This window comes from Bufo gargarizans, chromosome 2 (assembly GCF_014858855.1).
Source record: "Bufo gargarizans isolate SCDJY-AF-19 chromosome 2, ASM1485885v1, whole genome shotgun sequence".
NCBI lineage: Eukaryota > Metazoa > Chordata > Amphibia > Anura > Bufonidae > Bufo > Bufo gargarizans.
The window spans coordinates 204406434-204694791 of record NC_058081.1 but is presented as its reverse complement, the minus strand read 5'-3'; the positions used below and the strand labels follow the sequence as shown (position 1 = coordinate 204694791).

Genomic DNA, 288358 nt, shown 5'->3' with positions numbered 1-288358 from the left:
CAGCCACGGGCCCATCCATCTGGCCCATCAAGACTCACTCTCATTTCATCTGTCCATAAAACCTTAGAAAAATCAGTCTTGAGATATTTCTTGGCCCAGTCTTGACGTTTCAGCTTGTGTGTCTTGTTCAGTGGTGGTCGTCTTTCAGCCTTTCTTACCTTGGCCATGTCTCTGAGTATTGCACACCTTGTGCTTTTGGGCACTCCAGTGATGTTGCAGCTCTGAAATATGGCCAAACTGGTGGCAAGTGGCATCTTGGCAGCTGCACGCTTGACTTTTCTCAGTTCATGGGCAGTTATTTTGCGCCTTGGTTTTTCCACACGCTTCTTGCGACCCTGGTGACTATTTTGAATGAAACGCTTGATTGTTCGATGATCACGCTTCAGAAGCTTTGCAATTTTAAGAGTGCTGCATCCCTCTGCAAGATATCTCACTATTTTTGACTTTTCTGAGCCTGTCAAGTCCTTCTTTTGACCCATTTTGCCAAAGGAAAGGAAGTTGCCTAATAATTATGCACACCTGATATAGGGTGTTGATGTCATTAGACCACACCCCTTCTCATTACAGAGATGCACATCACCTAATATGCTTAATTGGTAGTAGGCTTTTGAGCCTATACAGCTTGGAGTAAGACAACATGCATAAAGAGGATGATGTGGTCAAAATACTCATTTGCCTAATAATTCTGCACTCCCTGTATGTATCTGCACATTAAATATTGAGAACCTACGTATATTGGATCTTCTGGTTGGTGTTTGCACCGAGGGATGTTCTTTTGTCTTGGCAATTTCCAAATCTTCTTGGGGAATCAGGGAATCCAATAAGAAGAATTACATCCGTGGCTGCAGACCAACTGATCCTGGGATCTATATTAGATCCGATTAGCTTTTTCTAGAGTTGTGCCTAGGGTTAGCACAATTCCTAAAGGTGAGTCTTCCATTTGGAGCAAAATATATATCCCATCTATACGATACTACCCTATGGTGCGCCTTTCTTCTACCAGCAGACATTGCCTGTATTACTGATACTACGTCTAAAATTGTGGGCGGGGAAGGGGACTGGCTGGTGGGGCCGTCTCCTTCACCATTTTCTGCACCTGTTTTAGGCATAGAAAAAGGTCTAAATGTAAGATAGCTCATAAGCTGTCTTACACTTAGAACTGGCGGAGGATCCGCCGAAGTTATGAAGAGGGCTTTATTAAAACGCCAGTCTTAATAAATGTGCCCCATAAGATCATGAAAATGATCTAAAACTGGGAAAGGAGGATCTCTGCTTCTTCCCCCTGTATACCAGGCTGGCTGAAATCATAGCCGACTAAACGGGGGGCTTACTTCATCTTGCTCTGTCCATGTATAGCAAGCTAAGCTTTAAAATATAACCTGCATCTAGCTGCAATACAGCCAAAGATAGAGCCTTTAGAAGCCAGGTGGGGAATGCCAACCTGGTTTCTAAAGGCTCTATATGTAGATTGTTTTATCCTCCCCATCTTCCAAGATCTGTAAAAAATAAAATCTTTAATTCACTTAGCCATATGAGTTGTTTTTTTTTTGTTGCAGAACAAGCTGTATTTTTTATGGCACCATTTAATAACTTTTATTGGAAAACTTCCTTCTTCCTGTCGGCAGCCAGAAAACTCGCACAGGCGCAGTACCGCCTGCAGCCTGCGCGATCATCAACCTCCTGAGGGCAACAGCCCTAAAAAAAAAAATCACTGGGCATGCGCCGAGCCCAGTGATGTAACCTGAGCGCTGTTGCCCTGAGGAGGTTGATGATCGCGCAGGCGCAGGCTGCAGGCGGTACTGCGCCTGCGCAAGTTTTCTGGCTGCCGTCAGGAAGAAGGACGGGGCATTTCTAGAAGGTAGACTATGACGTGGGGAGGGGGCAGAACCGTTTGCCGGGCTGTGGGAAGTTATTTGAGGATCAGGAGGCATTCTTGGGCACTGCAGGGGGGCGTCACTGGGCACCGGAGAGTGAAAAAAAACACCCCTCTGGGCACCTTGGAGCCTCATTAGCATATCATATATCAAAAGGACAAAACGAAATAAAGTAAAAAGACGACTGCTGGAAATAAGGTACATTAGTGAACATAGCTATGGTGACAGCTTAAAATGGTAAAAGCAGGTGACAGATTCCCTATAATGCTTGTATTGTTAGCTTTAATACAAGACATGACTTAGAGCTCAACCTGCTAGATGTAGCAGGGCTGAAGTTATCATTTAAAGGTAATCTCTGCTTTGGACAACCTCTAGTTGTCAGGAAGTTCCCTTCAGCGTTACATTTCTCTGCAGATACACCACAGGGGGAATTAAGCGTACCACCCATTCAAATCTGGCAGGCTGTTACAGCAGCTGTAGAGAGAAATATAAAAATGTTATTGGCATTAGAATATGGCAATACAAAGGTTTTTAATTTTTTAAAAGTGGTAAAAATAATAAAAAACTATAAAAATTTGGTATTACCGTAATCATACTAACCCGAAAAATAGGGTTGTCACTTCTACTGCACAATTGATTGTAATTTTTTCCCCAATTTCATCACACAAAAAACAAGCCCACGTACGGCTGTAAACAGAAAGTGAAAAAAATTGTGTCTCTAGGAAGGCGGGCAAGGGGAAACGAAAATGAAAAATTACAAATAGGCCCTGTCCTGAACAGATTAAAGGGGTTGTGTCATCTCAGACAATGGGGACATATCTATGGCTCAGCTATTTTTGGTGGGCCACTAGGAAGGCTTGGTGATGGGCAGATCTGGCACCTCCAGCCACCACTTTGTCAGCCTCATGTTAGGCTTTGTTTTAGAGACAGGTGCAGGTCCCAGAGGTGGGCAATGGGGGCATATCCTAGAGACGGGAATATCCCTTTAAGAAACAGGTAAATAAGGCGCTGCGGCATGTAGTTGTTTACATGAAGACCTCCCAACTGTCAGACATTCTATCTCTATGGCAACTGACTCGTCCACCAGTAAACGATATATTACATAGTAACAGCAAAACTGCGTCAGTTTATATTCACAAATCTGTGAAGAGAGGAGGACCTAAGAGCCGCCAGTATGACCGAAAGAAGATCATCCAGAACAAATAAAGGGAACCGATACCAGGAATTTGTTTCCAACGGATTATTAAACTTTCTATGGGAAAAAGAGAAAACACGTAAGTATAAAATAAAGATATGGTACAAACATACAGAAAACTTCCTTTAGGGCACGGCCACACGGTCAGGTTTCCTGATGCAGGTTTGGAAGCCAAAATCAGGAGGGGTCATAAAAGGAGAGAAAGACAGATACAACTTCAATGGGTCTGTTTTTTTTGCGGACCCATTGAAGTGAATGGTTCGCATACGGTCTGCCAAAAATAAACGGACACAGAAAGAAAATACGTTCATGTGCATGAGCCCTTAGTAGATATTCTGTATAACCAGTAAGATAGAGCTTCCTTATAAGAGTAGGGGACCAAGTGGAAGAATGTCCAAGGCAAATGTTAACCCAAAATTCTGCTCCTATCACTTTCTAAACAGATGAGTCTCTTAATATTGTACATTTTCTCCACTTTTAGCTGTCCGTCCAGTTGCACGAATACCCAAAAAAAGAAGAACCCTAAAATATTATCTTGAAAGGGCAGCAAAAATACCCGAGCTTGGAGAACCTGGACTGGAACTAGAGATGGCAGTTTACACTAAGTAAGTGACTATAAAATACCTGCCGCTTCATGTGCGAATTCTCATATCTCTCATCTTAATGCTCCTCACCATTCATTGTGTCATCTAAACAGGTTGGAATTTGCCGCCATTCTCGGCCTGGTACCTACAAAAAAGATTGTAGAGGAGAAGCCAGGAGCACCCGACCGGTGAGTTATCCTGAATGATGGCACCAACTTCATTCTTTTAGACTTGTTCAGCCGGGAACAGCCTGCCAAATCCATCACTGCCGGGGGCAACTGTGCGCTGCACTATTGACTATAATGGTGACTGGCGGAGATCCGGCCGAGAAAATATGCGGATTATACAACTGGACAAAGATCGCTGCATATTTGCCAGGTTGAGGCTAAGTCCCCAACAGTCTCCATTACAATGGATGGGGCCGGATGGAATTCTGGCAGCGCACGGTTGCGCCCGGCAGTGACGGATCCGTCAGGCTGTTTCCAGCCAGAACAGCCTGTGAGATCTGCTTAAAATGCAGATGTGAAACAGGCCTTACAGAGCATAATCCTGAAATCCTAGTTCGTGTCCCTTATTCCTATAGAACTATATAATTCCTATATTCTTTTTCAGTCTGGAAGATCAGAAAGTGGAAGAAAGCGACACAGAGGGAGCCGCATGTATCATCTGTGAGCCTCCCCCTGTGAAAAGACCCAGACTGGACTAATAGGGATGAGGTGAGACAGAGCACCAATGATGTCTTGTGGGGGATGGAAGATGAGGACCCCACTGTACTAGTCCTCTTGGACTGTTACTTGGGGGGATATAGTCATATTACAACACAGAACACAAACTCCTCATGTGAACATTAATATGAGGGGATGGCTCCTCTTTAATCACAAGTCACGTCTGATTGGAATCATATAAGACCATAACATCTAATGTTACAGAGTGTGACAATGACTGACACATCAGAGGGGTCGGGAATGTTATAAAGAATTATAAATATATGTATATATATATATATATATATATATATATATCTGCTGTGAATCAAAGGGGTTGTTTGACTTCAGCAAATGGAATTTATCATGTAGAGAAAGTTACCACAAGACACTTACTAATGTATTGTCCATATTGCCTCCTTTGCTGGCTTGATTCATTTTTTCATCATAATATACACTGCTTGTTTCCAGGTTATGACCGATCTGCAATCCATCAGCTGTGGCCGTGCTTGTAAACTATAGCACAAGACGCCGACGTCTCTGGTTGCTGGGACCATGGGAATGTGCATAGGCTGGAGCTGTTTCCTATAGTGTGCAAGCATGACCACCGCTGCTGTATTGCAGGGTGGTCATAACCCCTGGATATGGGCAGTGTATAATGTGATGGAGAAATGAATCAAGCCGGCAAATGAGGCAATATGAACAATCACAATAGGTTAATATGTGCCATGTATTAACTTTGCATAATAAATTTGCTGAAGTGAGACAACCACTAAGTTTTTACTAAGTTGTCTTTAAAATGTTTTCTTGTTCCAGGTGGTGACATCCCCCAAAACACCAGGGGAAGATCACTAGTCACTACCAGTACATCCACAACCAACTACACCTGACCAGTCTTTACTGACTTGTCACCAGAACTGCCATTATTTTACAACATCTGCCACCAGTTTCAACCATTAGTTTGCGTCAGTCACTGCCAAGTACCTGTCATGAGAAGCTACCACCAAATAAGCCCAGCTGCCACTACAACCATCCCCCACCATCGACTATAAGAAATCACCAGATTCTGCCAGCCACCCCTGAATACCACAGCCACCATCAGTTTCCTTGAGTCACTGCCAAGTACCACCTACCATGAGAAGCTACCAGCAAGTATGACCACCTACCACTACCACCGTCTCCAACCATCAACTTTAAGAAGCCGCCACGACCTGTCACAACATTCTGCCAGCTGCCACCACCACCAGCCATCCAAAATACCAAAGCCACCATCAGTTTCCTTCAGTCACCGCCAACTACAACCTGTCATGAGAAGCTACCACCAAATACAACCAACTGCACTACCACCGTGGTTCAGTGGGTCACTACCAGTACATCCACAACCAACTACACCTAACCAGTCTTTACCTGACTTGTCACCAGAACTGCCATTATTTTACATCTGCCACCAGTTTCAACCATTAGTTTGCTTCAGTCACTGCCAAGTACCACCTGTCATGAGAAGCTACCACCAAATAAGCCCAGCTGCCACTACTACCATCTCCCACCATCGACTATAAGAAACCACCAGATTCTGCCAGCCACCACCAGCCACCCCTGAATACCACAGCCACCATCAGTTTCCTTCAGTCACTGCCAAGTACCACCTACCATGAGAAGCTACCAGCAAGTATGACCACCTACCACTACCACCGTCTCCAACCATCAACTTTAAGAAGCCTCCACGACCTGTCACAACATTCTGCCAGCCGCCACCACCACCAGCCACCCAAAATACCAAAGCCACCATCAGTTTCCTTCAGTCACAGCCAACTACAACCTGCCATGAGAAGCTACCACCAAATACAACCAACTGCACTACCACCGTCTATACTATCAACTATAAGAAGCCACCACGACCTGTCAACATATTCTGCCAGCCGCCACCAGCCAACCCGGAATGCCACAGCCACATCAGTTGATATTACCACTATGCAAAACCTCTCGCCTGCCACCTTTTATTTTATATTTGTTTGTAGTTAGTATTTGTTTTATTGTGTCTTATAATTAGTATTTTTTTATATTTGCATTTATATTTTGTATATAGTGTAAATAAGATATCTATATATATATTTATTTTTATATTTAGTATATACTGTAAATAATGTAAATAAGATATCTATTTTCATATATTTATTTTTTATATATTTTTATATTGTATATACTGTAAATATTGTAAATAAGATAAATCTATTTTTATACCAAAGCAAAGGAGTGAGTTGTATTCTTATTACTTTGTAAAGGTTATCTGCCCAGGCCTAAGTCGAATCAAGATTTCCCTAGTGTAGTAAAGTAGGGAAGGGGTTAATCCCACTAATCCCAATGGTTGTGACTCTTTCCCTTGTGGTCTATGGTAGAAGACTAAGCTAAGGTTTCATTAGGGGTGATTAGAGATGAGCGAATCGATCGTAAATGATCCAAATTCATCTAAAATCTTGAAAAAATTCGGATTCCAGACTGATTCAATTTCTTAGATTCTATTCTGATGAATCAAGTCAGAAGACAGGGAAGACGGGAACTGCCCTTCAAAAAGGGCCGACCCAGCGATTAGCTGTTTTTGGAACTCCCATAGCGGGGAATGGAGGGACGCCACACTTGCACTTTGGAGACAGGAGTGGACACTACATCATCTTCACACAGGATAGACAACATAGGGTCCATTATTATCGATTGAAGTGAATGGTTCTGCATACGGAACGGACTAAAATAGTTGCGTATCTGTTAGTAAATAAGCCCCACTGACTGTGTGAATAAGGGCTCATGCACAAAGCCATAGTTTCCATCCACATCTGATACAAGTTTTTTGCGGATCATATGTGGACCCATTCATCTCAAGGGGGCTGCAAAAGATGCGGACAGCACACCCATGTGCTGTCCGCATCTGCACATCAATTCCTCGGCCCCCATTTTGCGGACAAGGGTAGGACATTTTTACAGAAGTACAAAAAAAAAAACATGGTGCCTTGCAATCAGCCAGGATATACGGTATGTTGAAACACATTTAACCCCTTCGGTAATCGCTCTACTCAAAGCTTTATCACAATTTAAGTCATTTTAAGTATGGTTTCTGCTCGTGGGCACCATAGCCATCGGGTCTCTGGTGTTTAAAACAACAGAGGCCCAGGGCGAATGCCGATCGCAGACATTTAACCCTTTAAATGCCATGGTCATATGTGGCCACAGCATCCAAATGATGAAAACTCGGCAGCACGTGTTTCCAAGCCAGGAACGGCTCACCCATGTGCAGTGGCCAGGGCCGTCTTTAATATCGATTGGACCCTGGGGAAAAATGTACTTGGGCCCCCTGGATCCCTCCTTCCCACACCGTAGCATGCAATCATGCCCTCCACCACAACACACACACAAAAAAAATCCACACACCTCGTAGAGTAGTAAACTTAATAATGATGAGTGGTCACTACAGGTGTTCCTTGGCAGTAATGTAAATACTGCCTTTCTTTCTGAAAAGGCAGTGTTTACATTAAAAAGCTCGCACGGACATGCTATAGACACCAGAACTACTACGTTCAGCTGTTGTGGTTCTGGTGACTATAGTGTCCCTTAATATTGAGAGAAAAAAAAGAATCGGCACAAAAGTATCTAATAAAATGGCTGTATAATCATTCTAAAAATGAAAAAAATAAAAATTACACAAATATATAGTATTTTGCAGATTACTTTTATTTATTTTTACAATGTGCAGATAGTACTGTACTACTGACCCCTCCATCCACCCCTACATACAGGGTAATACAGCGACACATACCTCTTACATCCAGTGACGTCTCCTTTGATGTAGATGTTCTCTTTCCTCATCTTCTCTTTTCAGACCAGACCACAATTTTTTTGCGATTTCTCGTCTCTGCAGTTTGGCAAACAAAATCTTAGCTTACTACTTTTCCATCATCCTCCTATCTTCTGCACAAATCATCCTACCACCCCCAATACTGTGCCGCTGTGCTCCCCATTATTATACTGCAGAAACAGATAAACCCCCTGATAATACTAGTACCACACAGATAATGCCTCCTTCAATAATTATTGGCACACAGTGGCCCATAGTGCCCCCATAATGTGCCAGTATAAAATACCCCTATATAGTGCCCCCAGTAAATGCCCCATAGTGCTCCCCTCCCCCTTCTTCCTAGTGCTCCCCATAATGTACCAGTATAAAATGCCCCATATATAGTCCCACAGTAGATGCCCTCAGTGTCCCCCATAATTTGCAAGTATAAAATACCCCTTCTTAGTGCCCCCCATAGATGAGCCCATAGTACTCCTCTCTCCCCTTCCCCATAGTACCCACCATAATGTGCCCCAGTATAAAATACCCCTATACAGAGCCCCCATATAAAATACCCCTTCTTTGTAGCCTCAGTTGAAGTCCACATAGTGTTCCTTTCCCCCCTCCCCCATATAAAATACTCCTTCTTTGTGGCCTCAGTAGATGCCCCCATAGTGCCCCCAATAATGTACCAGTAAGAAGTGCCCCCATAGTGCCACCCAATAATGTGCCAGTAAATAGTGCCTCCATAGATGCCCCCACAGTTCCCCCCAATAATGTGCCAGTAAGATGTGCCCCCATAGATGCCCCCGAATCATGTGCCAGTAGCAAGTACCCCATAGATTCCCCCCCAATCATGTGCCAATAACAAGTGCCCCTATAGATGCCCCTCAATCATGTGCCAGTAACAAGTGCCCCATAGATGACCCCCTATCATGTGCCAGTAGTAGTACCATATAAAAAAAATAAACACTTATGCTTACCTCCATCAGGCTGGCAGCAATGCGATGCAGGCCTCTTCCAGCCTGTGTCCCACACTGTATGGCTCAGGTAGCGCGATGACGTCATTGTGCCGCCTGCATCGGCCTATGATAGGCTGCAGGCACTAGGTGCCTGTAGCCTATCAGAGGAACGGGGGAGTGAGATTGCCTCTCACTCCCCTGCCCCGCCGCAGCACTTCCATTTGTATTGCTGTCCTGAGGACGGCGATACAGATGACTATGGAGATGATCACTTCCACAATGGAAGCGCTCATCTCCCTGTGCCCTGCCGCCGCCCCCCACGTCACCAGTGGCCAGCGGAGCTCAAGAAGCAGCTGCCTTAGGCCCCCATTAGCAACTGGGCCTTGGGCAGCTGCCCCTTGTGCCCCGCGTTAAAGGGAGTCTGTCACCACATTTTAGCATGTTAGACCGTTAAAATAGGGTTATGTGATCCACCCAGAACATAAAAACGGTACCTTTGTGGTAGAAAACAGACTTTTCTTTTTGCCGAAAATGAACTTATAAGATTATGTTCTGAGCCCTCTCAAGTGCCCAGGGCGGTCTCTCAATCCTCGGAGCCCCAGGCAGCACCTCCTAAACGGCTCATAACCCCGCCCGTTTACTCCCCTCCCCTGTCCTTTTCCACTGTGGCTGTGCGGTCCAAATCAGTAGCGGGCGCATGCGCAGTAGGTATTGCGATGCCCTGCCAGGAGCGGGCATCGCATTGCGCATGCGCCCGCTACGATTTAGACCGCACAGCCACAGTGGAAAAGGACAGGGGAGGGGAGTAAACGGGCGGGCAGAGGCGCACGGAGGGCGGGGTTATGAGCCGTTTAGGAGGTGCTGCCTGGGGCTCCGAGGATTGAGAGACCGCCCTGGGCACTTGAGAGGGCTCAGAACATAATCTTATAAGTTCATTTTCGGCAAAAAGAAAAGTCCGTTTTCTACAACAAAGGTACCGTTTTTATGTTCTGGGTGGATCATATAACCCTATTTTAGGGTCTAACATGCTAAAATGTGGTGACAGACTCCCTTTAAAGACGGCCCTGAACACAGCTCTGTACATAATGCACCATACAAACACACTCGCCTCTCAGAAACAACCCAACAGACACATGCTTCTACAATAAGCATTTGTATACGCACTATACCTCACCGCACGATCACACTGAAACACTACAACAACCCTGCCAGCTCTGCTGCATGCACTCCCTTTCTAGCGTGTACAGCTGACTGCAGACAGTAACTACATAACACGGCTTCTGCACAGTACACAACTACTCCAAGGACAGGGTCACGTGACTGGGTTACGTTCAGCATCACAACTCCTCCCACACATATGATTGATCACATGATCATGACATCATCTAAGGTCCTTCAGAAGCGTCGGAAGTAAGGTATGAAGCGTGGTTGTCAGAGCTATATTGACGTGTGGTCATGTGACATTGAAAGCCTCAATTCCAAAGTGACCATGCGCCTTACGCTTACCTCCACCATTAGGGTTTGTTATTATTATTTTTTACTATGAGCGTTACTTATTGTTATGAGGCAGTGTGTGCATTCACTTACTACAACGGTTATGTGATTACATGGTATACCCGGTGGAGCGGGGGCCTCCTGTATTGCTATGTATACCTGGGGAGCAGGGGCATCCTGTATTACTATGTATAACTGGGGAGCGGGGGCTTCCTCTATTACTATGTATACCTGGGGAGCGGGGGCATCCTGTATTACTATGTATACCTGGGGAGCGGGGGCATCCTGTATTACTATGTATACCTGGGGAGCGGGGGCATCCTGTATTACTATGTATACCTGGGGAGCGGGGGCATCCTGTATTACTATGTATAACTGGGGAGCGGGGGCTTCCTCTATTACTATGTATACCCGGGGGAGCAGGGGCCTCCTGTATTACTATGTATACCCGGGGGAGCAGGGGCCTCCTGTATTACTATGTATACCTGGGGAGCAGGGGCCTCCTGTATTACTATGTATACCTGGGGAGCGGGGGCCTCCTCTAGTACTATGTATACCTGGGGAGCGGGGGCCTCCTCTATTACTATGTATACCCGGGGGAGCAGGGGCCTCCTGTATTACTATGTATACCTGGAGAGCGGGGGCCTCCTGTATTACTCTGTATACCTGGGGACCGGGGGCCTCCTCTATTACTCTGTATACCTGGGGGGCCTCCTGTATTACTCTGTATACCTGGGGAGCGGGGGGCCTCCTGTATTACTATGTATACCTGGGGAGCAGGGGCCTCCTCTATTACTATGTATACCCGGGGGAGCAGGGGCCTCCTGTATTACTATGTATACCTGGGGAGCGGGGGCCTCCTTTAGTACTATGTATACCTGGAGAGCGGGGGCCTCCTGTATTACTCTGTATACCTGGGGACCGGGGGCCTCCTCTATTACTCTGTATACCTGGGGACCGGGGGCCTCCTCTATTACTCTGTATACCTGGGGACGGGAGCAGGGGCCTCCTCTATTACTCTGTATACCTGGGGACGGGAGCAGGGGCCTCCTCTATTACTCTGTATACCTGGGGACGGGAGCAGGGGCCTCCTCTATTACTCTGTATACCTGGGGACGGGAGCAGGGGCCTCCTCTATTACTCTGTATACCTGGGGACGGGAGCAGGGGCCTCCTCTATTACTCTGTATACCTGGGGACGGGAGCAGGGGCCTCCTCTATTACTCTGTATACCTGGGGACGGGAGCAGGGGCCTCCTCTATTACTCTGTATACCTGGGGACGGGAGCAGGGGCCTCCTCTATTACTCTGTATACCTGGGGACGGGAGCAGGGGACTCCTCTATTACTCTGTATACCTGGGGACGGGAGCAGGGGACTCCTCTATTACTCTGTATACCTGGGGACGGGAGCAGGGGCCTCCTCTATTACTCTGTATACCTGGGGACGGGAGCAGGGGCCTCCTCTATTACTCTGTATACCTGGGGACGGGAGCAGGGGCCTCCTCTATTACTCTGTATACCTGGGGACGGGAGCAGGGGCCTCCTCTATTACTCTGTATGCCTGGGGATTAGGGGCTTCTCCATTACTATGTATGGCATGGTCGCCCAGGCCATCAGCCAAGCAGGCATATTCGCACAGGCCATTTGAGACAATTAAGACATGATCAAATGCTTTATATGGACCCCGTGGATATCCAGCATCGTCCCAGGATTTTTCTGCACAAATATGTGGCATTAGATTTTTTCCCCGGTGGTATGATGGAAAAACTTGTATCTATGTATCCTCCAAAGCCATCTTGGTATTTCGCCCTATTGTGGCGGGGATTGGCTCTGTGACTGAACCATTATCTAAGTATGTGGATTGGCTACTGAGACCACTATTGAGTAGTGCTCCTGCCTATTTACGTGACACAAATGACTTCCTCTTGGCTCTGTGCCGGGAGGGTTGTAGTCTTGTGTCTTTGGATGTTGAGAGTCTGTATACCCAGATACCAAATGGTGCAGGTATAACAGCTGTTATGGAGGTCCTAGGCAAAACAAGCAAGATTGGCCTTTTTTGCGAATTGATTAGAGAAGCTTTGGATTTCGTTTTTGACCAACAATGTGTTCAGGTTTGGGGATCAATGGTATAGACAGAGACATGGTACTGCCATGGGGACCCCTGTATCTTGTATGTTTGCTAACATCTACTTGTCCGGGTTTGAAGAAAGATACAGATTTTCCACTAGTTATCCCTATTTACGCTACAGTCAGTTGTTTCTAAGATATGTGGATGACATCTTCATAGTGTGGTCAGGTACCAAAACTTGGAGTTTGTAACATATCTTAATGATATCAATGATATTAACATGAGGTTCACTTTGAGTTATGGGTGTACCACTCTAGAATTTTTGGATGTAGCTGTTGTGGTTAGTAGCAACGACTTGGTGACGAGGGGATATCGTAAGCCCACGGCGACCAACTCTTTGCTGCACTACAACAGCTTTCAACCTCAGAGTGTAAAAATATCGGTCCCTTATGAACAGTTTATCAGACTTAAGGGTCCATTCACACGTCCGTAGATTGGGTCCGCATCTGTTCCACAATTCTGCAAAATGGGTTCGGACCCATTCATTCTCAATGGGGACGGAAAGGATGCGGACAGCATCCGCATTTCTGGTCCGCGGCTCCTGAAAAAAATAGAACATGTCCTATTCTTGTCTGTAATAGCGGACAAGAATAGGCATTTCTAGAAGGGTGCCGGCCCGGTGTTTTGCGGATCTGCAATACACTACGGACATGTAAATGGACCCTAAGGAGGATCAATAGTACTGAGGAAGGATATAAGATACAGGCCCTGGAATTAAAAGAGCGTCTCCTTGATAGGGGTTACCCTGAAAAGGTTCTTGAAGCAGCTATGAAAAAAGCGGGAGACTTCTCCCAACGTGAACTGCTAGGGGGTAGAAAGAATATAAACAAAAAGGTATGATAATCAAAATAGATTTACATTACAACGCATTGCACCCGCGCGGAAAAAACTGAACGAAATCGCAGACAAAACTGACGGAACTTGCTTGCAAAATAGTGCGAGTTTCACTGAACGCATCCGGACCGAATCCGCTCGTGTGAAAGGGGCCTAAGAATTGGTTGCAGGATAGGAACCCTAAGGGGAACTTTAGGTTTGGGAATTGTTCTTTCTGTAGGTACAACTCTCAAAGCAAAGCCCTCAGTTTTGGAGGGATTCATCATAGGGTGACCATGTAGGAGTACATTTGTGGAATACATGGTGACATGTCAGTGTGGGCGATATTATATTGGAAAAACATTAAGATGCATGTACGAGTGGTTCAGGGAACATGTGAACTCAGTTAAGTCAGGGAAAGGATGTCCCAGATTGATAGAGCATATAAGAGATGAACATGGTACAAGTTTTGCAGGTATTAAAGGGAACCTGTCACCCAAAAATCGCCTATTAAGCTGTTTACAGTACCTTATAGTGCTGTATAGTCGTTTCCTGATGCACTTTTTGTTAGTTTTGCAGCATGTATGCTCAGTCAGAAATCGATGTTATATTCAGCTGCTGCCCCGTGCTTCAAGTCAGGCTTGAAGTCACGGGGGCAGCGGCCTCGGCGTCTTACATGGCCCTCTCCCCGCCCCCTGCCTCTGTGACTGACAGCCGAAATCCGATTCCGGGACCGCGCTCAACGGCCGCATGCGCAGTAAAGGGCGGCAGGAGCGCGGTCCCGGCTGCCGCGCGTACTACGCGCCGTCTTACTTTCGCCGCACTGCGCATGCGCCCGACATCCTGTATCAAACGCGCCGTCTTACTTTCGCCGCACTGCGCATGCGCCCGACATCCTGTATCAAACGCGCCCGCGCCCGGCATCTGGGCGCGGGCGCGTTTGATACAGGATGTCGGGCGCATGCGCAGTGCGGCGAAAGTAAGACGGCGCGTAGTACGCGCGGCAGCCGGGACCGCGCTCCTGCCGCCCTTTACTGCGCAGGCGGCCGTTGAGCGCGGTCCCGGAATCGGATTTCGGCTGTCAGTCACAGAGGCAGGGGGCGGGGAGAGGGCCATGTAAGACGCCGAGGCCGCTGCCCCCGTGACTTCAAGCCTGACTTGAAGCACGGGGCAGCAGCTGAATATAACATCGATTTCTGACTGAGCATACATGCTGCAAAGCTAACAAAAAGTGCATCAGGAAACGACTATACAGCACTATAAGGTACTGTAAACAGCTTAATAGGCGATTTTTGGGTGACAGGTTCCCTTTAAGGTAGTTCTAAACCCACCACAAGGGGGCGATAGACATCGCCTCTTGCTACAAAGAGAAGCTAAATGGATTATGCACTCCAGAGCTATGGGCCCTTTAGGGTTAAATGACAAAAATGATTTAAGTGTGTTTTTGTAATGTGCAGTTGCCATCAGTTCACGTATGTGGTTACTTGTTATTGTTGTTTTTAAAGTTTCGGGGCAGCGCTTGAGATCTCTATGGCGACTCCGTGTTGGTGATGAATAAATGAGGCGCACATGTGCGTAATGATGGCAGTGGCCTGAGGAAGCGCGAAACGACAGTCGCTACTTTCATGTGTGTGTAAGCTGTCTGCCCCAGCCTTATGGTTTTGATTTCTTTGGAGGAATAAAGGACTTCAATCAGTTAGAGTGGTGAGTGCCGCCTGCTTTACTTCCTTACGTACATATGTAAGGGTTGAGACTCCATGTTGTGCTTTGTACAGCTATTTTATGTTATAAGCCCTAAATCTTTGTGTAAGATTACTGTGACTTCAAGGTCGCTCCTAGCCGCTCCAACTTTGTCCCTTTGAGGAATTTGTACAATTATTAGCAGGATGAGTCCGTGATGAACACCCACATTTAAGATTAAGGAGACTCTTCAGGTGTATAGCCAAGAAATTCTTATTTCAGATTGTGATTTAATGAGTTATGATGTAAATGCTTAATTATGTATATAATCTCTGCTTACTTTCAGTACTCATAACTTCTAATTTGGAGTCCACTGCCCATCCGGTATTGGTTTTTTTGCCCCAACACATATGAATTATTAATGTTATTTTGGAGGCTAGAGCACCGCAACACTGTACTGTACGGTAATGTCAGGATCCGGTTATTTATTCGGGATATAAGCTGTGCCACCCAGCTTTCGTCTTGTTTCTACATATAATCCTGTATTGTTATGTATACCTGGGGAGCAGGGGCATCCTGTATTGCTATGTATACCTGGGGAGCGGGGGCCTCCTCTATTACTATGTATACCCGGGGGAGCGGGGGCCTCCTCTATTACTATGTATACCCGGGGGAGCGGGGGCCTCCTCTATTACTATGTATACCCGGGGGAGCGGGGGCCTCCTCTATTACTATGTATACCCGGGGGAGCGGGGGCCTCCTCTATTAGGCCCCTTTCACACAAGCAAGTAACATCTATGATAGCTTGGGTGATAGAAGATGTAATGTGTATGCTGCGTTCAAGAATGGGCACAGATCCCAGTACTATTGAATAGATAATGACAAATAAATATTTCCCTTCTCCTTTGTAGTAAGATCTGTTCTATTTCTTATAAGAAACCCAATAGGAGAGCAGAGTTCTGGAGTAGTCTCATTACTTTGACCAATTCACTTTTATTCATCTCGGCATCAGAACGTACACAGCTGCTGCCACCTTGTGGTGTGAGCCTTCAACTGCAAGTCTTACATCACCGGTCCAGTCTGATATGGCTTCCAACACCATTCCTGCGTCTTATCAGCACAACACCAGCACGGGCAGTGAGTGCTTGCCTGATGATAATGAAGAGGAAGAAGAGGTAAGAGATAATAAACCAAAAAAGGCGTTCTGTTTTTTGTCCTTGTTCTTTGCATGCTTAGAGCATGGAGGATGGAGGATGAAGGAATTGGCAGATGATCCCCTATCAGCACTGACTCCAGCTCTTGGAGAGGTTATCCCAGGGCAGCCATCTCCAGTTCTCACGATGCTCATCATTGGTCTATGACCGATTTGCAGCACGTGTAACACTACATGGAGTTACAGATATAAATGCATTAGAAGACTGAGTGCCATATTGTCCTCTTGTTTGAATTCATTTTTGGTTTAGTTACCCATGTGTGTACTGTGCATGTATAGCACTGCACGTCCTATGTAGAAGCCACACACTGGAGATACTGCTGATTGACTTGATTTAGAATGTTTCAAGTCTTAAAGTGTAACTGGCATTCTTGTTTTTATTTGTGTAATGTGTAGGGGCAGTGATACTGACCATTTTTGTAATATACTTTAATGGGGTTGTCCTATCTCAGACAATGGGGGCATATCGCTAGCATATGGCCCCATTATCTGATAGGTGCGGTTCCCACCGCTGGGCCCCGCACCTACAATGAGAACGTAGCGGGGAAATGAACGGAGGGCACACTGTGCATGCACAGCCGCCCTCCATTGATTTCTATGGGGCTGCCGAATTTAGCTGAGCGCTGGCTCTGCTATTTCCGGCTGCCCCATAGAAATGAATGGGAGCGTGTGCGCAATGCGCTCCCATTCACTTCTATGGGAGCAGTGCTTGGTGGTGGATGGACCATGGGAAATCCTGGATCCTCCAGCGACAGCTCTCCCACCTCCGTTCTTGTTGTAGGTGTGGGACCCACACCTATCAGACAATGGGGGCATATCCTAGCGATATGCCCCCATTGTCTGAGATGGGACAACCCCTTTTATTACTGAAATCGTACATTTCTATTAGAAAAATAGTTGTAAAGTCTTCTGTTTACATAACACGGTCAGTGTTCAGGAAGTCTCCAGAAGACAGAGGGGCGTTGCTAAGGCTGGAAATGGGCCACTTTACAGCAATTTTTCTAATAGAAATGTACAATTTCAGTAATTAAAGTTTATGACAAGAATGGTCAGTATTACTGCCCCCATACATTAGAAAAATAAAAAAAAGAATTACAGTTGTAAAGCGTTGGATATGCTTCCCTTGTCATCTGTGTCTGGTGTCCATCTGTAGATCCACAGCCTTCTGTTCCCCGACTATAAGTGCAGTGGGTATTTAAGGGCTAGTGAACACAAAATCAAAGACCTTGTCAAAAAATATACAGTAGTTTCACAAAGCATGTATGTGCATAATTTAAAGGGGTTAGCAGCTTTATTTCAAGTTACTTTGTGACTCCTAATGTGCATTGTATGGCACTTAAAAATGTGTCCTTACACAATTTCATTTTTGGGACCGTTTTGTAGATTATTATGGATAGGAGTGCCGCCCGAAAGAGACATTAAGCTTGTTTGGGCAGGATGGGGTGACACGGCTCCGAAGATGAGATAAAGATGTGCACATTGCCATTCATATGTCAGCACTTGAAGCCTGCATTAGGCTTTGCTCATACCGGTGTGTTTTCCTTTCCACTCGGGATTCAGGCAGTTTTGAGAATAAGAATAGTACAGTGTGCAAGTCTTTTCTTGCCCTCAAAATTGCTGTCTGTTCATCTGTCAGGATACATTAGTATCTATTCTATAACAGGCCTGTCATGGCTGTATTATGAATGGAAGCCATGACACTAACAGTATCAGTATTGCTAAAAAGGATAAATGCACATATCCCCTACTCACCGGACAGAGGATAAGCATCTGCTCTGTAGGGGTCCGACAGATGGGACCCCCACCGATGATGAAAATGGAGGTCCTCCTGACGTCCCCAAATAAATGGAGTGGCAATGGTGGATGTGCGCTGCCACTCTATTCATTTTCTGTGGGACTTCCAGAAATAGCCAAGCGCAGTGTTCAGTTATTTTGAGGGCACACCACATTTACACTGTAATACAAGCCGTACACTGACTACTGTACGATGTATCAAAGTGTTGTCCCATGAAAAGATATAGTAAAATACTTACATAAATGTGAGGGGTGTAATCACTTTTGTCAGATACTGTACATATTGGATTTATATGATATTCAATGTCGAGTGTATGTGGCCTAAGAGAGAAAACAGTGGTACTCAGTGACACACTGCAGAGCTGTATCCATTATACACTTATTATAAATCTGTATTTTCTCCATTCCAAAGCAATCAATTCATTTACACAGGAGCTGTTCTCAGAGGGTGATATGAAAATGGACAAACCCTTTAAAGGGATTTTTTGTTTCTTTGTATGCTTTGAAATTCTCAAAATCCTTTAGCTGCTTGGTTTTACTGGAGATATTGATTTCTTGCCTTTCAGGAACAGCTTGTCTTGGTGGAGTTAACAGGAATCATTGACTCGGACATATTGGAAAAATGCGACAACAAGTGCAAAATACTGGTAAAGTGCAACTGTGATATTATGATGTTGTAGTCACCATTGAAAGAGTCACGTATTTGTCTAAAATCTGAGCTACTTGAATTTCGTGCCTCGGCACCTAGATAATCCCCAGAGTGGTATCACTTAATGATAAAGACCTTTTGTGCTGTGCACTATTCATGAGCCAGAATTTTGGGCATATTGGTGTTGCACCACATTTATTAACACTTTTAGGGCTCATGCACACGGCCTTTGCCCAGCCGAGGCCGTATTGCAGCCCGCATACAGAGGGTCCGCAATACACGGGCACCAGCCATGTGCACCCCGCATTATGGTTGCGGACCCATTCAATTAAATGGGTTCGCAATCCAGGAGATGCGTTGCGTAATGGAGGCACGGATCAGAAGTCCACAGAAGCACTACGGAGTGCTTCTGTGGGTTTTCTGTCCGTGCCTCCGCACCGCTAAAAAAGTTGTACATGCACTACTCTTTTTGCAGTGCGGACTGTCTGATGCGGATTACAGACCCCATTCAAGCGAATTGGTCCGCGATCTGCATGCAGCTGCCCCACAGTCGGTGCCCGTGCATTGCGGACTGCAATTTGTGGTCCGCAGCACGGGCCCGGCCAGCACACGGTCGTGTACACAAGCCCTTATACACCTTTTTGTGATTTAATTGGTTGTCATGGCATGGATGTACCGTAATAGGATGCCGATAAAATTCCCATACACTGAAATACAGAAGTATTGCAATGTATAGTATACAAAAATTATTTTAAAAAAAGTTGAAAATGGTTTAATAAACTTGAAAATATAAAATAAATAAAAGATTGAGAATTAAAGGGATTTTCCGGAAGTTTTATACTATGACCAATTACCTGGATAGGTCATCGGTATCTGATTGGTGGGGACCCTACATCCAGGACCCCCTCTGATCAGCTGTTTGAGAAGGAAATGGTGCTCACAGTAATGCCACGCCTTCTCTCAGCTTACCAAGCACAGCGCTGTACATTGTATAATGGCTGTGCTTGGTATTGCAGCTCAGTCTACTCACTTCTATGGGGCTGAGTTGCACCTAGGCCATGTGACTGATGAACGTGACGTTATTCGTCCTAGGGGAAGTTGTGAGAAGGCTGCAGCGCAACTGTGAGTTTCATTGCCTTTTCAAACAGCTGATTAGGGGGTTCCGGGTTGTCGGACCCCCACCGATCAGATACCGATGACCTGCCCAAAGGATGTGAACAATTTATATGGGCTAAATATCGCTGCTTCCCTGAGCATGGCATTGGTTATTGTATCTGCATGCACCCCACTCCCTCCAGGGAGGTAGCAACCACTTTGCTTCTCTGAAAGGGAAACATAACAGTACCTTTCTTGTGAAAACCTGGACCCCCTGAGAAATTCTTCTTTTATTTTTTGTGCAAATAAGTTTTTTCCCTTCAGCCATGACAGCACCTCAGGGCCCCGTTCACTGACTGCCTCTTGGCTGCAGGGCCCCGTTCACTGACTGCCTCTTGGCTGCAGGGCCCCGTTCACTGACTGCCTCTTGGCTGCAGGGCCCCGTTCACTGACTGCCTCTTGGCTGCAGGGCCCCTGCCTGCTTGGCGTAACGCCTGGGCGCCTTTGAGTCCATGCCTGCCTGGCTGGCTGACTGCGTTTGAGTCTGTCTGTCTGGTTGATTAGCTGCTTTTGAATCTGTGCCTTGCTGGGGATTTATGGGATTTATTTTCTGAGATTATGACTTTAAAGTTTAAAGTCTAATGTATCAGGCAGCCAGCAGCATGTCACCCCGCAAAGACATTTCTCTCATTCTCCCAGGGGGTCTCTGGCCCTCCGGCGGGACATCCCTCACCCCTCGCTGGCCACAAGGGGTGGGGTGTCGCCTCCTAGAGGGCGAAGCTAGTATAGGTTCGTGCTTTATGCGCGCACCTCACTCTGTGAGATCTATCTTGGTGCTGCTGGGAAACGGGACGCCGCCATTCCCAGCGCTGATGCTGGTCAGGGGTCCCGGGACGCCAGAGCCCCTAGTGTCGGCTGTTGCCAGGGAACCTCTGGTTTCATGTCTCCTGACTTAAGCCTCATTCACACATCAGTGTTTGGTCAGTGATTTCCATCAATGATTTTCAGCCAAAACCAGATGCGGCTCTAAACACAGAACAGGAGCAGATCTTTCCCTTATACCTTATGTCAGTGGAGGCTCCAGTCCTGCTTTTGGCTCACAATCACTGACCAAAACACTGATGCGTGAATGAGGCATTAGACATGTGGTGGGAGGTTCCGTCCTCTGCACACTCTCAGCCCTCGCCTGTGCTTCCCTGGTCTGAGGGTGGAGATTGGGTGTGACCTCAGCAATGTCAGGTGATCTGTGGAGGGATATTTTACCCTTCTCTTTTCCCCCACTCACTGCTGATTTGTTCAGTTGCTTCCCTGGTTCCGGATCTGAAGCTATCTGGTGAGTGGGTTCTCTGGTTATTGACTTTGGCTTTGGTTGTCTTCTGGTTCTTGTGCCCTGGCTTACATTTTTGACCATTCTCGTGTTTTCCTATTCACCAGTGCATAGTGTCACGGTACAGTGGTCCCTCAAGTTACAATATTAATTGGTTCCAGGACGAGCATGGTATGTTGAAACCATTGTAAGTTGGTTAATCGGTTCCAAGGCCCCAAAATATCATCCAAGATAAATGATAATGAAGATTTAAGACAAATAAGCAGATAACTAAGACAGATAAAACTAGTCCTTACATATAACAGTCAGGAATAGCTGCTAACTAGCAACTAATCCAGCTATTTTATCGGAGAAGTGGCCTTGATTGGTTGGGTCTGGGTCTGAGGCAGTGTATTTTGAGTCTGGTTTCAACTTACGATGGGTCAGAAAAGACCATTGTATGTTGAAAATATTGTATCTTGAGGGATCACTGTATTTACTTAGGGGTTTTTGCCCAACTGCAGCCGGTGTGCCAGCCACCAGTCACCCTGCTATTTGACACCTGGGAAGGGCTCTGCCAAAGTCCATATAATATGAAGCACTTCAGTCACCTCTAGCAATTACAAGTTCACACCAGGAGCTCTGCTTAACCCAGAACTAACAGTCTTTCAAACTTGCAGACTTGTATGTTCATTTTACCTAATTGTGCCAATATTGTATGTGAGTGACCAATAGAAGTCATACTCACAAGTCGCTGGTACATAACCTTTTTGTTTCTTTTATTTATTTACTTCTAGTATAAAATGGTATATCATGAGGGACGCTGATACAGACATAGTTCACACCTCCTCCCCTCCACGCGATGTTTTGGGAGAACACGTCCCCTTACTCACGCATGAGTAAGGGGGCGTGATCTCCTAAAACGCTGTGTGGAGGTGTGAACCATGTCTGTCTCAGCATCCTTCACGTTGTACCATTTTATATTGGAATGAAGTAAAGAAATAAAAGGTTTTGTACCAGCAACTTGTGAGTATGACTTCTATTGCTCACTCACATTTAATATTGGCACAAATGGTAAAGTGAACATGCAAGTTTAAAAAAACTCGTAGGTTTTTAAATGTTTCTTGATCCAACTTTTTTTAGTTCGGAGTTTGGACCTCTTGTTAGCCTTCAGTTCCCTCTACTTACTTTGGGGTCTTCTTAGCATATCATACTTTTAAAGCGCTGTCCCTCCTGAGGGGTGTTTTTATTCCTCTGCTTTCAGTCTCTCCATGGTGCTGTCATGGATATAGGCAAAAATGATAATTACACTCACCAGTAATTTGATTTTACAGAACCCATGACTGCACCCCTCTAATTTTCTCCCCGGCGCTTGTGATTGATGACAGTTGTTTCTGTCTTTAAAAATAACAAGGAATGGAAAAGAGAAGAATTTTTAAGAATTGCATTTGTACGGCTCCTACTGATCTACTCTGAAAACAACACTGAAGGAGGAAGTGGGTGTTCTCTTTTTAATTGCTCTGAGGCTTCCTGTCCAACTGTGAGGGCATATCCATCTCTCTCTATGGTGCTGTCATGGGTTCTGGAAAATCAAATTACCAGTGAGTGTAATTATCATTTTATTTGTGCACTGTGGGCGGGGCTGCTGTATTTAGTGCACCTGAATCCCACTTGTCATCTCGGCCGGCTCTGAAATCTCAAGGACTGTCAAACAAGAGGCCCACAGTGCACCGAGAACCTTATTGGCATAGATATAAAAAGTATTTCTTATGAATTTCACAAGAACTGGATTTTCACAAGAAAAGCACAGTTATGTTTCGTTGCTTACTTTGAAACCGATTTTGGAGGTGACAGAGTCCCTTTAATTATTCTGTATAGTGTATGGGTAAATAAATGATCTAAATATATACAGAATATTAGCAATACTTTTTCATTTCCTTTTCTGCACAGGGGATAAACACAGAAAAGCCAATTTTGCAAGTTGACAAATACGTGTTTGCAGGGCAGTATGAAGGTAAGGGACTGGCAAGTTCCAGTAGACTTGTGAAGACTACATACTGTAATGTAGATTGTTTAGCAGCAATGGACATAATCTGTTCCCCATCATCCTCTATATTGTCACATGCTAAGGTTTGCTGATGTCACTCAGTGGACAGAACTGATGTAGCTCTCAGTATTCCTAGTATACTTTTCAACCCATCCTTTACAAGATAAACTATTCACTAGGCTCCTTCTTTCCGGGTCACTCATCACAATTCCCCATCCCAGTTCTGGTTTCGTGTATGCCTGTTCAAAATCACAACTCCCAACAAAGCCAAAAGGAAAAAGCATCTATTATCGGCGGTAAGAAGTAGATGTTCCTTTAAGTCTGTCTGAGCCATCACCAACGACGCCTCGTGCTCACGTGAGGGGTGTTCAACAAATCTCTTTTCTGATTCCATGACTAGGTCCTGGAGCCGTTTTTAAGTTTCCCTGAACCTTGCTTTATAGTCCACGGATAAATGCCTTGCAGGCATCCCACACTACTCCCATAGGTGCCATCCCTTTATTATTAGTAAGGAATTCCCAGATCTCCTCAGTGATGCCTTCCCCCACATCCACAAGCTGCAGCCAGAAAGGGTTAAGCCTCTAACTGCCAACTCCAAAAGGTCTCCTTACACCCAACTGGAGCACTACATATATAGGGGAATGATCGGATAAGCTTCTCGCAGGTAGGCAACATCCACCACCAAAGACAATATATCCGGGATCCTATAGCCAGGTCAATCCTAGAGAGGGAATGGTGAGAGCTGAAAAAAATATATATATCCAGATTCCTCACTCGCCAGATATTATGTACATCCAGCTGTCGTGTCTTCTACCTCCTTAATCCTCTGATTCACCTGTCTGAGGTCTTGTCTGATGAGGGAGACATTTTCCTGTTATCTGCCCATATTGGTACTAAGAATATGTAGTGAGCTGCTGCAATGCTTCACAGCATTAAAGATATCCTTGATAGTGGGCTTATCTCCAGGTGCAGCAAATTTCTCCAGCTCCATTTGTGTAGCTAGTGTCACAGATGGTGGGACATCTGCCTGCATATCTTGCTCCCCTGTTACTTGCGGCGCCACCATTTTGGAGGCCATGTTGGCCTGTACAGCACTTCCAGTAGGGCCTGTTATGGGCTCCCCTAAGGTCCCTTTCACACGGGCGTCATGTTTTTGGCCCAGATAAGATGCGGGTGCAGTGCGGGAAAATGCGTGATTTTTCCGCGGGTGAGAAAAATCTGCATGTTTGGTACCCGAACCTGGATTTCTTCACAGAAGTTCAGGTTTGGGTTAGGTGTTGTGTATATTTTATTATTTTCCCTTATAACATGGCTATAAGGGAAAATAATAGCATTCTTAATACAGAATGCATAGTACAATAGGGCTGGAGGGGTTAAAAAAAATTAATAAAATTATTTAACTCACTTAATCCACTTGTTCGCGCAGCCCGGCTTCTCTTCTGTCTTCTTCTTTGAGGAATAGGACCTTTTGATGACGTCACTGCGCTCATCACATGGTCCATCACATGATCTTTTACCATCACCATGATGGATCATGTGACGGACCATATGATGACATCGCCACAGGTCCGTAGTGACGTCGCCACAGGTCCTTTTCCTGTGCACAGCAAAGATGAAGACAGAAGAAAAGCCGGGCTGCGCGAACAAGTGGATTAAGGTGAGTTAAATAATTTTTACTTTTTTTTTTTTTTTTTTTTTAACCCCTCCAGCCCTATTGTACTAAGCATTCTGTATTAAGAATGCTATTATTTTCCTTTAGAACCATGTTATAAGGGAAAATAATAATGATCAGGTCTCCATCCCGATAGTCTCCTAGCAACCGTGTGTGAAAATCGCACCGCTTCCGCACTTGTTTGCGGATGCTTGCGATTTTGACGCAGCCCCATTCACTTCTATGGGGCCTGTGGTGCGTGGAAAACAAGTGATGCGTGAAAATCACCGCTCGTGTGCACAGCCCCATAGAAATTAATGGGTCCGGATTCAGTGCGGGTGCAATGCGTTCACCTCACGCATTGCACCCGTGTGGAAATCTTGCCCGTGTGAAAGGGGCCTAAGGGGTGTAAAGAATTGGGGACCGGTGGGCTCGGAGGGGGCACAGATGAAGAACATGCATATCTACCCAGGCCTCGGTGTTGCTGGAGGCTCGACATCTCTTTGCTCCTTCTCCTTCTTGCCTGTACGTGTCATTTCTGCATTGAAGGGAGCCGTACAGTGTAGGTAAGCCACCTGGAGTCCGTACAGAGGAATGGTAGTGCTGCAGACTGAGGATGTTGTAGGATAGTATGGAAGCAGGACGGGAGCCTCTCAGCACCGTGTCCGCTCACATGCCCGACCAGGCCATGCCCCACTTTTCAACCCTTTATGTGCATCTTTAAGGCTACTTTCACACTAGTGTTGGTATTTTCCGGTATTGAGATCCATCATAGGGTCTCAAAACCGGGAAAAAATGTTTCCATTTTGTCCCGATTCATTGTCAATGGGGACCAAACGTAACTGAACAGAACAGAGTGCTCCAAAATGCATTCCGTTCCGTTTGGTTGCGTTCTCATACCTGAGAGCAAACTGCAGCATGCTTCGGTTATCTTTACGTCCTGGGATGCAGAGCAAGACTGATCTGTCATGACCCAGAATTCAAGTCAATGGGGACGAATCCGTTTAACTCTGACACAATAGAAAATGGATCCGTCCCCATTGACTTTCAATGGAGTTCATGACTGATCCATCTTGGGTATGTTAAAGATAATACAACCGGATCCGTTCATAACGGATGCAGATGGTTGTAATATCAGTAGCGGAAGCGTTTTTGCTAAACCCTGCCGGATCCAGCAAAAATGCTAGTGTGAAAGTAGCCTAAGTATTGTATTGAAAATAAAGGGGAACACAGTTCAGAGGGCTGCCTTAACTTTTTATTACACAGGCCTGCCTGTCTGCTTACTAGATAACCTTCAAGCTTTCCAGGTACTCTATAAGCTACCTTCCAGAACGTCAGATGCTTTATATGCAAGCTATATGGTTATACTTTTTTATTATTATTTTAGATGCCCTGGGCACATGCGTGATCTTTGAAGAGTCACCAGATCAAGGTAAAGTTTTGGACCGAGAAATTTAGTAAAATGCGGCACATTGATAATATTGTACCTATTGCAAGATGGATCATTTCAAAGTTTATTTTTTCATTTGTCATCAGATGGGAAGGTTGGTGACACGATATGCCCAAAAATTAAAGCAAATGTCTAGCTGTGGTCACATAGGACACTACCTATGGGTTAATAGCCTGACCAGTTAGGGCATACTTATGATCAAAGATGTAAACTTAACAGCTTTTCCTAATGGGAATATGAAGTACTCATGTGTGAGGGTGCTCTATCCTCTTTGCTTTACACTGCAGTGCTTAAAGGGGTTCTCCGGAACCTTTTCTAGAATGTGAGCAGGACTGGTTGGCTTCACTTGCAGCGCTGCCTAGGGGGAAGGGAGGGGGCATGGCCTCACTACACGCCGGCACTTGCATATACCTCACATTGGTGAGCGTTTGTCAGGCTGCTTAGCCAAGATGACATAACATATGCAGGATCCCATCATTACCATCTATTGTAGAGCAGTGTAGTGAGCCCCCTCGCCCCCTTTTCCCTAGGCAGCTCTACAGGGGGAGACAACCACTCCAACTCACAGTCTAGGAAGAGTTACTGGCATCAATTTTATATTCTTCCCAGAGAACTCCTTTAAGCACAAAGTTGTCTCCAAGTTTGTGCAAGGAGCGCTGCATCGAGCAAAGATTGATTATAAATTTAGAGCAACTGAACCAGTGTAACAAGTAAGATTGTCATGTAGATGCCACACCTACACTCAGGAAAATGTTTCACTCCAGCTCAGTTGCATGCACTCATTTATTATGAGCAGATCAGCTGTGTTATGTAGTCCCTAGTCTGACTACCAGTCCCAAACTTGTCCAGCGTAGAAAGATCAGTCTCTCTCTCCTGTTTACAAGAAGTCTGCAAACTACTTGATTACCTAATCACTCTTCGCAGCTCTCAGAGCCCTTCTCTTCCCAACAAGCTCCACGGTCATATCTCTGCATACCCCTCTGCATGCATAGTGCTACTGAAGATGTTTCAACCCTCTTGTAATGACCAGAAGTGCAGTGATGTAGAGTGAAGTCACTACAGTGATAAGTTGCCGAATTATAAAATTACTATGACTAACAATGTAATATTCGTAAGTGCTGTGTGCAGAAATTTCATGATATTCCTATGACATGCAGCATCACACTGCTCCTCTTACTCAATCACAAGCAGGAAGCAGGGGAGACGGGCTGAAGCTACGTCACATCAGAATTCACTGAGACTCTGCAGTGTGAGTTAGGGAATAAGTCCAATGTCGCTGATCTATCACTGGCTCCCTAATCTATCCAGGGGTGGATTAAGGGTACCATGGGCCCTGTGCTTTATGGGAGGTGTGGGTCACACTCCAGTTCAGAACACCCACCACAAATATGGACACTCCCGCATAGGGGTGAGCGATATAGGTGATATGCGATATAAATTTGTGCCACGATATGGATTTTGTGCATATCACCGGACCGCTATATGACCACGGAGCGGTAGTGAATGATTGCACTCTCGGCGCGCACCATGTTCTCCTGAGCCGGCACAGTGGAGAAGGAGGGAGTCCCTCCCTCCCCACTGTGCGCGGCTGCCGCTGGCCACCAATAAGAACAGAGCAGAGTAGGAGGAGGAGGGGAGGGACTGTGGCCACTGCGCCACCAATGAATGCCTGAATACCAATGTAGCGTTCATGTGCCGGCCATATCCCGGCCCCTATGACTGCACGTGGTGGGACCAGCTGCAATTAACCCCTCAGTTTAGGAGTTAATCACGCAGATCACAGCGTCCTGTCGGAGGTCGGGTGCCGGGAATGTTCTTCAGTCTCTGCATTGGTGGCAGTGGGCAGTTCCGATCGGTTACCATGGCAGCCAGGACGCTACTGAAGTCCTGGCTGCCATGGTATGTTAGTGAGCAGCATTATACTCCCGTGCGCCGTGGCCGCCGGGCGCTCCTTCTGTCTGTGCGGCGCATTGCTAATGCTTATAGCATTAGCAATGCACCGCACAGACCTATGAGAAGGAGGAGCGCCCAGCAGCCACGGCGCACGTGAGTGTAATGATGCTCACTAACATACCATGGCAGCCAGGACTTCAGTAGCGCCCTGGCTGCCATGGTAACCGATCGGAACTGCCCACTGCCACCAATGATGGGGGGGAGGAGGGGGACCCTGTGGCCACTGCCACCAATGATTAATATTGGGGAGGGAGGGGGGGGGGGTTAGATACCAGAGGGGGCTGATGAGAAGGAGAGGCTGGGGGGCACATGAGAGGCTGGCTGCCATGGTCGGCTCCCTGCTGTTGTGTGCACAAAGCACAGGGCAGCAGGGAGAGTGTAAAGTCCTATTCACCCTAATAGATTTCTATTAGGGTGAATGTGACAAGGGCTCTAGCCCTTAAGGATGCTAATAGTTATTAAATAAAAAGTAAAAAAAAAAAGTTTAAACACCCCCCCAATATAGAAAACAATATATTGCGATATATATCTCATATCGCACATGCTTAAAATGATATTGCAATATAGATTTTAGGCCATATCGCCCACCCCTACTTCCGCACTCACGTTTACATGTAACACCACAGTGATAAATCTCTGAGTACAGAGAATGTAGTAGATATGCTACCTTCAGTCCTATGTAACACCACAGATAATACAGGGATAACTATGAGTAAGGGCTCATGCGCACAAACGTATGTATTTTATGGTCTGCAAAACATGGAACCGCAAAAAATACAGAGGACGTCCATGTGCATTCCGTACTTTGCAGAACGGAACAGCTGGCCCCCAATAGAACAGTACTATCCTTATCCGTAATGTGAACAATAATAGGACATGTTCTATTTATTTTATTTTTTTGTCGAACAGACATACGGAAATGGAATGCCCACGGAGTAACTACAGTTTGTTTTTTGTTTTTGTTTTTTTGTGTGGACCCATTGAAATGAATAGTTCCGCATATGGTCCGTAAAAAAAACAACAACAATGTAATGGACACAGAAAGAAAATATGTTTGTGTGCATGAGCCATAAAGATCATATAGTAGATGTTACCTGCAGTCCTATGTAACACCACAGATAACACACAGTGTTAACTCTCTATGTGCAGATAGCTTAGTAGTTAACACCATCAGAGATGGATTGTGTTAAATTACAGGCACTGGCTAAAATGGTGGCTTCTGTCTCTCCTGCACACTGTACAGCTGCTGCCCGGACCAGAAGTTCTGTTAGGAGAGAGGCGAGCAGCTTTAAGAAGTTACGTCAGACTCTGGCACCTCTGCTACTTGATTGGAGGAAGCCCGTAGGGATTGAGTTATGTAACATCTCTCTTATTCCATCCAATCCCCCCTTCCCCACTGGTGTTAGCGCAACGTGTTCGCTTAATGATTGAATTCCCTGATGCTGTACCTCGTGTAAAATATCGGGCCCCAGGCAACTGCCCAAAACACCAATCTTATAGTCCTCCATTGGATTTGTCACTTGCTGCTCTAAGGTAGAACTCCGAGCAGAGCAAGTGCAGTGTGATACTCTTCCCCTCTGTAAAACCAAAAGCATGGTGTTCAAAAAAGAAGTTTGATTATATACGCTAATGAGTTTGCAAGTGCCCAAAGGCATTTCCCATTGCTCCTAATGCACATGCCCTCTGGAGACTGTCATTTATAGTTCGCCCCATGTCTTTACATCACTGTCTCTGCTCCCTCAGATCCCGCGCCAGCTTCACTATGAAGTCCAGGCATGAGTGGTACACTGCCCACTCTCAGCAGCTGCATCAATGAGCTGACTGGGCATGCCTGGGCCTAGCAGTGAAGTGAACAGCAGGATTCGAGGGAACCTGTCAGATGCTTTGTGCCCCTCAAGCCAACACCAGTATCTGACCATTTTGCTCCAGTAGTTTCTAAAAGTGTCCATAGTTGTACTCAGAGTCCCCCCATTATGATGAAAACTAACTTTATAGCCTGCGCGCCAGTAAAAATGCTGCCAAGAGAAGTCATGATGTCCATACCCTAATGCCACCCAGTCAGGCTTTGATATCCCTGAGGACAAGGAACATCATTACAAGCCCTGCGAAATCTCGCTATACGCATTTGTGGTCTACTTTCGCCGCATTCCCAGTAAAGCAGGGTGTACTCGTTCAGTCTTTAACGACGCACTGCACATGCACCAGAAGTAGACCACAATGACGCACTTGCAAGACTTCATCCAGGCGTGTGATGGCATGCCCTGTGCTCAGGGACGTCAGTCAAGCCTGTCTTCATGGAGTTAGGATGCAGACATCTTGACTTCTCTTAGCAGCGTCTTCACCTTCTTGACTTTAAACGGCACAAAGGTGGTGGTTTGGGGGTCAGAAACATTGTCACAGGTTCCTTTCAATCATGGTATTCAACAATGAGAAGTTTTACAACTTTCTAATATACAAGGGTGGATTTATCATTCGCTTTACGCCTTTTTTGGGGATAGAAAAGTTGCACCTACGCCTGATCATAAATGACCTGGCTCCTCCAACAGCACAGGATTCTATGAGGGCCAGCATAGCACACGCCGGCCTTGATAAATCAGGACTTTTGTGTTTTAAAGGGGTTGTCTGGGTTAAGAGCTGAATCCGGACATATCCCCATTGTCACCCAGGCAGCCCCTCTGACTTGAGCATTGGAGCACTTCATGCTCCGATGCTCTCCTTTGCCCTGCACTGAATCGCGCAGGGCAAAGGCATTTTCAGTGACGTCACCGGCACTGATGGGCGGCATTAGCGCTGTCCTAGCCTGTAAAAAAGCTAGGGCAGCGCTAAAGCCAGCCCAACAGAGCCGGTGATGTCACTGAATACACTGCTCGGCGGTAGCCTCCGCCCGCCTGTGTGTTATTGTAAATAATAAAAAAAGCCCTTGCCCTGCGCGATCCAGCGCAGGGCAAGGGAGCCCCCATCAGAGTATGACATGCTGCTATACTAACATCCGGGGGGGTGCCTGGGTGAAATTATGGGTATGTCCGGGTTCAGCTCTGAACCAGGACAACCCCTTTAACTTAATTTTCCAGATATTCTTTGTTGTCAGTGAATAAGACCGCTTTTTTGTCTTTACATTCAGAGGCCGAACTGTAGAGACCTCATGCTTTTTACAGTTGTATGCATGCTAGGTAGGCCTGGAATACAGACTGACACACTGTTGCAAACTATCAGAAAGATCTGTTCTGCTGCTGGTATTTTAAATTATAGAAGGTTGCAGAGACAGGCTACAATTGCAGTACTTGTGAATGTAAAAAGAGCAGTATTTATATGGGGCTAAAGCTCTTATTTTTCCCTTTTAATGCTCAGGAGATGGAGAAAGTACAAAACCCAAACTGAAGTATAAGTGTCATACAGTAAAGAAACTGAATATGACCAGAACGTTTCTGACAGAAAAGAAAGAAGGTGAAGAAGGAGGTGAGTGTGCGGACTAATATTATATACCGTATACATTCTAGATGCACGTCAAGCCATATTATACTTGTAATTTCTATGCTTATATTATTTCTGTAATTTATGGGAAAAGGACGCCTGATTATGAGAGAGTCTGGATAGAAAATGTATGCAATAAAGAGCTCTGAGGGAAATCGCGTTAAGCCTATTATTTGTTCCCTGTCCAGTCACTCATGGGTGTAAGGATGTATGGTGGTCTACCCCAGTGTTTCCTAACCAGTGTGCCTCCAGCTGTTGCAAAACTATACTTCCCAACATGCCCGCACATCCAAAGGCTGTCCAGGCATGCTGGGAGTTGTGGTTTTGCAACAGCTTGATGCACGCTGGTTGGGAAACACTGGTCTACCCCTTGGCTCTTCAAAACCAAGTTGGCTTCTTCAATGTGCTCTGTCCATTCTTCTTTTTATTGTGAAGAGGAAGCTTATCCTATGGTGTAAAGTAGAACTGGCTTAGTTGCACATAGCAACCAATCAGATTACATCTTTCATTTTTCACAGCGTCTTTGGAAAATGAAAGATGGAATCTGATTGGTTGCTATGAGCAACTAAGCCAGTTCTCCTTTTACACCAATTTTGATAAATCTCCCCTTATGTGTTTTAACTAGTTTCTAGATGATCTGTTTGACCATAACAATGATGAATGTATTTGCAGGGGGTAAGATTGAATGGTTCCAGATTAAAGACGATAGTTCTGCTGGCTGGCCACAGATGATATGCAGCTTTGCCCAGGAAAATGAGGACGCGGGCGAGTCACAAAGTGAAGAAGATGACAATGGACAACTGGATGTATCTAATGAGGAGACTGGACAGGCAGACCAGAGCTTTTATTCAGATGGAAAGCAACACTCTTCTGATTTAGAGAAAGGACCTTCTGAGGGGAGAATGCATTTGGACCCTGAGGAAGTAGAAAGTAACATAAATAGGCTGATACCTGCAGCAGAGCAAGAAGCCCGTTCAGCAGAGGATGCTGGCTCTCCACGGGAGGATGAGACAATCCACCATGATCAGAAGTCCTAAGCAGCAGTCAGATGATGAAGAACGAACATTTTCTAATTATTTCCTGAACCTTAGAGATTATGGTCTAAGTTTTGTACTAGCATAGTATAAAGTTTTGCAAGCATAATAGTTGGATCTAATAATGGAAAGTCTGGAGTGACCCATGGAAAATGTTCATTGAAAATGTAGGAACCTACATATGAATAGAATAAGTTTGTACAAGTATTGTATTTCTTATTTTGTACTGATCCAGAGCTGCATTCACAATTCTGCTGGTTGTTTATTGGAAACGGTCAATAAGCTTGTTAGCATACACATCTCTAAATGCTTAGCTGAATTTCATTAACGGAACAGGTTACTGTACATTTCACATTGTAAAGATGACCGTTCTCCTAAGGTCAACCCTCCTGGAATCCAGCAGAACAATGAATACCACTGGAGAAGACAACAGGCTGTAACTCGGGATCAGTGCCAGAAAAGTCTGGCAGTTTGTTTCAGATTCATTCTAGTGTCCTAAAGCTGCGTTCACATCTCTGTTGGAGATGATCCGGCATATTTGTCGGCTGTCAAGCAGAGAAAAATAGATGCATGGAGCTGTACTTATCCGGCCTAAACCCGGTATTTGTGCCGGCTAGATCTCCACTGGGTCCCATTATACTCAACAGCAAAAAAAAAAAAGTCAGAAAGGGAGAGATGGGAGAGAGGTACAGAACTATTGCCCTGATGAAGGGGGCAGTCCGCCCCAGAAACGCGTAGACTTATACCAATAAAGAACCCACTTTAATTTACCAACCTGAGTCCTGTCTTCTGCAGCAGCTCCGCTTTACATAAGGTTCAATTTTATACCTCCATCCACCAGAAAGGGAGAGAAGGCGCTCATAGGGTGAGTATGTCAGTTAGGCCTCTTTCACACTTGCGTTGTTAGGATCCACTTCCATTGCCGGAAGTGCCTGCCGGATCCGTAACACCGCAAGTGAACTGAAAGCATTTGAAGACTGATCAGTCTTCAAAATGCGTTCAGTGTTACTATGGCAGCCAGGACGCTATTAAAGTCCTGGTTGGTTGCCATAGTAGTAGTGGGGAGCGGGGGAGCAGTATACTTACCGTCCGTGCGGCTCCCGGGGCGCTCCAGAATGACATCAGAGCGCCCCATGCGCATGGATGACGTGATCCATGCGATCACGTCATCCATGCGCGTGGGGCGCCCTGACGTCCCTCTGAAGCGCCCCGGGAGCCGCACGGACGGTAAGTATACTGCTCCCCACTACACTTTACCATGGCAAACAGGACTTTAGCGTCCTGGCAGCCATGGTAACCATTCAGAAAAGGCTAAACTTTGGATCCGGTAATGCGCCGAAACGACGTTTAGCTTAAGGCCGGATCCGGATTGCCTTTCAATGGGCATTAATTCCGGATCCGGCCTTGTGGCAAGTTTTCAGGATTTTTGGCCGGAGCAAAAAGCGCAGCATGCTGCGGTATTTTCTCCGGCCAAAAAACGTTCCCGTCCTGAACTGAAGACATCCTGATGCATCCTGAACGGATTTCTCTCCATTCAAAATGCATTGAGATAATCCTGATCAGGATTTTTCCGGCATAGAGCCCCAAAGACGGAACTCTATGCTGGAAGAAAAGAAAGCAAGTGTCAAAGAACCCTAATATTGGTAATCGATCTTCCTGTAATCTTTCCACCCCCCCACACACAACTTTTATGAGACAGAGAGGGACACCTGCAAACACTATTTTATAATACCAGCACTGCTACATATACTCTTCTGCTACAAATACCACCCCCCATTTACTACACATGCACATCTCCTGATACAGTATTTACTCCCCAATATCACCACACTACCTCATACATCCATGTAGATGCGTTTTATCAATGTATTTTTTTTATCTATTTAACTATTTATGTTCTATGTATTCTGTGTATATGTATTAGCATTTCCATTTTTCTCCCCTGCTTATTTATTCAGTCACTTATCCCATTAGGAGTGGATTATGCTCCATTTGTGCCCACATACACGTACAAGTGTATATTATGCCTATTTCCTTCCCCTTTTTATACTTCTTTAGACTTGAGAAAGGGGTCATGCACCCCGAAATGCGTCATCTATAAATTAAAACCAGATCAATATCGCGCTTGGTCGTGACTCTGCATCCTTTGACGCCCACAAGCATGCTGGACCTTCTTGGTCTAGCTTATATTCTACACATTATACTCAACAGGGATCAGACAGTGATCTTTTGAATCCGGCAATGCTGTATCCGGTGAACGACGGCTGGATGTTTTCTGCCGGAACAGCACACTGGAAACGTTCTTTGGAGATGTGAACGTATCCCAAGTAAATTACATGTAAGGGATTTTTCCCTGAACAACACGTCTCTTTATTAATGGGATAAGCAGGGGTCCAACTTCTCTGACCCTAATGGATCACAAGAAGGGGGTCTGCCATTCCTCCATTAGAATGCAACGGTGGTCACACATGTCCACTGCCACTCCATTTCATTCAGTGGGACTTCCATAGATAGCTCAGTCATGTACTTGGCTGTCTCCAAGCACACTTATAGAGTTGAATGGATCAGGATCAGCAGTGAATATACGTAACTGCTCCTCTTTTCAGATGGGGGAAAACAGGAACCCATTATTATGATCAGTGGGGGACTCCTACCAATCAGAATCTTATCCCCTATCTTGTGGAAAAACTTTTTAAGTCCTATTGCAGAAATCAAAAGAATTACAAACAGAGTTGGAGGAAATCTCAGACTGAAGATTTACCTAAATGTGCATTATAATGTCTCCTTCACATAGCTTTTGTGTGTTCTGTTATTTTTTTTATTTTATTTTTTATGATTTATTGTTGGCTCGGTTTTTCTATGAGAATTGTATCGGATTCCAGACAAGGGTGTAGACTGTTTCTTGTGTAAAGGTCTTCCTTCTAGTGTTTAACCAAATAAATACCATACATAGCGTGCATAGGGTTTGTCTCTGTACTCGTGAATTCAGCATGGTACATTTTGACTTGGCAAGATTTACCCACTCTTCTATGCAAAAACACTCCAAATCTGTCAGATTGCATCTCCTATACACAGCCCTATTCAGATTACCGCACAGATTTTCAATCGGATTCAGGTCTGGGCTCTGGCTGGGCCATTCCAAAACCTTAATCTTCTTCTGGTGAAGCCAATCCTTTGTTGATTTGGATGTATGCTTTGGGTCGTTGTCATGCTGAAAGATGAAGTTCCTCTTCATGTTCAGATTTCTAGCAGAAGCCTGAAGGTTCTGTGCCAATATTGACTGGTATTTGGAACTGTTCATAATTCCCTCTAGCTTAACTCAGGCCCCAGCTCCAGGTGAAGAAAAACAGCCCCAAAGCATGATGCTGCCACCATCATGCTTCACTGTGGGTATGGTGTTCTTTTGGTGATGTGCAGTGTTGTTTTTGGGCCAAACATATCTTTTGGAATTATGGCCAAAAAGTTTAACTTTGGTTTCATCAGACTATAACGCCTTTTCCCACATGCCTTTGGGAGACTTCAAATGTTTTTGCAAAATGTAACCTGGCTTGGATGTTTTTCTTCGTAAGAAAAGGCTTTTGTCTTGCCACTCTACCCCATAGCCCAGACATATGAAGAATACGGGAGATTGTTGTCACATGTACCACACAGCCAGTATATGCCAGATATTCCTGCAGCTTCTTTAATGTTGCTTCAGGCCTCTTGGTAGCCTCCCAGACCAGTTTTCTTCTCGTCTTTTCATCAATTTTGGAGGGATGTCCAGTTCTTGGTAATATCACTGTTATGCCATATTATCTCCACTTGATGATGACTGTCTTCACTGTGTTCCATGGTATATCTAAAGCCTTGGAAATTCTTTTGTACCCTTTTCCTGACTGATACCTTTTAACAATGAGATCCCTCTGATGCTTTGGAAGCTCTCTGTGGACCATGGCTTTTGCTGTGAGATGCGACTAAGAAAATTTCAGGAAAGACCAACTAGAGCAGCTGAACTGTATGCGGACTCCTATTTTAACACGATTTTGAATGTGATTGCTTAATTCTGCACACTTATGCAACCACATTATTTAGTGTTTTTTTTTTTGTTGTTGTTTTCTTCCCTCCACTTAAAATATTTCAGTTTGTTTTTCAATTGAGTTGTACAGTCTATAGGTCACAATAAAAGTGGAAAAAGTTCTGAAATGATTTATCTTTGTCTCATTTTTTTACATCACAGAAACCTGACATTTTAACGGGTGTGTAGACTTTTTATATCCACAGTATATATAAACCCAGATGTTAATAAGAGTGTATATGAGAGATTCTGATCTTTTGTGAAGCTTAACTATTTTGTATATTATAGTAATAAATCATTGCAATCTACGTTGAGCCTTTGTTTTTTGCCAAGTACACGTTTACAAAGATTTTCTATATTTTTAGCATATTCTTTGATATTCTCTTGCCATTCTCCTGTCTCTTTCAGGTTTATTCAGGTGATCTGGCAGCTTGCATGGCCAGGTAACTAAGCCTTAGAGATGCCATTTTCACTTTGCTCTAACAGTCAATGCTGGCAGAGTTTAATCCACAACAAGCATAGTTGTTTGCTCAGAGGGATGGAGACTCTGGCTCATGGTTTGCATTGATTGTCATGGCACTGGAAAGCGGTGATGTTTACCATTGCAGCACATTGAAACTGGATTCTCCAGGGTGTAAGTAAAGTACAGAAAGAACATCCTCTGGGCATCAGGGCTTTAGAGTTGTGAGAGTTATTGCAGGATGTAATAATGTGTGTGTAGCTTCATTTTCAACAAGATGTGGAGTATAGCCATCAGCAGATTGTCTATGTCAACCAGGGACAATTAGGGTTAAAAGGAATGTGTTATCAGAGGTGGACCTATTTAAATCACGTTTTTACATAAAAAAGTTTAAACTTTTGGTTATTTTTTTTTCCTTTTCCATGGCTCTATATTTAAAGAAAAAATACCTAAAACTGGGCAGTTTTCGCACTGGCTGCCAGGCCTAATTATATGTTGAGGCTTACTGTTCTGTTTAGGTAACTTTTCAGTTGCCATCTCATCATCATCACAAGCAGAATTACAATGACAGATATCACCGGATTCACAATAGGTGTTATAACAGGTTATCTACTCTCTCCTGACCTCTGACAGGTCACCGAGCATGCCTAGAAAACTCTCCAATAGAAATGAATAGGGTCCGCTCCCGTCTATTGTTGTGTATGGCTGCTCTAAAAAAAACAGTAAGTCTTGACATATCTTAGGCCCAGTGGCCTGTGTGAAAACTGCATGATTTTTAAGCAAAGATGGGGACATTAAAAAAATCGCCAATTCTACAAAAATAGGTTTAAAGGGAACCTGTCACCTCCAACAAACATCCCAAGCCGGCAGCACAGCGAAGGGGCAGGGAAGGGGGCGTGGTTACCGTGACTTGAAGCAAGGAGGCCGCTGCCTCCGTGACTTCAAGGCTGACTAGAAAAGCGCGGCGGCAGGGAATTAAAGAACGTTTTTACAGCTTTTGCTTCATCTGCCTGCAGGAAGAAAATTATTGTTACAAACGCACTGCTGGCTACTCTCAGGTACTGCTGCCAGCTTGGGATGTTTGTTGGAGGTGACAGGTTGCCTTTAACATAAAAAAGTTATTTAAACAATAGGTCATTTTCTGAAGACAAATATCTGATCGGTAGGGGTCCAACTCCCAGCAACCCCACTGATCAGCTGTTTGAAGAGACTGAGAGATGAGAAATATCGCAGCCGGCACTGCCACACGTGTCTGTATGATCACATAAATCGCGTCATCGCACTGACTCAAATAGCTTCACGGTGGTGCTCTGCTGGTAACATAGTCCATATTATAGTATGCAAAAATAGAAAAAAGTACCGCGGCACTCACCATCAATCTTGAATTGCAGTTTATTTCATAGTTATAAAAAGGTAGTGGACGTGGAGCAGTACACAGGTGTACAAATCGGCAACTGCTGTTTCGTGCTAATTCGGGCTTTGTCTAGAGAAAGTCCAGACCCCAGCAAGGGAAGGGGGGGGGGGGGGGGGGATAAAGCGCATCCTTCTCCAGCGAGAATCCGCATGGATAATTAGAACACAAGCCATGGGAGCTTTAGGGCTAAATGACAAAAATGATTTGGCTGTCTTCATTTGAATGGTTTTAAAGTTTATATGTTTTTGTATATTTGTGCATGTATATCGGTGACGTACATGGGAGGGAGGTATTTATATCCCCCTCCCCTCCATGTCACTGGAGGCTTGACAAAGCGAGAGTTAGCGCAAAACAGCTGTTGCCGATTTGTACACCTGTGTACTGCTCCATGTCCACTACCTTTTTATAACTATGAAATAAACTACAATTCAAGATTGATGCTGAGTGCCGCGGTACTTTTTTCTATTTTTGCATGTTTGAAGAGACTGTAGCGCATTGGAGTGCCGAAGCCTCTTCAAACAGCAGGGGTGCTGGGAGTCGGACCCCCCACCAATCACATACTGAGGATAGGCCACCAGTATTAAACACTTGGACAGCCCCTTTTTGAGTTCTCAAATAAAAGATTTAGACCAGCACATCCAAACAATGCAAACTGCATTCAGAGAAAACCTCCATTGCAAGTCATTGGATTTCTTTTGTTGTGTTGTAACTGTGCATATCATTATTAAAGTCTTCTGTATGTTCTACAGCAGGGATGCTCAACCTGTGGCCCTCCAGCAGTTTCAAAACTACTGTAAAAAAAAAAAAAAACACTTCCCGAACTCCGGTTCGGTTCCAAGTGGTAGCTTGGAACCGAACCAGAGTTCGAAAATGTGTTTTTTTTTTTACAGTAGAAATCAATTTTTTTAGTTATTACCCGAATTGCTCGCTCCGTACAGTATTGAAACTAAGTTTTATGCAAATCGACCGGATGTTTCATCCAAAGTCGATTCGCTCATCCTTAATAGTAACCTAGTTTATAAGGCTGAAAAAGACATTTGTCCATACAGTTCAGCCTGTTATCCTGCAAGTTCATCCAGAGGAAGGCAAAAACAAATTCCTTCCCGACTCCAGTTACATAAAGTCTGAATATCATAGCCAATAGCCTACTCTGTCCTCAGATCAATAATGGCAGGCATAGTGACCACTGTGGCTTTATGATTTTCCGAATGTAGATTACTGTATACTTTTACAAACACACCATGTAAGGACTAATATGAAATACATAGATTGAATATGAATACCGTAGATGGCTAATACAAAAAAAAAAACTTGTTACTTTAGCAATAACTGTTAATACCTCTACATGAAGATGGAAGGGTTCAATGAGAATACAGTATGTTTAGAAGAGAGATTTAATGGTTGGTGACTCCGACTGCTTATAGTATTTATATTGTAGATATTAGTCTTCCTGGAAGCAAATTTTCTTATTCATAACTAGTCCTTTCAATCGAAAATTGTATGTTCTTCATTTGGCGATTTGTGCTTCTCTGCACTTTCCTGGCCTCATCTAATGAATAGCCCTGCAGCGTGTTTCCAGCTGCTGCACAATCCTCAGGAGAAACTACTTAGCAACCTCACATGGAGAGTTTATATCTCTCCGGGGAATGGACAGAACAAACCGAAGTGTGTTTGTATGACAACGGGACAGACTTGATATCGCACCCAAGTATATGTCCCTATATTATACATTATTTCTGCTGTACACATAAGGGATGACATTCAGAAAGCCAGTATTTGTTACATCTCTAACATAACCATAAATAGTTATTCTAGCAGGAGACATTATAGATTGTATGGGAATGCTATTGAACTGTATGGTGTCTACTCTCAGTGTATGGTAGTGCTGTAAGTACAACCAGGCTTATTGCTGATTAAAACGATAGCTTTTTTTTCCTTTTAAGCTTGTACTGCTGCTGAGATATATGGACTTTTATATCTGCAAAAAAGGCAGTTGAAGCACCAAGGGACCAGCATAGGTCGTGGAGCACCACTACTGCTACGCCCCTCGTTGCTCAGTACACTCTCCCATTTCATTGACAGGGCTAATAATGGTGCTGTGGCTAATCATCATTGGTGGTCCAGATTTATTTATGGTGTAGAAACAGGCATTCGTAGGAGCATAATCATACATTCCCCTATTAATTCATTATTTTGGTAATGTGCTGTGGCCTATATGCAGGGATTCATTCAAAATAAGGTCTAATATGTAGGCATTCATTGGTGGCAGCGGAGCTTCTGCAGAAGGGAGCGAGCTCTCTGCCGGGAGGAGAGAATACTTGGTGAACTTTCCATCCTCCTTGCTGCTCCGCTCCTCTGCTGTCTGTGAAGCTGCCGGCATCTCCCCTTCCAGGTGGACTGTAGTCGCTGGCTTCCATGTGAGGTTGCTAAGTAGTTTCTCCTGAGGATTGTGCAGCAGCTGGAAACACGCTGCAGGGCAATATGCTTGGTTTAATAGATCATGTTGATGGAGGCTCTTAAAACTCTAGTTACGGTCCGTGGGTCTGTGTTTTTAGCACGGATGCATGCTCTATTTTTTCCGTGTTCATGGATCCTTCACGCACATTATAGTCTATGGGTCCTTGAAAAGCACGGATGCAATATGGATGCCATCCGTGTTTCACAGATTGTTAGGAAGAGAGGCTTTAAAACATATTTTTTAGCTGTGCATGGTCAGTAAAACACGAATGACACAAGGACCATACATGGATCTTTCACTGACCACCTTTTCATGGATTTAAGCATGGACATCGAAGTGTGAATGTTTTTTTTTTTTTTCCATCTCCGACAATGGAGGCATACCTCTGGGACCTGCACCTAAAGTGAGAACGAAGCCATGAAAGTTATGGACGGCGCACTGCACATGAGCAGCCACCCTCCATTCATTTCTATGGGGCCGCCAAAAATAGCTGAGCGCTGGCTTGACTTTTCCATCTGACCCATAGAAATAAATGGTGATCTCTATCATGGGGGCACCCATTTGCTTGGTTTTCCTTCCCTGGAGGGATATCAGGCTTTCACTATGTTGAAGACCCATAACTGGGGCTCCACGGTTATTTTGCATATCTAAAAGCATAGTGCAGGTATTAATAAGCAGCAACAACTTTTTTTTACTGGGCAAAAATAACACAACAACACAATTCACATAAACAGATTATTGGTATAAAACTGTTACAACGCCAACAATACTTAGGGAGTTTCCTCCACACCTTACAAGTCTCTTGAAAACATACCAATCGGATTTCTGTAAAAAGACCACCATGCAGGGTCAGGTTCACATTGCTGAATCTTCTTAAGTTCTGAGCCTTTCCAGTTCCTTATTCACGCCTTTTAACTCAGAACTAGTGTTGAGCGAACTTGTGTTTTAAGTTCAGCGTCTAAAGTTCAGGTTATGGAAGTATCCCGTTATGGATTCCTCTACCACGGACCATAACGGAATTTAGAATCCATAATGAGATTCTTCGATAACCCGAACTTTAGACGCCGAACTTAAAACACAAGTTCGCTCAATGCTACACAGAACATTTTGTTCTATTTATCATGGAAGTGACTGAAAAACAGGGAGACATTTGACAAGTGAAGTCTGCACGTTTGAGGACATTTTAGTACTCCATCACATAGTAAAACATTTAGGTCATCATTGCAAGCTGTGAACGCCACCCATCATTTTATCTCACAATTAAAAATAGCTACGTCATTTTTTTACAGATCAATGGAGAAACCAGAGTGGACAGTTCTATATCAGCATTCGTTCATTTAACAAATGCTTGCATTTGATTAAGAGATAAACATAGAACTCAGCAACCACCGTTATCTTAGTACGACCTCGTCTTAACCTTGGACAAGCCCATCTTTTTTTTCTTAAAAAAGTGCGTCGTGAGCAGTTTCATATTTAGTGGAATGACTTCAGAAAATAAAAATGTAAAGTAACAGAATTGTATCATATGAGAGACATGCTACCTATTGACATGAGATATAAATGATGTGTCAGAGATTACTGCTGGTTACTCTGCATTTCACCTGAGCTGAGGTTATGATACTGGATGTGATCCTTGTTTGAGGACATGTCCTCATTTTGAGTTATTCATTCAAAATCACGGATGACCACAAGGATGAGGTTAACATAGTCAGACACATTGCAGTGCTCTCCAATATTTAAGCTCTTATTCTCCTTACTATACTCCTCTAGCAGGGACTGTCCTCCACTGTAACATAGGATTTGGTATGTTTTTTTATCCTTCTTCTTTTCCTGCCATCTGCCTTAGTGATCACACAAAGTGCTCCTGAATTGCTCTGCCCTCCACCAGGAATCTTGAATTTAACTATTTGACTGCCGTCGACCAGGAATTTTTACATTTACACATTTCCCTGTTCTAGACTTCCAAAATTATTGTAATTAACCACTTAACTAATCCAGACACAAGGTATGCTGACATTAAACACTTCACTGCCCTAGATCACCAGAGATTCTTACCTTAACCCTTCACTGCCCTAGACATCAGAATTCTGTAACTAACCTTCCCACTGCCATAGACTACCTGGCATATACAGTCAAGTCCATAAATATTGGGACATTGACACACTTGTAACATTTTTGGCTCTATACACCACTACAATGGATTTGAAATGAAATGAACGGTGTGCTTTAACTGCAGACTGCCAGCTTTAATTTGAGGGTATTTACATCCAAATCAGGTGAACAGTGTAGGAATTACAACAGTTTCTATATGTGCCTCCCACTTGTTAAGTATTTACAAATGCCTATGCAGGCAATAGAAACCTATCTTGGCCCGGGTTAATTTAAAGGGAGTCTTTCACCTAATCTGAGCGTTTTAGACCGCTCAGATCAGGTTATAGACTCTTTAACCCTCATTACGATCATACCTTTCTCTTATGTGTCCCTCGCCCAGATAATGAAAATAACACTTTTTAAGCTTATGCAAATTACCTTCTGAAGGTGCCCAGGGGCGGCGTTACTGGGCGATGTGCCCAGAAAAACACACCTCCAACCGGCGGACGTCACGAACGGCACCAGAGGACGGCGGGCTGGGAACTGGCCCGCACCTGCGCACTGCTCTGCCCATTATGGGCAGAGGAACATCCTTTCATATTGTGCATGCGCCGGCCGGCTGTCTTTAGTTGGCCGGCGCATGCGCAATATGAACAGCTGTTCATCTGCCCATAATGGGCAGAGCAGTGCGCAGGTGCGGGCCAGTTCCCAGCCCGCCGTCCTCTGGTGCCGCTCGTGACGTCCGCCGGCTGGAGGTGTGTTTTTCTGGGCACATCGCCCAGTAAGGCCGCCCCAGTTATTTTGTGTTTTGTCTGTGTCTCTTCAAATGTGAATCACAATGAACAGTGACACTTTTTAACGATGTGTTTAATAAAAGTGAAGTATTAAATTAACCCGGGCCAAGATAGGTTTCTATTGCCTGCATAGGCATTTGTAAATACGTGTTTAATTAACCTTGCCCTGGTTGGTCCTGAATTTATGGATCCCACTTGTTAAGGAAACAAAAGTAATGGGACAATTGGCTTTTCAGCTGTTCCATGGCCAGGTGTGTTTTTACCTCATTATCCCAATTACAATGAGCAGATAAAAGGTTCAGAGTTCATTTTAAGTGTGTAATTTGCATTTGGAATCTGTTGCTGTCAACTCTCAAGATGAGATCCAAAGAGCTATCACTATCAGTGAAGCAAGCCATCATTAGGCTGAAAAAACAAAACAAACCCATCAGAGAGATAGCAAAAACATTAGGTGTGGCTAAAACAACTGTTTGGAACATTCTTAAAAAGAAGGAAAGCATCGGTGAGCTCAGCAACACCAAAAGACCCGGAAGACCACGGAAAACAACTGTGGTGGATGACCGAAGAATTCTTTCCCTGGTGAAGAAAACACCCTTCACAACCGTTGGCCAGATCAAGAACACTCTCCAGGAGATAGGTGTATGTGTGTCAAAGTCAACAATAAAGAGAAGACTTCACCAGAGTGAATATAGAGGGTTCACCTCAAGATGTAAACCATTGGTGAGCCTCAAAAACAGGAAAGCCAGATTAGAGTTTGCCAAACAACATCTAAAAAAGCCTTCACAGTTCTGGAACAACATCCTATGGACAGATGAGACCAAGATCAACTTGTACCAGAGTGATAGGAAGAGAAGAGTATGGAGAAGGAAAGGAACTGCTCATGATCCTAAGCATACCACCTCATCAGTGAAGCATGGTGGTGGTAGTGTCATGGCGTGGTCATGAATGGCTGCCAATGGAACTGGTTCTCTTGTTTTTTTTGACGATGTGACTGCTGACAAAAGCAGCAGGATGAATTCTGAAGTGTTTCGGGCAATATTATCTGCTCATATTCAGCCAAATGCTTCAGAACTCATTAGACGGCTCTTCACAGTCCAGATGGACAATGACCCAAAGCATACTGCAAAAGCAACCAAAGAGTTTTTTAAGGGAAAGAAGTGGGATGTTATGCAATGGCCAAGTTAATCACCTGACCTGAATCCGATTGAGCATGCATTTCACTTGCTGAAGACAAAACTGAAGGGAAAATGCCCCAAGAACAAGCAGGAACTGAAGACAGTTGCAGTAGAGGCCTGGCAAAGCATCACCAGGGATTAAACCCAGCATGTGGTGATGTCTATGCGCGCCAGACTTCAGGCTCTAATTGACTGCAAAGGATTTGCAACCAAGTATTAAAAAGTAAAAGTTGGATTTATGATTATTATTCTGTTCCATTACTTTTGGTTCCTTAACAAGTGGTAGTGTATAGAGCCAAAAATGTTAGAATTGTGTCGATGTCCCAATATTTATGGACCTGACAGTAGATAGCAACCAATTCACTGCTAAAGACAAGATACTGAAAGTAACCCCCAGACTGTTTGAGACCACCAAATATGGTGATACTAACTCTAATACCCTAGCCCACTTGAGATACTGATATGAACTGCTTCACTGCCGAACTTGAAACACAAAGTTCGCTCATCCCTACCAATGATCCTTAAAAGAAGCCTATGGTGAAACCATATTAAATTTCACCTTGCCCCAATTCAAGGATGTTAAACTGTAGTACTCTTTTAACATGGAGTGCTTTATTTTCATTGTTGTGGACTCAGTGGGATCCCCACAAAACTACTGTATTTTCTGCTTTAGAAGACGCACTTTTTCCCCCCCAAATGTGGAGGGGAAATAGCAGTGCATCTTATAAAGCGAATAGTGCAATCTTGCATGGCTGACACATGCATAATCACATGCATAAGTCATAGTAGCTTGTGATGTACCAGTTACAGTTAAGCTCTATCACGTGGGGTGGGAGGAGGGTCTGGAGGCCAGCATCTGCTGTTGCACTCGCGGCGGGGCCTGGTGCATTCACTGTACTCCATTACACCGGGCCCTGCTCATAGCAGTCTTCACATGTAAATTCTATATGGAAAAAAATAGAATATGTTAAAAACTAATAAAAGCAGCCAAATTAGAGACCGAGAGATAAATTGCCAAAGAGAGCAAAATTAACCCTAAAATGTTCTTTAATTATATAAATGGTAAAAAGTATAAATCTGAAGGTGTCGGGCCTCTACAGAGTAATAAGGGGGAAGTTGCAGAGAGCGACGAGGAGAAAGCAAAGCTGTTAAATATTTTTCTCTCCACAGTATTCACTGAGGAAAACAGATGACATGCAGAATGTAAAAGTAAATTCTCCATTTAACCACTTCAACTCCCCTAGCTGAAACACCCTTAATGACCAGGCCACTTTTTACACTTCTGCACTACACTACTTTCACCGTTTATTGCTCGGTCATGCAACTTACCACCCAAATGAATTTTACCTCCTTTTCTTCTCACTAATAGAGCTTTCATTTGGTGGTATTTCATTGCTGCTGACATTTTTACTTTTTTTGTTATTAATCGAAATTTAACAATTTTTTTGCAAAAAAATGACATTTTTCACTTTCAGTTGTAAAATTTTGAAAAAAAACCAACATCCATATATAAATTTTTCGCTAAATTTATTGTTCTACATGTCTTTGATAAAAAAAAATGTTTGGGTAAAAAAAAATGGTTTGGGTAAAAGTTATAGCGTTTACAAACTATGGTACAAAAATGTGAATTTCCGCTTTTTGAAGCAGCTCGGACTTTCTGAGCACCTGTCATGTTTCCTGAGGTTCTACAATGCCCAGACAGTAGAAAACCCCCACAAATGACCCAATTTCGGAAAGAAGACACCCTAAGGTATTCACTGATGGGCATAGTGAGTTCATATAACTTTTTATTTTTTGTCACAAGTTAGCAGAAAATGATGATTTCTTTTTTTCTTTTTTTTTTTCTTACAAAGTCTCATATTCCACTAACTTGTGACAAAAAATAAAAACTTCCATGAACTCACTATGCCCATCACAAAATACCTTGGGGTGTCTTCTTTCCAAAATGGGGTCACTTGTGGGGTAGTTATACTGCCCTGGCATTTTAGGGGCCCAGATGCGTGAGAAGTAGTTTGAAATCAAAATCTGTAAAAAATGACCGGTGAAATCCGAAAGGTGCTCTTTGGAATGTGTGCCCCTTTGCCCACCTAGGCGGCACAAAAGTGTCACACATGTGGTATCGCCGTACTCAGGAGAAGTTGGGGAATGTGTTTTGGGGTGTCATTTTACATATACCCATGCTGGGTGAGAGAAATGTCTTGTCAAAAGACAACTTTTCCCATTTTTTTATACAAAGTTGGCATTTGACCAAGATATTTTTTCTCACCCAGCATGGGTATATGTAAAATGACACCCCAAAACACATTCCCCAACTTCTCCTGAGTACGGCGATACCACATGTGTGACACCTTTTTGCAGCCTAGATGCGCAAAGCGGCCCAAATTCCTTTTAGGAGGGCATTTTTAGACATTTGGATCCCAGACTTCTTCTCACGCTTTCGGGCCCCTAAAATGCCAGGGCAGTATAAATACCCCACATGTGACCCCATTTTGGAAAGAAGACACCCCAAGGTATTCAATGAGGGGCATGGCGAGTTCATAGAATTTTTTTTTTTTTTTGCACAAGTTAGCGGAAATTTTTATTTTTTTTGTATTTTCTCACAAAGTCTCCCTTTCCGCTAACTTGGGACAAAAATTTCAATCTTTCATGGACTCAATATGCCCCTCACAGAATACCTTGGGGTGTCTTCTTTCCGAAATGGGGTCACATGTGGGGTATTTAAACTGCCCTGGCATTTTAGGGGCCCTAAAGCGTCTGGAATATAAATGTCTAAAAAAATTTACGCATTTGGATTCCGTGAGGGGTATGGTGAGTTCATGTGAGATTTTATTTTTTGACACAAGTTAGTGGAATATGAGACTTTGTAAGAAAAAAACAAAAAAACAAAAAACAATTTCTGCTAACTTGGGCAAAAAAATGTCTGAATGGAGCCTTACAGGGGGGTGATCAATGACAGGGGGGTGATCACCCATATAGACTTCCTGATCACCCCCCTGTCATTGATCACCCCCCTGTAAGGCTCCATTCAGACGTCCGTATGTGTTTTGCGGATCCGATCTATGTATCCGTGGATCCGTAAAAATCATACGGACGTCTGAATGGAGCCTTACAGGGGGGTTGATCAATGACAGGGGGGTGATTAATGACAGGGGGGTGATCAGGGAGTCTATATGGGTGATCACCCCCTTGTCATTGATCACCCCCCTGTAAGGCTCCATTCAGACGTCCGTATGATTTTTATGGATACATGGATCGGATCCGCAAAACGCATACGGACGTCTGAATGGAGCCTTACAGGGGGGTGATCAATGACAGGGGGGTGATCAGGGAGTGTATATGAGGTGATCACCCCCCTGTCATTGATCACCCCCCTGTAGGGCTCCATTCAGATGTCCGTATGTGTTTTACGGATCCGATCCATGTATCCGTGGATCCGTAAAAATCATACGGACATCTAAATGGAGCCTTACAGGGGGGTGATCAATGACAGGGGGGTGATCAGGGAGTGTATATGAGGTGATCACCCCCCTGTAGGGCTCCATTCAGATGTCCGTATTTGTTTTACGGATCCGATCCATGTATCCGTGGATCCGTAAAAATCATACGGACATCTGAATGGAGCCTTACAGGGGGGTGATCAATGACAGGGGGGTGATCAATGACAGGGGGTAATCAGGGAATCTATATGGGTGATCACCTCCCTGTCATTGATCATCCCCCTGTAAGGCTCCGTTCAGACGTCCGTATGTGTTTTGCGGATCCGATCCATGTATCCGTGGATCCGTAAAAATCATACACGGACGTCTGAATGGAGCCTTACAGGGGGGTGATCAATGACAGGGGGGTGATCAGGGAATCTATATGGGTGATCACCTCCCTGTCATTGATCATCCCCCTGTAAGGCTCCGGTCAGACGTCCGTACGTGTTTTGCGGATCCGATCCATGTATCCGTGGATCCGTAAAAATCATACGGACGTCTGAATGGAGCCTTACAGGGGGGTGATCAATGACAGGGGGTGATCAGGGAATCTATATGGGTGATCACCTCCCTGTCATTGATCACCCCCCTGTAAGGCTCCATTCAGACGTCCGTACGTGTTTTGCGGATCCGATCCATGTACCCGTGGATCCGTAAAAATCATACTGACGTCTGAATGGAGCCTTACAGGGGGGGTGATCAATGACAGGGGGGTGATCAATGACAGGGGGTGATCAGGGATTCTATATGGGTGATCACCTCCCTGTCATTGATCACCCCCCTGTAAGGCTCCATTCAGACGTCCGTACGTGTTTTGCAGATCCGATCCATGTATCCGTGGATCCGTAAAAATCATACGGACATCTGAATGGAGCCTTACAGGGGGGTGATCAATGACAGGGGGGTTATCAATGACAGGGGGGTGATCAGGGAGTCTATATGGGGTGATCATGGGTGATCAGGGGTTCATAAGGTGTTAATAAGTGACAGGGGGGGGGGTGTAGTGTAGTGTAGTGGTGTTTTGTGGTACTTTACTGAGCTACCTGTGTCCTCTGGTGGTCGATCCAAGCAAAAGGGACCACCAGAGTACCAGGTAGCAGGTATATTAGACGCTGTTATCAAAACAGCGTCTAATATACCTGTTAGGGGTTAAAAAAATCGCATCTCCAGCCTGCCAGCGAACGATCGCCGCTGGCAGGCTGGAGATCCTGTCTCTTACCTTCCGATCCTGTGAACGCGCGCGCCTGTGTGCGCGCGTTCACAGGAAATCACGGCTCTCGCGAAATGAGGCGTATATGCGTCACTCTGCGCAGAGCTGCCGCCTCCGGACCGCAGATCTGCGTTAGGCGGTCCGGAGGCGGTTAAAGTGTCCTGTCTGACCCAGGAAGAAGTACAGGGGAGTCATAGCCAGACCCTTATTTCTGATATTTGCAGATTCTATACTGACGGAGTGTTCCACAGGATTAGCGCATCGCAAATATGGTGCCAATATTCAAAAAGGGTCTAAAAACAGAGAAACAGAGCCCGGAAACTATAGGCCGGTAAGTTTAACATCTGTCGTGGGTAAACTGTTTGAAGGTTTTCTAAGAGATGCTATCTTGGAGTACCTCAATGAAAATAAGCAAATAACACCATACTAGCATGGCTTCATGAGAGATCGGTCATGTCAACTAATGTAATCAGTTTCTATGAGGAGGTAAGTTCTAGACTTGACAGCGGTGAATCAATGGGTGTCGTATATCTGGACTTCTCCAAAGCATTTGACACTGTACCACATAAAAGGTTAGTATATAAAATGAGAATGCTCGGACTGGGAGAAAACGTCTGTAAGTGGGTAAGTAACTGGCTCAATGATAGAAAACAGAGGGTGGTTATCAATGGTAAATACTCAGATTGGGTCACTGTCACTAGTGGAGTACCTCAGGGGTCAGTATTGGGCCCTATTCTCTTCAATATATTTATTAATGATCTTGTAGAAGGCTTGCATAGTAAAATATCAATTTTTGCAGATGACACTAAACTGTGTAAAGTCATTAAGGCTACTTTCACACTAGCATTCCGTTCCGTTTAGTTGCGTTCCCATACCGGAGAGCAAACCGCAACATGCTGTAGTTTGCTTTCCGTCCTTGGATGAGGAGCAAGACGGATCCAGATTCCGGCATGACCCCCAATGCAAGTCAATGGGTCAGATCCATTTTCTCTGCCACAATAGAAAACGGATCCATCCTCCATTGACTTTCAGTGGAGTTCATTACGGATGCGTCTTGGCAATGTTAAAGGTAATACAACCGGATCCGTTCATAACGGATGCAGATGGTTGTATTATCAGTAACGGAAGCGTTTTTGCTAAACCCTGCTGATACAGTAAAAACGCTAGTGTGAAAGTAGCCTTACATGGAAAAGGACAGTATACTGCTACAAAGGGATCTGGATAGATTGGAGGCTTGGGCAGAGAAGTGGCAGATGAGGTTTAACACTGACAAATGTAAGGTCATGCACATGAGAAGGAATAATGCAAGTCACCCGTACATACTAAATGGTAAAACACTAGGTAACACTGACATGGAAAAGGACCTAGGAATTTTAGTGAACAGCAAACTACGCTGTAGAAACCAGTGTGAGGCAGCTGCTGCCCCAATAAGATAATGGGTTGTATCAAAAGGGGCATAGATGCCAGTGATGAGAACATAGTCCTACCACTTTACAAATCACTAGTCAGACCACACATGGAGTACTGTGTACAGTTCTGGGCTCCTGTGAACAAAACAGACCTAGCAGAGCTGGAGAGGGTTCAGAGGAGGGCAACTAATCTCTTCCTGGGCTGGTGGGAGGACAACATTGTCTTCCCCGGCCACTCTATCTGGTGGCAGGATAAAATCACCTTCTGGACAAGATACATCAGTGATGTGTTTGTGTTGTGGAATGGAACAAGAGATGAGTTTTTGAGATTTGTGGATGCCCTTAACATTAACGAGATAGGCCTGAGATTTACTTTTGAGATCCAGACTGAATGCATCAGCTTCTTGGATGTAAAAGTCTACAAGCAGGGGGAAAGGCTAACAAGCAATTTCTTCAGGAAATCTCCAGCAACCAATTCCATCTTGAGATGGGAGAGCCACCACCCACCCCCACTAAAAAGGGGAATCCCGAGGGGACAGTACCTGCGCTTGCGCAGGAACTGTTCGTCTTTGGAGGATTTCCATCTAGAATCCAAGAAACTATACTACCGATTAAGGGAGAGGGGTTACCCCAACGCAACATTGAGGAAGGCTTTTTAGCATGCTTTAGGCACAAATAAAGAGGCCTTGCTTACCCCTAAAAAACAAGATAAAAATGAAAAAGCACAACCAGACTTATTTCCATCTATGATACTGCAAATAAAGAGGTAAAAGAAATATTAGAAAAATACTGGCCAATCCTTAAAATGGATCCAGAAGTGAGCAAGAACATCATGTCCTATCCAAGTATTACATAACGTAAAGGCAGAAGCCTGAGAGACAGGCTGGTGCGTAGTCACTATGTACCAGTGGCACCGTCAGGAACTTGGCTGGACCGTAGACCTACGGGCATGTTTAGATGTGGAGCATGCAAGGCGTGCGCCTCGATTTGCACTTGTAAGACAGTTACGTGCTCGGCGACTGGCAGAGTTTTCACTATAAGGCCCCTTTCACACGGGCGTTGCGGAAAAATGTGCATATGTGTTACGGGAGCACCCGCGATTTTTCTGCGCGAGTGCAAAAAAATTGTAATGCGTTTTGCACTCGCGTGAGAAAAATTGCGCATGTTTGGTACCAAACCCGAACTTCTTCAAAGAAGTTCGGCCTTGGGATCGGTGTTCTGTAGATTGTATTATTTTCCCTTATAACATGGTTGTAAGGGAAAATAATAGCATTCTGAATACAGAATGCATAGTCAAATAGCGCTTGAGGGGTTAAAAAAGTGGACAAGTGGACCTAAGGTGAGTTAAATATTTTTTATTTTTTTTTTAACCCCTCCAGCGCTATTTAACTATGCATTCTGTATTCAGAATGCTATTATTTTCCCTTATAACCATGTTATAAGAGAAAATAATAATGATCAGGTCTCCATCCCGATCGTCTCCTAGCAACCGTGCGTGAAAATTGCACCACATCCGCACTTGCTTGTGGATGCTTAGGATTTTCACGCAACCCCATTCATTTCTATGGGGCCTGCGTTAGGTGAAAAACGCAGAATATAGAGCATGCTGCGATTTTCACGCAACGCACAAGTGATGCGTGAAAATCACCGCTCGTGTGAACAGCCCCATAGAAATGAATGGGTCGGTATTCAGTGCGGGTGCAATGCGTTCAACTCACGCATCGCATCCGCGCGGAATACTCGCCCGTGTAAAAGGGGCCTAAGAGATTTCATCAATTGTAGGACCAAAGGGGTGATTTATATCTGCCAATGCCCATGCCTGAAAGAATATATAGGGAAGACTTATAGGGAACTCAGGAAAAGAATCTGTGAACACCTAAATGATGTAGTGAAGAAGAATGTAACGCCAGTCGCCGACCATGTAAATGAATCCCATGGAGGAAGTGCTAAGGCTCTAAAATTTTCTGTGCGTACCCATGTCCCCTAGAAAGGGAGACTGGAATAAAAAAATCCACAAAGAGAAGCGGATTGGATCTTTAGATGTAAGGCTAGGTCTACACGACGACATTTGTCGCGCGACATTTTGTTGCACCAATGTCGCGCGACAATTTTTATAATGGCAGTCTATGGTGTCGCACTGCAACATGCGACATGCTGCGACTGCGACGCGACAGTCGCAGAAAATCCATTCAAGATGGATTTTTCTGCGACTGTCGCGTCGCAGTCGCAACATGTCGCATGTTGCAGTGCGACACCATAGACTGCCATTATAAAAATTGTCGCGCGACATTAGTGCAACAAAATGTCGCGCGACAACTGTTGCGCCCTATCTGTCGCGCGACTTTTTGTCGCGCGACAAATGTCGTCGTGTAGACCTAGCCTAAGTCTCAAGCACCCCTAGGCCTAAACGAGCGATTATCTTTTACTTGCTTTATTGAATAGTATAGGTCTCGTCTATATATATTATATATATTATATATATATATATATATATATATATATATATAAATAATTCTATAGATAAAAAGAGAAATTAGTTTGGACCAGATTCTAGATGGACGGTTTGAAATTAGTTATTTATAACAATATACATTTAAAAATATACATAAAAAATTGGGAAAAATTCCTTAACTAAAAGATCACCCTGAAAAGAGGATTTAGCGCCCTAAATCTTCTGTTTAAAGTATCACTGATAGTTCAAAAATTGGTCATGAGTGCGGGAAGTACTCAAAATAAATACAGGATGACGTCACCAGAGTCATGATTGTGATCTGTCATGAATCAGGATTTGCATCCAAGGATCCGAGATTCCCCTATGTCCTAAATCATTGGACGAATAATTATAACATCATAAGCCACTGGGGGACTGCTCCCCCCATGTAGGAGGCGTATCAAGGGTTAAACTGTTCACTGCCTGGCCTGAAAGGAGTGCCACTGTGTCTTCCTACCTCTAATAATCATTGGAGGCGGGTGTTCAGGTGAAGTAAGTTTGCGTTCCACCAGACCGGAAGTAAGGCTGCGGCGTGCGTTCCACGGGCTGGAAGTGCCTGAGGAGAGCTGATTTTAAAAGAACAGAATTCCCCATGTATGCCACTGCCATATCGACCCTGGGAGGAGGCAGTCATGTCAGGAGCTGGGAGCTAAACTGTAAGTGAACTTGAATGTCTCTGGATGTTTGAAGGAGTAAGATCTTGACTAAGGGTCTCTCTATATACATCCTCATTTGCATTTATTACTTGTTCCTTACTATATATGTTGGATTACAGGTAGCAGCACCTATCATCAAAATAGGAGCTAGCGCGATACCCGGCCCACATCTGATAAGGTCTGCTATACCATTTATTGCTTATGACGTCTGCAATACCTATTTGAGACGACGAATGGGGTAATACATATATGATGATTGAACCATCTATTTAGACACTGCAAAAAGTGTTGTTGTATATATCTTGGGATAAACACTTTAATAGGTGTCACTATACTCTGTGTATCATTGGAACTGAGACCGCCTGAGGAGCCCTTGAATGGGTGAAACGCGTTGGAGCATTGCTTAGTACAACAATCATGTTGTGGCAGCATCTTTTATCTCCCATAACAGTGTGTCCTCCACAGATCCCCATAAGGCCTCTTTCACACGAACATGTGCCCCCCGTGGCCAGGCTGCGAACCGCAAATTGCGGTCCACAATGCACGGGCACCGACCGTGGGCCAGCCGCATGCATATCGCGACCCCATTCGCGTGAATGGGTTCCGCGATCCCTCCATTCCGCAAAAAGATAGAACAATTTCTATCTTTTTGCAGAACGGAACCACACAGAAGCACTCCGTAGTGCTTTCTTTCTGTGGTTCCGTTCCGCACCGCATCTCCGGTTTTGCGGACGCATTCAAGTGAATGGGTCCGCATCCGTGATGCGAAATGCACACAGCCAATGCCCCATGTAATGCGGACCTGCCGTATGCAAGCCACAATACGGCCACGGGGGACACACGTTCGTGTGAAAGAGGCCTAACAGTGTGTCATTCACAGATTCCCCATAACAGTGCGTCATCCACAGATCCCCCATAACAGTGTGTCATCCACAGATCTCCCATAAGTGTGTCACCCACAGATCCCCCATAAGTGTATAATCCACAGATCCCCCATACCAATGTGTCATCCACAGATCCCCCATAAAAGTGTGTCATCCACAGATCCCCCATAACAGTGCGTCACCCACAAAACCCCATAACAGTGCGTCATCCACAGATCCCCATAACAGTGTGTCGTCCACAGATCCCCCAAAACAGTCAGTCATCCACAGATCCCCATAACAGTGTGTCATCCACAGATCCCCCATAACAGTGTCATCCACAGATCCCCCATAACAGTGGCATCCACAGATCCCCCATAACAGTGGCATCCACAGATCCCCCATAACAGTGGCATCCACAGACCACCATTAGTTCAAAACCCACCTTTTGGTGCATCTTACCATCAGGTGTGTCTTATAAAGCAAATGCGGTAAATGTTCTTATACAACTAGAGGATTAATGGAGATGTATTAGATTTGGGACTGAGCACTGAATGAAAGAGTAGCAGTGATTTTATTTAACCCCTTCACACCCGATGATGTACATGTACGTCATCGGGCGTGTGTTTAAAGATGGCGCCCGCTGCGGGCGCCATAGCCGCGGGTGGCTGACTGCTTCTGTGGCTGACTGCAGTAATGCCGATCGCGGACATTTAACCCCTTAGATGTCGTGGTCAATACTGACAACGGCATCTGAGCAGGCTGAAAACTGAAAGCTTTCGGTTGTGCTCCGGCTCCCTGTGTGGCGATCGGAGGAGCTGGAGCGTGTATGCAGCAGCCCCTGTCTTTATGAATGACAGGAGGGTGCTGCATAGTATTTTCTATGGAGCCCTTGCCTGTAATAGGGCTCTATAGGAAACCAGTAAAATGATCATAGATTCCAATGCAAGTGCATTGGAGTCCATGATAATAGCAATCTAATGATTACATGTTATAGTTCCCTATGGAAACTAGAAAAAAGTGTAAAAAATATAATAATAAATAAAAAAAATATAAAAATTCAAATCACCCCCCTTTTCCCAAAATAAAAATAAAAGAACTAAAAAAAAAAAATACACATCAAGGGTGTTGCAATGTGCAAAAACGCCCATAGTATAAAAATATATTCCCCATACGGCAAACAGCAAAATGGAAAAAAGCATCCAAATGGCCGATTCGCCGTGATCAAAAAGTTATACACACCCCAGAATGGTTCAGATTGCCCTGCAAAAAATGAGCCCCCACACATCTCCATACACATAATATGGCGACCAAAAAATAAAACTGATTTTTTTTTACCCACTTTTAAATGTTTTTTCAAAAGGCAAGAAAAACTATACATATAAGGTATCGCCAGATTCGTACTGACCTTTAGAATAAAAGTAACTGGTCAGTTTTATCATACATTGAACGTCGTAAATAAAAAACCCGTAAAACTGTGGTGGAATTGCTTTTTTTTTTTGCAATTTGACCCCATTTGAAAAAAAAAATCCCGCTTCACACTACTTCATATGCAATATTAATGGTGGCGTTGTACAACTTGTCCCGCAAAAAACAAGCCTTCATATGGCTATGTGAACAGACAAATAAAAAAGTTATGGCACTGGTAAGGCAGGGAGCGCAAAACGAAAACGCAAAAAAAAAACCTCCGGACCTGAAAGGGTTAAGCACCTTTTATACACAGTACTCATTATTATGGAAAACCCTTTATTAAAAGCTTTGTGTTAAATTTTCTGATAGTCCCCATGTCAACCATGTTAAAATAGGTACATGACGTATTTATCTTAGACATTAGCCTTACATAACCTTTGAGTGCCTGACACTCCCTGTGTGCTTTTTTTTTTTAGAACTGTGAAATATGAAGAATTTCAAGGTTTCAAATAACTAAAACATTGCCCTATTTAATGCTCCTGTCAGAAATTCAGATATCATTATCGACCATAAACAAGCCGATTTGCAGACTAGACTTGATTTGCCTATACATGATGATGATTTTATCTATACATCCTGCCAAATTTGGAAGTATCAATGTATAAACAGTAGCAGCGATATCAGGATACAATCAAGGCGCAAAAACACCGGCCAAGGACACTCGCATATGAATAAGAATCTTCTCCTTTATTGAGTTTTTTCTTTTTTATGTCAAATAAAACAAAACAACGTGTTTCGGGGGTACTCAAGCCTCCTTCATCAGGTTCAAAAAGACTTAATGCTTGAAGTGGCACTGATTACAAATATTTATAGTCAGAACACAGATTAGCATCATGGGACTGCCCAGGGGGAGGAGTGTTTCCACCTGTGCTCCCAAGATTTGCATAAATCTTATTTTAATATCAAAATGGTGAAAAAGCCACAGTTCCTAGTTAGGATTCTTGAGGAGATGCTTCTTTTTTCTATGAAAGTTAAAAACGAGCATTAACAATGCCCCTTATCTTGTTATATTCCATCCTCACTGTAAACAGAACTAGTCATGTGACTGCTGGGTTGCGGTCCACAGAACACAAAATACAACTATTATCCCAAATATAGACCCAATCAATCTACACGTAATCAATGCCAGAAACACAGACAGGATCGGTCTATACACACCACTGAGACACCAACATCTGGTCCCAGGGTTGTGGCTCTAAAACTCACACATGCACCCCTATGTGCTGTAGACAAAACTATAGATTTATCCAATCATGAATTCCATACCCCACTCTATTCTCCTGAAAGGAGTAGGAATACACCAAGGGAAATTAGTACATCAAACATTTCAAATAAGTGCCACTCTGCTTTGTTCAGTGAAGACATCATGGCTAGAGTTGAGCGAACCCAAACTGTAAAGTTCGGGTTCGTACCGAACTTTAGGGTTTTCAGCACCCGAATCCGAACATTTACGTAAAAGTTCGGGTTCGGAGTTCGGCGATTTTTGTGGCAAGTACAGGCGCTAGTCAATTGGGTGGCCGACAGTGGATCCAGCACGTTCACATTATCTCCCACCCAGTCTTCTGCAGAAAGCGCACAGGTGGTGCCTGAAACCCATGCCCATCAGTCTGTCACATCAGCCCCGTGAATATCGGGGAACCAGTCTCTTATGCTGTTTGAAGACTGTGCTGGCAGGGTTTCCCAAGGGCATCCACCTAGCCCTTCCCCAGGGGTGGAAGACATAGAATGCACTGACGCACAACCACTTATGTTTCCTGATGAGGACATGGGAATACCATCTCAGCACGTCTCTGATGATGACGAAACACAGGTGCCAACTGCTGTGTCTTTCTGCAGTGTGCAGACCGAAAAGGAGGTCAGGGAGGAAGTCTGGGTGGAAGACGATGCAGGGGACGATGAGGTCCTAGACCCCACATGGAATGAAGGTCGTGCCACTGACAGAGTTCGGAGGAAGAGGCAGTGGTGAGACCGAGCCAACAGCGTAGCAAAAGTGGGAGCAGGGTGCAAAAGCAGAGCAGTCGTCGCCAAAACTGTTTGCCTGCTACTGGCCACCGTCACCAGGGACCGAGCACACCAAAGCCAGCTTTAAGGAGTTCCCTGGCATGGCACTTCTTCACACAATGTGCTGACGACATGACCTGAGTGGTTTTCACGCTGTGCCATCAGAGCCTGAAGCAAGGCATTAACATTCTGAACCTTAGCACAACCTGCATGACCAGGCATCTACATGCGAGACACGGTCTGCAGTGGAGTAAGCATCTTCAAAACCAAGAAATGGATCAGTCCCCTCCTGCTCCCTCTTCTGCTGCTGCCTCGGCCTCTTCCTCTGCCTCTGAAGGAACGTTGGCACCTGCCGCCCAGCAAACAGAGGATGTGCCACCAACAACACCACCTCCGTCACCAAGCATCTCCACCATGTCACACGGAAGCGTTCAGCTCTCCATCTCACAAACCTTTGAGAGAAAGCGTAAATTCCCACCTAGCCACCCTCGATCCCTGGCCCTGAATGCCAGCATTTCTAAACTGCTGGCCTTTGAAATGCTGTCATTCAGGCTGGTGAGACGGACAGCTTCAAACAGCTCATGTCGCTTGCTGTCCCACAGTACGTCGTTCCCAGCCGCCACTACTTCTCCAAGAGAGCCGTGCCCTCCCTGCACAACCAAGTATTGGATAAAATCAAGTGTGTATTGCGCAACGCCATCTGTGGCAAGGTCCACCTAACCACAGATACGTGGACCAGTAAGCACGGCCAGGGACGCTATATCTCCCTAACTGCACACTGGGTAAATGTAGTGGCGGCTGGGCCCCAGGCGGAGAGCTGTTTGGTGCACGTCCTTCCGCCGCCAAGGATCGCAGGGCATCATTCTTTGCCTCCTGTTGCCTCCTCTTCCTACTCGGCTTCCTCCTCCTCTTCTACCACCTCCTCATTTGGTCAGCGACAGACTTTCACCACCAACTTCAGCACAGGCAGGGGTAAACGTCAGCAGGATGTTCTGAAACTAATGTGTTTGGGGGACAGGCCCCACACCACGCAGGAGTTGTGGCAGGGTATAGAACAACAGACCGACGAGTGGTTTCGGCCAGTGAGCCTCAAGCCCGGCCTGGTGGTGTGCGATAATGGGCGAAATCTCGTTGCAGCTCTGGGACTAGCCGGTTTGACGCACATCCCTTGCCTGGAGCATGTGCTGAATTTGGTGGTGCAGAAATTCATTCACAACTACCCCGACATGTCTGAGCTGCTGCATAAAGTGCGGGCCGTCTGTGCCCGCTTCCGGCGTTCACATCCTGCCGCTGCTCGGCTGTCTGCTCTACAGCGTAACTTCGGCCTTCCTGCTCACCGCCTCATATGCGACGTGCCCACCAGGTGGAACTCCACCTTTCACATGCTGGAGAGACCGTGCGAGCAGGAGCAGGCCATAGTGGAGTTTCAGCTGCAGCACGCACGGGTGAGTCGCACTGCGGAACAGCACCACTTCACCACCAATGACTGGGCCTCCATGCGAGACCTGTGTGCCCTGTTGCGCTGTTTCGAGTACTCCTCCAACATGGCCAGTGGCGATGACGCCGTTATCAGCGTTACAATACCACTTCTATGTCTCCTTGAGAAAACACTTAGGGTGATGATGGAAGAGGATGTGGCCCAGGACGAGGAGGAGAAAGAGGGGTCATCTCTAACACTTTCAGGCCAGACTTTTAGAAGTGGCTCAGAAAGAGGATTTTTGCAACAGCAGAGGCCAGGTACAAATTTGGCCAGCCAGAGCCCACTACTGGAGGAGGAGGAGGATGGGGATGAAGCATGTTCACAGCAGGGTGGCATCCAACGCAGCTCGGTCCATCACTGGTGCGTGGCTGGGGGGATACGGAGGACGCAGACGATACGCCTCCCACAGAGGACAGCTTGGTCTTACCTCTGGGCAGCCTGGCACACATGAGCGACTACATGCTGCAGTGCCTGCGCAACGACTGCAGAGTTGCCCACATTTTAACGTGTGCTGACTACTGGGTGGCCACCCTGCTGGATCCCCGTTACAAAGACAATGTGCCGTCCTTAATTCCCTCACTGGAGCGTGATCGGAAGATGCGCGGCACACGCTGGTAGACGCGCTCCTGAGAGCATTCCCGACTGATGCCGGGGGACAAGTGGAAGCACAAGGCGAAGGCAGGGGAGGAGGAAGAGTGGGTGACAGGGGCCTAAATCTCTCAAAATCCTTTGTTGTATATTTGGGTGACATGAACCCCCTTTTGCTGTGAATGAACCCCTGCTGTGCCTGGGTGACAGGGGCCTAAATCTCTCAAAATCCTCTGTTGTGATGCTGGGTGTAACGGATCACCTGGCACCCTGACTGAGTACCTCCGTTGCTGGATGCTCCTAGCGTTTCCTGAGGTCTCCAAGCACTCTGGCAGACACCACCATCACCGAACCGAAGAAACAGATAAATCCTCTCCAAACATATGAATGCTGTAGACAGTGGAATAGGAAACCATACGAATAGGTTTACGCTCCTAGCAGTCAAACTGGAACAGCATACCATAACTCCTCCCCCCAAGAATGAGACGACACTTCACTTTGAGGGTTAAAACAGGAACTGACTGTACTTCAAGTACAGCCTCTTTTATTCACAAAAAACAAACACAGTACTGCCCACAGGGTTTTGAAATCCAACCAATCAATATCTTACAACACACACAATGCAAGTACAGCAACCAATCGTTCACGCCCCTAGGAGACCAGAAGGGAGACTGCGACACAGAACAGATACAACACATCCCCACAATGCATCATGGTTTCCTCCTCTCTGCCCTAGAGACAACCAAGGAGTAATCCAATTATCTCTCAGGACCAAGGGAAATCGCCAATACACATGTGGAGACAACAGGACAGACATCACCATTTAAACACACAATGGGACAATGGCACAATGGGACAATGGAACACACCCAGCATTTTCCTCCCCTCTGTCTATCCACCCAACTGTCTCCCAAGCTGACAAGTTACACAAACATATATACCAGGCATGTCCAAACTGCCGCCCGCTAGCTGTTGCAAAACTACAACTCCCAGCATGCCCTGATAGCTGTAAGCTATCCAGGCATGCTGGGAGTTGTAGTTTTGCAACAGCTGGAGGGCCGCAGTTTGGACATGCCTGATATATACGCTTGGTTCTTTAAAGTGGTATAACCATATGCCCTAACATCATACGTACAGGAATTACCGTATAGTGGCTGGGTTTGCCACAGGGCCATAATCCCGAGGCAAGAGGCTTTTAAACAGGCCTCTCCAAAACCCAGTGGCGAGGTTGGTTTTGCCACACTGGGTGACAAGAATTTACTTTTGCTGTGAATGAACCCCTGCTGTGCCTGGGTGACAGGGGCCTAAATCTCTCAAAATCCTCTGTTCTATTGCTGGGTGACATGAACCCCCTTTTGCCGTGAATGAACCCCTGCTCTGCATTGCTGACAGGGAACTAAATTTAGTGAAAACATCTGTTACTGATCGGAAGATGCGCGACTACAAGCGCACGCTGATTATAGCATTCCCACCTGACAGCGGGGGCACAGTGGAAGCACAAGGCGAAGGCAGAGGAGGAGGAAGAGGTCGCCAACGCAGCTGGGGCACCACCAGCACCTGAGAAGGCAGGGTTAGCATGGCCAAAATGTGGAAAAGCTTTGTCAGCCTTGGAGGTGCTGACCTGCCCTGCAGCCAGTGTATAGTGTGAATGTGTGTTTAGCACGGCAGAGAGCATTATCACAGGCCGCAGCCAATGTGGACAAGCTTACGCTTATTAAAATGAACCAGGCATGGATCCCACAGGACTTGTCCGTACCTTGTGCAGAATAGACATTTTTTCCAGCCTCAACCATCCATTCTTGTACTCAAGTGCACTTATTCTTTGTTTTATTTTGTTATATGGCCTAATATTTGGGGGGATACCCCAATTTAAAAATAAAAAAATAACACAAACCAGTGTTGGCTACCTATTCCTCCTTCACTGCCGCTTCCACCTACACCGCCACATCCACCCATCCACCGCCTCCTCAACCTCCTACTCCTAGATCCAGATTGTTATTTTTAATTTTTCTGTATTTTATGTTATTTTAAGTCATTTCCCTATCCACATTTGTTTGCAGAACAGTTGTCATGCTCTTAAGCACATTTTGATGCCTTTTGCAGCCCTCTTGCCCTTTCCAGGACTATTTTAGAGCGGGTGCCCATTGACTTCAATAGGGTTCGGGGTCAAGTTCGGGTCCCGAACCCGACCTTTTTTTTCAAGTTCAGCTGAACATGCCGAGCCCGAACATCCAGGTGTCCGCTCAACTCTAATCATGGCCAATTGCGCCCCCCCTTAATTTACCAGCCACACAATTTTCAATACATTCAACATCACCCACAGAATCTACAATAACCTCCCCGGTTCCATCCGAAACATCTATACTGGAAGCAGATTCACTCATTGCTACACACAATTCGCCGATCCACAATCAAGGCCCCCGAGATAAAGATGACCAGCTCCAACGGATCTTCTATAACATACAGGGACAAAAAGAGTACCTGAATATGGAGGATACGAATATGGCCATGAACAACACGGAACACTATCCTATCGTAGGTGCATCAACTTCTATTTCTTTTTTTAACCCTTCCTCCACTGATACACCCCACTGCAATATATCCAATCATGAACGGTCCAAGTACCAGAACCATCACAAACTACTTCCATCCATTAGGACGAAAACCGGCTGTAGAGACGGTCGAAACCAAATCAAAAACACAAAGAAAACAATAAAGACAAATGGGATGGACCTCAATAAAGCTTGCAGTTCAGGCATTTATAATCTGTCTTCTCATCAACTCACCAAGAATGAAATTTCTGTTCTTAAAAAAAGCTTTTCATTTTGTCCCACAGTAAAAATCAGCGAGTTCGATCTTTTCTTGGATTTGAACAAATTTATCAAAAAACTGACAATAAAGAGACATTTTAAGATCCTAGAACAATCAGAGAAAGATATACAAAAAATGCAAATGGTGGATAAGGACCAACATCCAGAAACGAGCCTCCATCAAACCACCCTCTAACTTTTACCCTATACATCACAAAGGGAATTTTATAGATACATTTTATGCCATTGTAGCTGATGAATTCCATAAAATAAACACAGAGCCGACTAAAAAACATAATGTAAAATTTTATGAAAAGTCAGCTCTAAAAAATCTCCAAGAGAATAAAGACATAGTCATCCGTAGTGCAGATAAGGGAGGTGTTATAGTTATACAAAACAAAGAAGACTATATTAGAGAGGCTTTGAGAATTTTATCGGATACAGACTACTACATTCCTCTTATAGACGATCCCTCAAAACAAGATCTTGAGGAGTTCCAGCTATTAATGAAATCAGCAGAATCTCTTTTAGATAAAAAAAAAGAAATGGAATATATAAAGGTCGTAGTATCCACTTTGGCCACTTTTTACCATCTCCCGAAGCTACATAAGGATCTGGAGAACCCGCCGGGAAGACCTATTATATCAGGAGTATGCTCTCTGACCAGCAACTTATCACACTACATAGATTTATTTCTACAGAAACATGTAGTGAATTTGAAATCATACATCAAGGATTCTACATCCCTGATAAAAGAATTAAAAGATATAGAGTGGGACGATTCGCATAATTGACGTATCATCTCTTTAATATTTCACACAAATTGGGAGTAAAATGTGTAACAGATTATTTGGACCAAGATCAGTCTATGCTCACACAACAAAAACTGTTTATCATTGAAGGCATTAATTTTATTTTGACACATAATGCCTTCTTCTTCCAAGATCGGGTATACAAACAGATATGGGGTACCGCGATGGGTACGCACTTTGCGCCGAGTTTTGCTAACCTGTTTTTGGGGAGGAGACCCAGATCTACCAAAGTGACTATTGGTCTGATAACATCATTTTTTTCAAACGATATATAGATGACCTTATTTTCATCTGGAAAGGGGAAATTACCAGTATGGAACAATTTATAGTACACCTGGACAATAACTAATGGGGAATGTCTTTCACATGGAACCATCATAGCACTAGAACCGAATACTTAGATCTGGAGATTTTTGTACAAAACAAGGAAATAATGACTCTGACTTTCTTTAAGAAAGTCGATAGCAATAGCTATCTGAACTTCAGAAGTACCCATTATAAGAAATGGAAGAGCAATATTCCATTTAACCAATTTCAAAGAATCAGACGGAACTGTACCCTAGAAAAGGATTTTGAATACCAGAGTGAAATCCTTTCAGAAAGATTCAAGGAAAAGGGATATCCCAATCAGATTGTGACCAAGGCAAAGCAACGAGCATCAGAACTGACACAAGCAGACTGCTTATTGCCTAAGCCAGAGGAAGTAAATACTACCTATCATATGAATTTTATTACTAATTACAATCAAGATCACAATTGAATAAAATCTATCCTAAACAAAAATTGGCATCTTCTGAAGAAAGACCCAGTTTTGAACCAGATTATTCCAAGCGCTTCTCGTCTGACATACAGACGTCAGAGGTTTTTAGCCATCAATCATGATAGGGAGTCATGGGTGATAATGGTAGTCTATGCATCAATTTAAGAATTCACCACCCTTTACACCACTTGATGAATCCCATTATAGTGAATGGGAACTTTACAGGCTCTGGAAATGTCCAACTATGTCAAATCTGGTAATTTTGGTAGTCTGCTCCTCTGCCGGAAAAGAACAACGGTATACAAGAATGCAGATAAGGACATACCCTTAAAGTTATATAATCGATTTAAAGAGGACCTGTCACCACTCCTGACATGCCTATTTTAATAGTTACATGCAGTAAAGGGTACAGAGGGGTGGTAACCAGTCGGGGTGTGTACCTGCAAGACTCATTCTATCCAATCAGTGCTGCCATTTTCAGACTGTGCAGGGACACACTTCCAACAGGTTACCACCCCTCTGTACCCTTACTGCCGACTGCTAACAATTCATTCATAACTTCTAGTAGAAATATGAAAAGGAATGGAACATAGAGCCATAAGAATAGATGTTACATCGGGTATGCATGAAGCTAATAAAACAGGCATGTCAGGAGAGGAGACAGGTCCCCTTTAAGAAGTGAAGATTTAATTTTAAGGTCCATTAAGGCAAAGTTAGACATTTATATAATGCATTTGGAAAGTCTTCAGACCCTATAACTTTTTTAACATTTTGTTATGTTGTGACCTTTTGCCAAAGTAAAAAAAATTAAGCTTTCCCCCATACCCCATAATAAAGAGGAAAAAAACAAACAAACAGAATTTTAGAAATGTTAGCAAATTTATTAAAAATTGAAAAACTAAAATTTCACATGGCTATGTGTAAGTATTTGCTATGACATTTGACATTTAGCTCTGGGGGCCTTCCATTTCTCTTGATAATCTTTGAGATGTTTCTACACCTTGTGGAGTCAACCTGTGGTCAATTTATTTGATTTGGACATGATTTATAAAGACACACCCCTGTCTTTATAAGGTCTTACAGTTGACATTGCATATCAGAGTGAAAACCAAGCCATAAGGAGGAAATAACTGCCTATAGAGCTTAGAGTCAGGATTGTGTAAATGCACAGATCTGTAGAAAGTAAAAAAAAAAAAAAATATGCTGCAATGAAAGTTGCCAAGAGCACAGTCGCCTCCATAATTCTTAAATGGAACAAATTTGTAACAACCAGGACTCTTTCTAGAGCTGGCCACCCCACCAAACTAAGTAATGGGAAGGGCCTTGGTAAGAGAGGTCACCAGTAAGCCTAAACGATCTTGTGTGTAGGTGGGAGAAACTTATAAAAGGTCTGGCCTCAATTCCAAGCGTCATGTTTGGAGGAAACCAGGCACTGCCCAATAACATCCCTACAATGTAGGATGGTGTTGGCACCATCATGCTGTGGCGGTGTTTTTCAACGGCTGGGGCAGGGAGACTGGTCAGAATTGAGGGACAGCTGAATGGAACAAAGTACAGAGATATTCTTAATGAAAACCTGATCCAGTGTACTCTGGACCTCAGACAGAGCCAAAAGTTTACCTTCCAACAAGTGCAGTGAGGTTTGCTGTGTGAAGCTACAGTACAGTAAAGTCCAGGAGACAGATAAGTGCATAATTTAGAAAATTCTGTGATAATTGTGTTATTGTCTGTTTGTTTGTCAGGGGTGTGATTAAAGTTTTTTGCAAAGGGTGCAACAAAAGTACCTGGTGTCAGGGGCGTACATAAAAATCATTGGGCCCCATAGTAAGAAACTGAATTGGGCCCCCCTAACTCCACCCACTACCCACCCCTGGACCATTCCACATCTAAACTCCTTGCTGCTGATGCTTAGGGCTAATTCACACGACCACATGAATGGGTCCATAACCACATGCGGAGTCGGACCCATTTACTTCAATGGGGCCGCAAAAGATGGGGCCATGTGCTGTTCGCATCTATTGTTTCTGTTCTACAGCCCTGCAAAAAAGATAGAACATGTCCTATTCTTGTCCGCAATTGTGGACAAGAATAGGCATTTTCTATATAGTGCCGGCCCTGTGCATTCCACAAAATGCAGTACGCACATGGCCTGTATCTGTGTTCTGCGGATCCGCAATTTGAGGACTGTAAAACAAGGCATGGTCATGTGAATACACCCTTAGTGTGCACCAGCCCCCCCCCCCCCTTCATGGTGCCTGAGTTGGGATGGGCACACTCTATATGACCAATTCAACAGCAAGTAGAGTTCATGGGGGGGGGGGGGCTGGAGCACACTGTCCTGAGTCCTCTATATAGTAATGACCCTACAGAACAGTGTCCTCCCAACCCCACAGGAACTCTGCTTGCTGCTGCTCTCTGTCTTCCCCGCATTACCTTTTTTTAAACAGAGTTACTGGCACTCACTGCTGTGCTGACTGTGGTCATTGGCACACCACAGGGGCAAGTGTTCCTGCCTACTGAGCCAGCGGCAGTGATGCTGGGGCAGGGCTGTTGGAGTCCATTCTCTTCTCCAGTCCGGTGGTTGCAGGGGAGCACCCAGGAATTTTGTCTAGGGGGGGTCCGAAAGGCAAAAAAATGTGGCATGTGTAGTGTGCTGCGCTAATTCAATTTTTCAAAGCCCCCTTTATATTTAAAACTGCAGGGACGGGGGGTGTAGCGTGTTGCGCTGATTCTTTTACTTGGCGATTCTAAAAGCTCTGCAGGAAAAGAACAATGCGGCGCCGCCCATTATTAAAAGCCCCTCCTACATATAATAGGCCACTCCCAACAAACACTGTACAGCTGACATTCTATAGTTGCGGCCTGTCTCTACACATCATACGGAGAGAGGGGGAGGCCTGTCCTGGCTGCACTGCCTGCTTCACATTATATAATAAACAGCAGGCTACAGCCAGGAAGCTCCTCCGCTCTCCTTCCTCCCCAGATCCTGCTCAAGGCCTGTGGTTCCCCCCACCATCTGCCACCCGCCCGTAGTCTGCTGCCCCCCTTTTATCGTCCTCACCCAGCTATGAATCCTCCTTCTGCAGATGGCAGGGGGAGGAGCCGGAGCATCTCCTCTCCTACATAGCACCTCATACCTCTTACATCCAGTGATGTCACCTTTGTTGTAGACGTTCTCTTTCTTTATCTTCTCCATTCAGACCAGACCGCCATGATGATTTTTCTGCCATCTCCCATCTCTGCAGAGATTGACAAACAGACATTAGTTTCCCACATTTCCATCATCTTCACATCTTCTGAACACCCTTTCCTGCCACCCCCAATACTATACTGCAGAAACAGTCCCCCTGGAAATACTACTACCACACAGATAGTGCCCCAATACTGTGCCCGCTGTGCCCCCAATACTATACTGCAGAAACAGTCCCCCTGGAAATACTGCTACCACACAGATAGTGCCCCCTTCAACAATTATTGGCACACAGTGCTCTAAAAAAATAACTGCGCCCAGACACTAATAGTATAAAGATAATGTCCCCCAAAAATGATTGTACCCCCGCTTAGTACCCGCTGTTGAGCTAATGTCCCCATAATGTATGCCAGTATAAAATACCCCTATATAGTGCCCCAGTAAATGCCCTCATAGTGCTCCTCTCCCCCTCCCCATAGTGTCGCCCATAATATGCCAGTAAAAAATGCCCCTTCTAAGTGCCATCATATGCCCCAATAGTGCTCCTTTCCCCATAGTGCCTACCATAATGTGCCAGTAAAAAAATGCCCCCTTAGTGCCACCAGATGCAATAATGCCCCCATAATGTGCCAAAAAGAATAAAGGACCCTTTAGAGCCCCCACTTCCCCTTAGTGCCCCCAAATAATGCCCCTAAAGTGCCACCAGATGCCCCATAGTGCCATTCTCCCCTATAGTGCTCCCCATAATGTGTAAAAAAAAAGCCCCTTTAGAGCCCCCATAGTGCTCCTCTCCCCCATGGTGCCCCCCAAATAATGCCCCCATAGTGCCGTTCTCCCCTTTAGTGCCCCCATAGTGCCGTTCTCCCCTTTACTGCCCCCCATAGTGCCGTTCTCCCCTTTACTGCCCCCCATAGTGCCGTTCTCCCCTTTACTGCCCCCCTAGTGCCGTTCTCCCCTTTACTGCCCCCCATAGTGCCGTTCTCCTCTTTACTGCCCCCCATAGTGCCGTTGTCCCCTTTAGTGCCCCCCATAGTGCCGTTCTCCCCTTTAGTGCCCCCATAGTGCTGTTCTCCCCTTTACTGCCCCCCATAGTGCCGTTCTCCCCTTTACTGCCCCCCATAGTGCCGTTCTCCCCTTTAGTGCCCCCATAGTGCAGGTCTCCCCTTTAGTGCCCCCATAGTGCAGTTCTCCCCTTTAGTGCCCCCATAGTGCAGTTCTCCCCTTTTTTTGTGCCCCCATAGTGCAGTTCTCCCCTTTTTTTGTGCCCCCATAGTGCAGTTCTCCCCTTTTTTGTGCCCCCATAGTGCAGTTCTCCCCTTTTTTTGTGCCCCCATAGTGCAGTTCTCCCCTTTTTTTGTGCCCCCATAGTGCAGTTCTCCCCTTTTTTTGTGCCCCCATAATGCAGTTCTCCCCTTTTTTGTGCCCCCATAATGCAGTTCTCCCCTTTTTTGTGCCCCCATAGTGCAGTTCTCCCCTTTTTTGTGCCCCCATAGTGCAGTTCTCCCCTTTTTTGTGCCCCCATAGTGCAGTTCTCCCCTTTTTTTGTGCCCCCATAGTGCAGTTCTCCCCTTTTTTTGTGCCCCCATAGTGCAGTTCTCCTCTTTTTTTGTGCCCCCATAGTGCCAGCTCCCCCCCTTAAAAAAATAAATAATAATACACCGATACTTACCAGCAGCGATGCGGTGCAGCCTCTTCCGGCCCGTGTCCCTGCTGTGTGCTGCCCGGCTCAGGCGGCGCGATGATGACATCATCGCGCCGCCAGAGCCGGCCTCTGATAGGCTGCAGGCATTAGTGCCTGCGGCCTATCAGAAGAACAGGGGAGGGACACACCTCTCCCTCCCCTGCTGCAGCACAGATATGGAGATGAGCGCTTCCGCAGCTGCAATTACATCCAGGGCCGCGCCGCCTGTGGTGATCGGCGGTGCGGCCCTGAAGGATTAAAAAAATATATATTTGCCTGGTTGTTCTAGGGGGAATCCAGACCCGCTGGACCCCCCCTGTAGGTGCGCCACTGGGTGGTTGGCTGACTGAGGAAGGAAGAGCGCGGTATACAACTGCCGCCCGCGGACACCATTGTTTGCTTGATTCTAGCAAGTCCCCCAATTACAATGGTAAGGGGTTTAAATTTAGATTCATATTTATTCTGTGCTTCATGGACAATGCTACTAAGTAAGTGCCCTTTTTAATGTATGTGTGATTTGAACAGCCGTTAGAAGGTGAATACATTTGCACTTAGTGCAACCATGTTGCATAGTTAAAGGACCAGATTTTGGATCTAAATGTGTAGCTTGCGACACGCAGAACACCTGAAAACCTGGAGCAAAGTTTAGACCTCACCGCATATCCTGGGGCCAATAAAATGAAGGTGGGTGGAGAAGGGCAAAATCAAGACTCTGAGGTCAGCAGCTGTGAAACTGTGAAGGGGTAGGGGGAAAAGTGCCAGGGAGGCTGGTTCTGAGCTGGCACATCCTAGTGAATATGCCTGTTTGGCTGATATTAGGGATGCAAGCCTAGGGCTAGCAACACTGCAGCAGGAAATTGTTCCTACCAACCAGAAGGGTGACTTCTGTAGGAAGGATGGGAAGAGGAGTGGTGGTAGAGGACAGGGTCATCTTTCGCCAAAACTGTGAATGACAAACAGTTTGTTGTCTTTTGGGTGCTTGGGTTTGGCATATTGCGCATCAAATTGCTGGGTGGGAATGACCTAGTGGTCATAGTACACATTTGTACCAATGACAAAGTCAGGGGGAGATGGAAGGTGTTTACAATTTTTTTTAGGGAACTAGGAGAGAAGATCAAGTCCAGGACCTCCAAGGTAGTGTTCTCAGAAATACTACCAGTGCCACAAGCATCACTAGAGAGACAGCAAGAGCTTAGAAAGTTAAAGGGGTTCTGCAGTTTGTTTAAAATGATGATCTATCCTCTGAATAGATCATCAGCATCTGACCAGCAGGGGTCCGATGCTGGCCTTAGCCACACCCAGGCCAGTTGATACTAGTCGTGATGTTACTGGGCCAGTGGTAAACAGTGAGAAGGCTCCTGGAGCGCCGCTGCCTTCTCAAACAGTCAGATGCTGATGATCTATCCAGAGGATAGATCATCAGTTTAAACAAACTGCAGAAGCCCTTTAAATAAGTTACCAGGGGAGGACTGGGAACTTAAAGTGGCCCTGTAAAAAAATTAAAAGTGTCTCCCATGTTGTAGGTGGGTTCAAAATGACAGAATGTGGGGCAACACTTGTAGGCAGGGCCAACACATATAGACAGGGACAAAAGAAGTAGGTTGGGCCAGCAATACTGTAGTGCAGAATAAAATACCACCCAACAGAACCAAATACCACGGTACAGGACAAAATACTGCCTCAGTAGCACCAAATACCACAGTGCAGCACAAAATACTCAGGATGGCAATACAGTTGAATTCCGGAGGGCACCTGTGGCCACTGACCGAGTGCATAACTGCCTAATGCTCCTACATTAATTAATGCTGAGAGCATCAGATCTTTATGTACTTATCTGGCAGCCATGAGGAAACCTTGAGTGGCTGCCTGGCCCACTGGGAAATTTCACACTGGGTCTATGGTTAGTCCGCCCCTTACACCTTACAGTGTCTCAGAAGATGGTGCAGGAAGAACGGGGTTTGGGTTCATGGAGAACTGAGCTGACCTCTCTGTTTGCTACAGGCTGAAGAGACGGGCTGCACCTTAATGGAAAGGGTGCAGCAGTACTGGGGGAAAGAATGTTGGCTGGAGGAGCGTTTAAACTAGGGGAGGGAGGGTGGTCATACCAATATTGGAGTAGAAATAGAGTGGGATATAGGAGGGAACAGTGACGATTTAGTGGGGGCTGGGGTAAGTGAAGAAAGTAGGGAGATGAGTAGGAATACTATGTTCAATTATTTATTTAAAAAATACAATAGTTCTTCTAGTGTTCTTAGTATGCTGGTTTGCAAATTTTTTTGCATGTGATATGGTGCTTTTGGCCTTTAGAGCAATTCCACCTGAAAAGGAAAATGATACTGCCTATTGTCACGTGTGCTCAGAACAGTTGTCCTCTCTGTATCACAACATAAGGTAGAGAATGTACACAACACACAAGAAAACTGCAATAAAGCTGCACATCCAAAATTACAAGTATTAGGTTTATTAGAGAAAAACATAGACACAAAAATTGTATACAATGAACTCAGTGCAGGAAAAAATATAACCAAGCACTGACTAACAACTCACTAAGGCTACTTTCACACTAGCGGCAAGGAACTCCGGCAGGCTGTTCCGGCGGGTGATGTGACATCAATAACTATATCGTTATACCTACAAATTGAAGAGTTGAAAAATAGTCCCAGGCTATAAAGTGAACATTGGCAAGAACTCCCCACGCGTATAGCCAGGAATACCCAGCTTCCCCAGGCTAACACATAAGGTAGAGGACATGTGCAGGCAAGGAGAACTTCCCTATATCCTTCAGTTCTTCAGGTGTCTCTAGACTTGGAGTGCAAAACTTCCTCTAGGATAACTAGCATTTGGTGATGGTGAAACCCGCAATTAAGCATTGTTGCATTTTCACAATTTTTATGGTTCAATCTCTTTTATTTTATTTTATCATTTCAATAGTATAGTATTACAATCACTTGTGTATCATGAAATGACATAATACAATATACTTCCAGGACAGGATATGTATATGCAAAGACACATTCTGGGTAGTCGGAACAAAGTAAGGTATAACATATTGCATATATATGTAAGAGAAATACTTCTATTAATCAGATATAACTATCTCTAAGCACTTTGTAAGATCCCGAGGCAATCACAACCGAGTAGGTAGAAGACACCCGTTAGGTATAACGCGTAAATCCAATCACAGTCGAGCTTTAGCAAGTACCAGAGCAAATGATAATAGAGGACTAGGAACTTGGATAAATTCCAGAACTGTGAGTGACAATAAGTATCACTACTAAAAGAGACAAAAAAACACAAACAGAAGAATCGGGAGGGGGGAGACAACACACAGGGGGTAGGCAGGGAGGGGTGAGATGGGGGGGGAATCCGTAGGTCAGGATGTAATCAAACAGCTCTAGCTGTGTCTGAGGGTAAAGTACCCGCAGCTACCCAAACCGAGAACGCCGTCGAAGAGCGAAATTGCTTCCAAGGATCCCAGACCTTGAAAAAGGACTGAGAAGCGTTGCGATCCACAGCGCATTTTCACAATTTTTAGACAGTTTTAAAAGTTCAAGTATTGTCTAAGCCTTTATCCTGGAACAATTATCTCATCATTTATGGATTAAAGTTTAAAGTTAATAGCAATAATGGCCACTTATTGACTACATAAGATTCAATAATAGTGTGTTATCAGGCTGTATGCACACCTAGATCCTCCCATCTTCCTTCACTTGACTTGGTCAGTTATGTAAGCAAGACTTACGCATAAACACCACAGTACCTCAAAGGTGGAATTTCTAGTGAGGTCTTGCCAAAAAAGCAGAAGACAAACAATTAAAGGGAGCCTGTCACCAAAATATGACGTTATACACCACTTACATGGCTCTCTAGCACACCTATCCACGATTCAAATAGTGCCTTTGTAATTTACTTCTGACTTTCACCAGCAGGAAAAACTATGTTTAATCCATATGTAAGTGAGGACTTGCAAGTGCCCAGGGGCGGCGTTCAGTGTGTAGGAGCACAGGCTGCTCTGCCTTCTTTTTACATTACTCCCCCCCAGCCTCTTCCTTGGCCAGCCCTGCAAGTCCATTGCATCATCCACAGGACTGGCCGATATCCTGCGCATGCGTACCAGTTACTAGGGGGCGGACCAGAAGCAAACAGGAGCACTGATGGCCGGCGGTGCACTGCACATGTGTGGGATATCGGCCGGTCCTGTTAATGACGCAAAGGACTTGCAGGGCGGGCCAAGGAAGAGGCTGGGGAGTGGTGTATAGTGGTGTATAACGCCATATTTTGGTGACATACTCCCTTTAATTCTCACAGAATATGGAGCTGCCCATAATCTATTATTCAGTAAGTAAATTAATTCAGACCAAGTATACTTTTAGTGATTTTTCAAAGGAACAAGGTAAAACCCTGAAAGCAGAAACACAGAACTAGAAGAACTCAAGAGCTATCCTCTAAAAGAAGGATACTGGAGGGGAAAGAATTCTATGGAGAAGAAAGAGAAGAAGAAGAACAGAAAGGGAAGGAAGGTATAAAAGGCAGAAGCTCACTTGCTTATGTAACTTATGGTAGGCCACTGTGCAGGAAAGGATGGGTGTAGGGCAGGCTCTCCAAGGACCATAGGTTTTCGAGAGCTTTGAGCATGTATTACTCAGGAAACTAGTGTGTTTCCGTATAACTAGGAAGCCACCTGGGCAGACCTTGGCGTCTAAAATACGACACAGGGTTCTTTAAAATAAATGGATAAATGGCGGCAAAGGAGACAAAAGTCTGGTGGTAGAACTAGGGGGATTCTAAATTGTCATTGGAGGAGGGCTATTGAAGTAATGAAGTAAAAGGTGAACTGGAAGGTAAATGTAAAGAAATAAATCTTAAGGTATCCAGGAAGGTCTTAAAGGCATTTTCCAGAGGAAAGGCCCACATAGCCCATCAGTGGCCTTAGTGGTGACCCGCCTGAGCCAGTGATTGGTTGGGTGGGCCTTCCCTACTGTTTCTGGCCTAATGAGCAAGGGCAGGAAGCGCAGAGCAACATAGACTGAAGCAGTGGTGGAGAGTGTCATTGGTCTGTATGAGCTCTCTTACTATGTGACATTCTGCCTTAGTTTTATGCTGTTTATGCTTTCTCATTGGACTGATATGTAACAGCACAAGTTAAGCTGTATTACTACCTCTGTGTTGTCCTATTGGAATAATTGTGATTACTACCTTTAGCCCTCTGTGTGGGATGCTTGCTGTCATAATCTTATATCTTTTATTTGATATGTTGTGCCAATAAACTTTTACATATTTCCTGCATTGTTTGAGGCACTGGGGTTATATTAATAACATAGCAACAAATGAAAACATACAAACCGGATTCCAAAAAAGTTGGGACACTATACAAATTGTGAATAAAAACTGAATGCAATGATGTGGAGATGGCAAATGTCAATATTTTATTTGTAATAGAACATAGATGACAGATGAAACGTTTAATCCGAGTGAATGTATCATTTTAAAGGAACAATACGTTGATTCAAATTTTCACGGAGTCAACAAATCCCCAAAAAGTTGGGACAAGTAGCAATAAGAGGCTGGAAAAAGTAAATTTGAGCATAACGAAGAGCTGGAAGACCAATTAACACTAATTAGGTCAATTGCCAACATGATTGGGTATAAAAAGAGCTTCTCAGAGTGGCAGTGTCTCTCAATATCAGAAAGGTGTTACCCAGCGAAAAATTGCAAAGACTTTGCATCTATCATCATCAACTGTGCATAACATCATCCGAAGATTCAGAGAATCTGGAACAATCTCTGCGCGTAAGGGTCAAGGCCGTAAAACCATACTGGATGCCCGTGATCTCCGGGCCCTTAAACGACACTGCACCACAAACAGGAATGCTACTGTAAAGGAAATCACAGAATGGGCTCAGGAATACTTCCAGAAACCATTGTCAGTGAACACAATCCACCATGCCATCCGCCGTTGCCAGCTGAAACTACAGTGCAAAGAAGAAGCCATTTCTAAAGAAGATCCACAAGCTCAGGCGTTTTCACTGGGCCAGGGATCATTTAAAATGGAGTGTGGCAAAATGGAAGACTGTTCTGTGGTCAGACGAGTCACGATTCGAAGTTCTTTTTGGAAATCTGGGACGCCATGTCATCCGGACCAAAGAGGACAAGGACAACCCAAGTTGTTATCAACGCTCAGTTCAGAAGCCTGCATCTCTGATGGTATGGGGTTGCATGAGTGCGTGTGGCATGGGCAGCTTGCATGTCTGGAATGGCACCATCAATGCAGAAAAATATATTCAGGTTCTAGAACAACATATGCTCCCATCCAGACGTCATCTCTTTCAGGGAAGACCCTGCATTTTTCAACAAGATAATGCCAGACCACATTCTGCATCAATCACAACATCATGGCTGCGTAGGAGAAGGATGCGGGTACTGAAATGGCCAGTCTGCAGTCCAGATCTTTCACCTATAGAGAACATTTGGCGCATCATAAAGAGGAAGGTGCAACAAAGAAGGCCGAAGACGATTGAACAGTTAGAGGCCTGTATTAGACAAGAATGGGAGAGCATTCCTATTTCTAAACTTGAGAAACTGGTCTCCTCGGTCCCCAGACGTCTGTTGAGTGTTGTAAGAAGAAGGGGAGATGCCACACAGTGGTGAAAATGGCCTTGTCCCAACTTTTGGGGGATTTGTTGACACCATGAAATTCTGATTCAACATATTTTTCCCTTAAAATGGTACATTTTCTCAGTTTAAACTTTTGTTCCGTGATTTATGTTCTATTCTGAATAGAATATTAGAAGTTGGCACCTCCACATCATTGCATTCAGTTTTTATTCACGATTTGTATAGTGTCCCAACTTTTTGGGAATCCGGTTTGTATATTTAGTACTAGGTGTGCTTTTACACTGAAATTTTCAGGGTCCTTTGGAAGTATGTATAGCAAGGATTTACTGATCTATACCTTTGACAGATGACTCTGTATAGGTATACTGTCAGAAACCATTCTAATACTCACCTCTCCCTAATAGAAGGATGCTGTGTGATATAGAACATTGAAAAAGGAGTAATCAGCTCATCACTCCCAGTCATTAAACGTCAATCTTATGACACAATGTCAGAAAGACGCTGAACCAGAAAGCCTAGTTCATAAAAGTCCATCGATCAGTACTGGTAAAACTCTGGCATCCACATCAAAGAAGTGAAATAAAACCAGTCCTTAATTGAAAAAACAAACAAAACACATGATCTTTAAAAACAGCATGCAAACTGCTAACGTGTTTCTGGCCTAAGAGTATACCTTACTCATAGCCGAGCTATATTTCCAGGGCCACACTGAGGCCAGAAACACGTAAGTGGTTTGCATGCTGTTTTTTAAGATGTATATATCTTGGTTTTAACATTTTTTTTTTCAATAAAAGATGCTGATGGCCTGTTCCTGATTAATTCTGTGTGGTTCTCTCTCGATTCCTCAGCCTCATCCAGCTGTAACAGCAAAGAAATGGTTAACTCTCCCTGGTTCTAATCTCTTTTCTAATGTTATACAAGAACTGCTATATCTACCCAGAGAGTGCCCTCGTACAGTTGCTTGAGGCTCAGCATACAGCTCACAGTGTGTCCCTGAATGGGTCTGTTCAGCCTCCTGATTATATGGACCCTGCCTTAAGAGCCCTTGTTCCAAGTTTTTTCCTAATTTGTTCCGTAGTCAAGTCTGTTACTAATCTAGTTCTTCTTGGTATTTGTAGTACTACCTGACTACTGCTTATTCCTGAATACGTTCCTGTCTTGATCCCAGGTTACTACTTTTGGTTGCTGAGCTGCCCTCTATGTTCTATGTCTCTATTTTTTCACTTGTATTCCTGTACCGTGATCAATTTCCTGTGCTCTGACCACATACCTATTCCTGGATGCTGCTTCTAGCATATCCTGGTCCCAAGGCTGGTCTGTATCTGGTCACTCTTGGGGCTGTCTGAGGCCTCCTGGTTTGTTCCTGTACCTGTGCTCCTGGTTTGAGCTCCAGGTCCCTTCCTGGTGTCCATGCTTGTTGTTTCAGCTCCTGGTCATGTTTGTGCTCCTGGTCTATTCCTGGTGTCCATGCTCGTTGTTTCAGCTCCTGGTCTATTCCTGGTGTCCAAGTTCTTGATTATGTGTAACATCTGGTCTTATGCTTGTACTGTCCTCACTGCTGTGTCCAGCTGCTGATCAGGAACTATTCTGGGCTCACCAACATGGGAACCCACCTGCAGTTTAGTCCACATTTCCATAAGGAGGTTAAATACACCCCAGTCTAGTCACAGTCAAAATGGTATAAGGATTCATGCTTACATCTTGCAATGTTACTTTATGTTGAAAACCTTTCTGTTGAACACCCCAACTATTGGTCTGATCGGACAGAAATTGGTCAGATAATCTGTTGGTGTAAATGCACCCTAAATGATCATTTGTGGGCAGTAGACTGTGCTGTCTAAACAACGATCTGCTGCACAGAAACAATAAATCTGTATGGGGACGAGTGCTCTAGCAGTCACTTCTCCTCGTAGAGAGGAGATGATTGCTGCCTGCAATGAAGCTTTCAACTCCTGTAATCTGCAGGCAATAATTATCAGGAACAGACAGTTCATTCTCGATAATCGCCTGCTGTGGGTCCATAAGGCGTTAAGAGATATAGCTGTGTCTACTATATTGCATATAAAGACACAGACACATCTGCTTATCTCCTCACAAAAAGACAGGAGTGCACTCTAGAAAGGAACTGTAAGGAAAGACAGACGGGATCTAATCTACGACTGTACCACGGACAGTGAGAAGAGTGGACTGTGAAGAAAGATCCCCATGTAAGTAAAACTTGGACTGTATTCATGTGTGTCTATGGACGTGTCCAATGGTTATAGGAAGAGAACAATAGGGAAATGTTTACCAGGAAATTTGTGTAATATACTTTAGAAAAATGGTGCACATGACTTTCACCCTGTTTATGAGAGGCTTACAGCATTGTTAACCTTGTTCTGTGGTATATACAGTATATTGGAAGGATTTATCATTGTATGTATGACAGGAGTAAGGTGTGGCATGCATTATGTAGTATGCACCATTTGGTTTCCCATTACTGTCATTCTTATGATGGCATTGATATGTATCAGTGTAGGTTTCCATTGAACTAAAACACAGAATGGAGACAATGTGTCCATAAGTAAATTGATGAATTTGTTATTTATAACTATATTAAATTAATTTACTTAAACTTTGAGAACCCCTTTATCTTGGTTTCAATAGGCTACTTTCACACTAGTGTTTTTGCTGGATCCGGCAGGGTTCAGTAAAAACGCTTCCATTACTGGTAATACAACCGTCTGCATCCGTTATGAACGGATCCGGATGTATTATCTTTAACATACCCAAGACAGATCCGTCATGAACTCCATTGAAAGTCAATGGAGGATAGATCCGTTTTCTATTGTGGCAGATTGTGGCAGAGAAAACTGATCTGTCCCCATTGACTTGCATTGTGGGTCATGACGGACCCGTTTTTCTCTGCATCCCAGGATGGAAAGCAAACGACAGCATTCTGCGGTTTGCTCTCCGGTATGGGAACGCAACTAAACGGAACGAAATGCATTTTGGAGCATTCCGTTCTGTTCGGTTTTGTCCCCATTGACAATGAATGGGGACAAAACTGAAGCGTTTTTTTCCGGTACTCAGATCCTATGATGGAACTCAATACCGGAAAAGTAAAACGCTAGTGTGAAAGTAGCCTTAATGAGTGTGGCTATGGACGTTTCCAATGGTTACAGGAAGAGAACAATAGGGAAATGTTTACCAGGAAATTTGTGTAATATACTTTAGAAAAATGGTGCACATGACTTTCACCCTGTTTATGAGAGGCTTGCAGCATTGTTAACCTTGTTCTGTGGTGTATACAGTATATTTAAAGGATTTATCATTGTATGTATGACAGGAGTAAGGTGCGGCATGCATTATGTAGTAATGCACCATTTGGTTTCCCATTACTGTCATTCTTATGATGGCATTGATATGTATCAGTGTAGGTTTACATTGAACTAGAACACAGAATGGAGACAAAGTATCCATAAGTAAATTGATGAATTTGTTATTTTTAACTATGTTAAATTAATTTACTTAAACTTTCAGAACCCCTTTATCTTGGTTTCCATAGGTGTTATGCTACCAAGCATTATACTTGCCTAAGGGCTCATGCACGCGGCTGTGTTTTGCGGTCTGCATATCGCAGATTCGTAAAACATGGATTCGAGTGCATGCCATCATATTTTTTTTTACTCCTGCAGAAATGACCTATCTTTGGCCACAAAACAGACAAGAATATGACATGTTATATTTTTTGGCGGAGCCACGGAATGGACATACAGATGTGGTCTTTTGCGGTTGAGATGAATGGGTCTAAAACATGATCAGATGCGGACCAAAACTACAGTCATGTGCATAAGTCCTAAAACTCATTCAAAGGTGCAGCTAATTTTGTGATTTATTCATTTTTATTTTCCTTATCATTCCAAAGCTCATGTGTTTTAGTCTGTATAGTTTTATGGTACTTTGCTGTTGGTTTTTATTATTTTGCTGGGAAGAGCTCTATGGTATGCATACATTTATTTACTATTTGCATTACACAGGAAGAAAGCTATTCAAGCTGTTATTGTTTCTATAGTCAAATACAGTATAGTCAGAGACCACCTATTTGTTTATTTAAAGGGGTTTTCCAGGACTTCCTGAGGATAGGACATCACTATTTATTAGTAGGGTGGTGACAGCAGCCTTTGCCTCGTCCTGTGACATCACATCCATCGGTCACATGGCTTCTGTGCAGTTCAGTCTCATTCAAGTAAACAGGGTTGATCTGCTATACTAGGCACAGCTGCTATACAATATTTGTCGCTGTGCTTGCTATAGTATACAGAGGCCAGAGTGCTTGTGTGAGGAATACCACATCTCGTGCACGCTTGACGTCACCTACGTCGAGCTCACGAGATGCAGTATGGTCACTTGTTACCAAAGCGTGACGTTACGCCTTCCAGAAGAGCAGGTAAGGTCAGCGTGGTACAGTTTACACAGACATCTCCTGTCCACGCGGGCACAGAGAGACAACAAGCTGAGAGAGACTTTTCACTGCCACAGTGAAAACAGCGCTGTCTCAGCCCGGGTATCTGCCACCAGCTTCTCGTTTGATATAAGCCCGGTCCGCTAACGGGATTATATAGGGTGAGAAACCAACTCACGGTAGCTTATAACAAGACCAAAACACGGAAGTGGGGATTCGTGATCGAGATACAAGACAGCACAAGATTAAAATATATATTTAATCGCCTTAAGGGCACACTAGATGAGACAATATACACAGAGAATATACAGTGGTCTGAGGTTACAGATACAGGTGATATAGGTAGAACAGGGTTAAGCAGAACAATAAGTCAGTTTACCAAATATATGAGTCCTTTGGGTAGTAATGAGTTCTTAGCTATATTCACGTCGGAAGCAGTGATGTCAGCCGGTTGCAGGTCCCTCCAAACACATTGCACGATGTGACCCCCTTTCAGAGAAAGCTGCTGCCCGCTGGCTTGCATGGGCTTATGACCTGTAGCCGGCCGCTACCCTCCCCGCCTATGGGTAGGGTCCACCCCTCCTTCTCTGGTGCTGGGAGCAAATGACCCATAAAACCCCTTAGGGCTCATAGCCTCAGACCAAAATGTCGCAGGAAGATGGTTCCGGGCCCAATTAATCCTCCTGGGTTCCGGCTACAACTAAAGTCCAAACATGGTACAGTTAGTTGGTATCAGTGGGGAGATATGGATATCTCCCTTCCGTGGCATCCCATCCTCAAACAAAAACCATGGGCACGTTCATCGTGGCTACCAGTACACAAATATGTATCCGGTATGCGCCTGCGATGGCCGGGCGATTCATAATTCCTTATGAACTGTAGGTGCCAACATGTCTGGGAGGTATCATTGATCCTGGCAAGGGCTGATACCTCCTGCTGGGGGATTTCCTGCAGGATCTGTGCTGTCTGACTGGAGGTGTGAAATGTAACCAAATGTGGCCTGCTAGGAGTTTCCTGCTATCTGGCTGCGGCTTTGAAGCAGGGCCCCCCTGTGGACCATGATTTCCTCTGCCATCTTTCAGCAAATGGTGGGTGTGAGTACATGGCTGACAGTAAATATTAATCCATATTCCTCACACTAAGTGATGTGGCCCATTTTTATGCAGAGGCCAGAGCACTTGTCTGAGTGACGTGGCCCCTTCAATTAGCTGATTGGCATGGGCTGAGTGCCCCCCCCCCCCCCCCATTCACAGACACAAGATATTTATGACCTATCCTGATCTATAATTCTCTGAAAATCACCTTTAATTCTAATAGTCAAAGTGGTTGGTAAATGGTTCTTCCCACCTTAGAAAGTGATCACATATCACTAGGATATCGAAGAAAAAAACACAATGTAACAGCACAAATAACGTACAATAATGCCATAGTCATAGAAAATATTCTGGTGCTAATGCTACGCTTATTTTGTAAATTTGAGATTCTTGGCAAATACATTTTGTACAAAATTATTTGGGCCTGTCTGCCGGCGTCAAGGCAATCTCTATAAGACGGGAACCTAACACTAAATACTACCTTTTATGTGCCATACTGGACACCATAAAATTCAGGGAGTGCAGGTGCCACATGCATGCTCGGTCCACTCTGCCTTTGACCATTTTTGGTGCCATAATTGCCTCCATTAAATCCAGGGAATGCAGGTACCAACATTCATGCCAAGCCTACTCTATACCTCTCCTGGTGCCAGATGGCTTTCAATGAATGCAGGGAGAGCAGGCTACTTACACTAATTAAAATCACCCTGTGGGGCAGACAGGCTGGTCGGGGGTGCAAGACTAATGGTACTTTCACACTAGCATTTTTCTTTTCCGGTATTGCGTTCCATTACAGGGTCTCAATACCGGAAAAAAATGATCAGTTTTATCCTAATGCAGTCTGAATGGAGAGCAATCCGTTCAGTATGCATCAGGATGCATCAGTTCAGTCCCTCTTACGTTTTTTGGCCAGAGAAAATACCGCAGCATGCTGCAGTTTTCTCTCCGGCCAAAAATCCTGAACACTTGCCGGAATGCTGGATCCGGCATTAATTTCCATTGAAATAATGCCGGAACCGGTACTAAGTGTTCTGGAAAACTGAATCCCGTTTCCCGATCTGCGCATGCGCAGACCTTTAAAAACTGAGAAAAAAATAAATACTGGATCCGTTTTTACGGATGACAACCGGAAAGACGGATCCGGTATTGCAATGCATTTGTCAGACGGATCCGCATCCAGATCCGTCTCACAAATGCATCCGTTTACGTCCGGATTGCCGTACGGCGACGGAACTGCCTGTTGAAATCCTCTGCCGCAAGTGTGAAAGTACCCTAACAGGAGTCAACCACACCTCCAGCCTAGTACAACTGCAGCAAAAAAAAAGGGGGGTCAGTCAGCACATCCCAATGTGCAGGTACACGCCACCATGGCTAGAAACACAAAGACAAAAACACAATGCAACAGCACTCTGCAAACCAAACGCCACCATTATAGAAAATATTCTGGCGCTAGGATATGTTATCCCTTTCTGATCAGTGAATGTCTGACTACTGGGATCCCCAGCTCTTCAGATCTATGTCCATTCAAAGTTTCCCCTGCACAGTAACACCCATGACCTCCAGATGTGCAGTCACCTGCAGGACATTCAATCACTTTCTGATCAGTGGTGGTACGACTGATGGGACCCCTGAGATTCCGGGATTGTAGAGGTCACAGTGCGGTTTTAGCTTTATGTCCCCTTCAAACTTTTTGCTGCCCATTGATGCTCCCGGCCACTCGCTGCACATAGAACTGCAGCACAAATCCAAGCAAGTATAGCAGCATCAGGTTGTGTTCACGGAGTGCAGCTTCTCATGCATTCGTCTTTAGCCAAAAGCAATAATAGGAGTTGTTTCATTTCTGTCTTCATGCAGTTCCTCTCTCTAGTTTCCACACCTAGCTTTCCAACATGGCATATTAATTTCTGTTATAATAGAAACATCTGTCGTCACTTCAATAAAGATCACTATGATTTCACACAGCGGTAAGGCAGTTGGAATAAACCACTGTGTAACCCCACCCTTTATCAGATCCTTAGTTTACACATCCAAAGATATTTGAGCCCAATATTGACACGCCCCAGTGATACACTGTATCATACTATCAGGATTCATAAGATATACTGTATATGAATTGACTTCTTTTAATATTAGTGCTACCAGAAGTCGCAAGAAGGCTTGTACTAGTGCCATAGACGACTGTGCAGGCAATTTTACGCTTTACAAAAAGTTTCATACGTATTTCTCTTTCTTTGTTCCGGGGCACTGTATCAGCACAGCCTGCAAATTCTGTTCAGTTCCTTCTGCTGGCACCATTAATCCTAGAGCGGACGGCAGGAACCGACCAGGCTTCACGGACTGCGCCGATGCAACACTTCAGATCACAGGAGCCTGGCACTGACCAATGTGCCGAAGACATGCTTTTATTATTACTAAAGTAGAAAAAACTAAATAAGAGTTACATGCTAGTTATGCCACATAATGAACTTAACTCCTTCTACCCCAAGCCAGTTTTCACCTTCCTGCCTAGGAAAATCTAAGCCATTCTAAGATAGTTTTCTCGTGACACATTGTACTTCCAAATTTCTATTTCTCTGCTTTTAAAACAGAAAGTGATACCTCATAAAATAATTATTACTTAACATTCCCCATATGTCTAATTTATGTTTGCATCATTTTGTAAATTTATTTTATTTTTTAGGGGCGTTAGAAGGCTTCAAATTTTAGAAGCAATTCTAAAAAAAATTAAGAAAATTTCCAAAACCCACTTTTTAAGGACCAGTTCAGGTCTGAAGTCACTTTGTGGGGCCTACATAATAGAAACCCTCCATAAATGACCCCATTGTAGAAACTACACCCCTCAAGTTACTCAAAACAGATTTTACTAACTTTGTTAACCCTTTAGGTGTTCCACAATAATTAAAGGAAAATGGAGATGAAATTTCTAAATTTCACTTTTTGGGCAGATTTTCCAATTTAATCCATTTTTTTCTTTAACACAGCCAAACAAAACTCAACATTTATTACCCTGATTCTGAGGTTTACAGAAACACCCCACATGTGGTCGTAAACTGAAGTAAGGGCGCACGGCAGGGCGCAGAAGGAAAGGACTGCCGCATGGTTTTTGGAAGGCAGATTTTGCTGAACTGGTTTTTAGATGCCATGTCTCATTTGAAGCCTCCCTGATGCACCCCTACAGTAGAAACTCCCAAAAGTGACCCCATTTTGAAAACTAGGGGATAAGGTGCCAGTTTTATTGGTACTATTTTGGGGTACATATGATTTTTAATCTCTCTATATTATGTTTTTTGTGAGGTAAGGTAGCCAAAAAAAGGCTGTTTTGGCACTGATTTTATTTTTTATAACGTTCATCTGACAGGTTACATCATGCGCTATTTTTATAGAGCAGGTTGTTATGGACGCGGTGATATCAAATATGTCTACTTTCTTTGTTTTTTGTTTCAGTTTTACATAATAAAGCATTTTTGAAAAAAAAATAATTTTTTGTGTCTCCATTTTCTGAACGCCATATATTTTTTTTCTTCTGCCAATTGTTTTGTGCTCATTTTTTGCAGGAAGAGTTGACGTTTTTATTGGTACTTATTTTGGGTACATATGATTTTTTGATCATTCATTATTACACTTTATGAGGCAAGGTGACCCAAAAAATTGGTTGTTTTGGCACAGTTTCTATTTATTTACTTTTACAGCATTCACCTGAGGGGTTAGGTCATGTAACATTTTTATAGAGCAGGTTTTACCATACGTGGCAATACCTAATATGTATACTTTTTCTTATTTATTTAAGTTTTACACAATAATAGCATTTTTTAAACAAAAAAAATTATGTTTTAGTGTCTCCATAGTTTTTCTTTTTTTTTTACCGATTGTCTTAGGAAGATGCCAATTTTTTGCGGGATGAGATGTCAGTTTGATTGGTTGCACTTTAAATGATGTTTGGGGGCAAAAAATTGCTTTTTTGGCACTGTTTTTACTTAATTTTTTTACGGTGTTCACCTGAGTTAGGTTAGGCTACTTTCACACTTGCGCTTGATCGGATCCGTTCTGAACGGATCCGATCATATTAATGCAGACGGAGGCTCCGTTCAGTACGGATCCGTCTGCATTAATAACTTAGAAAAATTTCTAAGTGCGAAAGTAGCCTGAGCGGATCCGTTCAGACTTTCAATGTAAAGTCAATGGGGGACGGATCCGCTTGAAGATTGAGCCATATGGTGTCATCTTCAAGCGGATCCGTTCCCATTGACTTACATTGTAAGTCTGGACGGATCCGTACGCCTCCGCACGGCCAGGCGGACAGCTGAACGCTTCAAGCAGCGTTCAGCTGTCCGCCTGGCCGTGCGGAGGCAAGCGGAGCGGAGGCTGAACGCTGCCAGACTGATGCAGTCTGAGCGGATCCGCATCCATTCAGACTGCATAAGGGCTGGACGGAAGCGTTCTGCTCCGCTCGTGAGCTCCTTCAAACGGAGCTCACGAGCGGACAGCAGAACGCTAGTGTGAAAGTAGCCTTATGTGATATTTTTATAGAGCAGGTTGTTACGGACACGGCAATATCTAACATATCTAAAAAAAATATATTTCACTTATTTTCACTTTTTTTTTTAAAGGTTTTTATCATACGGGGTGGATCATGTGATATATGTGTGTTTTCTTTTTTTTAGATAAAATCAGGGGTAAAGGGGCATTTTTTTCTTTTTTTAATTGAAACGTTATTTTTTTTTATTAAAAGCTCTTTTTTTCACTTTTTTTTTCAACTTTATTTCTGTCCCACTCTGGGACTTTACTTTTGGGGGTCTGATCCCCTCTGCAATACATTACAATACATCTGTTTTGTAATGCATTGCCTGTTAGTGTATGACACAGAGTAATACACTAACAGGTTGCCTAGGAGACCCAGCCTGAGGCTGGATCTCCTGGGCTCCCGTAGAAGGCAGGTCCCGAAGCCGTGCAAGGCTTTGGGCAGCCTCTGCACGGCATCGGGCTGCCTTCTCACCCGCCGCAAATCCCTTCTATGTCGCGGTCAGCGCTGATCGCGGCATAGAAGGGGCTAATCCGCGGGCATCCGATGCCGGCGGATACAGCAGGGGCCCGGCTACCAGGGACTGCCGGGCCCCTGCAGTGATCAGGCGTGCACCACTCCGGTGCCCGCCCAATCACCATGACGTAATAGTACGTCAAAATGCGGGAACGCACCTGTCACCATGACGTACTATTACGTCATATGTCAATGAGGGTTAAAGTGCAAACAAACAATAGCTGGACAACTTTTCTTCCATTACCACCCCAAAATGTGCCACTAAGGCTACTTTCACACCTGCGTTAGGTGCGGATCTGTCTGGTATCTGCACAGACGGATCCGTATCTATAATGCAAACGCTTGTATCCGTTCAGAACGGATCCATTTGCATTACCATGAACAAAAAAAATTAAAGACAAATATTTGTATTTTTTTTTTTGTTCATGACAATGCAATAATGCACTGAAAGTCAATGGGAGGTGGATCCGTTTTCAATTGCACCATATTGTGTCACTGAAAACGGATCCGTCCCCATTGACTTACATTGTAAGTCAGGACGGATCCGTTTGGCTCAGTTTTGTCAGACGGACATCAAAATGCTGCAAGCAGCTTTATGGTGTCCGCCTCCAGAGCGGAATGGAGACTGATCAGCAGGGCCGCCATCAGGGGGGTACAGCCAATACCCCAGTAAGGGGCCCAGACCCTGGGGGGGCCCAGCCAGTTCAAAAAAAAATAAAAAAATCGCTAGAGGGGGGCAATTGATTATTCCTTGCTAGTGATGTCCGGTTCATGAACGAATCATTCATTTGAATCGATTCAGTTTACTGAACCGGAGGAGTCGATTCACCTGACTGAGCCGAGTGAAACAGCTCAGTCTGACCTAGTACACAATAGCAGAGCCGCTGGCAGCAGGGAGGGGAGGGGCTGGGGAGGAGTGTAATCTGATCCTAGAGTGGAAGCTGCTTCTGCCAGCCCCTCCCCTCCCCGCCCACCAACCAATCAGAGCTGAGGAAAGGTAAGCACTAGCAGCTCTGAGTCTGAGTCACTGACACAAGTACAGGGAGTCTGAGAATCAAATGAGTCACAGGTTAAAATATTTTGAAGATCCGACTGTGAGCAGCGTTTTGGTGTCCGCCTCCAGAGCGGAATGGAGGCGGAACGGAGCCAAACGGATGCATTCTGAACGGATCCTTATCCATTCTGAATGCATTGGGGCAAAACTGATCTGTTTGGGGCCGCTTGTGAGATCCCTGAAACAGATCTCACAGGCGGACCCAGAAACGGCAGTGTGAAAGTAGCCTATGCCGCATACTGAGCTAAGCTATTTCAAAGGCTCCAAATTATTTATTTTCATATTGATCCTTATGTTGTCTACTTGGCTCGGCAGCTCTATGTTGTGTGGTCTTTCCTCGGGGGTAAAATGCAAAGCTGTTTTCTGGATTATCCCAGAGGGCCAGGATCTTCCATCACTTATTGTTATTAACCCCTCCCTTGCCAGCCCACCCAGCTCTATTTAGCTTTGTGTTCTGCTTTGAAAAAAAATGTTTAGGCCATGAAGGGGTTAATTAAGTGTTGGAGGGGGTGGGGTGTGTTATTGTGCATATTGTGTTTGGGATCCATTTAACAAGTTTGACCAGTTGGGTTTGAGAGTGGTTGAGTGTCATCCACAGATCCCCCATAAAAGTGTCATCCACAGATCCCCCATAACAGTGTGTCATCCACAGATCCCCCATAACAGTGTGTCATCCACAGATCCCCCATAACAGTGTGTCATCCACAGATCCCCCATAACAGTGTCATCCACAGATCCCCATAACAGTGTTCGTCATCCACAGATTCCTTATAACAGTGTGTCATCCACAGATCCCCATAACAGTGTTCGTTATCCACAGATTCCCCCCATAACAGTGTGTCATCCACAGATTCCTCATAACAGTGTGTCATCCACAGATCCCCATAACAGTGTTCGTTATCCACAGATTCCCCCCATAACAGTGTGTCATCCACAGATCCCTCATAACAGTGTCATCCACAGATTCCCCCATAACAGTGTGTCATCCACAGATTTCCCACATAACAGTGTGTCATCCACAGATTCCCCCCATAACAGTGTGTCATCCACAGATTCCCCCATAACAGTACGTCATACACAGATTCCCCCCATAACAGTAAGTCCTCCACAGATTCCTCCCATAACAGTAAGCCATCCACAGATTCCCCCATAACAGTAAGTCCTCCACAGATTCCTCCCATAACAGTAAGTCATCCACAGATTCCCCCCATAAAAGTAAGTCATCCACAGATTCCTCCCATAACAGTACGTCATCCACAGATTCCCCCCATAACAGTGTGCCATGCACAGATTCCCCCCATAACAGTAGGTTATCCACAGATTCCCCCCATAACATTAAGTCATCCACAGATTCCCCCCATAACAGTAGGTCATCCACCGATCCCCCCATAACACTGTAACAGTAAACCTTGTGCTTTTAAGGTGTTTTTTCTTAAATGTGCCAGGGGAAGATTGCTAGGGAGATTAGAGCAGGTAGTGTAGTTAGTGTTAGTGGAGGGTCCTAAGCTATTTCAAAGGCTCCAAATTATTTATTTTCATATTGATCCTTATGTTGTCTACTTGGCTCGGCAGCTCTATGTTGTGTGGTCTTTCCTCGGGGGTAAAATGCAAAGCTGTTTTCTGGATTATCCCAGAGGGCCAGGATCTTCCATCACTTATTGTTATTAACCCCTCCCTTGCCAGCCCACCCAGCTCTATTTAGCTTTGTGTTCTGCTTTGAAAAAAAATGTTTAGGCCATGAAGGGGTTAATTAAGTGTTGGAGGGGGTGGGGTGTGTTATTGTGCATATTGTGTTTGGGATCCATTTAACAAGTTTGACCAGTTGGGTTTGAGAGTGGTTGAGTGTCATCCACAGATCCCCCATAAAAGTGTCATCCACAGATCCCCCATAACAGTGTGTCATCCACAGATCCCCCATAACAGTGTGTCATCCACAGATCCCCCATAACAGTGTGTCATCCACAGATCCCCCATAACAGTGTCATCCACAGATCCCCATAACAGTGTTCGTCATCCACAGATTCCTTATAACAGTGTGTCATCCACAGATCCCCATAACAGTGTTCGTTATCCACAGATTCCCCCCATAACAGTGTGTCATCCACAGATTCCTCATAACAGTGTGTCATCCACAGATCCCCATAACAGTGTTCGTTATCCACAGATTCCCCCCATAACAGTGTGTCATCCACAGATCCCTCATAACAGTGTCATCCACAGATTCCCCCATAACAGTGTGTCATCCACAGATTTCCCACATAACAGTGTGTCATCCACAGATTCCCCCCATAACAGTGTGTCATCCACAGATTCCCCCATAACAGTACGTCATACACAGATTCCCCCCATAACAGTAAGTCCTCCACAGATTCCTCCCATAACAGTAAGCCATCCACAGATTCCCCCATAACAGTAAGTCCTCCACAGATTCCTCCCATAACAGTAAGTCATCCACAGATTCCCCCCATAAAAGTAAGTCATCCACAGATTCCTCCCATAACAGTACGTCATCCACAGATTCCCCCCATAACAGTGTGCCATGCACAGATTCCCCCCATAACAGTAGGTTATCCACAGATTCCCCCCATAACATTAAGTCATCCACAGATTCCCCCCATAACAGTAGGTCATCCACCGATCCCCCCATAACACTGTAACAGTAAACCTTGTGCTTTTAAGGTGTTTTTTCTTAAATGTGCCAGGGGAAGATTGCTAGGGAGATTAGAGCAGGTAGTGTAGTTAGTGTTAGTGGAGGGTCCTGCTTAAGAGAGTCTACCTTGTCGTGGTAGCAGGCCTCATATTATTTGGTCAAAAATTAATTCCTTACTGAAATCGCTGATTATAATTTTTTACTGTCTTTGTAGTTGTAAAAAAATAATGAAATTGGGGGTAGGTCCTTGTGGGTGGAGGGGAGGTGGAGTCAGGACGAATTCTGAAGGGTAGGAGGGGGGGCCCAGGCCTTGAGCTGTGTAAGGGGCCCCAAAATTTCTGATGGCAGCCCTGCTGATCAGAGGCAAACTGATGCATTCTAAGCGGATCATTATCCATTCAAAATGCATTGGGGCTGAGCTGATCCGCTTTGGGCCGCTTGTGAGAGCCCTGAAACGTATCTCACAAGCGGACCCAGAAACGCCAGTGTGAAAGTAGCCTAAAATACAATTAGCCCTGTAAAAAACAAGCTCTCATACTGCTACATAGAGAGAAAAAAAAAAAGGTTTGGCGCATTAAAAAAATGGCCCATTGGCATCTTATTTGGTATTTTTTCTTGGCTGCAAATACTCCTCAAAAACGTTAAGAGGGGTAATTTTACTTTTCGGGAAAAATGTAGCGTGACCTGTGAGGGCCACTCAGATGAGAATATGTGTTGAAATGAACCATGAAAACAAAGTAGGAATCTGATTTTAAATCCAGTGACCAGTATTAAAGCAGATGGGAGGGCTAGTGTGTGATGCCAAATACATTACTGATGAAAGAGCTCATAATCCAGTAATCATTTTTCTGCCACAGCTGTCATAAGAAGATATAACACAGTTTACATGTGAGAGTAGAATTTCGGTATGAAGACAACCTCTGTGACATCACTGATTTATATCTGTACACAATCTTGCATGTTATCATACTATTGTGATATCACTGTACTGTGGCTTCATGGTGCACATGCGCCGATGTAACCTCACTGTGCATAGTATTGCACTATTGTCGCGTCAATGTGTGCAGTATTCCTATGCATTAGGAAAACCAACATAATCATAAGCTTCTCATGTTCTGATCTCGCTACTGACATGGGCTTGGTGGAGTGGGGCCGATTATATGTTTTGCTATGGGGCCCCATGGGTTATTGTTACTCCCCTCTATCTTTTTAAGGGAAAGCGCCACATGGAGATTGTTTTTAGATAGTGCTAGTGTTACTATTGCATCATGTATGATGAAAGAACAATCCTAAACTTGAAATTTGGAGACTATAGCACACCACATTCTTGTATCCTGCACAGTCCTGTAAAAAAAAAGTTGTTTTTTACAATGGTATTCTATGGTGAACGGATGCCACTGTATGGCATCAGTCCAAGGCATCCGTTTAAAGTATACGTTTTTTGTATACGTTAAACGGATGTGAACCCACCCTAAATCCTACCATCTCCAGTGCATGCCAATCAGTCCCCATATTCATGAGAAAAAAAAATGTCTGTAGCCCAGGAAGATCACAGCGGCAGCGCTGCACTGGAGCATGCGTTTAGGGAAGGAAGTTATTTGGAGAAGCCAAGCTTGAATAGAGGTGGGGGGTTAGACATCTATTGTCTGCCACATACAATGCTGTCTTGACATCTTTTTCTGGGAAGTCTTTATCACCTACTGACTCCAATTAGGATAATGGAATCAACACCTCTGACCCAATGCTGGGTACAATTACCAGATGTGGATTCAGTTACATATTTATTCCCAGAATTTTTGTACAGTCACTCAGAATTGAGAAAGCTCGTTGGAAGAACGAGTGAAGAGTTTTCAAGAAATCTACAGTACGTCCAGTTGCCTTGATTTCTTCTTTACAGATATAAGTTATTTTTTAGTATTTTACCAGGGCCTGGTCTAAAAGCTGCCACTCACTTAGGGCTCATACACACAACCGTATGTATTTTGCTGTCGGCAAAAAACAAATCCGCCAAAAATACGGATGACGTTTTTTGCGGAACAGAATAGCTGGCCCCTAATAGAACAGAACTATCCTTGTCCATAATGCAGACAATAATAGGACATGTTCTATGTTTTTGCGGAACGGAAATATGGACATACGGAAACGGAATGCTCACGGAGTAACTTCTATTTTTTTTTTGCGGACCCATTGAAATTAATGGTTCTGCATACAGTCCGCCAAAAAAAAAAATCAGACACGGAAAGAAAATACGTTCGTGTGCATGAGCCAGGGCAAAGATTAGCGGCTGCCTAAGTGCTAAAATGTAGAATGTAGCACACACCAAACTATACCGGCGGGAAGGGGTGGCAGCACTGGTAGTGTGTCGTATGAAGTGCGCCATGACGTGCTGCGGGCATGCACAGAATCATGCTGCTCACACACACTGGACTGTGCACCTTAGTACAGATGCCTATTTTTGAGGGGACAATGAATACAAAATGGTATTTGGGATATTCCCTAGTGGTATAGAAATGGACTCATGGTCACTAAGCCTGGAGATCTGCCACCAGTGACAGCTGACCTCTTTGTCCTCACCTCAAGCTATTAGGCCTCTTTCATACAAGCGTGACGGATTAGGTCCGGATGCGTTCAGGGTGCGTTCAGTTAAACTCACATTATTTTGCAAGCAAGTTCAGTCAGTTTTGTCTGCAATTGCATTCAGTTGTTCAGTTTTTTCTGCGCAGGTGCAATACATTTTTCACGTCACGCATTGCACCCGCGCTGAAAACTCGCCCATGTGAAAGGGGCCTTATACTACCAAATCCCAGACCAGACCTTATTACACTTACCAGTCTTCTCATTCTGTCTGCTTTACAAGCCGAAAGCCATATGTCCCCCACCCCCCAAAGAAAAAATATATTGCAGAAAATATAGATACAGGACAACTTTTAGAACAGATAATAGGCTTAGCTACAGTGTCTCAGCAGTAGGCTGTCCCTGGATATAACCTGTATCTATAAATGCATCAGCCCTTCCAAAAATAATTTGCCCCATCATAAACATTAAAAGATATATATGATAGTGTACCTCTGAATAATACAGATGTATACTTAACACCACTTTACAAAGACCAACTAATATCTCCATAACATGACTATTTATAACTACCACAAATACAACCAATAATGTCACTATACAGTGACTATACAGTATAACACAATTAAATCAATGTAGTTCTTTTTCCCTCCATCTGACCCAAACCAACATGATGACTTCTCCAGGTCATGACTTGTCTCAGCAGAGTTTGCCGCTCAGAAGTCTTTAGCTCTTTGCTTTACCAGCACCTACACCACCTGCTACACAAACTTCCCCATCCTAATGCCTCCAATGTCCTACTACTGCAAAAATACTGACATATACATAGTTTCCCCCAAAATAAAAGTGGCAAATAGATAGTACCGACACATTAATAGTGCCCTCCTTTGTGCAGCACACAGCAATAGCACCCACTTAGTGCACCCAAAGAGTAATAGTGCCTACCTTTATCCCCAAACAGCCCCATTGGCACAGGCAGGGGATCCATAGGAACTAACATGCGGCAGCTTCTGCTCATTCAGGAGAACAGAAGCTGCAAGACAATGCATCTGGTTCCCCCGATCCTCACCGGGGGGAGCAGGAGCACATCCGAAAGCTTCTGGGTTTTTGCTCCCTCAGATGCCGTGGTCACGTTTGACCATGGCATCTGAGGGGTTAAAAGTCTGCCGATTGAAGACATTAGTCCTGGGTGCCTGCTGTTTAAAACAGCAGGCACCCAGCAGCTATGGCGGCAGTTTGCAAGCAGGCGCCATCTTTAAAGTCTCGGCCAATGCCGTACATATACAGCGCTGTTTGGGAAGGGGTTAAAGGACATGTGACATCAGAAAATGACCTAATGTCATATTTTATGTTTCTGTATTTAAAAAAATATATATTTAAAAAATTATCCTGAAATCTTGAAGTTTTCACTGATTGCTGAGCCTCATAATAGGAAATCCTATACTGTAGGGATCACTTCTCAGTTATCATTTCATTATCATCACAGACAAGATTACAATGAAAGGTAACACCTCTCTATAGATAACACAGAATCCACATCTGCACAGGTCACAGAGCATGCCTAGAAAACTCTCCCATAGAAGTCAATAAGACACCAGTCTACAGGGTTCTATGGTCCATGTGGCTGCTGCAAAATATCTCTGAATGGAGCTGAGGCAAGATGGCTGCCTCTATTATCATGTAGAGAGAACAGAATAAAAAATCTACAATCAGAAAATAAGAACAGATTAGATAAAAGAATATCAGTATCTGTTTTTAATTTGTAGAACAAATCTAAGTAAATATCCTGTAAAATAAGCTGGTGATATAGATAATTGATTCTGAACAGCTGGGGTACACGCTGCAGGTTGAGGGGGTGCGCAGGACTGCTCTAACCGCCAGCAATGTTTCATTGCTGGTCGGTAGGACTTCTTGATAGTCAACGGTCTCCCTGCCCTGCCGTTTACTCCAGCACAGGTGGCATGATGACATCATCATCATTGTACTGCCTGAGCTGGGATGCAAGCAGCTCAGGACGCGTTCTCCACCACATTGCTGACAGCGGCATGGAGGTTAGTTGGGTTAGTTAGCTGTTGGACCAGCTAAGGAGGATACATTATTATAACTGGGGAAACACTATGGGGACATAGGTGCTACTGGGAGCACTATAGGAGGGCATTGTTTTGCTGGCATACATTATAAGGGGGCAATAGTGCTACTGGGGTAAATTTAAATGGGGCATTTTTTTCTAAGGGCACACATTATAAGGGGGCACTAGAAGGAAGCATTTATTTCTACTGGCACACATTAGAGACTTTATTACTATTGAAAGCACTCAAGATAGGCATTATTACCTCTGAAGTATACTATGGGGGGGTTTATTACTACTGGGGGCACTATGGTGGTGCCATTTTAGGGGGTATTAGTACTACAGGAGGCACTATAAGGGGATATCTTTATTACTGGAGCACACTATGGGGGCCTTAACAGAGGCATTATGGTGGGCTTTATAACTACTGAAGGGCACTGTAGGGCACTATAGGTGACATTAGTACTACTGAGGCACTATAGGTGACATTAGTACTACTGGGATTGCTATATGGGAGAATTATTACTACTTGGGGGCATTATGGTGGGCTCTTTTACTATTGGGGAACATTATTACTTCTGGGGCACAATGAGGGACATTATAACTATTGGGTGCACTGTAGGGGCACTATTACTACTAAGGGCACTCTGGGAGAGAATTTGTATTATTGGTGGGACTTTTGGGAACACTTACTGTGGGAGGAGCCCTAACACAATTATTTTTGAGGGATATTATGTTTATAGCACTATTTGCTGTGCACAATTATTTTTGAATGCACTGTGTGTCAATAATTATTGAAGGGGTACTATCTGCCTGGGACTAGTATTTTCAGGATGACTGTTTTTAGTTTCTGCAGTATAGATTTGGGGAGTACAGCGGGCACAGTATTAGGGGTGGCAGGAATGGGGTGTATGATGGAAAAGAAGGTACCTAAGATTTTTGTGTGGCAAACTCTGCAGAGAAGAGACATGGCCGAATGAAGGTCTGCTCCAAATAGAGAAGATGTGGAAAGAGAACATCTATATCAGAGGAGACACCACTGGATGTAAGAGGTATGTAGTGCTGTGCTCTTCTGTATGTTTGGTAGCACAAAAAGTAATTTAAAAAGAAATAGTCATTCATCATGAGTCCTGATGTGGTGTCGGTCATTATGACAGGAAGATTAGTTCTGCATGTTATGCTGATATTTCTATCAAATCTGAAGGAACTGCTTGGAACATAGCTTATGACAGAGGTGTGACAATGGCCCTATTTTGTTAACATTTATCACTGATTGCTTCCCTGGGGGTACTTGGTTCAAACTTCTGCTCACCAGGGAGAACTTGGTGTGAAAAGTTAGGGAACCAGAGATATAGATAATATAAGAGACAGAAGAGATATTATTCATCTGTCAGTCAGTGTCCTGTGTGATACAAAGGTGGGAGAACCCAAACCTCTGCCTGTAGAAGTGACTCCATAGTAAAGTCACCAATAACCCTTTCCTTCATTCATGTCTGTTCACATCACATTATTCAACTTGACACCCTTATGATTTTTGAGAAATCCTTGTAATATACAGAGACACTGCTGTAAAATCTAATTCTGTCTGCGGTTGCCATATAACATTTCATTTACCGTATATGTGAGCCATATAAAGACTGCTCTATAGCATATATACCAGTTACATCTAGCCTCTTACAATTGTCACGGTTTAACTCTCCCATCTTTTCTAGTAAAGAGAGTTAATCCCAACCCAGTCTGTCTGATTCGGTCCCCACCAAGGCCAGGATATCCTCAGGATAAATCTTCAATATGAGATCAGCCGGGGTCAGACTCCCAGCATCCCCGGTGATCAGCTGTTTGAGAAGGCCGCAGTACTCCCATGAGGCCTGCAGCCTACCCACAGCTTACCAAGCACAGCGCTGTACATTGTATAGTGGCTGTGCTTGGCATTGAGCCGCATCTAGGCCAGGTGGCCAATGAACGGGACATCACACGGCCTAGAAAGAGGCCTAAGCACTCATGGAGAGCTGCGGCCTATTTGTACAGCTGATCTGCTGGAGTCAGTCCCCAGCCAATCTCATATTAATGACCTATCTTGAGGATAGGACATCAATATGTAAATCCTGGAGAAACCCTTTAATACTAGATGGAAATGGAAAATAACAAGGAAAATATAAGAATCAATCAAAAATTTGAATTAAAGAGTTTTTCATAGAAATGAAATCTACATCCTATCCACAGGACAGGTGATAAATGTGCAATCACTAGGGACCCCAATGATCACTAGAACATCATACCTTCACTCCTACTTACTGCACGACCACAGTCAAAGCTTATAGAACTGATGGAGACACTTGGATGTTTCCGTCAGGCACACAGACTTTTAATAAAGCAACACAGCACATAACTGACTGCCACTCCATTAAAACTCTACAACAACGTTGGTACTCTGTCCATCAGAGGACAGTGGAGGAGAAGTTTCTGAGACTTAATAATGCTCTGCAGGGGCTGAGTGGCTATAGACCCTACAGGGAATTTTTCTGGTGGGCTGATGCCCATAGGGACACTGTCACGGACGGTGTACAGGAAACAAGACAAAGCAATATGCATATATGACTGAGTGGATCCAAAGCTAAGGAACCAAAAGGGAGACCCCTGCACAAGACCTGAGACTTTCCCTGGCTGCTCAGCCTATGCAAAGATCCCAGAGGTGGATGGTTGCATATCCACGTACCTCAACTATATAACCCCTGAACACCCTACAATAGTAAGGGGACACGACCACCGGCTCCCTACACCAGACACGGAGGGAGTCAGGGTCACCTGGGATCCAGCAAACAGAAAATAACAGATAAATGTTCAGCACTTAACTTTGTAGCAGACTGGAAAACAAGATCAGCATGCACACACACTCCAGGAAGTAGTATAAGCCGCCCAGTAATGCACCATGGGGAGGAATTTAAAGGGAAGCAATCAGTCCAACCACATGACAGTTGAGAGAGGCCAACGAGATGAGGAACTGAACAGCACAACAAAGAGAACTCAAGGAGGAGGTTCTGAAAGGCTTCTGTCAGAGCTTCTCAGCTGTCTGGTTGTGACAGCCACCCTAGCCCTCCTCACTGCCTATGGCTAGGTACATACTACTAGGGGAATAGCAGAGGTCATTATTAGAGGAAGTCCAGATAGCATGCTGAAGGTAGGGCTGGGCTGGTGTTGTGGCCCACATGTCACCTCCCAAACACCCTGCTCAATATCTATATTAAAGACAATTGGAGAAGGAGGACCGAACGTGGCAGCTATTGATGGCCACCACAGATGGACAGTTTCTGGAGAGGTATTTTGTGGAACACTGGGGTATTTGGTTCTGTGGGATGGTATTCTGAGAACCACCTTCTGTCGATTTGGACCCACCTACAACATTAGGGCCACTTTTTGTTTTTACCCAGGGCCACTTTAAGTTCCCAATCTGCCCCTGATGCTCGGTGTAGAGAAGTCTGACACTGTAGCAGCCATTTCTTCAAAATGCAAATGCAGGACTAGAATGCACCAACGGTGGCAGGACTGCTTATAAGGAAGGCACTAGGTATGAATATATTCATTGTTTACCATCCAGACTGTTTACCAGTACCAGACGAAAAAACACAACTGTTGTGTAACAACTATCACTGACAGAAAAGACAATTGTTAATTAATATGGTAATTGTGGGTAGACAGATCATCTTAAGTCTGCTCCTTTTATTAGTTATGGACTCGGCGAGGGGCGTAATACTAACTGGGAGACCCCATGGTACAACTTAGCGTCCTATTACACCTGCAGATGAAGCAGGCGGTTGTCGGGAAAGTTCTTTCCCGGCAATCACCTGCTCATTAGCGGAGGAAACCACTGCTATTACATGCAAAGATCTCCTTCACAGTTTGGGGAGGGGTAATCTCTAAGACCATCGCTTGTCCCCATACAGAATCACTGTTTACTGGCAGCAGATCATGAATACAATGCACGATCTGCCACCGACAAACGAGGAATTGTAAACCTGCTAAAAGATTCCAATTACCCGAGGTACGAGCATTTGCTCGTTCATCAGGTAATTGGCGGCAGTATTATACTGCCATATCATCGCTAACAAGTGTTCATACGAACACTTGTTAGCGATGATCTTTACGATTATCTTCACATGTAATAGGGCCTTAAGAATGAGGCTCATTCTACCATGACCATCTTCAGCAGTGAGTTCAGAAAAAGAAAAGCTATGAATATTTTGGCCTCCCAAATGTACAAGTATTATACACACATGGATGTACCAATAGAGGCATAATGCACACAGCGATAGCACAGGAATGGAGCAAACACTGATGTCACAGCACAGGAATCATGCAAACAGTGATGTGACAGTACAGGAAAAAGGCATACATTGATGTCACTGTACAATGATAATCCACACAGTGGTATCACTGTACAGGGGTAGTTCACACAGTGATGTCACAGTACAGGAAACATGTACACAGTGATGTCACTGTGGTGGGATAATCTACTCAGTGAACTCACAGCACAGGATTATACAAGTAGTGATGTCACATCGCAATAAGAATGTAGACAGTGATCTCACAGTACAGGAAAAATGTACACCCTGATATCCTAACAATAATCTACACTTAACATGTTGTCACCTGCGGGTATAATGCAGGCAGTGATGTCACAGCACAGGGAAGACGCATAAATCAATCCCGCAGAAATGGTATAATGCACACAGCAGGGTAACCGTGTGCCTCCATAGTAATGTATAGAATGGGACCTCTAATTGCACGTTATTTGTAATGTTGGGCCCCCTTAGGCCTCTTCCATACGCCCGTATCTGTGATGACATGCGTGACAAGCTGGTCACTGGTTCATCCTTGAAGATGTCTGTGAAGAATCCATGTTTGGTCCATTTCTTGCTCTCCGCGTGCTGTACGTGTTCCGCAGACACTGCTTGGCTGAAAATGAATTTCGTAGCAAGGATTCAGAAAACCATGGACCAAACGTGGATGGCATGCGTGTTGTGTCTGTGGTTTTCATGGACCCATAGACTATAATGTGCATGAGGGATTGTAATCAATGACAACAATAGAGCGTGCGTCCATGGACCAGCGGTCCTTAGAAAACCACTGATGTGTGAATATATCCACTTGGAATACATTTTGTCACAAGTGCAGTTTCTGCGCCACCTGTGCTACTCTCTGCAAAGAGGGCTTGATGAAGGTGGGGTTGGGTTTGCCACATCTATCTTCATTTTCACCTGTTTACAGGCACAAATGAAGACAGAAATCACAGCTGCCATAGATTTCACTATGGCGCACGGACAGCTGGAGGTGGGCCTGCACTTCGTCATAGAGCAGGAGCAGCACAGGAGATTTGAAAGACCGCCACCAATAAATCTTCCCTGTGTGCAGGCTCGGACTGGCCTACAGGGTTACAGGTGAATCCCCGGTGGGCCCCAGGGCAAGGTGGGCCCCTAGTCTCCCACCCACTGCACAAGTGGCACATGACACTGTAGACCCACTGCACTATATACAGTCAGGTCCATAAATATTGGGACATCGACACAATTCTAACATTTTTGGCTCTATACACCACCACAATGGATTTGAAATGAAACAAACAAGATGTGCTTTAACTGCAGACTGTCAGCTTTAGACCTCATGCACACGACCGTGCCTTTTTTTTGCGGTCCGCAAACCGCGGATCCACAAAAAACGGAAGGCGCCATGTTGCCTTCCACAATTTGCGGAACTGAACGGGCGCCGGCAATATAAATGCCTATTCTTGTCTGCAAATCGCGGACAAGAATAGGACATGTTATATATTTTTTGCGGTGCCGCGGAACGGAGCCGTCTTTTGCGGCTCTATTGAAATGAATGGGTCCGTATCCAAGCCGCCAAAACGGCGGCTCGGATGCGGACCCAAACAACGGTCGTGTGCATGAGGCCTTAATTTGAGGGTATTTACATCCAAATTAGGTGAACGGTGTAGGAATGGGAGGCACATATGCAAACTGTTGTAATTCCTACACTATTCACCTGATTTGGATGTAAATACCCTCACATTAAAGCTGACAGTCTGCAGTTAAAGCACATCTTGTATGTTTCATTTCAAATCCATTGTGGTGGTGTATAGAGCCAAAAATGTTAGACTTGTGTTGATGTCCCAATATTTATGGACCTGACTGTACATACAATGTACAGCACCTCAACCAGCCTATGTTCATATAAAAACTTGATAGATTATTAAAGAAACTCCCCAGTTTATTATTATAGACATGATCAGAGCTGAGATGACTTCTAGATATAGAGGGAAGCTAGCCAGTGTCCTCTTCTCCCCAGGAACTACCTTCTCAAAGTTACTGCAGGGCCCCCCATATTCAATCATCAGGTAATATTTGAATGTATCTTTAAGGTGGGCCCCCTAAATACATTTTATTGGTGGGCTCTAGGCACCTCAGTCCGACACTGCCTATGTGTGATTTTTATGGTCTTTTACCCTCTAAGCCCCCTTTCACACGAGAAAGTATTCCGAGCAAGTGCAATGCGTGATGCGAACGCATTGCGCCCTCACGGAATCCGGACCCATTCATTTCAATGGGTCTGTGTACATGAGCGGTGGTTTTCACGCATTACTTGTGCGTAAATTTCGCAGCATGTTCTATATTCCGCGATTTTCGTGCAACGCTAGCCCCATAGAAGTGAATGGGGCTGCGTGAAAATCACATCTGCAAGCAAGTGTGGATGCGATGCGATTTTCATGGATGGTTTGCTAAGAGACGTTGTTTGTAAACATTCAGTTTTTTATCAAGTGCGCGTAAAACACATTAAATCGCATTGCACCCGAGCGATAAAAACTGAACAACTGAACGCGATCACAAACAAAACTTAATGGACTTGCTTGCGAAATTGCGCAGTTTTCACTGAACGCATCTGCACCGAATCCGCTCACGCTCGTCTGCAAGGGGCCTAAGGGCTCATGCACATGGCTGTTGCCCATCCATTCCGTGCATTGGGGACCGTAATTTGCAGTCACCAATGCACGGCAACATCCGTATGGATTCCGCAGACGGATGCAGACCGATTCAACTTGAATGGTGTCCCTGATCTGTCCGCACCGCAAAAAATAAAACATGTATTTTAATGTGGTGCGGAGGCACGGACAAAAACCCCACGGACGCACTCCATAGTTCTGTGCCTCCGTTCCACACCGGACCTTCCGGATTGCAGACCCATTCACTTGAATGGGTCCGCATCCATGATGCAGGGTGCACACGGCCGGTGCCTGTGTATTGTGGATGCGCTGTATAAGGGCTGCAATAGGGGCATGGCCGGGCAACGTCCGTGTGCATGAGCCCTAAATCAGGGATCAGTCGCCCCCCAGCTGTTCTGAAACTACAACTCCCAGAATACTCCTTTCAATTTAATGGGGGGGGGGGGGTTACAAGAACAGCTGCGCATGCTGGGAGTTGTAGTTTGACAGCAGTTGGAGTGCAGGAGGTTGCTGATCCCTTACATCGCAGTATTCTCTATCAGGGGCAGTATCTATGGCAGCTTTTATGGAGCAGACCCTGAAATCCTGAGCCTTTGCCCAGTCACTGTCCTAGCCCCTGGGTTCCTGCAGACGTATCTGTCCTGGGAGGTCTGGGACCTGAGATAAAGGTGCCCTGAAGAAGGCAGAAGCCGGTGAGACACTAATAACAATGCGTCCTCTGGGTGGAGACATCTCCTGGAGACAGAAGCTGAGGGAGAAAGGGGGCAGGGATTCTGCAAGTCTGCAAATTCCCGGCTATCAGCAGGTTAAACACTCCGATCCTCTTTGACTGCAGATAGTGCTCAGCTCAGCAACCAAGGGCACAAGCTGCCTGGTACTTAGCCCTGCCGCAGCCCCACAGGATGTCTCTGTGAGTACCTGGCAGAACTTCTCCACCTCCTGCTGGCCATGGACGGCTACAGGTATGAGGGGGGTGCCCAGCAAGGACTCTTTGACTACAGGCTCATTGTGGGGGATGTGAGAGAGCCCCCAATGTCCCCTTCTCAGACTTCACAAAGAAGACCTATGCTAAATGGTTTCTCCCCTGTACACAGTGGGCACCTTCATGGGCATGAGACAGCGGCTCAGCGGTACAGTGCCACTCGACTTCAGGCTGGTTTTGAACCTGAAAGGTAAGGGCATCACCTCTTTCTGGTTGCAGTTCTTCTTTCTCTGGACTTGATGCTCCAGAGTTTTCCTGCAGCACTTTCAGGAACTGGGATAGGTTCACTAGGACTGGCACTGAAGGGTTAAGTTGGCTCTGATAAAAGTTTGAGCTTTTTACTTTCTACCTTTTTATTCTTTTGCTCAGCAAAGGCTTCACGCATCCAGATGCCCCCGTGTACAACTCCATCACAGTGATGGAAAGGAAGCACTGGGAGATTACTGGTAAATCCTGCTACATCGTTTCCATATGGAGACATCACAATATTGCCCTGGGATCTAACCTGATCACATTAATGTAAATATCAAATTCATGTAGACAGCTCCTAGCTGCTCTCATCCTCCAAACTGCCAGCCACAAGGACAGGACTCCGCATACAGTTTTGGAAGCCAAAATCAGGAGTGGGTGAAAAAAGGAGAGAAAGTATAAAGGCAGATAAAACCCTATTTTCTCATTTTGGCTTCCAAAACTGCACACAGAAACCTGACCCTGTGGCCGTACCCTAAAAAAGCAGCAACCAGTGTAAGGGCTCATCCACAGGACCGATAAGTATTTTGCGGTTCACAAAAAATACTGATGACATCCGTGTGAATTCCGTATTTTGAGGAACGGAACAGCTGGCCCCTAATAGAACAGTACTATCCTTGTCCGAATGTTTCAGCATACGGTCCACAAAAAAAAACAGGTTGGACACGGAAAGAAAATCTGTTCGCGTGCATGAGCCCTAAGGCTGAGTTCACACATTAGTCATTTGATCAGTTTCCAAGTGCAGATCTTTCCCTTATGCTCCTGGTTTTGGGCTCACAATCACTGATGGAAATAACTGATCAAATAACTAGCGTGTGAACTCTGTCTTACTGGTGTATATATGAAAACTGGAATCCAAAAGCTATATTATTATTATTATTATTATTTTCTGCACTTATATAGCGCCACTATATTCCGCAGCGCTTTACAGACATTAGCAACCAACTGTCCCCAATGGGGCTCACACTCTAAGGTGTATATATTATGTCTCAGGCATAGTACTGCTAAGAGGGCATCATACACTTATCAGTTCTTCAAATTGTTGATAGACTTTAAAAGGATACTGATTTACAATCTCTGCATAAATGAAATCTAAGCAGTGAAAATAATGTGGAGACAACTTGCTGAACAGAAGCAAATGGGTCAGAGGTCCACAACCTGTAAACTCTAGCTGTTGTCAAACTACCATAATGTGATGAGATTTATCAATCATGCCAAGAATCGGCTAGACGCGCAGCGGTTTTCTTCTGGCCGATTCTCTCTGCATGTTTGCCGGGTTGCAGCCAGATTTCTGCCGGTCCCCACTATGGTGAATGTGGTTGAAAAGAATTCCCGCAGCGCCTGGCAGGCTAGAACAGCCCGGTGGATCTGCATAACGCAGATGTGAAGCAGGCTTTAGTTCCCCATAGCAGCAAATCAGATTGAGCCTTTCATCTTCCAAAGAAGCTCTGAAAAATAAAAGATGGAATCTGATTGGTTGCTATGAGCATCTAAGCCAGCTTTCCTCTGCACCAGTTTTGATAAATCTTGCCCCATGTGCCTTCAGGTTGGAAGTTGTAATTACAGAAGATCTGGCATGACACAAACTGATGACCACAGGCAAATGTTTAATAGCTACATTAGGCCATGCCTAAATTTTGCAACAAAGTACCCTACAACACAAGTGAATGTGGTCTTGACAACTCCTATTTAGTAACATTTAAAATAATCTGCAGTGGATTCGAGGCATGCTCTGGCTTTTCAGATCCCCTATTTGTTGTGCTGTTCTTGCTCCACACATTTCACCCCATGCAAGGCAATAGGTGAAATGCTCAGCCAGGTCTCCATTGAAATCTGCATAAGGGTACTTTCACACAAGCGTTTTTCTTTTCCGGTATTGAGTTCCGTCACAGGGGCTCAATACCGGGAAAAAAAACTGATCCGTTTTATCCTAATGCATTCTGAATGGAAAGCATTCCGTTCAGTATGCATCAGAATGCATCAGTTCAGTCCCTCTTACGTTTTTTTGGCCGCAGAAAATACTGCAGCATGTTGCAGTTTTCTCTCCGGCCAAAAATCCTGAACACTTGCCGGAATGCCGGATCCAGAATTAATTTCCATTAAAATGCATTAATGACGGATCCGGCCCCAAGTGTTCCAGAAAAACGGATCCGGTTTTGCGGTCTGCGCATGCGCAGAACTTTTAAAAGTGAGAAAAAAATAAATACCGGTTCCGTTTTTCCAGATGACAAGAAGACGGTATTGCAATGCATTTGTGAGACGGATTCGCATCCGGATCCGTCTCACAAATGCATCCGTTTGTGTCCGGATTGCGACGGAACTGCCTGCCGGAATCCTCTGCCTCAAGTGTAAAAGTAACCTAAAAATCCACATGTAACACATACACATTTTATTGCGGCTTTCACACGTTCAGGACTTGGAATCTGCTAACATTCCTTATGCACTGCAAGTGAGCAGGGTATTTTCTACCCACTCACATGCTCCACCCTGAGGTCTTCTTCTGCCCTGAGCATGGTCATTCTTCTGGCAGATTTGCCCCACATAGATTAGCCCCATTGAATGGAGCTAATCCTCCTGCAGATTTGCTGGTACGTCCGCAGCAGGAATCTGAGTCTGATCCTGGGATTTCTGCAACGGGTGCTCTAGGAAATACACAGGCAAATCCGAGATGTATGAATTTACCCTGAGGCTAGTACCCTATAATATTTCATATGCTATGTGTGAAAACAGCTTAACAGCCATGAATTTGTACACTGCCTTTCCATTTTCGATAAGGCCTACAAAATATATTGCAAGGATCAGATTGGTTGCTATGAGTAACTTCTCCTCTTGCGTGCACATGTTTCGATATCGTTTCCCCAATATACTTTGCCTTTGAAAAGTATCATTATGAGTTGTATAACATCTGGCAAGAGACTGCTCGCACTTCATAGCATTATTCATTGGTATTTCCTGTATCAGCCCATGGTTTCACTGTCCAAGAAACAAACGTTATGTAGTATTTTGATGACACCTTATAGCTGATCATGCATTTATGTTGTATTCAGGCACTTTAGAAGAGGTTCATAGTGAGCGTAGTAAATTCATGAGTTAGAAATAGTGCCTTATAGCACTACATATTGTACAGTAGGGCAGTTTTACTAATCAAAAGCTAGAATTCTGGTCAAATTGAACAAGAATTCTAGCAGTCTTTTTCATGCACCACATGCATCTGTCATCATGATCAACCCCATTAAATCAGGATTACTGCCAGGTAGGGTTGATCTTGGTGCATTCAATGCTACCTCGCCTTCTTCAATCAGACGTTCCATTACAGAGAAAACCCAACTTGTATTAATATGCTAATGAGGAGTACAGATCATCAAGAGGCAGGCCTAGTACCTTGGAGCACTTCACCTCTTCCTCTTGCCTAGTACCTTGGAGCACTTCACCTCCTCCTCTTGCCTAGTACCTTGGAGCACTTCACCTCCTCCTCTTGCCTAGTACCTTGGAGCACTTCACCACCTCCTCTTGCCTAGTACCTTGGAGCACTTCACCTCCTCTTACCTAGTATCTTGGAGCACTTCGCCTCCTCCTCTTCCCCTTCACCACGCTCCCTCGCACAGTGATTAACAGGGACAGGCATTCTTAGGCTACTTTCGTAGTTTTATTCTGGCCGCCTCTCGGCATCTTTGCTGTGCTGCCGCCGGACTCCGTCCCGTCCCCATTATAACCTGCCAGAGCGTGTACTAGCGGCAGCACAGATTCGGCAGCCTGTTCACCCTCCAGAACAGCCAGACGGAGAAGGCTGCCGCTAGTGTGAAAGTAGCCTTACTGGTGAGATTACAATAAATTGTGATTGTAATCTTGGCAAGACATGTGCAAGATTTCAGGGCCAGGTATCTGAATAGTTAGAATGCCTGGCACTGTTAATCACTGTGGGAGGGGGCATGGTGAGGAGGAGTTGAAGGAGTGCTTAGTGCTGATAGACCTGTCCCTTGGTGCTTTGAGCACCTCATTAGCATATTAATACAAGTTAGAATTTCTCTGCAATGGAACACCCGATTGCGGAAAGCAATGTAGCATTGAGCTCACCATGATCAACCCTACCAGACAGTATACATGGTTTAATAGGGTGATCATGGTGACAGATGCTCTTTGTTTTATAAACTTCTTCTCTACTTTATCTATATGGATGAGTTCTAAGTGCAATAGCGAAATCAGCACAAACTTTTTAAAATAATGTTTTATACATATATTCATTTAAAGGGGTTGTCTCACCTCATCGTGTCCTCTTTATTATGTGTATAAATTTATGTCAAGTGATTTACTAATGTATATCTATTTACCATTATGCCTCTGTGATCCATTAGTTGACATTTTCAAACCTTTTAGACCTTGCTCATTTCTAGGGATAACGACCACCGCTGCAATGCAGTAGTAGTGGCCGCAGTAGCTTGCGTACTGTAAGTGAAGCAGCCAGCCTTTCTGTTGACCGGGAATTGCATTACAGCCCAGCACCGGCCACCTTGTATCTATAATTGCCTAAGCTCCCATACCCGGCCGCAGCTCGTTTCTCATAAAAATGAGCTCCAGGGCATATGCAATGCGTTGGAGCTGTTCGATACAAGTATTACAACAGAGAAAAAAAATAATCTGCTGAAGGTCTGCTATGTCGAGGCTGCTAATGATTCTAATACACTAGCAGCCTCGGGAGCATGCATGCCCTGCTTGCCTGTGCCGTCACTCAAAGGAAGTGGCCCTACTCCCGCCAACAAAGAAACGGTACTCACAGACGGGCAGGGAAGAGAGTAAAGCAGGAGTGAGACAACCCCTTTAATTGAATATACTGGTTAGGCTACTTTCACACTTGCGTCAGAGCATTCCGTCGCTGGAACTGCCTGCCGGATCCAGAAATCCGGACGCGAATGGATGCATTTGTCAGACGGACCCAGATGCGGATCAGTCTGACAAATGCATTAAAATACCGGATCCGTCTCTTCGGTGTCATCCGAAAAAAACGGATCCGGTACTTATTTTTTTCACAGATTTAAAGGTCCCGTCAATGCAGCAATTTTGCGGCACTAATACATTTAAATGAAAATTAATGCCGGATCCGGCATGTGTTCAGGGTTTTTGGGCGGAGAGAAAACTGAAGCATGCTGCGTTATTTTCTCCGGCCAAAAAACGTAAGAGGGACTAAACTGATGCATTCTGAACGGATTGCTCTCCATTCAGAATGCATTAGGATAAAACTAAGTTTTTTTCGGTATAGAGCCCCTGTGACGGAACTCAACACCGGAAAAGAAAAACGCTTGTGTGAAAGTACTCTTAATGCAATATTGTGTTTTTTATAGCAAGGACCCTGCTAATTTATACATATTGTATTACTGCTGCTAATATATTTTTACTTTGCATTATTTTTAATAAATAATTGATTCAATATAGTTTGGTGTCTGGTCACTGCAGGTGGGGGTATGCCTATTATATAATGATTATACCATTTTATATATCTGGAGGTTGGTTTGTCAGATAGTAGAACCCCTCTTCCTGAGCTGAAAGGGGAGAACTGCTGAACCGCTTTTTCTATACTTTTCCAGGATAACCCTTTTAATGGTGCTGTCCCGGATTTTAATATTGATGGTGATGGTCAAACATCTCGTACTCCCGTAGATCAGCTGTTACCTTGTGGCTCCGGCACCAGAAGTCTGTGTAGTTTTGGCATCAACTTCTGGTGCCGGAGTTACACAAGTGGCAGAGGTGCGTGGTGTCAGACTCGAGCCAATCTGATATTGACTGCATATCTTTAGGATAGGCCATCAGAATCAAAATCCTGGACAGCTCCCCCATCAGCTGATCACAGAGGTATGTACAGAAAAAGATTACTCTCTCATTGGTGCCACCTGTTGGAGGTGACTCCCTATTCATCTGTATCTCAATTAGAATATCACTGAAATTTATTTCAGTAATTTAATCAAAAAGTGAAACCAAGCCAAGAAATTTGATTTGTTATGAATTAATTTGTCACAAATTGCTATGAATCAGGTATATCCTGCCTTGGGGTATGGCCACATGGAGCAGATGCCTTTCATGTAATAATGAAAACCACACTGTATAGACGGTCTTCATTGTTAATGGCGATGCGGCTGTTGCTGGCATGGGTTTGGCTGGTTAGGTGGGGGCACAATATGCATATCATTGCTGTTCTGTCCTGCAATCTTCTGCAGGTGATTTGTCAGTAAACACTGGATATTAATCAGCTCTGGAAAACCCACTTCTTCAACCCCAGCAGTCTCCTGCCCTACAGGTGGGAACCCTTCTTCTGCCCTCTGCTTTTCCTCCTTTTCCACATCATCTAATATCGATGAGAATATGTAATCAGAAAATCCAGCTCCCCCCTCTCTGCATCTTGCTGACTTTTCTAGGACATGGAGACTTTGAAGGATGATGTGGAAGAAGTAAGGCCAGCAAAAGATGTGTGTGGTCATCATTAAAGACCTGCCCCCCTAAGGGGGTGCAGAATGGATGGTATTGGCACTGGAATAAATAAAGGCTTCCATGTTCTATTAATCATTTTCAGCAACACTGTCCCTAGTGCATGAACGCTTGCCAAATCTCTCCCTATGCTCAGCTCACAGGACAGTGGTGGAGAGCACGCGGGATGAGGGTTTTATCAGGCTTCGTTTAACACTAGTCATCAATATAAAAAAGCAGGGAACCCCTTTAGGTAGATTGTCTATGCATTTTACTTTGTGGGTTTTTACCCCAGTTTATGTACTGCAGAATTGTTTTCGGTGCACATTTTACTTCTTTAATAAGGTGCTTTGTGTATTTTGAGACCTGTTGGTAGCAGACGATTATACTTATTCAGACCTTTAACCAGCAGGAAAGGAGTTTCATATTTAATGGGTTATGAGACCAGCAGGTGTCTTGGATCTGTTCCCCTGTGTTTCCTTTGGCTGGTTTAATTCTATTACATGACTGCTGGTAAGAGTCATTGAGAGCAGCAGTGGGGATGTTGGCTGTTGAAAGAATGATGGCTACTTTGCACTGTTTTGGGCTAAGCCTTAATAAGAAAGTGAACATTATTACCGTATTTTTCGCCGTATAAGACGCACTTTTTCTCCCCCCAAAATGGGGGGAAAATGCCCCTGCGTCTTATACGGCGAATGCTGTCAGTTTTACATCGCAAGCTGCGATGTAAAGTGAGCGGGGACTCGGGGAGGGACTGGGAGGAGGAGCTGGGGCCGGCAATAGCGACGGGGTGGTGCAGTCACTGTACTATAGCCCCGCCGCTCCGGTATACTAATATAATATGTCATATTCAATTAATGGTTATTAAATATGCCCCTTTATGCCTAATAGTACCTTAAATCCTAAGCGCTTCAGTACAATGCAGGCCGGGCGGACGGCAGCGTAACTCCCTGATGTCACGTGCCTGTGCCGCCTACTTTATGAATGAAGCAGGCGGCGCAGGCAAGTGACGTCAGTGAGTGACGCGCCGCGCCGGCCGCCCGGCCTGCCTGTCGGCATTGTACTGAAGCGCTTAGGATTTAAGGTACTATTAGGAATAAAGAGGCATATTTAATAACTATTAATTGAATAAGACATATTATATTAGTATACTGGAGCGGCGGGGGATCTGTGGATGGCACAGTTATGGGCTGAGAGGGTCTGTGGATGACACATGTATAACAGTGCCATCCACAGATCCCCCCCTGTAACAGTGCCAGCCACAGATCCCCCTGTAACAGTGCAAGCCACAGATCCCCCCATAACAGTGTCCGTCATCCACAGATCCCCCATAACAATGTCTGTCATCCACAGATCCCCCCATAACAGTGTCCATCATCCACAGTTCCCCCATAACAGTGTCCGTCATCCACAGATCCCCCCATAACAGTGTCCGTCATCCACAGATCCCCCCATAACAGTGTACTTCATCCACAGATCCCCCCATAACAGTGTCCGTCATCCACAGAACCCCCCATAACAGTGTCCGTCATCCACAGATCCCCCCATAACAGTGTCCGTCATCCACAGATCTCCAGTAATAGTGCCATCCACAGACCACCATTAGTTCCAAACACACAGCACACCTTTTGGTTAAAAATATTTTTTTTCTTATTTTCCTCCCCAAAAACCTAGGTGTGTCTTATACGCCGGTGCGTCTTATACGGCGAAAAATACGTTAAGTGTTTCTGATAAATTCAACAAATATTTTCATTTACAGTACACCCAAAACTAAATTGCTGTTAATGATAAGTGAGACATATAAGGTTAAAAAATTTACAAAATTGGACCAATTTCATTGTTTCACTTCATAATATCTACCATAAAAAAACTTTGACCCAGATTTACAAAAGTGCCTGCTCCTACAGTGTCGCAATTTTGCCACTATTTGGGGCAACTAGGGATTCTCCAATATTTTTTAAAAGGGTGCATGGCTGAGTGGGAAGGAGACATGGCTTAGTGGGAAAAGGCATTGACTAAGATGCGACACTTGAATAATTTTAGTATAAGACGAAAGTGTCTATCACTGCACCAGATTTGGTGACTCAATTCTGGCAACAAATTTTGTCTCAAAATAAGCCAACCAGTAGTAGATATAGAGTGAGTGAGAAGTGACTATTCCTGCACCACATTTAGCATCCATCCTGAGCCCCTGTGATAAATCCGGTGCAGGTCAAGACAGCCTGTCTAAGGTTACACTGTCTACAGGTTTAGTAAATCTGCCCTTTTGAACCTTTGTGAGTATATGGACTACATTGCCAGTCAGAAATTAAAGTTTACCGCAAGTCATAGAAAACTTCAAGTTGTAGAGACATTTCTGAAGTTTGCATCTGTCGGAGGCTGCGTATAGGGACCCCCATTTTTAGCTATAATAAAGGGGTTGTAGTAGTCTTTCTTGTATGGAAGGACTTTGGAAACTGCCTGGATGAATATGAGTGCCTTGCAAGTACCTGCTCGTCTCTCCCTGTTCATAGAATAGAGGCCCGATGTACAGTTTCTGACTAGTGTTTCTTGGGCCCACCAGAGGAAATTATTTTCGGGGCTCAAGCCCTATATCATCAGTAAAGTCTAATAGGTTTTGAATTAAAAAGAACCAAGTGGCAGGAGATTATCTCCAAATTCAGCTTCAAATGTTTTTTTTTTCTCCTGGACCTTTAGGACCCACTATTACATCAGATCCTGGGCCTACCTGAAGATCCTCTGGTACTCTGGTGGACCAATCCGAGCCTGCAGATGTAAATGGCACCTGTGGTCTGCTAAGACAAATAATGAATTTCCTCCTGCTTCCCTCGATCACCCAAATTGCTTTCCTAAATTCAGAGATCCAGATAGATATTTAATAGGAAATTGCTTACATTATTTCTAATATACTAGGTGACTGAACCCAAAGGTGGTCCTACACTTTTCTTGTTTCCATATTAATAAATGAACATAATGATGATCGATTCCAACTATTTGCACAATAGTTCCAGTTTATATATTGTCAAACTGCTTTTTTTTGCCAACTTTCTAATGAAACTAGCAAGTCTTGTAATGCTGTATTCTTGTATATATTATAATTCTGCATGAGAGTTGGATGAAATGAGCTGTGATCCTGAGAAAGAACAAATCTCCTTTGTAAGCCTTCTCTATCGCTGTACTTTTCTGCTGGTCCCTAGAGAGCTCTATAACCTCTGTCTTAGCTAATGCTAAACGCTGGTCTGGAAGGGGCATTCACTTACATGGACTATATGTTACTCCTTCCAGGGTGAAAGTAAATGACAGCTCGCTCTTTATATATGAAAGACACTGTAGAGTGACTTAAATGATTATTTTTGTACTTGCAGTTTATAATTTAAAGCGGAGCAAAGGCTGGTTTTCAATGGTGGTTTTGGTCACAGAGGGCAGAAATGATAACTATTCATCCATCTATTTAAAGCTACAGCATAGTTATTACTGTATAGTTTGTATTTAAAAAGATCTATATCTAAAATTACATTGGTTTGAGGGCAGACTTGTGCTCAGTGTTCTGAAGCGGGGCAAAAATGTTGCACTCATTGCTTGTGCTCCTGGGCTTAACTAAGCATATGCTTTTTTTGCAGGACCAGTGCTCAGCATGTAGCAAATGACTTTGTACTCAGTTGCCTGACAATCATTTATGGTAGCATAATAGCAGTACCAAACAAATCCAGGGTGGACTGCAAAAAACAGAACCCTGCCTCACTTCTGTGGTTTGCACAAGATAGTGCTTGTCAGTCCACGTTCATTAAAACTGTCACACAGTAAAACTGTCTTTGTTGTCCATTGCAACCAATAAGAGTTCATTTTACAGCATCTCCTGTAATGTATAAGTAAGTCATTCTTCATTATCTGTTTTTCAGTGTACGATCATTAAACCCTTAAATGGAGTTGTCTCACTTCACCAAGTGGCATTTATCATGTAGAGAAATGTAATACAAGGCAGTTACTAATGTATTGTGATTGCCCATATTGCTTCCTTTGCCGGCAGGATACATTTTTCCATCACATATAGACTGCTCGTTTTTCATGGTTACGACCACCCTGCGGTCTTAGAGGCTATGGAAACTTTTGGGGGAATTTTTTTTATCATTGCATTTTTCTCGTTTTAAAATAAAAAAAATACCACAGTTTTTGCTCTATAGCCTTCAGTTTTAGTTTTTGGAGCTGCATCTTTGGCCCCCTGGAGCCCCCCAGTTCTACATGTTGGTCTGTGAGAGGAAGAAGTCTACAATGGCAACTATCAGATAAGTCTTTGACATTATTAATTTTGTGTATCTCTTATCAAGACGAATCCCTGTCTGTATTCCATCACAGACCACTGTGGTATTGGGGCGCTCCAGTATCTTGTTATCTACTGCATTTGTACCTTATCTTCTCTATAAGATTGATACCTATTGCCCCCTGAGAAACCCTATTCATCATAGGGGGAAACGCGTTGGGACTGCTATGGTGTATAAGATGAGGAGTGTGTATACCTTGTCTTTGGGTAGATATTGACCTTTGGTTTAGGGACTTTACTCAATGCATCAGATTATGTATAGGGCTGTACAGGGATAGGTAAGCTGAAGCACGTGGACAGAGTACTCCTACCATCAAAGGGTATCTCTGGGCTGAGCAGTTGATTGAGGGGCAATTGTAGGGGCAGGCATAGGTATCTTTGACGTGCTGTTTCTTTTGTACCCCCTATTTATTTCAATAACTGACCTTCCCTATGCAAATAGCTCTGCAATTGCCCTATTACAGCTATTTAGGTCCATTGGGGACCGGTTTTATATGATATTTATTAAAAGTTAAGTTTTATGGTTGCCCTCAGTGATATATATTCAGTTTTAGTGTATCTGCAGAACATTTCTTTCTGTTTTAAATGGAATGAGGGAGCTGCTCTGATGGCTCAGTGTGTAGCTCTTATAACAGAACTCAAGGGGTTGTCCCATTTTGCTGTTTCCACTGCGAGATTGGGACCAAGCAGTGGCCCTCAGTGGCTGGGCTTATGAAAACAGCTGAGCAGGCCAGGGCACCACCAACTCCCATTGTTGTGAATGGAACTATACAAACAACGTAGCAGAAGAAGCCGCAGATAGCTTACGTAACTCCTTGGAAACTGCGAGATAGGACAGCTCTTTCAAGCCTTATTCTCATCAGTTTGATAAGAATTTAGCTATAACGAGTGTTTTTGAGCTGTCAGGAGTTCAGACATAAGGCAATAGTCTGTGGATACACTGAAAGTAAAGACAGTACAGCAAAAACTGTTGAAACTTTTTAATAAAGACCACCTTAAAAAATTATTTTTAGCCTAAAATGGGTAAAAAGCCTTCAAAGGGCTGTACCATTATGACAACTTATGCACAAGATAAGGTATAAGTGATCAGCGAGGATCCAACCACCATTGGGTGCCTATGCCCCCCATTTGAGTGGAGTGGCAGACACATGCATTGGTTGAGACTGCCGGAGATAGCCGAATAAAAGTACTCAGCTATTCCCGGCAGCCCCGTAGTGCTGAATGACGCCGCAGCAAATATGCTCATTAACTTCAGTGGAAACTAGGTACTGCTTCTTTACCTGTGCTGACACTGCAGGGGAATTAAACAATTGTGGCCACGTTCCCCAATGGATTACAGCTGATCAGACAATTGGTGGGGATGCAGGAGTCGGACCTTAGGATGAGTCCTTTTAAAATATTTTTATTGTACATCCCACAACTGTATATGAATGAAAAAAAAATGTATATAACAGCCCTTTATATATTTCTTTAGAGACTACATAGTTGTTCACATCTTGATGGAACCTAAATGACAAAGAGTGGAAACAGATTTATATAGTGAAACCTCTCACAAATATATAGATTTAATTTAACAAATGGTCAGTTCCATCACGCACTTTGCATAGAAGACATTTTACTTGTCAAGGCCGCCTCTCTAGACGACCATTTTTAATCTAATTTTGGGTGGTCGTCTTAAGGAGGGTTCTCTGTATGTTGCTGATGTTATACTAAGGACAATTCATTATTTCTTGGTAGAGTCTGTTTCATCTCATCCTCATTCATAAAACAAGTTGACCTTTAAGATCACATACTTATACTGGTACACGTGAAACAGCTTATCAACATTTTACTACTTTTTGCCATTTAATTGATCATTTGTGCTGACTACTTATCAGTACTGCTCTCAGACGTCCTCACAGTCTTTCTTGATTCCAAGAAATTACAGCAACTATGCTTTTATTGCATACTTAAATCAAAGACACTAAAAGCAGAGAATCACTTTTGTTAAATCCTCTACAGATGGACACTAGGGAACTGCATATTCCCTAATATATTTCTGATATTAATGGTTAAAGGGGTTGTCCAGGTTCAGAGCTGAACCCGGACATACCCATAATTTCACCCAGGCAGCCCCCCTGACATGAGGATCTCGCAGGGCAAGGGCTCTTTTATTTACTATAACACACTGCCGGGTGGAAGCCCCTGCCCAGCAGTGTGTTCGGTGACGTCACCGGCTCTGATGGGCGGGATTTAGCGCTGCCCTAGTCATTTTACAGGCCAGGGCAGCACTGAAGCCAATCAGTACTGGTGACGTCATGAACTGCTCCTATGCCCTTGTCAGGGGGGCTGCCTGGGTGAAATTCTGGGTATGTCTGGGTTTAGCTCTGAACCCGGGCAACCCCTTTAAGAATCACTAAAAGAGTAAGAGTGGTGGGTCCCCATTGGTCCCCTGTGAACTGTCCGCAGTATACTGGACACCATGTCAGGTATTCTGTGTACGGCACAGCAGGCGCAGACTGATTTGAGTTAATCGACTACTATATCATACAACATGGAATACATGCAAACTATACTATGTCATTTATTTACAATTGAAACTAGAACAACCAGTGGTGTTTCAGTGAACTAGATAGATGATATGGTGAAACATTGCACTTGTCATTACATGCTTGACAGTAGTCTCGATTTTGCCAGAACAGTATGCAAAAAGAGGGGGGTTTATGCAAGCCCACCCCTAAGTGGGCATATTTTGAGCTTTTCAGATGTTTTGAAGGCATTCCCAGGCAGGTCAAGGGGTGGGGCAACTTTCATTAATGAATACTTACTATCAGGTCAACCAGGAATAAGCTAATGAGCACTGAACAAAAGTCTGTCCCTTGCCCCAAGTGTGGTTTTATTCACTTGGATTGAAATAAAGTTAAAAGGGTTTTCCGGGAGTTTATATGACCTATCCTCTGGATTCCGGGTGTCGGACTTTGCCGATCAGCTGTTTGAGAAGGTACCCGTGTTTGCAGTAGCTTCGTGGCCTTCTCTTAGCTGTTCCTAGGCCAGTGACCACATATTCATCGGTTACGTGGCCTAGGCACATAGAAGTGAATGGGGCTGAGCTGCGATAGTAAGCACAGCCCCTGTACAATGTACGGTGATGTGCTTGGTAAGCTGCAAGAAGGTAGTGGCGCTCACAGGAGTGCCTGTGCCTTCCCAAACAGCTGAATCGTGGGGGTCCTGGGTGTTGAACCCCCACAAATCAGATACTGGATAGGTCATCAGTTCTAAATTATTGGAAAATCCTTTTAAATTGCCTTTTTTTCCCCTGATGCCGGACACAGATTTTCTTTGTTGCTAGACATTGACCAAAGCCAAAGTGATTGAGCTGGGTGTCTTTCTTATTACTTATCTCTGTAAGATAATTAGCATTACCAACTACTACCAAGATATGGCAGCGCCTGATGAAGGAGCATCTCTGCTCTGAAAGCTTGCAAACACAATTTTTATGGTTAGCCAGTATATGTATCACTGTTAGGGCTCATGCACATGTCCGCATTTATTTTGCGGCCCGCAAAACACAGATCTGCAAAAAATACAGATGACGTCCATGTGCATTTTGTATTTTGCATTATGGCATCTAATAGAACAGTCCTATCTTGTCTATTATGCAGACAAAAATAGGACATGGTCTGTTTTTTTGCAGACATACGGAAACTGAACATACGGAAACTGAATGCATGCGGAGTAACTGCCGTTTTTTTTTTTTTTTTGCGGACCTGTTGAAATCAATGGTTCCGCATACGGTCTGCAAATAAAAACCAGAAGGGACATGGAAAGAAAGTAAGTTCGTGGGCATGAGCCTTTATAATACTTTTGTCATTTTTAAAGCAAAAGTATCTAACATCACAGAGCTAGATACAAAAATGATATACCGTATTTTTCGCCGTATAAGACGCACTTTTTCTTCCCCCAAAATGGGGGAGAAATGCCCCTGCGTCTTATACGGCGAATGCAGTCAGTTTTACATCGCTGGATGCGATGTAAAGCGAGCGGGGACTCGGGGAGGGACTGGGAGGAGGAGCTGGGGCCGGCAATAGCGGCGGGGCGGTGCAGTCACTGTACTAAAGGCCCGCCCCGCCGCTCCGGTGTACTAATAAAATGTCATATTCAATTAATGGTTACTAGATATGCCCCTTTATGCCTAATGGTACCTTAAATCCTAAGCGCATCCGTACAATGCAGGCCGGGCGGGCGGCAGCGTAACTCCCTGATGTCACGTGCCTGCGCCGCCTACTTTATGAATGAAGCAGGCGGCGCAGGCAAGTGACGTCAGTGAGTGACGCGCCGCGCCGGCTGCCCGGCCTGCCGGCATTGTACTAAAGCGCTTAGGATTTAAGGTACTTTTAGGAATAAAGAGGCATATTTAATAACTATTAACTGAATAAGACATATTATATTAGTATACTGGAGCGGCGGGGGATCTGTGGATGGCACAGTTATGGGCTGGGAGGGTCTGTGGATGACACATGTATAACAGTGCCATCCACAGATCCCCCCCCTGTAACAGTGCCAGCCACAGATCCCCCCATAACAGTGTGTCATCCACAGTTCCCTCATAACAGTGTCCGTCATCCACAGTTCCCCCCATAACAGTGTCCGTCATCTACAGATCCCCCCCATAACAGTGTCCGTCATCTACAGATCCCCCCATAACAGTGTAAAATATACTTAAAGGTGCATTTAGTAACATAGTACATAAGGCCGAAAAAAGACATTCATCCATCCAGTTCGGCCTGTTATCCTGAAAGTTGATCCAGAGGAAGGCAAAAAAAAAAACCCTGTGAGGTAGAAGCCAATAAAAAAATCCTTCCCGACTCCAATCAGGCAATCAGAATAACTCCCTGGATCAGCGACCCCTCTCTAGTAGCTATAGCCTGTAATATTATTACACTCCAGAAATACATCCAGGCCCCTCTTGAATTCCTCTTGATTTACTCTGCGACGACGAGCAGTTATAGGAAGGGAAACATTCCATACTGATAACTGCCTGCTCACTTTACACCCACTGATCACCTCCACTGCATGGGGACAAACAATGGCTACTGCTATAACTCATACATACATTGTTTCTAGGCAGCAGATCGCTGTTTACCCAGCACGACCATCTACTCAGAAATGATGATAGAGGTGTCCACACCAAATATCATATCACCCGATCTGCGGCACCTTTATACAGGCCGACTATTGGGAGGGAGCATTCGTACTAACGTTTGTTCCCAAAAATCGAGTGTAAATCAGCCATAAGGCTACCTCCACATCTGCAGCAGGCATTCTGGTATTCTGTTCTGACAGAGGAAACGGAATACCAAAATTGCTGTATCTGGCATAGCCGACATCGCAGGGCCCAATGGACCCCATTCACTATAATAGGGTAAGCCAGGTTTCCAGCATAAATACAGGCATTTTGCTGGAGAAATTTACTGCTGCATGCATGGAAACCCAGAGTACTCCATTATAGTGAATGAGACCAGCAGTATCTAGCAATGCCAGATATGGCAATTCCTCTACCGGAACAGAATACCAGAATACCTGCAGCAGATTTGAATGTAGCCTAATGTAGTTAGTATTGCAATTCAATATTTTTATTTGCCATTGGCAAACCCTAATTCCTACCACTTACATGTGATGATGACCTAAGTGGATGCACAGTCTGATGCTTGACTACTGGATTATAGTTTAGAATTTGTATACCACGGTCCTGCAAGTGTCATGGTAGTGTTTGGTTATTGTTTGCATAGTTATTATGCAGCTTGTAGAGACATGCAAACTTAAAAAGCAGAGGCATGTCATGCCTTTTGGTGCAAAACTAGTGTATCACAGCATATTGTTAACAATAGTAGTTGCACAGAAATAGCCATTGGTGAACATAATACTTTAAAACGGTTGGCTACCTTTTGGTGGGTTTTTGGCAACCCTCCTCCTGGGCAGACCTGCAAAGGGAAGTACTTACCTGCTCCCTGCCCCTGTGTCCCAGACTCGGCTGCCTCACTTGGGTCCCACGCTGTCATCATCCGCTTTGACATGACCAATTGACGTGACACGAGAGGAGCAAGTCACCACTGCAGCCAGCGATTGGCTGCATAGGGGACTTGCTCCACTTGTATCATGTGAAGCAAGGGGAGAGGGTAAGTATGTTTCAGTTTGCAGGCAAAGTCATACTTGAAGTCCTGTGGCTTATTTGTATATCTGATATTACATTTTTAATAGAAAGAAAATAAAATTCCTTAGGTAAGTGCCATAATAGCAGGCTATGGGACATCATGAAAAGGAATAGCATAAGGTACTCATTTAATCCAAAACGTTCTTTCTTTTTTTAAATGATACATTTTAAAAGCATCACTAGCAGATGTAAAGGAATATAATATCCAGCGCTGGTCACAGTGTAGTATAGTTTAGGAAAGCTGTGCACCATGCAAATAACTGAAGTCTTAGTAGTCATCCCAACACAACATGCATATTTCATTTTCTAACCATGCAAAAGAGTGTCTTTGGGTGTGGGGAGAGGCAGAAATTCTGCAGAGGTGGTCATAGGAGAAAGTGTAAATCCATGCTACTCCAATTACTGATAATTTTTTTATGGTATGCAGAGCCTAATAGCAAAATTTAGTATGGGATCCCCTGCAATACCCAATTTCCCAAAAGGTAACACACAATGTAAGGTGCAACACCCCAGATGTCTAATGAGTTTAAGATTTTTCTATTAAGTGCAAAACATTTTTGGCAAAAAATAAAATAAAAATTGTAATAAAAAAATTGCATCCCGCCTTACCGACTATCCAACTTCTATGTCAAAAAAAGTGGAACAGGTGCTTCATAAATGGCTCTCATTCTGAACATCATGGTGCAGATTTACCAATCCTATAGATGGTGTAACTGTCACGACCATGGTTATGGTCGGGACTCTTTGGTCGCATGCGGTTGTCAGCGGTTTTGGTCTATGTTTTCAGCCACAGGTGAGGGCTTTGGATTTGTTGCCTCATGTGTGATTGCCGCTGGCAACATAAGGTTGTTGGCAGTGGAGCGGCCTGAGCAGTTGCTACGCGCTCACTGTCACAGCATGCGGTTGCCGCTGGCAACTTATGTTTGTCTGCACTTTCCCTGTTTGGTGTGCACGGGGTTTATTTGTGTGATGTTGTTTGTACACCTCCCTTTTCAGTAGCCTTTTCCCATGCCTGGTGTAGGAAGGGTTAACTCCCTTCGGTGTGTGTGAACACTGGGTGTGTCTGTGTGGGTGTGGCTACATGGGCTATTTAGCCTCTGCTGAGAGCAGTAGTCAGAGGGGTACTTCAGCCATGGTCTGCTGGAGTCATCCTCCTACTTATATACCATCTGCCAGTGGGGGCCACCCTTGTGGTCATAAGTTTAAGTTTATGTACAAACCGGATTCCCAAAAAGTTGGGACACTATACAAATCGTGAATACATACTGAATGCAATGATGTGGAGGTGCCAACTTCTAATATTTTATTCAGAATAAAACATAAATCATGGAACAAAAGTTTAAACTGAGAAAATGTACAATTTTAAGGGAAAAATATGTTGAATCAGAATTTCATGGTGTCAACACATCCCCAAAAAGTTGGGACAAGGCCATTTTCACCACTGTGTGGCATCTCCCCTTCTTCTTACAACACTCAACAGACGTCTGGGGACTGAGGAGACCAGTTTCTCAAGTTTAGAAATAGGAATGCTCTCCCATTCTTGTCTAATACAGGCCTCTAACTGTTCAATCGTCTTGGGCCTTCTTTGTTGCACCTTCCTCTTTATGATGCGCCAAATGTTCTCTATAGGTGAAAGATCTGGACTGCAGACTGGCCATTTCAGTACCCGGATCCTTCTCCTACGCAGCCATGATGTTGTGATTGATGCAGAATGTGGTCTGGCATTATCTTGTTGAAAAATGCAGGGTCTTCCCTGAAAGAGATGACGTCTGGATCGGAGCATATGTTGTTCTAGAACCTGAATATATTTTTCTGCATTGATGGTGCCTTTCCAGACATGCAAGCTGCCCATGCCACACGCACTCATGCAACCCCATACCATCAGAGATGCAGGCTTCTGAACTGAGCATTGATAACAACTTGGGTTGTCCTTGTCCTCTTTGGTCCGGATGACATGGCGTCCCAGATTTCCAAAAAGAACTTTGAATCGTGACTCGTCTGACCACAGAACAGTCTTCCATTTTGCCACACTCCATTTTAAATGATCCCTGGCCCAGTGAAAACGCCTGAGCTTGTGGATCTTGCTTAGAAATGGCTTCTTCTTTGCACTGTAGAGTTTCAGCTGGCAACGGCGGATGGCACGGTGGATTGTGTTCACTGACAATGGTTTCTGGAAGTATTCCTGAGCCCATTCTGTGATTTCCTTTACAGTAGCATTCCTGTTTGTGGTGCAGTGTCGTTTAAGGGCCCGGAGATCACGGGCATCCAGTATGGTTTTACGGCCTTGACCCTTACGCACAGAGATTGTTCCAGATTCTCTGAATCTTCGGATGATGGTATGCACAGTTGATGATGATAGATGCAAAGTCTTTGCAATTTTTTGCTGGGCAACACCTTTCTGATATTGCTCCACTATCTTTCTGCGCAACATTGTGGGAATTGGTGATCCTCTACCCATCTTGGCTTCTGAGAGACACTGCCACTCTGAGAAGCTCTTTTTATACCTAATCATGTTGCCAATTGACCTAATTAGTGTTAATTGGTCTTCCAGCTCTTCGTTATGCTCAAATTTACTTTTTCCAGCCTCTTATTGCTACTTGTCCAACTTTTTGGGGATTTGTTGACACCGGGAAATTTTGAATCAACATATTTTTCCTTTAAAATAATACATTTACTCGGATTAAACGTTTGATCTGTCATCTACGTTCTATTACAAATAAAATATTGACATTTGCCATCTCCACATCATTGCATTCAGTTTTTATTCACGATTTGTATAGTGTCCCAACTTTTTGGGAATCCGGTTTGTATAAGTTTATGTTATACACAATGTTATGAAGGTGTGTCTTTTGTATGCTTCTCTATTGCAGCTTATGGTCCTGGGTTCCTGTGTGATGTGTGGTGTGTGCTGTGTCTGTTTATGTTTGGTGTGGACAGCAGCACTTGCACATGGGTTCCAGGCTTTGTGTCTGTGGCAGGTAGGTGTTATTCTTGTTGCATTTACCTGCCATTGCCATACATTGTTTAGGTTCCCCTTTCTATGTAGCTGGGCCACTTTAGACTCCTGTTTCTCTGCGTCCAGGAGGAACAGGATGTCTACCCAGCTTCTAGCTCAGGGATCTGTCGGAGGGTCAGTAGGGATCCGAGGTTCCTGAGTATGAGCCCTCCTACCATCAAGGTTGGCTCATACAGCTAGGAGTCAGGGTCAGATTAGGGATGCGCTAGGAGGTGACCTGCTCCCTAATTCTGTTGTTCTGGCCGAGCACTCACTAACATCTTCTGGCATCGCACGGCTGAGGGTTTCTCCCATCCTCAGCCGTGACAGGTACCTTAGACAGGCGGTCTAGACCGGCACCAGGGGCTCAGGCCGTATGATAAATGTGGTGTAGGGACAGACACTTTTCACTGACTCTTGGTGAAAAGTGAGCCAACTATTGGTTGGCTTACATTGAGACTAAATTCAATGTCAGAATTGGGTCACAATTTTGGTACAAAACATTGCATCTTAGGTCACGTCCCTTCCCACGACGCCACTCTCTCTTTTCAGATTAAGTGCAGAAATGGTCTCTAAACCTATATGCATCACATTATGCCACTTTTTGGCAGAATGTATGACTAAATCAATGTACATTTGCATTAATAAATGTAGATCCATATGTCTCAAAGTATTTACACCAGACAACTTTCATAAATACAAAGTCTCCTATTGCCATCTCTAAGCCTTACTTCTCTTCACATAGTACCGCATTTTTTGCTTTATAAGACGCACTTTTTTCCCTCCAAAGTGGAGGGAAAAAGTCAGTGTATCTTATAAACGCAAGGTGACCCCAAATGTTCTGGCTGTGGCAGCTCAGGAGCTCTCACTAACGGCTCATGGGCTGCCATGAAACTGTGGGTGGGCGGGAGTTAGCGCAGACTGGCAGCATAGCCTTCAGTGAAGCCTCCAGCCTGCGCATACATCGGGGCACTAAGCAGCACCTTGCGCGGGCTGGCGGGCCCGCGCTTCCATTCATGACATTTAGTATCGTTGGGCGGGCTGGCGGCTTCTCTGTATGCACTGTACTGCCGCCCGCCCGCACGTCCTTTACTCTCCACAGCCGGAGCAGCAGGAGGATCCCCTTCTCCTCTGTGCTGCCTGGCCATCCAGCTGATTAGTGGTGAGCGCATCCTGCTCCCCCCACCCCCCCACCCCCAGCAATCAGCTCCTTACATTTCTGTAAAATGTGTGCCTAATATGACTATAACCCCCCTCATCCATAGGAATCCACCCATGTACTGCAGTATATGGGTGGATTTATATGGATGTGGGGGGTTATAGTCATATTTAAAATAAACACTGTTCTGTAATTGGCATGTGTCTATTAAATATGACTAACTCCTCTCATTCATAGGAATGCAGTATATGGGTGGATTCCTATGGATGAGGGGGCTTATAGTCATATTTAATATAGACACTTGTCAATTGCAGAACAGTGTTTATTTTAAATATGACTATAACCCCCCACATCCTTAAGAATACACCCATGTACTGCAATAAATAGATGCATTCTTAGAGATGAGGAGGGTTATAGTAATTTTTATATGAGCACAGGCCAATTACATTATAGCCTCTGGACAGTGCTGATATTAAATGTGACTATAACCCTCCTCATCTTTAAGAATACACCAATGTACTGCAGTCATCCAAAGATCTCCCAAATATTCTCATAACAGTGTGTCATCCGTAGATCCCCCATAAGGATCTATTGACATGTCCGTAGAATGGGTCTGGATCCGCTCCGCAACGTTGCGGAATTAATCCGGACCCATTCATTCTCTATGGGGCTGGAAGAGATGCGGACAGCACACAGTGTGCTGTCCGCATCCGCATTTCCGGAGCGCAGCCCCGGAAAATGCCCGCAATTGCGGACAAGAATAGGCAGTTCTATGTGGTGCCGACCGGGTGTATTGCAGGTCCGCAGTACACTACGGACGTATGAATAGACCCTAACAGTGTAAACTATTATTGTTATTTTATTAAATATTTTAGCACACCTATTGGTTCAAAATATTTTTTTCCTATCTTCCTCCTCTAAAACCTAGATGCGTCTTATCATCAGGTGCGTCTTATAAAGCGTAAAATAAAACTGCCTGTAAACACAAATGTGAGGAGCTCAGTGTATAGGAATTCACACACTTAGCATTAAAACCAATGGAAGCTGTGAAAAAACTATATGCACTGGTGGTGGCTGCAGAAAAATGTGGTGGACTTCAGGAAGACAAGTTCGGTGCTCGATCCCCCTTCTTGACTGGGCCCAACAGGTAGGTATACCACTGGTTTTATGCTTCTGATTATTGATTTTTTTTTTAATTAAATAATTAAACCAACTCTTACACTAGTATGAAGGAGTAGCACTAGAATCAAATCACTCATTCATATTTCTTTTTGAAAGGGGTTTTCTTATTAACTCCCACCTATCCAGAGGAAAGGTCATCAGTATAAAAGTCTCGGAAAACCCCTTTAATGCTGAAAAAGTGATAATACTACAAACACTCACAAACCTTCATCTCCGTTCATTGATCCAAATTAAAAATATTTATCCCGTATGATGAATGGTGTAACGGAAAAAAATAATCAAAATTGCTAATTTGCAGTTTTTTTGTTGATTAACCCCCAATAAAATAAAATAAAAAACTCATATACACTCCAAATTGTTTTTCCCCCGCAAAAATATCCTAAACACAGCCCTGTAGACATAACTATAAAAAAGTCATGAGGGTCACAATATGGCAATGCAAAGAGAAAATGATAATTTTTCCAATGTTTTTATTTTTATAAGTAATAAAACAAAAAACTTTATTAAAAAAAATATTGTATCACTGGAATCGTAGTGACCCAGAATGAAGGTAACACACCAATTTTATCACATAGGGAACACCGTAAAAATGAAACCAACTAAAACAAAATTGTGCTTTTTTTCCAATGCCATCCAACTTAGAATTTTTTTTCCAGCTACATTGTGTGCAATATTAAATAATGCTATTAGAAAGTGCAACTTATCCCACAAAAAACAATAAAAAAAATAAGTAGTGAAGTCATGTCATTCACGTGACCACTGCAGTGAGACGAAGTGAGTTATCACCGAAGTCTTGTAAGATTATTTTTAAACTTTAAAACCATTTTAAAACATGGATCCGAAGTCGGCTTAGGTACCGACTTTGGATCCATGTTTTAAAATAGTTTTAAAGTTTAAAAATCGAATCCCGAAGTTATTGACCGAAGTCCCGTGAGACTTCAGGAATAATGTATTTCCCGCGTCAGAGCCCATACATTTGAGTGCTGTACGGAGACGGATCTCCATACAGCATTCAAATAATGTTTTGAACGAATCAACTTCAGATCTAGGATCCGAAGCTCGACTCGCTCAACACTAATTATTACCATATGAGTTGAAGTAAAGAAGCAAGTCACGACTTGATAATGCATTTTTGTCACGAGGGTGTCAAGAGCCACGTCTGACTCCGTTATACCCGGGGTCAGGAAGTCGCAGCGGGTGGCTGCGCGCTCTATGTCTAAAGATCACGGTGTTTCTTAGTGTTTGTTTTCTGTGTTTGCCTATCCTTTTTGTCTCACTCAGGGATCCGTAGCTTCTCCTCCTCAGCTGTTTCTTGTCTGCCACTCCCAAACTCCTTATATTCTCCTCTCACACTTCTCTTGTTGCCAGTTATAGAGCTTCCTGCCTGGACATCTATGCTGACCCACTGGAGCTGAGAATCTGGTTGTTGTTCCAGAGTGCTACCCTCCGGATCCCTGTTGGGCCTTTGTTGTCTCCTGTTGTTGCCCACCTGGGATTATATGTTTAGTTTGTATTGTCTGTCCTCCCCTTGGTGTTTTCCTTTAGAGCTAGTGGTGCGGACTAGTGTTCGTACCGCCCTGTTCACTATCTTGGGCTCATCCTAGGGAAAGCCAGGGTTTTAGGCACGTGATCGGCGTACGGGTGAGGAACCCGTCTAGGGACGACAGGGCAGCCAGGCGCCAGCCGCAAGGTGAGTCAGGGGTCACCACCTTCCCTCTCACTAGGGCAGGGCCTCCCTCTTTTCCTCCCTCCGTGTCACGTATGTGACAGTTACGCTGATCGTGATATTATAACTGGCCCTTATTTTTTTTTTGAGAAAAAAAAAAATATATATATATAATTTTTTTTTCTCTACTTAGAATCCAATATGGATCCTATTGCTGCTTTGGCAAAACAGCTTCAAGGCCTGTCTTTGGAGGTGGCAGGATTGAAGGCGTCTGTCCTCCAACAGCAGCAGCAAATGCAGCAGACCGTAAGCCCAGCGGTTGCTATGGGTAACCAGGTTGTTACAGAACCCAAGGTTGTTCTTCCTGACAGATTCTCTGGGGGAAGGGACAAATTTGTGTTGTTCCGTGAGGCCTGCAAATTATATTTTAAGCTGCGCCCTTACTCCTCAGGTAATGAAGAACAGCGGGTGGGGATTGTTATTTCCCTGCTTCAGGGGGACCCGCAATCCTGGGCGTTCTCGTTACCCCCTGGTTCCCAGGCTCTCCGGTCAGTGGAGGGATTTTTTGGGGCTTTGGGTCTCATATATGATGACCCTGACCGTGTCGCCCTGGCTGAGTCGAAGTTACGGAGACTCCTACAGGGAGATCGGCCAGCAGAGGAATATTGCTCAGAGTTCCGCAGGTGGGCTACGGATACTCAGTGGAACGACCCGGCTCTCAGGAGTCAGTTCTGCTCTGGGTTATCTGAAAGGGTTAAGGATGCGCTGGCGCTGTATGAGACCCCCCTTTCCCTTGATGCTGTTATGTCCCTCTCTATCAGGATAGATAGACGTCTTAGGGAAAGATCGAAAATTCCTGAGCAATCGGTAACCTCTCCCAAGCAGCAGTTAGTCTGTACTGACTTGGATGAGCCTATGCAGCTAGGAGGAACTTCTCGTCAGGTCCGTCCTCCTGAGGTTCGCCATAGGTGGGGGGCTTGTTTTTTCTGTGGGGGGAAGGGTCATTTCATTAATGTCTGTCCCTCCTTTCCCAAAAACAAAAGACCGTCGGAAAACTACTAACCCCAGGCTGTGCGGAGGATGTCAGCCGGGGGGTATACGTTTCCTCCATACGAACATCTCAATTTGTGTTGCCAGCGGTTATTGTTTTTGGTGTTAAGACGGAGTCTATTTCTTTTTTTCTAGACAGTGGTGCAGGGGTAAATTTGATAGATGCCCATTTTGCCCGCACTATGGGTTTGTCTCTCTGTACGCTGCAGAGACCCATTCCCATATTCGCTATTGACTCTGCTCCTCTGTCTCAGAGAAACCTCACGCACGTTGTCCATAACTTACATCTTCGGGTAGGGGACCACCATAAGGAGCGTCTTTCATGTTACGTTCTGGAGGGCCTTCCCTCTCCTGTGGTATTGGGTCTTCCCTGGTTGGTAGCGCACAATCCAGTGGTGGATTGGCAGGCCAGGGAGATATTGGAGTGGAGTGAGCATTGCAGAGAGAATTGCTTAAATAACAATTGCTTAATCGCCTCCATAGCTTCCCTACCTACATTTATTTCGGACTTTGAGGACGTTTTTTCTGAAAAGGGTTGTCAGAAGCTACCACCTCATCGCCCTTATGATTGCCCGGTTAACCTGATTCCCGGTGCAAAATTACCCAAGTCCAGGTTGTATAATCTTTCGGGTCCCGAGAGACAAGCCATGAAAGATTATATCTCTGAGAGTCTGGCCAAGGGACACATCAGACCCTCTTCTTCACCCGTGGCTGCAGGGTTTTTCTTTGTTAAAAAGAAAGATGGGGGCCTGCGTCCTTGCCTAGATTTCCGTGAGCTAAACCGGATAACCGTCCGAGACCCATACCCTCTTCCTCTCATTCCTGACCTTTTTAATCAGATTGCGGGTGCTAGGTGGTTCTCCAAACTTGATCTTAGGGGGGCCTACAATCTGATTCGTATCAAGGAAGGGGATGAGTGGAAGACAGCTTTTAACACCCCTGAGGGGTATTACGAAAATTTAGTCATGCCTTTCGGTCTGACCAATGCCCCTGCTGTCTTCCAACATTTCGTTAATGATATTTTTAGTCATCTCATCGGCAGGTTTGTAGTCATATACCTAGATGATATCTTAATTTATTCGGCTGATCTGAAAACACATGAAGTACATGTCAGGCAAGTACTGCAGGTCCTACGGACGAATAAATTATATGCGAAAATTGAAAAATGTGTCTTTGCCGTTCAGGAAATACAATTCCTGGGATATCTATTATCTGCTTCAGGTTTCCGTATGGATCCTGGGAAGGTCCAGGCAATTTTAGATTGGGATCTTCCTGAGAACCTTAAAGCTCTACAACGGTTTTTGGGTTTCGCAAATTTCTACAGAAAGTTTATTAAAAATTATTCAGTGATCGTTAAACCCCTTACTGACATGACTAGGAAGGGGACTGATTTTTCTAAATGGTCTGACGCCGCTAAAATTGCATTTTCCTCTCTAAAAGAGAGATTTACCTCGGCACCTGTCCTAATTCAACCTGATGTCTCCCAGCCTTTTATTGTTGAAGTTGATGCGTCGGAGGTGGGAGTGGGGGCTGTATTGTCTCAGGGTCCGTCTCCTGGCAAATGGCGTCCTTGCGCTTTCTTTTCCAAAAAATTATCTGCAGCAGAAAAGAACTATGATATTGGAAATAGGGAACTGTTGGCGATTAAACTGGCGTTTGAAGAGTGGCGTCACTTCTTAGAGGGAGCAATCCACCCCGTCGCGGTAATTACGGATCACAAAAACCTTCTGTACCTAGAATCGGCTAAGCGTCTCACCCCTAGACAAGCTAGGTGGTCGCTATTCTTTACCAGATTTAACTTTGTAATCACCTATTGTCCTGGGGCAAAAAATACCAAGGCAGACGCATTGTCTCGTAGTTTCCCTGGAGGGGGTAATGTTAGTGATCCGGTACCTATTTTACAAAGAGGAGTGGTTGTCTCTGCTGTACACTCTGTTCTAGAGGGAAAGGTGTTAGAGGCCCAGGGGGACGCCCCGGCCTCTTGCCCCTCAGAGAAATTGTTTGTACCGTTAAACCTGCGTCTTGAGTTATTGAAGGAACATCATAATTCGGCACTTGCTGGGCACCCGGGTAGTAAAGCAACCTTGGAGCTATTGTCTCGTCGTTTTTGGTGGCCAAGGTTGCGTCAGGATGTAATAGATTTCGTGTCTACTTGTTCTACTTGTGCACGCGCGAAAGTCTCTCATACACGTCCAGCAGGGTCTTTATTGCCACTTTTCATCCCCAATAGACCATGGACACATCTATCAATGGATTTCATCACTGACTTACCTTTGTCTGCGGGTAAAACAGTTATCTTGGTAGTAGTAGACAGGTTTAGCAAAATGGTACACTTTATTGCGCTACCCGCACTTCCTAATGCTAAGACTCTTGCTCAGGTGTTTATCAGTGAAATCGTGAAGCTTCACGGGGTCCCTTCCGATGTGGTTTCGGATCGGGGAACCCAGTTTATTTCTAAGTTTTGGAAAGCTTTTTGTACCCGTTTAGGGGTACACTTATCCTTTTCCTCAGCTTTCCATCCTCAGTCGAATGGACAGACTGAGCGTACCAACCAAAACCTAGAAACATATTTAAGGTGTTTTGCGTCTGAAAACCAAGAGGTGTGGTCATCATATTTACCGTTAGCCGAGTTTGCCATAAATAATCGCCGTCAGGAATCCACTGGCAAGTCACCATTTCTTGGTGCATACGGTTTTCATCCCCAATTTTGTACTTTCAAAGAGGGGGGGTCTTCTGGGGTTCCCGAAGAGGAACGGTTTTCTTCATCTCTTTCATCGGTATGGCAGAAGGTGCAAGCTAACTTGAAAAATATGAGTGGTAAATACAAATGCATGGCCGATAAGAAACGGTCGCCAGGTCCGGACCTAGGAGTGAATGACTATGTGTGGTTGTCTACTAGGAATATTAAGTTAAAGGTTCCCTCTTGGAAACTGGGTCCTAGGTTCATTGGTCCTTATAAAATTGTAGCCGTCATTAACCCTGTGGCTTTTCGCCTGGAGCTACCTCAGACTTTTAAGATCCATAACGTCTTCCATAAGTCGTTGCTCAAGAAATATGTTCCACCTCTAGAACCATCACCGCTGCCACCTCCTCCTGTTGTTGTGGATGGTAATCTGGAGTTTCAAATATCCAGAATTGTTGATTCTCGTCGGGTCCGCCGCTCTCTTCAGTATCTGGTGCATTGGAGGGGTTACGGTCCCGAGGAAAGAATGTGGGTTCCAGCGTCAGAGGTAAACGCCAACAGGTTGATTCAGGCTTTCCATGTCTCTCATCCGGAGAGACCTGGTCCTGAGTGTCCGGAGGCCCCTCGTGAAAGGGGGGGTACTGTCACGAGGGTGTCAAGAGCCACGTCTGACTCCGTTATACCCGGGGTCAGGAAGTCGCAGCGGGTGGCTGCGCGCTCTATGTCTAAAGATCACTGTGTTTCTTAGTGTTTGTTTTCTGTGTTTGCCTTGCTATCCTTTTTGTCTCACTCAGGGATCCGTAGCTTCTCCTCCTCAGCTGTTTCTTGTCTGCCACTCCCAAACTCCTTATATTCTCCTCTCACACTTCTCTTGTTGCCAGTTATAGAGCTTCCTGCCTGGACATCTATGCTGACCCACTGGAGCTGAGAATCTGGTTGTTGTTCCAGAGTGCTACCCTCCGGATCCCTGTTGGGCCTTTGTTGTCTCCTGTTGTTGCCCACCTGGGATTATATGTTTAGTTTGTATTGTCTGTCCTCCCCTTGGTGTTTTCCTTTAGAGCTAGTGGTGCGGACTAGTGTTCCCACCGCCCTGTTCACTATCTAGGGCTCATCCTAGGGAAAGCCAGGGTTTTAGGCACGTGATCGGCGTACGGGTGAGGAACCCGTCTAGGGACGACAGGGCAGCCAGGCGCCAGCCGCAAGGTGAGTCAGGGGTCACCACCTTCCCTCTCACTAGGGCAGGGCCTCCCTCTTTTCCTCCCTCCGTGTCACGTATGTGACAGTTACGCCGATCGTGATAATTTTTTTATTTCATTACAGAAGTATTGTTGCTTCAGTTTTATTTTTGTGGCCATTTTTGCAAAAAGGGAAAAACAGGAATATAGCAATATTGGTTGTCACTTTTGAACCGTCGTCTCTCAAATACACGGCAAACTTTCATTACGTCAGCATGTTCAATTTAAAACAACGGGAGAAGTTCTTTAGAGCTTTGTGCAGAGCAGTGATGGTGCAAGCTCAGGAGACGAGCCATCAGCATCAGGTGTATATCCACCTGCAATATCCAGAATAGGAGATCATTCCGAGACTGGCCGTTTAACCCTTTAGAAGCCACAATTCGTGACCACAGAATCTAAGTGGTTTACCACAATATGTGACTCCTCTGTCACCTCCAGAGTGCCAAGGAGTCATATCTTGTCAGCCAGGGCCAGACTAAAGCCTCCAGGACTGCCATATTAGTACAGCTATTAGATTGTGACTGATTCAGGGCCTATTAGGATCGAGAGCCATAATACACTGCAATACATTAGCGGTCAGTCCACTACTGGGACATAAGAGAAAAAGGGAAAGAAATTGAATAAAATGTTTAAAGGGGTTGTCCGCTTTTTTTATATTGATGACCTTTTCTCAGGGTAGCTCATTAATATCAGATCATACGAGCGGTAATTACAGCTCACTTGAACAGGACGGAGCTGTCCCATTCATGTGAATGGGATGGCATCGTTTTAATCACACCTGCTTGAGCAGGTCAACAGTAAAGAGAAGGCAGTGCTCATACAAGCAATGAATTCTTTTTAAAAGCGCTGATCGGCAGGGACGACGCCAGTCAGTCCTCTGCTGATCTGATATTGATGAACTATCCACATCATCAATATAAAAACAAATGGACAACCCCTTTAACCCCTTAAGGACTCAGCCCTATTTCACCTTAAGCCATTTTTTGTAAATCTGACCAGTGTCACTTGAAGTGCTGACAACTTTAAAACGCTTTGACTTATCCAGCCCATTCTCAGATAGTTTTTTCGTCACATATTGTACTTCATGACAGTGGTAAAATGAAGTAAAAAAAATTACATTTTTATTTATAAAAAAATACAAAATTTACCAAAAATTTGTAAAAAAATAGCAAATTTTCAATTTCTCTACTTCTATAATACATAGTAATACCTCCAAAAATAGTTATTACTTTACATTCGCCATATGTCTACTTCATGTTTGGATCATTTTGGGAATGATATTTTATATTTTGGGGATGTTACAAGGCTTAGAAGTTTAGAAGCAAATCTTGATATTTTTCAGAAATTTTCAAAAACCCACTTTCTTGGCAGATTTTCCATTTTAATAATTTTTTTACAGTTACAAAGCAAGGGTTAACAGCCAAACCAAACTCAATATTTATGGCCCTGATTCTGTAGTTTACAGAAACACCCCATATGTGTTTACAGAAAAACCGCTGTATGTGCACATGGCAGGGCGCAGAAGAAAAGGAATGCCATACGGTTTTTGGAAGGCAGGTTTTGCTGGACTGTTTTTTTTTACACCATGTCCCATTTGAAGCCCCGCTGATGCACCCCTAGAGTAGAAACTCCATAAAGTGACCCCATCTAAGAAACTACACCCCTCAAGGTATTCAAAACAGATTTTACAAACGTTGTTAACCCTTTAGATGTTCCACAAGAGTTATTGGCAAATGGAGATGAAATTTCAGAATTTCAATTTTTGGGCATATTTTCCAATTTAATCCATTTTTCCCAGTAATAAGGAAAAGGGTTAACAGCCAAACAAAACTCAATATTTATGGCCCTGATTCTGTAGTTTACAGAAACACCCCATATGTGGTCGCAAACCGCTGTACGGGTGCAGAAGGAAAGGAATAGCATACGGTTTTTGGACGGCAGATTTTGCTGGACTGTTTTATTTGACACCATGTCCCATTTGAAGCCCCCCTGATGTACCCCTAGAGTAGAAACTCTAAAAAAGTGACCCCATTTTAGAAACTACGGGATAGGGTAGCAGTATTGTTGGTACTAGTTTAGGGTACATATGATTTTTGGTTTCTCTATATTACACTTTTTGTGAGGCAAGGTAATAAGAAATAGCTGTTTTGGCACTGTTTTTATTTTTTGTTATTTACAACATTCATATGACAGGTTAGATCATGTGATATTTATATAGACCAGGTTGTCACGGATGCGGCGATACCTAATATGTATACTTTTTTTTTATTTATGTAAGTTTTACACAATGATTTACTTTTTTAAAGAAAAATAAAATCATGTTTTAGTGTTTCCAAAGTCTGAGAGCCATACTTTTTTCAGTTTTTGGGAGATTACCTTGAGTAGGGTAAAATTTTTGCAGGATGAGATGATGGTTTTATTGGCACTATTTTGGGGTGCGTGTGACTTTTTGATCGCTTGCTATTACACTTTTTGTGATGTAAGGTGACAAAAAAAGGTTTATTTAGCACAGTTTTTTATTTTATTTTTTACGGTGTTCATCTGAGGGGTTAGGTCATGTGATATGTTTATAGAGCTGGTTGATACGGACGCGGCTATACCTAATATGTATACTTTTCCCCCCCTATTTTTTACCAATTTTTTTAACTTTATTTGGGGAAAATTGCGTTTTTGTTTATTTTTACTTGAAACTTAAAAATTTTGGGGGGGAAAACTTTTTTTTTCACTTTATTTTTTGTCCCACTTTGGGACTTGAACTTTTGGGGGTCTAATCCTTTACAATGCATTCCAATACTTCCGGCCTGTGAGATCCAGTGTATTATGGCTGTCGATCCTTGTAGGCCCTGAATCTGGCACAATCTAATAGCTGTACTAATATGGCAGTCCTGGAGGCCTTAGTCTGTTAAAAACAAATCAGTAAGCCACTAAAAAAAAAATTGCCTTTTCCCATTTGAAAATGCTTTATTATGTTTCTTTGTATACATTGCTGAGAAAAATGTTTTAATATATGCAAATGGGCCTTTAACATGGTTATAAGGGAAAATAATAGCATTCTTCATACAGAATGCTAAGTAAATTAGGGATGGAGGGGTTAAAAAAATAAAATAAAAATTAAACTCACCTCATCCACTTGTTCGCGCAGCCCGGTTGTCTTCTTTCTTCTTCTTTGAGGACCTGGGAGAAAAAGACCTTTGGTGATGTCACTGCACTAATCACACAGAAGGAGCGGGAGAAATAATAAGACCCACTGCCCTGTTCAGTAACATCTGTCCAAAATCTAAATATACCCCACCTCTTGCAGGTTTCGCGAACATACAAACGTTCGTGAACCTAGTGACAGAGGATTTGGAAAAAATAAAAAGAATGAAGTAGGGGAAAATCTTTCATTTGAAGAGAAGAGAGCTATTGGCGAAATTACGGAGAGAGAAGATCTTATAATAAAACCCTTTGATAAGGGAGGTAATGTAGTCTTGATGAACAGAGATGAATATATGGGGATGGTGATGAGACTGCTGGATGACAAAACCACCTATAAGAATTAGAAACGAATCCAACAGATAAATATAATAAAGATTTTCCAAAAAATATTAATGGAAGCTAGAGAGAGAGAACTAATCACTAAAGAGGAATATAAGGTCCTATACAGATCACATCCGACAATAGCGACATTTGTTTAGCTTAAGGCCGGATCCGGACTAATGCCTTTCAATGGGCATTAATTCCGGATCCGGCCTTGCGGCAAGTGTTCAGGATTTTTGGCCGGAGCAAAAAGCGCAGCATGCTGTGGTATTTTCTCCGGCCAAAAAACGTTCCGGTCCTGAACTGAAGACATCCTGATGCATCCTGAACGGATTTCTCTCCATTCAGAATGCATTAGGATAAAACTGATTAGGATTCTTCCGGCATAGAGCCCCGACTACGGAACTCTATGCCGGAAGAAAAGAACGCAAGTGTGAAAGAGCCCTAATAAGGATAATACATTAAAATAAGGACTCACAGATAGCTGTAATAAATAAACAAAATATCAGTAGAGAAGTGGTACATGAGTAGAAAAGTGGTACATATGTAAGGTCTGCAATTGAAAACAATATTTTAGAGCTGATGAAAGTTCTAACTAAATACCTATTATAATCAGGATAAAGCAAATCTTGGAGCTCCTACATAGATGCAGTTCTTTGGAAAGAGATGCACTAGGCAGAATGGAGAAGAAGTGATAAGGAAAGTTCCTAACTAGAAATAGATGGGATCGATCCAGATATTCGAAATAATAAATATTCTAACAGTAGATGCACCATTGAAAGGAAACAATTTCCAAAAAGAAGTGCAAATTGGAACACTTTATGACCTAGTAACAAGAAAACATCTGCAGGAAGAATCCAAAGATGATACGCATGCGTCAACAAATAGAATATAAAAAAGGCATCCCTTGCGCTGGTATAATAGAATTGGAAATATTGACGTGAGCTAGATATACTAAGTTGGAGGCGCAAGCCTCTACCTACTATATAACATCACCACTAAAGAAAATATCGGTTTACATGTATCTGCAGCTAAAAGATAGAAATCCGAAATAAGCGTCTAAGTCCACGCGCAAGCGTGAACATACTGGTACATCGCAGGATCTGAATCGGTAAGTAAAAGAAATACATCTATAAGTCCGCGCGCATACACGAGGCTGTGAAAGATATCGCGATTTTTGACATAGATAATCCAGGCACATAAGAACCTATCAGAAAGAAGTAGGTGTATCAGTAAAGTAGATGGGCATTATGATCCATCATCCTATTGGTAGCTATGAACATGTGACTGAACACAAACTTGCACGATCCCCTGATGATGCTGGGTGTTCAGCGAAACATGTCGGGATGCAGGGTGTATGAGTGTGTATGTTCTTAATCCAGTGGTAGTCAGGGAGCTCCCTAACAGGAGGGAATATAAAGCTACTATAGGCAATAAGAGGAAATAGTTATTAGCAAATACAGGCTATAACGAATAGTGGTAAAAAACACTAGCTGTGAAGTAACAGCATAATAACGTCCAATAAGACGAAGCTGTCCGCACCACTGGTAGTTTTAACTTGACTGTGTGTGTATAGTGTCAATAAATGCAACATTTTTAAAAGTAAATAAATAAAAGTAAAGTTTTAGTCACTTTAAACAGCACATGATCCAAAGACGTATTTAGGTCCAGTTGGACCATCAGTTAGCTTGCTAAAATAGTAAACGTTGACATGTGCTGTGAGGTCATTTAAAATATATAATCACATGGTCCATCACCATGGTGATGGATCATGTGATGGACCATGTGATGAGTGCAGTGACGTCACCAAAGGTCCTTTTCTCCCAGGTCCTCAAAGAAGAAGAAAGAAGACAAGCAGGGCTGCGCGGACAAGTGGATGAGGTGAGTTTCATTTTTTTAATTATTTTTTTACCCCTCCATCCCTAATTTACTTAGCATTCTGTATTAAGAATGCTATTATTTTTCCTTATAACTATGTTATAAGGGAAAATAATAAAATTTACACAACATCGATCCCAGACCCAAACCCGAACTTCTGTGAAGAAGTGCGAGTTCGGGTCTGGGTACCAAGCATGACGATTTTTCTCACGCGCGTGCAAAACGCATTAAAACGCTTTGCACTCGCGCAGAAAAATTGTGCATTTTCCCACGATGCACCCACATGCTATCCGGCCCCTCACACGCGACACCCGTGTGAAAGAGGCGTGAAAGAGGCCTAAGACTGGCCCTACTGTAAGTGAAATAGAGAAATTGGATTGAACGGTTTACTAAGGGCAGGGTTTACAAGCAGAGATGAGCGAATTTCCTGAAATGCATTCCAGGTCCAATTTTATTGCTTCGGTCATCAAATACTGTTTGTTTAGAATAAATTTAATTCAAATTGTCCTGAAAAATCATGTATGACAATCTGGGGTCTCCTAGGACTGTAAGCTAACGTAAGTGGGTATATGTATGGTAACAAACAGCCTATATAAAAGCACACTGTCAGATTTGTTTCTGCTTTTTCAAATTAAAAATAGTCCCAAAATTATCTGTTTTCCAAGGCAGATGCCTGGCAGTGTTTATACAGGGTAGTATTGGTAGAAGCGATGGCTTTTTAACAAGTGGTCCAAAAATGATCTCTTTTTGAGCGCAGGTGACTGCCAGTATTTATGCACACACTGTGCTATGAGAAGAAGAAGAAATACCTTGCTTTAGAAAACCAAAAATGAATCCCTTTTTTGGAGAAGGAACAGGCTTGGTATTATTTTAAAGAAAATATATGTCTTCACGGAAAGTGGAGAAGCAACAGCTTTTTACAAAAGCCATCTAAAAATTATCCAAGAAAGAAAAAAAAGCAAGAAAAAAAGATAAAAAGATATACATTTAGTACTGGCCCACAGAATAAAGTTATGTTCTTAAAAATAAAAAAGGTATGGTTTTTGAAATATGAAGATGAAAAAAAAATGCAGTATACTGAAGTCTAAAATAGAGCGTGTCGTTTAAAGGGAACCTGTCACCGGGATTTTGTGCATAGAGCTGAGGACATGGGCTGCTAGATGGCCGCTAGCACATCCGCAATACCCAGTCCCCATAGCTCTGTGTGCTTTTATTGTGTAAAAAAAACCTATTTGATACATATGCAAATTAACCTGAGAGGCGTCCTGTACGTGAGATGAGTCAGGGACAGGACTCATCTCAGGTTAATTTGCATATGTATCAAATCGTGTTTTTTTTAAAAATAAAAGCACACAGAGCTATGGGGACTGGGTATTGCGGATGTGCTAGCGGCCATCTAGCAATCCATGTCCTCAGCTCTATGCACAAAATCCCGGTGACAGGTTCCCTTTAAGGGTTACAAGATGCAGCACTTTTTGCACATTGAAACAAAACAGTAGAATGTTGAACAATTATAGAGCCAACTTTGTCAGAGACCACACTATGTTACTTCACACAGTCTTAGGGCCCTTGCACACGACCGTATGCTCTCCGAGACATACGGTCCGTGAGAGGGCCATATGTCCCAGAGCGGCATTGATCCTGTGCAGGGGAGCGCACAGCATCATAGATTACTGTGATACTGTGCACGTCGGGCCGCCAACGTATCTTACGAGTGTAGGACAATAGCACTGCGGGCGGCCCGACGTGCACAGCATCATTGTAATCAATGCTGCTCCGGGACCTATGGCCCACTCACAGACCGTATGTCTTGGAGGGCATATGGTCGTGTTCAAGGGCCCTTACACCAATGCCTTCACACCTGCCAGGCATCAAGCATCAGTCAATCCCTATAAGACCTTGCTTCCAAAGTCTCTGTCTCCTGGTCACCGTTCTCACAAGGGTCCTCTTCAGTTTATCATAGTCCCCTGCATCCATTAAGCAGACTCACCTCAGGACAACCAAGTGGTCATGCCAGGTTCTTTTTGTCAAGCCTTTCAGACAACTAGGCAGTACATTTGCTGTGGATTTTATCCTATGTACTACACTGGGATGAAGGCTGAGGTAGAGACACGACAAAACTGGACTGTGTATACTGGGTGGCAGAGATAGTGAGGACGCATGATCTCAGTAGTCGGGTGATTGTTGCATGCAAATGCAGCTCTCACCTACAATCACAATCAGGTAATAACTGCCTGGTCAGTCGGCCATGTAAAAGGGTCTTTAGGTAACTTAGTAAGACAAAAGTGTCTAGCCATACACCCAGCCTGAGCCACTGTGATAAATGTGGTGCATGTCTAGACAGCCTGTTTGAAGGGGTTATCCAACCAATATAATGCCCCCCCAAAATGCCAGGGCCCCTCATACTGGTTATACTTACCCTGCTACCCGGCACCAACGTTGCTTCTGATCCCTGCACGGCCATCGCTGCATGTCCCCATCGCGCGGATCAAAACGACGGGGGGGCATCCAATAGCAGGCCGCGACAGGGACGAGCCTTCCTAGCATCACCCGCGATGCTAGGGAGTCTCGTTTCCGTCACTGCCTGCCCCCCCCCGTTGCAGGATGTTCTAATTTGCGAGGCGCCGTGCGGGCATTAGCAGCAACATGGGTGCTGGAGAGCAGGGTAAGTACAACAATCATGAGGGGCCAGGCATGTTGGGGGGCATTATAGGGGGTTGGATAACCCCTTCAACTTTATGTTATCTATAAGATTACTAAATCTGCCCCATGTTTGAAATTATGATTGTACAATAAACATGTACATGTGTTTTAATTCAAACAATGCCATGTAAAAAGTATAAAATGGCAGGCATGTCAAGAAATGTGCACAGTTTGTGATTAACAACAAATATATTCTCTACCAGAAAAGTATGTGGGGGGTGGGATAAAAAAAATCTGATCCTCATCCATCATTATATGTTTTTTACCCACCGACTACAATCAGTTGAAAAACTGATGCAAAGTAGCGTAATCTTACATCAGTTGTCCAGCCTTCACCCTGAATAAAGAGAATAACCGTATTTTTCGCTTTATAAGACGCACATAGGTTTTTGAGGAGGAAAATAAGAAAAAACATTTTGAACCAAACAGAATTTTGAACCAAAAGGTGTGCTTTTGGTTGGTTTTGAACTAAAGGTGGTCTGTGGATGACACTGTTATGGGATCTGTGGATGATGCACTGTTATGGGGGATCTGTGGATGACACACTGTTATGGGGGATCTGTGGATTACACTGTTATGGGCATCTGTGGATCACACACTGATATGGGGATATCTGTGGATGATGCACTGTTATGTGGGAAGTGTGGATGATAGACTGCTATGGGGGATGTATGGATGACACACATATAGCATCTTATGCTGGTCCCCTCATTGCCCTATGTGTCACACTATTACATTATTAATGTGTCCTCTCATGTCCATGTGTGAATAGTGAACCCATTACACCGGGCCCCACTCACAGCAGTCTTTATATGTAAAGTCTATTTATTTAATGCTCAAGCAGTGGCTCCCTCTTTGTTAAACTACCGTAATCGTCTGTAGTAGTACTCACTAGCTCACTCAAAGCAGCGGTCAGGCCGGCAGCGTAACGTCACTCACTCAGTCAGTCACGCTCCTACCAGCTTCATTAATCAAGTGGGAGGAGCATGACCAAGTGAGTGACGTTAGCTGTCGGACAGATCGCTGCTGTGAGTGAGCTAGTGAGTACTACTACAGACGATTACGGTAGTTTAACAAAGAGGGAGCCACAGCTTGAGCATTAAATAGACTTTACATATAAAGACTGCTGTGAGCGGGGCCCGGTGAAATGGAGTACAGTGACTGCACCGGGCCCTGCCATGAGTGAAACAGCATTTGCCGGCATCCAACCCCTCCTCCCACCCCGCTTACTGTAACTGATACATCACAGGCCGCGCTGTGCAGCATAGCGGCCGGTTATGTATCAGTGTCAGCCATGTAAAAATTGCACCATTCGCTTTATGCGCACTGCAATTTTCCCCCCACCTTTTTTTTTTGGGGGGGGGGGGGGGTACGTCTTATACAGTGAAAATACGGTACATTTTTATAAGACCAAAAGTCTAAATTTGTGCATTTAAGGCTACTTGCACACAACTGTATCCTTTTTGTGTTTGCAAAACGCGGATCTGCAAAATACGAATATCTTCCTTGTGCAATCCACATTTCCTAAATTCCATTAATAGAAATTCTATTCTCATGTGCAAAATGAGACAGACATACAGATGTGGACAGCACACGGATGACATCAGTCTTTTCACAGACCCATTGAACTGAACGCGTCCGTGAGCACTCCTCAATAAATGCGGATCAGATGGGGATCCAAAATATGGTAGTGTGCATGAGGCCTTAGGGCCCTTATCATGGCAGATGCACATATGTCTAAATTACCGTTTATATGATCACAAAATGGTGACATCTATGGAGATTAAGCAGTAATCCTGTCGACTGATTTTTTTTTTTGGTTCAACGTCCGGATTTATAGTAGCCTGAGGCTTGATAAACAGCTTAAGGGCTTGTTCACTCAACCGTATGTATTTTTCAGTGTTTTGCGGTCCGTTTTTAATGGATCTGTTTTTCCGTTTCAGTAGTGTTTCCGGTTCCATTACGTTTTTCCGTTCCGTATGGCATATACAGTATACAGTAATTACATAGAAAAAATTGGGCTGGGCATAAAATTTACAATAGATCGTTCCGCAAAAACGGAACGGATACAGAAGACATATGGAGTATATTCCGTATGTGTTCCATTTTTTTTGCGGACCCAATGACTTGAATGAAAGAAAACGGCCCGTATACGGAACGCAAAAAACGTTCGTGTAAACGAGCCCTTACCCTGATAAACCTGAGAAATTTGTTGTTCAGTGTAGGTTTCAAGACAGAGCTTATAGTAGTTGTTCTGCAGTATGCGAAGAAATAACCAGATAACAAAAATGTATACAGTTTACATATCAGCTGCACTACGGATTTGTTAGCCTTTATTCTGATGTATATCGGTATTTGCTGTGTGTTTTGATCAATACATACAGATATCAGATGTAGCACCCACAGATTTCTATTAGCTGCCCAAATAAGTAGTCTTAGAAAATGTACCTGCAGAGTCGGGAAATAATTAAAGGGGGGTTGTCTGGAATAATAAAAAATCTCAGACAACCCCTACATTAGCGCCAGTCTCTGCAGCGCTGGTTTGGTTCTCCTGCCGCTGTTTGTTTACAGATAGTAGTGGTGACTAGAGATGAGCAAAGTTCTCAAAACTTTTATTCGGCTGTTTCGCCAAATTTCACAAAGTAATTTCACAATGTTATTGACAAACACCTGTGCAAGAGTTTTCGCATTAGGTAGACCTGGCAATGCTATAAAGTGTGCCATCTTACTAAAGCGATCAACAACCAAAATCACAGTTTTTCCTGAAGAATTATGCAAATCTGTGATAAAATCCATGGACAAATTAGCCCAAGGTCTGGACGGGATGGACAACGGAAGTAAAGATCCGGAAGGCCGAGTATGTGTTACCTTAGCATGTGCAAAAGTACTACAAGCAGACACATAGTCCTCAACACTCTTACGCAACCCGGGACACCAGAATCTACGAGAGATGAGATCGACAGTGGATCTGCTCCCAGGGGGTCCTGTAAAAGCCGTATAATGATGTTCCTCGAACACCTTGTTACGTAAATCAGAAGGAACAAACAACTTCCCCGGAGGACAAGAATCTGGTGCATCTCCCTGGGATTTCAACACCTCTATAGGGTGGAAATTACTACCCCTTCAGACAATATCGGAACCCCCCCCCCCCCCGGAAACTACGCGACAAAGCATCCGCCTTGATGTTCTTAACCCCAGGGTAATAGGTGACCATGAAATTAAATCTGGTGAAAAACAACAACTATCTGGCCTGCCTAGGTAGGGCTCAGTTGTTTAGTCGACTCCAGATAAGCCCGATTTTTGTGGTCAGTAAGCACAGTAATAGGATGAATAGCTCTTTCCAACCAATGACGCCATTCCTCAAAAGCCAACTTAATGGCCAACAACTCTCTATTACCCACGTCATAATTCCTTTCTGCAGCCGAGAGTTTCTTACATAAGAAGGCTCATGGGGGCCATTTACTAGATGAAGGACCCTGCAACAAAACTGCTCCTACCCCCACCTCGGATGCGTCCACTTCCACAATGAATGGTTGTGACACATCCAGTTTCACCAGTATAGGAGCAGAAGCAAAACACTCATTCACCGCAGAAAAGACTTGTAATGCCTCATCAGACCAGACTGAGAATTCCGAACCTTTCTTAGTCATGTCCGTCAAAGGTTTGACCACAGTCGAGTAGTTCAAAATAAATTTACGGTAGTAGTTGGTGAATCCCAAAAACTGTATAAGCGCTTCAGATTTTTGGGTCGATTCCAGTCCAACACAGCACGGACCTTCTCAGGATCCATATGAAAACCTGAAGATGAGAGTAGGTAACCCAGGAATTTCCCTTCCTGAACTGCAAAAACACACTTCTCCATCTTAGCATACAATTTATTCTCTCTTAGGATCTGTAACACCTGTCTCACGTGATCCTGATGAGTCTCTATATCTGGAGAATAAATTAATATGTCATCCAGATACACAACAACAAACCTCCCCACCAGTTAATGAAATATATTGTTAATAAAATGCTGAAAAACCACGGTAGCATTAATCTAAATGGCATGCCCAGACTCCAAAAATGACCCTCTGGGGTATTAAACGCCGTCTTCCACTCATCTCCCTCCTTTATCTTGACCAGATTATATGCCCCCCCCCAAGTCAAACTTGGAGAACACCTTGGCACCAACAATCTGATTAAACAAGTCAGGAATTAAAGGAAGGGGGTACGGATCACGGACCGTAATACGATTGAGCTCACGAAAGTCCAGGCATGGCCTAAGAGTCCTGTCTTTCTTCTTTACAAGGAAAAACCCTGCTGCAAGTTGGGGCTTGGAAGGTCTAATATGTTCCTTAGCCAAACTCTCGGCAATATACTCTCGCATGGCCGCTCTTTCGGGTTCAGAGGGGTTATATAACCTAGATTTGGGCAACTTTGCTCCGGGAATAAAATTGATAGGACAATCACATTCTCGATGTGGGGGTAACCCCTGGCAACCACTCAGAAAAATGAGTAATAAAAGAGGGAACAGCATTAGTGGTCAAGACAGAAAGAGATGTATTAAGACAGTTGTCCATGCAATAATCACTCCAATCGAGTATCTGTTTCGCTTGCCAGTCATTGGTAGGATTATGCTTGCTCAACCATGGTAAACCCTGAACCAATGGAGCAGGCAGACCCTCCAGCACAAAACACGGAATGGATTCCTGATAAAAATCACCCACTCTTAAACGGATGTCCTGCACCATTTGTGACAAACATTTCTGAGTAAGTGAAACATACAAGAAGAAACATACTCCCTTCTTATGACTAGAACTCTTGGAAGCAGGCCCAGGGGTAGCTCCCCCTAACTGCATGAGTTCGTCACCAGGCAGAAACTCAGGAGTCTCTCCTCCCAAGGTGTCAGAGGAAGCAGCCACGTTATATAATAGTTCGTCCTGAGAGTGAGGGACCTTTGATCTTTCTCTCAGGCGTCTATCAATACGTACAGCAAGGGACATAGCCGCTTCCAGTGACTCAGGATTTTCATGAAAGGCCAAGGCGTCTTTTAGTCTCTCAGACAATCCCTGACAGAATTGACTACGGAGAGCTGGATCATTCCACTCCGTATCCGTAGCCCATCTCCTAAATTCAAAGCAATAGATCTCCGCAGAACGCTCTCCCTGTCGTAAACCACATAACTTGGTCTCGGCCAGGGAGATCCGATCCAGGTCATCGTAGATGAGACCTAGAGCTCTGAAGAATTCATCTACCGACCGGAGGGACTGTGATCCGGTCGGCAGAGAAAAAGCCCAAGACTGAGTGTCCCCTTTAAGCAACGACATAATAATACCAACTCTTTGACGAATAAAGTTGTCACTCCCCCCGAAAACCTGTCAGGAAGTGCAACCTTAGGTTCAGGACAGGCCTGGTAAGTACTACTGACACCAGCAGCCTGTGATCCCTGGAGCTACATGCGGAGGTCGGCTACCTCCAAAGACAGACCTTAAAATTGTCCAGCCAATGCAGCAATAGGATCCATAGCCTCACTGATACAGACAAAAAATGACGGTTTGCAGCGGTTCATAATGTCACTGCGTAGTGTGGTAAATACACTCCACACCGAACACAGAAGGGAAGGGAAAAGGTATTAGGCCTAGAACCTAGGGAAAGGGAAACGGTTACAACTAGTGAGTCCCTACGCCGAGCCCTGACTGCTATCAGTATGAACAGACCTTGAAGGTAGGAATGTTCATACGCAGGAATCTAAGCCCAATCTCACCTTAACAGGGCCCTGCAGATAGTGTCAGGACATAGATGGCCTATTCCTTCCCAGATGAAGGAATAGGAGACCCCCTCAGGCCTAATATCAGGAGGTAGGGGAAAACAACAAACAACAAAGAAGATACACTTAACTTCCAGAACTATGCAGACAAGCAGGAACTCAGAGAACCAACACAAAGACTTCCACAAACAAGGAGCTATCAACCGCATAGCATGATGGGTGAGGTCGGACTAAATAGAGGAGAAGGAATGACCACTTAAGCTACACCTGAGACAAGAGGTGTGGTCATCCCCAGCAACAACACAGAAAGGTGAAACCAAATAGGCTGTCAATCACGTGCAGCCAGTCTCCTCGATTTTCTAGTACCTGTCACCGGCGGGACCGTGACACATCTAGTGAGGCCAAGACCCTATCACCCAGATTATAAAGCTGAATAGAGTTATGGATAAGAACTCTGTGCAAATTATTGGAGGTTGACTTCTCGCCATAAAGCTGGACTGGTCAGCATGCACAATAGAAAGGATCACCTAATTCAAATGGGTCGCCTGGACTAGTAGCTTACAGTCATAGTTGAGCTATGACATACAATACTCAAAGCCTTGTAAAGAGACAGAGGAAGAACACTATGATTATAACTGGCATTATGCATGGATAGCAACTCAGATAGCAGGTCAGTTTTTCATAATATAATATAAACATCTGGAGGGAGTCCATCCGCACCAGTGGCTTCCCCAGCAGGGAGTGCCTCTATAGTGCTTTTAATTTAAAATCCTGCAGGTAAGTGGCAATATCATCAGCTCATTAAGTCAGCCTAGAGGAATATAATGATGAGTAATATACCCAAAAGCACTGTGAAATAGACCAAACTTTTCCATCAGGGCCTTTAATAGTCAAAACAGTGGGAGAACTGGAGCCTTCCCAAGTGAGATATGACAAACGTTTTGCTGATTTGTTTACCAGCTAAAAAAAAAATCTGTTTTTGGAAGAACATGAGCCGTTTGGCCTTGGCGTATAGCAGTTGGACATATGAGAGATGGAGATACTTGCAGGCAGCTCTATTAGGTTCAGTGGATTCTGATACAAAACGCCTCTCAGCTGTGACCAGTACCTCCTAGGATGCCTCCTTAGTACAGTATCAAAAGTGAGTACACCCATCACATTTTTGTAAATATTTTATTATATCTTTTCATGGGACAACACTGAAGATATGACACTTTGATACAATGTAAAGTAGTCAGTGTACGGCTTGTATAACAGTGTAAATTTGTTGTGCCCTCAAAATAACTGAACACACAGCCATTAATGTCTAAACCACTGGCACCAAAAGTGAGTACACCCCTAAGTGAAAATTACCAAATTGTGCCCAAACTATCAATATTTATTGTGGCCACTATTATTTTCCAGCACTGCCTTAACTCTCTTAGGCATGGAGTACACTAGAGCTTCACAGGTTCCACTGGAATCCTCTTACACTCGTCCATGACGACATCACGGAGCTGGTGGATGTTAGAGACCTTGTGCTCCTCCTCCTTCTGTTTGAGGATGCCCCACAGATGCTTAATAGGGTTTAGGTCTGCAGACATGCATGGCCAGTCCAGCACTTTTACCCTCAGGTTCTTTAGCAAGGCAGCAAGGCAGTGGTCGTAGGCCACACTTGTAGACACACTTGTCTTTGTACTCCTCACCTGGTTGCTGCCACACACACTTGACACCATATGAACCAAATAAGTTTATCTTGGTCTGATCAGACCATGGAAATGGAAATAAGCTGAGGGTAGTGTTCGGACATACATCTGAGCAAGCACTTCATGTCTGAGCAGTGCAATAATAAACAGGGAGAAATAAGTGTTGTGAATCCATGATAGGGATCTATGCATGGAAGAATAACATGAAAAGAATTTAGTATCCGGATTAAATTGAAGTCAGACATCAATCCAATCTACCTCATTCAACCTAGTCTTTAAGTGGTGGGGCCCTAGAGCTCACTGAAATTGTTGAATGAGATATTCTTGGGTCAGGGATGAGATTAAGATCACTTGTGCACAGCAACAGATGATCTGAAAAGTCAAGGGCAAATGATAAAGCCTGGTTAAGAAGTCCCAGATCAACTGGAGTGAGATTATAGACAATCAGTAAAAGAAGTTTACATGCCACAAAAAGGTACCTTCCCTAAGGATCTGATTTATTAGAATCAACAAAAAAGCATAGTGATTTGCAGACCAAAATTGAGACCCCTCATGAATAAAAGGAGTGTCATGAGTGGTACACCCACCTATCCGAGCTACGCCTCAGAGCCAGGAGCTATTGGGACATTAGTCTCAGGAAGGCATAAAATGTCAGACCTAAGGCCTCTTTCACACTACCGTTTTTTTTTTCCGTTTTGCGGTCCGTTTTTTGCGTTCCGTATACGGTCCGTATACGGAACCACTCATTTCAATGGTTCCGCAAAAAAACGGAATGTGTTCCGTATGCATTCCGTTTCCGTATTTCCGTTTTTCCGTTCCGTGGAAAAGATAGAACATGTCCTATATTTGGCCGCAAATCACGGTCCGTGGCTCCATTCAAGTCAATGGGTCCGCAAAAAAAACGGAACACATACGGAAATGCATCCGTATGTCTTCCGTATCCGTTCCGTTTTTTGCGGAACCATCAATTGAAAATGTTATGCCCAGCCCAATTTTTTCTATGTAATTACTGTATACTGTATATGCCATACGGAAAAACGGAACAACGGAACGGAAACGGAACCACAACGGAAGCAAAAAACGGAACAACGGATCCGTGAAAAACGGAACGCAAAACACTGAATTCAACATACTGTAGTGTGAAAGAGGCCTAAGTCTGTACAAAAGAAAAAGATAAGAAATTTCACTCCAGAGGATAATTTAAACCACATACACTCCACACCAAGCACTTGATGAAGCCAAAGTTTAAAAGAGCCCCCAGCAATTCTTCCTCCGTCAACCCGCCCATTGCACCTACGTTGGACCCCACCATAAATAGAATTAACAGTAGGGCACACTAAGAATAGCTAAAATAGTACAGAAAAGAAGACCTTAAAAAGTGTTGTTAGGCTACTTTCACACTAGCGTTCGGGTGTCCGCTCGTGAGCTCCGTTTGAAGGGGCTCACGAGCGGACCCGAACGCAGCCGTCCAGCCCTGATGCAGTCTGAATGGAGCGGATCCGCTCAGGCTGCATCAGTCTGGCGGCGTTCAGCCTCCGCTCCGCTCGCCTCCGCACGGACAGGCGGACAGCTGAACGCTGCTTGCAGCGTTCGGGTGTCCGCCTGGCCGTGCGGAGGCGTGCGGATCCGTCCAGACTTACAATGTAAGTCAATGGGGACGGATCCGTTTGAAGATGCCACAATATGGCTCAATCTTCAAGCGGATCCGTCCCCCATTGACTTTACATTGAAAGTCTGGACGGATCCGTCCGAGGCTATTTTCACACTTAGCTTTTTTTAGCTAATATAATGCAGACGGATCCGTTCTGAACGGAGCCTCCGTCTGCATTATTACGATCGGATCCGTTCAGAACGGATCCGATCGAACGCTAGTGTGAAAGTAGCCTTATTGTGTAAAAGTAGTAAAATAAAAAAAGCTTTATAAAAGTGGTATTGTACTAACTAGAGATGAGCGAATTTCATATTTTGAAATTCATTTGGTGGTAAAAGCAGAATCGTGTTATGGATTCCGTTACAACGGTCCTCTCCTGCATAACAGAAACAGGACGGCTCCGTTATGCAGGCCATAGACTTCTATTATGACGGAATGAATAGAATTGTGTTATGGTCCATGGTAACGGAATCCATGACGCAATTCTGTTTTTACCACCATCCCTAGTACTAACTTATACCGCAAAGTAAATTTTTTTTGAGGAACTGGTGTTTATTTTGTACCCCTCATGCAACTCATCCTGCTGTAATACAAGCCCTCATAGAGCTACTTTAATAGAAAAATAGTATAAAAGTTATAGCTATTGCAATGTGATAATGAAAGAATAAAAAAAAATGCTAGGTGATCAGAAATGTGTCCAGGACTGTGTAAATCAGAAAACTACCTATTGTTCAAAGGGGTCTCATGAGACTTTAAAACTGATAACGGTTTTCAATGGAAAAAAAGTGCAAAAAACAATCCTCCACATATTTGGTATTAGTGCATCTTTAACTACCCGTACTACGCAATTATCCTGCGATTTATCTCGTACAGTGAATGGCATAGAAAAAAATCTAAAATTGCTACATTTTGCTTATTCACCACAAAAAAAAACAAAATAAAAAGTGATTAAAAAGTCTCATGTACCCCATAATGATACTAATAAAAACTACAAGTTGTCACGCAAAAAATGCATTAGGGCTGGACGGATCCGTTCAGGGCCGCTTGTGAGAGCCTTCAAACGGAACTCACAAGCGGAGCCCCAAACGCTAATGTGAAAGTAGCCTAAATCGTGTTTTTTGTGCAGTTTTCATACGGTTTTTGATGCATATTTTCTTGTGGATTTTCTATGTATGTAAACAACCCTATTGAAGTCTACAGGGAAAACCACACTATAGAAAGTGCGGAATTGCACAAACAATTGACATGCGGCTTCCGTGTTTTGCGGATCTACAATTTGCGGACCACAAAAAATGGAATGGTCGTGTGCATGAGGCCTTACACTGTGGTTTTCCCCCATGAAAACCACACAGAAAAAACATGCGTAATCCGCGTTATGTGCAGCCACCCTTAGGAGTTAACGATCAATGTCCCAATAGTAAATAAACAAAATAAAAAGTGATTAAAAAGTCTCATGTACCCCATAATGATACTAATAAAAACTACAAGTTGTCACGCAAAAATCAAGCCCTTACACAGCTAAAAGTTATGGGTCCTGGGATGCTGCAATGCAAAAGTAGTAAAAAATTTAAAAAAATATGTATCTGTTGTCACTGTTATTGTATTGACCTTGACCTAGAGAATATGCCCAACTGCTGTGTTATTTATGCTAAAAAAGGAACACTGCAAAATTTATCATGTAAAAACTCAGAGGCAGTATTGCCAGAAAGAGTAATACAAGTTAACCAGTAAGTTATGTGTACCCCCAAAATGGCACCATCAAAAACTACAACTGGTCCCACAACAAACAAGCCCTCAAACAGCTATATAGACAGAAAAATAAAAAAAGTTATAGCTCTTGGAAGCAATGATGAAAAAAATCTCTTGGTCATTAAGGCCCAAAATAGGCTGGTTACTTAGGAAGTCTGGAGTGTTAGGCTACTTTCACACTTGCGTTCAGAGCGGATCCGTCTGGGGTCTGCACAGACGGATCCGCTCATATAATGCAGACGATGGGATCCGTTCAGAACGGATACGTCTGCATTATATTTTAGAAAAAATTCTAAGTGTGAAAGTAGCTCAGACGGATCCGTCCAGACTTTACATTGAAAGTCAATGAGGGGACGGATCAGTTTGAAATTGAGCCATATTGTGTCAACTTCAAATGGATCCATCCCCATTGACTTACATTGTAAGTCTGGACGGATCCGTTTGCCTCCGCACGGCCAGGCGGACACCCGAACGCTGCAAGCAACGTTCAGGTGTCCGCCTGCTGAGTGGAGCGGAGGACAAACGCTGCCAGACTGATGCATTCTGAGCGGATCCGCATCCACTTAGAATGCATTAGGGCTGGACGGATCCGTTCGGGGCCGCTTGTGAGAGCCTTCAAACGGAACTCACAAGCGGAGCCCCAAACGCTAGTGTGAAAGTAGCCTAAATCGTGTTTTTTGTGCAGTTTTCATACGGTTTTTGATGCATATTTTCTTGTGGATTTTCTATGTATGTAAACAACCCCATTGAAGTCTACAGGGAAAACCACACTATAGAAAGTGCGGAATTGCACAAACAATTGACATGCGGCTTCCGTGTTTTGCGGATCCATAATTTGCGGACCACAAAAAATGGAATGGTCGTGTGCATGAGGCCTTACACTGTGGTTTTCCCCCATGAAAACCACACAGAAAAAACATGCGTAATCCGCGTTATGTGCAGCCACCCTTAGGAGTTAACGATCAATGTCCCAATAGTAAATAAAAATATTGGAATTTTGGAAGGATTGGTGGAGCAACTTGCTAGCCATTGTATTAAATATATCTTCTGGAGGTAAGAGCCTCCTGATGTTTCGTTACATTGACTTCTATCCTCTCGATGTGCCTTTTAACTATGTGCATCTTGCAGTTAATTCAACATTTTGATGAAATTATGGCTGTACTAGTTTCTAATTCTCCAATAGCAGATCCACTGAAAGAGTTAAATGAACTCCCTGCCTAAATCGGCTTGTGATAAAGACTGGCACTGGCCAGTGACACAGATTACTTCACTGCTTACCTTGGGATAGAGATGGGACATGACATCTATTAATCCAAGCTGTTTTGCGCCCAGGCTAATTTTATGCAGTCCTCTATATAGCCTCTCTCAGAGGACAACCCGGTGAAAAGGGACAAAAGGTTAGCACATTTAATACTATTAGGCCCCATTCACCCGTCCGCAATTTTGTTCCGCAAATTGAAATGACATCATATGCATTACATGGAACTAGCAAGAAATACATGACCAAATGGCATAAATATGAACGTTCACTTTAATAAATATGTAAATAAATAAAATCCATAAATACAAATAAAGACATAAATAAAATAACGTTCCCTCAGACCAGTGCTTCTCAATTATTTTCTGTTATGTCCTACCTCCTCTCCTTGACCCCTGCTTTTTATGTTCTTTCTGTGCTTCAGCTCTTGTTTTCCCACCTGGTGACGCTGCGGATGTATCTTTGCGACTCTGCCTTGATGACATGCCGGCGTCCTGCTCTTTCTCCTCTGAGTGGCACTAGGAACCGGCGTATTGATTCCTGTATGTCTCCACGGGTCCTCTGCATGTGTCACGTGCGTTGGCGGTCACGTGGTCCTCCGCGTCGGGCTGCTACTGGGGCTGATCTGGGACAATCTCCAGTGATCGCGCCGCGCTGCTCCCTCTCTCCAGCCGTAGAGTTGCTAGGTAACCGACGCCGTGTGGGACGCCGCTTGCGAGTGAGTCGGATAATCCGATCTGGACATCCAATATGACAGTGTTTGCCGAGGTCAAATGAGCCCCCCTTTACGGAGCCTCGCGCCCCCCCACTATTTGAGAAGCACTACCTCAGACAAATACACAAACTGGAAAACTGCTAAAGAAACAGATGAATATATAAATTCTAATAAATATTATGCTTTAGAGTTTTAAGTTATTCCGGATAACCTCCTTACTGTGCTGCTGCTTAATAATGATGTGTAGGCCTCTTGCATGTGCTTGGATTGCAGTTGTGTTTGGTCGATGTGTAATATTGGTTTACAGACTGGTTTGGCCCCATACTGTGCCGGGTGCCTCAAATTTTAAACTCAGACATGTGGAGATTTTTTGTACTGTGTAAATCATTGCCATAATGCACAAATATGGGGTGCCTGCTTACAGGGGTACTATTCTGCAGAACAGAAAGTGCCTATGAGTCCATGATTCTGACCTGTATTAACCTGGTGTATCACTGCACAGGGTCAGTGCATGGAGCCTAACAGCCTTGAAGAATAATTATTCCACTGATGTGGCTTGCTGCCCCTACCACCACTGTTTACCAATTACTGTATTTAGGGTATACTCCTTGAGACACCGCGCCAATCATGTTATCGCACTGTGACATTGTGTCACCATGGACATGACATCACTATGGGCCACAGTGATAGAAGTATTTCAAAATACAGGGTGACCGACGAAAACGTAGCCCGCCTCCAGCTATAGTACGACAAGATGAATGAGTAAGTGCATTGTTTGTTTTTAATTACTCACAAGTCACAAAAGATGCTGCAAGTGGTCCCCGTTCACTATGCACCTTTGGGCACATCGGGTTATGTTGGCTGATACTGCTTTCTGCAGTGATCCTGCGGATAGTGTATGTGATGTTCTCCTTGAGTTCATCCAGGGGCTGTGGATTGTTAGCGGACACTTTCTGTTTTAAATTTCCCCAGAGATAAAAATCGCATGTGGACAAGTCTGGGGAACGTGGTGGCTATAACTCTTTGCTCACAGTTCATAACCCCCTGCCATTGAGTTCCGTGAGGTGCAGCATGTTGCCCCATTTTTTGGGGAGAAAGCAGGACATTTGTTCTTCTGGTGTTAGTTGGATGTAAAACTGTACAAAGATGTCCAGGTAAATTGCGGTATTCACAGTTGATTTGAAGAAAATTGGGCCCACTATTTGTGTTCCTGACACTGCGCACCAAACGCCTAAGACAGATTTACTATTAGGCAGTTTGATTTGGAAATATTGGAGGTGGGCTACTTTTTCATGGGCTGCATGAGTGTTGCTGGCAGTAGGGAACCATGAATGTCAACATGTGCTGTGACATACTGAAGCAGAGAATGATCCCCTCCCTTCAGAAACCGGGCGGCAGGGCAGTATTCCAGCATGATAACGACCCCAAACACACCTCCAAGACGACCACTGCCTTGCTAAAGAAGGTGATTGTAAAGGTGCTGGACTGGCCAAGTATGTCTCCAGACCTAAATCCTACTGAGCATCTGTGGGGCATCCTCAAACAGAAGGTTAAGTGCAAGGTCTCTAACATCCACCAGCAATATGATGTCATCATGGAGGAGTGTAAGAGAATTCCAGTGACAACCTGTGAAGCTCTGGTGAACTCCATGCCCAAAAGAATAAAGGCAGTGCTGGGAACTAATGGTGGCCAAACAAAATATTGACACTTTGGGCATAATTTGGCCATTTTCACTTAGGGGCGTTGCCAGTGGTTTAGACATTAATGGCTGTGTTGAATTATTTTGAGGGCACACCAAATTTACACACTTGTGTTTTGTGGTCTGCAAATTGCGGATCTGCAAAACACGGATACCGGCCGTGTGCATTCCGCATTTTGCGGACCGCACATGGCCAGCGCTATATAAAGAATGCCTATTCTTGTCCGCAGTGGTGGACTAGAATAGGACATGCTCTAGAATGCGGATCCATTTATACGATCATGTAAATGCACCCCATTACAAGCTGTACGCTGACATTGTATCAAAGTGTTATATCTACAGTGTTCTCCCATGAAAAAATAGAATAAAATACAGTGGGATGCGAAAGTTTGGGCAACCTTGTTAATCGTATTAACCTACAAAAGGCTACCTGTCGACTAGACAGTTTACAAATACCACTTGTATGACATCCAAGGTAAACCAAAACTAACAAGTGGAGAATGGTATAAAAAATGTAAATTTATTGATAAAATACAAAAGATGGAGCTACTACAGAATTACAAGAGTACGGAGAAGCACAGGGTCACAGACGCCACAGTTCACCAAAGTGTCTATAAATAATGACACATTAACAGGTACCGAAATAAAGTGCTAATGTGCGTTTAAAGGTGGCCAAAATGGCCCGATATGAAGGTTCTACACAATATCTACAAACAAATAATGCAATTAACCCTGTTGATGGCAGGGGAAAGGCACAGCGTATCCACACATGGCATTAAAACCGTGAAACAGCAGACCATGGAAGTGAAATTCTCGGATAGAGATCACAATGTAAACAATAATTACCATGGAAGCATGGAGAGACTCACTATGGATGCGTGCAAAGTCACTAGCAGGAGTTAGGACAAGGAGATATCAGTCTAGAACGTACCTGAAGACATGGTGGTGAGTGGGCGTGGGGACCCTGAGCGCACAACCTCCACAACCTCTAGAGGCTCATAGAGGTTGTGGAGGTTGTGCGCTCAGGGTCCCCACGCCCACTCACCACCATGTCTTCAGGTACGTTCTAGACTGATATCTCCTTGTCCTAACTCCTGCTAGTGACTTTGCACGCATCCATAGTGAGTCTCTCCATGCTTCCATGGTAATTATTGTTTACATTGTGATCTCTATCCGAGAATTTCACTTCCATGGTCTGCTGTTTCACGGTTTTAATGCCATGTGTGGATACGCTGTGCCTTTCCCCTGCCATCAACAGGGTTAATTGCATTATTTGTTTGTAGATATTGTGTAGAACCTTCATATCGGGCCATTTTGGCCACCTTTAAACGCACATTAGCACTTTATTTCGGTACCTGTTAATGTGTCATTATTTATAGACACTTTGGTGAACTGTGGCGTCTGTGACCCTGTGCTTCTCCGTACTCTTGTAATTCTGTAGTAGCTCCATCTTTTGTATTTTATCAATAAATTTACATTTTTTATACCATTCTCCACTTGTTAGTTTTGGTTAACCTTGTTAATCGTCATGATTTTCCTGTATAAATCGTTGGTTGTTACAACAAAAAATGTCAGTTAAATATATCATATAGGAGACACACAGTGATATTTGAGAAGTGAAATGAAGTTTATTGGATTTACAGAAAGTGTGCTATAATTGTTTAAACAAAATTAGGCAGGTGCATAAATTTGGGCACCACAAAAAATAAATGAAATCAATATTTAGTAGATCCTCCTTTTGCAGAAATTACAGCCTCTAAACGCTTCCTGTAGGTTCCAATGAGAGTCTGGATTCTGGTTGAAGGTATTTTGGACCATTCCTCTTTACAAAACATCTTTAGTTCATTCAGGTTTGATGGCTTCCGAGCATGGACAGCTCTCTTTAAGTCACACCACAGATTTTCAATTATATTCAGGTCTGGGGACTGAGATGGCCATTGTACTTGTTCCTCTGCATAAATGCCTTAGTGGATTTTGAGCAGTGTTTAGGGTCGTTGTCTTGTTGAAAGATCCAGCCCTGGCGCAGCTTCAGCTTTGTCACTGATTCCTGGACATTGGTCCTCAGAATCTGCTGATACCAAGTGGAATCCATGCGTCCCTCAACTTTGACTCCCAGTCCCTGCACTGGCCACACAGCCCCACAGCATGATGGAACCACCACCATATTTTACTGTAGGTAGCAGGTGTTTTTCTTGGAATGCTGTGTTCTTTTTCCTCCATGCATAACGCCCCTTGTTATGGCCAAATAACTAAATTTTAGTTTCATCAGTCCACAGCACCTTATTCCAAAATGAAGCTGGCTTGTCCAAATGTGCTTTAGCCCACCTCAAGCGGCACTTTTTGTGCTGTGGGCGGAGAAAAGGCTCCTCTGCACCACTCGCATACAGCATCTCCTTGTGTAAAGTGCGCCGAATGGTAGAACGATGCACAGTGACTCCATCTGCAGCAAGATGATGTTGTAGGTCTTTGGTGCTGGTCTGTGGGTTGACTGACTGTTCTCACCATTCGTCGCTTCTGTCTATCCGAGATTTTTCTTGGTCTGCCACTTCGAGCCTTAACTTGAACTGAGTCTGTGGTCTTCCATTTCCTCAATATGTTCCTAACTGTGGAAACAGACAGCTGAAATCTCTGAGACAGCTTTCTGTATCCTTCCCCTAAACCATGATGGTGAACAATCTTTGTCTTCAGGTCATTTGAGAGTTGTTTTGAGACCCCCATGTTGCTACTCTTCAGAGAAAATTAAAAGATGAGGGAAACTTACAATTGACCCCCTTAAATACTCTTTCTCATAATTGGATTCACCTGTGTATGTAGGTCAGGGGTCACTGAGCTTACCAAGCCAATTTGAGTTCCAATAATTAGTTCTAAAGGTTTTGGAATCAATAAAATGACAACAGTGCCCAAATGTATGCACCTGCCTAATTTTGTTTAAACAATTATAGCACACTTTCTGTAAATCCAATAAACTTCATTTCACTTCTCAAATATCACTGTGTGTGTCTCCTATATGATATAGTTAACTGACATTTTTTGTTGTAACAACCAACGATTTATACAGGAAAATCATGACGATTGACAAGGTTGCCCAAACTTTCGCATCCCACTATATTTACAAAAATGTGATGGGTGTACTCACTTTTGTAAGATACTGTATGTATATAGTTACAAGAATAGGTGCACTACTGTGGTGGATGCAAACCGTAACATCTGACTTAAGCCTCACACTGATGTTAAAATAAAACTTTAGCCAGTATATCCTTATTACAAGGACATACCTGAGCCCGCGCACCACACCAAGGTTTCTCAAGTGGCACGGGACCCAACGCTAAACCTACCTGTACTGTATGGGTAGTACCAGGAGCCAGTGGGCAAATTACAGCAGCAACAGACCACAAGCGCAGTATCTGCTCCCCCGAGTAAATTGGGGTTGAGCATTTCCTGCCTTTTGAGACCACGTATTTTTGTCATTTAAATCAGATACTGTATGTACCTATATCTTTAAAAAGTTACGCAAATTATGCTGTTATAGAGATCCCCAGCTGATCTTTATAAGACCTCAGCTCAAATCTGTGATGGAGATGTGCTGTCCACCACAGGAAATATACAGCTGCAACACGTGGTTTTACAATGATGACAAATTTTTCCCCTTCCCCTTGCAGGAAACGAATGTAGACATCACACAGAACCATGAAAAAGTTATGGGTGTTGGAATATGGCGATGCCAAGAATTTTTTTTTACTTTTTGAAAAATTATTAAAACATAAGAATTTTTTTTTGGGGGGTATAGCTGTAATTGTACTGACCCACAGAATAAAGGTAAAATCATTTTTACCACACAGTGAATGTCGCAAATTCAAAACCTGTAAAAAAAAAAAATGGCATGATTACGTTTTTTTTCTCATTTCTACCCCACTATTCATTTTTTCCTGCTTCCCATCCCAATACATCATATGGAATATTAAAGGGAATTTGTCACCAGGTTTATGATGTCCTAACTAAGGGCAACAAACTACATGTAGTTACAGATCTCCTTAGCAAAATGCTAGGTCACTTTCTTTAATTGCCCCAGCCGTTTTTCCAAAATCTTGAATTGAACAGCTCCAGCACATACCAACCAGTCCCTATATTCATGATCTCATGGCTCCCCTCGCCCACCCGCTGCTAATTCATAAGGAGAAAACCTGTCAATCAGAGGCAGGTAGGAGGGGAGAGCCGTGAGCTTATGAATATGAGGACTTATTGGCATGTGCTGAAGCCGTTAGGATTTAAAAGTAATGACAGAAAACTGGGGACAGATTCCGTTTAAATGGTGTCATTAAAAAATACAACCAGTCCTGCAAAAAATAAGCCCTGATATGCCTATGTGAGCAAAATAAATGACATGACTCTTGGAAGGCAGGGAGTAAAAAACTAAAATGAAAAAATGGAAAATTGCTACATTGGAAAGGCTTCAAAAATCGTATTTATGAAGAAGCCCTTAACAATGTCTATGAATTTGGCTAAAAGACTAGGCAGATTTACTAATCCAAAAAAATGGCGGCAGAATTCTTGGGCTCATGCCTTGTGCCACATTAGACAGTGTTTTAGACACATTTTGCACATTCCTACCCGCATGTGCCACATTTATCAAGGAGACGACCCATAGTGTAAAGACCAGAAAGCGGTGTTCACATGGAGTGCTGCCTCCTTGTCTAACAGCTGATTGGCGGTGTCTGACCCTCGCTGATCAGATGTTGATGATCTATCCTGATCAGTGATTGATTTCTTCTGTAATGGCAGATGTGTGACATTCCAACATCTGGGGATGTTACACTGAATCCTGATCTTATATGTCACGTATGCTATGGCTACCCTGGATACGTAGTTTGCTTTTGTGGCCACATGTGCTATTTCAGACTTTTATGCTTTTATTTGCTTTTCAAGTTAATCCAAAGGCCAGAGTTGTACAGTATATGTATTGTAGTGTAAAAGAATCCTCCATGAATCCATTAAAAACTGAAGGGTTAAAGGGGCTTTCTGGCTTAAATAAAAACTCTAAATGCAAAAACAAAATACGGTATGACGTTAGTCAGCATCCTACTGTAATATGAACTGAATGCACAGGTGCACGTCACCATGGCTGAAACTACAAAAGTAAAAGCAAACAAAATGCAACAGCACGCTGCACACATAGAATATATGAACTAATGCTATATTCACTATATATAATTAATATGAGGTACTTAGCAAATATATTTTTGCTGAAAATAATATGCGTCCATCCACCACAGTAAGATGTTCTCCTTCTGTATGGGAACCTACTCTTATAGGATACCTCTCTCTGTGCCAACAGCCCCTGTAAATTGTCTGAAATAACAAAAGAAGCAATACTTACCACTTTTGTCCCCTTCGCTTCCAGTTTTGCACTATTGATGTCATCTTCCTGGTTGCAGCCGTGACAATCAATGCACACAGGTCACCATGCAGTCAGTCAGTGGCCTCAGCAGTATATGGGACATCGCTGCTGAGGCCATAAATTGGTTGCAGCAGTTGTGTGTGCACATACTATAAAAGCACCACTGCAGCCAGGAAAAGAAACTGTGGCGGGGAGGATTGGAGTACAATACTGGAAGCAGCAGGGGAAAAGTGGTATTGTTTTCTTTTGTTATTTCAGACCATTTAGGCCCCTTTCACACTGGCGAGTTTTCTGCGCAGGTGCAATGGGTGAGGTGAACGCATTGCCCCGCACTGAATCCGGACCCATTCATTTCTATGGGGCTGTGCACATGAGCAGTGATTTTCACACATCACTTGTGCGTTGCGTGAAAATCGCAGCAAGCTCTAACGCACGCCCCATAGAAGTGAATGGGACTGCGTGAAAATCGCAAGCATCCGCAAGCAAGTGCGGATGCGGTGCGATTTTCACGCACGCTTGCTAGGAGACGATCAGGATGGAGACCCGATCATTATTATTTTCCCTTATAACATGGTTATAAGGGAGAATAATAGCATTCTGAAAACATAATGAATAGTACAATAGGGCTGGAGGGGTTAAAAAATAATAATATATAATTTAACTCACCTTAATCCACTTGATCGCGCAGCCGGCATCTCTTCTGTCTTCTTTCTTTGGGACCTGGGTAAAGTCACTGCGTCACTGCGCTCATCACATGGCCCGTCACATGATCCATCACCATGGTACAAGATCATGTGACGGGCCACGTGATGAGCACAGTGACGTCATCACAGGTCCTTTACCCAGGTCCTTAAGAAAGAAGACAGAGGAGATGCCGGCTGCGCGATCAAGTGGAGTAAGGTGAGTTAAAAATTTTTTAACCCCTCCAGCGCTTTTGTACTAAGCATTCTGTATTAAGAATGCTATTATTTTCCATTATAACCATGTTATAAGGGAAAATAATACAATCTACAGAACACCGATCCCAGACCCGAACTTCTGTAAAGAAGTTCAGGTTTGGGTACCAAACATGCAGACGTTTCTCACACGCGTGCAAAACACATTACAATCGCGCATTTTCCCACAATGCACCCGCATCAAACATGATGCCTGTGTGAAAGAGGCCTTACTGTTGCTGTCTGAGTTTTTATTTATACCAGCATGTGTGTTACTTCATAACCATGACACATCACAAAATGTATCAGTGTAAATGTAGTTCATTTAATTAGCAATAATAACATAACATACGGTCTCAGCATCTCTCCATACATATGACCCTTCTGATGAGACTTGAGAAACATCGTCATCATCATCATGTTGAGAAACGATTCCTGAAACCAGAAATGTTCTCTTTTTATTTTTTGCTGAGACAATGGAAATTATATACAAATATCTCACCTAAGATAAAAAAAAAAAATACAATTTTGATCCACTTTTGCGTGTGCACTGAATGTCTAGCTTACTCAAATTGGGTTGGAGAACCCTTTTCTAGTTGCACCGCACCTTACTTATGGTGTGCTTCTCCAATATATCTCCAATACTGTATTTAACCTTCTCCCAACTTGGTCTTTAAAGATGGCATCTGCTTTGGAGTGGAGCAGGCACCATAGCCACTGAGTTTCACACAGCAGACAACTGGGGCTAATGGCTGCAATCGGCGATAACACCAATCACAGACATTTAACCCCTCAGATGCCATGGTGAATTGTGATCTCAGTGCATCTGTTGTAATAGGCTGGAGCCTGTATGTGGCTACCAGGCCAATCACAGCTATATATTTAAATGTAGGCCTGCGGGTGGCAGCACTGCATTGGAATATACTGCTATTAATTCACAGTAGTGTATGTAAAAAGCAATCTAATGATTGCACTTTCTGTCCCCACATGTCACCGTGCAAAAAATGAGCCATCACATAGCTCCAAAGATGTAAATTTATAAAAGTTATGGGGGTCAGAATATGGCAAAGAAAAATATTTTAATTTTTTCTAAAGTTTTTATTTTTTTCAGTATTAAAGAGGACCTGTCACAGAAAAATGTATTGCAATCTGACAGCACCATGTTATAGAGCAGGAGGAGCTGAGCAGATTGATATATAGTTTTATGGGAAAAGTAAAACCTGTAATTTATACATCTATTTATTCAGCTAAGAAGATGTCTTACATTTAGAACTGGCGCTGGATGCGCCGAAGGTATGAAGAGGCCGGCGCCTCTTCATAACTTCTGAGGAACCACTGCCAGCTTAGAGCTTTATTAAGACCGGCGTCTAAAATGCAGATTTTAGTAAATGTGCCCCTTTTTTATTTTATTTCACACCATGGAATTTTTTTTCCAGCTTTCCGCTACATCGTATGCAATATTAAATGATGACATTAGAAAGTGCGACTTTGTTCCACAAAAAACAAGCCCTGATATGGCTATGTGAATTGAAAAATAAAAAAGTTATGGCTCTGAGAAGGAAGGAAGTAAAAAATAACAAAAATACAAAAATGGAAAATCGCTGCATTAGGAAAGGGTTAATCACTTTCTTTTAAGTTCCTGCAAGAATGTGAACGTGGTTACGCAGTGGGCTGTTTAAAAAAGATCCCCAGTAAAGTCTTCCAATGGTTGTGGATGATGACATTAGGTAACAGCAGCCAGCAGAAGAGCCTGCAGCACTGACGGTTGTACATGTGCTGGGCTGACAGTTACCAGCCTCGTCAAGGGAAATAGCAGTAATTAGGACTGTTGTCTTTGCAGCTTGTTAAAGCTGTGATGACTCTATAGGTTTCTCTGCATGTGAAGTTTAATGCATAATTATAAACATAAGCCAATAATCGGGATAATGTGCGGCAGCTCCCTGCAGTTCTCCGATTCATAAACTCCACTGCACAAAGCAGCCAAAGACATGTAAATAATATTCATTCTGTCCTGCCAGATATAAGGTCATTCACGTAACAAAACCTGTAGAGAAATGTACTAACACAGCATGCCTAATGGAGGCCATTGAAATCATTTCATTGTGTATTTGAAAGCATAGAAACATCTTATATTCAGGGCCGTCTTTACCAAGGGGCAAAAGGGGCAGCTGCCCTGGGCCTAGTTGCTCCTGGGGGGCCCAAGGCAGCTGCCTCTTGAGCCCTGCTGGGCACTGCCCAGGGTGTCAGGCTGTCGGCTACACAGGCATCATGATCGTACTGTGTTAATGATCTTAATTCTAGGACCTTAATGAGTTTTGCTCTAGGACCTTAATGACATCATTACCATGTGACCAGTAACCTAGCAATTACTGGTCACATGGCTATGAGGTCATCACAGGTCCTACTGAGTGTTGCAGAAGTTAACTGTGGAGCTTTTTTGTGTAAAGATTACATCAGAAAAAGGTGACAGGGGCTGTTATGTTAATATACTGTAAACTACTGTATAGTGGGGTGCTGTATACTGTGTGGTGGGCTGTATACTGTGTGGTGGGCTGTATATTGTGTGGTGGGCTATATATTGTGTAATGGGCTGTATATTGTGTGCTGGGCTGTATACTGTGGGGGGGGGGGGCTGGCCTGTATACTGTGTGGGGGCCTGTATACTGTGTGGTGGGCTGTATACTGTGTGGTGGGCTGTATACTGTGGGGGGCCTGTATAGTGTGGGGGGGCCTGTATAGTGGGGGGGAGTGCTATACTGCTGTACTGTATTATGTGGGGGACTGTATACTGTGGGTGCGGTATAGTGTGGAGTGCTATACTGCTGTACTGTATAGTGTGGGGGGCTGTATCGTGTATAGTTTGGGGTGCTGTATACAGTGAGGTGTTGTATACCGTGAGGTGCTGTATACTGTGGGCTGCTATTCTGCTCTACTATATACTGTGGGGTACTGTATAGTGTGGGTTGCTAAACTGCATACTGTGTGGTGCTGTATACTATAGGGTGCTATACTGCATACTGTGGGGTGCTGGGGTGCACTGTAACACTAGGGTGAGCCGAGCCCTGGTCTCCTTCCTGCAGAGCGGTGCCCACTTCCAGCCCAGAGCACTGACCCCGAGCCGCTGGAGTCTTCAGAACTGGAAGTATTTACAATCATTCACTGTACTCTACCAGGTGTGTGGATTTTGTGTGTGTGTGTGTTGTGGTGGAGGGCGTGATTGCATGCTAAGGTGTAAGAAGGCGGGATCCAGGGGGCCCAAGTAAATTTTTGCCCAGGGTCCAATCAATATTAAAGACGGCCCTGCTTATATTATTACTTATCCTAGGATAGATATCGTTATCCTAGGCATGTTTAACTCCTTCCCAACCAGAGGCGTACATGTACGGCTCTGGGCGGGACTATAAAGATGGTGCCTGTTTGAAAGTGCAGCAGGCAACCATAGCTGCCAGGTGCCTACTGTTTTAATAATGTCCATTGCGTACATTTAACCCCTCAGAGCATCTAGGAGCGCAAAAACCCAGAAGCGCGCGCTTCCGGTTGTGCTCCGGCTCCCCTTAGCAAGGATCGGGGGAGCGTCAGCCTCTGTAGTCCTGAATGATAAAAGGCTTCCAGACATTAGTTCCTATGGAGCCCCTGCCTGCAACATAGTATAATCCTAATAGACTCCAATGCTAATGCATTGGGGTCTATGAGAGAAGCAATCTGATGATTGCTTGTTATAGTTCCCTATGGGAACTATAAAAAAAAAGTGTAAAAAAACTAATAAATGTTTTAACAAATATAAAAAAAATATAAAAATTCTAATAATCACCCTTTCCCCGAACTATAAAAAAAGTGTAAAAAAAAACTAATAAATGTTTTTAAAAATATAAAAAAATGTAAAAAATAAAAAAATTCTAATCATCACCCTTTCCCTAAAAAATACATAAAACGATAAAAAAATAAACATAATGGGCATCACGGCCTGTGGAAACGACCGTACTATTAAAATATATATCCCATACGGTAAATGGCGTAACGAAAAAAAAATGCTAAAATAGCCTATTGGCTTTATTATTTTTTTCGGTCGCTTAACCTCCCACAATTTTTGGGATAAAAGTGATCAAACTTAACTGCAAAAAATGCTAAAGTCATAAGAAAACACGCTCCAGAATTGTTATTACATGGGGAATGCAAGTAGTTACTAAAACAGGCATGCCAGGAGTGGTGACAGGTCCTCTTTAACCCCTTGGCGACCTCAACTGTACATGTAACGGCGGAAGTCAGCAGTTTGAAGAAGACACCCACTCGCACATGCAGCGGGCACCATTGCCACCAGGTTTCTTGCTTTTTCAAACAGTAAAGCCGTACGGGAATGCCGTTAAAAAAGCAGGTTTTTTTCCGATTCCCCCCCCCCCCCCATTTAGAATTTTTTTCCAGCTCCCCACTACATAATATGCAATATTAAATGGTGCCATTAGAACAAAACGTGTCCCACAAAAAAAAAGACCTCATAAGGCTATGTGAATGGAAAAATAAAAAAAGTTATGGCTCTGAGAAGGCAGGGAGTGAAAAATTAAAACGCAGAAACGGAAAATCCTCTAAGGGTTAACGTTACATATAGATGCAGCGCTTTTGACCTAAGAAAAAAACAAAAACCCACTGTGATTGCCAACAAAAAGGCAACGGAATAAGGCAGCAAAATGTGTGTGGGTGCTGCTTTACACTGCAAGGGAGTCTGCAGTCTGTTCAATATGGCTCCCATTTACCTAGCTTGCAGCTGTATTGATTGGGAAGTGGTCGAAAGAACTGCAGGGAATTTTTACTAAGGCCTCATGCACACTTCAATGTGTGCTGTCCGCATCCGTTGCTCCATGTCCTATTCTTATCCGTTTTGCGGACAAGAATAGGCATTTCTACAATGGGACGTTTTTTGTGGATCCGCGGTTTTCAGACTGCAAAAAAAGAACGGTCGTGTGCATGAGGCCTAACGTGCACATTTATCATGAAGATAAAGTTCATACAAGGCACTTACTAATGTATTGTGATTGTCCATATTGCCTCCTTTACTGGCTTAATTAATATTTCCATCACATTATACACTACCACCTGCACACGTTGCGGAATACGCACTTTTTTTTTCCCCCGAGCTGATTCCTGTGTGGTAAAACCACAGTGTAGTACAGTACCAACAAAGTGTATGACATTACACAAATCTCATGTATACTTTGTGGATTGTTTCCATGAGGAAATTGACCTGCATTGCGGATTTCCAAATCTGCAGCATGTTATGTGCTCCATGTGAACGCAGCCTTCCCCTCAATGTTTACCTGCTCGCCGTCAACAGCGCAGCGGTCAGCAGGTGTAATTACAAGCTGTCCCTTTCACTTCTTTGGGATGGCTTGTTCCTATACACTTGTGAAGGAACGAGCCGCCCCATCGAAGTGAATGGGACAGCTTGTAATTACACCTGCTGACCGCTGCGCTGTCGACGGCGAGCAGGTAAACATTGAGGGGAAGGCTTTGTGTGCTACAAACATGTTCCATCTAGCTTGTGAATCTCTTGATTATTTTTGTAAATTAAGTAGTTAACAGAATGGATTTTCATCCCATAACTCAGAGGTTATGGGATCAAAATCCATTCTTCACTTCCCTACTTTTCATGCTTATATTACCCATTGTGTATATTTTTCACTTATTTTTTTATTTAGTTGCTAATTTATTAATTCTCCTGATATATCTAGTTCTGAACTGTTGTCCATCCTTGACCTACCCTACTGTCAGTGCTCAGCTGCTGCCCTCTACTGGTTTCCTACATCTTTCTAGTTTACTGTACCTATGATACAAGATGTCAATTCCTATTACTACTGACACCACAGGGAGCAATTTTCAACATTATTTCCACTGTGGAAATATTTTTTGCATGCAATTTTTACTGGGCTTTTTCATGGGTATAAATAGTAGATTCTGCACAATTATACATATCAGGTAAAGGCTGTAAACTAAAAAAAAGCCTTCATGTCTAAAAGGTGTTTCATTAATATCTGGAAGGAATATTGATTGCAGTTATTTTTAGTTTGATTGTGAAAGTCAGTTAAGGAAACCCTATACAAAGGGATGTCGAGAAGAAAAACTAATTCTTTCTCTAAGATTGCAGAGTCTTATACACTGAAAAGTGGAACTTTGCTTTTATAAGCAATGATGACACTAAACAGTATCGGGCCCACCACAAGAGATGATTCTGAGGGCCCACCACAAGAGATGATTCTGAGGGCCCACCCTCTGAGTATATAGGACCTTAAAGGGGTTGTCTCATCGGAGACAATGGGGGCATATCGCTAGCGGTGGGACCCTCTCCTATATCGGGAACGGAGCCCCGCAAGGTGGTGGCTGGAGGACTCGCCACCACCAAGCGCGCTCCCCATAGAAGTGAATGGGAGCGCACCGTGCATGACCTGCCACCGCTCCCACTCATTTCTATGGCCTGATGGAAATAGCTTGGCTATTTTCGGCAGCACTATAGAAAATGAATTTAGAGCGGCTGTATATGCGCAGTGCGCGCTACAACACTTTCGGGGCTCTGTTCTTGATATAGGTACGGGTCCCGGCAGTGAGACCCATACCTATCAGACAATGGGGGCAAAACCCCTTTAAGGGCCTTGTTTTATTAGGGGTCTAGTACTGTCAGAGCTTGGGCCTACATGAGGATGCTGTCTAAACAGCCACTGCTGCTGGCAAACAATGATTGTGTATGGGTGATGACATTAGCAATGGAGATCGCTGCATGTAATAGCAGCTGTCTCCTCCATTGATGAGATGAGTTGGTGTGTGCGCGCGCAACACACCAGCCCAGTTACTAACAGAATAATCTATCCTCACTGCTGAGAAGCCAAGCAGTAAACATACTTAACCCTGTAACTGCACCGCTAACACTCTGTGTTCCACTGTAGTGTTTTAAACATTACCAATATTTTCTATGAGTATGTTAATAAATGACTTATAATAAAGGTTATGTTTAATATTTAATAGTAGCTGAAAAATAGGGCAATCTTTAGTCTGTTATGACTATATGAAAATAAAGCTATTAAAGGGGTTGTCCGGGTTCAGAGCTACATCGCGCAGGGCACGGCTCTTTTGTTTATGATAACAAACTGCCAGGCGGAAACTTCCGCCCAGCAGTGTGTTCAGTGACGTCACCGGCTCTGATGGGCGGGCTTTAGAGCTGCCCTAGCTGTTTTACTGGCTAGGGCAGCGCTAAATCCCGCCTATCAGTGCCGGTGATGTCACCAGGCCTCCTGGCAGCCCCATGGACAGCCCCAGTACGTCAACGGATCTCCAAAAAATGCCTTTGCCCTGCGTGATTTAGCGCAGGGCAAAGGACAGCATCGGAGCATGAACTGCTCCGATGCTCCTGTCAGGGGGGCTGCCGGGGTGAAAATGTAGGTATGTCAGGGTTCAGCTCTGAACCCGGACAACCCCTTTGACTAATATGCTCATGACCTACTAAGTGGGTCATTAAGCAAGTATCCATTTAAGAGCACATTCACACAAAGAAAAATGCATGTTGTAGCTGTTGCCATTTTTTTTTCAGATGTTTTGACATCACACTATGAAGAAAATGCTAGTGTTAAGGCACATTCTGTGCAAAGAATGGCAGAATAAAATAATAAAACTGAATAGCTATCAACTAATCACCGATAAGGCCCCTTTCACATGAGCGAGTTTTCCGCACGGGTGCAATGCATGACGCAAACGCATAGCACCTGCACTGAATCCTGACCCATTCATTTCAATAGGTCTGTGTACATGAGAGTTTTTTTCATGCATCAGTTCTGCGTTGCGTAAAAAACGCAGCATGTTCTATATTCTGTGTTTTTCACGCAGCCCTGGCCCCATAGAAGTGAATGGGGCTTCAGTGAAAAACGCATTGCATCCAGAAGTAAGTGCGGATCCAATGTGTTTTTCACTGATGGCTGCTAAGGCTACTTTCACACTTGCGTTTGATCGGATCCGTTCTGAACGGATCCGATCATATTAATGCAGACGGAGGCTCCGTTCAGTACGGATCCGTCTGCATTAATAACTTAGAAAAATTTCTAAGTGCGAAAGTAGCCTGAGCGGATCCGTTCAGACTTTCAATGTAAAGTCAATGGGGGACGGATCCGCTTGAAGATTGAGCCATATGGTGTCATCTTCAAGCGGATCCGTTCCCATTGACTTACATTGTAAGTCTGGACGGATCCACCTGGCCGTGCGGAGGCGAGCGGAGCGGATAAACTTGAACGGAAAGGAAGAAAGATCCAGCACCTTGTTTTTCTTGCTTGACGTTTATTCCACAAACCAAATGTACAGCGGTGATAGAAACCTCCAAAAATAAGCCCCAGTACGGTCGGGAGCGGAGCGGAGGCTGAACGCCGCCAGACTGATGCAGTCTGAGCGGATCCGCATCCATTCAGACTGCATCAGGGCTGGACGGAAGCGTTCTGCTCCGCTCGTGAGCTCCTTCAAACGAAGCTCACGAGCGGACAGCAGAACGCTAGTGTGAAAGTAGCCTAAGAGATGTTGTTTGTAAACCTTCCGTTTTTTATCACGCGGGTGAAAAACGCATCAAAACGCATTGCACCCACAAAAAAAAACTGAACAACTGAACACAATCGCAGACACAACTGACTGAATGCTCGTGTGTAAGAGGCCTAAGACTGCCCACTTGGCTACTGAGCCTAGAAAGAGCAGAGGTTTAAATAAATGAAATACAAGTTATATTGACTCTTTTCCCATAAAACTATATATCAATCTGCTCAGCTCCTCCTGCTCTATAACATGCTACCTGCAGATTGCACTGCTTTATGTTAGCAGGTTCACTTTAAGGGTCTTTATATAGAAAGGCCTCATGCACACGACCGTTGTGTGCATCCGTGGCCGTTGTGCCGTTTTCCGTTTTTTTTGCGGACCCATTGACTTTCAATGGGTCCGTGGAAAAATCGGAAAATGCACCGTTTTGCAGCCGAGGCCGTGATCCGTGTATCCTGTCCGTCAAAAAAATATGACCTGTCCTATTTTTTTGACGGACAACGGTTCACGGACCCATTCAAGTCAATGGGTCCGTGAAAGAACACGGATGCACACAAGATTGGCATCCGTGTCCGTGATCCGTGGCCGTAGGTTGCTTTCATACAGACGGATCCGAAGATCCGTCTGCATAAAAGCTTTTTCTGATCTAAGTTTTCACTTCGTGAAAACTCATTTCCGACAGTATATTCTAACACAGAAGCGTTCCCATGGTGATGGGGACGCTTCTAGTTAGAATACACTGCAAACTTTGTACAAGACTGCCCCCTGCTGCCTGGCAGCACCCGATCTCTTACAGGGGGATATGATAGCACAATTAACCCCTTCAGGTGCGGCACCTAAAGGGGTTAATTGTACTATCATATTCCCCTGTAAGAGATCAGGGCTGCCAGGCAGCAGGGGGCAGACCCCCCCCTCCCCAGTTTGAATATCGTTGGTGGCACAGTGTGCGCCCACCATCGCCCCCCCCTCCCTCCCTCTATTGTAATAAATCATTGGTGGCACAGTGTGCCCCCACCATCGCCCCCCCCTCCCTCCCTCTATTGTATTAAATCGTTGGTGGCACAGTGTGCCAACCACCATCGCCCCCCCTCCCTCCCTCTATTGTATTAAATCGTTGGTGGCACAGTGTGCCAACCACCATCGCCCCCCCCTCCCTCTATAGCAGTAACATTGGTGGCAGTGTGCGGTCTCCCATTCCCCCCCCCCCCATCATTGGTGGCAGCGGAGTTCCGATCGGAGTCCCAGTTTAATCGCTGGGGCTCCGATCGGTAACCATGGCAACCAGGAAGCTACTGCAGCCCTGGTTGCCATGGTTACTTAGCAATAGTACAACAGTAGAAGATTCATACTTACCTGCTTGCTGCTGCGATGTCTGTGAACGGCCGGGAGCTCCTCCTACTGGTAAGTGACAGTTCTTTAGCAATGCGCCGCACAGACCTTTCACTTACCAGTAGGAGGAGCTCCCGGCCGGACACAGACATCGCAGCAGCAAGCAGGTAAGTATGAATCTTCTACTGTTGTACTATTGCTAAGTAACCATGGCAACCAGGGCTGCAGTAGCTTCCTGGTTGCCATGGTTACCGATCGGAGCCCCAGCGATTAAACTGGGACTCCGATCGAACTCCGCTGCCACCAATGATGGGGGGGGGGGGGAATGGGAGACCGCACACTGCCACCAATGTTACTGCTATAGGGGGGGGGGCGATGGCGGTTGGCACACTGTGCCACCAACGATTTATTACAATAGAGGGAGGGAGGGGGGGGCGATGGTGGGCGCACACTGTGCCACCAACGATATTCAAACTGGGGAGGGGGGGGCTGCCCCCTGCTGCCTGGCAGCCCTGATCTCTTACAGGGGAATATGATAGTACAATTAACCCCTTTAGGTGCCGCACCTGAAGGGGTTAATTGTGCTATCATATCCCCCTGTAAGAGATCGGGTGCTGCCAGGCAGCAGGGGGCAGTCTTGTACAAAGTTTGCAGTGTATTCTAACTAGAAGCGTCCCCATCACCATGGGAACGCCTCTGTGTTAGAATATACTGTCGGATCTGAGGTTCACGAAGTAGCTCATATCCGACAGTATATTCTAACATAGAGGCGTTCCCATGGTGATGGGGACGCTTCAAGTTAAAATATACCATCGGATTGGAGAAAACTCCAATCCGATGGTATAAAAGAACTCCAGACTTTACATTGAAAGTCAATGGGGACGGATCCGTTTGAAATGGCACCATATTGTGTCAACATCAAACGGATCCGTCCCCATTGACGTGCATTGTAATTCAGGACGGATCCGTTTGGCTCCGCACGGCCAGGCGGACACCAAAATTACTTTTTTTTCATGTCAGTGGATCCTCCAAAAATCAAGGAAGACCCACGGACGAAAAAACGGTCACGGATCACGGACCCACGGACCCCGTTTTTGCGGACCGTGAAAAAAAACTGTCGTGTGCATGAGGCCTAAGGCTGTGTATGAAATTGAAGACATGGTGAAATACAATATAACCCCATAGAAGTCTATATATGCCCTGTAATAGACACATACAATTTGGAAGTTGAACTGAGCTTAGATACCGATACGTGTATGATTCCTAAGAGAGGGGATAAGATAAATCTGATATAGCCTGCAAGTCATAAAGGTTTCTAATTTTAATATTCTACAGCTAAAATGTACATGAATGATTTAATACTGTTTCCCTCTTTATAGCTAAAGTTAAATTCAGAACACTTCTATTTCCCCCCTCTACAAACAGCTGATTAACAGGGGGTCCCAGGTGTCGGACCCCCGCTGATCTGTTATTGATGACCTGAGAATAGGGCATCAATATATATGGACTGCACAACCCATTTAAAGCAATGGATTTTGGTCACATTTCTAACAATATAGTGGAGCTAAACTTTTGTCTGTTTATGTTTCTATGTTTCTAAATTTGAATTCTACTGACAACAACATCTCACTCAAAAACATACTAAGGGTACCTGCATACTGTAGTTTAGGGCTCATGCACACGACTATGTATTTTGCGGTCCACAAAACACGGATCGACAAAAAAAAATGGATGACATCCAGGTGACGTCCGTTTTTTTGCAGATCCATTGTAATAATGCCTGTCCTTGTCCGCCAAACTAAAAAGAATAGGACATGTTCTATTTTTTTTGCGGAACAGACATGTGGATATACGGACATAGAAAGCACACAGAGTCATTTCCGTTTTTTCAAGCCCCATTGAAGTGAATGGTTCTGCATACATACGGGAAAAAAAACATGTGCATGAACCCTTTGCGGATTATCCATGCAGATTTTCATACAGATTTCTTGCCATTTCCAAACAAAAACATGGTTGTATTTGTGGATTTGTTTTTTTTCTCTGATTTAAGTTCTCTCCCGTTCCGTTATTCCACAAAACATATCCGTATGGTTTCTATATGCGATCTGTTTTTTTGCGGATCGGTAACGGAAACAATAACTTATTAATCACCAAACACATGAGCAATATGGGCTGGGCGTAGCATTTCTACAGTATGGATCCGCAAAATACGGATGAACTACGGATGAACTACGGATGACATACAGATGTGTTATTTGAGAATGGATATCGGGCGGCACTGCCATGTGCCGAAACACGCGTCACTTCTATCCAAGAGTGGCGAATAAAATACTGATAATTACATCGTAAGGAGTGCCGGTTCTTTCTTCTAATACAGATGTGTTATGTGTGCGTTCCGTATTTTTTTGCAGACCCATTGACTTGAATGGGGCCTCGGACCATGTTTTACCGACAATAGGACATGCACTACTTTTTTGCGGAACGAATATACAGAAACGGAATGCACACGGAGTACCTACTGTTATTTTTGCGGACCCATTGAAGTGAATAGTTCCGCATACAGTCCGCAAAATAAAAACGGAACGGAAGTGGAAAGAAAATACGTTCGTGTGCATGAGCCCTTTGTATTGTACTGAAAATCCTCATAAATATTGACATGCTGTGCATTTCAAAATCCACACTGCCGGTCCATGTCTGTGAGAAGAATTTCTGCTTAACTGGCACTGTATTACGCTGCAGAATTTCCACATGAAAATCTGGGGGCTGAAAATCTGTGCGTAATAAGCACTGTGTGCATGTGTCCGAAAAAGAGGCACAAACATTAAATTGTTTCTGGGGTTTGTTGACTGGTATCCGGTTCTAAAGTGAGATGCAGAATTATACGTAGTCCTCTCAGTCACAGTCAGTAACCACTGATGCATTGAGGGTTTTTGTAACATTCTAGCTTTACTTAATATTATCACTTTATTAGATGTAGGAAATTTAAAGGGGTTGTGCTATAAACCACTATTAAACTACTAACTTTCATTAATTACCCTAACTCCTTGCTTTTTTTTTCAAAGTTACCTCATTTGCAGTTTTCTCTTATCCCCCATGCTTGAATCCTACTTCTGGCTTGTCATGTGTCTTCTGTCCCATCATGGTTTACGCTGGGTTCACACCTGAGCGTTCGCGATGGAGCGCTCTGTATGCGCGATTGTACCGGCGTTTGCAATCGCGCATACAGAGACAAGCGAACGCCCATTGTCGCGCGTTCCCGAAAGTCTATGTACGGGAACACGCGACAAGACGCCCCAAAGAAGCTCATGTACTTCTTGGGGCGTCGGGCGTTTTACAGCGCGATCGTACACGCTGTAAAACGCCCAGGTGAGAACCTTTCCCATAGGGAATCATTGGTTTCTCCTTGTTGAGCGTTTTACAGCGCGTAGGAACGCGCTGTAAAACGCTCAGGTGTGAACCCAGCCTTAGGGCAGTGAGTTGGGTCCTGACATCTTTAGATCATGTGACACTAACCACACCCCTTGTTCTTACCAATGACGCTTCCTACGTCCTACATTACAAGGCTCCACTGCAGGACGTAACTTCCAGCAACTGAATATAAAAACAGATTTTCCACAGCGGCAGTGGTTGGCTAATAACGTTAGAGTAAGGCAGTTGTGATAAATGGTGGTATTTGGGGAAAGTGATATAACAGCGATATCTGTTGGGCGGGATACAATTATATTAGTGGTACAATCCCTTTAAAGGGTTTCTACCACCAGAAATACTGTTATGTAGCTGACTAACATTAGCGATGCGCTAATGTCAGCACTACATAACAGTATGTTTCTAACATTAGTCCCTGCAGCCGTTTTTGTAAAAAAAGCACTTTTATTATATGCTAATGAGCCTCTAGGTGCTATGTGGGCGTAAAATCAGCACCTAGAGGCTCCGTCCACTCACGCTTTATCCCGCCCAGGTCTCCTGTTCGGCCCACCCCGCTCCTCTTGATTGATGCCACTGTTCCCTGCATCGTTGGCGAAATCCCGCGCCTGCGCCATTCACTTCTGTCTTCGGCGCAGTGCGTGAATGATGCAATCCTGGTGCCGACTATGTCACAGTGAGGAATCCGGCACCAGGATAGCGGCCTTCACTCACTGCGCCGAAAACGTGAACGGCGCAGGTGCGGGATTTCGCCAACGAGGCAGGGAACAGGGGCATCAATCAAGAGGAGCGAGGTGGGCCGAACAGGAGACCTGGGCGGGATAAAGTGTGAGTGGACAGCACCTCTAGGTGCTGATTTTACGCCCACATAGCACCTAGAGGCTCATTAGCATATAATAAAAGTGCTTTTTTTTACAAAAACGGCTGCAGGGACTAATGTTAGAAACATACTGTTATGTAGTGCTGACATGGGCGCATCGCTAATGTCAGTCAGCTACATAACAGTATTTCTGGTGGTAGAAACCCTTTAATTATAATTTTAAGGTCTATAGTCCCGGTGATATTATGACCGGCATGTGATCACTACTGTGTTATTATATTTTCCATATTCTTTCCTGCACTCTGAAAAGGAACATTATTCTGTGAAGAATGACAGCTCTTGTACAGTACTAATTTTGTTTATGGCACTCTTTACCCATAGAAATCCCTGCAGTGTTTAAACAATTGGCATTTCAAAGTGCATATTAAATATCACATTTTAACTTTGATCAATCAGCATAATTTCATTTTTCAGTTTGTGCTACATCTTAAATTAGCCACCCATCACTTTGAACGACATAGCAGAAAAGACCCCACTAAATGAGGTCTCTTTGGGTTTCAGGGTTTTTTTGCGGTAAGAATAGCACTGCAGATTACGTTATGCTTGCCATCAAAAATACCAGAACGGTATTTCCAGAGTGAAAACCCTAAAGAACGCTCCTATAGCATCAGTTTGCTAAAAGCTATGTGCTTAGAAGCCTCAGTACTTTCCATTATAGAGACAATGGCCTCCTGCCCATAGGACTGAGGAATCATAGTGAGGCCTCATTCAGATGTCCGTGATGACATCTGTGACAAGATGGTCGGTGTTTCATCTGTGAAGATGTCTGTGAAGGGTCCGTGTGTCCAGCCTAGTCCACATGTCAGTGTTTGGTCAGTTATTTCCATCAGTGATTATGAGCCAAAACAAATTGTGGGTCAAAAACACAGAACAGGAGAAGATCTTTCCATTATCCCGTATCTCTGTGTAGGCTCCATACCTGGTTTTGGTAAAAGGCACATTAAGATTGCCCAACTGTCAGGGAGATTGTCGGAAGCTAATGTTTCAACAAACACTCGTTCCAGATAATCTGCCCATGTAAAGGGGCCGCAGATCATCTTATGAGCAAGCAAAACACTTGTTCATTAGGTGAAAAGATCTTTGGTGTGGACACCTCAATCATCGTTTCTGGGCAGCAGATCATGATGTGTAAGCTTTACAAATGTGTTCTTGTTGTTGTAAACAGCGATCTGTGGCCCAGAAGCAATACATTTCTATGAGGATGAGTGGTGGAAGTAGCGAGTGCTCGTCCTCATATAGTAGAGGTGATCGCTGCATGCAAATACAGAAATTCACCGCCACTGACGAACAGGTCATTGTTTTGAAGGCTTCCTTCCCAATAATTGTCTGAGTATTGCTGCAGTGTTAATGTGAACTAGGCTTCATCTGTATTCCACATGCACTGCTAGGCTGAAGAATGGGATTTCTAGAGAATCTCCTACCAATGTTCAGTGAAAACCACTGACAGAACATGGATGCCATCTGTGATCAGTAGTTTTTACAGACCAATAGACTTCAGTGTGCATGTTTGGTCTGCCAAACATGTAAAGGTTTGAAACATAAATAGCGAAGCCGGCCGACACTCACTTGTATGTGCACACTGCCAAAGGAAGGAGCGAACCCCACCAGTACCGTACGAAAAATCCCAGCAGCGGTGTATTAAAAAATGTATATATTTTATTCTTTGGTGAATTCATGTGTCCCAAACAACCAGGACGCTTTCGGCAATATGCCTTCATCAACAGGTATATGAAGGCATATTGCCGAAACGCGTCCTGGCTGTTTGGGACACATGATTTCACCAGAGAATAAAATATATACATTTATGAATACACTGCTGCTGGGATCTTTTGTAAGGTTTGAAACATGACTGCTACTTATTTCATACGTTTATGGTTGGTGTCTAAGTTAGGTAGACCCACTCATAAATATTCTCAGTAGTCTCAAAATGTATATAGTCTGTACCGAGTATGCCTTGTTATATTTAGGTTAAGATTTAACTTTTAATTTATATCAATAAAATAAATGAGACTGTGGAGTGAAGTGAACTCCTGCGCTATTTAGAGAAGGATAGGATCTGGATAAATAGGAAATAGACCTGCTAGATTGCCTGTAGGGGGCGTATAGTGTATATTAGAGATGGGCCTGACCGGACCAGTAACTCTCCCTATTTACTAACCCTACTTGGCCTAGTCTGGTCAGTGGAAGTGCCTCACTGGCTGTAGTCGGGGCACTCGTCCTTAGAAGGACGACCCCCAGCCTCAGGAACCTCGGGCCTAAGCTGTATGTCCCTATGCTCTTACCTCCCTAGTAGATATATTCTGTCATCCTCCGACGCGTTTCGCCAGGTAGGAACTTGGCTCTTCAGGGAAAATAAAGGATGTTCAGGCGCCAGGAGCAGTGGCTGTGTGCCTGTTTCGATCAAGCGGCAGTGGCAATCTTCTAGTGCAATTGCGTCTCTTTTTATGTGCTTCCCGCTCCACCCATGTTCAAATTGACCAATCGGTCAGAGTGTGGGCTGCGCAATCGTTGCTCCCTCCCCCCCAGTTACCTGTCAAGTCTAGGCGGAGATGTGCTCAGCCAGGTGCCGCCTTCTCACTTGGACGGTCTCGCTGCGCTCCGCTGCTAGCCGGAAATGACATGGTACTGGGGAGTGGCTAGTTGTCATGGGGATCTCACGCCGCGTCCCCGGCCGGCTCACTGTATAGTAAGATTCTGGTTGGTGATGACTATATGTCATCTTGGGCTAAATAGGATTCAAAAGAAGGAGTTAGCAATCACACAATTAGATATTGCATTATCCCTAACTACCATCGATGTTTTAATGCAATTTTTTTTTGGCACTGCGATGTCTACATTCACATGCTGACCAGGGTATACGGACCCTAGCCTAGAATGACACCTCAAATAGGTGATCATTTACTTAACTCGTATATAGTCATTTATTCATATATGAGGATATTTGTTATCCAGTTCGTTCTACAGTATATTGTTTTTGCAATCAAGGACAGTAGATGAGTATGGAGATAGACTGGGTCTATTTATTTATGCATATATAAATATATCTATCTATACTGCATGTTTTACAGGAAGGGTTTATAGGAAAGATATTCATTTAATCCATTTGGTGTTACTGATTTCATTCTATAGATCCACCTAGTTTCTGCCCTCAAGATCATTTTATCCCAGTCTCCTCCCCTCCTCGGCTTTGGCGCCTGTTGGATACCTATGAATTTAAGGCAGACAGTGTTTCCACCATGGCAGAGATTAATATGCCGTGCCACTGATGTATCTTTGTTGTTTTGAATATCATTATAGTGGTCTCTAATCCGTCGCCTAAATTCTCTTTTTGTTTTCCCTACATAGTCAAGGGGGCAGGAGCATTGTGCTAGATACACTACACCCATAGTTAGACAATTCACATAGTCACAGATGACATATTCTCTGCCTGTATGTGAACATGTGAAGGTCTTGGTCTTAAGTACCTGGCTGCACGCCGTACATCTGCCACATTTAAATGTACCAGTAGGCTTCCTTGACACCCAATTGCCAGGGTTAGTAGGAGGCTGGTAATGACTATTATCCAGTCTATCTTTGAGGCTTCTTCCCTTCCTGTAGGTAATCAGAGGATAAGGTCCTATTATGTCCTCCAGGTCTAGGTCCGTTTTAAGGATGTCCCAGTGCTTTAAAAGTACCTTTCTAACCTCCTGATGGGCATCATCGAAGGTCCCTATGATGCGGGTAGTGTTCTAGGGTATGATAGACTCCGGCCTCTTTTTCTTTGGTATGAGGAGCATGTCTCTATTCTCCGAGCATGCTGCCTCATAGGCTACTCTCAGTACTCCATCTGGGTATCCTCTTTCCCTGAATCTGTACCTTAGATCCCTTGCTGCGCTTTTGAATTTTCTCATGGTGGAGCAATTGCAGCGGAGTCTAAAGTACTGACCTTTGGGTATGGGTATGGACCTTATTCTCTGATTACCTACAGGAAGGGAAGAAGCCTCAAATATAGACTGGTTAACAGTCATTACCAGCCTCCTACTAACCCTGGCAATTGGGTGTCAAGGAAGCCTACTGGTACATTTAAATGTGGCAGATGTACGGCGTGCAGCCAGGTACTTAAGACCAAGACCTTCACATGTTCACATACAGGCAGAGAATATGTCATCCGTGACTATGTGAATTGTCTAACTATGGGTGTAGTGTATCTAGAACAATGCTCCTGCCCCCTTGACTATGTAGGGAAAACAAAAAGAGAATTTAGGCGACGGATTAGAGACCACTATAATGATATTCAAAACAACAAAGATACATCAGTGGCACGGCATATTAATCTCTGCCATGGTGGAAACACTGTCTGCCTTAAATTCATAGGTATCCAACAGGCGCCAAAGCCGAGGAGGGGAGGAGACTGGGATAAAATGATCTTGAGGGCAGAAACTAGGTGGATCTATAGAATGAAATCAGTAACACCAAATGGATTAAATGAATATCTTTCCTATAAACCCTTCCTGTAAAACATGCAGTATAGATAGATATATTTATATATGCATAAATAAATAGACCCAGTCTACCTCCATACTCATCTACTGTCCTTGATTGCAAAAACAATATACTGTAGAACGAACTGGATAACAAATATCCTCATATATGAATAAATGACTATATACGAGTTAAGTAAATGATCACCTATTTGAGGTGTCATTCTAGGCTAGGGTCCGTATACCCTGGTCAGCATGTGAATGTAGACATCGCAGTGCCAAAAAAATAAAAATCGCAATATAACATCGATGGTAGTTAGGGATAATGCAATATCTAATTGTGTGATTGCTAACTCCTTCTTTTGAATCCTATTTAGCCCAAGATGACATATAGTCATCACCAACCAGAATCTTACTATACAGTGAGCCGGCCGGGGACGCGGCGTGAGATCCCCATGACAACTAGCCACGCCCCAGTACCATGTCATTTCCGGCTAGCAGCGGAGCGCAGCGAGACCGTCCAAGTGAGAAGGCGGCACCTGGCTGAGCACATCTCCGCCTAGACTTGACAGGTAACTGGGGGGGAGGGAGCAACGATTGCGCAGCCCACACTCTGACCGAATGGTCAATTTGAACATGGGTGGAGCGGAAAGCACATAAAAAGAGACGCAATTGCACTAGAAGATTGCCACTGCCGCTTGATCGAAACAGGCACACAGCCACAGCTCCTGGCACCTGAACATCCTTTATTTTCCCTGAAGAGCCAAGTTCCTACCTGGCGAAACGCGTCGGAGGATGACAGAATATATCTACTAGGGAGGTAAGAGCATAGGGACATACAGCTTAGGCCCGAGGTTCCTGAGGCTGGGGGTCGTCCTTCTAAGGACGAGTGCCCCGACTACAGCCAGTGAGGCACTTCCACTGACCAGACTAGGCCAAGTAGGGTTAGTAAATAGGGAGAGTTACTGGTCCGGTCAGGCCCATCCCTAATATACACTATACGCCCCCTACAGGCAATCTAGCAGGTCTATTTCCTATTTATACAGACCCTATCCTCCTTCCCTAAATAGCGCAGGAGTTCACTTCACTCCACAGTCTCATTTATTTTATTGATATAAATTAAAAGTTAAATCTTAACCTAAATATAACAAGGTACTCGGTACAGACTATATACATGACTGCTACTTATCACTTAAATTTGTTTTCACTCATATCCTTAAAATAGATAGTTTTCGGCATTCAAGTGAATGAGAGCAGACATGCAGTATGCCAGCACAGTCACTACACAGTAGATCAAACCTTCACCAATCTAAGGGTCCATTCACACGTCCGCAATTCTGTTCCACATTTTGCGGAACGGAATTGCGGACCTATTCTGTGGATCTGCAAAACACAGTACAGACGTGTGAATGGACCCTAATATTGATGACCTATTATGCTGATAATAGGTCATCAGTAGGGCTGCAGTAAACGATTATTTCCGTAATCGAGTATTCTATCGATTATTTTTTACAATTAATCGAGTAATCTTATAAGAAAAAATGTATTAATATACTGTTTTTCTTTATAAAAACTCATCAGACCCCCTACCATCAGTCCCCAACACCCTTCGTTCCCCCCTGTGTGATCAGCCCAATGTCACAACCAGACAGCTGAGAAGCTCTGACAGAAGCCTTTCAGAACCTCCTCCTTGAGTTTTCTTTGTTGTGATGTTCAGTTCCTCATCTCGTTAGCCTCTCTCAGCTGTCATGTAGTTATACTACTTCTTGGGGTGTGTGTGCATGCTGATCCTGTTTTCCAGTCTGCTACAAAGTTCAGTGCTGAACATTTATCTGTTATTTTCTGTTTGCTGGATCCCAGGTGACCCTGACTCCCTCCGTGTCTGGTGTAGGGAGCCGGTGGTCGTGTCCCCTCACTATTGTAGGGTGTTCAGGGGTTATATAGTTGAGGTACGTGGATATGCAACCATCCACCTCTGGGATCTTTGCATAGGCTGAGCAGCCAGGGAAAGTCTCAGGTCTTGTGCAGGGGTCTCCCTTTTGGTTCCTTAGCTTTGGATCCAGTGAGTCATATATGCATGTTGCTTTGTCTTGTTTCCTGTACACCGTCCGTGACACTCAAGTGCATCAGTTCCCCCAGTACTATCAGGTCCACTATCCCCCAGTGCCATCAGCTCATGACTCATCAGTATCTACAGGTTCAAAAAACCATTGGAGGAGTTAGCCACTTTAGGCTTAATTTTTTACTAAGAATTTCCTAAACTCCCAGGACATGCACAAGCGTAGATGAAAGTTGGGTACTCAGATGACCAAGTACTCATATCTGCTCTTGTGCAGGGCCTGAACATCCTAGATCAGGGGTCAGCAACCTCTGGCACTCCAGCTGTTGAAAAACTTCAACTCCAGCTCCGTTCACTTCTATGGGAGTTCTGAGAACAGCCAAGCAAGTGTGCATGCTGAGAGTTGTTGTTTCACCAGACCTGGAGTGCCAAAGGTTGCTGATCCATGTCCTAGATATTAGTACAATGCACAGTATGTTAAATGGAGGGTGCTGATGGAGGTATCTAGTCACATGCCGTTCCATCTGCTGCATTTCATGAATTGGGAGCTTAGTGTGGCCGGCCTGCTGGTTGCTAACCAGGGTGCGTGAACAAACAGCACAGAACATATAATATATAGTATATACTAATAAGTTGCCTATATTATTGTTTCAAAAAGTGCTAAAATCTTCTACATATATATATCTTCTACTTCAATTTAACTGAATATTTAGTGACATATAAGGCTTCTTTATTACTTTCAAGCCATTTTAGTAGCTTTTTTTTTTTTACAAGCTTTTTTGCTGGAAGTCCTTATTTTGATACACCATGGGAGAGATTTATCAAGGTTGGCCCTTCCTCCGCTGGTCCTGTTATGCCCTGCGCTGCTGGAGGATTCGCCTAATTTATGACAAGGCGCAGGGTTCGTCATATATTAGGCGCATCCTCTGGCTGTCCATGCGCTCTGAGCAGCCATAGATTTTTGTCTTCATTTGCGCCAGAAAAGTTGCGAAAATGAAAAAAAAAATGTTGCGGCTGCTGGCCACTCACCCTCCTCGCTCTCACCATGTCCCTTTCGGAAAAGTGTTGAGGGTGCTGTAAAATGCCACTTTCAACCTTTCTTGCTTTGGTTTGTTTGCTTGACCTAGTCATGGATTGTATGCGCTCTGCTAGAGTCTGTATGGAGCTTATCTGTCAGTGTGTACTGGCTTCAGTCCATATTTCTGTAACTGCTGTGTCTAAAGTGTGTCCTGTAGCAACAGTGTGAGCCTCTATTGCTTGCTTCCGCCGAGCTGTCTTCACCACTGCCATCCAGTATCCGCTAGGTACAGTATGTCTGGGTTACTGAAGTCCATTCTTGAAGTGAAGTCTGTCTGTCCAAGTGCCTGTTTGGCTCTTGTTCTCCATCTGCATGGGTTCCTGATTTGTCTGCCAGTGCTTTGTGTTTTTGTCATGCCTGTAATCCGTGTTTGCCTAGGATTTGCCTATATTCTGCCTGGTTCTGAACTGTGCCATGTCTGTGTCTCTGGGGTTTTCACCAGTGTTTCTGAACGCTGTAGGTCAGCTACCAAGTACACTGGGACCATCCCAGAAGGTAGCAGGCCACATCCCTGTACAGGGGATAATTGGTGAATACCTGGAGGCACTAGAATGACGGTTACTTGTCACAACCATTGTCCGTATGCACCTTCAACAGCAGATCCAATCCCATAGTTTTCTATGGGATAGTTCTCATACACCTGGTGCATCAGTTGTGATGCCGGATGTGATATTTCCATTTAGTACCAATTTTTTGCTACTTCTACTTCTAAAAGCCATATTTACAATAAATAAAAGAAATCTTGTGAAAGTTGATTGTCCATGCATATAAATAGTTATGTTCTTGAATTGTAACATTTTTAAGTGAGTATTTGATAAAAAATGTTAAAAGCATGAATTAAATGATAAGGGCCAGCCTTGTGACCACTTGGTGAAAAATCATGTGGTCTCACGATGAAATCTTTCCAGCACAACTAATAGAACTCACAAGTCTGGTCACTCGTCTCTGTACAAGTTTCATCAGGCCATCATTTGGGTCATAAGACTCCAGAATAATGCAATTACTGCCAACAAGTCTGGCTTTGTTTTAGGCCTCACAAGCGTGATGGATTAGGTCCGGATGCGTTCAGTGAGACTCGCACCATTTTGCAAGCAAATTCAGTCAGTTTTTTTCTGCAATTGCGTTCAGTTGTTCAGTGCGGATGCAATGCGTTTTTCAGTGAAGCCACGTTCACTTCTATGGGGCCAGGGCTGCGTGAAAAACTTGCTGCGTTTTTCATGCAACGCAGAACTGATGCATGAAAAACAACGCTCATGTACACAGACCCATTGAAATGAATGGGTCAGGATTCAGTGCGGTGCTATGCGTTCACTTCACACATCGCACCAGTGTGGAAAACTCGCTCGAGTGAAAGGGGCCTAACTCTTTATTTTAGATTCTGAAAGGGGATAATGATGATTATTGACGTCTGGGTGTCTCTTAGGGCTGTTTCACAAGAGCGAGTCCATTGCGGGAATCACGCTCCGTGTGCGAGTGTGATCCTCCGCTCTGGACTTGCAGGAGCGCACAGCATTATCATGATTTATAATGCTATGTGTCTCTGCATGGCCTTTTTTCCACAGAATTATAGTGACATAAAGCTGTCAGTATGATTCTGTGGAAATAAGGTCAAGCAGAGAGGCACATAGCATTATAAATCATGATAATGCCGTGCGCTCCTGCAAGTCCAGAGCGGAGAATCACACTCGCACACGGAGCGCGATTCCCGCAATGGACTTGCTCGTGTGAAACAGCCCTTACCCTAAGTTCACACCTGAGCGTTTTACAGCGTGTTCAAACGCGCTGTAAAACGCTCAACACGTGAGAACCAATGCTTCCCTATGGCCCTGGTTCACACTTGAGCGTTTTACAGCGCGTTTGAACGCGCTGTAAAACGCCCAAAGCATAAACAAGTTCTTGAGCTTTTTTTTGGCCGCTTGTCGCGCGTTTTGGCCCATAGACTCATTGGACAACACTGCAGTCAATCACACAAACGCGCGTCAAACGCGCGTTTACTACTGCAAAAACCTAGCATAAAAACGCGCGACAAATACGCGCGTCTCAGAAACGCTCAGGTGTGAACCCAGGGTTAAAGTAAGTCCAGTTGCCTTGATTTATTCTTTACAGATAGCCATTAAAGGGATTGTCTCACTTTAGCAAATAGCATTTATGATGTAGACAAAGTTAATACAAGGCACTTACTAATGTGTTGTGATTGTCCATATTGCCTCCTTTACTGGCTGGATTCATTTTTCCTTTGCAGTATACACTGCTCATATCCAGGGGTTAAGGCTGTCATTGCAGTGCAGATACAAGGTGGCTGGGACAGGAGCTGAGGCTCACACTTGCCTATGTGCGCTCCCACGGTCCCGGCCACCAGAAAAGCCGGCACTTTTTTCCTATAGTGTGCAAACACGACCACAGCTGCTGGATTGCAGGGTGGTCGTAACCATGGAAACGAGCAGTGTATAATGTGATGGAAAAATGAATCTAGTCAGCAAAGGAGACAGTATGGACAATCACGATACATTAGTAAGGGCCTTGTATTAACATTCTCTACATGATAAATGCCATTTGCTAAAGTGAAACAACTCCTTTAATTTTTGTCAGGGTTTATTTTGGGCTTCAAATTGATAATTTCCCACTGTGGTTGAAATAATGTAAGAAGTAATATTATTCTGTCAAATGTACAAACATTTTGTTTCCCACACAGCAGAAATCTGCAGCTCGGTATTACCGAGGGGAGACCTTGCATGCATTTCAAGGGCAGCTGAACCTTCTTGGTCTGAATGATGTCTAAATAAATATGTTAGCCCTACAGCTTGAGATAAAGTACAAGGGCAGGCAATAGAATAGACAAGATAATGGAAGACTGATCATAAACACTGCATTATGGATGTTATGAGACTTCTACGATTCACTTCAACCATAGCAACAGATGTGTCTCTCAGCCACAACAACTGAATGTGACTCCATCATCCATGGAAAAATAAAAAAGCAAAACGAGCTCCCTCATCTGTTCATCGAAAGATGTTTGAATATGGATGGCATGTTTATGCCGTTTATTTCAATGGGCTCTGCCTCTGCTTTTATCCATTGTGGTGGAGGCTGTCACTGACACTGCATCAAATATAAAAATATAAAAAACACGCAGTAACGATTAATATTTCTCATCACACTGAGCTTTCCATTCCGTCAGAAGAACAGAATAATAAAGAAAAAAAGGAATGCTGTATTTAAAGAATCCACTATGCAAATTTGGCGTCTGTTTTAGCCATTTACGTCTGAGATCCGTTATTTTAGATACTGCATACAGGACTTTTTTTTTTCACGTCTTAAATAACGGATTACAGCCGAAAATGGCTAAACGTGCATAAATGAGCCTAAGGCCTCTTTCACACTACAGTTTTTTGCTTTCCGTATACGGTCCGTTTTTTGCATTCCGTATACGGTCCGTATACGGAACCATTCATTTCAATGGTTCCGCAAAAAAACGGAATGTGTTCCGTATGCATTCCGTTTCCGTATTTCCGTTTTTCCGTTCCGTTGAAAAGATAGAACATGTCCTATATTTGGCTGAGAATCACAGTCCGTGGCTCCATTCAAGTCAATGGGGCCGCAAAAAAAACGGAACACATACGGAAATGCATCCGTATGTCTTCCGTATCCGTTCCGTTTTTTGCGGAACCATCAATTGAAAATGTTATGCCCAGCCCAATTTTTAATATGAAATTACTGTATACTGTATTTGCCATACGGAAAAACGGAACGGAACAACGGAACGGAAACGGAACCACAACGGAAGCAAAAAACGGAACAACGGATCCGTGAAAAACGGAACGCAAAACACTGAATGCAACATACTGTAGTGTGAAAGAGGCCTAAGGCTGAGTTCACACGGGCGAGATTTCCGTGCGGGTGCAATGCAGTAGGTGAACGTATTGCACCCGCACTGAATCCGGCACCATTCATTTCAATGGGGCTGTGTACATGAGCGTTTTTTTTCATGCATCACTTCTGCAATGCTTTAAAATCGCAGCATGCTCTATATTCTGCGTTTGTAACGCAGGACAGGCCCCATAGAAGTGAATGGGGCTGCGTGAAAAACGCATTGCATCTGCAAGCAAGTGCGGGTGCGATGCGTTTTTCACTGATGGTTGCTAAGAGATGTTGTTTGTAAACCTTCAGTTTTTTATCACGCGCATGAGAAACGCGTCAAAACGCATTGCACCCGCGCGGAAAAGACTGAACAACTAAACGCAATTGCAGACAAAACTGGCTGAACTTGCTTGCAAAATAGTGCGAGTTCCACTGAACGCACCCTGAACGCATCCGGCCCTAATCCGTCACGCCCGTGTGAACCCAGCCTAACAGATGCTTAAAACACAGGATCCGTTCTTTATTTTTCTGTTCTTCTGACGGATCAGAAAATGGTAAAATAAACGGTGATGTGAACCGGCCTAACTGGTGTGATTGGGGACTATCTTTCTTCTTTGAAAATGTATTTTTTTCTTACTTTGAAGCTCTAAGTCAGGCATCCTCAAACTGCGGCCCTCCAGCTGTTGCAAAACTACAACTCCCAGCATGCCCGAACAGCCTACAGGTATCAGCCTACAGCAGAGCATTGTGGGAGTTGTAGTTTTACAACAGCTGGAGGACCGCAGTTTGAGGATGCCTGCTCTAAGTACTTCTGATTACATAACAACTACTCCCAATATAATCTGTGATCTTTCCATAATATCTTGAACACAGATTTTGACTGTAACAACTAACAGAACCCTGAATGGGCGCATCCAGTTACGGTACCAGGCTGAGAGGATTTTACTGGCTTTAAGGACCATCCATATAAAAGGCAGCTGCTTGTAAGAGATGCCTTCTGGCATTTTTTTAATGCACTGAATTTGCTCATTGTATACCTTTCTAAGTGCACCAGTCTCTTTCTAAGGAAGGTTCACTTAGGTTTCAATTTATGGAGGACAGAGCTGTCTTCCCTGTATCTGATCTTGCCTTTATGTGCGTTGATAGGTTAAAAGGGAAGACGCATTTTGTAGACCAGGGGTGGGGAAACATTTTGCTGCCGAGGGCCATTTGGATATTTGTAACATCGTTTGGGGGGCCATACAAAATTCTCAACTTAAAAATTTGACTGCTATATTTGGTCAAACATATAAGTGACTTAGAGGTAAGTTACAGAAATTGCGCTTCAATTAAAAAAATCTAGAGCGCTGTATTTTTGCAGCACAAAATGGCGCCTGCACTATATATATTACAAATAGTACAGGCGCCATTTTGACCGCATATAGCAGTCTAATATTTAAGTTGAGAATGTTACATATTTAGTTCTTTATTTGGCATTAATGGCAGCCAAGCTCATCCCATTGGGGTTCAGAAGAGGGGTTCACCCAGCTTTCACCCCCTGCCTCTTTCTTCTCAACCTTTATTACCTTTGTCCCCTTCTCAGCCTCAGATCTGCCCCCCACCTCCATCAGCCTCCTATCAGACCCCCCAGCCTCAGATCAGCTTCAGATCAGACCTTCATCATCCCCTCCCCTGTGCAGCACTATTCTCACCTTCTTGTGCCTCCCGCATATAGAAGTGGTCATTAGCATTTTCTGGCAGGGGGCCGGGGGCCACGTGAAATGGTCCGGCCCACCGGCCGGAGGTTCCCAATCCCTGTTATAGACAGAACATCAGTAGAAATACATTATATAGTTGATCAGTCTGAACTCAAATGTCCGGTCTCAACGTGGTCCTACGACATGAAACAATCTGGATTTCCCACAGCAGAAAACCTGCAGCATTTGGGCCACATGTTGACATGCTATACCCTATGCATTCCTACGAGTCTCAAAGTGTGTATGATGATGCCAGCTTTGTGTGTAACTTTAGTGAAGTGTAAGCCATACTGATCCCAAGAATCCGATGGAGCTACTAAATGCCAGTAGTAGATCAGTCACGCCTTTTTGTGCCATGATGGGACAGATTTACTAAGGGCTTATTCACATGATCATGAAACTTTTACCACAAAGTTAACCCCTCCATACACATTAGTGTATTGTCAGGAGAAACCGCCAAGAACATGTTTGGGGAGCCCCCGAACGATGAAGTAGGGGGAGAGAAGGATCGGAACAATTGAATGTGTGTGCCCAGCTTAGCATAAGTTTACTCCATCTTTAGGGCCTATTCACATGACCATGATCAGCCCGGGAAACATGGCCCGTGTGTGTTCTGCATTAGCTTCCCTGACCCAAAAAGACTGTATTATAGTCTGTAGATGCAGCCAGTTTATATCTGATCGCAGGTCTACTGTACAATGGCCAGATCGTCATGTGAGTACAGTAATATAGTACTGAGACACAATGGGGGAGATTTATCAAAACTGGTGGAAAGGAAAAGTGGCTCAGTTGCCTATAGCAACCAATCAGATTTCTCCTTTCATTTTTCACAGCTCTTTTGGAAAATGAAAGGTGGAATCTGATTGGTTTCTATGGTGCCACTTCTACTATACACCAGTTTTATAAATTTTCCCCAGTGCCTCTTAAAACCATGCCTTTTCCCGCTAAGCTACATCCCTTCTACAGTAAGCCATGCCTCTTTAGTGAGCTAGGACAGGGGATTTTTATTTTTAAACTAGATGCATCAAATTTTGGAGAAATTTATAGTCAGGTCTTGGTTCATTCACATTAGTACATGTGAGCAAATGTCTTTAATTGATAAGGGCTTATGCACACAAACGTATTTTTATTTAGTTTCCGTTATTTTTTTTTACAGGTCCATATGCGGAACCATTCACTTCAATGGGTCCACAAAAAATGGAAATGACTCTGTGTACATTCCATTTCCGTATGTCCTCGCCATAAAAAAGTAGAACATGTCCTATTCTTGTCCGTTTTGCGAACAGGCATTGTTACAATGGATCCGCAAAAAAATATAATGGATGCAATGCGGAAGTCACACAGATGTCATCCGTTTTTTTTTTGGGGGCGGATCCGTGTTATGCAGACCACATAATACATACGGTCGTGTGCATGAGCCCTAAGTCTGATTTTCATGCCAAATATAATTTTCAGTGCAATTATGGCAGAAAAATTCAATTGTGTGAGACTGACAAGCTTTAAAGAGGATGTCACGTGAAAAATATTGTTCATAGTTACAGTTTTTTTTTGGAGTTGATTAAAATAGTCATCCGTTTCTTCAACTACGTGCCTGAATTTGGCACCTCATTGCTGGAGCCAATCACTGTACTCAGTTGTAAACTGCTGAAGACAGCGATTGGCTGCAGCGGTCACGTGATGTATCCAGGCATATTACCGCTGCTGTTGAAAACAAACAGTGTCTGCAGTACCGGAGGAGTACCACAGAGACAAAGGTGAATGTACAGTCGTGGCCAAAAGTTTTGAGAATGACAGAAATATTAGTTTTCACAAAGTTTGCTGCTAAACTGCTTTTAGATCTTTGTTTCAGTTGTTTCTGTGATGTAGTGAAATATAATTACACGCACTTCATACGTTTCAAAGGCTTTTATCGACAATTACATGACATTTATGCATGAGTCAGTATTTGCAGTGTTGGCCCTTCTTTTTCAGGACCTCTACAATTCGACTGGGCATGCTCTCAACCAACTTCTGGGCCAATTCCTGACTGATAGCAACCCATTCTTTCATAATCACTTCTTGGAGTTTGTCAGAATTAGTGGGTTTTTGTTTGTCCACCCGCCTCTTGAGGATTGACCACAAGTTCTCAATGGGATTAAGATCTGGGGAGTTTCCAGGCCATGGACCCAAAATGTCAACATTTTGGTCCCCGAGCCACTTAGTTATCACTTTTGCCTTATGGCACGGTGCTCCATCGTGCTGGAAAATGCATTGTTCTTCACCAAACTGTGAAAGGTTAAAGGAGGATCCCGGAGACAAAAAAGTCCTCTATCAGCTCTTCTTTATTGTTTTATAAACAGTACAGACAAAACCATCAGGTACACGGCCGGATGACGCGTTTCGGGTGAGTACCCTTAGTCACGACTAAGGGTACTCACCCGAAACGCGTCATCCGGCCGTGTACCTGATGGTTTTGTCTGTACTGTTTATAAAACAATAAAGAAGAGCTGATAGAGGACTTTTTTGTCTCCGGGATCCTCCTTTAACCTTTCACTGCCTGCTACGGGAACACTCCCCAGGGCCCCAGGAGCCGAGACCATACACACGACCAGAAAGGTGAGCTGGAATAAATTTTCCTTCTTCACCAAACTGTTGTTAGATTGTTGGAAAAAGTTTCTGTTGGAGGGTATTTTGGTACTATTCTTTATTCATGGCTGTGTTTTTGGGCTTGTGAGTGAGCCCACTCCCTTGGATGAGAAGCAACCCCACACATGAATGGTCTCAGGATGCTTTACTGTTGGCATGACACAGGACTGATGGTAACGCTCACCTTTTCTTCTCCGGACAAGCCTTTTTCCTGATGCCCCAAACAATCAGAAAGAGGCTTCATTGGAGATTATGACTTTGCCCCAGTCCTCAGCAGTCCATTCACCATATTTTCTGCAGAAGATCAATCTGTCCCTGATTTTTTTTTTGGAGAGAAGTGGCTTCTTTGCTGCCCTTCTTGACACCAGGCCATCTTCGCCTCACTGTGCGTGCAGATGCGCTCACACCTGCCTGCTGCCATTCCTGAGCAAGCTCTGCACTGGTGGCACTCCGATCCCGCAGCTGAATCCTCTTTAGGAGACGATCCTGGTCCTTGCTGGACTTTCTTGGACGCCCTGAAGCCTTCTTAACAAGAATTGAACCTCTTTCCTTGAAGTTCTTGATGATCCCTTAAATTGTTGATTGAGGTGCAATCTTAGTAGCCACAATATCTTTGCCTGTGAAGCCATTTTTATGCAATGCAATGATGGCTGCACGCGTTTATTTGCAGGTCACCATGGTTAACAATGGAAGAACGATGATTTCAAGCATCACCCTCCTTTTAACAGGTCAAGTCTGCCATTTTAACCCAATAAGCCTGACATAATAATCTCCAGCCTTGTGCTCGTCAACATTCTCACCTGAGTTAGGCCTCATGCACACGGCCGTATTCCGCGGCCGAGAGCGGACCGTGGAAACCCGGCCGGGATTCCTCCTGACAGCATGAGCGCACGGCGTCATTGGTTGCTATGACGCTGTGCGCTCCATGCAGCCGCAGTGTATTACTGTACAGCAGTGGCTGCATAAAGCGCACGGCGTCATAGCAACCAATGACGCCGTGCGCTCATGCTGTCAGGAGGAATCCCGGCCGGGTTTCCACGGTCCGCTCTCGGCCGCGTGCATGAGACCTTAACAAGACGATTACTGAAATGATCTCAGCAGGTCCTTTAATGACAGCAATGAAATGCAGTGGAACGGTTTTTTGGGGATTAAGTTAATTTTCATGGCAAAGAAGGACTATGCAATTCATCTGATCACTCTTCATAACATTATGGAGTATATGCAAATTGCTATTATAAAAACTTAAGCAGCAACTTTTCCAATTTCCAATATTTAGTGTTGAATCTATTTTTATTAAATAGAAAAAGAACACAACAATCATACATAGCAACCAAGACATTGTATGAAAAATATATCTCCATTTCCAATTCCAAGACCATGCCAATTTCCAATATTTATGTAATTCTCAAAACTTTTGGCCACGACTGTACAGTATAATGCTTTTTTTAAAAAAAAACATTGTAAGGGTTGTCCAAGATTTAATAATAAACATTTTTTGTGTCTACACAAAAAACTTCAGGAATTTCAGGAAAAAATATACCTGCTATCATCTGTTTCTAATGAACAGTCTTTCTGTGTCCACCTCAGTAAATGTACCTAGGTGGATGAACATACTCAGTCTCCTTCTTTCATGTACGGGGAGGAATCCCTGGTGTGGTGGCTGCTTCAGAAGCTGCAGCGTCTTCTATGCAATAGAAGAAATGCCGATCAAACATTTAGAAGGTGAGACCACACAAAGGCTGTTCAATAGAAACAGCAGGTGGCGCTATTCTTACATCGTTATTGCAATATTTCTCAGCATTTTTTAATAGGGGTAAAAAAAAAATGTTTATAATTATGGGCTGGATTTTACTATTTGCAATAGATGATTCGTGTGAGGTATGGATGTAAATGCAATTATCTGGAAGGGGCATAAATAAAATATTGGAGAAACCTAAAATAACAAATTATATACTGACCACTTTCTTCAGCGTTGTTCTCTACAGAGCTGATCCAGACCTCCTGCCGCTGCTTGTTTATAAATAGTAGCGGTGATGTGCGGTATATGGAGTGTGACTGCTGCAGCCAGTCACTGTCCTCAGTGGTCTACTTACCGCTCAGGACAGTGATTGGCTGAAGCAGTGACCTGCCATACATCTGCATGTCACCAGCATGTGACCGCTGCAGCCAGTCACTGTCCTCAGTGGTCTACTTACCGCTCAGGACAGTGATTGGCTGAAGCAGTGACCTGCCATACATCTGCATGTCACCAGCATGTGACCGATGTAGCCAGTCACTGTCCTCAGTGGTCTACTTAGGTTACTTTCACACTTGCGTTCGGAGCGGATCCGTCTGGTGTCTGCACAGACGGATCCGCTCCTATAATGCAGACGATGGGATCCGTTCAGAACGGATCCGTCTGCATTATATTTCAGAAAAAATTCTAAGTCTGAAAATTAGTCAGACGGATCCGTCCAGACTTTACATTGAAAGTCAATGGGGGACGGATCCATTTGAAATTGCACCATATTGTGTCAACTTCAAACGGATCTGTCCCCATTGACTTACATTGTAAGGCTGGACGGATCCGTTTGGCTCCGCACAGCCAGACGGACACCCGAACACTGCAAGCTGCGTTCCGGTGTCTGCCTGCTGAGCGGAACGGAGGCCAAACGGTGCCAGACTGAGGCATTCTGAGCGGATCCGCATCCACTCAGAATGCATTGGGGCCGGACGGATCCGTTTGGGGCCGCTTGTGAGAGCCTTCAAACAGAACTCACAAGCGGAACCCCGAACGCAAGTGTGAAAGTAGCCTTACCGCTCAGGACAGTAATTGGCTAAAGCAGTGACCTTGAAAGACAAAGACATGCAATGCGACAATTAACTGCAATATAGAGTACAAAATTGCATAATAATAACAAGTGCTACACTATAAGTGTGACATACTTGGCAAATCGTTTTGTACAAAATTATTTGAGCCCGTCTGCCGAGCGTCAAGGCGATCTCTGTTAGACGGGTTCCTAAGCTAAATTCTACCTGTTAGGTGCCATGACGGCTACCATACACCTGCATGTCACCAACACCTTGACATGCAGGTGCACAGCATGTGACCGATGTAGCCAGTCACTGGCTGAAGCAGTGACCTGCCATACACCTGCATGTCACCAACACCTTGACATGCAGGTGTACAGCATGTGACCGATGCAGCCAGTCACTGTCCTCAGTGGTCTACTTACTGCTCAGGACAGTGATTGGCTGAAGCAGTGATCTGCCATACACCTGCATGTCACCAACACCTTGACCTGCAGGTGTACAGCATGTGACCGATGCAGCCAGTCACTGTCCTCAGTGGTCTACTTACTGCTCAGGACAGTGATTGGCTGAAGCAGTGATCTGCCATACACCTGCATGTCACCAACACCTTGACATGCAGGTGCACAGCATGTGACCGATGCAGCCAGTCACTGTCCTCAGTGGTCTACTTACTGCTCAGGACAGTAATTGGCTGAAGCAGTGACCTGTCATACATCTGCATGTCACCAACACCTTGACATACAGGTGCACAACATGTGACCGCTGCAGCTAATCACTATCCACTGATGACAGTGAATGGCAGCAGCCGTCAGTATACAGGAGAACGGGACCAGCAGTGAAGAGAACGGCACAAGAGAAAGTGGTGAGTATGACATTGTTCGTTATTTTAGGCAATTAGAGGGCTTGCCCAAGATTTTTAATTATGTATAATGGACAACCCCTTTAACCCATCAGAAATTTTTATGAGGTGTGAGGAAACCTGAGCACTTAGAAGAAACTCTGCAAAGTTCATATGGGGACATTGAGCTATGACAACCTACATACAGCGCTGTGGAATATTTTAGGGCTAGAAAAATAAATAAAAATAAAAGCTGCTGCAGCTTTTTCACCAAATATTGGGTATGTCAGTTTATTTTGCTAATGACCCATATTCTATCCATACTGCTTACTGTGCATTTTCTACTATAAGGATGCGAAGGAACATGAGGCAACACAGACACATTTTCATTGAGTTGTACTCCTGAATAAACTGATAAAAATGGCTTCTATTTTCTTTCCTAACAGAATGTAAGAGCTCACGAGGTTTAGTGCGCAGGATGTGGACTGTTGTGGATAATCACCGTTATGTAACGGATGGAGGCAGCAGTCAACGCAAGCGATCTGGTCACTGCTAATTACATTGTGAGGGAAATCACTAGAGAGAGAGCCTTCATATGTATGTCCTTGTTGATACATGCCGCAAAGCCTGTTCATGTCTAATCCGCCACGTCATGTAATCTGATTGACAAGGTACAGACCAGACACTATACTTCTGAAGGATAAAACTGAATGAACAGTGTCCTTTCTGGGACCAGACGGTGGCTGTTGCATGTTCACACCATTGATCCATGCCCACAGAGGGCATTTGTACAGTGTTTCCCTGGTCCAGTATTGCATTTTTCCATTTTTTGACCCCAGAATCCCTAATCTGTGTTTATATTGATTTCAATAGAAAAACTTGCAAATGTAAAATGCAAGCTCATAAGAAATATTTATTTTTAGTATTTTTAATATTTACTACTAGTAGTGCACATAAGAAACACTGTCAGTGCACATAAGAAACAGTATTAGTGACAATTTTAGAGGTAGCTTATAGGAAAACTCAATAATCAGTTCTATACTGAATAATATTGTACGTAGGCCCCTTTCACACGGGCGTCTTATTTTTGGGCCGGATAAGAGGCGGGTGTGTTGCGGGAAAATGCGCGATTTTTCCGCGCGAGTGCAAAACATTGTCATGCGTTTTGCACTCGCGTGAGAAAAATCGCGCATGTTTGGTACCTGAACTTCTTCACAGAAGTTCGGGTTTGGGATCAGTGTTCTGTAGATTGTATTATTTTCCCTTATAACATGGTTATAAGGGAAAATAATAGCATTCTGAATACAGAATGCATAGTAAAACAGCGCTGGAGGGGTTAAAAAAAATCTAATAAAAATTTAACTCACCTTAGTCCACTTGATCGCGAAGCCCGGCATCTCCTTGTGTCTCCTTTGTTGAATAGGACCTGTGGTGAGCATTAAATACAGGTAAAGGACCTTCGATGACGTCACTCCGGTCATCACATGATCTTTTACCATGGTGAATCACCATGGTAAAAGATTATGTGACGTACCATGTGATGACCGGAGTGAGGTCATCAAAGGTCCTTTACCTGTATTTAATGCTCACCACAGGTCCTATTCAACAAAGGAGACACAAGGAGATGCCGGGCTTCGCGATCAAGTGGACTAAGGTGAGTTAAATTATTATTATTATTTTTTAACCCCTCCAGCGCTGTTTTACTATGCATTCTGTATTCAGAATGCTATTATTTTCCCTTATAACCATGTTATAGGGGAAAATAATAATGATCGGGTCTCCATCCCAATCGTCTCCTAGCAACCGTGCGTGAAAATCGCACCGCATCCGCACTTGCTTGCAGATGCTATGCGATTTTCACGCTTCCCATTCACTTCTATGGGGCCTGCGTCGCGTGAAAATCGGACAATATAGAGCATGCTGCGATTTTCACTCAATGCATAAGAGATGCGTGAAAATCACCCCTCATGTGCACAGCCCCATAGAAATGAATGGGTCCAGATTCAGTGCGGGTGCAATGCGTTCAACTCACGCATCGCATCCGCACGGAATACTCGCCCGTGTGAAAGGGGCCTTAGGCTACTTTCACATTTGCGTTTTTGCTGGATCCGTCATGGATCAGCAAAAACACTTCAGTCATAATACAAAATTCTGTATTCGTTCTGAACGGATCCGTTTGTATTATCTGTAACATAGCCAAGACTGATCCGTCATGGATCAGCAAAAACACTTCAGTCATAATACAGCAGTCTGCATCCGTTCTGAGCGGATCCGGTTGTATTATCTGCAACATAGCCAAAACGGATCCATCATGAACACCATTGTAAGCCAATGGGGGACGGATCTGTTTTCTTTTGTGTCAGAAAAAACTGATCCGTCACCATTAACTTACATTGTGAGTCATGATGGATCCGTCTTGCTCCGCATCCCAGGACGCACTCAAAAACGCTACTTGCAACTCTTGTATGTCATGGGGACGCAACCAAACGGAACGCATTCTGGTGCACTCCATTCCCTTCAATTCCGTTTTGTCTCTATTGACAATGAATGGGGACAAAACGGAAGCGTTTTCTCCCGCTATTGAGATCCTATGACGGAACTCAATAGCGAAAAGGGAAAGCGCAGAGGTGAAAGTAGCCTTAGGCCTCATGCACACAGATGGCGTCCGTGTGCGTTCCGCAATTTTGCGGAGTGGCGCGGACAGCCTTTAATATAACTGCGCGGACAAGATTATGACATGTTATATTTTTTTGCGGCCCACGGAACGGATGCAGACAGCACACGGAGTGCTGTCCACATCTTTTGTGGTCCCATTGAAGTGAATGGGTCCGCATCCGAGCCCCTAAAAATGCGGCTCAGATGCGGACCAAAACAACGGCCCTGTGCATGAGGCCTTAGTTATATCTTCAGTTGGGGAGCCTCTATTTACAGACACTGCTGAAATAGAGGTGTAAGTCTTTAGGGCAGGGTCATACAAAGCAAACAAAGTGGTTACTACACTGAACAAAAATATAAACGCAACACTTTCGGTTTTGCTCCCATTTTGCATGAGCTGAACTCAAAGATCTGAAACATTTTCTACATACACAAAAGACCCATTACTCTTAAATATTGTTCACAAATCTGTCTAAATCTGTGTTAGTGAGCACTTCTCCTTTGCCGAGATAATCCATCCCACCTCATAGGTGTGACATATCAAGGTGCTGATTAGACAGCATGAATATTGCACAGGTGTGTCTTAGACTGCCCACAATAAAAGGACACTCTGAAATGTGCAGTTCGATCACACAGCACAATGCCACAGATGTCGTAATGTTTGAGGGAGGGTACATTTGGCATGATGACTGCAGGAATGTCTACCAGAGCTGTTGCCCGTGCAATGAATGTTCATTTCTCTACCATAAGCCGTCTCCAAAGGTGTTTCAGAGAATTTGGCAGTACATCTAACTGGCCTTACAACCGCAGACCACGTGTAACCACACCAGCCCAGGACCTCCACATCCAGCATGTTCACCTCCATAATCGTCTGAGACCAGCCACCCGGACAGCTGCAGCAACAATCGGTTTGCATAACCAAGGAATTTCTGCACAAACTGTCAGAAACCGTCTCAGGGAAGCTCATCTGCGTGCTCGTCGTCCTCATCGGGGTCTGGACCTGACTGCAGTTCGACGTCGTAACCGACTTGAGTGGGCAAATGCTCACATTCGATGGCATCTGGCACGTTGGAGAGGCGTTCTGTTCACAAATGGTGTCGTGTGGGTGAGCGGTTTGCTGATGGCAACGTTGTGGATCGAGTGCCCATGGTGGCGGTGGGGTTATGGTATGGGCAGGCGTATTTTATGGACAACGAACACAGGGGCATTTTATTGATGGCTTTTTGAATGCACAGAGATACTGTGATGAGATCCTGAGGCCCATTGTTGTGCCATTCATCCACGACCATCACCTCATGTTGCAGCATGATCATGCATGGCCCCATATTGCAAAGATCTGTACACAATTCCTGGAAGCTGAAAACATCCCAGTTCTTGCATGGCCAGCATACTTACCGGACATGTCACCCAATGAGCATGTTTGGGATGCTCTGGATCAGTGTTTACGACAGCGTGTTCCAGTTCCTGCCAATATTCGGCAACTTCGCACAGCTATTGAAGAGGAGTGGACCAACATTCCACAGGCCACAATCAACAACCTTGATCAACTCTATGCAACGGAGATGTGTTGCACTGTGTGAGGCAAATGGTGGCCACACCAGATACTGACTGGTTCGAGCGTGAAGGAGCCCAGCACCGCCCCACATCCTCAGAATCTCCTCCTTCCTCCCCGACGTCAGAAATCTAGAGCGCCGTAATCTCACAATGCGCGAGCTAGCGCATGCACAGTGTCATCATAGTGTTTCTTCCCTGTGCTGGCATTAACCTCAGGGAACGAACTGCATCACGAGATTATGGCGCTCTAGCTTTCTGACGTCAGGGAGCAAGGAGGAGATTTGGAGGATGCGGGGCGGTGCTGGCCTCCTTCACGCTGGACTCATCTCAGGGACAGGGTCTCAGGTTAATTTGCATATCTATCAAATCTTTTTTTTTTTACACAATAAAAGCACAGAGAGCTATGGGAATTGGGTATTGCGGATGTACTAGCGGCCATCTAGCAACCCATGTCCTCAGCGCTATTCCCAAAATCCAGGTGACAGGTTCCCTTTAAATCTACACCAGCAAGGGAGCTGGTGTGGATTAAGGCTAGGTCTACACGACGACATTTGTCGCGCGACAGATAGGGCGCAACATTTTGTTGCACTAATGTCACGCAACAATTTTTATAATGGCAGTCTATGGTGTCGCACTGCAACATGTGACATGCCGCGGCTGCAATGCAACAGTCGCAGCATGTTGTAGTGCGACACCATAGACTGCCATTATAAAAATTGTCGCGCGACATTAGTGCAACAAAATGTCGCGCGACAAATGTCGTTGTGTAGACCTAGCCTTAAGCATGTTGCACGGTCAGCACCTAAGTTATTTAGAGGCCGTTTGACTAAAATGTCTGTTTTAATAAATTACTCCATTAGAGCTCTTTCACACTACCGTTTTTTTTTTCCGTTTTGCGGGCCGTTTTTTGCATTCCGTATACGGTCCGTATACGTTACCATTAATTTCCGTTTTTCTGTTCAGTTGAAAGATAGAACATGTCCTATTATTGCCCGCAAATCACGTTCCGTGGCTATATACTGTATATGCCATACGGAAAAAAAAAACGGAAACACAACAGAAACAAAAAAACGGAAAAAACGGATCGCAAAACTGAAATAGCCATACGGTAGTGTGAAAGAGGCCTTAATGTGAAAACTGCACATGGATGTCCACATTGTGTTTGCCCACGATTATGCTGTTGTGGTGGTTTGTACGTTGGACTGTATCCTTAGGTTAGTTAAAAATTGCTAAATGGTCCGTTTTTAACAGAGGGGCTGTGTGGCTATCGGTCCGTGAAAATTAACAAAATAGAACATGTTCTATTTTTTTATGTCCATTATTTACTGGTCGTAAAAAAAAAAAAAAAAAAAAGGGTGTGTGAATAACCCAATAGACTACCGTTGTTCTTAAAATGGAAGAGTGACGGCTGCTAAATAAAAATGTCTGTCACGTGTCCATTTTTCACTCATGTGAATGCAGCCTTACAGTACATTCACACAGGATTATTTTAAATGGATTTTACATCAGAATTCCTTGTAGGTGCATAGTGTATTAAAGTATCACTAAAAGTGGATTCAATTCTACAAAATCTCATCCACCGCAGTGTAAAAAAACTGATAGGCCCCTTTCACATGGGCGAGATTTCCGCGCGGGTGCAATGCGTGAGGTGAACGCAATGCACCCGCACTGAATCCGGACCCATTCATTTCTATGGGCCTGTGCACATGAGCGGTGATTTTCACGCATCACTTGTGTGTTGCGTGAAAATCGCAGCATGTTCTATATTGTGCGTTTTTCACGCAGCGCAGGCCCCATAGAAGTCGATGGGACTGCGTGAAAATCGCAAGCATCCGCAAGCAAGTGCGGATGCGATGCGATTTTCACACACGGTTGCTAGAAGATGATCGGGATGGGGACCCGATCTTTATTATTTTCCCTTATAACATGGTTAGAAGGGAAAATAAAAGCATTCTTAATACAGAATGCATAGTACAATAGGGCTGGAGGGGTTAAAAAAATCAAATAAATTTAACTCACCTTAATCCACTTGATTGGGCAGCCTGGCTTCTCTTCTGTCTTTATATTTGCTGTGCACAGGAAAAGGACCTGTGGTGATGTCACTACGCTCATCACATTGTCTGTCACATGATCCATGACCATTATGATGGATCATGTGATTGAGCATGTGTTGAGCGCAGTGATGTCATTAAAGGTCCTATTCCTCAAAGAAGAAGACAGAAGAGAAGCCGGGCTGCGCGAACAAGTGGATTAAGGTGCGTTAAATTATTTTTTAACCCCTCCATCGCTAATTTATTTAGCATTCTGTATTAAGAATGCTATTATTTTCCCTTATAACCATGTTATAAGGGAAAATAATACAATCTGCACAGCATCTAACCCAAACCTGAAGTTTGGGTTTGGGTACCAAACATGCCGATTTTTCTGACATGCGTGCAAAACGCATTACAATGTTTTGCACTCGCGCTGAAAAATCGCGCATTTTCCCGTGACGCACCCGCATCTTATCCGGGCCAAAAACACCCGTGTGAAAGAGGCCATACTCTTACGGTTTTTAAATCACATCAGTTTATGCAGATTTCACTGCAAAATCTGTGACTTGTGGAAGTACCCTTAGGATCCTTTTAGACATACAGAGTGCTGCACCTTAAGAGCTCATACACACAAATATATTTTTTGTCCATTCCATTTTTATTTTTTTGCAGAGCCATTCATTTCAATGGGGCTGCAAAAAAATTAAAATGACTCCATCTGCATTCCATGTCCGTTCCACAAAAAAATAGAACATGTCCTATTCTTGTGCGTTTTGCAGACAAGGACAGGCATTGCTACAATGGATCCGCAACTAACGGATGCAACATGGATGTCATATGTTGTTTTTTTTGCGGATCAGTGTTTTGCAGACCACAAAATACATACAGTGGTGTTGAGCCGTAGAGGGAACTTCTCAGCTGCACTATACTGTCCTCACTGAGAGAAGTTAGGAGAAGTTCTATTTTTTGTGGCTGCCACGTCTTTTGAGGCCCCACTGAAGTGAATAGGTCTGCATCCGACCTGCCAAAAATGCGGATTGGATGCTGACAAAAACCACGGCAAAGTCTGTAGAGATGAGGAATAGCTGAAAGAATTCATCATGGTGGTCTGGTCTGAATGGAGAATATGAGGAAAAAGAATGTCTACATTAGAGGAGACATTATTGCATTTATGTGATACTGTATTGTACTGTATTTGTCCATCCAGATTTGTCTTTAGCATTGGGACCAGGGGATTTGGATCGAAAATTTAACACATATGCATTGGCCCACGGGCCCCGAATCTTTTGAGACCCTAGCAACGCCCCTGATGGAACATAAAAATGATTGTGTTTCCTGTGTTTTATGTTTCCCATAGACATTCAGCTAACATTTGGAGCTGGTGTTTTTGCACCAAAAATTGTGACCAAAAAACTGAAAAATCTTTGAAATCTTGATGCAGTTCCAAAATGTGTAATTGCTTGAAATTTACCTGATATAAACTAGTCCTACTTTCAGCACCCTGGTTATCATGACGTCTGCCTGCTTACGCTGAGGGTGTTGCCTGGAACAGCGTGATAGCAGCAGCCGGGCGCGAAGGTGGTACATGGCTGGGTCTGTATTCCTGCTGATGGCACATATGTAGCTTCCTGGAAAACCTGCCTTTTCTCCAGTGCCCATGAAACACCGACCACCTGTATTTTATGCAGATCCGCGTTTTATGGAACACAAAATACATACGGTTGTGTGAATGCACCCTTGTCATAAACTGATCCTCCTGCGGGTATACTGTGGGTAACCGTACTATGACATAAAGGGTGCGCGGGGGCATCCAACCCCTGGTGGTAACACACCAAAAAAAAAAAACTGTGTTGTGGTTAAATGTCCAATATGGTGGTCCACAGGTATTTCTAGGACATGGGACAGATGAAAAGTTTACAAGCCGTGTCCTAAGGTGACCCTAGTGTGCCCTATCTGGTGGCCGCTATATCCCTAAATCCGGTCCAGTCACACTGATAAGCATGACCCTGTCCAGAATCTGACCCTGTCTGAGGTCGGGGCGCCTAAGTTAGGGTCAAGTCCCAGACAGGGTCTCCCTTAGGTCATACTCGGGTCACATTAGGACATGACTGAGCCATAGTACCATGATCTACCGTGACTTTTGTGAGGTTTGATACATGAGGGTCATTTTATGACATTTCACGGGCATTGGTTTGCCCCCTGAGGAGGGGGTACCTGTGCTCCGGCAGTGGGGCTGCACACACAGCACCTGGAGTGCGGCTGCAGCGCTTCCTCCAGCCCTCACATCTGCCCACCTGTCGCTGCTGTTTGCTCCCGCTTACCACGTGGCTCTGCTTTCCCCCCCCCCCCGCGCGCGCATGCGTCATTGCTCTGGTCCAGAGGCTGACTGAGGTGACGGATTTTTTGGCTGGCGAATAGACTCCAGTTCTGCATCACCTCCCCGAGGAGGAGGCAGTGAGGGAAGCCTCGCACTACTCGGGTTTGAAGATAGGCGGGCGGGGCGAAACGAGGAAAGGGGGAGGAGCCTGGTGGCGGCGGCCCCTCCCTCTGGCAGACAGCTTATGAGCCTGCACCTTCTGGTCTCCGGCCGTTCTTCCTGAGGATTGTGCAGCGTGATTGCGGCTCGTTGTGAGGAGGTGGCGGGCGGCTTGCAGTGAGCGTCGTCCTGGCCTGGGGACAGTGTGTGTATACCTGCAGGTTATCGTGCGGCTGTATTTACCTGTGTGTGGGGGAGGGGGGGTCGGTACCGCTGTCGTGTACGTGAGGGGAAGCTGCCAGTCACGTCTGCCTCTGCTAGAACGGCATGGGGCGAGGAGCACATGAACCGTGCCTGCTGCCGCCCTGTAATGTGCACAAACAGGAACTAGGATGTGTGCTCGGCCATCTGCCCGTGTGCATGGCCTCCACCTACAGTGCTTGCCTCCTAGGTTCCTCCAGTCCTCAGCAGAACACAGGCTGCTGTTTGTGGGAGCCTGTATTCTATATGTTGGGTATATGAATGGGTATTGTTGTGTATACGGCGCTTCCCATATATTGGCATTCATTCACTTGGACATCATGCACGCTTATTCTGTATGGTACATCATGGCCATGTATGTGGACTTTCAGGAGGTTTTTGCTCTGGACTTGATTCAAATCTCCCCTGAAAATCCATGCAAACAGCCATATTTTTTTTCTGCAACGTGTAGATGAGAGCTTCTAAATCGCATCCGCTTACCTGCGGGGTATTATTATTTGGTTTTCATTCATTTCTGTGGCGTGCGTGACACTTGTTATGTACTGGATCACTGTGTAGCCGTAACCGTATGCTTCCTTATGACCAAGCCATGGCTGCTGTATGTGCACCCATATGGTACTGTGCAGATAGCACATGGATGTAGGAAGATGGCTATAGCCATGCTTTTACAGAAGGTTGTCTACAGCACACATCTCCGGTCTTGGTCTGGCCCTAATTTCCCCTTTAGTTTTGCCGTATATGATTGCTCAATATATCTACTTAGCTGGTACTGTATTATGCTGTAGATGTAGCTTATGTTAACTGCATTATTTGCATGTGGTGCAAGTTGGATGACCTGTTCCCTTTTAAAGGGGTTTTCCCCAGATCTTAATACTGATGATCTATCCTCTGGATAGGTCATCCGGATCTGATCGGTGGGGTTCCAACACCTGGGACCCCTGCCGATCAGCTGTTAGAGAATCCAGTGGTGCTGAACAGTAGCTGCAGCAGCTTAGCCTAGGGACAGGCCATGGGTAGGCAATGGGGATGAGCGAATCGACTTCGGATGAAACATGTGCGCCGTACAGTATTAGAATGTATTGGCTTCAATGAGCCAAAGTTATTGCTTCATGAAGTCTCGTGAGACTTCGGGTAATAACTTCATAAGCTAATTTGTACTGTAGAAAACCATTCCCCGAACAAATGGTACCTTGGAACCAAACCTGGGCTTGGGAATTGAGTTATTACCCAAAGTCTCGCGAAGCAATAACTTCGGCTCATCGGAGCCAATGCATTCTAATACTGTACGGAGCTCCTGCTCCGTACAGTATTAGAACAAAGTTTTATGCCAATTGACTTCGGATGTTTCATCCAAAGTCGATTTGCTCATCCCTAGTAGGCACCCTCTAGCACACCAGCTGTTGTGAAACTACAACTCCCAGCATGCATGCTTACTCTGCTTTTCTCCAAGCTCTTATAGAAATGAATGGAGCATTCTGAGAATTGTAGTTTGTAGAAATAATCAGTTGACTCTCTGGAAGAAGGTGGTGGTGCCCGTATCCAGGGTTGCAGGCCCATTCATCCAAGTAGAAGTGGATCAGCACTCACTTTTTTATGCCAACAAATCTTCACTTTATTGCAATAAACAGAATACAGGCAAATGTGACGCTTGTTGGGTAAACAGCCTTTTTCAAAAAAAGGTTCCTTATCCAAAACGCGTCACATTTGTCTGTATTCTGTTTATTGCAATAAAGCGAAGATTTGTTGGCATAAAAAAGTGAGTGCTGATCCAACTGTACGTGAGAATTGTAGTTTAACAGCAGCTCGAGTGCCAAAGGTTGCTGATCCCTGGCCTAGGCCATGTGACATCACGTTTAGGGATGAGCGCATTAAAAATTTTGAAGTCTGTGTTGTAGTATTTACTGAATTGCGTTTTGGAATCCATTACCACGGACCATAACGCAATGCTGTGATGGAATGCAAAACTGAACGCCTTTAGAGGCATTCCGTTATTCATTCAGCCATAATAGAAGTCTTTGACCTGCCAAACGGATTCGGCTGATTTTCGTTATACCTTAGTCCTCGGGACGGATCCGTTATGCAGGCCATAGACTTATATTATGACTGAGTGAATAACTGAATGCCTCTAAAGGCGTTCCGTTATGCATTCTGTCGTAGAATTGCGTTATGATCCGTTGTAACGGAATCCATAAGGCAAATTGGTAAATACCACAACACTAACCCGCACATGAACTTCAAAATATGAAAGTCACTCATCCCTAATCACGTTTATCGGTCATATGGTACATGGCCTAGATCAGGCATGCTCAACCTGAGGCCCTCCAGCTGTTGCAAAACTACAACTCCCAGCATGCCTGAACAGCCTACAGCTATCGGCCTTCAGCAGGGCATGGTGGGAGTTGTAGTTTTACAACAGCTGGAGGGCCGCAGGTTGAGCATTCCTGGCCTAGATCATTGGTGTTGAACCTATGGCACAGGTGCTAGAGGCGGCACTCTGAGCCTTCTCTGTGGGCACCTGCACCCTGGAGAAAATCTATTGTGTGCCAATATGCCTTAGGCCCCATTCACACGTCCGCAATTCTGTTCCGCATTTTGCAGAATGGAATTGCAGACCCATTAATTTCTATGGGGCTGCACGATGTGCAGCCCGGATCCGGAAATGCGGACCCGCACCTCCGGGTCCGCATTTCCGTTCCCCCAAAAAAACTAACATGTCCTATTCTTGTCCGCAATTGTGGACAAGAATAGGCATATTCTATTAGTGCCGGCAATGTGCGGTCCGTAAAAGGCGGAACGCGCATTGCCGCTGTCCGTGTTTTGTGGATCCGCAAAACTCTTACGGACGTGTGAATAGACCCTTAGACTTCCTGCCATTCATCAGCGCAGGGTGCACTGAATGTAGGCAGAATATTATAGCTAAATGATGACGTACGTGAAAGATATATTATACTGGGGTGGGGAGAGGGGACCCTGTGGCCACTGACACCAATGATTAATACTGGGGGGCTTGCATGGGGGGGCACACTGCGCCACCAATAACGCATTAATTCATTCATATACATGAGGTGGGAGCTGGCTTCAGAATCGTATAGCCGCCTCCCGACCTCTATGACAAGTAGCTGCGATCTGCGGTAGTTAACCCCTCAGGTGCTGCACTTGAGGGGTTAACTGCCGCGGATCGCAGCTACTGCTCATAGAGGTCGGGAGACGGCTATGCGATTCTGCAGCCAGCTCCTGCCTCCTGTATATGAATGAATTAATGAGTTATCTTCATTGGTGGCGCAGTGGCCACAGCCCCGCCCCTCCTCTCATTGGCGGCAGCACAGGGGGAGGGAGACATTGCTTCCTTCTCCCCTGTGCTGCTGAGGGAACAGAGCGCTGTCAGCAGCGCGATCCTTGTTCCCCATATGTTATCGGTATATCGGCGAAATAGATGCCGATACCAATAACGTTCAAAATCCTGAATATCGGACAATAATACCGGTAAAACCGACAATCGATCAATTCCTAGTATTCAGGGTAAATTGCTGTGTTGGCACTTTGCGATAAGTGGGTATTGGGGTGCAGTTTGGGCACTCGGTCTGTAAAAGGTTCACCATCATTGGCCTAGGTGCAGCTCAGCGCCATAGAAGTGAATGGAGCTGAGCTCGATACTAAGAACCGCCACTATACAATGTACAGCATTGTGCTTGGTGAGCTGAGAGAAGGCCGCAGCACTCGCAGCAGCGTCAGGTGCCTTCTCAAACGGCTAATCGGCTGGGGTCCCAGTTGTCGGACCCCACCTATCAGATGCTGATGACCTATGCTCCGGATAGTTCTTTAGTATTAAAGTCTCAGTAAAACCTTTTTAAGGGCGTCAGGAATAAGTAACCTTTTACACGTGCCCACAGTCAGACTCCGCTATGGAAAGAATCATCCCTGCTCCCGACCGCTGTGGCGCTACCTGCTGGCTTCTGGTCTGTGGCTAGTTTCATTCGTCCCTGGTGTGATCACCTGCTACGCTGCAGCCAATAACTGTCTGTTATGAGCATGTCACCACTGAAGCCAGTCACTAGCTGCAGTGGAGCACATCATGGTGGAGTGGAAGTAAAGCAGCTGCAGACAGGAATATTTACATGTGAGGGCTGGCACACAGGCGCAGAGCGGTGGGGCGCAGGTATGAAACTTTCCATAGTGGCTGCAGGCACCTGTGTAAGGTGTGTATTTTTTATTTATTTATCTATCCCAGACAACTCCTTTAGGCCTCATGCACGTGGCCATTCCGTGCATTGGGGACCGCAATTTGCGTTCCCCAATACATGGGCATGGAAACACTCGGTGATGCGAGGAGCACTCTGCCGGTGCCCTCATATTGCAGACCCACTGTTTGCGGGCCGTAATACGGCTGTGTGCATGAGGCCTTAAGGTGAGCACGGAGTATAGCAGCTCCGCTTTTTACATGTTTCTTGTAGTCCCGTTTAGACTTGCACTTGATTCTCTGCATATCCAGGACCATACATAAATGCTGTAGCTTTTCTAACTTTTTCTTAGGGCAAATCCATAGATTTCTTAAATTATTAAGTGTGTGAAGTTTTTTCCAGTTATTAAATGCTTAGTGCATTGCATGTTTATATACAGGAAAATGCCAGGAATTTCAGAAATTGTATTCCAATGAATATGGTTTGTTCCCTCTATGTAGCCTGATTACTGATGTGATAGTAAGAAAGTGTTTTTCTTTTCTGGCATTTAGTTCCGTCACAGGAGCTCAGTACCGGAAAAAAAATGGGTGTTTTATCCTAATGCATTCTGAATGGAGAGCATTCCGTTCAGGATGCATCAGTTCAGTCCCTCTTACGTTTTTTTTGGCCGGAGAAAATATCGCAGCGTGCTTTAGTTTTTTCTCCGGCCAAAAATCCTGAATACAAATTTCCATTGACATGTATTCGTGCCGGATCCGGCATTAAGTCTTCTGGCAAAATAGATCAGATTTTCCGGTCTGTGCAGGTGCAGACCTTTTAAAAATGCCCAAAAAAATAAATACTATATTTTTCGCCCTATAAGACGCCGTTTTTGAGGAGGAAAATATTTTGATCCGAAAGTTGTGCTTTTGGTGAGTTTTGAATGAACGGTGGTCTGTGGATGGCACTGTTATGGGGGCATCTTATCCTATGTATCATCCACAGATTACCCCCCAAACAATGTCCCTGTGTAGTGAATGACTCCCAAAACAAGGGCTGAGGGGGCTGGCAACTGGTGCTGTAATGGCAGCAGGGCCTGGTGCAGTCACTGTATTCTATTACACCGGGCCACGCTCACTGCAGTAATCATATCTAACGTGTAAACAATGTTTAAGTATAGAAATATAACACTTACTAAACTCCCATAGCTGGCAGGAGACCGGGCGGCGCTGCGTAACTCATAACGTGCCTGCTCGTCCTACTTTATGAATTACCCCATAGGACGCACTTTCTCTCTTCTCCCTCCCCCCCCCCCCCCTTTTGAGGGGGGGGGGTTGCGTCTTATAGGGCGAAACATACTGTAAATACCGGATCCGTTTTTTTTTGGGATGGAGACAGAGACAGGTCCGGTATTTGGGATGGAGACAGAGACGGGTCCGGTATTTCAATGCATTTGTCAGACTGATCTGCACCCGGATCAGTCTAACAAATGCCATCCGTTTGCGTCCGGATTGCCGGATCTGGCAGGCACTAACGGCGACGGAACTGCCTGCCGGAATCATCTGCCGCAAGTGTGAAAGTACCCTTACTACAGTAAATTTGCTATTACTAAGTTATTAGCCATTTATGAAGGAGTCGGCGCTTTGGCTTACTGACTCCACAGCCCTGTTGGCTAACATTTGAACATTTTCTCCTCCCCAAAACTGCAACTAAACACAGAAGTGCATGTAACGAAGCCCCAGATCCCTCCCTTTCTTTGTAGACCGGCACTGTACTGCATTTGCCATCCTGTCACTTTCAGTGCTTTCATCAATCAGACTTAACAGCTACTGTGTGTCTCATGTCCAAACATGTCTCAACCTGCACAGACAAGCTCAGCTCTCTAACACTGACAGAACATACTGGGGTAGATAACTTATTGATTGAACTCCCTTCATATGTCAGTACAGTTCATTACAGATGATGTCGGGCAGGGACACACCTCATCATAATGCCATGAGGTTCTGTTTATAAGGCCGGGAGATAAAGCTCTCATACAGAGTGTTTCCTAAAGTGAACATGCTTGTCTGATACTAGCCTAGGGGTGACATGTGACTAAGGCCTCATGCGCACGACCATTGTCTGGGTCTGCATCGGCTTGGATGCGGAACTGCTTCCGTGGCTCCGTTCCGCGGCCCCGCTAAAAAAATAGAACATGTCCTACTTTTGTCCGCGCTTTGCGGACAAGAATAGGCATTTATAAATGCGGAAGGCAAAACGGGCGCCTTTTGTTTTTTGCGGACCTTTTTTACACTACCGTATGGTCATTTCAGTGTTTTGCAGTCCGTTTTTCACGGATCTGTTCTGTTTTTTTTTTTTTTTTTCTTTTCCGTATGGCATATACAGTTATTACATAGAACAAATTGGGATGGACATAACATTTTTAAATAGCTGGTTCCGCAAAGAACGGATACGGATGCATTTCCGTATGCATTCCTTTTTTTGCGGACCCATTGACTTTATTGGAGCCACGGAATGTGATTTGCGGCCAAATATAGGACCTCTTCTATCTCTGCACGGAACGGAGATACGGAGTACATTCCTTTTTTTTCAGACTCATTGAAATGAATGGTTCCGTATACGGCCCGCAAAACGGAAAAAAAAAACCTGTAGTGTGAAAGAGGCCTTACACAGGATCAGCCTGAATGAGTTACTCACTATGGGAAAAATCTGCCTTTGAAACTGACCTGTGGTGCAGATTTTAAATCTGCAATGTGTCAATTGAAAGGGCTCATGCACATGGCTGTTGGTCAGCTGTTCTTTTCATTGGGGTAATTTGTGGTCCCCAATGCATGGGCAACATCTGTCTACACCGCAAATATTTAATTTTTGCGGTGGAAAGAGTGAAATCTGCATCAGATCAGCAAATCAAAATTCTAAAATTTGGTGTTTTGTTATTTTTGTAGCAGATTTCCTGCAGAAATGATTTTCTTTTGCATGGGATTTGCTTAATTTTGGTCATGTATGGACATCCTCTTAGGGTCTATTCACACGTCCTGCAAAAGGGTCCGCACCCGTTCCGCAACTTTGCAGAACGGGTGCGGACCCATTCATTCTCTATGGGCCCGGACATGAAGCAGAGAGCACACTGTGTGCTTTCCGCATTTGCGGAGCGCGGCCCCGAACTTCCAGGTTTCGGGCCCGAATTTCAGGTCCGCAGCTCTGCAAAAGATAGAACATGTCCTATTCTTGTCCGCAGCTGCGGACAAGAATAGGCATTTCTACAGCGGGTGCCGGCCGGGTGTGTTGTAGATCCGCAATTTGCGGGTCCGCAACACACCACAGGACGTGTGAATGGACCCTTAGAGGGGTATTTCAGCTTTATGCAATTTTTTTTTTTTTCATTTGACTAGTACTGTGCTAGGCCTAAACATAGACGTCCACTCTTCTGCTCCCTGACACTTGGATCCAGCAAAAACACAATTCAGGTGCTAGGCCTGTACACAATCACACGTGACCTTGTCCATATCTGTTCGGGCCTGGAACCAAAAGCATTGCTGCGAGAAGCCTCTGTGCAGTGTATTCCTGACCAAGTATAAAAAGTTGCCTAAAGCTGGGATACCCTTTTAAAACTGATATTAGCTGTCTTTTAGAAAGGTATTCTGTAATATGTACAAATTTTCAAATCTTTGTTTTTTTGTTTTTTTTCCAGCATGGCGGATTACTTGATCAGCGGTGGTACTGGCTATGTTCCAGAAGATGGTCTTACTGCTCAACAGCTTTTTGCTAATTCTGATGGACTAACATACAAGTAAGCATCACATTATTACACCTAGAGAACTGTCCATTCCCTTATCTTAATGCAGTTACTAGTTATCGCTAGTGTCCTTAAAGGGATATTCTGCTTGTAACAAGCTATCCCTAACCACAGGGTAAAGGATAACGATTAGATTGGTGGGAGTCCCCATAAGAATGGGGACCCTGTACTCCGCATGTCCACCTAAAATGAATGCAGCGGCAGGTCAGAAGAAGACATCTGTCCATCCAGTTTGGCCTGCATTCCTTTTTTTTTATCCAGCTTTATAAACTGTTACTGTTCATCTCTATGGGACTGCCACAAGTGGCAAAGGACAGGTTCTCTGCTATGTCCAGCAATCCAATAGAGATGAATTAATCAGTGCGCATTCTTCACCTTCCGCTTCGTTCTTTTTGGACGGGCACCTTTAATACTGGGGAATTCCCATTATAGTCATTTAAAAAGTACATGTCCTGACGTCTGTTGGTAAATACTTGTATTTCCCATGTAAAATTCTGGGGCATAATTTCTTATATTGTTATGCTGTACCTGTATTATTAATTCTAGAAGTTAATGAATTGCCACCATCACTGGGTTTTGTCACTGGAAAGAAAGGGTCAGTTTCCTGATTCCCAGCTACTACATACTCCTTAGAAGGCTCCTGTGAACCGAATGGGACATGCGATTTCCTATAGGGGCAAGCTTTAAGAAATGTGACCTTTTTCATCTTTTAGTGTTGCATTTTTAACCCTCTCAGCGCTGGAGGATTTTCAGGTGTATATCTCCCTTAATAAAATCGCGTTAAAAGGTCCTCTTTAAGAGTTTTGGCTCATGGCGATACCTATGAATTTTTTTTTGTTCTAATTATAGTGAGAGGGGAATGATTAGAATTTTTTTTTTTTTTACTTTTTAAAGGGAACCTGTCCTATTGAACATGGTGTCTGAGCTGAAGGCATCATTTAATATATAGCTTACTGGGAAAATTTTCAGTAAAACTCATAATTTATTCATTTTTATATCTGTGCTTGCTCAGGGCTTTGACGTCAAGGAGGTGGTCCCGTCAGTGATTGTACATAGACAGATAGCTGCCAATCACTGATGGGACCACCTCCTTGACTTCAAAGCCCAGAATGAGCAGGAATGTAAATGAATGAAATACAAGTTTTACAAGGTTGTCCGTCCGTCCGTCCGTCCCCCTTAAAACTATACATTAATCTGCTCAGCTCTTCTTTTGATAGTGACAGGTTCCCCTTAATAGAAAAGAAGAAATGGCTCCGGCAGCATTCCGCAACATCCAATATTCTTTTATTGTAACCTCAAGACACAATACAGCAACGTTTCGACTGCCAAGCAGTCTTTGTCAAGCCTAATGACACCAAAAAACCTTAGGCAAATATATACCCCCCACATAAAATGCACGCCCCTTAACATCATCAATGTAAAATACATAATAGAATGCACATGTCCACAAACTAGATTACACCTGGTTGTAAATCCGCCGCGGTCATGTTGTTGAAGTCGGCGTTCTCCAGTGTGTAATGCGCAGCTGCGTCTCAATACATTTGCGTCACCGGATGTGTCACTCGTCTCCATGGTACCCGGCAGCGCCCGTACCTTCAACCAGTCAGTGGTCGCGAATGGCCGCTGACGTCGTTAGTGATGTGACCTCATTACAGACGTCATCAGAATGCGCATGTCTGTGCGTCACCAACTGGAATCGCGTGAGTGCCCGCATCCAACGTCAGTACAGCGCAAGCGCCGGTGACATGGTAACTATGACGCATCCATCATGGTAACTTCATATACACATAGGTGAGCGAAACTCCATCCCTATATAGCAGATATATATGCAATACTTCCGATCAGTGATACTATGAGATACATGTCCCCACCACATTAGTATTTTCTGCAGAAACATCGCAGTTCATCGCATATAGCAGTACATATAGCAATGGTGGAGGAGATGTATGTCCCACAACATCTGGTGCACATCAATCATCTGCATCAAAGATGTATCTAGCATGACACATATACATACCATATTAATACCTTGATAGACATGATCTACAATATATAATTGTCATATCAACAGGGGATAAATCCCACAGGGATGTACTAAATATATGTTAAAAACATGATGTCCCTATACCAAGAGGGCACATCAGCCACCCATATTAGTCGATGGATGCGACATTAAATTCAATATTAAGGCCAAACGGTTGTAGGGACCTGAGGGTATGGATCCATTTAAGCTCCTTTTTCCTCAGGATTCCCTTTCTGTCACCCCCACGCCTTAAATATCCTACGCTATCAATGGCCCGAAATCTCAATTGATTAAGAGTGTTTAAATTCAATAAAATGTTTTGCAACCGGTTTGTCGAGTGCACCTGTTCTTATTGTACTTTTATGTTTGTTGATTCTTTCCCTCAGTTCCATCGTGGTCTCCCCCACATATATCAAACTACATGGGCACTGTATCATGTATACCACATCAGTGGATCTACACGTATAGTGTCCTTTGATTTTCAACCGTTTACCGCTGTATGGATGTGTAAAACCGTCACCTTTCATGATGCCACCGCAGTTGCTGCATGAAAGGCAAGGGAAATTACCACTCCTTAGCGGTGCCAACCTTTTCTGTCTCTCCATGTCCTTCCCCCCCTATGTCAGCCTTTACTATTCTGTCACGCAGATTAGGGCACCGTTTGTATGCCATCATTGGGGGAACAGTAAATTCAGTAACTGTAGGCAATCCTTTCTGTAAGATCTGCCATTCCTGCCTGAGGATAGTGGCAATATTGCCGCTGTCACTCCCAAAGACGGAGACAAACGGAATCCGAGGGGTATTCTGCTTCTGTGTTTTTCTTGTAAAGGTGGAGCTACGCTCAATGGATACAATCTTTTTGTTTGGTATGGTTAATAAATTTTTTAGGGTACCCCTCTTGAAAAATTTATTACACATTTCATCAACTGTGTCCAAAAAGGGTGTCATCGGATACAATACGCCGTACCCAGAGTAATTGACTCCATGGTAGGGAGTTTACCATATTCTGGGGATGGCTGCTGTCATACATCAACAAGGTATTCCTATCTGTAGGTTTTTGGAAAAGATCAGTAAGGATCTCTCCGTCCCGCACCTGAATTCGGACGTCAAGGAACTGCAGCTCACGGACAGAATGTGTCACAGTGAACTGCAGGTCCCGGACCCCAGAATTCAGGTGCGCGTGAAACTCATTTAAATCCGATGCAGTACCCGTCCAGATCAGGAAAATGTCGTCGATGTAGCGCCACCAGCACAAAACTCTCTCAAAAAATTGGGAGCGATATACCAGCCGATCCTCGACCTCCGCCATAAAGATGTTTGCGTAGGTGGGGGCCACATTGGACCCCATTGCCACACCACGCTTTTGCTGGTAGAAGGCGTCCCCGAAGAGGAAATAATTCCTCCTCAGGACCACCTCCAAGAGGGGGAGGATCAGCTGGCGTGCCCCAAGAGAGGTCCGTGCTGGCCTGGGCCACATCGACGACATTAAGACCATATGAGTGATCGATAGATGTATACAGGGATACAACATCAAAACTCACGAGTAGAAAGTCCGCCGGTAAATCAAGTGATCTCAACTTGGTTAAAAAATGGCCAGTATCCCTGATGTAGGAGGGGGCCGTGGTCGCGTGGATCCGAAACACCTTATCTAAAAAGATTGATACAGTATTGAAGATGGAACCCCTGCCCGACACAATGGGTCGGCCAGGAGGATCCACCAGACTCTTGTGGATCTTTGGTAATACGTATATCACAGGGGTGATCGGATGGCTCACACGCAAATAACTATTTAGCTAATCATCGATGATTCCTTGGCTCAGAGCCTCATCCAATATCACCCCTATGATATCCGCTATATCAAATTTAGGATCCCTAGTCAAAATCTCATAGACATTATTGTCTTCTATTTGTCTTTTGATCTCATCAATATATTTGCAGGTATCCATCACGACCACGGCACCCCCCTTGTCAGCAGGCTTGATCGTCAATTCCTTGTTGTGTTCCAGCTCAAAGACGGCCTGTCTTTCAACTTGAGACAGATTGTTTGAACTTATGGGTTCCCTCGGCCCTCAATTGATCAATGTGTTTCCTAACTAAACCAATATAAGTTTCAACCACATGATTGTTCTGTGGCGGAACAAAATGGCTTTTGTTTTTTAATTCCAAATTTTTACAAGATAGAGTATTGGTGGATACATCAGATTGTGTGACAGATACAACATTATCCTTAAAAACCTCTGAAGGTCAAGCTCAAATTCAAACCAGTCCCGTGATATTGTGGGGCAAAAGGTCAAGCCCCGACTCAATACATTAACCTGGACAGTGTCAAGTTGGGAGGAAGAGATGTTAACAACAAGATTCATCATTTCCGCTGTCCGCGTCTCGTGATTCTCCCCTGTGTATATGCAGGGACCTCCGTTTGTATTGGGGGGAGAGTTTTTATTGGATCGGTGGTGTTTCCTACCACCCCTTCTATATCGCCTTCCCCTCTTCTCCTGCTTGGGCCTAAAAAATTGGATGCACCGGACTCATCAGCAGAATCTGATTCTCCAGTACTAAAGCCAAACTTGGCCTGGTCGACTCGTTTACCACGCCTACGTCGGTTAAACCTTTGGGGTTGTGACGACTGCCAGTTATAAATTTTACCAGACTGGTAATCATCTAAGTCCTTATGCCACTTATCTCTCTTGACGCGTTCCACTTCCATCTTGTGACGCTGGATATGTTGAGTGGTCTTTTCTTTGTATACCGTAAAATCCTCAGCACTCATAAGGTCCTGAATCTGGATTTCCACCTCGGCTGTAGTCTTTTTCAGGTTGTCAACCTCTTTCTGTAAGAAGTCTATATTTAATAGCATTAGCTCAAAGGAATATTGGTTATTTATTGCATCCGGTGACACAAATGTATTGAGACGCAGCTGCGCATTACACTCCGGAGAACGTCGACTTCAACAACATGACCGCGGCGGATTTACAACCAGGTGTAATCTAGTTTGTGGACATGTGCATTCTATTATGTATTTTACATTGATGATGTTAAGGGGCGTGCATTTTGTGGGGGGTATATATATATATATATATAATATGCCTAAGGTTTTTTTGGTGTCATTAGGCTTGACAAAGACTGCTTGGCAGTCGAAACGTTGCTGTATTGTGTCTTGAGGTTACAATAAAAGAATATTGGATGTTGCGGAATGCTGCCGGAGCCATTTCTTCTTTTCTATGCATACTACATGGCCTGATGGATCAAGGGCCTATGGTGAGGCTGTTGCATTGAACACATGCACCATCGAGAGACCGCACAGTGCTGCTTCTAAATCACTATTTGTATCTAGGTTCCCCTTAATATCATCCTAGGTGACTATAAGAAGCAGTTATTAGATTGATTTCCCTTTGCATTGCAGTTAATTGACTTTGCAATGTATTTCTGACTATGCAAGGTTTCTGGGTTTTCTGCTCTCGGATGCCATGTTAACATTTGACCCCGGCATCTGAGGCCTGCCAGCTGTTAAAAAAAAAAAAAAATTGTGGTTTTGCAACAGCTGGAGGGCTGCAGGTTGGGAATCCCTGGATTATACAATAGTCCATTAGGTCACTGGGAATATCTCATCTATGGTAGATCACTGGTCAGATAGCATGGTTGCAATTGACATACAGCATATAAGGGGGTTAAAAGTACATCTTTGGAGTTATCTCCAGTCATGGACTTTGCTGGGGGTGTGCTGTGTAAAATAGCAGGCACCCACCAGCTATTGTGCCCGCTAAACCCCTGAGTTTTATTAAGCATGGGTGTCGAATCCACCTAATTACATTTATTTTTCTATTTCTAAGGTATTTTCTTTAAGGTGGGAATATCCCTTTTAATTAGGGCTGGACAGATCCACTTTAAAGGGTTTGTCCAACTTGTTTCAAAAGTGCCCCAAAATGTGTTTTTATTAAACATATTTGTAATTTATTCATTGCCGTTAGCGGCGCTACTTCTCCATTCTGGGTTTTCAAGCTGCAGCATTGGTGTAGCTCAGGGATCAGCAACCTTCGGCACTCCAGCTGTAGTGAAACTACAACTCCCAGCATGCACACCTCCTTGACTGTTCTCAGGACTCCCAGAGAAGTGAATGGAGCATGCTGGGAGTCGTAGTTTGACAACAGCTGGAGTGCCGGAGGTTGCTGATCCCTGGTGTAGCTTATACTTCTTGTGACTGCTGCAGACATTCACTGGCCCCTAATGTATATGGCATCAGACTGCCGAGGCCAGTAGTTGGCTGCAGTGATTGTGCTGTATAGAGCTGCAGAGTGTAAACTCTAGAGTGGCAGTGCTGGAAACAGAGGAACAAAGATACATTCTTTTATTACATTGACACATTTTAGGGGCTTTTGGAGTAAGTCAGACAGCCCCTTTTATGGTTACTCAGAGGAGCTCCAGCCCCTAAAAATATATTATGAAATTAAGCTTTAGTGATTTGTGAATCTAAAAATGAAATTGTTTATAATTTGACCAGCTGGCTTAAATCTGTATAATCTCTCTACATTCACTGCATCAAAGAGAAGGTTATACTTGTAAGGCTACTTTCACACTTGCGGCAGAGTGATCCAGCAAGCAGTTCCATGCGGCAGAGTGATCCGGCAAGCAGTTCCATGCGGCAGAGTGATCCGGCAAAACTCATGCAAACTGATTGCGTTTTAAGACTGGTCAGGATCCTGATCAGTCTAAAAAATGCTGTGCAAGAACAAATCAGTCTGTCATACAGAAAAACTGATCCGTTTTGATTTTTTAATATTCAAATTTTTACCGGTCTGTGCATGTGCAGAGCGGAAGGACAGATCCGGTATTATGCCTGATCCGGCACTAATACATGCCTATGGAAAAAAAAATGCTGGATGCGGCATTCAGGCAAGTCTTAATTATTATTTTTTGGGCCGGAGATAAAACCATAGCATGCTGCGGTTTTCTTTTGCCTGATCAGTTAAAATGACTGAAGACATCCTGATGCATCCTGAACGGATTGCTCTCCATTCAGAATGCATGGGGATATGCCTGATCAGTTCTTTTCCGGTATAGAGCCCCCCCCTAGGACGAACTTAATGCCGGAAAAGGAAAAACAAAGTGTTGAAAGTACCTTAAATTGTATTGCTGCAGCATACACATTCAGGTTATGTAGCCTACAAAACATGTAGTAGATTGTGCTGCCTGCCACGAAGCAGTGGTATCTATCACGTCACTGCATCTGTGCACAGTCCTGCTAAAGTCTTAACTGCAGGGGCTACCTCTTGGAATAGTCCCGGTGTAGTTGGCAGCTCGCCCAGAGGTCAGATACTAGTACAAAACTCTAGAAACATAAACAAGGCACAGATTTAGAACCAGGCAGAATATAGGAGAGTCCAAGACAGAAACGGGTTTGAGACGATGTGGAGCACTGGCAGACAGACTGATCAGGAACCCAGACAGACTAAAAGAAGCAGACAGGGACTTCAGGAATTTGTACAGACATGGCTGGTACTGGATGGCAGTGATTAAGATGTTTAGGCATAAGGAAGCACAAGATGTTAACACTGTTGCTAAAGAACATGATTAAGAAACAACGGGTACTGAAATGCAGACAGAAGCTGGCACACACACAGATTAAGCTCCATACAGACTCTAGCAGGGCACATTCAGATCCAGACAAGGTCAAGCAAACGGTGCATAGAAAAAACACTGGCTAAGGCCTCTTGCACGCAAACGTTGTGCATCCGTTCTGTGCATTGGGGACCGCAATTTGCCAGGATGGATCGAGACCCATTTAACTTGAATGGGTCCATGATCTGTCCGCACCGCAAAAAAAACAAGTTCAAAATTTTTTTTTGCGGTGTGGAGGGACGGACAGAAAAGCCACAGGAGTGCTTCTATAGGGTTCCGATCCGTGCTTCCGTTCCGCATCTCCGTGATTGCAGACCCATTCAAGTGAATGGGTCCGCATCCATGATGCAGAGTGTACACTGGCCAGTGCCTGTGTATTGCGGACCCACCATATGCTGGCCGCATTACGGCCATGGGCACACAACGTTTGTGTGCAAGAGGCCTAAAGGTGTACAGAACTGGAATGGCCCAGACAGACTTGAGACTAGGCAGATGAAGCACCAAGACATGACAGAATGAAGAATGTCCCAGCAAATCATGTTGCACAACCAGGGCAGGTCACAGAACTCAGGAAACCTATACCAGACTGGCACAGAAATCCAGAATTGTATAACAGACTTAAAGGGGTTGTCTGGGATTGGGGACATTGGTCTAATAGCGCTAGACTGACATAAACATTAAAACATTACAAACATGCATGTACTACTTTTGGCACATATTTCTGAAGCCCCGTTTTCATCAAGGAAAGTCTTGTCCAGAAGTGACGACTCTTGTACTCGGTGATGTACTGGCAGCCCAAGTTATTATGGAGGGGCGGTAACTTGGCTGGCCGACATTACGCTAAGGCCCGCCCCTCCGGTCCGGTGACGTCAAACACTGAGCGCATGACATTTAGGAGAGACTGAGCTAGGAGGAATTTATGGGCGTACATATGGGTGAGGAATGTGTGAGGCAGGAGGATGAATATTGAGCTAGACTACAAAATGAAGAAACCTTTAAACAGTTCATTTTGTGATGACACCTTCCCTTATCCTTTTTTTTTTTTTTTTAAGACTAATTTTATTTATTTTTAATAAACCTAGTCCTCTCTCAACCACAGCAGCACAGTACAAGAGATGTGTGGCAGATCAAATGTTAGAGGTATTCTGGTTTTAATGATGACATTTATTTGTGTAGAGCAGGCATGCCCGACTTGCCCTCCTCCAACTGTTGCAAAACTAACTCCCAGCATGCCTGACAGTCTACAGCTATTAGGGTATGCTGGGAATTGGAGTGCTGCAGGTTGAGCATCCCTGGTGTAGAGTAGGATGTTGAACAAAATATTCTCGTATACATCTATTTAAAATTGTTTCTTGCACCTTTTATTTTATAAATTCGCAGCCTCCCCTAAAGAAAAAAAAAATGGTACGGCACTAAACTTTTTTTAATATAGCATCACCTAGAGACAGGCAACCATCACGTAGAGGCAAATGTCATTTAAACACACTAATTTAGTTACTAGTTAACCACGATAAAATCATTATTCCACTAGGAGTCCTATTTAGTAGTTATCACATGGATGTCGTGTAACACTGCTGCCTACTGAATATACTGTATAATGTGAAGGGGGGGGTCACATGACTGAGGCTATGGATACATGGGCTATACCATTCTACTGCATTTAGGGATTATTAACTGCCTGAAGAAAGGTGTGTGTACAGAATTTTAATGTATATTAGAAAATTGTATGGTTTCCTATTATAAATAAATAAAGCTGGAATACCCCTTTAACTTACTTGGTATGAGCAGCACTGAGGGTGTATGCCACCAGTATCAGTCTTGGGAAGTTATGTTTGGACCAGGAAGGAGATTCCGTAATTATTATTTTTTTTTACACTTATCAGGCTCAACCATATTCTATTGGAGTGGAATACCCTTTTAACTAATGGTAGCCTAGGCATTTTTTTACAGCTTGATGGAAAACTGGTAACTGCATTTTTTATTTGGGAAGAAATGGTGTCCAAGACTCTTCCTTTTATGGGGTTTAGATTGGAATTGTGCTTTAGTTTTTGCTGACTATTAAAGGGGTTATCCAGGGATTGCAAAAAATTAGCAACGTGCATGGAATGTGATAAAATAAAAATAAAAAATGCCTATTCAATTCCCCCCCCCCTGCAGTTCGGTGGTCCACCCCAGTCTTTGCTTGTTCATCCACATGACAGCTGCAGCCAATCACTAGCCTCTATTGTCTGATGCCATTCATGCAAGTAAAGCCGCTGAGGCCAGTGAAAGGCTGCACTTATAACACGCCTGTATGTCACGACATTGTTTGATCACCAGCAGCAAAGACCACTGGAGTGATGGGAGTGGTTAATTATTATTTTATTACATTCTCTGCATAATTCCAGGCAACCCATTTAAAGTTAAAAATAAAGCTCTTTACAGGTTATTGGTCAAAGAGGAAGGAAAGTCTGTAACAGTGATCCTTCTCCTCCCATATTCCAGATCAAAATAAATAAGTGTAAGTCTGTCACGGTTGGCTGCATGTTATGCCGATAATGGAGCGGGACAGTAGCACCAGCAGTGAGGTTACACCACCAGTTTGGTTACAAAAGAATTCAGAATGGCAAGTGTTTCCTTTTTATTCTCATATAATCACTGTATGACAAACACCTTGTTTATTGGCACAGTTTTTTATTTTTTTATTGTATGTATGTGCTCGCCCCTTCCCTTTTTGTTTTTACCTTATTAGTAGGCGTTTAAAGTCAGGTCGGTTTTCAGTAAACAAAAAAATATATATATTAACAGAGGTTGACCAAAGTGTATGTAAGATGACTACATGGCACTTACTATTATAGCCTTTATTGATGATCTGTGCCGTTTGTAGTTTTTCATAGGCCTTGTCCCATTGTTCGACAAATTTTATGTGCTGTCCGTATAGAGGTCCTGTCCATAAAATGGCCACTAATGGAGGGTCATGTGAGCAAACACATGACTCTGCCTTCTTCTTTCAGGCACACTGCCTGGTCACATGACCCTCCGCCAGCAGCCATTTTATGGACAGCACCTCCGTGTGGACAGCATAAACAAATTGGCAAACACATGAAATACAGAAAATGATGCAGATTATCAACAAAGACTATATTCGTAAGTGCCATGTAGGCATCTTACATACACATCCGTAGCCAGAAAGTGGCTAACCCCATGTCTAGTTTAGTCTTCACCATCTGAAGAGGTTCAATTCCACCTAAGCTTAGAACTGTTCTAGGCTTCACTTACACAAGTGTCCATATTTTAGTCTGAAAACAGACCCACAAATATGGATACCTTCTGTGCATATTCCACGTTTTCTCACCGCCATCAATAGAAAATGAACAAGAGTAGGCCATGCTGATGTGTAGGGTAAAAATAGGTTTTGGGTGATACAGCTACCTTAAGGCTACATTCGCACTGCATTTGCTGTGTTTTTGTTCATTGTACACACTAGTAAAGCTTTTGTCTCTTTAAAGGGGTTCTGGAGTTTGTTTGTTTAAATTGATGATCTATCCTCTGACCGGCGGGGGTCCGACACCCAGGACCCCCGCTGATCAGCTGTTTGAGAAGGCTGGCCTGGGTGTGGTTAAACTCTGTTCACTTGAATGGAGCTTAGCCACGCCCAGGCCATTGATACTAGTCGTGACGTCAGTGGGAAGGCAGTAAACGGTGAGAAGGCTGCGGTGCACCTGGAACGCTGCTGCCTTCTCAAACAGCTGACCGGTGGGGGTCCCGGGTGTCGGACCACTGCCGATCAGATGCTGATGATCTATCCAGAGGACAGATCATCAGTTTAAACAAACTATACTTGCGTCCCCCATTGCCTGATGGAGATCAGATGGTATCCATTGTGAAGTGACCCCCCCCCTCTTCCCAAATCTGGCCCACAGTTAGCTGTAGAAAATGGCCTATGAAAGTCACAACAGGAAAGAAAAACAAGAGCTCTGTCCATTAAGATCTGCCTCTGCATTTTTATAGCTTGCTGTGTCCCGTCTTCCTGTTATGGCAGCTGCAAGATGTTTTTCCTGTTGCACCCTAGGGTCATAGGACCTACCTTTTAGGTGGCATATCTTAGAGGTATGTCAATTATCATAATACCCCTTTTAAAATGTCGTAGGGGGATGCATGCGCCCCATTTTGTATCTTGTTTTGTCCTCTCTTACTGTTATGGCAGCTGCAAGATGTTTTTTCCTGTTGCACAATAGGGTCACAGCACCTATGTTCTCCCTGTAGGTGGGGAACCTCTTAGAGGTATGTCATAGATGGTAATTGTCAGGATACCTCTTTGAAATGTCGTTAGGGATGCATACATCTATTTTGTATTTTTCAAATTTGAAACCTATATTAATGCCAGCTGATCTGCCAATACATATGTAAGAAAGGATTGAGATTTTTTTTTTCTCGCAGCAACTATAAAATTGCAGAAAAGACAAATACAGGATATGATCATTATACTGTAGACTTGACCTGTAACTTTGGCTGACACTAGCACTAGGAAAACACTCCAGACTTTGACCGCTATTACAATCTGAGCTGTGCTGGTTTTAATTGGACCCAGCAGTTTAACTATGCAGCCAGCATTCAGTTGATTGTTAGAACTTGTAGAGGAAGTTGTGTTGCTTCTTATTGTATAGAAATGAGGGGGGGAAAGTTTAACCCGTAGTCTGTGCCATACATGTACATTGCTTTGGACAATGACTTCAATCCCAGCTCCGTACTTGTGTGGCTTGCTGATCGGGCATGCGCTGTCAGCAGCAGGGGCCCGATCATTATTTGTTATAAGGGAAAATAATAGCATTCTGAATACAGAATGCATAGTACAGAAGGGCTGGAGGGGTTAAAAAATAATTTAACTCTCCTTAATCCACTTGTTCGCGCAGCCGGCACCTCTTCTGTCTTCTTTTGTGAGGAATAGGACCTTTGACGTCACTACGTTCATCACATGGTCCGAACAAGTGGATTAAGGTGAGTTAAAATATTTTTTATTTATTTTTAACCCCTCCAGCCCTATTGTACTATGCATTCTGTATTCAGAATGCTATTATTTTCCCGTATAACCATTGTTATAAGGGAAAATAATAGCAATCTACACAACCTTGAACCCAAACATGAACTTCTGTGAAGAAGTTCGGGTCTGGGTACCACATTCAGTTTTTTATCACATGCAAAACGCATTGCACCCGCGCGATAAAAACTGAACGAAAGTCAAAACTGACTGCAATTGCGTACCTACTCACGGGGGTTTGCCACAATGCATCCGGATCTAATCCGGACACTCTCGTCTGCAAGGGGCCTTAGAGTCTTGGTTATTCATGAATTCCTGCTCTCCCTGCCCACCTGCTGATGGCTGACAGTCTTCTACCTAGTTTTCTCCCTTTCTCTCTAGGAGAGAACTGACAATCAGCAGACGGGTGAGAGAGCAGGAGATTAGGAATAACCATGACTCTTCTCGGGTAGATTTGACTATTTTCAAGGCCTGAGCTGCAATGATTATGCTACTGGTTCTCAGCAACCACTTACTATTAGCTCATGAGAGACACGCCGCTGAAATCGGCATTTGTCACTATTTTATGCTGTCCTCAGTGAGGTCAGCATAAAGTTGATGACAGGTTCCCTTTAAAAAGTCTCAAGCTGTATTTCACTTTTTAAATGTGACTTTTTTTAAAAAGAACATCACTAGGAAAAAGACACCATTATTTTTATTTTTTTTTCAAATATGCTTTTATTTTGTAAAACGCAATAAAATAAATAAAAAATAGACCTTTGATATTGCAGAGTCCGTAATGACAAGATTTATAAAAATATCACATGATCTACCCAGGCAGGTGAATGCTGCAAAAATAAATTGGCAAAAAATAAATTCAACTATACCAGAACAGACTTTTCTTTTTTTTTTTTTGGTCACTTCATTTACCAAAAATCATAATATGAAGCTGTCAAAGTTGGATGTACCCCATAATGGTACCAATAAAAGAAAAAAAATGATCCCTCGCACAATCGCCAGAAAAAATATGAACAAAATGTGAAAAATAAATGTATGGTGGTCAGAAAATGGCTGTACTGGTACCCCAGAGGCTGTTCAAAACCAACATGCTGCCTTATAACAGTATCAATCTGTGCTCCAGGTCTTTCCTTCTGATCCCTGCAGTGTACCCAAACAGCAGATTACATACACATTTATGGCATTTAAGTTCCCAGTAGAACCTGCCTAACAATCTAAAGAGTGTGGTGTCTCAAATGGCACAAGCTGGGCACAGTGTATTTGGCACTTTGGAGTCTTGTATCCGTGAAATTTTTAAATTTTTCATTTTTCAGTCCCACAGGCTTATCAATTTCTGCAACACACCTGTGGTGTCAAAATGCTCACTCCATCCCTTAACCACTTCCCAACCGCCCTTTGACTATAAATCTCCTTGGGCAGTCGGTTTATCTCTGAATGGACGTTCTGAAACGTCCATTCAGAGATCGCAGCTGAGCTGCCGAGCGGGGAACCCACTGTCGGTGACAGCAGGGCAACCCAGAGAGAAGGCAGGGACCACTTATAACCTGCCTTCTAGATCGCTGTATACACAGTGCTCAATGAGTGCAGTGTGTACAGATCAGGAAGCGCTATGCCGCTTCCTGTCCTGGCCCGGTGGTCATGTGATCCCGGGGCCAGGAGAGTGCAGGAGCTGTCGTGTCTTCCACAGACTTCGATCAGCCCTGCACTGAGGCTGTACAACGTTGTGTTTTGCTGTACAGCCTCTCTGGGGGGTGTATTTTCAGTGTAACTGGGGCTACTATGTCAGTTAAATGTACCTCAGAGGTCTTGTGTGACCTTATGCGGTACAGTGTAAAATAAAAAAATAGTTTGGAAAAAATTAAAGTTTCACATTTAAAAATAAATTAGAAGTTTCACCTTGACTTTCCTTTAATTCTTGTGAAATCGCTAAAGGGTTAACCAAGCTTGTATAATCAGTTTTTTTTTAATAGTTTCAGGTATGCAGTTTCTAAAATCATTTATGGGTGGTACTGGAATCTGTTGTGTGAGCCCCACATAGTGACTTAATGACTGAATTAGACCTTTAAGAAAAATGGTTCAAAATTTTCTAGAAGACTTTAAACATTGCAGCTAAAATGCTACGACTTCTAATGTAGACATATGGGTAATGTTAGGTAATTATGTTGCGGTATTACTGTCCATCATAATGAGGAAACTGTCAGAATCGCTTAGATAAGAAAGACTTCTAAAGTTAATTCCACGTAAAGTGACACATGTAAATTTTATTTATTTTTTTAAATCGGCCTGGTACTAAAAGGGTTAAAGTTTCTAATTTCTCTGGCTGTTTGACACTGGAGCTGTGTAGTCCAAAATACATAATGGGTTAACTGCCTGGGCTGTGCCTGACAGAACATGGCACCTGACGGTTAAATGGGTTAACTGTGGCTCTGCACATTAATGTTCTCAGTGGGTTAGCAAGAATGCACCATATGGCGAGCCCAGCACTAAAACCTACCATGGTGTGCACAGCACAATTGCCTGCTGACTTGTATCCTGCTTCTTACTAAATTTAAATAATGCATGGGCAGTTTACAATTTATTATCTAGAAATGTAGGGGCAGATTTAGTAATTAACTAGAAGATGGTTGAGCAGTCGTCTGGTGAACGTTCAGACATGGCCGTGCACACAACTATTTTTGCTCTGTGCCTGATCTGCATTTTGTGTGGATTGCACATGGAGCTATTCATTCCTGTGGATTTTCAAAAAAAAAAAACTGGATGACGTCCGTGTGCTGTCCACATCCATGTGGCTGGGCTGAAAATTATAGAACCTATCCTATTGTCTGTTTTGCAGATGAGAATAGTGTTTTTTTTTTTGTTTTTTTTTTTTTTTGTTTTTTACAGTGGGTCCTACAAAAACTGTAGTGTGTGTACACAGACCACACCTGTGTTTTGAAGATCTGCCATTTCCATAACGCATTCAGTAAAAGCGGGTGATGGACAAATGATCTTTCTGGGAAAGATCTTTCATTCTCAAATGATCTTTTCTTGAATGCAAGATCTTTCGTCCAACTATCAGACAAAAATAATGACCACAGCCATCTTCTTAAAAGGTTTCTACCACCAGAAATACTGTTATGTAGCTGACTGACATTAGCGATGCTCTAATGTCAGCACTACATAAGTGTTTTACCTTTTTCCCTGCAGCCGTTTTGGTAAAAAAAAAAAAGCATTTTTATAATATGCTAATGAGCGTCTCTAGGTGCTATGTGGACTTAAAATCAGCTCCGTCTACTTGCCCTTTATCCCACCCAGGTCCTCTGTTCTGCCCGCCCTGCTCCTCTTGATTGATGGCACGGTCCGCCACATCGCTGCCAAAATCCTGCGCCTGCGCCGTTCACTCCTGGATTAGGCGCAGTGAGTGAATAATGCGCTCCTGGTGCCGGATTCCTCACTGAGGAATCGGTCACCAGGAGTGCATCATTCACTCCCTGCACCGAATACAGAAGTGAACGGCGCAGGATTTCTGCAGCGATGTAGTGGACCGTGCCATCAATCAAGAGGGGCGGGCAGAACAGAGGACCTGGGTGGGAAAAAGGGTGAGTAGACTGAGCCTCTAGGTGCTGATTCTACGCCCACATAGCACCTAGAGGCTCATTAGCATATTATAAAAGTGCTTTTCTCGCCCATTTTCCTTGGGGGACACAGACCTTGGGTATAGCTCAGCTCCCTAGGAGGCGTGACACTAAGTAAAACTGTTAAGCCCCTCCTCCATCAGCTATACCCTCAGCCTGGAGATAGAGGCTACCAGTTTTAGCTTAGTGTCCAAGGAGGCAAGACACTCCCTGCTACTGCAGGGCTGTTTTCTCCTTGTTATTTTTACTTTTTCTTCTAATTTTGTTATTTTATTTTTTTCCTAGGGATACCAGAGACGCATTAGACCTCTCTGCTCTCCCGGGGTTGAGCTGCGCCAGTGCCAACTTATCTGCACTGCTGCCTCCCCCACAGAAGCAATAGGAGGATCTGGGCAGCAATGGCTCCCCTACATCCCGCCAGCTAGGGGGTCGCCCGCACGCCAAGCCCCTCTTCCAGCTTCCTGCCACTGCGGTGCCAGTGGCTGAAGGGGCGACCCTGCTGGAAAGGACTGAGGGTGAAGACGTCGCACGGTGAGATGGCTATTCCAGCCCATACCCCGTCCCTATCTGCAGCATCTACCCCTCTGGGTAAGGGGGGCACCCGTGGTCGCTCATTCTGAGCGCTCATCTGCAGGACAATGCAGCACAGCAGCATCCTCAGCACCCCCACGCCGTTCCCCCCCACGCTGCTATCTTTCTCCCCCCCCCTCATTCGGGGCTGACTCCATTTTTTCTCTTCTCTCTCTCCCCCTTCCCGCCGAGAACGGGGGGCGGGGCTTAGCGGTCCCGGCAGGGGGCGTGGCTTCCGCGCGTCATTTTGGGGGCGGAGCTACGTTCTCCTTCACAGGAGACATTTCAAGCGCTGGAGGGGGCGGAGCTTGTTCCCCGCGCTTTCTGCTGAGGTTTCCCGCGCTTCCTCACTCCTGACAGGAAGCTGGGACACGGTGGGGGACTCTAACCTCCTGTGTACATCGCTCGGCTTCTGTGGGCGCTCTCTGCTGCTCTCTGCTGCTCCACTGCTGTTCACTGCTTCTCTGCTGCTGCTGATCTGGGCCATCTCCTGACGTTCTTCTGAGGCACTGGTAGGACAGTTAACCCTCTCCTAACCCTCCTGGTCATAGCTGCTATAACCCTTTGTGGTCTCTATATTAGAGTACAACCACACTTCAGCATGTCAGATCCCACAGGTGCCCCCAAACCCTGGTACCATGCCTGTACCGCCTGTAAGGAACTTTTTCCGCGTGGGCAATCTGAGCCGCATTGCCTTGCATGTCAGGCCCCGGTGCAGGCCCCGCTGCGCCCCCCGGTGCCTCTGAACCCCCTGACTGGGCTAGGTCTCTGTCTCAGGCGGTGGAAAGCCTTACACACGTAGTGGGCCGTCTCGTGGATAGACCGCCTCTCCCGCAGGCTGCCACAATCCCTGTCGCACCCGCTGGGACTACCGTTTCTGCCGCCCCCACTGGTTCCCTGCCTCCCAGCGAATCTTCCAGGGCCCGGCATACTCAGAAACGTTCAAGGGTTGAGCGCACATCTTCTCCAGATGCTTCGCTCTCTCCGCCATGCGTGCGAGCTCAGTCAAGTCTATCCTCTCAAAGGGATACGCTTTCTGAGGGAGAACTGGCGGATTCGGACGTGGACATGGACTCAGAGCTTCCGTCCAAATTGGCGTCCGCGGTGGGGCATCTTGTCACTAGCATCCGTGATACCTTTCAGCTACATGATGACCCCCCCAGCTCTGAACAGGCCGGCGTGTCCTTTCTCCGCCCCAAACAGGCCTCCAAGGTTTTTCCCATACACGCTGATTTTTCTTCTGTGGTATCCAAGGCTTGGACTCGGCCTAACGTCCGCTTTATTACACCCAAAAAGCTGGACATTTGTTATCCCTTTCCAGCGGATTCTGTGACCACGTGGACATCCCCGCCTAAGGTTGATCCTCCCGTGGCTCGCCTGTCCAAAAGCACTACTATTCCTGTACAGGACGGATCTTCCCTCCAGTCTGTTGAGGACCGTCGTACGGAATCCCTCTCCAAGGCCATATTTACTGCCTCTGGTTCGGCCCTTAGACCGGTCTTTGCCTCCGCCTGGGTTGGCAAAGCGGTCTCTGAATGGGGTTTGCAACTGGAACGGGAGTTAGGGTCGGACGTCCCTGTTCAGGACCTCCGTTCCTTAGCCCAACTAATTGTTCAGGCCGGAAAATTCGTCTGTGAGGCCTCCCTTGATGCGGGTGCCCTCATTGCCCGTTCCTCTGCCCTGGCAGTTTCTGTCAGGAGGGAACTCTGGCTGAAGGTTTGGGCGGCGGACGCCGCTTCCAAACGCTCTTTGGCCGGCCTACCATTCACGGGTTCCCGCCTGTTCGGAACCCGTCTGGACGAACTTATATCAGAGGCCACGGGTGGGAAGAGTACTCACCTCCCCCAGTCCAGGCCAATGGGCGCCCCCCGTGGTCGCGCTGGTTCGTCCCGTTTTCGGTCCTTTCGCAAGCCCACCGGGTCTAGACCCGCGGCCAGTTCTTCTTCCTCTGGCCCAGCCCAGGATAGACGCAAGAAGCCGTTTTTTCGGACGCAACCTACCTGGCGCAAGTCCCAGCCTGCACGGGCTCCCACAGGCCAGCAGCCCTCTGCCTGAAGGTGCGCCCCCACCCACCCGGGTGGGGGGCCGCCTTCTCCTATTCAGGAACGTATGGCGGGCCCACATCTCAGACGCATGGGCGCTCGAGATTGTATCTTGCGGATACAAAATCGAATTTGCGTCCATTCCGCCAGACCGTTTCTTCCGATCCCGTCCTCCGCGAGATCCCGTACGAGTGGCCGCCTTCTTCGCGGCCATTCACTCTCTAATGGACAAGGGTGTCGTCGCCCCCGTGCCTCCGACGGAAAGGTTCAGGGGGTTCTACTCGAACCTCTTTGTGGTTCCCAAGAAGGAAGGCTCAGTGCGTCCGATCTTGGACCTAAAACGCCTGAACCGTTTTCTCCGACTGCAGAGATTCCGGATGGAGTCTCTCAGGTCCGCAGTGGCCTCCCTGGAAAGAGGGGATTTCATGGCCTCAATCGACATTCAGGATGCATACCTCCACGTTCCGGTTGCTCCATGTCATCACCACTTCCTGCGCTTTGCGGTGGGGGACGATCACTTCCAATTAGTCGCCCTTCCCTTTGGTCTGGCGACTGCTCCTCGAGTGTTCACCAAGGTCCTGGCCCCTGTCTTGGCCCTTCTACGTTCAAGAAGTGTTTTTCTTCTCCCATACTTGGACGACATCCTGGTCAAGGCACCCTCCTTCTCTCAGACATCCCGCAGTGTGGAACTCACTCTGGAGACCCTGACGCGGTTCGGTTGGATTATCAACCACCCCAAATCTTCCCTTACCCCCTCCAGACGGCTGATCTTCCTGGGGATGCTCCTGGATACAGAGTTGGCGGAGGTCCGCCTTCCGTCGGACAAGCGTCTGGCCCTTCGCGGGTCGGTTCGCAGTCTCCTCCGTCATCACCGCCCTTCCCTCAGATCCAGCATGCGGTTGTTGGGAAAGATGGTTGCCTGTTTCGAAGCGGTGCCGTTCGCACAATTCCGATCCCGCACCTTTCAGAGGGCAATTCTGTCGGCCTGGGACAAATCACTGAGGAGTCTGGACAGGACCTTTCTTCTGCCTCCCCTGGCTCGAGCTTCCCTCGGCTGGTGGTTGCATATCCCTCTAAGGGGGAAGTCCTTCCTTCCACTGAACTGGCTGGTGATTACCACAGATGCCAGCTTACGGGGGTGGGGGGGTTTTTTCCCTCCCCGGTCCGTCCAGGGCGTTTGGTCTCTATCGGAGTCCAGACTTCCAATCAATATTCTGGAACTGAGGGCGATTCTTCTGTCCCTCAGACACTGGACCCATCTGCTGAGGGGCCACCCTGTTCGGATCCAATCGGACAATGCCACGGCTGTGGCATACATAAACCATCAGGGAGGCACTCGCAGCGATGCAAGAGGTGACCCTCATTCTCCTCTGGGCGGAGACGCACGTGCCGGCCTTATCTGCGATTTACATCCCGGGGATGGACAACTGGGCGGCGGATTTCCTCAGCCGGTCCACCATCGACCCGGGAGAATGGTCCCTGCACCCAGAGGTGTTCGAAGCCCTTTGTCTTCGCTGGGGTTGCCCCGACGTGGACCTCATGGCCTCCAAATTCAACCACAAGGTCCCCCTATACCTGGCCAGGGCACGGGACCCGAAGGCATACGGCGCCGACGCGCTCGTCCTTCCGTGGCGCGAATTCTCCCTTCTGTACGTCTTTCCTCCTTTTCCCCTCCTGCCACGGGTTCTTCGGAGGATCGCGGCAGAGGGCGTCCCCGCGATTCTAATCGCCCCGGATTGGCCCCGCCGGTCTTGGTACGCCGACCTAATGTTGCTGTTGGCAGACGCACCGTGGCCACTGCCCTCCAGGGAAGACCTTCTCTCTCAGGGACCGATCTTCCACGAGCATTTAGGCTCGCTACGTTTGACGGCGTGGCTATTGAGACCGCCGTCTTAACGCGACGGGGTTTCTCCGCGGACGTAGTCCGCACCATGATCCGGGCTCGTAAGCCCGTATCCTCTAGGATCTACTATCGGGTTTGGAGGTCCTATCTGGGGTTCTGTGAGTCCCGGAGCATCCCACCTCTCCGGTTTTCTCTTCCCACAATCCTGTCCTTCCTCCAGTCGGGTCTGGACCTGGGGCTGTGCCTCAGTTCTCTGAAGGGTCAGATTTCGGCGCTGTCTATTCTTCTCCAGCGTCCCCTGGCCCCTCTAGGGCCAATTAAGACCTTTTTACAAGGGGTGGCTCACTCTGTTCCGCCGTACCGCCCTCCAGTTCCTTCCTGGGACCTGAATGTGGTGCTCTCGGCGCTCCAATCAGCCCCCTTCGAGCCTTTACGGGAGGTCTCCCTTCGCCTTCTGTCCTGCAAGGTCATCTTTCTTGTGGCCGTCACGTCTCTCCGACGGGTGTCGGAGTTAGCGGCTCTTTCTTGCTCCGAACCTTTCCTGATCTTCTACCAGGATAAGGTTGTGCTTCGGCCTGTCCCGACTTTCCTGCCAAAGGTGGTCTCCGCCTTTCACATCAATGAGGACATCGTCCTTCCGTCGCTCTGTCCCTCTCCTTCCCACCCCAGAGAACGGGAACTGCACCGTCTGGATGTGGTCAGGGCGTTGAGGATTTACTTGGAGGTCACCGGGTCCTTTCGGCGCACGGACTCCCTGTTTGTGGTTCCGGAGGGTTCGCGCAAAGGGTTGGCGGTCTCCAAGGTGGCTATTGCCCGTTTCATTAAACTGGCGGTGTCTGAGGCTTATCGAGCCAAGGGCAGACCTCCGCCTTTTGGCGTCACTGCTCATTCCACCAGAGCAGTCGGAGCTTCCTGGGCGCAGAGGCATCGGGCCTCGGCTGAACAGTTGTGCAAAGCAGCCACTTGGTCCTCTCTGCACACTTTCACAAAGTTCTATAGGGTGCATACGCATGCATCAGCGGATGCTGCGTTGGGCCGCCTGGTTTTGCAGGCAGCGGTTTCCTGATGCTCTGGTGGTGTTCCGCCTTGGGTTTGTGGTCCCTCCCTTCTTGGACTGCTCTTGAACGTCCCAAGGTCTGTGTCCCCCAAGGAAAATGGGCGAGAAAAGGAGATTTTTGTATAACTTACCAGTTAAATCTCTTTCTCGCTCTTCCTTGGGGGACACAGCACCCACCCTTCTGTGTTTGGTTACAGGGTTATGGTCTGGCGCCCCGTTGGGTTGCTGGCTGGTTGTTTCCGTTATTGGTTGTTATCCTTTCACTACTTGGACACGCAACTGGTAGCCTCTATCTCCAGGCTGAGGGTATAGCTGATGGAGGAGGGGCTTAACAGTTTTACTTAGTGTCACGCCTCCTAGGGAGCTGAGCTATACCCAAGGTCTGTGTCCCCCAAGGAAGAGCGAGAAAGAGATTTAACTGGTAAGTTATACAAAAATCTCCTTTTTTACCAGCTGCAGGGAGAAAGGTAAAAAACATACTGTTATGTAGTGCTGACATTAGCGCATCGCTAATGTCCGTCAGCTACATAACAGTATTTCTGGTGGTAGAAACCCCTTAAGGACGTAGGGCGAACCGGTACGCCCTATTCCCGAGTCCTTAAGGACTCAGAGCGTACCGGTACGCTCTAACTTTAAATCGAGATTCCGGCGCCGCGGGGGTTAATCGGAACGGGATGCCGGCTGAAGTCATTCAGCATCCTGTCACAATCCACCGCGGGGATCAGAAACTTTAGCGTGCCTAAACTATCAATTTATCAAAAATTCGTTGGTGGCCAGTGGTTATACCAGAGTGTCAGCAGAGTGTCCCCGATGGAGAGGGAGACAGGGGAAGGTTTCCATGGCAACAGGAGTTGTGGCAGACGGGGAAGGTTTCCATGGCAACAGGACGCCTTCTCGGGCATCCTGCTGTCCATGGTGCTGAACAGATCTGTGCTAAAGGCATAGATCTGTTCAGACAAAGTGTAAGTAAAATACAGTACCCTATATAGGGTACTGTATTATACAGGCATCAGACCCACTGGATCTTGAAGAACCAAGTGGGTCTGGGTCAAAAAAGTTAAGATAAAAAAAAACATTTATCACTGAATAAAAAATAAAATACACTACACATTAGGTATCGCCGCGTCCGTAATGACCTGATCTATAAAACGGTCATGTTAATTTCCCCGCACGGTGAACGCCATAAAAACTGAGAAAATAGAAATTTTGCCCACCTTACTTCCCAAAAAAGGTAATAAAAGTGATCAAAAAAGTCACATGTACGCCAAAATAGTACCAATAAAACCGTCATCTCATCCCGCAAAAAATTAGACCCTACTTAAGATAATCACCCAAAAATTGAAAAAACTATGGCTCTTAGACTATGGAGACACAAAAACTTTTTTGGGTTTTAAAAATGAAGTCCTTGTATAAAACTTACATAAATAAAATAAAAATTGTATACATATTAGGTATCACCGCATCTGTGACAACCTGCTCTATAAAATTACTTAATACGGCCCGCACGTATTAAGACTACAACAAGTGTGTGTATACCACCCTTAGGACAGACGGGTGGATGAGACCCGTTCTGCCCACTGGGATCCCTGCTGAACGTCTGTGAAACACAAACACAACTCCCATTGAATAATTTACCCCCATGCTGTCCGTGGAAACCTATGAATATTAAAGTGATTGTCGTAGATACCACAAGAGGAATCAGCTCACTTGTCACCACATACTGACTTAAAAAAAAGTACTGGTACGCCCTATGTCCTAAACAGGTTAAAGCACATCTTGTTCGTTTCATTTCCAATCCATTGTGGTGGTGTATAAAGCCAAAAATGTTAGAACATGTCGATGTCCCAATATTTATGGACCTGACTGTAGGTCTCTCAAATGGATGGATCCTCCTAATTTGTGTGAGGTGCAAACCTTTTTAAATATAAATTAATAAAGATATTATTTTTAACATTAGAGACCCCTAAAGGGATTCTAGGTCTCATTGACCACTACAGTAGTAATACATTAATATCCAGAGGGTCTCTAAAAGGGACTTTGTATATTACATTCACACGTCCGCATCCGTTCCGCAATTTTGGCGAATGGGTGCGGACCCTTTAATTTTCAATGGGGCCGGAATGTGCTGTCCGCATTCGTGGATCCGCACTTCCGTTCTGCAAAAAAAAATAGAACATGTCCTATTCTTGTCCGTAATTGCGGGCAAGAAAAGGCATTTTCTATGAGTGTCGGCACTGTGTGGTCCGCAAAATGCGGAACGCACATTGCCGGTGTCTGTGTTTTGTGGATCTGCAAAACACATACAGACGTGTGAATGGACACTAAACCCCACTGAAGTGAAATAAGCATTCTGGGAGTTGTAGTTCCAGAACAGCTGGCATTCCAGTGATCTTTTATCTGGACCTAGAGGCAGACTGCTGTCAACATCATTCAGGAATGGCACAACATGGTCTTAAAAATAGATGCTCCAGAATTATATATATATATATATATATATATATATATATATATATATATATATATATATATATATATATATATTATATATTATATTTTTTTTTTTTTTTTTTTTTTCTTGCAAAATGCAAGTAAGTCAATATGCATGGCAGGAGGTGTCAGCTCCTTAGTAGAATGTGTTATTCTCTTGGGTATGGTTGTATTCTGACATCTGTACAGTAAAGGCTACTTTCACACTAGCGTTCAGAGTGGATCCGTTCTGAATGGATCTGCTCATATAATGCAGACGGTGGCTCCGTTCAGAACGGATCCGTCTGCATTATATTGTCAAAAAATGTCTAAGTGTGAAATTAGCCATGGACGGATCCGTTTGAAGATTGAGCCATATTGTGTCATCTTCAAACGGATCCGTCCCCATTGACTTACATTGTAAGTCTGGACGGATCTGCTTGCCTCCGCACGGCCAGGAGGACACCCGAACGCTGCAAGCAGTGTTCAGCTGTCCGCCTGGCCGTGCGGAGGCGAGCGGAGCGGAGGCTGAACGCCGCCAGACTGATGCATTCTGAGCGGATCCGCGTCCACTCAGAATGCATTAGGGCTGGACGGAAGCGTTCGGGTCCGCTTGTGAGCCCCTTCAAACGGAGCTCACAAGCGGACAGCCGAACGCTAGTGTGAAAGTAGCCAAAGCCTGCTTGCATTGCTGTTAATAAATCCTGGTAACATCTAACTATTTTGCATTTTCTTGTTTATCTGTATTCCATGTACAAAACTCTTCTGCAGATGGTCTCTTTCATGTGTAGCATGTCGATAATGTGTTGACCATTTCCATAGGGTTGATTTAGTCCAGTTGTAATGTAAACCTTAGCAAAAATTCACCTCCAGCTTACAGAAAGTTTCCCCTTTTCCTGCTTTCTCTGGTACGAGGCAACCATTCAGCATTGTCGCAGTAGTCCGTCAGGACACTTGCTCCCTCTACTGGATTCTCTAGAAATTACAGAAATTGCATTACTCCTATCCGCTTCCTCTTTGATTTTTTTTTTTGCTTTAAAGAAAGTAGAACCTAGCAAATGGGAGAGCCTTTACAAATGTCAATAGCAGGTGTTTTACTTCAAGAAACACAAGGAAGGGGAGAAGATCTCTGCACTGTGTGATATTAGAGCAGGGTTAAAGGATCTTTCCTAACTAGGTATATGCCCTGAGCACCTCTTCCTCTGTGGCTCCACACTTTCAGACCCCAGACCTTCTTTTTTTTTTTTTTTTTCTTTTTCCTGATGCTGTGGAAGTCGCCAGGCTGGCTCACATATGAAATGTGAAAAAAATAAATGAATAGCTATATCAAATAACCAACCCTCGGCTCATTTGCTTTGTATAGACAAGGCTATACACTGTGTAGGGTCATAAGAATGTGCTGTTACTTCCAGGCTCAGGCCTCATGCACACTACTGTTTTGGTCTGCATCTGAGCTGCAGTTTTTGCGGCTTGGATGGAGACCCATTCACTTCAATGGGGCCTCTGTGTGCTGTCCGCATCTGTTGCTCCGTTCCATGGTCCGCAAAAATAAATATAACCTATCCGTTTTGTGGACAAGAATAGGCAGTTGTATTAATGGCTGTCCGTGCCGTTCCGCAAATTGTGGTATGCACACGGAAGCCATCTGTGTTTTTTGCGGGCAGCAAAACGCACAACAGTCGTGTGCATGTAGCCTTATGTTGGCCCAACCAGAAATGCCCCCTCCCCTCATAGCATAGTGGCTGTGATCAGTATGGTGGTTAGCAAAAATATCAATCTTCATTTTATCAGTTATTGTATGGGGGAGCTGTAAAGAGGCATTATGTAAGTGTTGATATGAATAGCCAGTGAATCTGCCTCCTGTGGATAGAATCCTCTTGTAGCTGATTGCATGTGCATTAGGTAAGTCAGTGTTTCAAGAGATTAGTCAGCAGGCAGGGATTGGCAGTCTGCTGCTTTCGCCCATCTGCTTCCTTCCAGATCGATGCTGATTGTGTATCCTCTGTATATTTATCCTTGGTGTTGCACATTCGGTGCTCTTCGGTGGCAGCGCCAGTCGCATGTATTTAGCTGGGTATATACCTTCATCTGTCACCCCACGTTTTTTTTTTTTTTTTTGTACAGTGTAGACTTTGCTTCTCGAAGACCAGTAGTAAAATAAAGCATGTGGGGCTCTGTGAGGACATCAGAAGTAAAGACGTGCAATTAGTTAATGGAACTTCTTACCGCTGCTACGTTAACATGGTATTACCGGTTTGAAATCGGATTTGAGGCATTATTTGTGTTGAACCTACTGTTTACCAGCAAGGTTCTTCTCAATCTTGCTAAATGATTAGTGGCTATACATTATATTAGTGCAACGTAAGCCACAGACTGTGTTTTTTTTTTTTTTTTTTTTTTTTTTTTTTAAAACATTGATGTGTGAATGAGGCTTTAATTGAGGTCGTCAGCCCTATTGAGGGCGACCCAATTGGAGGGCTTTTATTTTTTTTTGTGTCTAGAACTCCTGGTTTCAGACAGTTAATTGGTCAAGTTCCTCATGTGTGTCCCCCTTGCATTATCAGTGGTGGAAACTAATCTTACAAGGAACTCCTGGGCAGCCTGAAAATATATATTTATGCCAGGTCCTCCACAATAAGATCAGCTCTCTGCATGGTTCTGAGTAGACAACCACTTAAAGGAGAACAAGTTTGAGGTATTTGGCATAATTGTATAATGGGCCAGGTAAAGCTTGTCATACACATGAGAGGTCGCCTTCATCTCTCTGGATCCTCCAATACATTATGTACCATATTGCGAAAGGGCAGAAAGCTGCTGCCAGACTCCTCTGGCAACCGTTAAACTTTCTACTATCAAAAGGATTGGGCAATTTAATCCAATATACCTGATCCTTATCGCACCCAAAATCGGCCATCATACACAATAGATGGTTGGCTGTCTCTGCCTAAATCTGTGGGTTTGGACTGTAAGCTGGCCATACATATTAGATATTTAAAGGGGTTGCTTCATCTTAGACATTAATAGCATGTTGCTAGGGTATGCCACCAGTGTCCGATGGGTGTAGGTCCCCTCTCTTGGACCCGCACCTATCTCCAGAACAGGTTCCCTGAAGTGAGCAGAGAGCACACCTCGCATGCGACCGCTCTCCATTTGTTTCTGAGGGATTCCTGAAAATAGCTGAACCCATTTTGGAGGTAGGTGCGGGTCTCAGAGGTGGGACCTGCTTCTATCTGATTTTGATGGCATAACCTAGTGATATGCTACCAGTGTGTCTATCTTTAGGGCAGGCTTTACATGCCCTTTCCCTGTGATATGTGTAAAGTTCTATTTATACAGGCATATAAGTGGGCAGTGATTAGGAACAAACATTCATGTGAACATGTTCCTGATCTTTGGTGATTGGTTTTGCCACATTTATGCTGTGGTCATCAGGCCTGTATGTGGATGAACAATCACTTGTCCTGTACCGGTGAAATGATTGTTTTACTAGTTTGTCAGTTGATCGGCGGCATGTTAGGGGCTTAATACCAGGAACACACTTAGTTTGTCAGAATAAAAGGTCTATGTAATGAAGGCTTGTGGAATTGTAGTGTTTCATGTATCCCACAAGCTCTGAACCACTTCAGCTGGAACTGTGTAGAATTTTTACTTCAGGATCTATGGTAAGTTTTAGTCTATGATGTTTGGTTTGGAGACTGTTTCCAGAGAAAGTGCTAGCTTCTATCTGCAGGCGTAGCCTAGGTAAATGCTGCCAGTCTTGTGCACTGTACATGAATTGCAGGTATGGTGCTTACATGTTGCTTTATTCTTTTTCAGTGACTTTTTGATTCTTCCTGGATTTATTGATTTTACTGCAGATGAAGTGGTAAGTGATCTTAGAATTATATAGTTAAATTTATACCAGTTGCACGTTCGCCAAGAAACGTCCAGGGCTGCGTGGTGACCGAATTAGGTTATGTCAGTCATAGTGGAACTGTTCACTTTCAGGTGCGGGTGCTGCAGTGGTAGTGCTCCAAATTTTGTAAGTAATGTCAGAAGTAAAAATCCAGAATAGATATTAGAGAAGTTACAGCCCGAGCCGTAACTGGGAATGAAGGCTGCACTGACCAGATGCTTCATCCAGCCGGCAGGTTGGTTCACCCTCCTTTCCCACATACAGCTTGAAAGGCCCGGTTTGACCAGAATGTATAATTTTTATAGATTTCATTCTGACATTATTTGCAAAATCTGGAGTGCCACGGTTTTTGCAAGTTATACAGTCGAGCGAACAAGAAGAAAATCGCATCTAATTACTGCGCAGTGTCAAGCTCTTCGTTTACTGCGGTTACTAACATTTTGTGTTAGGAGGGAGCCGAAGGATTATGCTGGACATGGGTTAGTGGTTGCCCGAAAATCATGGGGGATATGTCTGACAGAGCTGTAGACAAACCAGTAGGATATTTTTAATCAAGTTCATTTGTAAAGTGGCTTAATTTTGTTAAGTGGAATTCCAGACAAACTGTCACAGGAACATGTTAAGGTCACATTCTTCTGGTATCAAACACCACTAACTTCCAGGATGAAATGGATGTGTTCACATAAGCCCATCTGGCCATGCACAGAAGTTTCTGAAAGCTCACATAATCTAAGCTTTGATCCAGCTGAATGGACATTTGCTTAGAATGTTGTCAGATCTGAACCGGAGTCTGAGCAGTGCCAGAAAGGGAGCAGGACTTGCCAAAACAAGTGGTCTACAGAATAGCTAAGCCCAAGAGCAGGTATCAACAGTGTGAGCTTATTTAGTCTTTAACTTTTCAGTTGTAACACATTTTATGCATTCTTTTAGAAGAAATTGACATTCATTGACAAGTTGTCCAATTTTGACGTATTTGTTTTTATATTAAAAAAATAAATAAAAAATCTGTCACCAAAATGACGTTATACACCACTTACATGGCTCTCTAGCACACCTATCCATGATTCAAATGTCACCTATGTAATTTTCTTCTGACTTTCACCAGCAGGAAAAACTACGTTTAATCCATATGTAAATGAGGGCTTGCAAGTGCCTAGGGGCGGCGTTCGGTGTGCTCTGCCTTGTTACATAACTCCTCCCCAGCCTCTTCCTTGGCCTGCCCTGCAAGTCCCTTGCTTCATCCACAGGACTGGCTGATATATCGCATGCAGTTCACAGCTGGCCTGAGCATGCGCACTGTGATGCCCATTGTGGGCACTGCTTCACTACATGTAGTGCACATGCGCCAACAAACGCAGTGAAACCAGTGACATGGGGGCGGACCTGAACAGGAGGACTGGAGGCCAGCGCATGCGCACTACATGTAGTGATGCCAAGCCCACAATGGGCATCAGTGTGCATGCCCGGACCAGCAGTGCACTTGCAAGCCCTCATTTACATATGGATTAAACGTTGTTTTTCCTGCTGGTGAAAGTCAGAAGAAAATTGCAAAGGTACCATTTGAATCGTGGATAGGTGTGCTAGAGAGCCATGTAAGTGGTGTATAACGTCATATTTTGGTGACAGGCTCCCTTTTAATTCCTGTGTAAATCGCGTTGCTTTGCTGCATTCTACTGCCATCTTGTGGTAATCTAAAAGTCTGCAACTGAAATAAGGGTGTTGATAAAGCCTATAATGTTACTTGGGGCAGGTCAAATTTGCCCAAAAAATATAGATTTTCCAATGTAAAAGGGATAAGTGAGTTAAAGCTTCTCACAAATTAACTTCTGCCTTTACTGGGGACAAGATGAGGATCCATTCCAGCCTCTCTCAGTACTCTGGTCTGCTTATATTGACTTCTAGCTGCCCCGGTGTTCTGCTCCTGCATCAATCGGTTCTCCTGAAGCTTAAAGCTTAGGGCCCGGATTGTATTGTCAGGTATGATTTCATATCTTATATGAAATAAATACCTGACATATTCCGACAGTATTTGGAACCATTCACTTCAACCATTTAGTTTGTCCACATGGCTGTTCTGCAAAAAAGTAGTGTATATCCTATTATTGTCTGCAAATCACGGTCTGAGACCCCACTCAAGTCAATGGGTCTGCAAAAATTATGCAATGCACACAGAACACATCTGTATGTCATCCGTATTTTGCGGATCCATACTGTAGAAGTGCTATGCCCAGCCCATATTGCTCATGTGTTTGGTGATTTTAATAAGTTACTGTTTTTGGTGTACGATCCGCAAAAAACTGATAAAATACGGAAACCATACAGATAGATTTTGTGCAATAACGGAAGAGGACTTAAATCCGAGGAGAAAAGACAACTCCTATACGTATCGTGGAAAATGGACTGCAAAGCAACTAAGTGCATGAGCCCTTAGGGGCATGTCCAAAAAACAGGCAGTCTTCCAGTACTATATTGCTCCAGACTTCCTTTTCCCTACAATTTATTCTCACAGCAGACAGACCTAGAACTCAGAACACATTATCATGACAGGTCACAGAATACAGTTTATGGGGGAGAGTTTGAGTGGAAAAATCCAAAACGCAAAAACCCATTGATTACAGCCGGTCGGGGCAAGGACTATGTAAACTGATGCAGAGTCAGTCCAGTGAGGGATGCTGACTAAGGCTACTTTCACACTCTCGTTTGGTGCGGATCCGTCATGGATCTGTTCAGATAATACAACCGTCTGCCTCAGTTCAGAACAGATCCGTTTGTATTATCTTTAACATAGACAAGACTGATCTGTCTTGAACACCATTGGAAGTCAATGGAGGACTGATACGTTTTCTATTGTCATAGAAAACGGATCTGTCCCTATTGACTTACATTGTGTGTCAAGTTCAGAACGGATCTGTTTGGCTCAGTTTCGTCAGACTGGCACCAAAACGCTGTGTCCGCTTCCAAAGCGGACTGGAGACAGAACGGAGGCAAACACATCCGCTTTGGACAGCTTGTAAGAGCCCTGAACGGATCGCACAAACGGAAAGCCAAAACGCCAATGTGAAAGTAGCCTAATAAACAAGCTAAAACCAAAACCTGCAGACGCACTGAGTAATAAATGCACTTAAAGCTCTGAGCCCTGGGTGGGGAAGGGGTCTGTGCATTGAGCTCTGGAGCCAGCCAGTGAAAAACACATATTTCCTTCATTCTGTCTACGCCAGCGTTTCTCAACTCCAGTCCTCAGGACCCACATGCCGGTCATGTTTTCAGGATTTCCTTAGTATTGAGCAGATGATATAGTGTCCCTGCATCAGGATTTACCACAGGTATTCGTTCTGTGGGATATTCTCAAATCCTGACTGGTAGGTGGGTCCTGAGGACCGGAGTTGAGAAACCCTGGTACGCTGCTAAGGACAGGATTCATCTAGTAAGGTCTCATTCAGATGACTGCATATTTGTGTCCATGTTGCGGAACTGATGCAGACCCATTTATTTCAATGGGGACTCAAAAGATGTGGACAGCAGTGTGTTGTCTGGGTCCATACTTCCATTCCATGGCCCCGCAAAAAAGTTTCCATCATAGGGCTGGCTGTTCGGCAAAATGGGGAATGGATACGGCCAGATCTGCAATTTGTGGACTGCAAAAACAGATATGGTTGTATGAGCCCTAACAGTGAGTGGACAAAATTGCTAGAAGGAAGACCCCTAGTGGCAGATATTTCAGAAGTGTATTTTTTTATTTTAAAGTGTTTTTACGTCACCCACGGCTGCTTTTCTAAGGGTACATGCACATGTTCAGGACTCAATCCGCACCGCAGGTCAAAATCTGTGCGGAAAAAATCTGCATCATGTGCATTGAGAATTTCAAATTCTCATAGAATACAATGTACATGACCTACGGTGTGGATTTTCCGCACACAATCCTGATCGTGTGCATTTACCCCTAGAGTTCTGTTTAGGCACACACACTGCCAGAGAATGCACGTAATTTGACTAGGCCCGCACTGAGTCATAAATTAGGCGCATTCTCCACCAGTGCAGGCGAGTATCAAGACCAGTGCAGGAAGCAACTGGTCTTGATAAATCTCCCCCATTGTTTGTGAAAAAGGGCACCTAATGCACATGGGTATCTTTTACATACACATGTTGACACACTTAAAGTATGTATACAGCGAAATGCGAATAGAGTTGCAGTATATAGGTATACAGTGAGTAGGGAGCTCGGCCTGTCCATAGAGCTGCAGTATACAGTGAGTAGGGGGCTCGGCCTGTCCATAGAGCTGCAGTATATAGGTATACAGTGAGTAGGGAGCTCGGCCTGTCCATAGAGCTGCAGTCCAGGATGATGTAGTTTACCTATATTGCATAAGAGAAGTTCCCAGTGGAAGCACTGGGATAGTGGCTCCACTCTGGCCTAAAGTCACCACCTCTGGCCTACCGGCCGCACGTGACTCTCTCAGTAGTTGCCCTGGTGTCTGAGTAGTTACCAGACCTGAAGCAGCAGCCAAACTGCCTGTAACACAGACATTTGGGGGGGGGGGGGGGGGGGCTCCTCTTGCCCACAATGCATTGAGCTGTGTGGGTAGTGACAACAGGTAGCGCTGTCAGCCTTCTGGAAAGGATTTCCATGTCATGAAGAGGGAATGAAGCGAGAGAGAAAAATCAATAAGACAATTTATTTTAAATCAATATTGAGAGGCAATAAAAAGGCGACTTAACGGCCCAACCGTACATGGATCATTTTAGTGTTTGAGGCCATAAATGAGGGGGGATCGCCCATGCCCTCAGACAATGCCAGGCTACCAGCCTGTATGGGGAAATTTATTTTAAATGTAAAATGGTAGTACTAAGTGTGTATATGAATACATAATAGATTTACTCTAACTCTTGTGTATATAATTTACTGGTGATATAAATAGTAGCACTAGCGCACACATGGGGCAGTGCAGAGGGGACATCAGTCTCCATTGTAGTTAGAGGTAAGCAGCATGGTGGCTCAGTGGTTAGCACTGGTGCCTTGTAGCACTGTGGTGCTAGGTTCCATTCCAACCAAGGGTAACATCTGCATGGAGTTTGTATGTTCTCCCTGTGTTTCTGTGGGTTTCCTCCCACACTCAAGACCTACTGATGGGGTGTGTAAAAATGTGTAAAAATTGTAATACATTTTATATTTCTTATATAGGTATAAGTAGGTGATAATAAAAAAAATGCTCTGTTTGTAGGACCTTACTTCTGCATTGACGCGTAAGATAACGTTGAAGACTCCTTTGATTTCCTCTCCTATGGACACAGTAACTGAATCTGATATGGCCATTGCCATGGCGGTGAGTAAGACGCACAGAACTACCTGTTGTGTAACCAGTTGTAATGTTTGTTTAACCAGTTCAGGGCCTTCCTGACCTGGTGGCTGTGTGGAGTTTTTAGTGGTTGTTTTTTTTTTTTTTTTGTTTTTATAGCTGTTTTCTCCTTTGTCTGGTGATCACTTTACCGCTGCGACCTGAGCAGGAAGCGGTGACATTGCTGCTTGGGCTACTTTGACACCAGCGTTTTTGCTGGATCCGGCAGAGTTCTGCAAAAATGCGTCAGTTACTGATAATGCAACCATCTGCATTGTGAACAGATCCGATTGTATTATCTTTAACACTGCCAAGACGTCATGAGTTCTGTCATGAACTCTATTGAAAGTCAGTGGGGGACAGATCCGTTTTCTATTATGTCAGAGAAAATGGATCTGTCCCCATTGTGGGTCATGACGGATCTGTATTGCTCCCCATCTCGAGCATGTTCAGGTACATTTTGTCCTTATTGACAATGAATAGGGACAAAACAGGCATTTTTCCAGTATTGAGCCCCTATGATGGATATTATATTAACGCTAGTGTGAAAGTAGCCTTACTGTGCAGATTTCACATATGTCCCCCTTTTGTTAACTTACATACCTATAACTATTAATCAATGTGCTAGTAGCTATAATTTGTCATTTCAAGTTTCCTGCGATTTTACTGCATATACAGGAAGAATTGATGTGTAGTTGTCTGAATATTCTACTTTGTGGTTTCCTTTATAACAGCTAATGGGAGGGATCGGGATTATTCACCACAACTGCACACCAGAGTTTCAAGCCAATGAAGTCCGTAAAGTCAAGGTAAAATGAAGAAAAATAGCTTTTCAACCTTTTCCATATTTCCATTCAGTGAAGCAATGCAGAGATCTGTCATACAAAGTCTATGGGACTAATTATTGAGACGGCATAGTTTGTGTACTCCATAGAAATTGTTGCAGGTGTACTGGCATGTCGTATGTCTGTTTTGTGGCCTGTTCACACAACCTTTTCTGGCACCATTTTTCCATGTAGTTTCCATGCCAAAAACGCCTCTAAGTCTCCCATTAATTTTAAAAGGAGGCAGAGCATTTTTTTTCCACAATTTAAAAAAAAAAAAAAAAAAGGCATGCTATACTTTGAAACGGATTCTCCTATTCAAAAGAATGGGAAGCTGTGAAGAAAGCGCCAAAACCACAGACAATCAGCAGTTTTTCAAAATCTGTTTTGTGAATGTACTCTTCGTAAAAAGGGTATTCAAAGACTTTAATACTGATGACCTATCTTCTCAGTCGGCTGATTGGCAGGTGTCAGACCCTCACTGATCAGATGCTGATGACCTATCCAGAGGATTAAAGTCCTTTAATATATATTAACCACTTCCCGGCCGCCCGTTGACTAAGCGTTTTGGGCTGTCTGGTTTATCTCTGGGCGTTAGCAGCTGCATGCTAATCGTGCAGCTTCCGAGTGGGGGGCCGCTTTCGGTGCTGGCAGGGCAACCCCAAGAGAAGGCAGGGATCATTCCTTGGTGTCTTTACCTTCTAGTTTACTGTGTATACAGATCAGGAAGCTCTATGCCGCCTTCTGTCCCGGCTTGGTGGTCATGTGACAGCCGGGGCAGTGCTGGACCTGTCGTGTCTTCCACAGACCTCAATCAGCCCTGCACTGAGGCTGTACAGGGCTGTATAATGCTGTACAGCCTCTCTGGGGGGTGTATTTCCCCTGTAATTGGGGCTACTATGTCAACCCCAGTTATAGGAGAAATAAAATAAAAAGATTGAAGTTAAATGTCCCGCAGAGGTCTTGTTTTACACTTTGTGTCCCCCATAAGGTCATACAAGTGTTTCACATTTAAAAAAGTCGCTCCCAAATCCGTTAATTAAAAAAAATAGAAGAAAAAAATGAAATGCTCTAAAATAATATCAAATTATCTACTCCATCAGGTGAACAGTAAAAATGCCACCAAACAGCTTTTTTTTGTGACCATCCCAAAAATGAGAGAAAGCCAAATGTACCCCAGAATAGTGCCAATAAAAACTACAGCTTGTCTCGCACAAAATAAGCCCTCGCGCAGCTCATTCAACAAAAAATAAGTTATCGAGAGACAGACATTTTCCTGTTAATCTTTTGTAAAAAAAAATAATAATTGGGTCCTAAAGAACAATTTTGTGTAAAAAATAAAAAAAATGATTTCTCATCGAAGTATACAAAAATTCCATGAAACTGCTGTTCAGTGAAGTGCTCACTACACCCTTTAGAAATTCCTTGGGTGGTGTAGTTTACAAAATGTGGTCAATTGGTTTTCACTGTGAGGGTACCTCAGGGTCTCTTGACATGCAACATGGTGCCCAAAGACCATTCCAGTAAAATCTGCCCTACAAAAACCATTTGGCGCTCCTTTCCTTCTGTGCCCTGTCGTGTGCCCATACAGTGGTTTACAACCATATATGGGGTGTTTCTGCAAACTGCAGAATCAAGGTAATAAATATTGAGGTTTGTTTTGTTAACCCTTGATGTGTTCTAGGAAAAAAAAAAAAATTTAAAATGGGAAAAGCTGCAAAAAAAGTGACCTTTTGAAATTTCACCTCTTTTTTGCTTTAAAGGGATTCGGTCACCAGGATTTACCCTATAGAGATATTTATATGTGCCCATCAGTCTCCTTGTTTTGTATTAAATGATCCCACTCTTACTGCTGTGTCTCTTTTATTAGTCAAAAAAGCGATTTTATTGCTATGTAGATTACCTTGATAAGGAGCCCAAGGGGCTGTCCCACGATCCGTTGGCGCCCGGCCGTGTCTATCGTTCCGGAGCCCGGCACCGTCTACCAATTCATTTATTCACTGCACTTGCCCTGACGTCATTCCTTCCAAGCACGGTAATCTCGCGCAGGTGCAGTGTACACAGTAGTCTGTGCCTGGCACAGGCTTCATCGCTCCAACTGCGCATGCGCCGGCTCCCTGCGCACGCGAGATTACATCGCTTGGAAGGAATGACGTCAGGGCAAGTGCAGTGAATAAATGAATTGGTAGGCGGTGCTGGGCTCCGGAACGATGGGCCCGTCCAGGCTCCAACGGTTCGTGGGACAACCCCCACGAGTGGGATCATTTAATACGAAACAAGGAGACTGATGGGCACATATAAATATCTCTATAGGGTAAATCCTGGTGACAGAATCCCTTTTAAAGAGGTTATCTGAGTTATGGGGGAAAAACCTTCTAAAACTCATCAGGACATACATATACATTAGTTAAGCTTGATTTTCTTAACCGAAAACCCATACTTACACCTTTGCATGGTTCTGTTCTTGCTTTGTTTACATGCTGCAGAAAAGCTGTGGGAGTGTGTAATAACAATGCCTGAGCTCTTCCTCATGAATATTTGTGGGCGTGAATAATCTGCCCTTCCCCGCCCCCTGCACTGCACAACCTAACTTTGCATACACTGTCACATGATCATCTCCTAGATACAGAGCTATATGTGTCTAAGCTATATGACAGCTATACGTATCTAAACTATATGACGGCTATATGCATCTAATCTGATACCTACTGTAGCTGTCATATAGCTTAGATACGATCACAGGGAGGGAGCGGGCACACTGAATCTTTCTGCACAGCTGCCGGCACTGGTAAGGATCGAGCATGTGCGATCCCTCACAGGAGCTGCGGCAGCCAGAGGGGGGGGGGCGGGCACACAAGGCTTTGACGTTTCGTGTACAGAGCTGGGCCACTCCCTAAGGCAGGGAGAAGTCTGTACACGAGACTTCACCACCAGAGCCTAGTGGATGATGTCGGGGGTCATGTGACCCACATTGGCAGTTCAGAAAGCCTACAGAATAAATAATGTAAATTATTGCAAATGTATTTTTAATATAAGGCACCTTAACATGTATAGATCTAACTCTGATAACTCCTTTTAATTTCTGTGGAATGCCTAAAGGGTTAGCAACATTTCTAAAACCAGTTTTGAATAGCTTGAGGGATGTCGTTTCTAAAATGGGGTCATTTATCGGTTGGTTCTATTATGTAAGCCCCACAAAGTGACTTCAGAACTGAACTGGTCCTTAACTTCCAAAAGTCTGGTTTTTGTGTTTATTTTTTTTCTTAAATTTGCTTCTAAAATGCTAAACCTTCTAACATCCTAAAAAAATTTAATTTCATTACTAAAATGATGCAAACATAAAGTAGACATATGGGAAATGTTAATTTAATATTTTGAGGCATCACTATTTGTCTTAAAAGCAGAGAGATTCAAATTTAGAAAACAATGACTTTTGCCAAATTTTCGTAAATATTTTTTTTTAAATAAAGGTAAAATTTATATTAAATTAAATTTACCATTAACATGAAGTACAATGTGTCACGAGCAAACATTCTCTGAATGGCTTGGATAAGTAAGTGTTCCAAAGTTACCACATTAGGCCTGTTCAGGAAGGGGGTAAATGGCCCGGTCTGGAAGTGGTTAATGCATCTTTTGGTGGTCTGCACCAGCTGATCTAGATTCGAACAATACTTTATGCGGTGTGAATTACATTAAATCTGCCGGGCTTCGTCATATTTGAAACATGTCAAAGTGCAAAATCTTTCTAATACGTGGTGCAAAAAGTCACCAATTATGGCAAACAAAAAACAACTTTAAATGTGAAATAATGTGTGTTGCATAATTTTAATAATGATTAAGAAATAGAAGCAGAAGACTGTACTATGTTTAGTGTACAAGAATCTTGTGACCTCCTGATCACGGTCTTTACAGCATTGGAGGAGCATAAGGAGTGGGAGATAACCCCCCACCCTGTTTGCTCATCTATTATACATATTGAGCTAGTCATTCTGACTAGTCTGCCCAATTAGGGGAGAAATTGGCCACTTGCTTTGCCCCCCCCCCCCCCCCCCCCTCCCTGTCATCTCACAGCCTATCCTTGCAGTCCAAATAGGTGGCAAGCTCCACTCAGACCTTCGGTGAATGATTATGGCCAAACCTTACCCACTAAAGGCTCCAGTGACGTGGCAGTGGTTGATCTCGACCTAACTATCCACTCTGCACATTAGGGACAGTTTTTTTTTTTTTTTTGTTTTTTGGGGTGGTGGTTAAGTAGTGGTGCCTTTTGACAACATTACAGGTGTGGTAGCTGGGCCGTTCGCTGTCAGTCTGATCTATACATATAATATACTAATACTGATAATACATATACTAATGTTCTGATTTCTTTTCTGGAGGAGATGTGTCAAGGTTCTTTAAGAGGGTCCTAGTTGGGCAGCTTTTTTCAGGGCAGACACTACTTTATAGGGTGGCATTAGAGAAACTCGTACCTTGTCCCTACACCTGTTCAGTTGTTTGAAAGAAGCACCCAGTTATTCTAGTTTTAGGAGGAACTGAAGATAACTAACATATCGATGTACTCTGGGCCCACTTTGTACAGCTTTTCATTCATCCTCTTCCATATTGTACACAGCGCTACATGGTGCTTGGGGTTTACACAAGAACAATTACATTTTGTATGCGATTCTTTTAATCACTTTAATAAAAGTTATGTTTTATATTCCACTAATCTGTAAATGGTATTTAATAACAAAACAGTGGAGGACAAGCAAGGGATTGCCGTTTAATGACCAAAACCTCCCAGTTCTGTAATGGTCAGGAATCTCAGCAGAATTTTTCTTCTACAACCAAACCTCAGTGAGGGCAGACATGGATGGGGCTGCTATTTTAGAAGGGCGGTAATAACTTTTTTCTGACAAAATTAATATAGTCTATTTGACAGTGTGATCTGCTAGTCTTGTACTCCTGTTGGATCCTGTTACTTCGGCTTATGTTGCCTGTGTTAGTAACCACTTGCATTCCATGTAGTAGTTCTGGAGCATCTATTCGTAGGACTCTGTAGTACCTTTCCTTTATTCCTTGTAGAAGTTATGAGTTGCAGTTTGAAATGAAGGCCATTCTGGGTGTTTCCATTTGGGGGTCCCCCTCTACACAGTCTTCCCCTGGCTGCACTGACTGGGGGCCCCAACTGGTAACAACCATTCTGAACTTTAATGTAGACTGCTGGAGGTTCATTCATAACTTCTAGAAGGAATAATAAAGGCATGACACACAGCTTAGTCATAGAAATAGATGTTCCAGAGTTATTACATGGGGGTTGCATGTAGTTGCTAATACGGACATGTCAGGAGGGGGTTACCTGTTCTCCTTTTAACATGTTTCGTGTTGATGTCATCTTCTGTTTCCTTCCTTTTTTCAGAAATTTGAGCAAGGATTTATTACTGACCCTGTCGTCATGAGTCCCAACCACACTGTGGGAGATGTGTTTGAAGCTAAAACTAGACATGGATTTTCAGGGATCCCAGTGACCGAAACTGGAAAAATGGGCAGCAAACTAGTGGGGATTGTGACTTCAAGAGACATAGATTTTCTGACAGAAAAGGACTACACTACCTACTTAAGGGAGGTAATGTTAGCTGATCCACGCATTGATACAATTATTTTTGTTTTAAAACCATTTACCATTCTTGCATCCATTATTGAGCCTATTGTTTTGGCCTGTAGAAAGATTTGGGTTCATCTTGGCCTACTCATGGATCGTTTTGGAAACTGTTTTTTTTTTTTTTTTTTTTTCTTCAGTTGCTCAAATTTGCAGAGATGTGCCATGCAAAGCTTGGCACGGGCAGGAACAGTGATGTGTTTTGACTTGCTAGAAATGTGAAGATATTAATATTTTATTTTGTTTCATGTCCATGTTTCATGTTTGTTTTAATGTCCATTAACATTTATCTTTATTAAATTTCATTTAAAGATTTAAAATTTAGGCTACTTTCACACTAGCATTTTGGCTTTTTGTTTGAGATCTATCATGGGCTCTCACAAGCGGTCCCAAACGGATCATTTTTGCCCTAATGCTTTCCGGTCAGTCACCATTCCGCTCTGGAGGCGGACACCAAAACGCTGCAGCGTTTTGCTGTCTGCCTGACTAAGGCTACTTTCACACTTGCGCTTGATCGGATCCGTTCTGAACGGATCCGATCATATTAATGCAGACGGACGCTCCGTTCAGTACGGATCCGTCTGCATTAATAACTTAGAAAAATTTCTAAGTGCGAAAGTAGCCTGAGCGGATCCGTTCAGACATTCAATGTAAAGTCAATGGGGGACGGATCCGCTTGAAGATTGAGCCATATGGTGTCATCTTCAAGTGGATCCGTTCCCATTGACTTACATTGTAAGTCTGAACGGATCCGCTCGCCTCAGCATGGCCAGGCGGACAGCTGAACGCTGCAAGCAGTGTTCAGCTGTCCGCCTGTCCATGCGGAGGCTGAACGCCGCCAGACTGATGCAGTCTGAGCGGATCCGCTCCATTCAGACTGCATCAGGGCTGGACGGAGGCGTTCGGGTCCGCTCGTGAGCTCCTTCAAACGGAGCTCACGAGCGGACCGACGAAAGCAAGTGTGAAAGTAGCCTAAGCGGAGCCAGACGGATCCGTTTTCTATGACACAATCTAGCACAATAGGAAACGGATCAATCCTCTATTGACTTTCAATGGTGCTCAAGACAGATCCTTCGTAGCTATAGAAGACATAATACAAACTGATCCGTTCATGATTGATGCATGCGATTGTATTATAATGGAAGCGTTTTTGCAGCTCCATGACGGATGCGCCAAAAGTGATAGTGTGAAAGTAAAGCTTTTTTCTCGCCCATTTTCCTTGGGGGACACAGACCTTGGGTATAGCTCAGCTCCCTAGGAGGCGTGACACTAAGTAAAACTGTTAAGCCCCTCCTCCATCAGCTATACCCTCAGCCTGGAGATAGAGGCTACCAGTTTTAGCTTAGTGTCCAAGGAGGCAAGACACTCCCTGCTACTGCAGGGCTGTTTTCTCCTTGTTATTTTTACTTTTTCTTCTAATTTTGTTATTTTATTTTTTTCCTAGGGATACCAGAGACGCATTAGACCTCTCTGCTCTCCCGGGGTTGAGCTGCGCCAGTGCCAACTTATCTGCACTGCTGCCTCCCCCACAGAAGCAATAGGAGGATCTGGGCAGCAATGGCTCCCCTACATCCCGCCAGCTAGGGGGTCGCCCGCACGCCAAGCCCCTCTTCCAGCTTCCTGCCACTGCGGTGCCAGTGGCTGAAGGGGCGACCCTGCTGGAAAGGACTGAGGGTGAAGACGTCGGACGGTGAGATGGCTATTCCAGCCCATACCCCGTCCCTATCTGCAGCATCTACCCCTCTGGGTAAGGGGGGCACCCGTGGTCGCTCATTCTGAGCGCTCATCTGCAGGACAATGCAGCACAGCAGCATCCTCAGCACCCCCACGCCGTTCCCCCCCACGCTGCTATCTTTCTCCCCCCCCCCCCCCCTCCCCCTCATTCGGGGCTGACTCCATTTTTCTCTTCTCTCTCTCCCCCTTCCCGCCGAGAACGGGGGGCGGGGCTTAGCGGTCCCGGCAGGGGGCGGGGCTTACGCGCGCGTCATTTTGGGGGCGGAGCTACGTTCTCCTTCACAGGAGACATTTCAAGCGCTGGAGGGGGCGGAGCTTGTTCCCCGTGCTTTCTGCTGAGGTTTCCCGCGCTTCCTCACTCCTGACAGGAAGCTGGGACACGGTGGGGGACTCTAACCTCCTGTGTACATCGCTCGGCTTCTGTGGGCGCTCTCTGCTGCTCACTGCTGTTCACTGCTTCTCTGCTGCTGCTGATCTGGGCCATCTCCTGACGTTCTTCTGAGGCACTGGTAGGACAGTTAACCCTCTCCTAACCCTCCTGGTAATAGCTGCTATAACCCTTTGTGGTCTCTATATTAGAGTACAACCACACTTCAGCATGACAGATCTCACAGGTGCCCCCAAACCCTGGTACCATGCCTGTACCGCCTGTAAGGAACTTTTTCCGCGTGGGCAATCTGAGCCGCATTGCCTTGCATGTCAGGCCCCGGTGCAGGGCCCGCTTCCCGCTGCGCCCCCCGGTGCCTCTGAACCCCCTGACTGGGCTAGGTCTCTGTCTCAGGCGGTGGAAAGCCTTACACACGTAGTGGGCCGTCTCGTGGATAGACCGCCTCTCCCGCAGGCTGCCACAATCCCTGTCGCACCCGCTGGGACTACCGTTTCTGCCGCCCCCACTGGTTCCCTGCCTCCCAGCGAATCTTCCAGGGCCCGGCATACTCAGAAACGTTCAAGGGTTGAGCGCACATCTTCTCCAGATGCTTCGCTCTCTCCGCCATGCGTGCGAGCTCAGTCAAGTCTATCCTCTCAAAGGGATACGCTTTCTGAGGGAGAACTGGCGGATTCGGACGTGGACATGGACTCAGAGCTTCCGTCCAAATTGGCGTCCGCGGTGGGGCATCTTGTCACTAGCATCCGTGATACCTTTCAGCTACACGATGACCCCCCCCAGCTCTGAACAGGCTGGCGTGTCCTTTCTCCGCCCCAAACAGGCCTCCAAGGTTTTTCCCATACACGCTGATTTTTCTTCTGTGGTATCCAAGGCTTGGACTCGGCCTAACGTCCGCTTTATTACACCCAAAAAGCTGGACATTTGTTATCCCTTTCCAGCGGATTCTGTGACCACGTGGACATCCCCGCCTAAGGTTGATCCTCCCGTGGCTCGCCTGTCCAAAAGCACTACTATTCCTGTACAGGACGGATCTTCCCTCCAGTCTGTTGAGGACCGTCGTACGGAATCCCTCTCCAAGGCCATATTTACTGCCTCTGGTTCGGCCCTTAGACCGGTCTTTGCCTCCGCCTGGGTTGGCAAAGCGGTCTCTGAATGGGGTTTGCAACTGGAACGGGAGTTAGGGTCGGACGTCCCTGTTCAGGACCTCCGTTCCTTAGCCCAACTAATTGTTCAGGCCGGAAAATTCGTCTGTGAGGCCTCCCTTGATGCGGGTGCCCTCATTGCCCGTTCCTCTGCCCTGGCAGTTTCTGTCAGGAGGGAACTCTGGCTGAAGGTTTGGGCGGCGGACGCCGCTTCCAAACGCTCTTTGGCCGGCCTACCATTCACGGGTTCCCGCCTGTTCGGAACCCGTCTGGACGAACTTATATCAGAGGCCACGGGTGGGAAGAGTACTCACCTCCCCCAGTCCAGGCCAATGGGCGCCCCCCGTGGTCGCGCTGGTTCGTCCCGTTTTCGGTCCTTTCGCAAGCCCACCGGGTCTAGACCCGCGGCCAGTTCTTCTTCCTCTGGCCCAGCCCAGGATAGACGCAAGAAGCCGTTTTTTCGGACGCAACCTACCTGGCGCAAGTCCCAGCCTGCACAGGCTCCCACAGGCCAGCAGCCCTCTGCCTGAAGGTGCGCCCCCACCCACCCGGGTGGGGGGCCGCCTTCTCCTATTCAGGAACGTATGGCGGGCCCACATCTCAGACGCATGGGCGCTCAAGATTGTATCTTGCGGATACAAAATCGAATTTGCGTCCATTCCGCCAGACCGTTTCTTCCGATCCCGTCCTCCGCGAGATCCCGTACGAGTGGCCGCCTTCTTCGCGGCCATTCACTCTCTAATGGACAAGGGTGTCGTCGCCCCCGTGCCTCCGACGGAAAGGTTCAGGGGGTTCTACTCGAACCTCTTTGTGGTTCCCAAGAAGGAAGGCTCAGTGCGTCCGATCTTGGACCTAAAACGCCTGAACCGTTTTCTCCGACTGCAGAGATTCCGGATGGAGTCTCTCAGGTCCGCAGTGGCCTCCCTGGAAAGAGGGGATTTCATGGCCTCAATCGACATTCAGGATGCATACCTCCACGTTCCGGTTGCTCCATGTCATCACCGCTTCCTGCGCTTCGCGGTGGGGGACGATCACTTCCAATTCGTCGCCCTTCCCTTTGGTCTGGCGACGGCTCCTCGAGTGTTCACCAAGGTCCTGGCCCCTGTCTTGGCCCTTCTACGTTCAAGAAGTGTTTTTCTTCTCCCATACTTGGACGACATCCTGGTCAAGGCACCCTCCTTCTCTCAGACATCCCGCAGTGTGGAACTCGCTCTGGAGACCCTGACGCGGTTCGGTTGGATTATCAACCACCCCAAATCTTCCCTTACCCCCTCCAGACGGCTGATCTTCCTGGGGATGCTCCTGGATACAGAGTTGGCGGAGGTCCGCCTTCCGTCGGACAAGCGTCTGGCCCTTCGCGGGTCGGTTCGCAGTCTCCTCCGTCATCACCGCCCTTCCCTCAGATCCAGCATGCGGTTGTTGGGAAAGATGGTTGCCTGTTTCGAAGCGGTGCCGTTCGCACAATTCCGATCCCGCACCTTTCAGAGGGCAATTCTGTCGGCCTGGGACAAATCACCGAGGAGTCTGGACAGGACCTTTCTTCTGCCTCCCCTGGCTCGGGCTTCCCTCGGCTGGTGGTTGCATATCCCTCTAAGGGGGAAGTCCTTCCTTCCACTGAACTGGCTGGTGATTACCACAGATGCCAGCTTACGGGGGTGGGGGGGGGTTTTCCCTCCCCGGTCCGTCCAGGGCGTTTGGTCTCTATCGGAGTCCAGACTTCCAATCAATATTCTGGAACTGAGGGCGATTCTTCTGTCCCTCAGACACTGGACCCATCTGCTGAGGGGCCACCCTGTTCGGATCCAATCGGACAATGCCACGGCTGTGGCATACATAAACCATCAGGGAGGCACTCGCAGCGCTGCAGCGATGCAAGAGGTGACCCTCATTCTCCTCTGGGCGGAGACGCACGTGCCGGCCTTATCTGCGATTTACATCCCGGGGGTGGACAACTGGGCGGCGGATTTCCTCAGCCGGTCCACCATCGACCCGGGAGAATGGTCCCTGCACCCAGAGGTGTTCGAAGCCCTTTGTCTTCGCTGGGGTCGCCCCGACGTGGACCTCATGGCCTCCAAATTCAACCACAAGGTCCCCCTATACCTGGCCAGGGCACGGGACCCGAAGGCATACGGCGCCGACGCGCTCGTCCTTCCGTGGCGCGAATTCTCCCTTCTGTACGTCTTTCCTCCTTTTCCCCTCCTGCCACGGGTTCTTCGGAGGATCGCGGCAGAGGGCGTCCCCGCGATTCTAATCGCCCCGGATTGGCCCCGCCGGTCTTGGTACGCCGACCTAATGTTGCTGTTGGCAGACGCACCGTGGCCACTGCCCTCCAGGGAAGACCTTCTCTCTCAGGGACCGATCTTCCACGAGCATTTAGGCTCGCTACGTTTGACGGCGTGGCTATTGAGACCGCCGTCTTAACGCGACGGGGTTTCTCCGCGGACGTAGTCCGCACCATGATCCGGGCTCGTAAGCCCGTATCCTCTAGGATCTACTATCGGGTTTGGAGGTCCTATCTGGGGTTCTGTGAGTCCCGGAGCATCCCACCTCTCCGGTTTTCTCTTCCCACAATCCTGTCCTTCCTCCAGTCGGGTCTGGACCTGGGGCTGTGCCTCAGTTCTCTGAAGGGTCAGATTTCGGCGCTGTCTATTCTTCTCCAGCGTCCCCTGGCCCCTCTAGGGCCAATTAAGACCTTTTTACAAGGGGTGGCTCACTCTGTTCCGCCGTACCGCCCTCCAGTTCCTTCCTGGGACCTGAATGTGGTGCTCTCGTCGCTCCAATCAGCCCCCTTCGAGCCTTTACGGGAGGTCTCCCTTCGCCTTCTGTCCTGCAAGGTCATCTTTCTTGTGGCCGTCACGTCTCTCCGACGGGTGTCGGAGTTAGCGGCTCTTTCTTGCTCCGAACCTTTCCTGATCTTCCACCAGGATAAGGTTGTGCTTCGGCCTGTCCCGACTTTCCTGCCAAAGGTGGTCTCCGCCTTTCACATCAATGAGGACATCGTCCTTCCGTCGCTCTGTCCCTCTCCTTCCCACCCCAGAGAACGGGAACTGCACCGTCTGGATGTGGTCAGGGCGTTGAGGATTTACTTGGAGGTCACCGGGTCCTTTCGGCGCACGGACTCCCTGTTTGTGGTTCCGGAGGGTTCGCGCAAAGGGTTGGCGGTCTCCAAGGTGGCTATTGCCCGTTTCATTAAACTGGCGGTGTCTGAGGCTTATCGAGCCAAGGGCAGACCTCCGCCTTTCGGCGTCACTGCTCATTCCACCAGAGCAGTCGGAGCTTCCTGGGCGCAGAGGCATCGGGCCTCGGCTGAACAGTTGTGCAAAGCAGCCACTTGGTCCTCTCTGCACACTTTCACAAAGTTCTATAGGGTGCATACGCATGCATCAGCGGATGCTGCTTTGGGCCGCCTGGTTTTGCAGGCAGCGGTTTCCTGATGCTCTGGTGGTGTTCCGCCTTGGGTTTGTGGTCCCTCCCTTCTTGGACTGCTCTTGAACGTCCCAAGGTCTGTGTCCCCCAAGGAAAATGGGCGAGAAAAGGAGATTTTTGTATAACTTACCAGTTAAATCTCTTTCTCGCTCTTCCTTGGGGGACACAGCACCCACCCTTCTGTGTTTGGTTACAGGGTTATGGTCTGGCGCCCCGTTGGGTTGCTGGCTGGTTGTTTCCGTTATTGGTTGTTATCCTTTCACTACTTGGACACGCAACTGGTAGCCTCTATCTCCAGGCTGAGGGTATAGCTGATGGAGGAGGGGCTTAACAGTTTTACTTAGTGTCACGCCTCCTAGGGAGCTGAGCTATACCCAAGGTCTGTGTCCCCCAAGGAAGAGCGAGAAAGAGATTTAACTGGTAAGTTATACAAAAATCTCCTTTTTTTCTTTTTTTTTTCTTTTTTTTTCCTGCCTTATTTTTATTAAAGGGGTTGTCTGACCCCCAAAACACTTAGCATAGGCCTGAAAAGTGTTTAACAGAAAGGGGGGGGAAATACCTTTTTCATTCAATGTTCTTGCAATCTAGCACAGAGCCCAATCCACCCTTTCTGTTCATTGTGGTCACGTGTACTGTTTTTTTAGCCATTAAGTGGCCTCAATGGTGCAGTGTCCCCACGATGTAAATGATTGCTGAACCTTTGCCACTTGTGGATGCTTCACCTCTGAAACCAATGAGTAGTTGCCGCAGTGTACATAACCACTGATGGGATGCTGTACTTCCAGTCTTCCGGGCATTGGAAGCACTGGAGATCCTCTGCACTGGAACTGAGCAATGTTTAATAAGTGAGCGTATTTTTTTTTCCCCCATTCTATTAACCTCTTCTTGGCCCTCGCTACAATCTTTGTTCAGACAACCCCTTTTAATAAAGAAAAAGGGAAAACGCAACTCTTTAAATGAATAAATAAAATTTTATTTTGTGACACTCCCAGATCTACCCCCTGATTGCTGCCAGTCCTCAGCCCTTTTTTTTTTTTTTTGTCTAAACGTATACTTGTTAGATTACCTTTTTTAAAGCAGTCAGCCATTTTTTCAATTGATGTCTAATATCATGCTAATGTTTTCGTAGGTGATGACCAAACGTGACGAACTGGTTGTCGCTCCAGCTGGTGTCACCCTGAAAGAAGCAAATGAAATCTTGCAGCGCAGTAAAAAAGGTATGCCAGTGTTAATGAAGCCAATCGCTGAATGCCCTAGGGTGCAAGGTCTTTAAGGTTCTCGCGTGAATATAGTTAAGTGAATTTGGCCTTATTCTCTGTAGAAAAATATATATAAAAAATGTATATTATGTAGCCATATTTGCTGCATGCAATTTCATTAGCGGCAGAAGTAGTAATTAATAGTCTAGTCTTTCAGCCACTATAAAATTTCTCCTTAAAGGAAAGTTCCTATTGGTAAAATGCTGACCAGGGGAATCTTACATGATTCACCCCTTTCTATTGACCACTTACCTTGTCTAGAAACAATATGGCTGTGACTCACATTTTGTCATTGCGTGGTTAATCGCATGACCACATCACTATATCTCTAACGGCTGTTTCACACGAGCGGATGCCGTGCGTGGCATCCGCTCCGTGAAAGAGTGCCAAGACCCGATGCAGACTGCAGAGGCACGGAGCATTAACATGACTGATAAAGCTCCGTGCCTCTCTATGATCGCTTTCCTACGAAATCACAGTTGTCACTGTGATTTCGTAGTAAATCGATCACAGAGAGGCACGGAGCATTATCAGTCATGTTAATGCTCCGTGCCTCTGCAGTCTGCATCGGGTCTTGGCACTCTTTCACGGAGCGGATGCCACGCACTGCATCCGCTCGTGTGAAACAGCCCTAAGGGTACTATTGCGGGCATTTCCTTACGCAATGCCATACGCAAGTTTGGTTGTGGGCAATACAGGCCAAATTTTTTGCATGTGGTGTTGACACAAATGCTGGCCATAGATTGGGAAATGGGGGGGGGGGGGGTGTGTGAACACTCCTGACCCCTTTAATTTAAACTTTTTTATTTTTTTTAAAGCCATAAGAAGACTTCACTTTTTCTATACTTCAGGATATATTTAGGTAACATACTGTTATTAGACCTTAGATTATATAACCATCAAACCCAACAATACCAGTGCTCGGTTAGCAAGCCCCATTGGAAGTCACTACATGAGCCTAAAATGTGAACCACAACTGGCTGTGGTTCTAGGGAGGATGGTGGTGGGGCATTTCTTTAAAACCTTTTATAGTGTTTGCATTAATTTAATAAGAATGGTGCTGGGCCGAGCAGTCATTTGTATCTGCTAAAGGGTGATACACAGGAGTCCTTCAAAACAAAAAGTGACTCTTTTCTGTATAATATTTCAATTACATGCTCTTAAAGGGGTTCTCCAGGAATAATAATAAAAAAATGGTCTCCAAGCAAGCTGTCCTAGAATGTGACTAGGACGGGTTTCTCCACTTTCAGAGCTGGTGAAGGGGCAGGGCCTCCCTACACTGTATCCTGGTGCCTGTCGTCACTTTACATTGTTCAGCTTTGCTGTTGGGCTGCTCAGCCTGAAGGCATATTTCATGCATGATGGTTCCCATTGCAACTCATAGTTGTTACGTTTATTGTGGGGATAAGTTGCCTTGTAATATAAAAAAATATTTTAAAAAAAATTAATAAAATTGCAGACCACAACAAAACAATGGGAAAACGTCAGTGTGTCAATGGTAATTGCATACATTGAAGTGCAGCTGCAACAAAGCTGCAGTATATTTATCAAGTGCAGTAGTGGGGCTGGCTATGGTGTTGCCAGCACGGTTTTTAGTTGGGGCCATCAAATGTTTCACCAACCAAAGATATATTTTATTTGCAGTATTTGTTTTAGTCTTTACTAGTTGAGCTGAGGGTATAATTGGATTTAAAACTTTTAAAAATACCAAAGTATTGTGGTATTGTCTCACATGAATCTTTTGGAATTGCTCATTGACCAAAGGTAAGCAGGATCCTGGAGCAGATGCCAACATCCTCAACATCAATGCCCCCAGGCTCCTCCTTGAGAATAAGGAGGGGCATATGCCAGCAAAGTCTACAGAAATCGATTGTGGTGGTAAGGAATTGCTTAGCCAACACTGAAGTTGATTTCGGGAACTTATTTCCCCATCATGGGTTTTTGAAATATTCTATAATGTTGTAGCATCATAAGCAAGTTTTGGAGACCTATATACAGTCTCGGGGAGTATTGCTTGCCATTTGTGTGACCTAGGGATATTTAGACAAAAAGGTAAGTATTGGTGTTCCCTTTCCTGTATGTAAAACTTAACAAATCGGCTGTTACTCACAAACTATTACCAGACTAGATGCCATTAGCATCACGTTGAATAGTGAAAACAAAGTATTGTACAACTGGTAACTGCAGCTGTGAATGCTAAAAAATAAAATAAAAATAAAATAAAAAAAATTTAGCTTGTAAACCATAGAAAGCAGATGTTATTATGAACTCATTTTATTAGTCATGTCATGCTTTTCATGGTGTCCTCCATGTTGACATGCTAATAGAACTTTCTTGCTTTGCTTCGCTTCACCAAGTCTAACATGCTTTTCAGTATGCGGCTATGTGTTTACCTGGTGGTGGCTTTCGAAAGTAAACACGTTTTGCCTTTTACAACAGGAAAACTGCCAATAGTGAATGACAGCGATGAGCTTGTCGCTATAATAGCCCGAACTGATCTGAAGAAGAACCGAGATTACCCTCTTGCATCGAAGGACTGCAGAAAGCAGCTGCTGTGCGGTGCTGCTGTTGGGACCAGAGAAGATGACAAATACCGTCTTGATCTTCTCATGCAGGCTGGAGTTGATGTTGTTGTCCTGGTATGTATACAGCATGTTGCTTGTAGTGTATGGAATTTGTTTCTAGCAACAAGTGAAATGTAGGTTATTGTATATATTGCTGAGTAGGTATGTAGCATCCAGGTTAATGACACTACATTATTATATTTTTTCCATCAGTTTTTACATTTATCCATGTGATATCATAATCCAATATGTATTTACTTTTAAGGGCTGTCTTTTTCCTTCCACTCATAGGATTCATCACAGGGTAATTCCGTGTATCAGATAAATATGATTCATTATATCAAACAAAAATATCCTGATCTACAAGTGGTTGGTGGAAATGGTAGGTGTTTAAACTGCGTTACGTGTGTGTGTGTGTATTTTTATTTTTTTATCTATTATTTTTTTATGCACCCATTGTGCAGTTAGCTAGGACTTTAATTGCCTTTCCTGCAGTTGGGTGTTCTCCTTGCTTGGGCAGAAGACATGGCAAGGCTATGAAACAATGAGGTTACTGATTACAATTGTGGAATTGCACTTAAAAAATACTTGCCCTCTGCCAACATCTGTTCACATTTTGAATCTTTTTGTTTGACAGTGGTGACTGCAGCACAAGCAAAGAATCTCATAGATGCCGGTGTTGATGCTCTGCGCGTCGGTATGGGGTGTGGATCCATCTGTATTACCCAGGAAGGTAAGTGGAAGGCTGTTCTACCTTAATCCTACTATTGCAATAATAGACGTTAATCTAATCTATATTTACACACTACTAAACATTGAAATTGCAACACTAAGAAGGAAAAGTGAAAAGTCATGGAATTTTGTTGACACTCCAACAAACAGGTGGCATTGTACAATTATCCCACATTACTTCTTTGAAACCAGTTGGTATGATCATACATGTGACATGGCGGCAGTGGTTTTGGAGATTTTGAAATGTCCTGTGTTTTATAAAATTGGGCAAATTTAATATTCTTTCAGTTATGGCCTGTGGAAGACCCCAGGGAACCGCAGTTTACAAAGTTGCAGAGTACGCCCGCAGATTTGGCGTTCCAGTTATGGCAGATGGTGGAATTCAGACAGTGGGACATGTTGTGAAAGCTTTGGCTCTTGGTGCTTCTACAGGTAACTATAACAGAATAATTGATCCTACTAAGTATGTGCACCTCTCTGGAGAGCCAGAGAGATGCCTAACTTATTTAGAAGCGTCTGCCTCTTAATAAATTACACATCTTGCCCCAGCATACAGGGGATTAATACTGGTGTACGGGAATGTCATTCCTGATAAATGTCCTCCTTGGGGCTCGTTCACACAAACATTTTTTGCTTTGCCGTTCACGGGCCGTTTTTTGCGTTCCGTATACTGAACCATTCATTTCAATGGTTCCGCCCAAAAATTTTTTACTCCGTATGCATTCAGTTTACGTATTTCCGCAAATCACGTTCCGTTGCTCCATTCAAGTCAATGGATCCACAAAATAAAGTAACGCATACGGAATGTACTCTGTATGTTTTCTGTATCTGTTCAGCAAAAACGGAACAATCTATTTATAATGTTATTCCCACTACTGGGGGGGAAAAATGGCCCGCAAAACAGACATAGTCGTGTGAACGAGCCCATAGGCTACTTTCACATTAGCGTTTTTGTGGATCCGTCATGGATCTGCAAAAATACTTCCATTACAATAATACAACCGCATGCATCCGTCATGAACGGATCCAGTTGTATTGTGTCTCTTATATAGCTATGACTAATCTGTCATGAACACTATTGAAAGTCATGGGGGGACGGATGCGTTTTCTATTGTCTGAGAAAACTGATCTGTCCCCATTGACTTACCAGGATGGATCCGTACTGCTCCGCACCACATCGTGGACAGAGAAACGCTGCTTGCAGCATTATTCTGTCCGTGATGGGAACGCAACCGAACAGAATGCGTTTTGGTGCATTGCATTGAATTTCGTTCAGTTTTGTCCCCATTGACCATGAATGGGGACAAAACTGAAACGTATTCTTCCGCTATTGAGATTCTATGACTGATCTCAATAGCGGAATTGAAAGCTCTAATGTGAAAGTAGCCGAAGACTACCTACACATGTTGCGGTTTTTCACACAGATTCTTGTGCTTAAAAACTGCAGCGTAATACAGTACCAGCAGCGTGTATCCAATTAGACAAAACATTTACACGGTCTATTGGTTCTGTACAGAAATTGTCCTGCCGTTTGGATTTAGAAATCCACAGTATGTATTACATTTGCAATTTTTGGTGTGAATTTCACACTTTATAATGCAAGAGTGAGATCTGTAGCAAGACCACATCAAATCTGCACCCAAAAACCACAAGTAATAAAAAGCTTTGCTGGCCATACATGGTGTCGATTTTTTTTTTTTTTTTTTTTTTTTTTTTTTTTTTTGCCCAGTTTTATTGATAAAAAAAAAAAGCTGAGGCAGTATTAATCATGTTTTGATGGAAAACGGTTTCAAATCATTTGTATGCGTGATTGTCACAAAGACAGTTAATCTTTCTTTCCCTTCAAGTAATAATACATCATGGCAAGGGGGTCGTTCCGGCAAACTCTCTCATTAACACCATGATGCTAGTAACAGCTGCCATCCCACGATTATGGCCAGAATTAAAGGGGTGATGCAATAGTAGAAATCCCCACCCCCAATGCCCAGGCCCCTCCTATAGACAATACTTGCGCAGTGCCTGGCACCTCTGTCCCTCGGATCGCTGGACACCCACTGTCACGCGGATCAAAACATCGGTGACCAGCCTTCTTAGTGTCAGCCGCGATGCTAGAGAGGCTGGTCACTGTTGCGGTCTGCTATTTGCTGCTTTCTTCCCCCCCCCCCCCCCTCAATGACTGATGTTTTGAACCATGCCGCGGGCGTCCAGGGATGCATGGAATGGTTAAATAGAGTCTATAGGAGGCGGGTATTTCTCCTATTGGATAAAGCCTACGTAGTTCCCAGCAATTTGATCTGTTGGATGCCAGGTAGTAGCTGCGCCTCGTATTGAAGGTTATTCCTATTCAATTGAGGTCCTTTCCAACAGCTAATCGGTGGCACTGCCTGACATTTGCCCGCCACCAGTCTGTTATTTATGACGTAACTTATCTATAAAAAGCCAACCTATTGTCCTACAGCATTCATTCACAGGCAAAATGGCTCCCATTTCTGGCGTTTTTGTATTTCATTTTGCATAATTTTCTTTCTGTTCTCTATTCAGTGATGATGGGCTCCTTGTTGGCTGCAACCACAGAAGCGCCTGGTGAATATTTCTTTTCTGACGGTGTGAGACTAAAGAAATACAGAGGAATGGGGTCACTGGATGCCATGGAGAAAAATACTAGTAGCCAGAAAAGATATTTCAGGTCTGCTTAAGTTTTTGTTTCCTCCTCTATCAGCCGCTCCTATTACGGTTTTCCCTTTTTCCTCAAACGTTGTGCTAGATCAGCAGTTGGATAGAATTTTAGTCTAACCATAAAGACAAAGCAAGCATTAGGGTGGCACAAATCATGTTGCATTGCAGTTATCGGTAATGGTCATTAAGAGGGACTGTTTAAAGGAGGTTTCTAGAACTTCAATGTTGACTAGTATTGATAACCTATCATAGGTCATCAGTATTAGTTTGAGGCTCTGGCACCCACACCAATTTAAATTTACACTGTATATGGAGCCAGAAGTGGACAGCTCAATACACGGTGTAGTTGCTGTGCCAGATAACTGCAGCTGAGCTCCCTGTCACTGGGTCATAAATATCCACGTTTCAGAAGTCTAAATTGAATACCTTCCTATGTAATTTCTACTTTGTAACTGTGTGCGTTTTATTTATTTCATCACAGTGAAGGGGACAAAGTGAAAGTGGCTCAAGGTGTGTCTGGTTCTATTCAGGACAAAGGGTCCATCCATAAATTTGCACCATACTTGATTGCAGGCATTCAACATGGCTGTCAAGACATAGGGGCCAAAAGTCTTTCCATTTTACGGTAAGCAGTTCATTTACTACTCTACCTGTGTCTTTCTCATTTTTTTTTATTTCCCCCCCCCCGCCCCCCTTCCCCCACAATGCCTCTTTTTGTAATTAAGGGTACTTTCACACTAGCGTTATTCTTTTCCAGTATTGAAATCCGGTAAAGGGTCTCAATACTGGGGGGAAAAAACAAAACTCAGCAGTTTTGTCCTAATGCATTCTGAATGCAAAGCTATCCGTTCAGTATGCATCAGGATGTCTTCTGTTCCATACCTTTTTTGTATGGTATTTGACTCTTTCCGGCCAAAATCCCAGAATACCGCACTTGTCGGATCCGGCATTAATTTCCATTGAGAGGTATTAATGCCGGATCTTGTACTAAGTATTTTCAGAAATTGTCGTGTCGCCGGATCTGGTTTTCCGGTCTGCACATGCACTGTAATATATAGGAGGAGCTGGTTTCTTTTGATCTTTTAAATAAATTTTAAATACCGGATCCGTTATTCTGGATGAGACGGATTCATCTAATGCATGGATGTCAAACTCATGGCCCCCCAGACAACTCCATCATTCCCTGATAGCTGTAGTATGCCCAGGCATGATGGGAGTTGTAGTTTTGCAACAGCTGGAGGGCCACGAGTTTGACATCCCTGATCTAATGGATCAGGGGGGAAAAAAAGAATGTTTGCCGGATCCGAACAATGCTAGTGTGCAAGTACCCTTAAACAGACAAGAATAGGGCATACAGATGCTGACAGTCCACTTGAAAGGAACAGGTCTGCATCAAATCCACAATAAAAGTGGCTCGGATGGGGACCAAAAATAGTTAATGTGAATTGGGCTTAAGGCACACAAGTGCTGGTTACTTTAGGCCTCTTTTACACGGGCGTCATGTTTTTTGCCCGGATAAGATGTGGGTGCGTTGTGGGAAAATGCGCGATTTTTATTTTTTTCCATATGAGTGCAAAACATTGTAATGCATTTTGCACGCGCGTGAGAAAATTCGGCATGTTTGGTACCCGAACTACTTAACAGAAGTTCAGGTTTGGGTTAGGTGTTCTGTAGATTGTATTATTTTCCCTTATAACATGGTTATAAGGGAAAATAATAGCATTCTTAATACAGAATGCTTAGTACAAAAGGGCTGGAGGGGTTAAAAAAAAAAATTAATAATAATAATTTAACTCTCCTTAATCCACTTGATCGCGCAGCCCGGCTTCTCTTCTGTCTTCATCTTTGAGGAATAGAACCTTTGACGTCGCTGCGCTCATCACATGGTCCATCACATGATCATCACCATGGTAATGGTTCATGTGACGGACCATGTGATGAGCGCAGTGACATCAACACAGGTCCTTTTCCTGTGCACAGCAAAGATGAAGACAGAAGAGAAGCCGGGCTGCGCGAGCAAGTGGATTAAGGTGAGTTAAATTATAATTATTTTTTTTTTTTACTTCTCCACCCCTATTGTATTAAGCATTCTGTATTAGGAATGCTATTATTTTCCCTTATAACCATGTTATAAGGGAAAATAATAATGATCGGGTCTCCATCCCGATGGTCTCCTAGCAACCGTGCGTGAAAATCGCACCGCATCCGCACTTGCTTGCGGATGCTTGCGATTTTCACGCAGCCCCATTCACTTCTATGGGGCCTGCGTTGCGTTGAAAACACACAGAGGAGCATGGTGCGATTTTTCACGCAGAGCACAAGTGATCACCGCTCATCTGCACAGCCCCATAGAAATGAATAGGTCCAGATTCAGTGCGGGTGCAATGCGTTCACCTCTTGCAGTTGCAAGGAAGAGCATCTAGGTGTAATGACAACGCCCCCGTTGCTCCTAGAGGCTCATTTGCATATAGTATAACATCATTTTTCTCAGCAATGTGGGCACATGAACATGGGACTAACACGGATGTCTTCAGCTGCCAAGTGCACATGTAACAGATCGGCCAGTTTCATAGGTGCAGATCTGCTAACAGATGCTCTTTTAACCCCTTAAGGACATAGGGCGTACCGGTACGCCCTATTTCCCGAGTCCTTAAGGACCAAGGGCGTACCGGTACGTCCTAACTTAAAATCTTAATTCCGGCGCCGCTGGGGTTAATCGGAACGGGATTTCGGCTGAAATCATTCAGCCGGCATCCCGTAACAACGCAGGGGGGGGTCATTTGACCCCCCCGTATCGGCGATCGCAGAAAACCGCAGGTCAATTCAGACCTGCGGTTTGCTGCGCTTTTTGCCGTTTCTGATCCCCGCGGTCCCTGACCGCGGGGATCAGAAACTTCAGAGTGCCCGAAATCAATATTGTTAACCCCCCCCCTGCACCCCTGCACGATTTGATGGCGGCGGGTGGTGCAGGGGGGGTGTCGCATGCAGTGGGGGCGTTGCGGGAGGCGGGCGGTGCGGCAGGCGGGATCGCGATCCCCCGCCCGCCTCCCATTGCATAATCGTTGGTGTACAGTGGGTATACCAGGGTGCCAGCACATTGCTGGCACCCTGGTATAAACGGCTGACATCGTTGATGCGATGTCAGCCGTTTAACCCTTTCCATACAGCGGTCCGTACGGACCGCTGTATGGAAAAGGTTAACAGTAAGAGGGAGCTCCCTCCCTCTCCGATCGGGGGGCTGCTGTGCCTTTGCAGCCCCCCGATGGGAGAAGGAGAGAGCCCCCAGACAGCCCCCCCAGAACCCCGTCCTTACCCTTCCCCGTCTGCGAAGTTCTGACCATAACTGAGCAGACGGGGAAGGTTCCCATGGCAACAGGACGCCTGATCAGGCGTCCTGCTGTCCATGGTGCTGAACAGATCTGTGCTGAAAGCATAGACCTGTTCAGTGTAAGTAAAATACAGTGCAGAAACCTATATAGGTTCTGTTCTGTATTTTACAGACATCAGACCCACTGGATCTTCAAGAACCAAGTGGGTCTGGGTCAAAAAAATCAAATAAAAAGTGAAAAAAGTTAAGATAAAAAAAAAAACATTTATCACTGAATAAAAATTAAAAAAATAAAATACACTACACATATTAGGTATCGCCGCGTCCGTAACGACCTGATCTATAAAATGGTCATGTTACTTTCCCCGCACAGTGAACGCCATAAAAATAAAAAAATAAAAACTATGAGAAAATTGAAATTTTGCCCACCTTACTTCCCAAAAAAGGTAATAAAAGTGATCAAAAAAGTCGCATGTACGCCAAAATAGTACCAATCAAACCGTCATCTCATCCCGCAAAAAATGAGACCCTACTCAAGATAATCGCCCAAAAACTGAAAAAACTATGGCTCTTAGACTATGGAAACACTAAAACATGATTTTTTTTTGTTTCAAAAATAAAATCATTGTGTAAAATGTACATAAATAAAAATAAAGTATACATATTAGGTATCGCCGCGTCCGTGACAACCTGCTCTATAAAATTACCACGTGATCTAACCTGTCAGATGAATGTTGTAAATAACAAAAAAAAAAAACATGCCAAAAAAGCTATTTCTTGTTACCTTGCCGCACAAAAAGTGTAATATAGAGCAACCAAAAATCATATGTACCCTAAACTAGTACCAACAATACTGCCACCCTATTCCGTACTTTCTAAAATGGGGTCACTTTTTTTGGAGTTTCTACTCTAGGGGTGCATCAGGGGGGCTTCAAATGGGACATGGTGTCAAAAAACCAGTCCAGCAAAATCTGCCTTCCAAAAACCGTATGGCATTCCTTTTCTTCTGCACCCTGCCGTGTGCCCGTACAGTAGTTTAGGACCACATATGGGGTGTTTCTGTAAACTACAGAATCAGGGCCATAAATAATGAGTTTTGTTTGGCTGTTAACCCTTGCTTTGTTACTGGAAAAAAAATATTAAAATGGAAAATCTGCCAAAAAAGTGAAATTTTGAAATTATATCTCTATTTTCCATTGAATCTTGTGCAACACCTAAAGGGTTAACAAAGTTTGTAAAATCAGTTTTGAATACCTTGAGGGGTGTAGTTTCTTAGATGGGGTCACTTTTATGGAGTTTCTACTCTAGGGGTGCATCAGGGGGGCTTCAAATTGGACATGGTGTCAAAAAAACTGTCCAGCACAATCTGGCTTCCAAAAACCATACGGCGCACCTTTCACTCTACGCCCCGCTGTGTGGCCGTACAGTAGTTTATGGCCACATATGGGGTGTTTCTGTAAACAGTAGAGTCAGGGCAATAAAGATACAGTCTTGTTTGGCTGTTAACCCTTGCTTTGTTAGTGGAAAAAATGGGTTAAAATGGAAAATTAGGCAAAAAAATGAAATTCTCAAATTTCATCCCCATTTGCCAATAACTCTTGTGCAACACCTAAAGGGTTAACGGAGTTTGTAAAATCAGTTTTGAATACCTTGAGGGGTGTAGTTTCTTAGATGGGGTCACTTTTATGGAGTTTCTACTCTAGGGGTGCATCAGGGGGCTTCAAATGGGACATGGTGTCAAAAAAACTGTCCAGCAAAATCTGGCTTCCAAAAACCATACGGCGCACCTTTCACTCTACGCCCCGCTGTGTGGCCGTACAGTAGTTTATGGCCACATATGGGGTGTTTCTGTAAACAGCAGAGTCAGGGCAATAAAGATACAGTCTTGTTTGGCTGTTAACCCTTGCTTTGTTAGTGGAAAAAATGGGTTAAAATGGAAAATTAGGCAAAAAAATGAAATTCTCAAATTTCATCCCCATTTGCCAATAACTCTTGTGCAACACCTAAAGGGTTAACGGAGTTTGTAAAATCAGTTTTGAATACCTTGAGGGGTGTAGTTTATAGAATGGGGTCATTTTTGGGCGGTTTCTATTATGTAAGCCTCGCAAAGTGACTTCAGAGCTGTAGTGGTCCCTAAAAATTGGGTTTTTGTAAATTTCTGAAAAATTTCAAGATTTGCTTCTAAACTTCTAAGCCTTGTAACATCCCCAAAAAATAAAATATCATTCCCAAAATAATTCAAACATGAAGTAGACATATGGGGAATGTTAAGTCATCACAATTTTTGGGGGTATTACTATGTATTACAGAAGTAGAGAAACTGAAACTTTGAAATTTGCTAATTTTTCCAAATTTTTGGTAAATTAGGTATTTTATTATGCAAAAAAATTAATTTTTTTGACTTTTTTTTACTAGTATCATGAAGTACAATATGTGACGAAAAAACAATCTCAGAATGGCCTGGATAAGTCAAAGCGTTTTTAAAGTTATCACCACTTAAAGTGACACTGGTCAGATTTGCAAAAAATGGCCTGGTCCTTAAGGTGAAAATGAGCCCGGTCCTTAAGGGGTTAAGAGGAAAACATGAAACACATACCTAGCACTAGCTGCAATTTAAAGAAAAAAATTCACCCTTTGTAATGCAGGTTTTGGGTTTGGTTTCAGTGATGCAATTACCAAAAATTGTCAGGATAGAATTTGAGAAGTAATGCCTGGTTTGATACTTGTGCAGGTCCATGATGTATTCAGGAGAACTGAAACTGGAAAAGAGAACAATGTCGGCCCAAGTCGAGGGTGGTGTCCATGGTCTCCATTCGTAAGTAGTTTTTCTAGGTTTAATTTTTCTGGTGAGGTTACATCTTTATGCTATTTAGATTTTTATCGAATAAGTATTAGTTCATAAGCATTAAAAACGTACATGGATGGTAAATATATTCCCTGAAAAGAAGTTGTCCATGCCACAAGCTAAATAAGACATTTTTACTGGGCCTGGGAGAAAATGTTTATATGGACTTTAGGAATCGTGCACATGACCATGATCGACTGGAAAACAGTCCATGTGTCAGCCGTGGTTCCCCTTACCCTGACCGTACCATAGTAATTTATTAAACAGCAAGTCCAGTCTCTATTTGATCGCATGGCTATTTCAGTGTATGCACATCATGTGAGGGCTTATAATGCTCTCTTCATAACTTAAAACGGTTTTCTGAGAATTTACACTGGTGACCTATCCTCTGGCCCTGACCTTCTCCCTGCTCGCCAAGCACAGCGCCGTCCATTTGAAAATGGCTGGCTGTGCTTGGTATTGCAGCGCAGCTCCTTTAACTCAAATGGGACTAGGTCATGTGACTGAATATGATGTCACATAGCCTAGGGTATGATTGAATGCCACAGCGCTACTGCGAGCGCCAGTGCCTTCTCAAACAGCTGATCGGCCGGTGTCACAATCATATGCTGATGACTTATCCAGAGGATAGTTCAACGGGAGTGAAGTCTCAAAACTCCTTTAAGTAGTTATGGTTTTGCTTCATTTAAGGGCTCGTTCACACGACCGTTTTTTGCATTTCATTTACGGAAACATTCATTTCAATGGCTCGGCAAAAAATAAATGTACTCCGTATGCATTCAGCTTCCGTATTTCTGTTTTTCTGTTCCGTTCAGAGATAGAACATGTACTATTATTGCCCGCAAATCACGTTCTGTGGCTCCATTCAAGGCAATGGGTCCGCAAAAAGAAACGGAACACATACGGAAATGCTTCCGTATGTCTTCCGTATCCGTTCCATTTTTGCGGCACCATCTATTGAAAACTTTATGCCCAGACCAATATTTTTTTTCTATGTAATTACTGTATATGCTATACGGGAAAATAAAATGGAATGGTACGGGAAACACTACTGAAACAAAAAAACAGATCTGTTAAAAACGGCCCGCAAAACACTGAAAAAGCCATACGGTCGTGTGAACAAGCCCTAAGGTATGTTATGGAAATGTGATCTTTTTTGCATTATATACCTATGTTTTATAGGGAGTGTAACGCACTTGCTTGCATTCATATATGGTTTTCAGGGATCAGATCCTTGCTGGTGGTTATTTGTGATCTAATAGTAAGGTGTTTTATTTAGAAACCTGTTTAAAGTGGTCTAATGTTTACGGATAAGATTTATATTTTTTAAAACGTAACCATACCAGTTGAACTATTCCAATTAGGCCCCTTTCACATGGGCGAGTTTTACGCACGGGTGCAGTGCGTGAGGTGAAGGCATTGCACCCGCACTGAATCCCGGACCCATTCATTTCTATGGGGCTGTGCACATGAGCAGTGATTTTCACGCATCATTTGTGCATTGTGTGAAAATCGCAGAATGCTCTATATTGTGCGTTTTTCGCACAACGCAGGCCCCATAGAAGTGAATGGGGATGCGTGAAAATCGCAAGCCAGTGCGGATGCGGTGCGATTTTCACGCATGGTTGCTAGGATGAAAGTCTATTCACTGTATTTCCCTTATTACATGGTTATAAGGGAAAATAATAGCATTCTTTAATACAGAATGCTTAGTAGAAGGTCAATTGAGGGTTAAAAACCTCTCCTCCTCCAATTGATTGCGTAGCTGCCGGTCTCCTGTTCTTTCTTCAGGACCTGTCAAAGAACCTGTGGTGACATCACGGTGCTCATCACATGATACATCACCATGGTGATGGACCATGTGATGAGCTCAGTGACATCACCACAGGTTCTTTGACTGGTCCTGAAGAAAGAACAGGAGACCGGCAGCTACGCGATCAATTGGAGGAGGAGAGTGTATTTTTATTTTTTAACCCTCAATTGACCACCTACTAAGCATTCTGTATTAAAGAATGCTATTATTTTCCCTTTTATAACCATGTTATAAGGGGAAAAAAATAAAATAAAAGAATACTGAACCTGAACCCAAACCTGAACTTCTGTGAAGAAGTCCGGGTTCGGGGCTGGGTACCAAACATGCCAATTTTTCTCACGCGTGTGCAAAACGCATTAAAACGCTTTGCACTCGTAGGGAAAAATCACGCATGTTCCTGCAATGCCCGTGTGAACCCAGCCTTAAAGTTTTTTTTTCTGAGATTGATATTGATTGCCTAGCCTCAGGATAGACCATACATATCAGATTGGGGTTGTCTGACTCCCAGCGACTCCGTTGATCAACTGTTAGAGAAAACTGCAGCGTTCTGGTTAACGCTACAGCCTTTTCCTAGGTCAGTGATGTCATGTTAGGTAGGTACAGCTCGATGCCAAGTGAATCTAGTAAATGGGGCTGAGCTGCATTGCCAAGCACAGCTGCTAGCCAATGGAAGGCGCTGTGCTTGGTAAACTGCTCAAACAGCTGATCAGTGAGGGTCCCGAGTATTAGACCCCTGCCAATTTTGATATTGATGACCGATCTGGAGAATAGATCCTCAGAATATCAGAAAACCCCTTTAACTTTCTGGGAGCACCAGGAGATCTGGCTCCAGGATGTAGTCCTACTTTAAGCAGATGTACTATCTGCCTTGACTTTCCTATCAATATGCAGAGCTGTACGTACACATTTTATTGTGTGGTATGGATTTGTTTGCTAGACTGTTAGAAGCCATAGAAACTTGAAAATGGGTAAAAAAAAACAAACTCCTGTCTGACCCTTGTTTCCTTGGCAGCAAACATCAAGACTGTTGGCCTGCAGGCCACATGGGCATAAGCTTGTCAGTAGACCTTGTTAAAATGGGTCTAATCAGTTAGTCGCCATTTTTTGTTTTTGGGTGCTTGAAAGGGCACTGAGTTTTGGTAGAACTTTTCATAGGTCATAAAGACATATCAAAAGCTTTGATCGGTGCGGGTCTGAGAATGGAGACCACCACTGATCACTAGAATGAAAAGAGAAGCGCATGCAAGTATTATCTCGCCAACCTATTCTTCCAGTACTAATATATCCGAAGATTTATGCATTAATATAATGTATAACTTGCTCTTATTTGCTCTGTACTACTACTACACATTGAGATTTTTTTTTTTATTAACTTCCTAAATGATAACATGGATTTTAAGTCTTAAGTTACAAAATATATTCCGGTCAGGTATATTTGCTCCTATATTTTTGGTTGCCTAATTTTAAGTTATTGGTGATGGGCTCAGTTAAAACCACTTCAGTGACCAGATGGCTTTTAATCTTCTTTTTCTTTCTTTGCACATGCATCCATTCTAGATATACATTTCTGCCATGTAAGTAGTGGAGCATTTAACTTCTTATATTTTGCAACTTCATTTAATCTATAACAAGCACACAAGGGATTGCGATCATTTAACTATTTGTTTTCTTGGATAAAAACATACTATGAACTAGTTTATACGGACCGCTCCAGTAGGTCAATTGCAAACATATGGGAATTCTGGAGTTGGGAGTACAGCACTCGGCTATCTCCGATGCTCCCATAGAAATTAATTGAGCGGCCGTGCACATGTGTGCCGTGTCAGTCATTTCAGGGTAGCTGCTGTGGGCAGCAGGTGGTATGGGGCCCTCGTTCTCATGATTGGTGGGGTCCCAGCAATACGAACCCCACCGATCTGATAGTTATCCCCTATTCTGTGAATAGGAGATAACTTAAAGGGGTTGTCAGTTTGTTTCTAACTAGGCAAATGTGAAGGCTTTACCATGCACTTACTGCATCTGTGGTGGCTGCTTTTTCGGATTTCAGGGGGTCACATGATCTGTCATGTCGGCTTCTCTACCTGCTCTTATGATTTGTGCACAAGCCTGAGAGAGCAGATGTGTCTGTACACGAGATGCCACTGTGCTGGCCAAGCCCCCTGCACTGCCTTCTGCTCTCTCCCTGGATTCTTTAGGAAAAACTTTAACCCGTTCTGCAGCACAGACTCGGGGTTGAAGGCTTTACTGAGTAGCTCCAGGCAGTGAGGAGACAAATGCTGGGCACAGGAGCTGACAGACTAGAGAAGTTCTGCAGCGCATTGCACCAGAACAGGTAGGGGGAAGATCCTGTGTGTATCAGTGTCATTGTACAGCTGGGACTTGTAGTCCTACAAATACAACATGCTGCTGAATCTCCCAGCAGGCAGACATGTCACTCGGGGCAGCATTTGTATTCACTCCCTTTGCAGAGCAGGGGGAGAGGCACAGATCGTTATTGCAGGTAAACAAAGGGCCAGAAGAGAACCAGGGAAATTAGGAAATATATATTTATTTTTTGCCTAAAACATGCTCATCTTAGTTATATATTGCTGCCCATCAGATTTACAGTGCTATGTTTTTTTCAGAACTCTGACAACCCCTTTAAACCAACCAGAATACCCCTTTAATTGAAATATGGTAGCGAGTAAGGATTGGTTTGCTCAGGTGTGGGCAAGGTCTTTATTAGATAGCTAATCCACATTCTATAAATTTTTATCTGCTTACCACATATGTAAAAACAAAGGGGTTTTCCATTTGTGTATAAATAAAGGCGAAATCACTATATAAATAGTTATAAATTTATTTTTATTTATTTTTTAATCTACTTTGTATTACAATTACTCACTGTTTTGAAGATTTTTGCTGTCTGTAAATGGCAACAGCTGTCTACATTCAGAGGCAGCAAATTTGAGCTTAACTACATCAACAGCAAGTGACAAATTCTACAGAGCACCGTTCTGCACTCCGGGCTGTTCAGCTCACAGAGCACTGCTTAGACAACATGCATCTGCACACACTTCAGTTTAGAGTAGGACTAGATCTGTAGCATGTTCAGCCTGTGAGTTTAAACAAGAGTTTTCATTCAGTAGCTGCAAATTTAAAGAAAAAATAATTACATGTGGTCTGGCATGCTGTAAAAGTAATACTATGAAAAAGACCTTGTCACTGTCCTTGCCACCGTTAAAGCCATTTATTGGCTGGCAGCAGAGATGCATGTAGATTGCATGCAACACTTCTGTTCCAGCTGTGATTGGAAGTGGCGGTGACAGGAGCTGCAGTGTGGGAATTGGGACTCCCTGGCTAGGTGAGTTTTTCATTAAAAAATCTTGCACCATTCCAGGTCACCAGTTAAGTTAAAAAAAAAAAATAATAATTGTGAGACCAATGGAATTGTGCATCGGTTAACTCCTTTGTGCGATTAGCCTTATATACACAGCGGAAGGCAGGGTTTTAAACATTGCAGCCCCTCAGGAGTTGAGCAGGCGCCACAGCTGGCCGGCGACTGCTGTTATACAGCAGACACCTGCAGGTAGTATAATCAGCGAGAACTCCGATCAGAGACTTGACACCTAAAATGATATGGTCAGTTGCAACCACAGCATATCAGAGGTCATTAACATGGAGCAGGTTGCTACCGGTAACTGCTCCAGAGTGAAAAGATTGTGGAAGCCTTAGGGTGCTGTGGCAGCCATAAGCCTTGTAAAGGTTTCCAGGCCTGCCATAGCAAGGTTCTGGTTGAGCCCTGCCTGTGGCTGTCTATTGTAAAAGCGATCCAGTAGCTGCATGTTTAATGCTTTTAGAAATAAAATTTAATTTAAAAAAAAAAGTTTTTAAAAACATAAGTAAACAAAATAATTAACTTCAAAAGACTTCATTTTACAAATAAAAATAAAAAAAATGAAAACCTCATTGGTATTGCTGCAGGGAAAAAATGCCTGACCTATCAAAATATAAAAGTATTTTTATCATGTTCACCTCTTCCCAAATTATGCAAATTGAATTTGTGATAAAGATGTTTTTGTTTTTGTTTTTTCAATTAAACTCATGGATGGTATTGTCTCGGGGCTCTGTGGATCACTGAAATCAATCTCATAGTAATTAGTTTGCCGGGTGACCCAATTAAAGAAAAATTACTTGGTAAGGACGTTCCACATTATTATGCAGCCCACAATTTTCAGGCAAGATGGTAAAGATAAAGGGTGCTAGCACACAGTGCAGTTCTGCCATGCATTCAGGCTGCTGAAATTACTTTGTCATTCCCACTATGCAGAACACCAGGGTTTAATGAGGCTGCTAAATTGAAAACTGCATCCTGAATGCTTGGCAGAACTGCACTGTGTGCCAGCACCGAAAGGCATCAAATAGTGCAATGCCTAGGTATGAAAACATTAGATATTTCACGAAAACATGAGCGTGATCATTGTACGGTGAAGATATTTGTAGCTGATTCAGAGCACAGATGGCTTTGTGCAGATAAAGGCATAATAAGGAAGGTTTCTGCCAGACAAGTTCTGATTGAGAGCAGCTGCTGAAATACCATTAACAAAGCAGCAAACTGGTATTTGAAGCTGCTGTTGCAAACGTTTACGGTGTCTGATCCACCAGAGGCTTGCAGTTGTGTATAAACCTACCATTCGGCCACCCCTAACCAGTGCTTACAAGCAGAAACTGTTGCAGTGGGCCCAGTTATACATGAAGACTAGTTGACAAACAGTCTTGTTTACCGATGAGTGCCGTGCAACCCTGGATGGTCCAGATGGCTGGAGCAGTGGATGGCCACTGTGTCCCAACAAGGCTGTAGTGTTAACTAGGAGGCGGCGGATTTATATTTTGGGCCAGAATCGTGGGGGGAGAGCTGGTAGTTCTCTTTTAGGGTCTCTGAAGGTGTAAAAATGACCTCAGCAAAGTATATAGCGTTTCTGACTGCTTTCTTCCATGGTACAAAAAGAGCCATGCCTTCCATACAAAATGAATCTTCATACATGGCAATGCACCATCTCATGCTGCAAAGATTACCTCTGAGTCATTGGCTGCTAGGGGCATAAAAGGAGAGAAACCTGTGGCATGGTCACCATCCTTCCTGACCGCAACCCTTTTGAGAACCTTTGGGCCCCTTGCAGACAAGCGTTTGTCACGCTGTAAGTCCAGCGCAGCTCCTGGCCTGACCTCCCAGTACCACTTGGAACCGAACTGGAAATGGTTTTTACAGTATAAATCAATTTCTGAAGTTATTAAGCTCTGTACAGTATTGAATCGACTTTGGATGTTTAATCTGAAGCAGATTCGCTCATCCCTAGTTATTTCACACAAATCCTTGACAGGTTTAGCAGGTTCAGTAACTGTACTTTATTCCTTTTTAAAAATCCTTTTTTTTTTTTTTATGAAAAGCATAACTTTACTCTTACCAGGAGACAGTCTTGTAAGTTTTTAGCTTTGGATTTTTATTTTGATACATAATCCTCACTCTGGTCAATATACGGTACGGGCCATCCGGACATGTATACACGTTTTAACTGCCTTAGGTCCGAACAGAGACGGAATTGACCATTGGGTTTGAGAATCCCAAGCACAGGATGGTTGAACGAGCTGTGCACTGGACTGATGATCCCCCGCTTCACCAAGTTTTTGACGATTTCCGATAGCGACTCATATGCCGCCAGCGGAAGTCGGTACTGTTTAACATATACAGGGGGCGCATTGGGATCCGTTTGGATTCTTGCAACGTGTAGGTTAGTTTTCCCCACAGTCGTAAGAATCCTTAGCAAACATGTCCTGGAATTCGGCGAAGAGCCCCTTTAGCTATAATTTTTCTTTTGACCCGATAATTATTTTATTTATAAAAAGCATTTGCTTTATATACCCGACACCTCTCATAATCTTTGTATCTTGCACTCATTTCACCAGTGTAGTTACTCCACTTTACATCATAACCTTCATTTTCATGTTGAATGATTTGAAGCTTATGAAGCAAGTTTTCTTAATCTTTCTGGCAAACCTCGAACCAGCCCTGGACCTCATATAGACCCAGAGCTGTCATTGGCACAATTGTTCTTCTGGATTCTCTTCAGGCTGGCAGCTCATAGGCGTGTCCTTTCTGTTGCAGCTGTCAGTGTGTAAAAATAAATATAACTGGTTGCAGTTGAAAGATAGAATTGAGCATGTGTGTCCATCTCAGCAAGGTGGACATTCACATTACTATACAAATTAAACACCAGTGGGCATCATTATAATGAAGTAAAGAGCATTTTTGTAACAAATTATTAAAGTAACGAGCGGCTCTGCCATGTGAATGAGGTCCAATGAATATATTTATAATAAAAACTTGGTGTCATCTACAGATGATACATTCCATTTATCATTGTACAACTTTTTAAATATTTACAAAAATATTCATATATTTGCAACAGAGTAAAAATTAGAACTTTGAAATGTCTGTCCCCCATATAAAGTCAGTTAACCACCACCCCCACCCGTCCTGGGTTCTCTTTACTTGGCAGATATGTAATGTTGAAGTGTATCATAAAGCCATGAGTATATTGGGAATGTGTATGTTAGACAATGTGCTAGTAATATATATGGTAAGAGATATACCAATAGGGGTAAAGAACTTGCTAAATACAGAAAATTGAAAGGTATAGGGAAAGTCTACAAGCACCATGAGAATTGTATGCATGTGTTATTATTCTCAACATTGCCCTGTTTACATATTTCTTCAATGTGTTAAATGTACTTTAACAAATCTGCTTCTCTACTGTGTTTTTTTTTATGCCCCCCTCTACAGTTACGAGAAGCGGCTATACTGAAACTGGGAGACGTAGCCATCGGCAGTCTATTCCAAATGTCCCAACTCTGGTCCCAACTGAACCTACGTGATGTGTTGAAGAGTCCCTCCTCTGTTTTCCCCAAGCACTTCGCCTTTTCCCTTCTCCCTATAATGCAGGAAATCCAACTCGGCAATGTTTACCTACTCACTGCGTGGCATGGTATTTGCACTAAGGACACCGTTCTGTGGGTGCGCCGGAGAGACTATTTAAAGAATGGAACACCAAACTACTGCCATGCTGTCGTACTAGCTGTTTCTTCTCCTAGATTAGCAATGCTAATAGTCTTGTTACATTCGCAGCACCTGCTCATTCTTTTCTTTCTATAAAGCCCCTTTGTAAAGGCCGTGAACTATACAGTGCTATGGAAGGTTGCAATAAAGGAGCACACAATCTGCCACTTTTTGGACACTCCTAATAATGTGAAGTATTGGAAGTGATACAGTAGAATAATGCTGACAATCTGCTGTATCTCCATTTATTTGCATCCCATGTTCTGACTTCAGAATAAAAGTAATCTATCAGTTTGCAATATAGTACAGCAGAGATAGAAGAGCGTACCATAGTATGCACCAGTGGTTGTGAAATATTTATTAAAGGGTTATTCCAACCATATCCATTAGCCATGCCATAAATGTCTGAAAGCTGCAGGTCCCACCTCGGGGACCTGCATGTATCTCCAAAATGAGTTTTTCCCGTCCTTCCTGTTGAGGCAGAGATTAAATGCCTCACTAGGTAGGTCAGGGTATTGCCCCATTCGGCAGAGAAGTGTAGGACATTTATGGCATATTTATTGAGTCCAAGGTGGGAATACCCCTTTGAGCACCCATGATTGGTTTTATGTTTGTTTAGCCATTCATTATTGTGGAGTTGTGCAGCAGGGACTGTACACGCATCAGCTGTAAGTTTCACGTTCTACTTCCTTGGTCACTTTGCTCATTACTGGAAGCTGTTTTAAATGAATGTTACAGGTTAGAGATGAACTATTCTAAGGAAGACCTTTTAAGAAAGAATTTTCATACCTATTTTGTATTTTTTTTGTTGCAATTCCTTACATCTAGTGAATTGTGAGCAATATATCTATTATATATTTATTACCATGTCTTTAAGCTGATGAACATCAAGCAATAAATCTGAGCTTCGCCTGCCAGTGTGTTCTGTAATCTCTGAATGATCTGTCTCCAGGAAATGCACTGTTAAAGGTCTTCTAGGGCTAGCTCCGTTGAATTTAATGTTGCCTTTCACTTGGCATTATGTTTCCTCATTCTGGAAAAAGGTGCTCTTAATCCATATGCAAATGAGCAGTGGGTGGGCCCAAGCCACTATCTGAACCCTTGCTCCCTGTGCTTCCCCCTGCAAGCTCCTCCCTCTTTCTTGACTGACACATCCAGGTTCCTGCATAGGCATCTCTTCTGGCCCTGTACATCATGGAGAAGATGGATCTGGCAGAGGGGTAGACAGGGCTGTATTTACACCTCGTGCTCTGGTACCTACATACTGTTGATTGGGGGGGTTGGGGAACGCTATAGGAATACCAAACTGACAATGATCATACAGTGGTCAGCTGCCACAATGTATCAGATCAATGAGGGTCCAACTCCCTGTGGCCACGTTATGGTTTACACTGCTCCATACTGTACAATGCAAGGTAATTGTGGAAGAAATGGATGACCATAAAGATGCCCACCATTACAGGTGCTGCAGGGTTTGATGTCAATCTTCCCCAGTAACCAGAATGTGCAATATTACATAGCATCTCACTTATTACTGTGTAAAGCCTCATTCACAACCAGTAGTGAGGCCTCAACAGACGTAAGGGAAAGATCTGCTTCTGTTCTGCGTCTAGAGACGCACCTGGTTTTGGCTTAAAATCACTGATTGAACACTGCGTGAATGAGGCATAACTAGGAAGCTCTTCAGAAATGTCAGACTTCACAATAAAACTTGTATGTATAACCACACGAGTCCATATCCTTAGGCCTCACGTACACAAGCATATTCTGGTACTGTGCAGCTCGTGGTACAGAGCTGTAATATGCCACCTATTTCAGTTTGTGACCATACTATACAGAACCTCCATATGCATATGTCAGCAATTCTGCTTGAGTTCCAAATCATATATGTGTGAATGTTGTAATCGTGTGGGTCAGTATGTCCATGTCACAGTAAATCCGTTTGTACCATGCAGTATGTTAGTAAAGCCTCATTCACATGTCAGTGTTTTGGTCTGTGATTTTTCCATCAGTGATTGTGAGCAAAAACCAGGAGTGAAGCCTCCAGAGACAAAGTATAAGGCATAGACCTGCAGATGTTCTGTGTCTAGAGTAGCACCTGGTTTTGGCTCACAATCACTGATTGAAATCACAGATGTGGGCATAAAGACTGTGTTCACGTTTTAGAGCAGGAGGTGCTGAGCAGGTCAATGTAGATTTGTGGGAATATATTCATTATAACTTTTAATTTCATTCATTTATATTCCTGCTGATTCTTCTGGGCTTTTAAAGTCCAGGAGGCAGTCCTATCAGTGATTGACAGCTATCGGTGTATACACTGTCCTAAAAGGCTGTCAATCACTGTTGGTGTTTTTTTATTTATTTTTTTCTTTTCCATAAAACCTATATATCTTGCTGCTTAGCTCCTCCAGCTCTATGCAATGATGTCTGCAGATTACTTTGTATTTTCATGGTGCCAGGATAGCCTTAGCAGGACATCCCTTCCTGACATCTGCCTTACATGTACAGCGGATTTCGGGTTTTTAAAGATGGAGCCTGGAGTGATGTGAGCGCCATAGCCACTGCGTGCCTAAAGGCTTTCAGGTAAGGTGTGCTTTCTGGTGGAGAACGGGAAAGGTGTTCATTCATCGTAATGAGTCTGTACTAGGCTTTCAGGCTCATTACTTGTATATTACAGTTCAGGCAAGCAGGTGGCAGCACTGAACTGTAACAGTGATTTCTATATAGAATAATGGAGCAAATTACATTGTTCTATACAAATTGCAAGTTGTCTAATTGGGGACCTAACGACAAAGTAAAAAGTTTTGAAAAAAAAAAAAAAATTCAAATGTGGTTCCCCCCTTTACCTGAAGTCAACATAAACAAAAAGAATGGCATCATGGGCAACACCACATGCGAAAAACGCCCATACTATAAAAAATGTAAAAATGTCTTAAAAGGGAAAAAAAACTTTTTTTTTTTTTCACTTCCCAAAAAAAAAGCATAAAATGGTAGTCCTGCAAAAAATGAGCCCTCACATCTCGTTTAACTTTTTTTTTTATAGTTACGTTTTATGGATGTCAGAATACAGCCATTAAAATTTTTTTTTTAATTTTTTTTTATTAAAATGCAAGAAAAAAAACTATACAAATGTGGCTTTGCCGTAATTGTAATGACCTGGAGAATTAAGAGCACTATTCAGGTTTATGGCATTGTGAATGCCGTAAAAACAAAACCTGTAAAACTATAGCGGAATTGCGCTTTTTATTTTTCAAATTTCCCCCTATTTGGAATATTTTCTTGCTTCCCACTACATTGTATGAAATATTAAGTTGTGGCATTAGAACGTACAACTTGTCCTGCAAAAAAACAAGCCCTCATCCGGCCATGTAAAAGAGCAAAAAAAATGGAAATTGATGTGTCAGAAAAGGGTTAATCATGGCACATGATGCGGTAAGCCTGCAATACGGGCCACGGCCAGCAATGGCTAAGTTGACACAGCAAAATCCATGGCAGAAAAATTAGTAGCCAATTATTAGCTGAAAACAGGTAGTTTTTGGTGGCAGATTTCTACTTTGGCTGTGGATTTAGAGGAGTATTACAAGCTTTTTAGTTTGGTTGAAGATTTGGAAGAGTAATTACAAGAAATTTTATCCAGCGGTTTTCTTATCGAGCCCTTGGTTGGGATATAATTCAAAGCATTTTTGGTAGCAGAAAGGCAGATAGTCCTTTTTCCTGCATTCCCAAAATCCACTAACAATCCGCTTCTAAGTAACATGCCACTTCAGAAGCAAATCTCTATTTTGCAAAGGGAAAAAAAAACACTAATTGCACATGATGATTTTATTTCAGTTGAAGTCGATGCAAAGATATTAGCGCTTTGGTGGATTTTCACACAAATCGAGTCTAAAATTTCGGCATATCTAAGCTGTGGTAAAGATTTCTCCTTTCAGGACAACGAAGCAGTAAGAGTTGGGAATTATAATCTAAAACCATCTAAAAATTCATGGTTTTCTTTTAACAAATCTGTCGTTGAGCCATATTGATCGACAGATACATGTCAGTTACAATAATTGTAGAACATGAACCGTTATACATGTGCAATATTGATTACACTTATAAGCAGTGCATTTAGGTGTTGGCACAACAGTTTTTATTGTTTATTGATGAGCTCTACAGTGGATCTATTCACAGGGTGTCCAGCCAAGACAGTACAGTGATGATCCTCAAATACCTTGTAACATAAGTCTGGAGAATTAAACAATTTCCTTGGAGGACAAGAGTCCGTTGCACCCTCTTAGGCCTCCAACACCTTAGCCTCAAGATCAGGATATAAGGCAGACATGACTACCCCTTCAGACAAAATAGGACTAGGATCTTTAGAATCACTTCTTCTCCCCCTCCTCCCCCCCGCTGAAGCATTGTTAACCCAAAGGCATGACCAGACTCTCAAAATTACCCTCAGGGGTATTAAAGGCCGTCTTCCATTCGTCCCAATCCTTACCAAATTATATGCCCCCCTCAGATCCAATTTAGAGAACACCTTGGCACCGACAATTTTATCAAATTTTACCTTTTTTTTTTTTTTACAAAGAAAAACCCAGCTGCCACTGCTGGGGATTTGGATGGTCTGATATGACCCTTCGCTAAGCTCTTTGTGAAATACTCTCACATAGCCTTCCTTTTGGGCTCCGAAAGACTACACAACCGAGATTTGGGCAGTTTAGCTCCAGGAATAAGATTGACAGGACAATCGTACTCCCGATGCGGGGGTAACTCCTGGTTACTACTCTCAGAAAACACATCCGAAAATTCAGAAATGAACGAGGGTACAGTTTTAGTGGTGACCACAGAGAAAGCTGCATTGACACAGTTGTCTATGCATATATCACTCCAATCGAGAATCTGACCCTCTTGCCAGTCGACGATAGGGTTATGTCTGCTTAACCATGGCAAATCCAAAACCATCGGAGCAGGCAGATCCTCCAACACATAACATGGAAATCACCCACTCTTAAATGGATGCCCATTTACCACCTGCGCTAAGTATTTTTGGGCAAGAGGTGCAGAATCAATTGAAAAGACAAATGCTTTTCTCTAGTGCACTAGTAGTGAATCCATAAATACGAACAAACTGTCCATCAATCAGGTTAACCCCAGCCCCAGTGTCGATAAATACCTCGATTTCCACAGTTTTGGACTCTACCTCCACCTCGGCAGACAGGAGAAATCGGGTACTACCAGTAATTCACAAAAGTACGTTTTCTTGCTCTCCACCCACACCTCCAATAGTAGTTTGGGGATTAACCATTTTTCTTTTGTTTGCACCTTGACACTGAATGTACGGACAAATATTCACGAAATGTCCCTTTTTTCCCATAACAAAAACAGACTCCCTTTATATGACTAGAGCTCTTACCAGCAGTCCCAGGAGTAGCTCCCCCCAACTGAATAGGCTCCTCACAAGGCGTAACCACGGGTGTCTCTTTACCATAAGGAAACCGCCACCTTATTTGACAGTGCGTCCTGAGGGTGAGGACCCTTAGATCTCCCCCCACAGGCGTCTATCAGATGCAGTGGCGTAGGGATCACCATAGCAACCATAGCAGTGGCTATGGGGCCCTACGCCACTGGGGGCCCGTCCGGACCGCATTAATTTATTTTATTTTTTTATTAAGTCACAGTGCACAGTAAAAACACACAGGCAGCCAGGCCCGACCGCCCGCCCAGTGTAGTGGGCGGGGCATGGGCGGTCCGCGGCTTGGGCCTGGCTGGGGGGAAGGCAAGGAGGAGTAGTCAGGTCAGGACTGGAGGCTGAAGCAGGCGGGCCTGGGGCTCACTGCCGCACGAGCAGAAGAGGTAGGTAACTAGAGGGCGGAGGAGGCGGACTCAGGTGGTGAAGGGGGCGGGGCTGAACTGTGGAGGGGGCGGGGCCGAGCCGGGCCGAGCCAGGCCGTGTAGGGGGGGGGGGGGGTTACCTGTTGTGGAGGGACTAGGGAGGGAGAGGGAGTGCTGCTGCACTGGCGCCAGTCAGATTAGCGCTATCTCTATCTGAGTCGCTCTGTCACTGACCTGACATCAGTGACATCAGCAATAGCCCCGCCCCCTTTTCTGCCCGCGATTCCTGCTGCCTGAAGTTGAACCTTCCCTGCCCAGCATGCTGAACACCAGTTGGATTGCCACAACTGCACCAGTGATGTGAGTGGCAGGGGAACTGGGGTTATATTCAGCTTTCCCAGACTGTGCACATGTGACATGCAGTACAGTAGGAAAGCTGGGTGAATTATATCATGAGATGTCATCCAGCTTCCCTGCTATCCTGCATGGCACAAGTGCAGAGGCACTAGAGTATGGGGGAGAGGCACAGAAGGAAAGCTGGGTGTCTATATATGTGTATTTTATATGTGTGCGTCCATGTATGTGGTGACTGTGTGTATAAGTGTGCCCCTGTATGTGAAGAGTATGTGCATGTATGTGGAGAGTATGTGTAGGAGTGCATCTATGTATATGGAGAGTGTTTCTATCACTGCGTCCGTGTATGTGGAGAGGGCGTGTATGACTGCGTCCATGTATGTGGAGAGGGCGTGTATGACTGCGTCCGTGTATGTGGAGAGGGCGTGTATGACTGCGTCCATGTATGTGGAGAGGGCGTGTATGACTGCGTCCGTGTATGTGGAGAGGGCGTGTATGACTGCGTCCGTGTATGTGGAGAGTGCGTGTATGACTGCGTCCGTGTATGTGGAGAGTGCGTGTATGACTGCGTCCGTGTATGTGGAGAGTGCGTGTATGACTGCGTCCGTGTATGAGGAGAGTGCATGTATGACTGCGTCCGTGTATGTGGAGAGTGCGTGTATGACTGCGTCCATGTATGTGGAGAGTGCGTGTATGACTGCGTCCATGTATGTGGAGAGTGCGTGTATGACTGCGTCCATGTATGTGGAGAGTATGTGTAGGAGTGCATCTATGTATATGGAGAGTGTTTCTATCACTGCGTC

The 288358-nt window shown here is 44.4% G+C and overlaps 2 protein-coding genes across 12 annotated transcripts; both read left to right on the top strand.

Annotated features, from left to right (window-relative positions):
* The first annotated feature begins 10533 nt into the window (after positions 1 to 10533).
* On the top strand, positions 10534 to 33689 carry GTF3C6 (general transcription factor IIIC subunit 6). Of its 8 annotated transcripts, none has more exons than XM_044279939.1 (9): positions 10560 to 10661; positions 15082 to 15280; positions 15603 to 15710; positions 16269 to 16431; positions 18830 to 18910; positions 23264 to 23327; positions 26399 to 26443; positions 31763 to 31870; positions 32558 to 33689. In XM_044279939.1, exons 4-9 carry the CDS (start codon positions 16342 to 16344, stop codon positions 32920 to 32922), a joined length of 753 nt encoding a protein of 250 aa, XP_044135874.1. In that variant the 5' UTR covers positions 10560 to 10661; positions 15082 to 15280; positions 15603 to 15710; positions 16269 to 16341; the 3' UTR covers positions 32923 to 33689. The 8 variants fall into 8 exon arrangements, with proteins under 8 accessions (XP_044135880.1, XP_044135879.1, XP_044135873.1 ...); XM_044279941.1 differs by having other exon boundaries at positions 16168 to 16431; XM_044279942.1 differs by having other exon boundaries at positions 15603 to 15720.
* Positions 33690 to 54506: 20817 nt separating this feature from the next.
* Positions 54507 to 282301, top strand: IMPDH1 (inosine monophosphate dehydrogenase 1). Of its 4 annotated transcripts, none has more exons than XM_044279934.1 (16): positions 54507 to 54610; positions 54730 to 54848; positions 212345 to 212443; positions 240511 to 240559; positions 245809 to 245910; positions 246657 to 246731; positions 252145 to 252351; positions 260204 to 260291; positions 262773 to 262972; positions 263189 to 263279; positions 263535 to 263630; positions 263918 to 264061; positions 266171 to 266315; positions 266787 to 266930; positions 272365 to 272448; positions 281112 to 282301. In XM_044279934.1, exons 2-16 carry the CDS (start codon positions 54844 to 54846, stop codon positions 281131 to 281133), a joined length of 1551 nt encoding a protein of 516 aa, XP_044135869.1. In that variant the 5' UTR covers positions 54507 to 54610; positions 54730 to 54843; the 3' UTR covers positions 281134 to 282301. The 4 variants fall into 4 exon arrangements, with proteins under 4 accessions (XP_044135869.1, XP_044135872.1, XP_044135871.1 ...); XM_044279937.1 differs by lacking the exons at positions 54507 to 54610; positions 54730 to 54848 and adding exons at positions 204267 to 204440; positions 222573 to 222693; XM_044279936.1 differs by lacking the exons at positions 54507 to 54610; positions 54730 to 54848 and adding an exon at positions 204267 to 204456.
* The last annotated feature ends 6057 nt before the right edge of the window (positions 282302 to 288358 follow it).

What these genes read in the sequence shown, in the direction of transcription:
- GTF3C6 (XM_044279945.1), top strand. Translation starts at nt 16,342, where the DNA reads ATGGCTTCCAACACCATTCCTGCGTCTTATCAGCACAACACCAGCACG. An exon ending in ACAACAAGTGCAAAATACTG is followed by an intron (nt 18,911 to 23,263) that starts GTAAAGTGCAAC and finishes TTTTCTGCACAG; the next exon opens with GGGATAAACACAGAAAAGCC. An exon ending in TGAAGAGTCACCAGATCAAG is followed by an intron (nt 26,444 to 31,762) that starts GTAAAGTTTTGG and finishes TTTAATGCTCAG; the next exon opens with GAGATGGAGAAAGTACAAAA.
- IMPDH1 (XM_044279934.1), top strand. An exon ending in ATATGGCCATTGCCATGGCG is followed by an intron (nt 245,911 to 246,656) that starts GTGAGTAAGACG and finishes CCTTTATAACAG; the next exon opens with CTAATGGGAGGGATCGGGAT. An exon ending in CTTGCAGCGCAGTAAAAAAG is followed by an intron (nt 260,292 to 262,772) that starts GTATGCCAGTGT and finishes CTTTTACAACAG; the next exon opens with GAAAACTGCCAATAGTGAAT.